At 31.2% G+C, this 212,386-nt stretch overlaps 8 protein-coding genes and 1 non-coding gene across 16 annotated transcripts; 4 read left to right on the forward strand and 5 right to left on the reverse strand.

The window, feature by feature from the left end:
• The first annotated feature begins 5,396 nt into the window (after nucleotides 1-5,396).
• LOC126734352 (bifunctional phosphoribosylaminoimidazole carboxylase/phosphoribosylaminoimidazole succinocarboxamide synthetase) lies at nucleotides 5,397-12,217 on the forward strand. Its single transcript, XM_050437943.1, has 7 exons — nucleotides 5,397-5,565; nucleotides 8,162-8,365; nucleotides 8,425-8,682; nucleotides 8,755-8,880; nucleotides 9,867-10,053; nucleotides 10,119-10,365; nucleotides 11,868-12,217. The coding sequence occupies exons 1-7, from the start codon at nucleotides 5,544-5,546 to the stop codon at nucleotides 12,099-12,101; spliced, it is 1,278 nt and encodes a 425-aa protein (XP_050293900.1). The 5' UTR covers nucleotides 5,397-5,543; the 3' UTR covers nucleotides 12,102-12,217.
• Nucleotides 12,218-18,053: 5,836 nt separating this feature from the next.
• LOC126734356 (RNA-binding protein 1-like) lies at nucleotides 18,054-30,296 on the reverse strand. 2 transcript variants are annotated; one of them, XR_007660030.1, is made up of 5 exons: nucleotides 30,130-30,296; nucleotides 29,702-29,922; nucleotides 29,540-29,638; nucleotides 20,931-21,289; nucleotides 18,750-18,950 (listed from the first exon to the last, which is right to left on the reverse strand). XR_007660030.1 is itself a non-coding variant. In XM_050437947.1 (4 exons), the coding sequence occupies exons 2-4, from the start codon at nucleotides 29,908-29,910 to the stop codon at nucleotides 18,812-18,814; spliced, it is 447 nt and encodes a 148-aa protein (XP_050293904.1). In that variant the 5' UTR covers nucleotides 29,911-29,922; nucleotides 30,130-30,296; the 3' UTR covers nucleotides 18,054-18,811. The 2 variants fall into 2 exon arrangements, 1 of the variants encoding a protein (XP_050293904.1); XM_050437947.1 differs by lacking the exon at nucleotides 20,931-21,289 and having other exon boundaries at nucleotides 18,054-18,950.
• A 6,794-nt stretch (nucleotides 30,297-37,090) lies between these two features.
• On the reverse strand, nucleotides 37,091-38,903 carry LOC126734353 (jerky protein homolog-like). Its single transcript, XM_050437944.1, has 2 exons — nucleotides 38,229-38,903; nucleotides 37,091-37,900 (listed from the first exon to the last, which is right to left on the reverse strand). Exons 1-2 carry the CDS (start codon nucleotides 38,643-38,645, stop codon nucleotides 37,385-37,387), a joined length of 933 nt encoding a protein of 310 aa, XP_050293901.1. The 5' UTR covers nucleotides 38,646-38,903; the 3' UTR covers nucleotides 37,091-37,384.
• A 350-nt stretch (nucleotides 38,904-39,253) lies between these two features.
• On the forward strand, nucleotides 39,254-142,313 carry LOC126734349 (guanine nucleotide-releasing factor 2). Of its 6 annotated transcripts, none has more exons than XM_050437935.1 (22): nucleotides 39,254-39,444; nucleotides 87,198-87,329; nucleotides 88,510-88,690; nucleotides 88,747-88,908; nucleotides 88,963-89,065; nucleotides 89,120-89,243; nucleotides 89,309-89,435; nucleotides 93,914-94,057; nucleotides 94,116-94,264; nucleotides 94,313-94,472; nucleotides 95,277-95,539; nucleotides 98,960-99,121; nucleotides 104,490-104,513; nucleotides 106,535-106,739; nucleotides 108,837-109,092; nucleotides 113,955-114,117; nucleotides 117,191-117,359; nucleotides 117,416-117,556; nucleotides 121,697-121,912; nucleotides 121,973-122,251; nucleotides 125,622-125,753; nucleotides 126,755-142,313. In XM_050437935.1, the coding sequence occupies exons 1-22, from the start codon at nucleotides 39,408-39,410 to the stop codon at nucleotides 126,882-126,884; spliced, it is 3,459 nt and encodes a 1,152-aa protein (XP_050293892.1). In that variant the 5' UTR covers nucleotides 39,254-39,407; the 3' UTR covers nucleotides 126,885-142,313. The 6 variants fall into 6 exon arrangements, with proteins under 6 accessions (XP_050293892.1, XP_050293891.1, XP_050293889.1 ...); XM_050437934.1 differs by lacking the exon at nucleotides 39,254-39,444 and adding an exon at nucleotides 46,227-46,375; XM_050437932.1 differs by lacking the exon at nucleotides 39,254-39,444 and adding an exon at nucleotides 50,132-50,504.
• On the reverse strand, nucleotides 55,773-60,772 carry LOC126734355 (uncharacterized). Its single transcript, XM_050437946.1, has 5 exons — nucleotides 60,612-60,772; nucleotides 58,530-58,876; nucleotides 58,332-58,475; nucleotides 58,098-58,270; nucleotides 55,773-55,954 (listed from the first exon to the last, which is right to left on the reverse strand). Exons 2-5 carry the CDS (start codon nucleotides 58,871-58,873, stop codon nucleotides 55,857-55,859), a joined length of 759 nt encoding a protein of 252 aa, XP_050293903.1. The 5' UTR covers nucleotides 58,874-58,876; nucleotides 60,612-60,772; the 3' UTR covers nucleotides 55,773-55,856.
• On the forward strand, nucleotides 99,369-99,527 carry LOC126734735 (U12 minor spliceosomal RNA). Its single transcript, XR_007660159.1, has one exon. It is a non-coding gene; the product is annotated as a U12 minor spliceosomal RNA (small nuclear RNA).
• On the reverse strand, nucleotides 133,903-134,844 carry LOC126734264 (uncharacterized). The gene has a single exon (XM_050437806.1). The coding sequence runs from the start codon at nucleotides 134,842-134,844 to the stop codon at nucleotides 133,903-133,905; it is 942 nt and encodes a 313-aa protein (XP_050293763.1).
• A 10,837-nt stretch (nucleotides 142,314-153,150) lies between the features above and the next one.
• Nucleotides 153,151-171,742, forward strand: LOC126734608 (beta-1,4-glucuronyltransferase 1-like). 2 transcript variants are annotated; one of them, XM_050438299.1, is made up of 7 exons: nucleotides 153,151-153,311; nucleotides 157,692-158,059; nucleotides 164,177-164,434; nucleotides 164,688-164,880; nucleotides 166,413-166,817; nucleotides 166,876-167,052; nucleotides 171,206-171,742. In XM_050438299.1, the coding sequence occupies exons 2-7, from the start codon at nucleotides 157,869-157,871 to the stop codon at nucleotides 171,509-171,511; spliced, it is 1,530 nt and encodes a 509-aa protein (XP_050294256.1). In that variant the 5' UTR covers nucleotides 153,151-153,311; nucleotides 157,692-157,868; the 3' UTR covers nucleotides 171,512-171,742. The 2 variants fall into 2 exon arrangements, with proteins under 2 accessions (XP_050294256.1, XP_050294257.1); XM_050438300.1 differs by lacking the exon at nucleotides 153,151-153,311 and adding an exon at nucleotides 158,991-159,095 and having other exon boundaries at nucleotides 158,044-158,059.
• LOC126734609 (branched-chain-amino-acid aminotransferase, cytosolic) lies at nucleotides 171,645-207,554 on the reverse strand. The gene is made up of 8 exons (XM_050438301.1): nucleotides 207,234-207,554; nucleotides 187,945-188,118; nucleotides 185,421-185,630; nucleotides 180,051-180,281; nucleotides 176,860-176,981; nucleotides 176,445-176,626; nucleotides 176,233-176,387; nucleotides 171,645-172,736 (listed from the first exon to the last, which is right to left on the reverse strand). The coding sequence occupies exons 1-8, from the start codon at nucleotides 207,252-207,254 to the stop codon at nucleotides 172,548-172,550; spliced, it is 1,284 nt and encodes a 427-aa protein (XP_050294258.1). The 5' UTR covers nucleotides 207,255-207,554; the 3' UTR covers nucleotides 171,645-172,547.
• Nucleotides 207,555-212,386: the final 4,832 nt, after the last annotated feature.

The raw sequence follows: 212,386 nt of genomic DNA on the forward strand, positions 1-212,386 counted from the left end.
ATTTTGCAACAAACAATGGAAGTTTGGAGCAATCAAGGTATCTTGACTTGGAAGTTGGTGTTCGTCAGGGCTCCATATTGGGACCTCTTTTATTTTCGATTTATGTTGCGGATATGCCTAACTGTATTGAACATTGTAAATTACAACAATATGCTGATGATTCTCAAATATACATGCCATTACATTTTTTAAATTTTAATATTTCTGAGCAAAAAATTAAATCGGATATACTAAACATAGTTAATTTTTCCAATGAGCATAACTTAAAAATTAACCCTGCTAAATCTAACATCATTTTATATGGCTGTAAGTCAGGAATTCTGAGACACTTATATGAAAGTATAAATATTGAGATTAATGGAGAAAAAATTCCAGTTGTCAATGAAGTGAAAATATTAGGATTGACTTTAGATTCTAACCTTTCTTTTGAGACACACATTAAGAACAAATTAAATATAGGCTATATGCGTCTTAGAAATTTGTACAGATTTAAAAATGTCTTAAAAAGTAAAACCAAATATTATCTCTGCAATAGCCTCATTCTCTCCTTACTCGACTACGGTGATATCGTATATTCTAATTCTATAACATCTGAGCTTTCTAGATATATACAAAAATTGCAAAATAGCTGTATAAGATTTTCTTATAGCGCTGCCTATCGGGAGCATATCACACCTTATTTAAACATAAATTCTATTTTAAATATGGAAAGGAGAAGAAAATTACACATATATGCCTTCATATATAAAATAATAAAGTCGGGTCAACCCCCTTATTTAAATAAGTTATTTACTACTCTCTCGCATTTACATAATACTCGTAATGTTGGAAATTTTAGGATACCTCAACATAGAACAAGTAACTTCCACAAGTCATTCTCGGTTGTCGGAGTTACAATGTGGAATAACTTGCCAAATAATATTAAATATTTGTCATTTATTAAATTTTACACCAAGGTTAAGCAAGTTCTTCTCGACTCCCAACAAGATGCCTAATAGTATGACTAGTAGTAGATACATAGTAGTATAAACTGCAAAATCAACTAAGACCAAAGAAAAGCCGGCTTGTCCAATCTTTATTTTGTGGTTCTTTTTTGTCAATTCTTGTTACCTTCCGTCGCATACCAGCCAAATTGCTCTGCCATTTTTTGTTTCTACCCTTTTTTAGTTTTAGTTTTGTTCTTTTTTAGGTTAATTAAGAATTTTTTCTAGGAATTTTGTGTTTATTTATAATGTTTTCAAGGCCTGTTTCACGCAAATTGCGCTATCGGTTTTATATAATCGCGAAGCAGTTCCTTTTACCAAAAATTGTCAATTTTATTTTCTCATGTAGCTAATTATATTTATAACTATTTTTTTGGTAATAAACTTTTTTGACTTTGACTTTTTTTGAAAATAAAGCGAAAAAAGCAAAGGTTAATTTTGATACATATGAGTCTGAGACAAAGAATTCATTAATCACTATTTTTACTAAAGACGGAAAAGGCCAATTTTGATATGGATTGATTCAATTTTTGTATCATGTACGCCAGTTTACTTATGAATACAGGAAATGAAAAAAAAACAAAGTTAACACTTTTCTGCTGACTAATTGGGAAATTGGGAACTAAATAATCTTACCATGACTGTAATGATAAAAAAATTAGAGAGATTTAAACATATTACTGCATTTTAGGTTTTCTTATTTAAAACGATTGATTTCTTGCAAGTCTGAATATTGTAAAGATCTGACAAACAGGCACATAAATTAGTTAGTTACTTTCTTTAGCTAGTCGTTATGGGTGTGACAGCGTACAATATACTCGACCTTTCAGATTTTAAGGGAAAAATTAATGATGTGATGGTTCAGAATAGTCACCTTTATGAAAACAACTTTATATTAGAAATACTTGGAGTATTAGCACTTTTCTATTTTTTTTATTATTTTATTGTTATTTTTAATTTTACCCCAATTTATTTTCATATTTCCTTCGGTCTTAAATAGCGGGGTTAATTTAGAATATTATCCCAATATATTCTACATTCTTTTTGCTGATGACACTATCTCTGTTACTGGTAGTACCCTTCAAGCTTTTCTGCTAGGTTCCTTGGAGGAACAGGAGATGACCGAGAGATGGTGTATATCGAAAAAGCTATTGTTAAACAGGGAGAAGACTGATGAGTTTTCATGATCAACTCCAACCAAATTTCTTGGTGCTATCAATTGCGGTAGCCTCAAATTCATATAAAAAATATTCATAAAAATAAATATTCTTCGCCTTTTAAGTATTAATTTATTTAAATTCCTACTTTGCAACTTATCATGCCCGCATCTTTCATATGCTGTACTTGTTTGGAGTCATGCTCTATGTGCTCAAAGATTCTTTAGACTGCAAATAAAGGCAATTAGGGCTTTAAGAAGTTATAGGTATGACTGTAGGGTGATATTTAGGACTCTCGGAACACAAGGAAGTGTAACCTTTTCTTTATAATCTAGAATGCCTGTAGTATATCAGAAAGAATATTTAGCAGTTTATCACACATAGCAGCGTGCATGACCACCAGATAAGACAGAAAGGTAATATAATACCACCTTACTGAAAAATAAAGAGGTGTCAAGATGGTCCAGGTAAAAATATTTTTATGTTTTACCAAAGGAAGTTAAGTTTTTGGATGTGGTCAATTTAACAAAAAAATTAAAAGTAACTTTTATAGAAAATGTATTTTATTCAAAAGAAGAATTCTTTGCAATTGTTTGAAAGAGCATTTAATCTGTAGAAACTTGATTACCCAGTGTCTATATATTCACATATACAGGGTGTCCCCTTTCAAATGGTCAAAAATGCTAGAGTATATACAGGAGCCATAAAGAAGCAGTTTGAAATAGGATAGCAATGGAAGAGCGCCGTTTCCAAAATACAAAATTTTGGGGTGTTAAAATTTAAAAAAAAATCAATTTTTTTCCTTTGAATTAAAATCATTACAATAAAAAATAAATAATTTAACTAAACAATAAACCATTTAAATTAAAAAAAAAACACAATTTAGGCAATAAACAGTAAAAAACAATTTAAACATGAGCGATTCAAACCAAATGCTCAAAGTGTCCTCCATGCATTTCCACACATTTTCTGCACCTGTTGACCCAAGATGTAGGCGATCAAAGACCCCTGGATCATTTCTTAAAAAGTCCGCAGCCACAACTCTTGCAACTAGGTCTTCTTTGTTGGTTACAGGTTGCGTAGATAAGCTGTTCCATGACGCCCCAGACAAAAAAAGTCAAGAGATGTCAGATCAGGTGATTTTGCTGGCCAAGGGACTGGACCACCTCTACCAATCTACCGGTTGTAGTTCTGATCCAAGAACGCCCTTATAGTATTACGAGCGAAATGCGCTGGACAACCAGGCTGGAGTTCTCTCTGATCTCTAATATTCTGTCTGACAACATTATTTGCAATAGGGTATCGAATCTGGATCTTCTGCAAAAATTGACTTCCGATCCGTTCTCCTAAAAAAAGTGACTCCCATACCGTAAAAATACTGGGTAATGCCAAAGTTTACTGAATAAAATACGAAAAGTATTTTATTCAGTAAACTTTGGTAATGCTATAATATAGTGCATACTAATAGGTATGCACTGACACTAAACAACAAAAACATGTACACACTTTGGTATTATTATTATTTATTTGATGAAGATTACCATCAAAAACTGAAATTTTCGGGAAATAAAAAAAAACGAATAAAATAAAAATAATAAAATAAAGAACTCTGGTATGCATTTTATTTTTTTGCACCAAAACGGTGTGTCGGATCGCAAAAATGCAAGAGCTGTGTTTTGTTGATTTTTTAAATATTGTCAAAATTTTTTGACAAAATATTCAGAGAATAATTTTTTTTTCAGAAAAACAGTGGCGTACCTGTTTTTTTATAAAACATTCAACGTGCATGTGCTGAAAGTCCGTCCCTGGACAAGTCAAATTACTTGAAATTCCTTAAGAAGTTGCCTCACCACATATCATTTAAACCCTAATAAATTCATTTAAATCGCTTAAAGCGTTTTTAATACAGAGGGAAAAAAACGATATTTTTGAAAAATTTTAACACCCTGTATTTTGGAAAAGAGGCACTTCCGACACTTTCGATGTCCTATCTATACCGGTACCTTAAACCTAATAAACCTAATATCGGTACCTTAAACCTATAGAAATCAGAGTTGTGGTAGGGACAAGACCTTACCCAAACTTAATTATGGTAATTTATAATTTATGTTAACCCATTTTCATTCAGATTCCAAAAAATAATGGACCAAAAGAATTAGAGCGTCTTTAAATATTTTTTTTTTAATAATAGCGATCTAGTTTCTAAAGATCTGTACCATCGTATCATAACAACTTATTAAATATCTTTTCAGGCAGGTTTTCGAAAATAGATGATATAGCATTAAACTAACTTAATATTAGCATTATACCATTTTATATTCCCTCCTATGTCGAGCTAAGATAACTAAAAATAAAATAGTCAATATTAGGTTTAATACTTAATGCTAAATAGTCATAAGATACTGAGAATATGACTTTTTAACTTCTTGTTAAATGGGCAATTTTTTTTTGGAACACGAAAGACTTAAAAGATTAAAAATAATTAATAAAGTAATAACATTATAAGACTTAGTATTATTTCCGGATCAGAAACGTATTGTTCTAATTTTGTTATTAAATATAAGTAACCTTTTACTGGTTTTATAGTTTTTTAAATATGTGACTATTGTTTTTATTTATTTTACATTAAAAAAAATAGTTACAAAATATAATTTTTCCACCTTTATCTAATATTCTAGAAAAAAAAAATTATTAAATAAAAAAACAATTTAAAAAAGGTTTTTGTATTGCAGAAACGTTTTTGTTTTGCAGACCACTGTAAAGTTACTTTTCATTCGGGAGTGGATACTAACATTTTACCAACCATTATTAAAAGGGATTAAAATATACAATGTTTTGATTTAAAATTTAAGAATATTAGTGATAAGTAGCTTTGTAAATTTAAGTTAAATTTAATTAAAAGTTTAGTTATTTTTTTTTATTGAACAAGGCATATGATAGATAGCTTAGATGAATTCTATAACGTTACAGAAATTGGATACATGATTCCTGAAATGTTCTAATTAGGTTTTTGAAATGTATTTGTGTTTTGTTGCAATATATGCTAAATTTTGGTAAATAAAAATACTTTTTGTATCACACTTTCCTCTTATAGCCCTAGGACTTCATACAGCTTTGGTTCAAGTATGTTATCGTACATTAACAATTCTTCGTTAAGAAATACATATTTTTCAAAATCGGTAGCAATAAATGAGATAAGTAGCATTACGATTAACTATAGCAGATCTGGCGCAATGCGCACTTATAAAAACTATATAAAAATGTAAATGAGGTTACTAAATTTTCCAGTCCACCAATCATTGCTACGACTTGCTTCTAAACCTAACCTAACCTTTATCTCACTGTGTGTCTGTCTGTTAACCGCGCTTTTATCAGTATTTTTGATTAGTTTTATACAATTAAAATGGCTAACGTTTTAAAGGAAGGTAAGTACAAAAAACGCCAATAATCTGAATATCCTTTTTAAAGTTTTTTAATAACATTAAATTAATTAAAAGTTATATTTATTCATCGTTCATTAAGACTCATAGAGCGAACCATGTGTTTTCACTTTCATAAGCCGCGACTTGATTTTCAGCTTCTATCTCAGTCTAACACATACTATAGAAATAAATTGATTTACACAGTATGTCTGTATGAACTTATTTACGTTTTATGGTTGACCTTTTTAATTTATCAGGGAACAGGGATAGTCAATGTTTATGAAGGTTTAAGTTATTATTACCAGATCTTATAATAATAAATTATAAAATTCTATTCTATGTATTATATTTTCTGCATCATCATAATTTTGTCACTACAGTTTTACTTGCATATAGATACTCTATAATGTAACTAATAAAAAATCAAATATAATGTAATATAAAAGAACAAACAAAGATGCAAAAATAGGTCATGAATATCAGCCCCAAGTAACACAATTACGTATTATATACGTACACAGGGCATAGGTATACCACAAAGTGCCTATTATGTATAAACGGAGTTTTTGGTAGAAATGCACGTCTTCTTTAGAACACCTTATGTCTTTTTTTGGACATTGTTTATGAATTTAACGTTTACAAAACATTTTTTTAGGTGTAAATGTATTTGAAAATTTAGAAAAATATTTATAAGAACTGATGACACTATTTATATTTTAGTAAACTAATAAAAATACATCAATACAATACTAATTAAATTACAAGATAATTTGGCGAATAAACGAGGTATTGGTAGATTATTGGTATAAAAGTTTCATTAAAATTTTTCCCTAATGTATCAATTCAAATTAAACCAAAAACGGTTTCATCAATAAAAATAATAAAAAGACTATAAATAACAAACAAGTATAAAATGCTGAAAAGGATAACAATAAAAAGGAATATAATTAAGTTTGCTTAGTAATTATACCTAATGACATAATTAAATAAAACTAGCAGTTTCCATAGATTCAAGCATATCTCTTTTTGGCAAACTAGCATAGGTAACACTTGCTGAACTTGATATGATTAAGAAATTTCTATCTATTTTTTGTGCACAAGTTACATTCATAAACTCCTCCTAAAACAAAAAAAGCACCACAAAAATATAATAACTTCTTCTTTAGGTTCATAAGGATTATTGCATAATAACCAGAAGTCCTTTTTAAGTTTTTATTAATATTTAAAATAGCTTATATTAATATGAAAAAAATTACTTAACAGTATTTTACTCTAAAAACATTAAATAAAAATTTTACTTAAAACAGGAATAATTATGACAAAAAAAAACAAATAGCCCTAAATATTATGTAAGTTAAAAAGGAATTTGATTTTTTGAAAATTTGTCTGCAGCTATGGGTTTTACCGTTTTTTTGGATCTTATATTATTTTTTAATTGTAATTGTTATTGGATCATGTTTTACTATTTTTACATAATTGTTATACCTTTTCTTAAGTGAATTTTCCGCAATATTATTACAAATATTGCCAGACCAAAACTGAGAGAGATTACAGTTCACACATTCACATTCATATACACATTTAAACAACGTTATGCAGAATATTCTTACAACTAAAAAAGATTTGCTTTTTTTTGACAATATACGTACATTTATTTGAAGGTGTTGTCTTGTATTATAAAAAACTGTAAAGATTTTTTAAATTTTTATCGTTTTGGCACAGATTTAAAAAATTAAAACAAATTTAGATTGAAATAAAATAAAAATTTTAATTAAAATAAACTTTGGTGACTTTTTTTAAATTAGTAGGAAGACTTTTGCAAAAAAAACCAATAACCCAATGTCTTAAATTTTAAGAAAATCGACATTTTTTTAAATGTCATAAATACAGATCGTTTTTAATTAAAATTAAAATATTTAATTAGAAGGAAATTTAAAAAAGAAAAAGTTAAAAAACTATTACATTTTGAGATTCTCAAAAAAAATTTTTGGTTCTAATGATTCACTTACTGATTTTAAATAAATAAAAGCTGATGAATATATATAAAAATATATATTTATTTCAAGGCTCAATTAATTTATTTTATTTTTATATTGATTCTTTAATCAAGTTCATCAATTGAATGATCAGTTATTGGGGTTATTCTTCAACTTTTTTTTATACCTTATATACAGTGCAGCGCTTTAATAACATTATCTATAATATATACAAATTATAATATAAAGTTTCTGCAACATTATAAAAAGCTGTTTTTTTTTCTGTTTAATTCTAATAGATATATTCTATATCTAATATTCCTCTTTTGTTCTTCTGGGAAACCTATGAACTTAATTAATTTTTATTCATTAACCATAAGTTTAAGAACCTGATAAATAATCAATATATTAATTATATTTCACATCCACTAATCTGGTATCTCTTCACATTTTAGTATCCCCAAATATTATATGCTCGCATATAATATTATATTTCTAACTAATTTATGTTTTATTCAGCAGTGAAAATAATGAATAAAACATAATTTGTAAAAATCAATTATCATCTCCAATCAAGTTATTTTATATTACATATTTTGAATCATACCTATTTTTTATTTTAGTTGGCGGTTACAAACTGGGCAAACTTATTATTGAAGGAAAAACCAAACAGGTTTATGAAATCCCAGATGAGCCCAGCAATTGTCTTTTAGTCAGCAAGGACAGAATTACATGCCAAGATGGTCTGGTAGCACACAATCTTCAAGGAAAATCGGTCATTTCCAATAAAACAACGAGCAAAGTTTTCGAAATTTTAAATTCAGTCGGTGAGCGTAATTCGAATTAAGTAATATGGGGATGTTTATGATCATTTTTTTTTACAAAGGTATTCCCACCTCATTCGTGAAAAAGGCCGCGGATAATGCATTTGTATCGAAGAAATGTGAGATGATCCCGATTGAATGGGTTACGAGACGTTTGGCGACCGGTTCATTTCTTAAAAGGCATCCAGGAGTAAAAGAGGGATACAGATTTGCACCTGTGAAACACGAAACTTTCTTCAAGGATGACGCAAATCACGATCCCCAATGGTCGGAAGAGCAGTTGATCAGTGCTGGATTTAAATTCAATGGCCTATTGATTGGTAAGTTGACAAAACAAGTAAATTTCTATCTAGGGTTAACGCATTTATGAACTCACGTAATTTTTTTTACAGGAGAAAAAGAAGTAGACTACATGACAAGGGTCTCCATATTAGTATTCGAAGTTTTAGAAAAAATATGGCAAACCAGAAACTGTGCCCTCATTGACATGAAAATTGAATTTGGTGTGGACAAGAATGGCAAGTATTTTTATCTATTAAAGTTTTAAAGTCTTCACAATTTTAATACTTTTTATTTATCATCTTTCAGTGGATTTCCCAATCAAAATATGTTTATATTAAAATAACAAATAACTTGATTTATACTGATTTGGTCTTTTTGACCTCTGTGACGTTATTTATGAAATATTTAGCTAGCAACGACCCTCCCATTTCATGTTGCAATACACCAAGATAAACATATAATGAAAAATCCTATTTTTGGTTCATATAAGTAAATATATTAATAATCGATAGGAGCTCGTGAAGATTTTAGTTATTAAGTGACCTTTAGATTAAGTTAATTGCAAAAAATGATAAATTCTTTTTGAAAAACATTTCACTAAAAAATTGATTTATGATGTAATGTTTTTGAAATTTTCCTAAGTAATAAATTAATATGATTCTAACAACTTATGCTAAAGCTAAAAAGTAGTCAAAAAGGTAAAATAATCTTAAATTTTCGACTCTTAGGACATATATGTTTTGTTTTAATTAACTCTTTAAAATGACATATTTTAGCTATGTTAATTTAATATTAAACAAATTAGGATATTTACAATTTTGTAACAAATTATAGGTACGGTTATAAACAAACGGTTAAATAGGAATAATCAGTAATAATTAGGTCAAAAGTTTCTGACACACATATGATCACTGTCTGATTTGGACTTAAATAAGTAGAAAAGTAAAATAAAACTGTTTAGAAAAAGTCTATCGATTTCATCGGGAAAATTATAATAAAAAATAAGACTAAACTTCTAATACAAAACATTAAAGAAAAAAAAAACAAATATAATAAAAATATTAAGTAAATAGTATGATATTTTGCTATAGGATTGCAGCGGAGTTCTTTTAACAATAAAAAAATTATAGACTCAGAAACATAGTATCTCGATACTTCTCCAAAATATAAAAAACCTCTTTAAAACCAAGGGATTTTCTCTATAATAATTTAATACTTTTAGGGGAAATTCTTGTCGCCGACGTTATCGACTCTGACAGCTGGAGATTGTGGCCTTCCGGAGATAAAAGACTAATGGTGGACAAACAAGTTTACAGAAATCTAACCACCGTAACCGACAAAGACTTGGACACTGTGAAGAGAAATTTCGAATGGGTAGCTGATCAACTCGACCATTTGCTACCACCAAGGTAAATGCTAAAACAATATTAAAATAAATATAAACTATAATTAAACTAGTAATTTTTGGATTCAGTGACCATTTGGTAGTCATAATCATGGGCAGCCCGAGCGACAAGGAGCACTGTAACAAAATCAGGAAATACTGCGAAGACTTGGGTCTTAACGTGGAAATCAGGGTTTCTTCCGCACATAAAACGACCGAAGGCACATTGAAAATCGTGAGCCACTACGAATCTCTGAACATTAAAATTGTATTTATTGCTGTCGCTGGAAGATCTAATGGACTAGGTCCTGTCATATCTGGAAATACTGATTTTCCTGTAAGTATTGTTATTGTTATTCTTTAACTCAAACACAAGAGCTTGAGAGCGGAATCAGAGCTAGTCCAGTTAAATTGAAACACCTTCATATAAGGAAAAATGTATATTTACATTTCTAGTAATAGCTATTTGATATTGTGAGGAAATTGTCAAATATATTTCTGACCCACCTTTTCCAGATTACTTGTAGGTCAATTTGGTAAAAAGTTTTGATTTTTATGAAAAGAAATACTCTCCATATATATATTTATTAGGTAATTTAACTAAAATAACTAGTAACTTTCGTATGATAAATTTTTTCATCGATGTGATTATTGAAGTCAGGAGATATAGGCGCTTACAGTCCTTTTCTGATTCACTAATCAGTGTCTCATGATTTAGTACGATAAAATATATTGTTTTAAAACTCTATTTTTTGGTTCATATCTAATGAACTATTACTACTACTTACCTAAATAAACTATTTAGTTATTTTATTCAGCTAGTTAAATCTGTGATATAGGCAACCGCTTTATCTTAATATTCCAATTATTTCGTGACAATATTCTCAAAAAGAATTAATATCTTGTAAGAAAAGTAGCAAAAAATGTCCCAACTGAAAATATAGTTTGACTTAAATTTAAGCGGCTCTTAAACTTTTTAATAATAATGATATTCAATGATAATTGAATAAATTCCATATGATATAGATACCAATGTGTCCCTTCTTTCATTTGTCGATGTCTAATCCAATGACAAATTTTGTCAGAAAAATTAAACATGATAGTATATTCACAGAATATTTATACCAAATAATATCATTTCTAAAGAAACCTTAAGGTTCAGAAAACTCAAACATTGGTTGTGTTCTCTGAACGATATGTACTCAGAGCAGCCATATATATATATATTTTATGAACATTCAAGTAGAATTAACAAATATTCTATGAAGTATCTGTGTGAGAAGTGAGAGTAATCCTGTAAAATTTGAGAATATTCCACGTTTTATAGCTATCTCCTGTTTGTGTTAAGAGTACATAAATGTTAAGAGAGTTTTGTTTCTTTTTGTTAAGTCTGTTGTATAAAAAAATTAAATCATTCTCATCAGGGTTTCTAAAAAATATTCCCTCAAGGGTTAGCACTTAACATTGGTGGAATATTCTCGGAATGATCTGGAAAGTTTGCGAAATTTTAATCATGAGAGAAGTACCAAAATTATAACTAAAACACACTGCATACTAGGTATGAATTTTCGGTCGCATGAAAAATTATTTAAAACGTTGCTTGATGCTATATTATATGCTTTTCCATACAATAAATTTTGTTATTTCAGAACGCAAAGTTTTTGCTGTTTAACTTTGAAATACCCTTGAAAAGTGCTTAAGATAAAAATAAATGTTCACCATTCTTCTCTCCCTACAACACTAAAAAGAATTAAAAAGTCTTAATTAAAGTGACTGTTCTGCATATAAATATCAGATATCAGTGACTGTGAAATATTTAAAGAGCCTTATTTCTTTCAGGTTATCAATTGTCCACCAGTCACTAAGGATGATGTAGACAGAGATATCTGGTCGAGTTTAAATGTACCCAGTGGTCTTGGTTGTACCACGGTAGTTTACCCAGAAAGTGCGGCACTGGCAGCCGCCCAAAATATCGCTTTAACCAACTACGTCGTATGGGCAAGACTCCGCGTTAAAAGACTGAACAATTACAAAACTTTGCCCAAGGCAGACGAGGAAGTCAGGAATAAGTGAATACTTTTCACAATTATTGCTTTTCAGCTAATAATTACATCATTCCGTTATATCATTTTTGCGTAACTAAAATATAGTTGTTAGGTTTATTAATAAACAGTTGTTTTTTATATCAATTATGTCTTTTTATATCCTTTATTTTATGTCTTATTATATAAAATTATATAAAGAGAAAGAATCAGGATCAGCTCATATCATCTATTTGCAAATGACACCCAGTTGTATTTTTCTTTCTAAGCAGCACAGTTTCAAATTGCAGAGACTAAAATAAAATATGATTTGCTCGCTTTGTATAACATATCTTCTGAACATCTTTTAGCGTTGAATTGAATCCATCAAGTCAAGTGTGTCTGATATTCTTAAGAAAGCGTATTTTGCACTTAAATTAATATGTCTACACAAAAAATTAAAATAACTTATTGGGTGAATCCTTAGTGCTTTCATAGTGTAAATATTCTGATACAGTTTATGGTTGAATGGTTGGATTGCAATGATAAAAGTAGATTACAGAAACTCCAGAACTCTTAATACAATTTATATAGCAGGGGAGATCATGGACATATAAGCTTGCAGCGCTTATTATGCAAAATAGGAGAATACTCTACTCACGTATGTACTTTCTACCATAAAACTCTAATGCACCCATGTCCATCTTATCTTTACAGGATAATAACATCCCAAATAGACATACACTGTTTAAATTTAAGGAGAAACTATGTTTACATACCTATACATAGTAGAAATGAAATATTTAATTAAGGGGTAGTTATATTTTATATATCTATTTTTTTTGCTCTTTGTGTCTGACATATTTTGTTTTTAAATTATTTTAGTAATATAGATTATGTATTCTTTTAGCTTGTGTAGGTTTAGCACCTGGGTTCTATGTAATGAGCCTACATTATTAATTGAATTCAAATAACAATTTGAACTTAATTCAAACAGGAACATAGAAGGGTACTAGTCCTTTTACATTTAATGGTGTGTTATTTGTAATCTTAAATGTTGTGTTAATCGGTAATAATGTTTTTTCTGAATATATCTGGTTTGATTATTTCATATGATATAAGAAGAGCCAATTTCGTCAAACAGGTTATTCCCATAAAGCAGAAAAATTATGAGGTCTTAATATTGTACCTTGAATTACACCCTTAAATATATTAGTACAGCCTGAAAAAGAGAAGTAGCTATTAATCATAGTTTATCATAGTAAAAAAAATCTTTTAGAAGCTGTGTACTATGTAGGTTATTGAGCAAACTATGAATAATAATCTGGAAGCCCTTTGACAGAACAAAACAAATCTCTTTAACATCTTTGACACTGATAGCAAGAGACAGACAGCTCTATAATTGCCAGATTTATATCTATGCCCTATTTTAAAGGAAAATGAAATTGCCGACAATGCTTAAGCTTAACGAGATCGATTTAGCCTTAAACGGCTCTAAATTTTAGGTATTTCTTTTTAAAGTGTGATCTATCTACCTCAGAGACTGAGGAATTTAAAAAATTAATAGGTGCCAGCTGACGTGTATTGATAGGGGTGCTTGGGTAAAATCTTTTAAAAAAATAATAAAGGAATATTCACAAGCTTTTTGAGGGTTGGAATCTTTATAATTATATTGAAATATTTATTATCCTGCTGATGAAAGACATATCACCACTTTACAGAATCCCAGTAAATACAATAAAACTAATTGCTGATATGTTTGATTATTATTTTTCTACAGTATACACACACCATAACATTAACGTCCCAACACATGAATTATCCGCATCCAATACCCATATCCCTATCCTTAACATTAAAATATTAGATATTTTATTAGGCGCTCATCTTTGGATATTAAAAAAAGGTCCTAGATATGGTGTGCCTACTTTATTCCTACAAAAAATTAGTTTTAATCTCTTCAGATCCTTGTACCACATCCTCAATATCTCCCTTCAAACTGGAGTGTTCTCGGACTACTAGAAAGAGAGTCTCTTAAAACTTATCCATAAGTCAGGCGACAAAACCTACTACCAACTATCGTCCCATCAGTATACTTAGTGCATAGGTTGTGACTACATCACCCCCCTTCTTAAACCCCTACTAATTAATCAGCAGTTGAAACTTCTTACTCGCATTGACATATATGCAATATACACTGATTTCTCCAAACCGTTCGACAGGGTACCTCACGATATTTTGTTGCATAAACTAAAAAAGATTGGGATTTATGAACCTTTATTGTAGGGGTATAAAAGCTCCTTTTCTGATAGTAGACTGATTGTTAAAATTGGTACTTTCCTCTTTAAAACTATTCAGGTTCCATCTGAAGGACCTCAAGGCTCTCATCTTGGGTCACTTCTCTTTAATATTTCTAGTATTGATATAGTGAATGCTTCACTATCTGCCTATTTCTGTTAGTGCACTGAAAAAGGTGCAAAAATGTTTCAAAAAAATTTTTGGAGGTACAACCACATGTGGTCTTTACAAAATGATAGAGTAAGTCCCTGGCTACCTGGAATCGGCAATTACAACATTTTTTAGCAGGGACAACATTTTTTATGGCGAAATTTATCAAAAATCTGTCAAAAAGATTTTTAATACTTTTTTAAACATACTTCGCGATATCTCGGGAACTAATTAAGATATCAACTTACTTTTTTTTTCCTCAATAAAAGAAATGTTAGCGAAAATAACTGCGGTATTTTTGTTAGTGTGAAAAACTTAGTTTTTTTGTAAAACTAGAAAAATATTTAATATCAACATTTTCGGCATAGCTATTTTCAGTAAGCGAGAAACTTTTTTATTTTAAGATATTTAGCTATACTATCTTGCATATGAAATAAAGCCATAACATCAACAAAGTTTAAAAGAAAAATCAATAATCTAAGTCTTTTAGTTTTCGAGTTATAGCGAGTTGAACTTGAATGTTTTCTCGCGTCCGATGCAGCATCGTGCATTAACAGCAAACAGCAGCCTCGTGAGTCGATCGGTCGCCCGAGCGCATTTGCCCGCTCGGCCGAACTGCTTGCTGTATTTTTTATACATGATTTATTTTATACAACTTATTTATTACTATTGTTAAATCAGTTCTCAATTCATCATCTTGTCCCTGTTTGGTTGAAAACTTGTAGTCATATCGTGTTTATTTTGACAAGCTTTGATATTACGGTTACTAAATACTGACAATAACACGTTTTATGATTTTTGCATCATATGCAAAGAGATCCTCGTAACCAGCTAATTTTGAAATCATCTCAATATCTTGTCGTTATCTTGTCGTCTGCAGCTTGGATTATTTTAGAGTGCGTAACTTTGCCGGTTCCTGAATAAGAAAAAAAAATAAATAACGTCATTTTACTTTATAAATAACGGTTAATTTAACCTAACAAATATAATAGCTTTTCACCAATCCATACTACCAACTAAGTTGCATCAAAATAGCCTGGATAGTTTTTGAATTTTAGGCATTGGTTGGATAGACACAGAAAAATCTTCAGATATTTATTTTGGCGATTAATTTTAGATTTCAGGTTAGCGCAAACTTCTATTCTTACGAAATTTATCAAAAAATCAAAAATCAAAAAAATCAACCTACCTGTTTGAACAGATGTTAAGCACTGCTGCCCTTTTTTTCCAGATTTGTTACATATTAGACACATTTTCCTACGATTGAATCTATCTCTATGGTATCTTGTGCGAGACGATGATGCCTCGGTCGCTTCGTTTTCGTTGTTTTGAGAAACACAATATCCAATATTTTGCAAACTAATAAATGTTTGTCTGCAGGTTGAATGAAATTTTACCTTAAGCTTCCCGGCTAGAATGTCATATTTTTGTTTCAAAATCTTCTGGGAACAAAAGTCTTTCCTTTTTTCTGCTGCATTTATAATTGTTTTTAATCCTTGTAACCTTGGATTTTGTGTTACACTTTTGTCATTTTCTTGCAAAGGTTGCTCACAAAATAGACACTCCATTTTAACAGAAAAGAATATCAAAACAACAAACAGAAATGTATATACAGATAATTGAAGGAGTATAAAAATAGAATTGAATATAAGTATAAAAACACATAAAAAGCATTAACTTTCGCACCCTTACTAAAAAGTCTATTACCGACAGGTTTTCACTGGCTTATTATTCGTTAATGTAGGATATACCAATAATACTGCTGTCGCGCGGCGCGGCCGGCATAGGCAGTAGAAATATTTTAAACGCGGCTACGAAAAGCTTCGATTTTAACTGGCTATAACTCGGAAACTAAAAGACTTAGATTAATGATTTTTTTAAAAAACTTTGTTGTTATGGCTTTATTTCATACGCAGATAGTATAGCTAAATATCTTAAAATAAAAAATTTCTCGCTTACTGAAAATAGCTATGACGAAAATGTTGATATTAAATATTTTTCTAGTTTTACAAAAAAACTAAGTTTTTCACACTAACAAAAATACCACAGTTATTTTCGCTAACATTTCTTTTATTAGGAAAAAAAAAGTAAGTTGATATCTTAATTAGTTCCTGAGATATCGCGAAGTATGTTAAAAAAGTATTAAAAATCTTTTTGACAGATTTTTGACAAATTTCGCCATAAAAAATGTTGTCCCTGCTAAAAAATATTGTAATTGTCAATTCCAGGTAACAAGGGACTTACTCTATCATTTTGTAAAGACCACATGTGGTTGTACCTCAAAAAAAAAGAAAAAATCGAGAAGGAAGCGACTTTTTCCTCGTTTTTCAGTCCACTATGTTGTTTGGCAATGATTTACAATCTTACTTTGACAAATTACAATACTTATGATCTAAATAACTTGCTAGTTTGGTGAAAGAAATGATATGAACCAATACAGCTAAACGTAAAATGATGACTTTTTCTCTTTCTAGAAATATTATTGATTTCGACTATGTGAGTGGTCGCGGTATTTGTGCCACTACGTTGGCAACACTTGAAAGCGATCAGAATTTAGAAACGTACTTTTTACCCATTTTTTGACGTCAAAACGCATTTCCAACCCAAGCATTAAAAGTTGAAATAGTTAAGAGATATCTGAATAATTATGCGTTTAAATATTCAAATAATTGTCATATTCTATCTAGAGAGTGTAGCTAATTCGTCTCAACATATCATGAGGTAGTAATTACTGAAGATTTTAAATGTGATTTTCACATTATTGATCCACTAAAAACGTGAACAATTTTCCGTTTTATTTAAAATTAATGTAATATTTTCAAAAAATGCTAACAACCTTCTTTTACTTTGTATTTTTGTATAAAGATGTTTCCAACACTATTTCTCCCACAATTCTTAACTTATCTTACTGTCAAAGACAGACATATTACCTTTCTGCAGCAAAACTTAACTACGCCTAATATTCCCTTTAATTTTCTTCAAGTAGAATCTTTAAAAAATACTCTGGTCTATCGTCGGACAAGCCATTAAAAATCTTATTTGTCATTAAAAACCTGAGTAGGTGAACTTCTGTACTCTTTTTTATTGGTATCATACTGTAACAAGTACAAAGCTAGTCTCCCGCCAGTTATGATTGCAGTAAATGATTTAATTTTGTCAGAAATTAGCAATATCCACTTTCTGTAGTTTGGTTACGATTGAAATATTATATTCTTGAGTCAAAAACTATTGCGAGTTTATGGATATTCCTTCGACTACACAGTTAAAACTTCCTTACATTAAAAAAGACGTTCAAACATTTTACACAGTCAGTATTATACAAATTGACTTGTAATTACTGTAACAAATTATTTTACGTCCAAATATTTTCGCAAATTGTATTCGTGAGTTGCTTCTCATCAAACTGGAAAGTTCTGATAAAAAATGTCACTATGTAAACACCTGGTACTTTTTTTAGAGAGATTTATTAGAGACGAGAACCTAACGATTTGTCTATTCTATATCTCTCATTTTCCTGGAACAAAGACTATTTGTTTACTGAAATAATTACAAGCTGTTTTCTCAGTTATTCTTATAATTTTAATTTAAAAAGAAATATGAATTGCTCACAATAATTTCATAATAAAATAATATATAAAAAACTCTATGCTATAAAGCTAATAAATCGTATAAGCAGCAAATTATATAAACCTATATATGAAACAAATCATCAATAAGAAATTACAGTACTAAATATACATTACTAATGCGGATGAAACAATCATATCTACGTGGTATTCTACGAAAAATTCAGATTGTAGCAAACCTGAAAACTTGTTTAAGTCTTAAATCTATAATAAAATTTGTGTAGTTTATTCGTAAATCTAATGATACGTTTAAGAACATTTTTAGAAATCTATTTAAAAAACTAAATATTTGACAGTTACCAATGACAAGTTTATTAAATCGTTTAGAAAGGCGGAAGCCGGTTAAAAATAAAGTAGATGAAAAAACAAGATAAATTATACCAGACTATGGCTTTTTTTACAACACCCGCTCCCGCTATCCTACATAATTACATGTACAAAGAATTGCTAACGTCACACCATATTATGGGATGCCAGAGTAGAGGTTCTACAAAGTGTTAATAATGCGTTTTGGGATTAAATATATCATATTTTGTTCCGATTAAACGTTTGCTCAATAACAGTCGAGTTGTGCAGATTGTCGCAATAATGTCTAAAACACATTTTGCCAAATAAAGCACCACAAATTATTTTAATATTTACTATTCTGTCATCCCTTAGAATGGTAATTACATCGGGTCGAGTTTCCTTAACGTCTATCACGTGAATCGCTCCTGCGGTCCCTCGAGTCGGACCTGCGATCACGGTCACGGTCTCGTGATCTGTCCCTAGATCTATCGCGGGATCTGTCACGTGACCTGGATCTATCCCTTCTTGGACTACGAGATCTAACGGAAAAATATATTAAATACAGGTGGATAATGTTATTAAAATTACTTGTAAAATATGTTAGTAATACTTCCATATCACATTTTCTATTATCGAATATTTATTAGATACATTTTTCAGAAGCTATTGGCTAAGCTACTTAATTTAACTTTCCTGTGCCAGAAGTACGCAGCAGTAAATACAATGATAATCTTTCAGGAAGGAACCTTTCTTTTAAGGAAGTCAGGAAATTGCTTGTTAAAACCCTATTATGATATTGAAGAGTGTTATGATACCTTTTAGTGCATTTAGTTCCCACTGGTATAAGTTTGATTGTGTTTTTTTAGCTTTAGGTTGTATCAGCACTTTATTTTAATTTTGTTTTATTTTTATTTGTGTGTATATTTCATATATTTTTTGTTGTTTGTTCTCATTTACTTTATTTTTTTTGTTTTATACAGCTTTGTTCACAACAACAAATGTTAAGAACAATAAAGTATATTTTGAATTTGAATACTCAGAAAACTGGCTTCGATAAATAAGAAAATGAGCACTTTAAGTAAGAGAGTTTAGTACTTTAAAGATGCTTAACAACGGACTTATTATTGGCACATGTTTGGGAAATGCAATGCACAAATTGTGGGATAACTAACTGATCATTAACCAATTCTATTTGGAGTCAATTTGAATATTGATAGTATTCTAGGTAAAAACGATAAAAATTAGCAAATATTAAAACAAAACTTTATACAAAATGCATAACGCAAAACTTTATAAATGTAAAGCATGTAAAATGAAATCAGCAATATTAAGTAGAATTTTTTCTATAGAGTAGTCTTGGTTTTATACCTGATACAGAAAGCAACACTAACAATCTGTATTCAGTATTCATAAGCATAGTGACTTCAATAAAAGAAACAGATAATTTAAAAAAAAAATTCTCATAAAAAAAGCAGGTAGAAGATAAAGCTTCAAAGCAGGAGATAACACATCTCGTGAGAGTAACAGACTGACTGCTGTAACTAACTACATTGCAAGTTTTTCAAATTGAATTTCAATGAAATTTAAATACAAAATTAAAATGAGAGTATAATTTTAAATGCTCAAGTATACCATACATATAAACTCACTGAATACTAAAACTCAAAAATATTGGAATTAAATAGAGGGAATGTACTAAGATTATTGGAGTCTTACGTAATAGAAAGGGGACAAAGACACAAAATAAAAGATAAACAAATCAAGAAATGTAAAATAGTAATACAATATTAAAAATATTTATTAAAATTTTCAACTCACATTTCAATTCAAAATTTAACCCTTCTTTCAACCTAGTGCTTTTAAATTTATATTTTTATTTTGTTCCATTGGTGTTATCATGTATCAAAAAACTTTTCAATCATGTTTTCCTGTTTCCATTTAAGTTTAACATATACAATGTAAGGATTCCAGACAAGCTCCTTGTAACATTCGTCCTTATGCATTTTTGTAAGGTATTTGTATTCAAAATTAAAACATTTCTTAGCTTCCACAAAATGGAAACACCATCCATTGTTTTGTGTAATTTTCCAAAAGTAACAAAGATAATTGACCCTAGAGAGTATTAGCTCAAGATATTAAACAAAATCCATAAAATTACGTGCAATTTCAGTTACAAGTTCCTATCAATATACTGTAAAAAAAAAACTAATATCGACCACAGTTATTTTTGAAAATATTTTAAGCATCGATAATACATTTAAGCACACAAAAATGTGATTTGGAAGTATTAAGGTAAAAACTTGATAACCTATTACAATTTTAAACACTAAAATTTTAAAAATATAAAATAGTGGAGTAATATTCTGCAGGTATCAAATATCTATTTGATGTTGAATATCAAACGACTCAAAAAAATTAAAGTTACCAATAGCTGCAAAACCTTACTCATCTAATTTTTGTATATTAATATTCTTTGTCCAAAAATAAACAAAGAAAGAGGTTATTAAAAAATAGCCCACCAGACTTTGTATTGCGTCGAGTAGAGGTAGTAGAAAGCAGATATTTAGAGCTGAAATTTCATTTGTGATGTGTGACCCATGCAGGCGAAGCTACGTCGTAAAGGAGTTGGAATTGGTTGGTTGTGCAGCGGCGCCAGGACAGGGAAAACTTTTGTTGTTGTTCCGAGAAAATTTCAAAGGGATTGACGCCAGATCGGATTTATAGGCGCTTTTTCACGCGATGTTTTTAAAGATGATGGATGTCGGTGGTGGTGGTGTTGTATTCAAATAAATCCAACGGGGGAACTGTAGGGGGTGATGTGTTGTCTCAGGGAGGGATGAGTTGGTGGTGAAACAGCGCCATTGTTGACGTAGGCATCCTGTAACGCCCACAAACCAATTTTTTACGTTGTTTTTTAACTCGTATATTATTTTTAATTTTAATATTTAGTTCAATAATTGAGTATTGAGGTTTATAATTGATGTACCTCATTGATGTTGCCCAATAGTTTAACCACACCATTTTCTTTTTATATTTACTGTAGATATGGCAAATACATGCAATATCATGTAAAATTAACTAAACAAAAATTTCAAATTTAATTATAAATGGGTTTTAAATATTTACATCAAATGAAAAATTATTTTTTTGACTTGTATGATGTAATTATGTAGTTGACTTTTACAGAAATTTTAAAAGAATTTTGTTTTCAGTTAGTTTTCTCGAATAACAAAATACTTTTTAAATTATGTCATTTATTTAATTTGGCTTTGTTGCTTAACAGTTTAGGTTTCGCCTAGTGTTTGTTTAGTTAATTCGCTATATCGCTGACAGGCAAATAGGGTAAAAAAATCCTGAAAAAATAAATGAAGATTGTGTACAAATACAAACATCATAAGGGATTGAATTTTAATTAAACTGCATTATAACATAAGAATGAATAAAGGCTTTTTGATGGTATTCTTTCATTTTATTTAAATGTCAAAAAGTGAGTAGCACATTTTGATTAAGACATTAAACAAGACAAAATATATCATTTGGTTGGCAAAAATAATTCCTTTTTTTCATTTTATGTCAAAGTTACCGTCAGTCATGTGATTGGCAATAAAAACTGTTAAAGATGTATTACCTGGCTATACGGCAGAGCCAATTTAATAAAATAATATTAGACAATACAAAATATTAGATAATAATACAAAAATAATACTGGAATTACAATATATTTATATATGTATACATCAAGGTAAAACCTCAGAAGCTTAAATCAGAACAAATAACCATTAACAAAGCTAAAAATTTCTCACAAAAATAACTTACAAGTAACATACAGTAACGAGCAAAAGTGGAGAACCATTTTATTTAATAAATATAAAGCCAGAGTAATCGACTATTGCCAATAAACAAATACTCACATTATTTCTTTAGGTTCAAAGGAATGCAAAAACATATTTGGTATTTATAAATTCTTGCAACAAAAACAATATATTTGCTTATCTTTATTTTATGAGGAGCAAAAGTAGAGAAACATTTTGAAAGTTCTTAGTTTATATTTGCTTATTGAAAGCAATACACAATAATATTTTGTTAATTAATAAAGAATAACCTGTAAATATGCCTCGAGGTATTACTTTGGCGTTATGTATAAAACAGTTGATAATATCAAAATATCAATCGGGTGTTAAACAAGCAATCAGTGCTAAGCAGTTAGGATTAAACCGCTCAGTCGTTTCCAAAACCATAAAGTTACACCGCATTAGGAACTCATTAATAAGTCCACCTAAAACTGGTAGGCCTAGAAAAACGACGCCTAGAGTTGACGAGAAGATTAAATCCTTAGCTCTTAAAAATCCATTTAACACAGCAGTGGATATAAAATCTTAACTAGACGATGTAAATATTAGTGTTCATACAGTTCGAAGACGTTTAAGGGACAGTGGCTTGCCGGCAAGAAAACCATCCAAGAAACCCTTAATTTCGAAGAAGAATCGAACCGCCCGACTTCAATTTGCACATGACCATTTAAACTGGGGCCGTATTTTCGAAACCATGCGAGAATCTTCGAATGCGAACAAAGTCGAGCGGCAAAATTCGCACACGAATTAAAAAGTGCATTTTTGAACAGCATTCGAAATTTCATTCGCATGCGAACATGAAATGTAGTGGCAACGTAGCAAAGTCGAGTGCTATTGAAGGCCGTGTCAAACGGGATGAAGACGATAAAGATTTAACCTAACCTAAAATTTAAGTTTAAAAACATCAGGGAATTTTGAGGTTTTTTCATGGCGTTTCTTGGGTTTATGCGAATTGACTTTTTTTTAAATGAATTAAAAAAATATTGCGGTTTTGTGTCAAGTGAGCCAAAGAAAGAACTAATTTCATTTATGGAAGAGCACCCGGAATTAAAGTCGGGCAAATTCATCCAAGATTTTTCGGCTAAAACTGTGGATAAAACTAGCGGACAGATTACACAGTCTCTGGTGCACATAAAGAGCACATCATCGTAATAGGCTTAATCATTCTATCGTAATAGGCTTGCTTAATCTATATAATTTATTAAATTGAGCATCTGAATACATTTCAAATGGGTCAAGAAATGAAGAGTACATCCTATTCCTTCTATCTGCCAGAGTTTTAGTCTCTTCCAGTGCATCGACGACTTTTCTTTGCACAATATTGTTTAATCTTGCTATTTGATTATTCTTATTTTTTTCAATAAACAACAAAAAAACACTACGAAAATACTTAACCAACTCACAAATAAAAAAAAAACAAAGCTAGTTTAAAATCAAAACAAGACAAGTGGCAGAATCGCACACGAACTTTGAAATTCGAATGGTGTATACCCATTCGAGACACCGCATGCGAAAAAGTTCGCATACGAAGCGGTCGAAAATACGAATATCGATTTTTCGTGCGTAATCCTCTAATTTCGTATGCGAATCAAAGTCGAATGGTTTCAAAAATACAACCCCTGGTCAGAAGCAAAATGGAATACAGTATTATTTTCGGATGAAAGTAAGTTTAATTTATTTTCTTCTGATGGTATTTTATGAGTCAGGCGTCCTAAAAATAAAAGAGTTAATCCAAAGTATACTTTGGGCACTATTAAGCATGGAGGGGGAAATGTACAAGTGTAGGGTTGTTTCTCTGGTATGGAAATGGACCCCATCGTCAAAATTGATGGGATTATGGATCGGTTTAAATATTTAGAAATATTAACTGATAATATGTTGCCATATGCAGAGGAAAACATATCATTGCAATGGAGGTTTCAACACGACAATGATCCGAAGCATACAGCTAAAATTATAAAAAAAAATTTTGAGGACAAAAAAATAACTGTTGTTAAGTGGCCAGCTCAGAGTCCTGACCTTAATCCCATAGAAATCTATGGGATTTAGTAGACAAAAAAATTCGTAAGGAACATCCCGAAAAATTTAAAAATGGAGACGAGTTGTTTGAAGCAGTTGAACCTGCATGGCATTCTGTACCCAAGGAGACCTTAGGGAATCTGATTGGATCTATGAAAAGGAGATGCCTTGCAGTTAATAAAAATAAGGGATATGCAACTAAATATTAATTTGCTGTTATTATATATTTTATTTAAATATGTGTTACTCTATTTTTGCTCCCTGTTTTTTTTTAATTAATTTACATATGGCTTTATAATAAGTAGAATTATATTGTTCATGTTTTATTTTTATTATCTAGTTTGGTGTAGTATTATAGGATAAAAAAATTTTAGTTAACTTTAATAAAATAAATTTAAAAATAAAAAAAAAAGTTTCTTTACTTTTGCTCGGTACTGTAGGTTAAACCTAAGATTCACTATTTTTGATCTAAATGCAGTCCTGGTTTGTGGAGAAGAAAAACCCATAGTTGGCTGAATGAAAAGATAACTGAAACATAGCGGAGTTACCCCTTTTTTGATGGGTCTTAAAAGGAATTGCCTTCAAGATAGTAGGACAATTATATAAACCAATGAAGATCTTATTACATGTTAAAGCACCAGAATGATCCCATCTTATTTCAAGATTAGGGATATCAAACTGGATACTGACAGCATTATAGTCGATGTAATAATTAGGACAAATTTTAACTTCAGTTCACCTGTACAGCCTCAATGTGTTCAATATGATAATCAAAATAGGGAGACCAAATTACAGATGCATATTGCAAATATAAGCAAGGAATAAACCAAAAAGTAATAAAGTAATTTGAAACAGTAAGGTGAGAATATATACCATTTATTTATTTACGGAATCCATTCACAAAAGTGTTACATAGCATACCCATACAAACATATATATTCAGATACAAAACTATCTATAAATCAATGAAAGGTTTAGATGAGTTAATTAATTAAAGCCCCTATGAAATAATATTCTTTAACTTCCCTCGTAAAAGATGTTTTCCTGTGCTAGAGTCAAAAAAGCTTATCTGTCCTGACAGATCATTAGCACTTCGAGCCATTCATGTAATTGGCTCACTAATACCATAATTGGTATGGTGGAATGGGACTGAAAATATGTCTGATTGTCTATTCAATCTGGAAGGCACCCTAAGTATAAAAAGAGACAATAACTCGGGACAATCTATAGTAGCATTTAAAAGCTTATGCATAAAACATAAGTCAAGTAATGTTCTTCGTGACTCTAATGTGGGTAAGTTCAGGTTAGCCCTGACCCACTGATAGTAATACTCCTGCCTCCTGTAACCACATCTAAAAGCAGCAACCCTTAAAAATTTATTTTGAGTTTTTTCAATCTGCTCAACGTAGCAGTTATATGATGGGGACCACACAATTGAGCCATACTCCAAGATGGGCCTAACAAGAGAGCAATAAAGTAATCTAAAAGTAAACAAAGACAAATCAGTTGTAGACCGTTGGATAAAACCCAGCATTTTCATTGCCCTACCAGTCACCTGATTGATGTGACTTTTAAAAGACAACCTGGAGTCAATAAATATTCCTAAGTCAGAAACCTCTGTTTTGACACCAACTGCTACATTATTTATTTTATAAAGAAAAGCAATAGGGTTTCTTTGCTTAGAAAAAGTAATCTTATGGCACTTATTGATATTAAGGGACATTCTATTCAAGTGGCACCAATCAAAGAACAAATTTAAGGTCTTTTTGCAAGAGCACAGCATCGGAAAGGGATGTGATAGGCCTAAATAGCTTCACATCATCAGCAAACATTAGCACACAACAATTTTCAAGTTTCCAAACTAAATCAATCAAAAAGAGGCAAAACAAAACAGGGCCTGAGTGAGAGCCCTGTGGCACCCCAGATGACACCAAAATTTCAGAGGAACATGTACCTCCAAGAATAACAATCTGGGTTCTACCTTTGATGAATCCCGAGATCCACTGAAGAAGAGGCCCCACAATACCTAAAGCCCTAAGCTTCTGCAAGAGTACCCCAAGGTTAACCCTATAAAAAGCCTTGGAAAAATCTGTATATATTGAGTCAACCTGAAGTCCCTTCTCCAATCAGCGGTAGAGGTAGTTGACATACAGCTCCAAATTAGCATCAGTAGATCTACCTTTTATAAATCCAAATTGCTCAGGATTAAATAAAGATTTAAAACTCCAGGCAATCCTATGACTGACCAGGCAGTCAGTCAATCAGCTTTGGCAACTCAGATTGGTTACACACAGCCCGATAATTGGAAATTTCATTTCTACTACCAGATTTAAAAATGGGTTTTAGAAAACTTCTTTTCCAGAGAGTGGGATAAGAACCAGTACCTAGAGATTTGTTAAAAATGAACTGTATTGGTTTCGTAAGAACACAAACACATTTCTTTAGAAAAAATGCCGGAATCCCATCTGGTCCAGCGCAGAGCTTACTTTTAGAGGAAGCAATAACCTCATAAACATCCTGCATTGACAGAGTTAAATTGCTCAGACAAATTGATTTATCAAAATCAAAAGATGGTATGTCATTGACTTGCTCATCCGAATAGAGGGATGAAAAGTATTCGGCAAACATATCCGCAGTATCCGAAATATTCATACTAATCCTGTTATTGTACATCATTCTGGAGGGAAGGCTAAAACCAGTTCTTTTATTTCAAATATATGACCAGAAGTACCTCGGATTGCTAGCGAGATTCATTTCCACCTTATTTATATATTGTTGATAGCACAACTCTCTTAAGTACTCACATTGATGTCTCAAAAATACAAATTTATCATATTCCTGCTGTTGACCACTAATTTTAAACTTTTTGGGAATTTGTTTCTTTCTTATGATCAAAATGCGAAGCTCTGAAGAAAACCAACATGGAAAAGAAGAACTTTTGTACCTCTTTAGAGGAATAAACCTTTCCATTGTAGATCACATTATAGAAAATTGAAACTATGACATCAATAGATGTCTCTGCCAAAAGGTCAAAACTAATTGCTGCACTGTGCAAGCTCTTCTCAAAAATCTTGTTTATTGCATGTTCGACACTAATTAAATCTGAGCTACTAAATACAAGATTTCTAGTGATAAATCCAATACTACACATACTCCTGTAAATAATATACAAAATGTGTGTTAAGAAGATCATTAATGTTGATTGTGTATTGATAATAAATAATTTTTTTAGAATGACCAAACAAAATACATACATACTTCTTTACATTCAATTGCAGACTATTGCTATTACACCACTCAGCAATATAATTTAAATCCAATTGACGTAGCTCAGCATGAAAATAAATAGATACACTTTAAAACCATCAGCAAAAGGGGGATGATTTGAATGAACAATTAATTCACTCAAATCTCTTATGAACAAGGCAGGGTCATTATGTAAACCCTAAGGCATACCTGAAGATACTTTAATACCAGTAGAAATATATCTAACTAACTGCATGCAACCAGTCAAAATTATGACACAATTTCAACCAAAGTCCCACAAAGGTCTATAGCTCCAAACATCCTAACCAGATGATCATGACCCACCCTATCAAAGAACTTTGAGAAATATTTATACCCTCTATTAACCTGTACAGACCTACCTAAGAAAAGCCATGCTGATGATCACTACCTAATCAATCTCTTACAGTGCCATGAAAATTGGAAAGGAGACAGCCTGTCAAACAGCTTAGGAATTACAGACTGAATATATACACGTCAATAGTTTCAAAAATCATTCTCTTGCCATTTTTATGTTTAAGAATTATAATTGTGAAATTATTTGGAAAAATTTATACAATATGTTTATATAAATATGTATACATGCAATACAAGATGAACATAAATAATTAAGTACAAATGATACATTTTGAGCTAAATTTCTTTTAAAATCATAGAAACTCTAAATATATTCAAGTTATGTATTGATCTGATACCTGTACTTTATATTAAAAAATTGGCATAAAGCTATTATTAAAAAAAAAAGAAAATAAGAGATTTCATTTATAGATTCTGAGGAAAGGTATCTCATACTCTACCTATGCATGCTCAAGAGTAATTAAAGAAATGACATGCATTTAAAAATTAAACATTTGTGTTTCAGAAACAAAAAAAAGTCATGTTCTAATTACATCTGCTGAAATCTTACTGAGGCTGAATACCTAAATAGTTAAAGTGAAGTTGTCATTCAAATTGTTTTATGTTTTTAAGTATTATACCAAACTTTTAACTTTATTGAATTATACACATAAAATAACTTAATTTGATTTTTATTTTACAAATTTATGAAAAAAAGGCAATAATTATAAAGCTGTGAAATATGTTTAAGGTTTTAAGTTTATATCAATAGCTGTCAATCAATCAAATTCAGTAGTGTTTATTTTACATGTCACAGGTTCATCTGAAATAATTTGTCAAAATTCCAAATTTATGTTATATTTAAATATTTTTACCAATACCCTACCCAAAGAAGCAGGATTTATATTATCATCGCCTTAAATTTCAAGTAAAATCTATTTTTCATACTAGTACTGTTTATAAACCAAAATCTAAAAATATAGAAGAATTTTATCTTTGTACTGAGCAAAAATAAAGCAACAAATACTTGTTAAGTAAAAGTCTTTTTATTTACTTCAATAGTACAGTTAAATGGGTGGCATCAGGTTGTTAAAATTTATCAAAAATGCAGAAAGATCAAGAAATTTGGCAACAAGTAACTTAAGAATATTAAAAACATAATTTTGTATGATAATAAAGTATATTTCAGTTTGACTCAGCCAATATAAACATTATCAATAAAAATTAATGATCAGAGATATAATGATACATTTATAAACAAAAAACAATGAACCACCTAATTAGCCACTGATTTGAAGGGTGGCTAATTAATCTTTTCAATATCAATCAATTTTTTTTCATCTCTACCTTTTATGTATATGTTCTTTATGGCAATCCAACCAAGTCCACCAAATACATTATATTTTTGTGTTAATATTAACAAGCCCTAATTATATATCAGACAATTGCAATTAATAAAAGTTAAATTAAAATTATTATATAGAGTTTATATCACATTAGAAAAAGCTAACATTTGTATTTGTTGACAGTATAATATATTCATATTCATCTTTTTAAGTTTTTCTTTAAATGCCATTTTATTTCATTTGATGTGATGATTGTTGAAATTGTCATAAAAAAAGAAAAATTAAACTTACCGATCCCTGGGCGAGTACCTATCTCTCCTTCTGCCTCCACCGCCCCTCCTAGATCTACCACTGGACATTTCAACCCGGATTCTTGCTCCACCACAACGACTAAAAGGACATAAGAACAAATGTGAAAAAAAACCCTTCCTAAACTAAATAAGAAATACTTACGTCCCATCAAGGCCTCTGACTGCATCATCAGCGTCCCTTGGATCTTCATACTCAACAAATGCAAACCCAGGCGGGTTTCGGGCAACCCAAACATTCCTCAGAGGACCATATTTGCTGAACGCGTTCTCTATTTCATGTTTGCTTGCTGAAGAACCCAAATTACCTACATAAACCTTACAAGAAAGGTCCCATTCACGATAGCGGGACATTCTTGGTGAGATCTGAAATAATAATTTCATCTTTATTTAGATTTTAGAAGTTAAAGGTCGTGTAAATAGGAGTCAGTGTTGGTAAAGTGACTTTTTTAATAAGTAGAAATTTTCAAAATTAGATTTGATGAATTGGGAGGAAGCATAAGCGGCCATCTTGTCACTGTTTGAGAGCATGGATAATGTGTGAATATTTGTTTGGATTATGAAAGCACATACCTGTTTAATGCAAGTTCCTTATACCAAAACAATTATGCCTGTTTGAAAAATATAATTTAGGAAATTAAGAATCCTCTGAATAGAGGTCTGGTCAGTAACCTGAAGGAACAATGGAAAACGAAGGGAACACCAATCAATAGTAAAAGTGAATAATAGGGAAATAAAGTATAGACGCAAATCTGAAATCATTTATGCTGTAGCATATAGCCGTGAGCATGCGCACAATAGTTTTTTTTATAGTTGAGATTACGTTACGCTTACGTAGTGTCTCCTATATCTCTCTAATATAGTAAATGTGTCAAATGTCATGTAACATGACAAGTCTGTCACTTTGACCTTGGTAATGGTGCGTTTACATGCAAGTTTTCAAAATTATTTTATGCTAATTAATACAAGGTCTTTTTTAATATTGCGACAGAATTTAGAAACGCAATGTATCGTCAATCTATGTCGTAGTATATTGATTTAAATTTTGAATTGCAGGGTGGTAAAGTTGTAAACATTTTTTTTTGATAATCTTGATAACCCTGTAGATACTTTTCTCAAATTTGGTACGTAGTTTCTGGCAGCAGAGCCATTTAATTACAAAAAGTTATCTATGGCTTTATTTTATCTTTATCAGTTTATCTATATCTTTATCTTTATCAGATATTCTACAAGAGAAATAAAGTTGCGCAACTTGCCACTATCCTATTTCTTAACTCTTCAACATTTTCAATCGGAGAAGTATAAACTAATTGTTTTAAGTAACCCCAGAGGAAAAGGTCTAATGAGTTTAATTCGGGAGATTGCGGAGGCCATGGTTGTGGACCTCCGCAGACTTGAGATATTCTCTATCTAAATATTCTCGTGCAATTAAGCTAAAGTGCGCTGGAGCACTATCGTGCATAAAATACATTTAATATCTTAGCTCAAGGCGGACTTCTAATAAAGCAGGCAGTGCCTCTTCGAGAAAATGCCGATAAATAAATTTAAATAACGAAACATTGTAGCGCAACTCGTACCTGAGTTTCGAGAAATACTTCTGATGCTCATGTGCGGATTCAATTTCATATGCGCATTGATAACGCATTTTGCTCATCTGCAATCGGGAAAAAAAACTCTTCTGCTATGGTGTCTTCTTGCATTCTTGCAGGATACCTAGCACCATAAATTTAAATTTCGCAAAAGAAGTTATTTCAATTCACTGAAAATATACGCTTTGACATTGGTATGAGCCATTTGAATTTAAAACTACCAAAAGAAACTTATTCTTGTACAAGTATACTTTTGGCAAGTATAATGTTGCAAGTCAGTATTATACTTGTCAAAAAAACCTTGCATAGTCTAGTTATTATATTACTGCCCATAAGAGCTACTTTAAAAATTTACCTCAAAAAAAATATGTATAGTCATTTAAGCCTAGTCAATTTTTTAAGCCTGAAAATTTAGCCTATTTAGAAGGTAACTACAATTATTTTCTCCAGACCACATGATCATTAATCCAGATAATATGATCAAATTTACGTAGACCATAACAAAATATTAAGCAGCTGTTCTGCAGTCTCTGAAGGCAAACTCTATCCTCTAATAAAAGAGCAGGCCAATAGACAACATCGCAATAAGACAAAAATGATAAAATGAAACAATTACAGAATTTTAATTAAATTCAAGTTGATAACAAAATTTGATAGGTCCATTGAAAATCTTCCAAATACAAGAAATTGTGTTTTATTAGGTTTCAATGTCAAACAGTTTCAAAATGACGTCTCATATATCACTTTAAGATCACCGTTGATACGTGATTCAGCTATGTGGACATTTTAATAGTCAAAACAGTAATAAAGCTGGAAATCGTCAGCATTGATTAAAGCTGAGGTCTAAAGGGAAAACAAAAGAGAGCCAAGAATACCTCCACTATTATAGGAGAAGTGTTCTTGAGGGTATACCCTGCTCAATTATTATATCCGTTGATGAAATGTCATTAAAACACACCTTCTGTTGTCTATCTGATAAATATCTCCTAGTATAATAGACAGGGTGCTTTAAGTAAGCTTAAAGCACCCTGTCCAAAACCAAAGTATTTAAATTTTATGCCTTATGGTAATCAAGACTTATCGAACACGTCTGATTTTGTCAGTCACTTTGACAAGACCCGTAGTAGTTCTATGCAGAGATATAGCAGCTAATTTTTCCTTTAGAAGAAATTACCTACCTAGAAATTACCTTCTCTAATATTTTTTTTTGGGAAAGTTCCATGGGGTCATTTACTGTTGAAATGAGCACAACATTCGCAATTTTCCACTGATTTGGAAATTTATGAGTAGAAAAATACTTAATAATGCTAAAAGTTATTTGCAGTAACAAATGTGACAGGAGCAGATCTGACTTAAACCATTTAGATATAAAGCTTAAAATTCTATGTTTTTTAGAGGAACGACTTTTTTCGTGACCGAAGGAATTATGACCTCCTAGCCTCAGAGTTAAACATTATTCTAGCAATTTCTCTGGGGCAATTTTATTAACTGATGTTTTTCTTCCGAGCTCCTAAAGATATGGTACCTCACCTCCCTTATTAGAACACCCTGTAGAATTTAGAGGGTGTTTTAATAATCAACATCTCCAGTGTAGATGGTTTTTAGTTTTTAATTTTTATATGGACTTTTCGTCATACAAATAAACCGTAAAAGAGACATTTTGTGATTTAAGCTATGCTTCCTCCCAAAGATAAAGAAAAATATTATTGTAATCAAACCTATTAGTAATTAATTTTGTAAATGTATAAATAGTGTCAAATAAATTCTTTTACTATTAGAGTTTGAATTAAGAATTTGGCCCATATATTACGCGAATCGAAACTTTGAAGAGTTCAAAATGCGTTCCTCAGGTTTTGTCTATTTAATGTTAAATGGTATTTGCTCATCATTCGATATTTTAAAAAAATGTCTACATTTACACAGCAATAGTTTAGTGATGACAAGCCCTTACATGTATCCAAACCATAATGTAATTTATAATAGCAATAAGGCTCTCTATAGAATATTTCACGCAAATAATATTAATCTAAATAGAATTTTAGAGTCTAATCATGCCAGCAACTTTGGATCAGATTTGGCATCATTACTGTATACCCATATTTTAAAACATTTCAAAAGTAGCATTTCATCAAAAAATGTGTCCACAATAAAACCAAGTAATCAACCTGGACTTCTAGATACTGACTGTGATAGGGATTCTTTTTTATAGATAATTACACAGAAGATGAAGCTCACTCACATTCTATAAATAACATTGAAAATAAGCATGCGAAAAATTTCAGTAGTTTTATTTTAAATACACAGTCTCTAAGAAATAAAATGAACGAGCTTCATCTTTTACTTGATTCATGTGATTTTCCTGATATTGTATTACTAACTGAGCACTGGTTAAAGCCTAATGAATGTTTCTTAATATCTGATTATATTCAATATCAATTTTTTGTCGGCAACACTACATACATAGAGGAACAGCTATTTTAGTTAAACAAACAATTGAAGCTTTTTTCTGTAAAATTAATAAGTATGATAGCTTTCTGTTGGAGAAGGTTTTTGAATTCTCCCTTTGTTTTTGTAAGCGATTTAATTTATATGGTCTTTGTGTTTATAGACCACCCACAGGAGATATTGGTATGTTCCTGGACAAACTTGATTCTCTATTATCCCAATTGTCTATACACTCCATAGTTATATTGGCTGGTGACTTTAATATTAACTTCACTGATGTAAGCTTGCTATCATATCATACATCCCTTTTAAGTATATTGGAATCTTATGACTTAAAGATGCATGTTCTTTCACCCACACGTATAACATCCTCATGTGCAACTACTATTGATTATTTGTGTACAGATTTAAATGATGTATCATGTAGAGTACTCTCATCTGGTATTTCTTACCATGAAGCCATTCTCGCTGAGATTCCATGCAACACTGTATTTCCTTCATCTCATTATATAGGAAGCATTTTCAGCAGAGCAAATTTTAATGCTTTTTCTTCTACTACAGCTTTGGTTAATTGGAATGCATTTGAAATAGCTCCTGACCCGTTTACTTTGTTATTTCATGTGCTATGTGACAAGATCAATCAGTGTTTTCCTAAAAAGAGACTTAAAATGAAAAATAGAAAACCATGGGTCACATCAAAACCTCCGTTTTTTGGCTAAGTTGTGCAAGTTTACAACTAATGCAAACATTATTCTTTATCATCAGAAATATCGTAGTCTATACAGAAAGACCATAAAAGCAGCAAAGGTTAAATATTATAGTGACCGCTTGAATATGTCCTCAAATAGGCAGAGAGAATGTTGGTCAATTATAAATGACTTCAGGCATTCTCACAAAAAAGTTTCAGAACCAGAAGCCAGAAGTAAGACCAAATAGTTTAAATGATTATTACTGTAATAGTCCTCATTTATTGCTCAAGGAGGTAGATACTAATATTGATCCTTTGCATTATATTCAACAAGTGTCAGTTCAAAATTCTTTTTTCTTTTATCCTGTTAGCCTTACTGACGTTAGAGATGCAATTAAAAGCTTAAAAAACCATAAATCAGCTGGAGCTGATGGGATATCATCAAAATTACTACTCCTTTTGCCTGACTCAGCATTGAGTGCCTTAGCTTCTGCCATAAACAATTCCATTCATAATGGCATCTTTCCAGCATGTTTGAAGGAGGCAGTGGTTATCCCTCTTTATAAGGGTGGAGATTTGAGTGAGCCTTGTAATTTCCGTCCAATTTCTATATTATCTACCCTCTCCAAGATAGTTGAAAAACTTGCAAAAATCAAAATTTTGTCTTTTTTGCAACACAATTGCATTTTATCTGCAAATCAGTTTGGATTTCAAACGGGAAAAGGAACTCATGACGCTGTTTTCAGCTTTTTGGAGAGTGTCTATGTGTCCTTAAATTCTGGAGAGTCCGCGGCGGCAGTGTTTTGCGATTTATCCAAGGCATTTGATTGTGTAGATCATGGAATACTGCTGACTAAGCTCAATAATTATGGCTTTAGAGGTGTGGCATTGCAATGGCTGGAATCCTATCTATCTAATCGTACCCAAATAGTTACAGTATTTGGATGTTTATCCGATTCCAAATTTCCAGAAAATTAGATCCCTTAACTCAGGATTCAGTGTTAAGACCATTATTATTTTTGCTCTATGTAAATGATTTGGGTTCATTAAAACTGTAGGGCAAAGTGGTTCAGTTTGCTGATGATACCACCATTTTATGGAATCATAGAGATTCTGATAATGTTAGGGCCCAGGTTTTTAAGGATCTTAAGATTTTATCGGAGTGGTGTGCTGCAAACAGGCTTGTATTTAATTTGGACAAAACCTTGATTATGGGATTTAAGTGTGACGTTCAGGGCCTTATGTTTAGTGAAAACTCCCCTTTGCAAAACAAAGAAAACTGTAAGTTCCTTGGTCTTATTACCATTGATGGTTGCCTTCGCTTCGAAAATCATATCCTAAATCTTGCATCAAAATTATCCTCTGGATGCTTTGCAGTAAGAATGGCGGGGCATGAACTGGGAGGGGTAGTTGCACGTTCAGTGTACTTTTCTCTTATTGAGTCCCATCTTCGTTATGGCTTGCCTTTTTGGGGTTTAAGCAACAAGGGATTATTAAACATAATTTTTGTGATTCAAAAAAAGGCTTGGATACCTAAGATACCTAAAAGGGTTAGATACCTATGTTCCGCTGGGTTAAGAGATTCTTGTAAGCCTCTCTTTATATCTCAAAAAATCCTAACTCTTTTTTCTCTTTTTATCTTAGAAACAGCTACTCTTATTCATAAATGTCCTAAACCTCCCTCTAACACTGGTCATATGACTCGCCAGGTTAACGATTTTCCCTTACCAATCCCTACATCCTCCTTCACCAAGAACTCACTTATATACCTTAGCAAAAAAATTTACAACCATGTTCCTCTATGTATTAGACAAATTTTAGAAGTTAAGAAATTCAAAAAGGTATTAAAATCACTTTTATTATCCAGGGCATATTATAGCCTTGACGATTTCTTTAATGATACCTTTTAACCTGTGCTCTGACATCATTTTAGTGTTTTAGTTTTGTTTCCTATTAAATAATTTAATTTACTTCTTCTAAATTCTGTTTTATTGACAGCTTTACTTATTTTTTAATCAAATTTATCAAAAAGATGCTTTTTTTTCTCAATCTGTTTTGTTATGATTAATTTTGGTAATGTGTGTAAATCTTATGGCAAAGTGTTTTAGATGTTATGTTTGTTTGAAATTTGAAATTTAAAGTGAATTTGGAATTTTTTAGTTTTTAGGATGCTTGTACACAAGATTTTGTTGTCTTACGTAATATAGCACATTTTCTTTCTCTCTTTCTATGCTGAATATTGGGATTCCTTGTAATATATTCCATATATTATGATGGTGCAGTGGGAATGCTAAATCTTAAAGACAACGTTTTTTCTTTATTTCAATTTTTAAATCCTGTTGGCTTATCTCGTGTATAAATAAAATAAAATAATTAGGTTAAAAAAAAAAATTTAGTATATGGCAAAGCGCATTTTACGCCTAAATTTTATCGTATGAAGAGTATAATGTGTATTGCTATTTTTGAATACATTGCATACGAACCTACTAAAAATTGTGGGTTTAAAAAATGCATTATTTGCCTTGCATTTAAGTTGCAGAAACATTCATTTTCCAGCCTATGAGCGCCATATGTATATATAAAATAGAACATAATTTGACAGAATAACACCCAAATATGGATTAAAACAATAATTGCATGAAAAATATACTAATAAATCTAAGATACAACATATTACAGTAGACTCGCGATATAGTGAACTAATTAATGTACATCCAGTTCACTATATCGATTTGTTTACTCTATCAAATTTTTTTTTAATGTACGTATTAAAGCAACGTTTGTCTTTAGAAAACTAACTTTATTAATGCGAAACAGAAAAAATATTACATATGTAATTAAAATAAAATAAAAAAACGGCAATCTAATCTATTTTTTCAAAAAATTAAGTAATTTTTGTTTGCTTAAGTTTTGTGAAACGAGTATACTAGAATATTCCCATTGAAGGATTTTTTTAATCGACTTTATTGCCGAATTTGTTGTCACTCGTTCCTTATTTACTACCAATTCTTCTTGTACTCCATCATCTTGATCGTTTTCATCACTTTCACTTTGGTCATTAGTTTCTTTTGTGTCAGGTAAGTTATCTTTATTCCAATCGTCTACATCAATAGGTTGAATATGGAAGTATACTATACTTCTGGATTATGGAAGTCTGCAATAAAGTAATGATTTCTGATCTCACGGTGTCAATGTCTTCATTTCTTATTCGGCTCCGTAAAACACTTAAGGGGATGTTATCTTCCTCATCGTCAACTTCGTCGGCTAATGGTGAAAGTAAATTATGCCAGCATTTTTCTATAACTTTAGGCCTTAAATTTCTCCACGCCAAAGCTAAATTTAGAATGGCGTCCTTTAACGAAATATGTTTTAGAGCATCTCCGATATCCTGGTTAGTTCCAATAATTTGTGATAACAAATTTTTTCGATAAAATAGTTTTGTCAGACGAATAGCGTTTTGGTCCATTGGCTGGATTAGCGGAGTAACGTTAGGTGGCATATAAACAGTAAAAATGGAACCATCATCACTTCTTAGCTGTTCTGCAGGTGGATGGCTTGCTGCGTTGTCCAACAAAAGCATGGCTTTAACTGGAAGGTTTTGGCTCTGTAGGAATTCCGTAACCTAAGACAAGAACAAATGCTAGAATAATGTGCAGTTTAAATTTTTAAAAGGAATAAAAAAGGGCGTAAATTTGTAAAAATCGTAGTCCAAAAGGACTGAAACCATTTTTTCAAATTCTCGAGATACAAAGATGGTAAAATTTAAAACGTCTTCCTATGACAAAACTTATCTCAGGAATAAACATTCGGTGAAACCATTCTTTGAAAATTGCTGCCGTCATCCAAGCAGTTTTGGAGTTTCTATAATGGACCGGACAGTTAAAATTTCGAAACGAACGTGGATTTTTTGCTTTCCCAATAATTAATGGTTTAACTTTGTGAGTACCTACCGCGTTTGTGCATGCTCGAAAAGTCACTCTTTGTTTCTCGGTTTTCCTACCTGGGGCAGTTTTTTCTTCGCGAGCTACATATGTCTTTCCGGGCAGAAGTTTCCAATACAAACCAGTTTCATCGGCATTGTAAATCTGTTCTTTTGTTAGCTGAAGCTGATTAATTTTTAGGCGTAAAGTTCTTTTAAAAGGACCAACAAGCTCGGGTTCTGACGATAATTTTTCTCCTGAAATCGTTAGGAAGCGTATTCCAAAACGTTTTTTATACTTTTGCATCCAACCACTGCTCGCATTAACAGACGGAGATTCCTTGTATTGACTGTGAAGTAACTTGGCCTTCTCTTGGATCATTAAACCAGTTACCGGAAAATTTCTCTCCCTTGTTTTTAAGAACCACTTATATAAAGCTTTTTCCATTCTAGGACACTCTGATTGTCTCAAAGTTTTTGTTTTTCCAGGTCCTGTGAAAGTACTGTTGACTCGTTTCAAAATCTTTATCCTTCTGTGACGAATCGCGCATATAGTGGATTTAGCAACACCATATTGTCTAGACAAAACGGTCACTCCGACACCTTTCTTTAATTCTTCTAATATTTTGGCTTTATCGCTTAGGATTAAATGCTTTCTAATTTTTGCCTTAATTATTCTGACGGCGTGACGCGATCTACTGCACCCAAATACAAAAAAAAACTAATTGCCCGAAAAAAAACAAACCGTTTAATATCTTTTTCTTGTCTTAACTTGTTTGTTTACCTAATAAAACTATTGGGTTTACTATTTCGAGAATCAATTTGTTCACTTGACAGAATACATTAAGGGAAAAATGTCTGTTCACTATTTAGAATAGTTCACTAGACAGTGTGTTCAGTATAACGCGAGTCTACTGTATTATTGATTTTCCGTTCGTGGGCGAACGCCCGACCGGCGAATCGACATTTGCATATCGATCCATCCCTCACTCACTGACCCTCACACTACAAGTGTCAAACGTCAAGTTTCTCTTTTTGATTTTCATCTTAATTTTTTCGGAAAACTCAAAATAAAAACAAATTCGTTCCATTATGATGGAAAATTTGATAAAAAACGGTTTATTTAGGAAAAATCCTTATCCTATAACGAAAAAAAACCCATGATTATGCCTTTTGAGTTCGGTTTTATTTAATAACAAGGTTCTGTAAAATGACTTCTACAACGAAAAGTGCTAAATTCTCACAAGGTAAGTCGATTTTCCTATTGTAGTTTTTGTTTCTGATTATTTCTGTTCACTGAATTCACAAATACCCTGATTTCAGTGTAGTTTTGAATGTGGGCCAGATTTGTCTTTATTTTGGGAAGACTCAATGACCTCTTGGCATTTATTTCCTTGTTCCTCTCTTGCTAAAATAGTGCATCAAAAGAAAGTGAGTTTTGAGATTATCCCAGGGACTGGCCACATTTATGATATATAAAACCAAATATTTTATGTTTATTTCCTGGTTTATTTACTGCCCTATTGATAAAATTGACATTTTAATTCACCATTGATAGATAAAGCATGTACATAGAACTGCCCTAGATGTGCACATAAAAACTAAGTTAACTCCATGTTCATAAATAAACTTTTCTTATTGGGTTTGCTTTCTATGCAAATCCTCTATTTTGTGACCAAATACAAAGTATCTATTTCTTTTTTATTAGAGTTTGAATATTTGTTTAGAATTTTTTTTGTGATGTTATATCAAGAGGCTTTTTTTAGGAACACTGACACAACAAAGTGAAGCTCATAATAATACAGGGTGTTTGAAAAATAGACGAAGATATTTGACAGGGTAATTTCTTGTAAAAAAATATGAGAAAAAGTTTCTATAAACATGGGTCCGGAAATGCACAGTTTTCAAGATACAGGGTGATAAATTTTTTTTTAAATATTATTTTTTTATTAATATATAAAAAAAATGTTTACTCAATTCTTTTGAAATTTGGCAGTATTACTTGTTGTATTAAGAGGCTAATTTAGCCCTAATTAGATTAAAATTATAAGGTCCACTGGCGTCCCAGGGGAAATCTTAGCAAATATTATTGGCAAATAAATGTATGCTACTGCCTTTTTTTTCAACTTTAATATTTGTTGTTTGATTAGGCATTTAAAAATACAACTTTTTTGCCTCTTGTATTTTTTTCATATCTCACTTAGTTTTCGACAGAAAAAATAAATACTGTTTTATTGCATGCCACTGGACAAAATTGGTTTATTAATTTTTGAAAAAAATCACAGGTGTCTTGAAAAACAAAAAATCATTTCTGCATGGAGCTTTGACATTGACAAGTGTCAGTTCTCCTAGAAAAATAATTAATATTAATAAAAAATTAATATTTAAAAAAAAATGTACTACCCTGTATCTTGAAAACTGTCCATTTCCGGACCCATGTTTATAGAAACTTTTTCTTATATTTTTTTACAAAGAATCACCCATTGAAATATCTTCGTCTATTTTTTGAACACCCTTTATAGTTTATTTTTATACTCAATATCTAACACATAAAATTAGTTTCTTTGATGTCTCTTTAAGGACTCATGTCAACTTTCTTCACAAAAAAAGTATATAAAAAAAGCATTACAAAAAACCAAAACAAAAGTGCATGATATTATTATTAACCCTTTCTTGTAAAACATAGCAAATTATCAATTTAAAAGCGAATAAATACTATATAACCCTTAGCACTATTTTTTTAGTAATGTTGCCCATGAAAATATAATAAAGGCCTGTCAGGATGTGTCTGAACAGAATTTCTTTTGATTTTGGGGTTGCATGTTTTGTGGAAGTGCGAACTATTTATTTATTTATTCAGTGTCAATATTATGGGCATACAAGTAAAAATAGGCACAAAGTTTATAAATGGGAGAATTTTTATAAAACAAATTAATCAAACCTGGTTTGATTAATTTGTATTGTCCTTCGAGCAACACAGCCACTTCCCTCTTCTAATTTTTATAAAGGTTGCTTCATGGACAAGCCAGATAAAATACTCTCGGATGGCAATTATTATTTGTTCTGTTTTAAACAAAAGGTCATTGAAAAATAAAACTAAGAATCTCAGGAAAATCTATTTTGTTTTTCAGTTTTTTAAGAAGAGTACACAAAAATATTTTAGTGCTTCTTTTACTTAGAGATTGTCAGAAAAATACCAAATTGCCTGAAATGCATGAACTTTAAAAACCTCCTTTGAACCCCTCCAATCCAGACACTGTACTGGGGAGACCAAATAATAGACCCATATTCCAAGATTTGCCAAACCAAACTACCAAAAAGATGAATTCAATACTTAGCTCCTTCGTGGTTCTAGTAACAAATCCAGAGGTTTTTTGGGCATTTTCTACGTTAGATAAAATGTGTTCGGAACATGAAAGAGTGGGGTCATAAATTACTCCTAGATCCTGCTGTTGGGGTACTCTTTGAAAGAAAGAAAGAAAATGTGCTATATTACGTAAGAATAATCTTGTGTACAAGCATCCTACAAGCTAAAAAAACAAAACAAACGTACAATTTCAAAAATTGACAAAACAACTAAATAAAACAATCAATTACTAAATAAAGGAAAACTTGTTGACAAAACTAGAGAAGAAAAAAGGAAAAAAAAAACTTTCCAACATGTCCAAGGTTAAAACCTATCATTAAAAAAGTCATCCAGGTTATAATATGCCTTAGCCAATAAAAGCAACTTTAATTCTCTTTTAAATTTCTTAACATCTGATATATGTCTAACACATAGAGGAACATGATTGTAAATTTTTTTACTTATGTAAATTAATGAGTTTTTGGTAAGGGAAGATCTAGGAATAGGTAGGGTAATATTATTTACACGACAAGTCAAATGGCCAGTGTCAGAGGGTAGTTTGGGAATTTTGTGAATAAGAGCAGCTGTTTCTAAGTTAAAGAGTGAAAAAAGTGTTAGTATTTTTTAGAAATGAAAAGGGGTTTGCAAGAATTTCTTAACTTAGCAGAACACAGGTATCTAACTGCTTTTTTTTGAATAACAAAGACAATGTAAGTAGCCCCTTATTGGTTAAACCCCAAAAAGGCAAGCCATACCGAATATGAGATTCAATAAGTGAAAAGTACACTTAATGTGCAACCACCCCTCCCAGCTCTTGTTTTGCCATTCTTACTGCAAAACATCCAGAAGATAATTTCCTAGCTAAATGTAAAATATGATCTCCAAACCGAAGGCGACCATCAATGGTAATTCCTAGGAACTTGCAGCACTCTTTATTCTGCAAGAGGGAATTTTTCGTCAAACATCAGACCCTGAACATCGCACTTAAACCCCATAATAGACGTCTTTCCTACATTAAACACGAGCCTGTTGGAAGCACACCACCCTGATAAAATCTGAAGGTCTTCAAGGATACAAGTCTTAATATAATCAGAATTTTTTATGGCTCCATAGTATGGTGGTTTCATCAGCAAACTGAACCACCTTGCCCTGCAGTTTCAATGAACTCAAGTCATCCACATACAGTAAAAATAACAGTGGTCCCAACACTGAACCCTGGGGAACGCCGCATTTTAGGGATCTAGAAGCAGACAAACGCCCAGACACTGTAACCTTCTGAGTACGATTTGATAGATAGGACTCGAGCCATCGCAACGCTACGCCCTTAAAACCATATTTATCGAGCTTAGATAACAGTATTCCATATGATCCACACAGTCAAATGCTTTGGATAGATCACAAAACACTGCCGCCGATGACTCTCCAGAATTCAAGGACACATAGACGCTCTCCAAAAAGCTAAAAACAGCATCATGTGTCCCTTTACCGGCTTGAAATCCAAACTGATTTGCAGACAAAATGCCATTATGATGTAAAAAGGACAAAATTCCGCTTTTTGCAAGTTTTTCAACTATCTTAGAGAGGGTAGACAAAATAGAAATGGGACGGAAATTACAAGGCTGATCCAAATCTCCACCCTTATGAAGAGGGATAACCACTGCCTCTTTTAAACATGAAGGAAAAATGCCAATATGTAAAGAATTGTTTATGGTAGAAACTAAAGCATTTAAGGCTGAATCAGGCAAAAAGAGTAACAACCTCAAAGATATCCCATCAGCTCCAGATGATTTATGGTTTTTTAGGCATTTGATTTCATTTTTTACTGAAAATGAATGCTCAACCGACACTTGTTGAAGATAGTTTAAGGGATCAATGTTACTACGAATGCCCTTGAGCAAGATATTAGGTATATCACAATAATAGTCGTTTAAAATGTCAGGTCTTAACTCCGGTTCAGATACTTTTCTAAGCCACTTTGAAGTTGTTCACCATTTAAGGTGTAATTGAAAATTATGGGATTACGATTTAGGGTGAATGACATACAAGCACACTTACTGACTTTTCATCTGAAGCTATTTAATTTGCACTGACTGGAAATATCACAAAATTCATCTTGTTGCATCAATTCTTGCAATGCCTGACAATCATTCTCTGTCTGAATCTGAAGAAAACATTTTAAATCATTGGCAAATAATAATCCCTTTGCTATCATAGATATCATAGCCATTAAATCAAAATAGTACTGATATTTTTAAATATAATTTGTTGGTGCTGGTCTTTATCAACATATAAACCAAATACAGCTGTGACATCACATACGAACCAAAGCCTTAGACTAAATAACTTTCCAAATGTTTTTAAAATTGTTGCTAGACAACTATAGATGAATGTCAAAGTGAAATAAAGGTTTATTAGGCTTAATATAATAATGCTTAAATATTCTAATAGAAACCCATATAACTAAACCACAAAATTACTATATTTACTTATATATGCTCCAACTTATAGATCCTTTGGTTCCCATTCTCTTTCTCCCTTTGTCCTTCCAGTCTCCAGGATTAAGATGCAAAAGAACTTCCTGATATCCCTTGCATGCAAGAGCATTTCAGATATCCTCATTTACAACTTTCTTGGGGAGTCCAATGGTGAGCTTGTTTGGCAATTTTTTCTAGTGGCATTTGTTGGATGTGGCTGTATCATTTTAGTTGATGTTCTGGACTCACATTCATATTCTCACAAATTCTGTAATTTTTAACATGCTCTATTTAAAATATGAATTTGTATTTGAAACGTTAATAGAGTTGTTTAAAGGATATCTTTGTGAAAGGCAATATTAAAGGATATAAATCTCAGCCAGTTATTTCAACATCTGGTGTACTACAGGCTTCCTATTTAGATCCCCTGTTGTTTTTTAAAAGTACTACAAAAGTTTTAGAAAAATGCAAGGGGTTTAATATTTGCCAATGACTTAAAAATTTATTAAGTAATAAAAAGCTTTGCCGACTGGATTTTCAAAAAGAGTGGGATAGTGTTATTCATTATTCAACCAAGAATAAGATATAGATGTTGTTAAATGTGTAAAACTTTCATATCATAGAAAATAAAATACTATTACATAATGTAATACAAATTACATAATGTATTGCTTAAACGCATTAATGAGGTTATTGACTTAGAAGTTGTTTTTGATCAAAGTTTAACATTTATACCTCATTATAACTACATTACAAACAAAGCATCTTAAATGGGTTCATAGAAAGACATACCAAAGAGTTTAATAATCCAGTATGTTTGAGGCAGCTGTACTATGCCTAAATAAAAAGTTTATTAGAATATATGTCTGCATAATTTGGAACCCAATACTATGAATATTTCAAATATGACTTCCAGCGTATTCAACAAAATGGCGCGTTACATGTTTTTTAGAGAAAACAGATATTACAACAATAATGCCTCTTCAATTGAGTTATGTAATATTTAAAATATGGAGTCACTTGAGAGACGTAGATCCAATGATAATATACATCTAAATTTTCATCTTTTCAGTATGCGCAATCTTTATAATAAAATACAGGAGAAAATAGATAGATTACTTAATATTACTTTACCCCAACTCAAAAAGAATTTCAACTTTTTCCTTCTCAATTTTAGTGATTCTGACAGATCTTGTAGATGAAATATTTTTACTTCGATACAAAATTGAGTTTTTAGTTAAACTATATGTGGGGATCGGTAAATTTATATTAAACGATGAATGTGTATTATTTATATTTACAGAATGAAGTACTGAGCAGTACTTGTTATGAATCAGGTTTATAAAATAATGCTTGCATGTTAGTTCTATACATATTCTTTATTATTAAAGTTAATCCTAACAAAGTTAAATAATTAGAATTTTAGATAATGTACTCCCGAAGTTGCATACATTACATAAGTTGCATATATTAATATAAGTTAATGCATCTAGAAAAACTGGAACTTTGTTAAGTTTGAGGAAAGTATGAGCTTAAACTGCAGGATTTTTATAACTAATAAATTATTATTGTTTTAAAAGTGCAAGAAATACCTGTAATAAACAAGTGGTTTAGTTTGTACGCTACACAAAAGATGTGCTCAAACACGAAAGGTAAGGGTATGCTCATGGCAAGTATTTTAAAAATCATACTTTTTCTTTATGAAGTGGGACAAATGAATCAAAGTTAACTGAAGTTAAATGTTAGAAAAAATAGGTTTTATTTAAAAATACCTTTAGTTTTAAGTCTCATGTTAGCCTTATTTGGAAACTAGTTATTATTTACAAACCCTGTCAAAACCCTGTATATTCTTTTTCGATTGCTTATAAGATGTGTGTTTAGAGCCTTTAAACAACTGACTGTAATACATGCAATAAAATGTCGGTAGTTAAGAATACAATTTTTATTGTACTTCTAAATATTAATTTATTGGATTTGGCAGATCAAGCCATTATATATTAAGCTTAATTACTGAACTATCCAAAATTATGCTCTACATTGGAAACCATTTTCGATTCTAATCCAAAACTTTATAATATGTTACAACTTTTATTTGGCACCTTTATCTGTGTGATTATAAGCGTAAATTTTATCTATAACGATAAGAAAATTTAAAAATTGCTACGATAATGAATTATTAAGAGTGTTTCATGACAACATTTTGGAGTTGTTCTATAACTATAATTAAATAGTATTTTGTTTTGTGTCTGTTTAATAATAGTTTACAGTGGAATTATGTTATACTGAGGTGGTTTATAATGTTTACTATAAAGCGAAAACAGGACAATGCCTGTAATGTTGACTTATTGCAATCTATTCGTAAGTGGCAATCACAATTTTATTTTTAAGAATTATGTTGCTTTTATTGACATTTAGTGGTCTTGCCTTACTCACTACTTAAATAATGTGAAAGATACTCAACTATGTTTGGTTTTTTTTCAATTATGAATTTATTGATAAAACATGATCCAATTCTATGTAAATAAACAGAGGTAATTTGATTTTTGCATTTTTTTGGTAAATTAACACTCCTAAGGAGTCACAATTCACCACAATTTTAATAATGTAGTCTATATTTTGGGTTCGTTTGATGTTTTCTTAATTGGTAATATAACCTCAAAGAGGTATGTGACTAAAATAATTGATATGATCTGATTATTTTCCATTTATTTGACATAATGTTTTTGCTGTTAAATTATGAAAAGTATAGTCTTAAATTATAAATAGATTTCTAAATAATTGACTTTTGTTGCTTGCACTATAATTTAAACAATATGTGTAACAAACAAGGAGTTTTACCTCTTTCCGTTAGTGAAAAAGTAACTAAGCCAAACCACTATACAGTCCCGTTGAACTTGTAAAACCTATGGGCTATCAAAATATGTCAATATGACCTTAGTGAAATGTTTACGGTTTTCGAGTTATAAGCAAATTTTAAAATTTTTCAAAGATTCTGAACTACGCCAATGACAATATCTGTCTAACTTTAAAATATTGTCGAATCCTGAAATGCCTTAGGACAGTAATCACTTTTTCAAAGTTCTTCTTTATTGTGGAAATAATAAAGGCAGTTCCCAGGATTATTACTTTTTCACTTAATTACTATTTGTTTTGCTTTTAAAAACTTCCCTGTTTCCTTCTAATTTCATAATGGTGAAAAAATATGCGGGTGTCTTATCTCATGAAAAAGTTATGCTTTTTGATATAGTACGAAACACTCTTTTAGAAACAGTAAGGAAAACTATCACTAAAACCTACATTTGCATTAAAAATCAAATCTTTTTTTCAATGCCTTAAAAATAAAAGCTACAAAACTTATGCCTAAAAAACAAAAGCTAGAAAACAAAGCTATAAAAATAATCGAATAATTTAATTTTTATTGTTCCTGGGGATATGGCCTGCAATAAATTTTCAAAGTGTTCACCACGAGCTCTTATGCAAGTTCTGCATCTTTTTACAAAATCTTTTTAATCGACGCTGAGTTCCTGCTTGATTAATTTCTCGTGCCGCCTCAAGTATTGTTTCTCTTAGTTCCTCTCTTGTATTAACCGGTCTTAAATAAACACAATCTGTTTTAACCAACCCCAATAAAAAAAATACATAGAATTCAAATCTGGGGAACGTGGTGGCCAAAGAATAGAACCCAAGGATCCATCTTCCTGGGAACGTATTATCCAAATGTTGTCGAACCAATGCAGCATAATGAGCAGGACAACCGTCATTCTGAAACCAGATTCGCTCTCTCACCTCTAAAGGTACATCTTCTAGCAGAATTGGCAGTTGACCTTGAAGGAGCTCCAAATAAGCTACTCTGTGAGGGTTATCGAGAATTTCGACTGGACCAATAACCCTGTTGTTGACTATTCCCGTCCAAAGGTTAATGTTGGTGCTGAAATTTCTCCTGCTGAATAGCATGTGGGTTTTCTATTGCCTATTCTTGCGTGCATTATGGATGTTGAAAATTCCGAAATGTCGACATGAGTATTTGTCACTCCAAAGAATGCTCTCAAAAAAGTCTGGATCCGTACGCATTTTTCTCAACATATCTTGACAAAATATCACCCGTTCTCTTTAATCCGCTGGAAGAAGACCTTGTACTCTTTGAACATGAAATGGGTGCATTAGGTATCTTCTTAATGTACGATGCACAATAGTTTTTGAAATTCCCGTTCGTCGTTGGATAGTTCTTATTAAAATTGATGGATCTTCAGGCACTTCATCTAAGATTACCTCATCACTATATTGATGAGCTCTCACTTGGCATTTTTTCTTCGCAATACGCTCTGTGCACAGCAGGAAACACTCGAGAGTTACGAGGTTTCTTAGAGGAAATCAATCCCTGTAGAGTCTAGCGGCTTCGTTGGCATTCTGATGACTTTCTCCATAGATAAGATGCATTTCTGCATACTCACGCGATGTATACCTAACATAAGGCATTGTAAACTAATTCCAAAACAAATTGAATAAATATTTATTATAATCACCAAATGTCAGTGTGACAAAAAAACTCAAACTGGACAATTTGTTCGCCTTAGCAATGCGTTGTAACAAAACAAAAGCAAGCTTTTAATAAAAGTTTCAAATAATAATATCAAAAGCATTAGGCAACGGTAGTGAAATGTAATGTATTTCTGTTATCTACTAATTTAAAAATTTGATCATCAACATTTTTTTCCCGTCAAAAATTCCTTGAATTCAAAGTAATATGAGATTTAACACAAATCTTTATTCTTGTCCTCTACTATCACTAAAACCAATATTATAATAATAATAGTGATAGTTTTCCGTACTATTAACTGTTTCTAAAGAGTGTTTCGTAGTATATTAACAAGCATAATTTTTTTATGAGATAAGACACCCGCATATTTTTTCGCCATTATGAACTTAGAATGAAACAGGAAAGTTTTTAAACTGATAGTCACGATGAAACACGCATTTCTCTTACAGAAGAGCAAAACAAATAGTAATTAAGTGAAAAAGCAATAATCCTGGGAACTCCCTGTATTATTTCCACAATAAAGAAGAACTTTGCAAATGTGATTACAGTCCTAAGGCATTTCATGATTGGACAATATTATAAAGTTAGACAGATATTGTCATTGGCGTAGTTTAGATTTTTTGAAAAAAAATGGTCAGAATCTTTGAAAAATGAGAAGACCTAACCCCAGTTAAAAAGTTTTACAAGTTCAACGGGACACCCTATGTATTGCGATTGAAGCCTAAAAACAATAATAAATCTATTGATAATAATAGTCTGATCTTAAACCATTTCGATCGAAATCAGACCAGCGCTGTATCTTAATTTAAATCCTATGACAGAACGAACGGAAAACTGGACAGTTTCCAATTTTTCAAAATGTGAAAATAAGATTACCTGACAGACTTAGACTCATCTGTTAACTTTATGTTTTTTTCTTAATTGTGAAATGTTCGTTGTTCAGTAATTACAGTGTCGACAATACGGTCGTGTAGTGCAGGTTTGGTTTTTTCTGGTTGCTTATATTATAGTTGTAGTTGTAGTTTACTAGTGCTACGTTGACAGACTGATATTAATGTAATTTATAAATAGCTCTATTAATTAGAATTTCTGTTGGTGATTCTATTTTATCAAACGCCTTCAGGTTTCGTGTAAATATCCGGAAAGAAACGTCACATTTGATTGAACTCTTCAAAATTAATTTTTTTTAATTGCCTTTACGTGGATTATACAACTTTATTTAATCAAAGCTTATTTTTTCGTCATTAAAATGTCACTAATAAACTATTAGTTTTTAACCAATAATATTAAATTAGTAATTTAAACAGGAAAAACATGTATATAATATACACGTAGTTAAACTACGTAGTACATAATTTAAAAAAAAATTATTCAGATGAGAGTATACATTATTTATTGTTACCCAATGCATGAAAAATATCGTTGCCATGTGCTTAAACAATTATTTATCCAATGAATTTTTGTTATAGTAGTTGCTTTTTTATGTTTATGCCAGATGTCAATCGCAGTTACTGCTAGTGTGTGATTGTATTGACCATTAAAACTATTTTTTAGTATCAATAAACTGTGGGTACTAGTGATAAAAATTATTATTAAAAAAAAACGCTATACAAATTGTTAAATCAAAAATTCTAGTTAGCTTGACCCAATTTAATTCTACATATTCTGCGATGAACCAAATTTAAAAGTACTGATGATCCTAATCTAGGATTTTCGCCTAATGGAACATTAAACATCTGATTGAAATCGCGTGTTTTGTATAGTTTATTTATGGCACGGGAAAATGTGTTAGTGCAAGTCATATAAATCGGAAACTTAAAAAAATGTTCTATGATGATTACGTTTTCGAGCCCAGTTCGAGGAGACGAAAATACAGGGTGTATAGGAAAGAGCGGTTGAAGAAACATTGGACTTTGTTGCTTTCGGTGTCGCGTTTGGATGATCTTAGCGGTAGGTACAAGAAAAGTGCAAACATATATTACATGTTTATATGTACAAGCTTTTACACATTGTCAAAAAATTATACAAACATTGAAAAAATTATACTATAGTAGGTAAACCTACCAGTCTTTGACACTTTTAGAGTTCTTTTTTTCAATCAAATAATTGATATAAATGGTTCTGTGGAATTCTGTTCTATTTTCTTTTTATTAATAGATCAAATAGGGTTTACTTGAATATCTAAAAGTAGTTTTATCCACAGTGCTCGAGTTTTTGGAAAGCTAGATATTATTATAAAAATGTAAAATATCCATTAATTAGCCCAAATTATATTACCCAATTATTGACACAATATAGATGTGAATATTTTATTAGTAATAATGTGTTTACGTTTAGTAATACATATAAAAGTAAAAGCATGAACCTAATATGTAAATAAAATTCTACTTCACAAACTTATCATACCATGAGTAAAAGAAAACTTTATTTAAAAGAAATAATAAGAAAGCATAAGAATACTATTTTCATAGTTTTAAATAATCATAAATCAATTAGCTTTATGATGCCTCATACACATAGGAATGTACATCCAATTTCTTACAGATTTTGTAAGCTGCACATTTAATCCATTTATATCTGCATATTTTTTATTTTTTTAGTTTTGATGTCGTATCTCTCATTTTAATTTAAGATGTTTCTTTATATGTGTTAGATATATTATAATTCACATTTTCAAGTTATGAGCTATCTCTGCAAAATAACCATTGAAATCTTGGGGTTGGATTGGACTGGGACCAAATGTTTATATCCTGTGAATCCTCATCTGAAATATGGTCAGTTTTTTATAATATTCTTTGCGACTCTATTACTTTGAATTCTCAAGAAAAACCAATGCGACAGAAAGCAAAGAAGCCTTGGATAAATAAAAATCTTTTTAACATGGTTAAACGGAAGAAACATCTCTAGACAAAAAATATGCGTTCAAGAAATGACATTGACCTGACGAATCATCGTAGTTTTTCGAAAAGGCTTACAAACTTAATAAAAAATTCCCGCCAAAATTTTGAAATTAATTTAGCAAACGACAAAAACCCCAAAAAAATATTTAAATACATTCGCTCCTCAATTAAATCAAGGGTTTCAATACCGTTACTAAAAAAGGGCAACAACAGCATGTGTGAAAATGAAGTGCAAGTCGCGGAAGAGTTGGCGAGAACATTCGAACAGGCAGTCACTAAAGAGCCTGAACAAGATGTATTACCTACCCCACACTGTCCTCGTATCTTAAACTCAATAACAACAATAGATATAAATGAGGAAAAAATTAAACAAAAAATTCAAAACTTAAAAAACGATTCGTCTGCGGGTTTGGACAAATTAACGGCAACTATTCTAAAAAAATGCAGTGAAGTGATAGCTGCGCCTCTTGCAAAAGTTATGAAATACTCAATGATTAAAAACTCTGTACCCGAACAGTGGAAAGTCGCATCGGTCACGCCAATTTTTAAAAAAGGCGACAAGTTATCAGCAGGCAACTATAGGCCGATAAGCCTACTATCGATTGTTTGCAAAATTATGGAGTCCATTGTTCGAGATGACGTGCAAACATTCTTTACTGAACATTATGTAATACCCAATATCCAACACGGATTTGTAAGGGGTCGCTCTACGATTACTAACCTGCTTTAATGCCTTAACCAGTGGATAACAGCCTTAGACAAAAATCAACCAATAGATGTCATCTACCTCGACTTTGCTAAGGCATTTGATAGAGTTCCCACGAAACGATTGTTACATAAGCTAGAACATCTTGACATTAGAGGAGAATTGTTAAATTGGATTGAAGACTTTTTAAAAAATAGAAAGTTTAGTGTGAGGGTGAGGGGCACCATGTCAAAATTCTATCCAGTATCCAGCGGAGTCCCTCAGGGCTCCGTCCTCGGCCCTCTCCTGTCCCTGGCTTACACGTGTGATTTACCTTCAGAACTAAAATGTTGGGTATCAATGTTTGCTAACGACACAAAAATATATGCAGTTCCCCTAACTTCTCATCAATAATTGCAAACCGATCTGGACACTATTTGGAAGTGGTGCAGTGAATGGTTACTTCCACTTAACGCGGACAAGTGTGTGGTGTTACATTTAGGAAAAAATAATCCCCAGCTACCCTACCAAATAAATAACATTGAACTTAAAAAAGTCGAATCTTATTGTGATCTTGGAATAATAGTAACTAAGGATCTTTCTTGGTCCCAGCATATTGCCTCAATTGTGAAACGTGCAAATTCTATGTTGTATCTGCTACAAAAGGCTTTTGTTAAAATTCCATTCCACAATTTTATGAAATTGTATACCACGTTTGTCCGACCTATTATTGAATATGCAGGTCCCGTCTGTTGCGCGGACTTGGTGCGCGACAAAAATTTACTTGAATTGTTGCAGCGACGCGCTACATGATCTACTTATGGTTTGCGTATGCCGAGACCTACCTACAGCAAGAGACTTTCAAATGCAAACTTGCTAACTTTTGATAAACGAAAGTTTCGTGGTGATTTAATTTCTACATTCAGAATCCTGTATAATTATTTGGGCTGTGATCTAAACGAACTATTTGAAAGAAATCGGGATATTAGACTTCGCGGTCACACTTTAAAATTAAAAAAAAGATGTATGAAACAAAAACACGTTAAATGTTTTTGCCTAATAGAGTGTTTGATGTTTGGAATTCGTTACCCGTAGATGTTATAACTGCTCCTACTGTAAATTGTTTTAAGAATCGTCTGGATAAATTGGACATGTTTAGTGTTTAATTTGAAAGCTGATATTTGAAGATTTATTCAAATATATTGTAATGCCTACTTAGTTCATAAAGCTATACAGAATGTAAATTCTTGGCTTTTATCTAATAAAATAATAATAATAATAATAATATATCACAGTCAATAGTTCCTTTGAAGTTGAAGAAGTAGTCCATTCTTGATGTAGTGGAGTTAATATGTCAATGGGTAACTAAAAATACTTCAGTCATCCTGCACTAAATTTATTTAAATATTATTAATCCGACATGTTTCGGACATATAACATGTCCATCATCAGGGATAACAAATTGAGGGGTTTCGTCAATACATCTTATAGATATAGTGCCTCCGACAAGGTCAAAAGGTTAAATAGAATTAAGATACATGAGAATGGGACTAAACCTGGATCTACAAAAAGATTAAAATCACATCGCCAGAAAATGAGAAATATTAGTTCAGATGTCATTGACAACGTTCAAAAAGAATTTTTAAATCGCTTTGGTTATTGTCAGGTTGTTAACGGTGCTCAATTTGAACATTTAATTTAGATAGGTATTTAATTAATTTTACATTTTATCATCTTTCGTTTAAAATTGCTTATATGTAACCACTATTCATTTGTACCATATCCTTTGTAAAAAAAATACATTCTTTCTGATTCTGCATGAAAAAATGCTGATTTCCATTTAAAAAACCTATTGATGATGAAAAACCAAATAATAAAATCGACGGGTTCCGGCATTTTTTTCAGAAACGGTCCATTTCATTTTTATTGAATTTATCCGCTACTTTACTTTATGAAAATTTATTTAGAAATATCACTGTTAGTATTAGTATTTTTGGGTATGACGAAGATAACTTTAAAAATCCCAAATATTTTAAAATCTTTAACAAATTTTATCTACTAAATCTTGTTTCTGCAATATTAAAAAAAAGTTTTTGCAACTTTTTATACTTTTTGTATTTTTTCTAAAATTCCTAAATAATCATTGAAAATTTCTAAAAAGGAAGAGTTTTCTATCAGTATATATTCTATATCATAAAGAAGAATAAAAGATTTTTATAGATTCAAAAATTTTAAATTATTCTCGTTCTCCATGAATTGTAATTAAAAGAAACTTTAAGAAATATGCTCTTTTTGTTAATAGTTTAGGTAAATTTGTAACTAGGTTAATATCTAAATAGGTCTGGGACATCATTGGCACTTTTTTATAGTCAGTTTTATTGTAAAATGTTTGTTAGAACTAATTAACTTAACTAAATCATAATTTCACTTTATAAAAGAGATGAAGCAATGAGTAATTAAAACGATAAATGTTTCCTGTATAAAGAAATGAACAATGATACAATGAAAAGCATAATTAATGTGAACAGAGAAGAAACTTTTGCATCATCGGCTTAAATTAAAACTAATAACTTCGAGGAAATGGGTTTGCTGCATGTGGAAGACCAGTAAAAAAACATCAACTTCTGGTATTTCCCCAAGCTAAAATGTTCGAACCTAGACTAGTGCGAAGCACCCTATTCAAGTCTTGTACGTCAACAGTTTGACAAAAGTTTAAACGGGCATGAATATGCAGAACCTGGGTCTTCAACTGTTTTGGACCAAAATGACACAGTATCCATTAAAACCCAGGATGATACTGATACAGTAATAATGTTTGAATCGGGAAAAAAGTTAAAACTTCAGGCTACAAGATGAAACTGAATCATCAGCAGAAGCTAGAATTCTGCAAAAGCAGCGGCTTCAGCAGAATGCATTTGAATTATTAGAGATCCCATTTTGATGAATCTGTTGTAATTTTTGCAATCAATTGGAGAATTGAAATTGGAATTTTGCTGGAGTCACTTTCTCCCTATAAGGAATCATAGGAACTAAAAGTCTTTGCACGCACAATTTTGATAAAGAATAGAAGTCTGTTATTATCGATTTTTAGGATTTAGTCACGTTAACCTAAGTGAGTTTTATACACAATATATTCAATTAAGTTACAAATATATTCTTATAAAATATCCTCATATTTACAATCAAATTAAGACTATTATTCTTGATCCTAAAGTTATTTACGTTTGATAAATTTATTACTCTTATTTAAAATGTAATAAAGTAGGAATAAAGAATAATTATTTATTGAAATTGGTCATTTTCGTTATCGCCCTAGTCTGTAAAGGTGTCCAATCAACAACTCTATTCTTCATAATTAGATTTTTATGTGATATGCTAATTTGGGTTTTATTTTTAAGCAATAAAATGTTCATTCTCACTAAATTTCAACTACAATCAGCATATTTGAATTACCTAGAATATTATTCTTAAAATAGATTTATATTTTATTTCTTAGTTTTATTTTTTAAATAGATATTATATTGTTGTCAACAAGACGGTTAATAAAATCATGGTTGGAGTTGCTACCATCCAGAAATAAAAAAATAATATTCTCATTACTACAAACATCAGATTAAAAACATTAACACAACCTTTTCTATAAAAAATGGTGTATATTTTTTAAATACAATTTGGATGAATGGTACACGACAAATTTACAAACAAAAATTACTGGCGTCACCATAGCTTGTGGGAGTATCCGCCTGGTGGAATTCTGTGTTGTGAAACGGCGTGGTTGACTTCATCGTAGCCCAGGCCCAAAAGTGGATTTCCATCTAAAAATAAACATTACAAAATTTGTTTATAGGTCGTACTTATTTTTGTATTGGTTGAACGAGAAACAAAAAAGGCAAAAGCTCTCATTTTCAAATTATACTATTGAGAAAGATATAATGTGGAAAATGAATAGACCTGTCTCTGAGCTAACAAAGAAACGAAACGTCTTTCTTTGCATATTTTTTTCAACAAAACCTTCTCTTAGTGTACGTCTACACTTCGCCAACGATATTCCCATCTTCATTTGATGAAAATTACTGTCCTCCGTTTTCAGTCTTGTAATAAGTAGACCCTGTAATACATCACAGGATATCTCTTAAAGTAACTAACTTAATGACAATTCAAGAAGCCAGTTGCCACGACTGTTCCTGGTCCTTGCTTTTAATGGAGTTGACTTTTATTTCACAGTGCCTTGTTTTTAATTTGCAAACAATCAACGGTTTGCAAACAATCAACGTTCAAACTTCATCATCTTTTATTTATCGTTACTCCAACAGAGATTTAATAATGTTGATTCAGTTTTGAACCAGATCGGTTTGCACATGAATTTTCAATCAGATGATAAAACATTGATAAATTGCCTGCCTCTGTATCCCAGCGTGAGATCGAATGAAATAAGTGAATCGAGTGAGTGATTTGTTTTTATCAGTTTTTATAAAGAGGTTCAGAGTTTGAAGTATAAATGCGCAAAAGCATTTAATGTTAACTCAAAAAAAAATTAATTTCGTTTACAAGAACTCTTGCATCGATTTTAAAATATACGAGGTCTGACTATTAAATAACGAGACTGCGTGCCTAGAGGGCGCCCTAGACGGGTGGGGAAAAAAACGAGTAGTGCGTTGGGTATCTAGATATCTTATCTATGCACGTACCAAAACACGTTTTCGTCACTATTATAGTATTCGTGCAGTAGCGGTTTGAAACGAACGTGTTTTTTTCTCGTGACGAAAAACAAGAGCAACGCATCAATCTTAAATTTCTCGGTAAATTGAAAAAAACTCCGACTGCGTGCTATAAATTGTTGCAAGAGGCCTATGGGGAAAATTCTCTTTCTCGTGCGCGTGTTTTTGAGTGGTGTAAGCGCTTTAGTGAGGGCCGAGAGAGCACTGAAGATGACCAGCGCTCAGGTCGCCCTGTCACTGTTTCAACTCAGTGACAGTGACCAAAATCAACCAAATTGTGCGTGCAGATCGTCGAATGAGCACCCGGATGATTGCCGAGGCTGTAAACGCCGATAAAGAAACGGTTAGAAACATTTTACACGGGGAATTACACATGACAAAAGTCTGTGCGAAGTTGGTGCCAAAAAACCTGACTCCTGACCAAAAGCTTTTGCGTCAACAGGTCTGCTCAGATTTCCTTGAAAGGTTAGAAGAAGATCACGGACTGATGAAAAACATTATTACTTGCGACGAAACGTGGATTTTTCAATACGATGTTGAAACCAAACGGCAATCGATGCATTGGAAGACGCCTGAATCGCCCAGAATAAAAAAAGCAAGGATGTCCAAATCAAAATTCAAGGCAATGTTGATCGTTCTTTCGACATTAACGGTATCGTGATGACTGAATGGGTTCCAGAGGGTCAGACTGTCAACCAGACTTACTATTTGTCAGTTTTGGCAACACTGCGAGAACGAGTTCGTAAGAAAGGGCCCGAGTTGTGGAAAAACAACTCGTGGATTTTGCACCAGGACAACACACCTGCCTATAACGCGCTATCTGTGAAGCAGTATTTGGCCGGTAAGCGCACTCCAGTGCTCGAACACGCGCCGTATTCGCCAGATTTGGCCCCGTGCGACTATTTTTTGTTTCCGAAGACAAAATCTGCTTTGAAAGGGACCCGATTTGAGTCGATGGAAGCGGTAAAGCAAAAATCGGCAGAGCTCCTAAAGGCCCTCACCAAAGAAGACCTCCAGCACAGCTTCGATCAATGGAAAAAACGTATGGAAAGATGTGTGGGGAGGGAAGTATATTGAAGGGGAGCATTCGAATGTATAATAATTTTTATAATAGCCAGACCTCGTATTTCAACATAATCTGTGACAAATACTTCAAAAGTAAGACTCGTCTTTATATTGTGATAGGAAACTTGCTTAGTTGTAGTTTGAGAAATAAGACTCAATGAATAGTAATTATTACCCTTCCTTTTCAGTCCCTTGCTCTTGTATTCATCATTTGAAGACAGTCCTGTTCCGGTAAGGGGATTCCTGTATGAGCTGGATGGTCTCTTTTCGTCATTGTAGTTTTCTCTAGTTATTCTGCTTTTAATTAGAGGAGCTGAGTCTTCAGTTTTATCGGCTTGTCCTTCATTTCTACAAAAAAATATTTTCTATAAATTCTCAGTTAAGCTATTAAGAGCACAAGGCATCTTACTTTTGAAATAGATGACAGGCTGGTTCTTGTTTTCTGAATAGTTTTCTGGATGGAGAGCCATTAACTGAAAATATTGAGGTCTGCAGGGTGGTCGCCATATGTTTCAATGAAAAGATGTCACTTTGGTTTCTAATAATTTTCTCTCTGTGAAAATTGGTAATTAGCTGAAAATAACCTATTTTATTTTGTAAGTTTTACCTCACTGGTTGTTTTGTGCAACAAGGGGCACTTTCGGACTCTTTCCTAACATTCGTTTCGATTTCTGCTTTGACGTCACTTAAAGTAGCCTCCTTTATATTATCTTTTACTGGTTTTACTATTTCCTGTTCTTTGAGTTTCTTGTCTTGCTCAACGTTCTCGATCTTAACCTCATCTTTTGTCCCCGAAACAGATTCTTTTACAATCGTTTCAATTACCAATTCCTCTTTTTTCGAAGAAATTTTTTCTTCGGAGAGATGATCCATTTTTGTTGATTTCACCAGTTCCTCTTCGTTCGAAACGTTTCCGGATAGTTGGGGATTCTCTTTTTGTACATCAATCATTTTCTAAAAAAAAAAAAAAACTTTTAATTTTATTTTTAACCGGGCTATTATTAAGATAATTTGTTGGGAAAATTACCCGGGAAGTGAGATAATGTGCTATTTTATTTATTATAATTTCTGTCGTAAAATTGAAAATAAAACCGCGAGACGAATACTTTGAAATTAAGTACTAGGTCTAAATTTAACATCTTACATTTATATGACCAGACAGTAAAGATTTGAGGCCTAGAAAATTTTGTATATGGTGGCTCAAATACAATTTGAATTTTGTATACAAACAATATTGAAAATATTTTTTTTATTATGATTATTCTATTAAATTGAATCTTTTATCTTCTAAAAATAATCATAAATTAGGTAAATTGACATTTTAACTAAAAAAAATACGTGAAATGGATAAAACTAGTTTAAATGAAAGTAATTCAAAAAGTTTTTTGTTGTAGGTAGATAAGTTTTTTATTTTGTAAGGTTTCCTTCAAAAATTGAAATTATTTGATTAGTCCAAATAACAGCAAAAAAGTAAAAAATTAAAAAGGCAACAAACATTTTCTCACCATTGATTAATGACAATAAGTGACAATTTGTCCATTTGCTTAATTTATTATTTTTAGAAATAGTAGTTCTAATTTAATATAATTATGTGCAAATTAGTGATATCTTATATTTTTACGCATTTTTCTATTTTTCTTATTTATTAACACATTTACTATTATTTAATAACACATCTGATTGAAAATGTTGATAGATATGTTTTTTGATTCAAAATGCCTATAACTTTATTATTCCAATAACTTTGAAGTAAATACTGAACCAAGGAATTAAGACAAATCCATACTTCCCAAATCCTTCTTAATAAATTCGTACAAAAATCATACCTTGATGGTACCCAGTGATATATACCTTATCATTAGTCTTTTTTATTTCTAAGCCATTTTCTCTATAAATTTGTAATGTACTATTCAAATACAAAAGATATCAATAAGACACTAAATATACTTGCAGATGAACACCTTAAATACAAAAATTAGTAATTAACTAGATACTATCACAAGGCAAGAAGCATTTACACAAAACAACTTAATGCTGCAGAATTAAAATATTTATTAACATATCGTTTAATTTTTTTTTAAATCCGGAGATATTCTAAAAAACCCGAAAATGCAGAAAATCTGTTCTAATGTTTGAAATGTCCAAAAGCGTTTTTTTTCTGACGTTATTTAAACCCGTAGATCAAATTAATTGATAATTTTTCGTGTCCACTTTTCCATCGTATTATATGGTGGTCATCTAAAATTAATGATACGACGTTTCGTCTTTTAGCGAACTTTATCTACTTTTGATTTTATGAACACCATATTCCTTTCAACAATGTATCAGACTTTTTGGGTACTTTCCATAAGAAAAAGACAGATGAACGGATGATTGATTTTTGTTAAAAAATGGCTCATCCAAAAAAATTTTTGTTTTAACTCAATGGATTTAAGGTAAGCTTCCTAAACATACCAAAAAAAATCTAAAAATCGTTGGGTCTTCAATTGCTCAAACACCCATATTTTTTACTTTCTTATTAGAATTTTTCTTAGCTGGCCTAGTTGACTTAATTAATTTTCTTGTCTGTTGGTTACCCCTAAATGTATACCTTTCTGTATACCTACATCTACTATAAATCTAATATTTGTTGTCTTTTGACTGAATTGCATTAACTACCATGTATAACTTAAGGCATCTGGGTACTTACGAATTTATTTATAACACTCCCGGAGGTTCTTATATAAAAACTATAAACTTTTGAAAATTTCTCTTAAGAAAAAAAAATTCTGTCTTTCGAACTGACAAACATTATCAGTCAGGTTGACATTTAATAGTAGGTATAATTTTGACAATAATGAGCCTAGATTGCTGCGTTTTTACCAGGTAGAGGGTGTCACGAAGACACCTTGGGTGCATTTTCCTAACGCATCCTGCTAATATTTTTTTACATTACTGTGTAAACATGTTTGCATCCAAATATAATCTGTTTGATATTTCGCTCCGGCCGATTTATTCTGAGGCACAAGTGAGTTCCGATGTTTATACTGAAATGCAACTTGTGTATTTTTATCACGTGCTGTTGGGACGCTGCGCCGAGTGAACGATCAGATAAGGAGACTTAAGATAGGGACGGATTTAGGATATTTTGAACCGGAACGAACATTTTATTATAATCTTGGAAATCCGATTTTTTTTTAAATATAACTGATAGATCGATTACAGACTATGATTGAACTCTAGTCCAACCACGGTCTGTAATTATATGGATTGTCTGTTTCTTTCTAAAAACAGTATAAATCATTTTCAAGTTTTAGAGAGGAGCTTTCATCTAAAAGTTCTACAGATGTACAGGGTAGTTCCGTATATTTAGGCAAAGCCTAGCTCGGTTATTATAAGGGGGTAGAAAAAGCTTTAAATATAAAAGTTGTAGAGTTTATCTTAAATCGCTAGAAAATGCTCTAAAATATAATACAGGGGTATCGCAAAGTTAAGAAAACATACAAAGTTTGTATTTATTTACGGAAACACCTTGTATAATAAATGAACAATCTTTTTTTCCTATTTAAAGAATATTTAATACGCTAGTATTTGGTTCACCTTTTTGAAATATTTACATTTTTTATGAGGTCGCCAGTATTTTCAATACATTTTCTATAACATTTGTATAATTTCAACAGATCATTGAAAATAATCTCTGGATATTACACATAAGTAGTTTATACTTCTTTGGATTCTTTCCCTTAAATCCTTCAAATTTTCATGTCTTTCTAATAATAAATCTAATTTCTTAGATATCCTATAGAAAACTGTCTAATGGGGTCAGATCAGGGCTATTTGTTGGCCAGTTAAAGGAACCATGGGTTCCAATTCACTCATTAAAACGATTATTTAAAAAAAATCTTACCGGCATAAAGTTATGAGGCGGTGCCTCATCTTGATCCCATATAATAATGGTATATTTTTTAAGAAAAAATGCATCTAACAAACTTTCATTTTTTAAAAACTGGACAATATCTCTAATCAAAGATCCTTGAAATATAATCAGTCCAATTATTTGATTTCTAAGAATATCACACCATACATTTGATGACATCCTCCCTGGTTTTTTATTTCGACATAAGTATAAGGATTTTCTGGTGACATCCCTGCTGTAGTAAGCACGGCTTCTTCGCTCCACAACATCTTATTTAATATATATATCGTTATCTTAGTTTTTTATATCTAACATATCCCTGCAATAAGCTAGTTTTCTTATTTCATGGTTATTTGTTAATTTTTATACTGGCAGCATTTTGTAAGGATGATAGCCATATTTATGTAGCACTCTTTGAATCTTTTTTCTAGAACATTCAAAGTATCTATTAGCATCTACGTTTGATAAATTAGGTTTTTCTTAAGTACGAATTTACTTTTTCTCTTGAAAATATAATAAAATTTGTAGTTCTTCATTCGTGTTAGATAAAACTGTGCATTTTTTCTCTGTAAATTTGTGCGGTTTCTCATACTACTTTTAGTGTAACAAAAAGTGGACCTAACAGGAATTCTCATTTTAAGATGAATGTGGTGATACCTTTTCTTCTTCCATATAACCCATATTCAAAAGATATAGAAAAAATAGTAACAGTTACGGCCTAAGAAATAAGTCTATTTACTTTATTATTAATGATTAACGTCATAGTAATGGGGATTTAGTTAAAACAACATTTTTTTTAATGTAAATATTTCGAGAACAGCTAAACCAAACGTTAATATATCATATATTTTTGAAATCAGAAGAAAAAGGTCATTGTATACACAAATATAGAAGGTGTTCCATTTCAAAAATACAAACTTTGTATTTTTTATAGACTTTGCGATACCCCTGTATTATATTTTAGCACATTTCCTGGCGATTTAAGGTAAACTCTACAACAGGATGTCTTTATTGAGAATCAAATTTTCAATACATAAAACAGATTCTTGTTCATTCACTTGAGAGAGAGAGAGTGAGAGAGCAAGAAGGATAGAGAGAGAGAGAGAAAGTGAATAAAAATAAAGTCATTACTCTTAAAACATTTATTTTTAAACACGTATTACATGAATTTTGGGAAGTAAAACTTGAGTAGTAAGAAATGGTGTTTTTAGGCAATTAATGTGTACGGAAACATGATACAACTTTCTCAATTTACTAACGAAGCGACAGCACGAATTTTGTACGCGTTTGTTGAATTATTTTATGAAAACAAAAATAATAAACAGTAATTAAGATGATGTTTAAATACTTTAACCATTAATTTGTTGACATACATTGCAACACAAGAAAAAAACTTGCAAAACTGCTCGCATGTATCTTGGCTAAATGAAAAGTTTGTGTTCCATGCTTTTAACAACCTAACATAACTACTGCATTTTATTTCAAAAAATGCAGTTTGTACTGCATTTTAAACTTTAATTTATGAATGTGCCTGTATATGTTTGAATGAGTTCATGCACCTGGTAACTTTTAGTTAACGTTACACTCGATATAAACTATTCATAGGTCTGATGCCCTATTTATCTGAAATATATTACTATCGTCATTTTCAGAAATTAAATAACTGTGATTTTCGTTTGAGTTTATTTTGAGTATTCGTGTTTTTGTTTTTGATGAATCCTCCTGTGTTACATTGTTACTTAAACTCTTAGGTTTCAAGCATCAGCATCAGTCAGCAATCTTACCCAGAGCGTAATTTTAATCTGAAGTCAAAGATGCAGGAATCTGTTTTGGGTTATGCAACTGAGTGGTCTCTATAGAGGAAGTTATTGAGGTTGTGTTCGTTTTAAGTTTGGGTTCAGAATTTCCGTGTTATCAATGTGAATTTTATGAACACTAATTATGCTGTTGCATCAAGTACTAAATAGACGTTGTCATTATAGATATTGTTCTACGAATATTTCCGATCTACTTCTTACTTCAACCGCAGGGAATACAATAAACGTTAGGTATTTTATCCTTAACCGATCCTGGGTAGTTCAGTACCTTGAATTTCAGTGAAAATCAAGTTCTCACCTTGTACCTTGTTCATTTGGCTATTGCTTGAATAGTGTAGGATCTACAATTATTAATTGGGCGTTTTATGTGTTAAGTGGTTTAGCATCGAATTCTACGTATTTTTGAGGTAAGAGTTTTGTCTTAAGATAAGAGTTGGTATAAACAGATGGAATTCAGATCAGTGTGCTCAAGTAATAAAAGTATTATTAACGTCTCTGAATTCTCGGCAATCCTATATGCCTGTTCGTACATTTTCCTGTTACATTGGGAATGCATCCCGCAGAGACACTCAATAAGGTTCTGCAAGTTTGGAAACTAGTAAATAATAATGTGATGTCAAACTATACCAATGACACAAGTTCTGATACAAGTTCTGTTGCTGAATCATATATATCTGATGTATTAAAAGCTTTAAAACTTTCATTCATTATTTGGGTTTAAAAAAATTGGAAAATAATAATTTTATTGTATAACTATACTTTTTTTAATTTCGAACAATTTAACCACCGAACCAACATAAATTGCATGGTGTCTAAGTGTAACAACTCAAAAGGTCTATTTGGAAAGTTAATCACAATTACAATAAGTTTTATGTAATACACTTCTAACTTCAAACTAACCCAAGTCATTTTTAGAAAAAACAATCAACATGTTTTCGGCTTGTTTGTAATATTCACTGTTTAATTTTTTTTCAAAAAGTGCTTCTTGAACTATTTGGTACAGCGTTAAAAAACTTGAAGCTGAATAAGTTTGCGGTGCTTACCAAGTTAATCCTTGAGCTAAATAATTGGAGCTGCAATCTCTTTTAAATCATAGTATTTTAATTGTGTCGCACAAAGATCTTATTATTTTCTTCATACAGCAGATTCGATGATAACATTTTAATTATCACATTAAAAATAATTGTTAAGTCATTTTTGAAGTATCTCTAAGAAACCTCATGTACCCTATGCCTACATGTACCCTATGCCTTACAGTACCCTAACCAGTTGCTCCAGTTTCCTTGTACCAAGTATCTGCTTTTAGTGAATCTTTAATCAAACATTCATAAATCAAACTCTAAGTCACAGGTCTCAAATATATTGAATACAAAGTCAGAAAATGACACGTGTTTCGCCTGTACCTGGCATCTAGAAGATCTTCTGTAATTATAAAAATATATTTTCTGTAATGTTTATGCGGTTTATATGGGCCAATCTAGGCGTCAAATTCACACTAGGGTATTGGCCACTTAAGCCTGTATAACAAACATAGAGACTCTGACGTCACGGAAACGAAATCAACTTTTGCGAACCATCTACTATATGTAGGACATTCTACTACCATATACGAGAATGCGAAAGTGTCCTATATGTAAAAAGTTGGACCTTCTAGAAAAACTGGAAATAACAAAAGCCAAGAAAAGTTCAGTGCTCATCTGTGTGAACGACATTTTTAATTTTAAACCCCACTTAATTTTCAATAATTTGACCTTGCTTTCAGATTCTCCTTAAATAAAATAAAACAAGTGCACTACACCAAGCCAATTTAACACAAGGCTTAATGCCACCTACTTATAACATATAGATACGTGGTTAAATTCCTACACTCGACAAACCTTTTTTCAATTTTTATATATTCTTTCTTTTATTTTTTGTCTTTAAACCTAACCTCATTTTGTTTTGTTTATGTTTTTAGTATGTGATAACTAGTCTCCGTCCTATTTTGTTAACTTTTAATTTTTAGCCTCAACTTGTAACATGTAGTGTTGTTTATCTGGTTTTCTGTTTTGTTAGTCTATACACAAGGTATGCAGTTAGTTATTAGTTTTTAATTATTTTAGTGTAAATTAGGTTTAATTAATAAGTGTTCGTAAGGCTTATTATTTCTGTTTTTTCCTTACAGAAGATCTGGTGAGGTCTAGTACACAGGCGAAACACGTGTCATCTTTTGACTTTATATTCAATATAATATATGAGACCTGAGATTTATTACTGTTTAATTTGGACCAGTCTCTTTGAGACAAAATCCTACGCAAATACTTGTCCTGACACAAATTTATACCTAGGTACTTGATGCTTTCTGCTTTTGAAGTTACATTTTTGGAGGTGGTTAGCAATTAAAACATTAAAGGTTAATTTATTTATTCGAAAACAGTTAGATGTACCATTTAATTCTACCATCTTTTTTCAACTTGAGAATAAGCTTTTTTTAAACAGAAAATTGTGGTATCGAGAGCAAAGCTAATTACTCCTCCAATTACTCTTTAAGAGACTGTGAATCGTAAATAATATCCATTGTATTTAAAGTGGTGTTTTCACTGTTTTCTGTACTAAATCCAAATTTTATATGTTTGAGTATATACCATCTGGCCCTAAAGCTTTTTATCTTATAAATCTTTAAGTCTTAATTGGCTACTTTTTTAAATTTTTTTGTAGAATTTTCTTTACAAAAATAACTTCACTGATTATTTAGCATCTTAATTTTATTTGTTAAATTTATACCTACTTTACATAAACAAATATTTAATCAATAATATTGGTTTTTCCTTTTTAAAACTTTATTTTATACAATACTTTTGGGTTTCTTTATAATTTTCCTTAATATATTTTTTGAAATATTGTTTGTACATTTTTTGTTTGTTTACATTCTATTTAATATTATCTATTTATACACGCTTCGTAATCCATGTTTTCCTTATTTTCTTATATTTGATTGACGTAATTTTTCAGCATTAACGATTATTGTTTATGTCGTTTTATTAAGTTTTTAACAGCATTTGCCTACTCCGATCCTGCCTATCGACTTAAGTATGGTCTATACACAGCAAGTTTTTGTATGTCTAAGGTTCTGTATTTAGTACCACCCATAAGTAGTAGTGCGCCGATACCGCGAATGCTCGCTGAACACACATGGTTTTTCCTTTCGTCGCAAACAAACTTTTATTAGTTCAAATGTTTACATGGTCGTTTCGAAACTAATGTAAATTGTAACAGGTCTAATTGGTGTGAGATTTAATTAGTTAGGTGTTCTCGAATTTCTAATTTAGTCTGACGATGTTGGTTTTTGGTGATTTCTTATAATGATGGTGCTTTGAAGTGACAAAATCCGGTGTTTTAAAGTGACTTTACTGTTTAAACCGATTGTTTAAGGGATAAATCTGCCCCTGCTTAAATAATTGACATTTTTTTACGTTCAAGGTAAGCCAATTAGTAAGATCTGGTATTATTGTATTATGATAATTAATTAACATTTCCATTATTTAGTGACCACAGGGTTTGAATAAATAATTTATTAAAATAATAATAAATTTCTATTTTTAGTTTATCTGTTAGGTTTTGTATTGGTTGTAAGAATGGGCTTTCCAATAGTTAGCTTTGTTAGTTTCTATTATTTATAAAAAAAAATAAAAGCATTAAGTCTAAGGTCAATGAATGGAATATATTTTTTTCATGTTTATTTCCAAATAATTTAATTTATATAATATTAGATCGGTTATTAGATATATTCAAAAGAATATAATGAGAGTTTGTTTGCTATAGATTTTATAAAATAATGACTTTCTCTATACTGGCTTCTCTGTTTTTTGTATAATTTTTTAAAAATTTCTTTTCCATTTTCATTGAAGTTGACTAATCTATATTTTTTAGCTTTTTCAATATGTATATACCCTATTTTTTAATCCATACTTATTAAAACATATTATTTAAAAAAAATATGTAGATTTTTTGTTAAGTACATTTTTAAATATTCATTCCTTAAGTATTAAATTAATGCTCTCTTTCTTTCTCCAATTTTAACGATCATCCAAAGTGGTTGGTTGGTTTTTTGGTGATTTCATTTCCACTATGATACATATGTCAGAATGAGATGGGGATACCCAAATGGCAATTAATTTTTTTTCCTTTGTTTTTCTATATTCTTTTATTTCAAAGTTACTGTCTGGAAATCGTGTTTTTCGGTCATAGATTATCTAATGTGATATGTAAGAAATTCAACCTATATCATTCTTGCATTTCTAAATCACTATCTGGATCTTCTGGAAATTGTCTTTTCTGGCGTGGTTTACCAAATAAGAGAGACACCATATCATTTTATTTCTATATATATATGACAGAGTAGAATAGGGATATCAATATAAAAATTGACCTTTTTCCATTCTTTTTCTATAACTATCTAGAAAGAAAAAAATTAGTTAGACATATAAGGGAGAGTTGGGAATGGTGCGCAGTTAAGCAAAAATTGTATTTGTGGTGAGCCTATAACATATAAATTAGTTTTAAAAATGGTATGAGATGTATTACTTATTAATGTATATATACGTAAAATGTTATTTAAAAAAAATCTACTACGCAAGTATAAAATTAAACAAAAATAAAAAAACCATTTGCGCATAATTGCCCGTCCCGACGGGCAATGACGCGCAAGGGTTAGGTATTAGGCAATCGTGCGCAGGAAATATCTGTTTTAAAAAATTATTTATTTTTAAATATTAACATTTAAAGTAGTTAATTTTTTTGTAGTAATATTTAAACAGCAGTATAAAGCCTTAATTTAAACAGTAGTCGCAGATGTAATTTTCTGGAGTATCAGCAGACGTGCAGGCTGCGTGGTTCCAAGAAGCACACATAACACAGCGGTACCATAGTTCTCGATTTTTGTCAACTTCTCCACAAATACAATATATCTCGTTGGGTTTTGAGGGAGTTTTTGGAGAAGGCGGCATGAAGTTAAATTCATCAATATCGTCTAACTCATCATCGTCGCATATCTCAGACAATTCATTTTCCAATAAATCATCGGATGTCTGAGGTGTGGCCTCTCTCTTTCTTTTTTGTTTTCCTTTCAGTGTTTTTGTATCTTGTGTTTCTTCTTCAAAACATTTTCTTTTAGTTTTCTTTTGGAGTGATTTTCCTTTTTCCTTTTTCTTTAAGTTTTCTTCTCTTACTCCCTTCTTTTCGTCAGCGATTTCTAGTTCTTCCCTGACCGGAGTGCTTGTAAAAATTTTTGAACATTGCTTTTTTTTAGCATTTTTTTAACTCCTTTAATAACTTTTTTTGTTGGTATAGGAACTATAGAAAGGAAAGAGTTCTCTTTCGATGTATCTGGCTGAGGATTGTTATAGTGAATTAAAGATGTTTGTCTAGCCTCTGGCAAAGAATCCTTTTCTTCTGGTTCAGAACTATTTGGCAATGAAACATTAGCTTCTGGTTTGGATAAGGGTGGGTGATTTTCGTCGGTGCTAACAACAGTGCAATTTGTGTTTTGCCTAGAAGGGGTAAAATCATCCTCACTAAATATGTCTGGATTTAGTGGATAAATTCCTGAAGTGCGGAACCCTGAGACAACTTTCTCCATGGTGGCGACTTTCATGAATGCTCTGTTTAATAATTCAGATAGGTCATATTCTGTTATTTTTTGATGTCCAGAAGTAGATAAATGAAGATCATATTCTCTATAGAGAGCATTTTTAAGTGGACTAAAAAAAGTTAGATCCAATGGCTGAAGACGATCTGAGGTATGGGGAGGAAGAGAAACCATATTAATATTATTTCCTTTTCAAAAATTATAAGCCGAAATCGAAATATGGCTTGAATGGTTGTCTAAAACCAATAGGACAGGATCAGATGCAGTAGGCTTTGCATGTTTTGCAAAATGAAACAACCACTCAACAAATAGCTCAGAGTTAATCCAACCGTTCTTTGAACATTAGTACAAGGCACCTAAGGGTCCATTTTTTTGTAGAGTTGTTCGCATTCTTACTCGGGGATATATGAGCATGGGGGGGATGTAATTCCCTGCAGCGCTCATACAAAAAACTCCAGTTATTGTCCTTCCCCTTTCAGCAGATATAGCAGACCCCACTTTTTTACTCCTCTGGCACCATAAACTTTGAACATTTAGCTTGAACCGTTGTAATGCCTGTTTCGTCCATGTTAAATATTCTGCTTGGTTGAAATTTAAACTTTTGCATAAGAATCTTAAGATTAGAATAAAATAGTTCTACAGATTCTTTCTTAAAAGATGAAATCCGATTTAAACTCGTGCCCTCAGGCTGTCGCAGTTTTATCTCGGGAAATCTTTTTAGAAATCCATAAAGCCATGCTTTGCCAGCTAGTCCTTTTCTCGATTAAAGTTGTGAATAATATTATTTTGTTCTGCATATCTAAATGCAAGCCTTCTTAGACCAGCAGGTGTTAACCCAAAAAACAATTTTGAAAGCAGCAGAACATAATCTTTTAATTCACAATCTATTTCTTTAGAGAATACAGTTTTACGGCCCAATCAAGGTAGTTTAAGATCATCTTCCAACAACTTTTTTCTAAGGGTAGATTCTGGTATTTTAAAGGATCTTCCTACTTCCCTAATTCTTCTTCCGTCGGTCCTTATAGCATCTAGGGCTTTTTGCAGGGTTTCCCTCGTATAAAAAAGGATATCAGTCTTTCGTGTGTAATTTCTAGGCATCTGAAAACATTAAATAGTACTATTACTTCTTAGCATGTAATTACGTGAAGGGGAATCGTGCACTTCTGCGTACAATTACCCCAATTGTTATTGTCTTTTATAAAAACATGATGTGGCCAAAAACATATAAACAAGGTATGATTTAACGGTGCCTAAATATTCACAATACTCTAGATTTTACAAATATAAGTAATGTAAAACAATTGGACAAAAATGATGGACTTACCGTTTTATTTTCTGACCCCGAAAATTTATAAAAAAAAAGAAAAATTCAATCGGTTAACCTCTTGGCGATCGTAAACACACTAATGGCGCCAACGGTCGCGCACACATTTTAGGCACTCCGTTGCAGAGAGCAGCACTGGTTTAGCGTTTCGGATAGTCCGCGAAATACAAAATATCGCACCGCGCACCATTACCCAACTCTCCCTTATTAGACAATCCGAAAGAACTTTCAGTGAACTTTCTGGCAGAGTTTATTTAATATGACTAAGACTAAATATCATTTTATTATCTTCTATGATACATTAGAATGAGGTGGGGATGACAATTGAATCATATGACATGATCCATATGACAATTGAACTTTCTCCTTTTTTTCTATATTATCTTTGCATTTCTAAATAACTACCTGGAACTTCGGATGTTTTTCTGGCATAGCTGATTCCAAGTACTAATATATCATAATCATTTTGTTTTAAAAAAACTACTAGTCATTGGAATAACATTACACAGAAAATAAGACACTTAAAAATGCAGGGTAACGCAGTCAAAATTGCATTTGAAACTTTAAAAAAATACAGGTATGCTCGAATAAAGAAATTTTCTGAAACTGGCAACTTTAACTACAAGTTCTGAAGGTATTTTAATATCATCTACTTTTTAAAAAATATGCACAACAGTTGTCTTCCCATCTTGAGAATTCTTTTATATTCACTTATTTTTTTAAAATACCTCTATACTTACCATATTCATATTATTCAAGGTTATTTGACCATTTAAAATCAAATTAAACCAAACATCATATGCATTAGCATTATGTGTTATCTATAGTGAGCTTGTCTACTGTATCAATTAAAATCTAAGTGCTGTCGATCTCCATTATAAGTTAGAAGCGTCACAGCAATCAGTGTTAATATTGTCTCTTATGGTTCCAAACAGTTAAGCAAACATTGACTAAAGGAAATTGAAAATGCAAAGAACATTAAACTTAAGTTTTTGTGTAAATAAAAAGACAAGCAAAAGAAGGATCTTTAGAAAGATAATCTTTTTTCCAACTACACTAGCAGGGTAACGCATCACATATGAAAATTGTTCCTCTTTTGTGTCTAAATCAATAGCAAACGCAGTACAGTTATGGCCTTGCCCCTGGTTTGTCGACATTTTAGAAAAAAAGTAAATTGGAGATTATCTGTGTGTAGAACGGTTGAGACGGCGCGGCGGTCCGCAAGGACGGCACATATTTTTTCTTATAATATTGTTACGTCTGTCAAAGGCCTTCTACAGTGTTACAATAATTAATTGGCAAAGGAAATTGAAAGATTTGGGATAAGGGATTCTGGTTTCTATTTTACTGCACACAACAGATTGAAACGAAAAGCATCTCTGATGTAAAAGTCATACTATATAAAATAAAAAAAATAAATAAAATAATCTTTATTGTATGCAACAAATAAATTACATATATTCTATATACATACAAAGGTGGAAAGTACCCCTAGGCGTGTTTTAATAACCACCACAATAAATAATAAAAGGACAGTACAATTTTCTTAAAAATAATTTGAACAAAAATTATTCAGAGAACCATACCAGAATCAAAGTTACACCCGTATTAAAATATCAGCAGTCTCCAAAATTTTTTTAAATTTAGACTTAAAAGAGGCCATGGCAGAAGCATATATGAAAGGACTTTTCAGAAATTCAGTCTTATGCTGGGGGATTGCCAGTGTGCTTTTATACCGGATATTTACATTATGTGTATCTCCCCTTTGAATAAGGAATTCTGACAGATATTCTGGTTCATGAAAATTAAGTAATTTATGTACAGTGCAGCTTATACCCAAAAATCTTCTTTGGGCCATATTAAGACTATAGACCTGCTTTACATGCTTACTCACATGAACCCTCCGAGGCAAATTTTTAGTAAATCTTACACAGGAATTTTGAATTTTCTGGATTTTATATTTATTTTGTTCAGTTAAAAAAGGACCATATGCAATATTTAAGTATCCAGCAATACTAAGCACTAAACTCTTTGTAAAGATTTTTTTGTACCAGCAGGCAAAATATCCTTAAATTCATATAATGACTTTAGTTAATAATATGACTGTTGACAGATCTTATTTACATGCGCATTAAATGACATTCAATTATCCATACAAAGGCCAGGTTTTTTACTTGATCTACACATTCCAATTCAACATTCTTAATATTTAATTTACTTGGTGCTCCATTATTCAAGATACTTTCATTTCTTGAGAACAGGATTGCCTGTGTTTGACCAGAATTTATAAAAAGTGAGTTTTTGTCAGCCCAATCGGAGATCCTCTGTATGTCAGCATTAATTAAATCCAAAGATTCAGGCATGCAATCAACCAATGATGGCAGATAAATTTGCAAATCATCTGCATACTTGTGATACCTGCAGTAAATTATTTATGAATTAAGTCAGCCACAAATATTATAAAGAGAAGTGGTCCCAACACCGACCCTTGCGGGACTCCCTGTGTTACATTTCTCCACCCAGAAGTTATCACACCCTCATCATTAGTCAGCTTTTCTGCCTGTTGCCTGTTTTGAAGGTAGCTTTTAAACCACCCATTTGCCTGAATATTGTAGTGCCTTAGTTTTGCCATTAAAAGTTCATATGAAGGACATACAAGTGATATTTTAGACAGTAAAAGACGAGTAGTAAACTTTGCGGGTTACATAAACTTACTAGCCATTGGGAATATGCTGTTTGAACTTGGAGTAGGTTAGATGACTAAGCAATTAATCCTCAAGATATTTTATTTTTTATAATTATTAATTTTCAAAAAAATTCGTTTCTGTGGGTAAAAGACTGCACTAGAGAAAATTTTGCCCGTTTGTCTGAATTATTATTGGACTTTTGTGATTGTTTTGTGCTCTGTCAGTGAAATAATGACGATTGGTTGAGCAAGAGATCCATTAATTCTCCACCATAGAGATTTGTTGAATTCTCTACAAGGCCAGATTCACCCATCACTCATTATCATCTTTTTCTATACATATACAGGGTGTTCTGTTTGCTATGTTTGACTATTGCTATTTCCGAAATTATAGAAGATACGAGGGCGGTTAAATTATAAAAAAGTAGCCAATTTCAATGCTTATTCTAAATCCTTTTACAGCGTTGCAAAATGTTCATTAGTTCGTGAATTACAGGGTGATTTATAAAAAACTCTAAATTTTATTTTAATTATTATTTCCAAAACTATTGGTTTTAGAAATTTACTCTTAATTAGAAAGTTTTCTAATTTTTTGTGCTCTGCAAAACTTCACCATTAATTTTATTAATTTCTTTTTTTTTTAAATAGGGACATGCATTTTTTATAACTTATTTTGAAAGCATTTTTTATTCCCTTTAAAATGATGATCTCATTCATATTTCATGTTTGTACAAGGTTTCTGAATAATTTTAAACCACATCGTTGGATTGGTAATAACGGTCCTATAAAATGGCCTGCAAGATCGCCTGATATAACACGCATGGATTTTTCCAGATAGGGTTTTATTAAGGACCAGATTTATTAAAGTACGCCTCAAAATTTAGACCTTAGATTTAGAGGTTTAAAAATAAGAGAAGTATGCGATAAAATTTCTCCGCAAATGTTAAGGAACATTCAAAGAAAAATTGTAACCAATGCGCGAAAATAAAATACAACGCTTACAAAATAATGGTGGTCTTTTCGAACATTTAGATTAATAACTATTAATTTCATAATTATGTACATATTATTTAATACCCTTTATTTATTTTAAATAAGTTCTGGTTTATTTTTGTTTATTATTATATTGTTTAATAAAAATAAATTTATTATAAAGTTAGTCAGATTATTGTTGTAATATTTATTTTTTTTAAATACATTCTTTTGATATTGATTGACATTTAGTAGAAATAATGTTATTTAGCAGATGATAATTGAATAAATAAATTCATGACAGCTAAACAAATTGTACACCCTTTAAAGGTTTTTAAAAAAATCAAGTAATTTAGTGGCTAAAATGGAATTATTATTAATATTACCATATTATTTTAGCATCTATGAATATTTTTAAATAACAACCAAAAAGACAAAGTTTTTACTGTATTAATAAATAATTAAGGTATTGAAATGCAGGTCCGTATTTAAAAAAAAGAAGTTAATGGCCAGTGCCAAGATACCAAACGTCATAAAAAAAATATTAAAATTAAAGTTCTGTAGAGCACAAAAAATTATAAAATTTTGTAATTCAAAGTAAGTTTCTAAAATCGACTGTTTGGGAAATAATAATTTTAATAAAATTTGACGTTTTTTATAAATCACCTTGTAATTCACGAACTAATAAACATTTTGCAACGTTGTAAAATAATTTAGAATAACCATTAAAGTTGGCAACTTTTTTCTAATTTAACCGCCCTTGTATCTCCTATAGTTTCTGAAATACCAATAGTCACACATGGCAAATTGAACACCCTGTATATATTTTAAAAAAACTCCTCTCACTAGTCGTATTAGTAATGTTAATTGGACTTTGGCCAATAAATAATAATTATGGAATAATAAATAGTTATTTATTGGTCTGGTTCCAACTAACATTATAGTAATAAAAATAGTAACCTGAGGTTACGGAAATCCTCTTGAGTAAAATCACTATAGTGTTAACCTATCTAATTTATTTATACAGTGAAATTCTCTAATTTGTAATTAACTTACTAAATCAAAGGTGTTCTTTTTTCGAAAATATGCTCGGACAGGTCGATTAGTATTTTAAATTTCCTTTATTTTATTGTAAATAATTTTTATGCAAGGTGTCTCAAATGTGGGATATGATGTCATCAATTCTTTTTTTAAATGGCAACTTTTTAATTTCTTGTTTTTTAAAAGATAATAAACAAACCTTATCTAATTCAAAAAATTTATTCAATACAATCTCTTCAAGTCTTCCTTTAAAGTATTCAAAATGTTGTCTATTTACTAACTGACAATACCCTAAACGGAACTGCAACTTGTGTTGAAAATTTCTAATTACTTTGCTAGAAATTAGCCTACACTCAGTTGAGTACGGCATTTTTACAAACGGCGAAAAACAAACTGTGACACAACTATAACAGTTGGTCGCACAAATATGAATCGAATGCGATATAGATCGATACTCGCCTTATTTTTTTTATAACTTGTTTGTTATCATAATGTCAATGTCAGGTTTGTATGTATTATCATACCTGACATTCCAAGCATTTATAAAAGAAAAAATATTTAATGAAATTCATTTTTCGAATTAGATAATGTCTGTTAAATATCTTGTAAAAGATAAGGAAGAAAAAATTGAAATTTGGTGCGCATGTGTAACTTCTTAAAACTTTTAATAATAGTCATTAAAAAATAGAGTTGTCGACGTTAATGACGCAATATCTCACACTTGAGACACCCTGTTTAAATTTTTTTACATTAAAATAAAGGCAATTTAAAATATTAATCGACGTGTCCGAGGATATTTCCGAAAAATAGAACACCTTTGATTCAGTGAACTTGTTCCAAGTTAGAGATTCGCACTATATGTTTATAATAAATGAATTTAGAGTATTTTTAGCATACAATTTATTTAAATACGAATAATTCATATTAGGTACACAATTAAATAATTATAGGCAATAATCAATTCTCATTACTGAAAGATCGTTCGTTGATTGGTGAAATTCTTATATATAGTTATTTGCTTTGTAATAGCAAATATTAAGAAAGCAAAAGTAGCAGTTTCCACTATATCTGTGATAGAAGCTGATATTTAAAACTTTTTACTGTAATATGTATATTTTAACATTTGTGAATAAATAAAAAAATTGATCCAAATTTATAAAGCTTGAAGAGAATTTAGTAGATGGCCATCAAAAATAACGCACCACTAAGTAATTTTTGGAAATTTAGATAAAAATTAAAATATTCTTATTATAAAGCGCCATAGTAGGTACACACATTCTAAATATATACAGGTGCTTTTTTATTGAAGTCCGTTTATCTTATTGTTATTTTGTTGAAACTCAGATCATATATAAATTTACATACCTCTTTTTGTTTGTAAATTTTATTGATAAAATGTATCACCTGCACTGCAAATTGACATGGTGAGGTCCAGTAAAGTATAGTGTATATCATGGAACACCAATCAAGAAATTTTACCACCTAAGGGTGTGCTCAGTCATTTTACTGAAAGAGAAACGGAGCTTTAGAAGAGTTGAACCATTTTTTAATACTGTCTGCTTTTTTTGAACAGTTTGTGGGAGGAAGATTGCTGCAGAGACAGCTACAGAAAGCAAATTAACTCAGAATTTCAACTAATACTGTTGGTCGACGCCTACCTGAATCTGATCTGAGACCAAGAATACCAGCGAAAGGACCAGCTTTGACCCCAGAGCATTGTAGAGCAGGGTTAAATTTTGTTAGAGAACACATCGATTGGGCTGATGAAAACTGGGGAAATAGCTCTTATGTCATATGAAACCAGATTTTGTCTGTACAACTAGATAGACGTACAAGAGCTTATCGAAGGCCAAACGAAATATATACTTAACGTAAGTTCAAAAACACCAAATTATTTGGTGGATAGTCAGTTATGTTTTGGGAAGGATCTGGCAAGAATATGTGATACCATTTGGTCCTTACATTGGTGAGAATTTTTGTTTCTTCATTTGTATTTGTATAATGCTAGGCCGCCTGTTGCTCATTTGGGACATGATTTGCCGCTGTTTTTACGAACTTCCTAACCTTTCTGACACTTTGAATGGACTTACTGGAGATATTGTCCAAAAATCGATTAATTTGGATCAAAACGAGAGCGGGACCTTAATTTTAACGATGAATAATCGCTGCCGTGCGTGTTATTCAAAATAGAGGAGGAAATAACCGTTTTTAATTCTTTTTAACTAAAGTTTATTATTTTTTTTAAATTTTCTGGTTTTTCTAATATTAAATACAAAATGTTTTTAAAAATATAGTAATGGCATTAATTTTACCTCTCAGTGTATTTACACTTATTAATAATTTTCAAAGGTACTTTCAAAAGTACCTTCATCTTAGGCGGTCTTTAGTATTTTCTCAAATGATCATCATCGATATATATTTCTGGAAAAATGTCACGCATTCTAATGATGTCTCAACCTGCAATATGAGTAATACCAATGCATATGAAATTTAAAAGCAAGTAATATAGTAAACTTTATAATGATAAAACTGAGTCAAACATATTTGATTAGTGACTTTAAGTAAAAGTTGTGTTTAATAACTTATCAGTACTAAGGGATATGGTTTTGGAGAACTATGATTACAGAATATTGTGTTTTCAAAATAATGGTTTGGGGTGGGTTGGTTATGAATTTTCTACGTGATTTTCTTTCAAAGCATCTTTGGTCAATAGTATCAATATTCCTTAATACATCATACAATTTATTTTTTTAACACGTGCATTGAAAGTTGAAGCAAAAAATCTGTCGATTCTTATCCAGTAAATTCGCAACTGGCTATAGATCCTAGGTTAGAAAAATAGAATGCCCACAATCTAACCTTTCTTCTTTTCCTTTATGAGTTGGTTTGAAATTACCTCCTTTCGCCTCTTTACCTATAATATACTGTTTTAAGATTTAATGAAGTGAACGAGTAAACAGTAGGGTCGTAAATAAACAGTCCTTCCCCTAGTATTTTATTAAGATATTTATAAGTTTCCCCCCTTAACTTTCCCATGTGATGTGTTATTTTTACAGGATTCAAAAATAAAAGTCATCCAGAACCAAGCTTTTTTTTAAATAAAAGACTTTCTTATAGTCGCGAATATAAGGCCCTAAAAATATTTTTTTCTTTCACTACTACCCATCATTTACATATTTAGTTCAGTATTCTTGTAAATTAATTAACTATCAAAAAATTTAGTCTTTAACCTCGAATGACTCATAAGCTAAAATAATATCCTAAAATAGTCGACTTAAAAATAACTTAATGACCATTAATAATTGAATTTTTTTTGTTGATATCCTCTCAGTGGTTAATTAGTTTACAGTTTGAAAGCAAATGGAAGACATTATTATTAACATTATGAGGAGTAATTTTAGACTTATGAATTTAAATGAATAATGCATGCACTTTTCTATTTACCAGAATTTCCCTAATTTAATCCATAGAAAATTAATGGCAATAATAATTTAATACAGTGGTATTATACGGTTGCTTATCTTGGGAACTTTATCCAAAGCTTTAAAAAAATGTTTTGTTTTGTTTAAATTATGTTTAAAGGTCCAAAGCCAGAGAGCGTAATTATTTTGCGTTTGCGAGTTATGTCAAAAAGTTTTTTTTTGGTTAATCGAACACCTAGTATGCAAAATTCTCAACCAATAGTAAATTGAATTTTAAGCAAATGTTGTCATATGACCTTTCACCTTAAAATCAAAAATTACAAAGCAACTGATGATTTTTCAAAATCATCAGTTGTTCATCCAGTATGGAAAAACAGTATCGTTTATTTAACTTTATTAATACATCTCTTGCTCTAATCATTTTTGAGCCCGCTCGTAAACACTTCTATCAATATTATTCATTGCATCAATTATGCTTGGCTGAATATCTTCAAGATTATCATACGGCCTCTTATTCACATCCTGTAAATAGCCCCAAAAGAAAAAGTCCATAGGCGTTATGTCAGGTGATCGAGGAGGCATATGGATAGGTCCTTGATAAAAACCGGTAATCAAAAAGTCGTGTACTTGAGTATCAATCTGGCAAATATTATGGGCAGGGACTGCATCTTGTTGGAAGTAGTTTAATTAAATTTAAATTTGATAAAATACAGTACCTACGACTCTTGAGCCGATTAAATCACACCAAACATTCACATTAAAGTATCTCTGTGGATTACAGGGATGGAGGTTCACCGGATTTTCTTGACTCCAATGGTGGGTGTTTTTCCTATTAAACATGCTCCTGTTGGAGGAATTTGATTCATCGCTCCAAAGAATTAAGCGCCAAAAATTAACATTAAGCCTGACTTGATAAGTAAACCATTGACAAAACTGCGTCTTTCTTGATCTTCTGGCACAACTGTCTGTGTAGATCTGTACCTATAGGGCACAAACTTATGTTTTTTTTTGAATGCTGTGAATGGCTCCCAAACATAACCCACTTCCTTGCATCAAATCATTAAATGAATTATCGGGAGGAGCTTCAAAGTAAGCTAAGAAATCAATTTCAGTTGCTTCTTATATTATGAATTGTTTCTTGGTTCTAGTTTTTTTTTAAATATATCTTTTGATCTTAACTTCGGTCTGGAATGCATGGAAAATAAAACACTATAACGATTACGAACTCGATGACTAGTTTTTTGATACATTCTATCATATCACATTTTTCTTATTGCCTGAAAGGCATCTTTTCTTCAAAAAACACAAACTTTAAGTTATTTATTCACGAAACTTCAAATGGCCAATTTTCTTTATGACATTTATAAATATACACTCCTGGACAAAATTATCGCACCACTTGATTTTCAGAGATTTTTTTTTAAGAAAGATAAAAAAAAATTAATAAATAAACATTCTTAACTATGCATTATTTATTGCCAAAAAAAATTATATTCTATTTAACAAAACGAGATTTAAGTAACTAAATTCAGTACAAGGAAAAAACATCGATTTTCACTAACTTCAATTTTGATACAAAAATAAAAAAATAGACCCAAGAAAAACAATAATGAATTCTCAATATCGTGTATTGCCACCTCTAGCTGCAATGACCGCTTCAAGTCTTCGCGGCATTCCTCGTATCAAATTTTGAAAACTTTCCTGCGGAATGTTTTCCCACTCACGAGCAGCATGTTCCAATTCAGCTAATGTTCGGGGAGGAGGATTTCTTTGCCAAATGCGCCGTTTTAACATGTCCCAGGCATGTTCTATAGGATTCAAGTCGGGGCTACGGGGCGGCCAGTCTAAAGTGGTAATTACCACATCATTAATGTATTCAATAACATCTACAGCCACGTGAGGGCGAGCATTATCATGCATAAGTAAGAAATCCACTCCTATGAATGGCGCAAATGGAACTACATGTTCTTCAAGGACCTCCAACACATACCTACGTGCATTAAGAGCTGGTCTAGGTATGGGCACTAACTCCGTACAGGCATCGTAGGCGATGCCTCCCCAGAACATAAAACTTCCTCCACCAAATGGCTCCCTTGGAGATATTCATGCTTGGGCAAATCGTTCACCCTCTCTTCTCCAGACTCTAGAACGGCCGTCTGGTGATCGCAATGCAATTCTCGTCTCGTCTGACAAACAAAACGCGCCTCCAGTCATTTATATTCCATCCCGAGTATTATCTTGCAAATCTTAAACGACTAACACGGTGTTGTCTGGTGAGGAGTGGTCCAGTTGCGGGTCTTCTGTTATTTAGATTCGCTTCATGGAGGCGTCTTCCAACTGTACGATCTGAAATATTGACATGGCGTACTTCCCTAATCAAATCATTTAAGCTACGGCTGGTAGATGTTCTGTTTCTTAGAACATGAGGCGCAAGAAATTGTCATCTCTTTGAGAGGTAACTCTATGTCGTCCTTGTCCTGGTCTTCTTGTGTGGGTTCCAGTCTCCCGAAACCGCTGCACAGCTCGTATAACTGTTGTGTGATTCACGCCTAAAATGCCAGCCACATAACGGTAACTTCGACCTTCTCCAACTAAAATTACTGCTTGCACCGCTTCATTTTCAGTTAGATGACGTGCCGCTCTCTCCATACTCAATAAAAAGGACGGTTTATGTTTTACAACAGTTACTACTGAAACTGTTCGCTTTAGGTACATATGTAACGAAAAATGCAAAATAAGGAATTTAAATGTTCAGATAAATTTGACCTTGAATACCAAAATAGAGCATAAACATAGGTCTTGTCCAGTTCTGCTTTTGTATGAGAAAAGATATATAACTGTTTTAACTGATATTTATTTTTATTTACATTTTCTTGACGTTGGTGCGATAATTTTGTCCAGGAGTTTATATCACTAAATTTTCATGTACAAATATGAAATCAGAAACACCTTTAAATTTTTAAAAAACTGTAAATTTCTTAGTGATTTTTGATTTTAGAGTGAAAGGTCATATAGCAACTTTGGTTTAGAATTAAATTTACTATCGATTGAGCATTTTGCATACTGAGTGTCCCATTAAAATAAATCCAATTTTATTTGACGCAACTCGAGAACGCATTCGGTTTTTATTTAATTTTCACTATCGTGATCAGAGGAAAAAATTATAGTTTGTTTATTTAACCGATTTTGTAGCATCAATAATAATGAAGTTAGCAAATGTGCCGACTTAACTTTTAAAACCTTGTATAGTATGGCCTTGCAAGTAGCAAGCTTTAGCTTTATTTTAGCTTTTTAAAATTAAGAGAAGCAGTTTCTATACAGGATGTTTTTTTATTACTGCGATAATAAATTTTACCGCAGTATTAAAAGCAGCCATCTTTTTTCCTATTTGTTGTTTCATTATTCTTTCTTTAGATATAATCAAATAATAAATATTAGGGATTGGCATTGCCCCTTTCAGTACAACTATGCTTTTCTTACCAAATCAATCTTTTGCTATCTTGGACGTATATTTTGGATATTTCCCTATTAAAATTTATATTGCAACGGCACATCAATGCAAATGTTAGAATTGTCTTTTGCGATATCTATTTCTAATGTTCTGTTAGTTAGTTTAATACTTTTTTTATCTAGTTAGAATTTGGTTTTATTCATACGTTCAGTTAGTATTAGATTTAGTTGTTAGACATGGCAGCGTTGGATCGGCTGTAAATGACGGGCAGTGACAGAACCAACGGGGTGTGTCAACAGGCCCTGATTTCTCTCTTCGATAAGTTGTATAAATTAAAAAGTAAAAACCAGTTGCAGCGACCAAAGTAGCTTTCATTTCAAGAACCCAATCAAAAAATCAAGATCAAATATTATTCTTAAACTGGTAAGCACAGAAATATGGTGCATTACTGGCGTTCCTCCATTTTATCAATATTTAAAAGGCTACTCACAAATTTAAAATCAAATAATACGAATGATATTGAAAGTTTTGATACAGTTTTCCACTATTGTATATGTATATTATCTATTTGAGTTAACAATAGACAACTTTATTTTGGCGCACCCTGTGTATTTTTATGGTTATCCATTTCTGCGGTTAACTCAATACTTTGTAACAAAGTTAATCTAAAAACTCGATTCACTTTACCACAGGAATTTATATTTACATTTGAAAACCAACTTATTTTCTGGTTTTTATACACGCAAAGTGTTCGTCATTAGCATGAGAATAAAGATAAACATTGAATTGAGTGAGTTTCTTAAACACAATAAGTGGTCGATTTACGAACTTGAATTAAATTAAAAAAAAAATGATGCAATCTAGAATTAAGTTTAACAAGTCTTAAATAAACTCGCTTAACCTTTCTAGCCGTAGCTCTATTATTGTTTGTAATTGGAATATAAAATATATAATATTGATATTGGTATGCCTCATGGGTATTTCTCAGGAAACACTATTGGGCTCTTTATTATTTATCACATACATAAATTCACTAACAGAATTGAATATTCTAGATGCATCTGTCATATCTTATGCAGATGTCTATTTTCCCTGGAAAAACTTGTCGAATGGTTTAAGGCAGAAGTTTGCAATATCTTTAAATTATCTCTCAATGTATTAAAAAAATATCGTATTGCCAAAATATCGGAAGCCAATCCAACCCTTAGTTCTCTTCATTTACTAAACGACATGCATCAGGAGAGTGTTTTCTTTGAACCATCCAATAATTCTTCTAGTACATCTATTTAAATTGCCGATGTTTCGCATGAATATACCTTATGGTAAAATAAATAAAATAAAAAAATAGTTAAAAAATGGCAGATAATTGTTGCCAGTCACCTATTTTTATGCTAACATTAACACATTAATAACTTGCTTAATCCATTAGTTACCAATACTTAAATATATCTACTTCCCGGCTTCTTCAATTAATCTGAAGAGGCATTATTATTGTATGTAAAAATAACGCGTAATACATAATATACCATAACAAACAACGCATTTATTATAACAGACTTCCATCCAAAAATAGTAATGTTGTCGTCTATAAAACGTTGTTAAACAAATGGCTGAATGATTATCTCGACACGTACCCAGTAACATTAACATTCCGTCATATAAATTATTAGTGTTGGTGATTTAAACAATAATTATTACGTAGTGATGCCTGTACCATGGTGCCGTATTTAGGCTTGTATATGCAAATCGGTTGCCTCACAGGCGAAAAATCGTTTTTGGTTTCCTGTGTCAGTGGCCTTTTTGCAACGTTAAATTGTCGAAAAAAGACATGGGAACGATCTTGAGAAAAACGTAGGCTTCTTAAAACACATTCCTAATGGATCTTTAAATAACGCAAAGATTAAGGAATCGCTAAAGCTACAAGCATGTAGACAGATTTGTTTGCATTCCAAATAGATCTGTAGCGTCACTAGGTCCTGATTTATTACATTACAATGTGTGTTTATGTCGTGTGTTTATGGGAAATTTGTCGTAATTTTAGGAAATTGTTGATTTCGTAAAATGCCTTAAAAATGCTAGATAGATAGTGAACTCATGACAATAAAAATATTAAGAGTATTCCACTTTAATCAGTGGTAGGTCATTGTATATTTTGGTATATTTGCGTTTTTTTTAATTTAATTTAAAATTAATTAAAATTATTAGTTCTGTTTTATTTTATTCTTTTTTTTATAACATATTCCAACGGGCTACTATTTATTAGTCTAACATTATGGTTGTTTGAGCTCGTCAGCAAATAAACGCTCTAATTAAATCCATTTTTTCTTGATCTTTTTACAATAAAAGCAATATATTTACAACATAATTGGATAGTGTCTAAAATCTAACCTTGCTTTAGTAGTAATGAAATAGCAACAATTTTATCAGTATTTGAATGAATTCGGAAACAATGTGATAATGCTTTAACTTACTCCCGAATTAAATTTCGAGCGCATCTTCAACTTCCTGACTTCATTTTCTTATGTTGAATTTAAATTCAGTCCAAGTTTTTATGAAGACGGCCTGATGTATTGCTTAATTCCAATCCAGGAGTCCAATTCCCTTCAAGATCCTTTGCAGCTCTTTTTTGGCTCAAAATTGAATATCTTGCAGTTATAGACTTTTTTGTAATTGCTAATCGTGACATGTTAACGAGGCACCAACAATGTACTGGCTTAAATGGGATAATACGAGGGTACTCCCAGAAATATCCGACCTGACGTATACATGGCGGTTATTGAGTTAGAAATTTCAAAGCTTATTTTATATAGTCTAGTAGGTTGTTGGCCAAGTATCAGTATCAGCAGTAAACGCTCTTAGTACAATAATGGTAAAGAATTTTTTTTTGTAATCTATGTGATCCAATACTTTCATTTCCAACCAAAGCTCAATCGACTAAGTTTTCATTTTTACTGATTCTTCGCTTTACAAATCGCGTATGTCATATCCTGGAAATTTTCCTAATGTTCCGTGACTTCATGTTTCCACACCAAATAATTCTGTCGATTGCGCGAATAAATGAAGGCTTGATACCACATAATTTAGTCAAACATCCATTGCGGCTTAGTGATCCACCATGGCTTCATTTACACGAATAATAAAAGATGCGATTATTTTATTCTTCATGTGTGTTTTAAAAGACAGACCATTGTAGAACTTCGCAACCCTAGGTTCTTTGCTCTTTCTACTATTGGAATAGGATTATTCTTTCTATTGATTAGCTGCAAATTCATATGTATGTTCTTAAGGTCTGAATTAAGTTTCTTTTGTGTTTCTAGCACGTTATGTAAATTAAAAGGAATCTGTAGTTGCAAATTATCTGCAAGTTGTTTTAAGCATTTTGCCACATCGGAAACACAAATAGTAAACAATTTCGGGGAAAGCACCGAACCTTGAGGTACTCCTAAATAATGTAATTTAGCTGACAATATTTCGTGGTTTAGAGGATCGAAAGCCTTGCTAAAGTCCAAAAGAAGCATGCAGGTACTATTGCCTTCTTCTTTAATCATTCCGAATGTCGTCCAAAATATTGACCAAAGATGTTGTTGTGCTGTAATTATGTCGAAAGCCTGAGTGACAATCCGGTGTAAGATTATGCTTTAAATGATAAAAACTTTTTCTACTATTCTTGTAGGAAATAGTCTGATCTATAAGAGTGCCCTCTGTATCTAAAACCGACATAACATTAAAAAATGGAGTCGGCATATGACCGGGATATTTAAAAAAAATGAAGTTGGCTGGACCAAGCCGACTGCCTTGGACTAACCAATGCTTTAAGTGAGGTTATCTTAAGAACGGTTCACTTAATGAGAAAATTACTTATAACTATTTTGATATGAAACTATAGAAACTGTTATACTCTGATCTTAGAACATTGAAAGGCTAGAATTAGTAAACAACAAATTTGGGGAGTGTTTTGTTTATAAACATATTCATCAATTCTCTGTTGTCAAGTTTACATGCATATTCAAAAGCGGACATTTTCAGCTATATATCAGCACGATTTGTCTCATCATCACGTTCGAAACGTACGCGAGTGGTTACTTCTACCGATCAAAACACTCTGAGAACCGAAGCAGCGAAGGAACTCATTTTGTTGAGCTTTGGGCAATAATCCGAGGTTTGAATAATGCTCCAAGGTACACTAATATACTTTAAAACATATACAAAGAGGCGACCATCACAGTTAAAGTGCTAGAAGATGTAACAACCAATCGAGTACCAATTAGCAGAGGCGTCTGACAAGAGACACAATATCCTTTAAGTTATTTACCCTTGCATTGGAGGAATACGTCCTCCAATGCCAGAAGACTAGGTTGGCACAAAAAGAACCTGCTCGTGGATGGTCGATGTCTTAACAATTCGACGTCGACATAGTTTTAATCAGCAATACGAAGGAAGAACGAAATGTTGGCGACGACGCATGACAATAACAGATGGATAAGACGTATAGTACAGTGGCATCCAAGGCAACATAAAAGAAGTGCTGGTCGTCCACAAAAACGATGTATTGACCATATAAGAGAGATATAGCAAGAAGAAAATGGCACCAGATGGCACTAAACTGTTCCGAATGAATGGAAGATGCAGCGTTTACGATCAAATTAAGAAAAAACATCCCTAATTGGTGAAGAATTAGCTGTTTTTCCACCGTGGCAATGAATCGGCTTATGCCTTTCGTCGAGGAACTCGATGATTCTCGTTTTACACATGCTATGTTGGGAAATAAAGATATACATCTAGAATAGTTTTTTCTTATTTAAAAATCTATGTATATAGTCATTTCATAAATCAATCCAATGTAAACAAAAATTCTACTTCACGTTCTCGATTAATGTCGAATTCATCACCAGCAGCTCCCGAGCTTGCCACTCGAGCTATTATCAGGATTGTTTTGAGTTCACTTTAATGAAACACTTGTACTTATGAAATTGCTAATTCGTTTACTGATATTGATTTGTTTTATTAATCGAATTAATTTAATTTGTTGTCTATATTTCAGAGACTGAAGCCTCTCCTCAAACCCCAAACGCGTCCCCACTTGCGGGCCCTGGCCCTGGGGGACACAAGCCTTCATTCAAAAGCAGCAATAAACTTGCCAGAAGGGCGCGGTCTTTTAAGGATGACTTTTTAGGTAACTAAAAAATTAAATATACAGGGTATTCCATAACTTAGTGGACATTGAGCAACCGCATATTCTTTGGTTGAAAATATTTCGATTTGACCACATTTGTCGAGTCCGAAAATCGATAATAACCAAGATATAGGACGTTAAACTTTTTATTTTATTTTCATTATTTATTAATAATTCATACAAACATCGGCGCAAAATTTGGTAATAGAGGGTTTTTGGTGTCGAGAAATTCGAATTCAATGGTAATTTATGTGGAAACCTTAGAGCGTGCACTCCGAGTGGATAAAAACGTGTACAACTTTTTTGTAGCTTAGTGTATATGGGTATTTCATGGAAATCTTAAGATTTCCATCAATATTACTTAAGAAAGGTATATCTTTGTCAAGTCGCTCAGAGCCACCGTTTTTGAGATAATTAAGTTTTGAATTTTCAATGCTTAAATTTTTTTTTGTTCAATGAATAAATATTGTGGAAATAAGGGGTGTCGAGCATAGTCATGTGTTTTGTAAAGACATGATATCTTAATTTAATTGTAAAATATGTGTTGAATACCATAATTTATTACAAAATAAATTTTACTTGTTATAATGTGATTACATAGAACAATTTGGAACAAGAACGAAACTAGCTAATATCATATAATATAAGAAGCTAATATCAGCAGCAAAGGAAATTTCAATTGTTTTATCTTTAAAGAACAAATGGTCAAAGTGGCCTCCGTTAACTTCAATACACCTAGCTATCCGTTTATTGAAAGACTGCCTGATATTAAACAATATGTTGTTGTCTCGAAATTATTCTGCTACATTCTGGATTTTTTCCCATAACTTCTCCCGAGCATTGATGTTGTCTTGATAGACAACTGATTTCATGTATTCCAGGCTATGTCAAAATCGCTAAAATGGTGATAATTTTGACGTCCTCGAATTTTGTCATGCTTAACGCTAGGAAACGGACGAGCAATAATTAAAAATATGTATCTGTACTAATCCGCTCTCAGAAGATGCTTTCCTCACAAAAACTAAGGGATAAATTTTTAAGAATGGTAAACATTAACAAAGATAAAACGTTGTCGTTGTTACCATATCAAGTTGAAAAATTATTCCTTCTTGTTCTAACACTTCTTGTCAGTGAGTATATTAAGTATTAAACTTGAAGACTAATAATTTTAAATTTATAGGGAAGATCTCACAAATTAGAAGTCCTGTTTCATCGGGTGCATCAACTACAAGAGCTCAGAGCCCTAAAAGTCACGCGAAACCAACAGCAATGGTTGCCGAGAAATACATGGACGGCAAAAGGCCTATACAAGAACTGGAGGGGTGGAAAAAAGAAACGGCGGTAGCCTTGAAACATTTTCGGTAGGTTAATGATATGAAATGGTGTTCATAATTGCATCCGAACATAACGTTTTTAGAGATGTAGTAGCAAAAAACAAACTAGAAATGCTGCCGGGCAACGGCACTATAATTCTAGAAACAATATGGGCGATCAACTTGTCTATAAGGTCATCAGTAAAAAATGATAAGAGTAGTAGTATTTCCTCAGCAACGCATAGAGTTTACCAAGCTGTAGCAAGGTAATATTTTAATAGTTTTTATTATTTTCCTTATAAGTAAACGTTGATTTTTAGACTGATTAAATTATGCGATGATGCGCTACTAGACGATCAAAGTTCGGAATTAAAGAACGAAAATGTGAATGAAATCGTTCAGCAAGTGGATGATGCCGTCAAGGTACAAGTTGTAGGTACAATATAATTGTTTTCTTTAATTTTAAATATATTTTAGAGCCTAATAGAGCTGGCGCAAGAAAAAATTGAACGTCAACAGCTGACGTCTTACAAAACCACCCCGAGGTCTTCGTTGAGCAGTACTACATTAGAAAGTCAGTCACAACGAAACTCATTGCCAGGTAAATTTTTTATTATACTTTTTCATGCGCTATTGGTTCTTTAACTAATTTAATTTATATCGCAGACATCCCATTGACCCCGAGAGAAAGAGAAATCTTAGCACAAACGTCTAGTATTCCTCACAGCCATAGTACCGAAAGTATTTTGAGAGACCCGGATAGCCCGCCTCCAAAGCCTCCTTTGCCCCCACAGTAAGTACACCTTTACTAAGGTTAATAAAAACTTGCGCATCTGCGACTTTTCTTAAATCTTAAAATCTTAAATGGAAAGGGAGGTCGTGTGATACATCGTTTTAAAGGCCTTTTAACTTTGTATATTTTAATTTTTTTTTGTCGATTTAAGCCCAAGTAATTTTTATTTAGTTATTCCGAAGTTTATAGTGATGTTTGTTTTCACAAATCTAATAACCAAAATCAAATGCCTTCTGGCAAATTGAGCTTATGTTTTTAAGATTAATATTAAACTATTTAGTTGTAAAACCAATGGTATTTTTCTGAACAATACGCTCATCACTGTGCCACCCTGCAGTAAAATTTTGGGTCTTTTAATAGACAAATCTCTTAAATTTAAAAACCATATTGCAAATGTATACAAAAAGGTTTCGTCTGGCTATTATGCCCTTCAGATTATTGCTACCAACCTAAGCTTTTCCATTGCCAGATGTCCATATTTTGCGATTATAGAGTCCCACCTTTGATATAAAATCTGCTTCAGGGGTTCATGTTTTCTAAGCCTCATGACTCTTGTCGCCCTCTATTTCCTGACTCATATTTTAACTGTGTGTTCTCTTTTTATTCTGGAAAAAGATTGTTTAGTTTTAAAAAATTAGGTAATCAGTATCACACTCGACAAAATTACCTGTTGAGGATACCAACTCCTAACTCTGAACTTATACGTGGCTCTATTGTATATAGAGGTAAAAAGTTAATTAATAATCTTTCACTAGAAATAAGAAAACTTAAATACTGGAAAAAACTTACCTATAAGAACAAAGGAATTTCTTGCCAGTAAAGCTTTCTATAGTTTAGTAGGCAAATTTTAATGATTAGCATTTAAGTATTCTTTATGTCTCCGACTACTTTGCGGATGGTCTCGTTGGTTTTGGAAGGACGAAACTAAGTTAAAACCGTTGGGATTTTTCCGATAGTGCCCATATAAGCCAAGATATCGACCTCCAAAGTTTAGGATTTTTCATTTTTCGATGACACCCTCCCGTATCGAATTTTTTCGTCAAAAATTGATTTTTTTCGAAATCGGACTAACTATGCCAGCGGCTTGCTCTCATCACCTACATTACGAATACACTGGGTTATGACGGCATTCGAGCAGAAAAAAGTCATTTTTCAACCTCGTTTTTGAGCCAAAAAATGTGCTCTAAAAATGCGATATCTCGGCTAATATGAGAGCTACGACTTTGCGGATGGTCTCGTTGGATTCAGAAGGACGGTTTACTTTTTCTTTACTCGTTTCAAAATGACGGCTTATTAAAAATGTGATTTTTTATTTTAGCATTCCTTATTTTTAAAACGATTTTTTCATATTTAAAATTGGGTGTTCGAAAATTGCTGATGAAGCTAACCTGTCTTGACATGATATTGGCTTCCAAAAGTTAGGTTTTTTTTTGACGACTTGTGGTCCTATTTTTTGCAGAAAAGATTCAAAGTCTGTTGGTGACATTCGTGTAAAATTTTCATACTGTTTATTTATTTATTTATAACCACTACCCAGGGTTGCCCTCTGCAATTTCTTCGTTGTCAGACATAGTCAGGAAGTATCTTACACTATTACTCAAATACTAAAGTAAACTGAAGCTTATTTGCACATTTATATTGCACTTTCAAATTAAAATTTAATTACAATCAATAAAATCAATTTTGATTAAAATCGTTTTATTTAATTTTAATTTTTGCGAAATGAGCTAGGGACCAAAAAGTAGTAATTAGGTTGCTAATGATGTGTTCCAAAGTTTCAAATTTTTATATAAACGCATTCAAAAGATAAGAGGGGGGAGGAGAACAATTAAGAGCCGCACTGCCTAAAAAATATTACGTATCTTAGTAATAAATTAATTTATATTTTGCAATTATTATAGAAATATTTAGTGGTTTTTCCTTATAGTTTCTATGTCCAATTCTGTACAATTATTCATTTTTTTGACTTTCAAATTAAAACCTTGACATTCTTGTAACTAGTAGTCATGTAGATTCCATAAAAGATAACCTTTATTGTAGCGATAATAATTTTCATTCATAGTTCAGAATAACAGTAGTCAAAGGCAGTTTATTTGGAGTATTATCAATTTATAAATATTTCTAAGCCATTTTTTATTACTTGTGGCAGCAAGAAAATATTTGATAAGGAATCAGGTCTTTAAAGAAGTCTTGATAGTAGACTAATGCATTTCTCCGATTTACATAAATTTATACTCGTATGTAGCAATCAATATGGTTTCCAAAAAAAAATAAATCCACTAATGATGCAATTGCTCTAGATAGACTGTTGTAGCAGACAGTTCACCATTCAAATCAAATCGATAACTTTTTATTTATTGCCTTAGTAAAATTCATTGCTTAGTCGATCTTATCGTGATCGAAATCTTTGCATTAATTTAGGGGAAACGGTATGTTTAGCATTTTTACAAAATGTTCCTGTATTACCTGTCAACTTAGACATAGGAGTAACTTTACCTTCCAGTTGCTAAAATAAACAAAAACCATTAAAATATAACATGAGATCTAAACAAAACAGTTAAATCAATAAAGCAGTAGGTCAGAAATATTATGCCTATAGGAAGAAATTAAAGTAATTTTTTCCATATATTAAAAATAAAAATATTCAGGAGAATATTAGCAAACTAGTTTTAAACTGGTTAATTGCTTAATTGTCCTAATAAATTTTTTTTTTTTAAATTCATTTATTACCTTGTGCTGAGCACATTTAGTCACGAAAAGCCTCTATATAATTTTTTAGTATTTAAACTAAATCGGGCATCACAAACGACCATGCCGAGTCTGGGACTCGAACCCAGGGTCACACGACTGCTAGGCAGGTATATACCCACCGCGCTGCCGGGGCCGGCTCCTAATAAATTAAAGCTTATAGATCCCTGTCCTTGGTATAATGTCAAACCTACGAATATGCGAAATTTGAATTTTTTAATTAAAGATATTTCCTGCACTAGTCTACAACTACGCACTGTCATAATACCAATATAAAAAAAATGGAGGTCAGTTTACAAAAGGCTGTGTATTGTAGTACTCTGCTTAATAATGTTACTAGTCAAATAACACCAAACGTTCATTTTACACATTTCGTATATTTGGCACTTAATCTACGATACGTGATAATAATAATAATAATAATAATAATAATAATAATAATAATAATAATAATAATAATAATAATAAAAGTTTTTTATTTCTAAAATACATGATACAATACATAAAATATGTGTGAAAACATCTTGTCGGACTTGCATTGTCTTATTTATTTAATGTAACACTTGTGTACTACACACTAATGTGTTACATTAAATAAATAAGACAATGCAAGTCCGACAAGATGTTTTCACTGTACCATTGTCTACCACCTTCAAAAACTAAAATATGTGTAGTATATAAGTGAAATACAATACTATGTATGCAAATAAAAGGCCGTCAAATTCAGATTTCTGCAGTGCAGATCATCATTATGATCCGAAAAAAAAGGAATATTAGCATAAGAACTAACATCGATCTACTAAACCTACACAAGTTAAAAGAAAACATAATCAATATTACTAAAAATAATTTAAAAACGAAACTTCAATGTCCTAAGAGCCAAAACATGCAAGACCCACACAGAAAGAAAAATAAACAGATAGGCGTTGGAGGTGTTTTAATATTTTTTTGCTTTCTAACTTAGCCTATATTGTTCTTTTTTATTCAAAATTATCATGCTAAATTGTGCATGAAATTTTAAAATTATATTTAATATAAATAAATGACATAGTTTTGGGTTTATTGGTCAAAGACTAAAGAAAACAATTTTTTTCTAGGTTAACGTTTCGAATTATATTTAGTTCCTCTTTAGGGCTCGAAATTATAGTTTTCTTGCATTATTAAAGAAAAGGACAACACAGGCTTAAACATAGATAATGGCACAACATAGGGACTTTTAAGTCACAACAGAAAGGATACGTTAAAAATCATATTTACATAAACAAACCGACAGAACTTAACAAACACCTAAACGTGTACTCCTTTAAAATAAATAAAAATTTTCTTTGATAACGCAAGAAAACTATAATTTCGAGCCCAGAAGGTAAATTAAATATAATTCGAAACGTTGCGCGTTGGTCTAGAAAAAAATTGTTTTCTTTAGTCTTTGACTAAAAATTCCACAACCACATCATTTACTTAAAATAACTCTGGTCAATAAATAGTACATCAATTATATTTAATATCTTTTGATACTATACTATTTATTTCTTTAAGTGAATCTCTTTATAAGTAGAAATTTAATGGAAAATAAGTTTTAATCTTCTACCGAAAATGCTAACATCGATAGCGAAATACGTGTCGAGAATGAAATAAAGAGATTTGCTTAGTGGTAAAACTGTTTTTTGATTTGAGTATCATACGAAACTTTTGTTTGAAAAATGTTTTGAGATAATCTGTTATTGGTTTAGCATGCGGAATAGATCAGACTCAAGTAGCTGCGTAACACCACCACCCTTACCACCAAAAAAGAAGAACCAACAACGATATAATAATTTAATAGATCATGATTGTTCCAGTCTTGATAACTCTGCAATATGTAACAGTCTAGAAAGGTTCGTATTTCCTTGAAAATATATACTCTTAATTTGTTTTGAACTTTTATACCTCTAGGGTATCCTTACGGTCAAAATCTCCGGAAGATTCCATATCTTTACGGTCTGAAGAAACCGGAAGTATAGACTCTATGTTAAACAATTCGTCAAAAGAGGAAGAAGAGATAAGGGCGCTGATGGACGGAGAAGATAATTTTATGGAAAATCGTATGTCGAATTATACAATAAAAATATCTTTTAAAAATGATTTTTTAGGACCAAATTCGTGGGAAGAATCTTCAGTAAGCTCGAATAACCATTTGGATCTGCTCACTTTAGCGGATGGATATCATAGACGGTCCAAGACTGACTCGGGTATAATGTCGATTAAATCATCTAGTTATTCGAAACGAAGTTCACAGCAGAGCTCTGTAAGGTAAGAATCCAAAAATTAGTATTGGTTTTTATTTTATTTGATTTGAAATTAAAAAAAAACTGCAGGAATTTATTATTATTAATTGCTGGTAGGTTAGAGATATATTGGTAACATAACTATTTTCGTAGATAATAGACTTTGCTCTATTAGTTAAAAAAATAATAATAATAATAATTATTATTATTATAGTTAAATCATTAGTTTGGTGCTAAATTTAAATATAATTTTTACATTACATGGCAATATTACTTAATTGAAAATATGTATAATGTAAAATATGTTTTTCGTGTGAAGGTTAAAGTACGGCATTTACTAATATTCAAGGACATTCTGTTAATAGTAAACCACTAGGCTACTAAATATAAATCACTTTTTAGCGCCATACCGTTATTATAGGAAGATATGTAGGTTTAAACAACTTAAAGTTTAGAGCAAAAAAAGACATTGTGAATATTTTTAATTTTTTGCTAGAATATTTATAAAGAGTGCAAATAAATTAGGTTCAAGGTTACTCCATTACGGTACTCCAGATGTTGCTAGAAATTCTTTAGATAAGCTTTAAAACATTGACTTGATATTCTCAGTGTGACTTCTGATCGTAAGGTATGATATCTTGTATTCATTTAATACAAAACTAGATTCTCCTAATAGACCGTGATCAGCGTTATTGAAAGCCTTGCATGATATCAAATTAAATAACAAAAAATTCCGGAAAACATTTGAGTTAATAATTAAGAGTGTATTTTCTTATTAATAAGTATATAATTGTATTCTTACTAATTTACATTAGATGTTTATTTTTAGTGCTCAGTATTATACATCACGGCCCTCAAACGAGCACCTCGATAATACTACGTCAACGGTGCAAATTAAATCATTTTCCCAAAAATCTTCAAGTTCCACCCTGGTAGTATCGAACAGTTCTCATTCAATAATAACACGGTTTCCCGAAGGTGGTTATGAATCGGAGGACTTACCGCCGGCAATTCCCGAAAAAACTAAACGAAAGACTGAAAACAGACAGCCTAGTCCTTATGATAATGTGCCGGAGTTGGATCATTCTATGGGTAAGACGTACAGCTTTGTCTTTTTTTCTTATGTTTTTATTAGGAGTAGGATTCGGGCTGATTAAAGCCTATTATAGGTAGAAAAGTTTATAAAGAACCGGCTGCTCAATATGCGCACAAACCCATTTTTCAACACAAAATCGATAGAAAATCCGGTGGCAGAGAGAAAAGACGACCGCAATATATTTTCTCTCGCTTCTTATTAAAGAAACCGCAATAACAAAGCAGCCGCCGTACTTCGTTTCTTTGTTCCTGCCGGGGATTTAAAGCCTATGACGTAGCCTGAAGGCTTACTCAGTGTCGTCTCGTACGGGAAGTGAGTTAATCGTGTTATAAGGCATTTAAAATCTGTTGTGTTTTTTTTTAAGTATAATAGTGAAATAGACTATTGTTTTTTTAGTTAGACTATCCGATTTTTATTGTAAAAGGTAAGTAAAATTGGTTTAAATTATTCAATTGTCTAATAATTTAAAAAAATTAATGAAAATTAATTACTGTTAAAAATTAAATTATTTAAAATATACTTTGATTTTAAGTGACAAAATAATAGGTATTTAACTTGTAGGTATATATGTGCAGCCTAGAGTGTGCATGTGTATATTAATTTTTTTACTATCTAATTTTTTTTTCGATGTTACCTAAGAAAGTAGGCAAACAAGGACAAATAATTCACAGCCAAGGGAGAGAGATTATTTCTAATGTGGCAGCTTTTATGAAAAAAGAAGCAGACCAAGGAATTACTATTCCTTTGAAAAATTTTAGGTAAGTGAACAATATAAATTCATATTTTATTGTAGGATGTTTTCAAATTTTAATTTTTATTGTATTGATAACTTACAATAATAGTATATAATTATTTTAAACAACGTACGTTAGCTGCCACTCGAGTATCCCAGTCAACTTACAGAAGAGTGGTCCAAGAGTCAGAAGATATAGAAAATATACCTTCCTGTTCCAGCAGGCATACAGGCTCATCTGATAAAGAGATCGAATGGTCTTCATCCGATGAATCTGATTTAGGTTGTAATACACTATCTGATAGTAAATAAAAATATATAATATGTAAAATAATGAAATAAAACTTTAAGCTTATACCAATTTGTTTCTTTACACAAGTCGTTTAAAATACCTAATCCTTAAAAACAAATGCGAATAAAAAATAATTTTCAGCTACCTATTTGAAGTCCTGTTTTAAAAATAATTAGCGAACTGCATCCTCCTGTAAGTAAAACTATTTTTTATTAGATTTTTTATGGGCACATCACAATGCTAAAAAATTTAATTTTAATTTATCTACATTTTTTTAAACGAATCTCGGAGCAAATAAATTCAAATATATGCATTCTTAGTTGGTATTTGAACTAAATCAAACGCACTTATAATATCGCTAGCTATACCTAAAAATCTAAGGCTATTTAAACTCTAGTATAAATAAATATTAATAATTTCAACAAGTGTGCCGCCTCCACTGTCTTCAGACCTCGACATAGTCATCTGACCCGATCGATAGAATAACGAGATGCGCGGATTTTGCCGCCTGTTGATGTCACCGGTTCTTTATAAACTTTTCTAACTATAACCTCATAAAGGAATTCTGGCCAATGGGATTTGATACCAAATTATGCGTCGTACGAGTATATTATTTAAATAACGGATTTTAGTGAATAATTAATTAGGAATATTGTTAGATAAACTACAGAAAACAACATAGAAAAAGAAAAACTCATTATAGAAAATTGATTTGAAACATATTAGGCCATGAAAACATATTGATTTTAACATGAGATCTATATTAGGCCTTCCCTTATAGGCCGAAATGTAAGAGTCCTGGAATTTTATTTAAGCCCGTATCTAACTGAAACCTACAAATTCAAAATGAATAAACTGGGTCACTAAAACAACATTTTAAGTATATTTATACACTATTTTCTTCTGTACCTAGGAAAACAAGTTATGCCTATAAAACCCTTTTTAGCTATTATCTCTTTTCTATAAGTAATAAAACAGATTGCGAACTTTCTATATCTACCTATTCGTTTTCCAATTATCCTTTCTATATCATATTAAGTTTTTAGCAAATGGTTTGCTAGGTGGAATTTGAAAGAGAATTCGTTGAATGTTAATTTTCTTACCTCAATAAAACAGTAATTACCTTATTTTAGGTTAATATATTTTTGATTTTTTTCTAACAATTAAGTTTACCTGCATTAAGATTTTGGTTTTCAGGATAGTGTTTACACAAAAACTATTGCATTGGGCCTCCTTGTAGTACAAATGATTAGAAGAGTAGGTTACGCCATTAAAATCATTAAATCACAGGAAGAAACTCTAGTTTAAAGAATTGATTTTCTATTTCTTGATTATTTTACTTCAACAAAAATTACTTTTTAGTTGCCAAAAAATGATTTCTACAATAAAACACATAAGATCTACTTACCCAATATCTTATCAGTTGTTGAAAATTTTGCTAATTTTCCTATAAACAATAATAAATTCTGTTTTTGAACTCCTCCTTAACATTTCAAATTGACTGGCATTCTTTCCTGCAATTCGTCTTGTAAGATCAGCAATGTCAGCAGGTTGTGTTTTAGAAACAATGGATTTAAAATGTCCCCAAAGAAAGAATTCTAAGAGTGTTAAATTATCCCGGAGTCTCTTGTTCAACTGCCGGAATTTCAACAAATCCTACTGTAAAATTGTATTACTCGTTGTATCAATTTGATTTTCTAGCTCATGGCGTATAATCGTCTCTTCAAGCATATTAAGGTCGATCACCTGTCAAAATTTCTTCAATAAATAAAGTAGTACCAATAACGCCATTTCCAAGAATATAAACCCAAACATTAACTTTTTGAGGATATAGTCTATGTCCTCGAAAAATAGGCGGGCTTGCGTCACTCCAATATCGACAGTTTTCTTTGCTAGCATTTTCATTTAGAAAAAAATTACATTTATCGCTGAAACAGATATTCGAAAAAATATTAGGGATGGCGTTGACTTGACGACTCATGAATTTACAGTGCAATAGTTTTTGTCTAAACACTAACCTGAAAAGTGAGATTTTGGTTTGGATCCAGGTAAGAAATTGTTTCTGCAAAGTAGGATACCTCTGAAAAGAGAATTGACCCCCATTCCCATTTAAGATTCTAAGGGTTACATCTGGTCCTCCTACGGAGTTAAAACAAGTAGTCTAAAAATATTCATTTATAGTGTCCCCTTAAAAATAAATTTGATGTGTCTTTCCGATTTTTTATATTTTTAACTGCAAGAAAGATTTTAAGGCTGGGAAGTTTTAAAATGAACACCCGATATGTTTACTTAACACCTCGCAGCAAATTTGTAAACCGCCCTATATACCGTAAAGGCATGTTTTAACTTTTAATTGAAATTCACGTTTATAATAAGCAATATGAATTTTAGGGGACAACGTGCAAACTGAAGTATTAGTGAGCTGTCACCAACACCAGTCACATCAGCATAGTTACCACAGCAGTATTATTTCAAACAATTCCAGTATATTATCCAATACCGATGAAACTGACAATGCCAAACCTCCTCCGTTACCACCAAAAAAGAAACACAGTAAGTTTTATTGTCGAGTTATTTTTATTAAGCGAACTATATTTTTAAAGTGAATATATTTTATACCATATATTCTGGTATATGTATTGTTGATGGTAAATGTTAAATCAATAAAGTGTTAATGGGATAAAAGGGAAAATCAAATTTTACTTAGGCTATTGGTTCAGAGATGGCGCCGTCTCTGAGTTCTCACTGCAAGTTATTCTCATCCTGTTTTTAAGTTTTATTATAAATCGAGTCGCAATTCGTGCCTTAAACTAATGAGTAAGGAAAATATTCGAGCCTTGGTAACGCTTGGCTTACATACTAGCTAAGATTTACTAGTCTGTATTTTTGGAAGGGTACAGGTCGTCCCGTGGGCCTCGCCTACTTTTAAGCGGTTGGTCCTGGTGAAGCGATCTGCCCTATTCTAATAATTTAAATTTAGTGATGGAGAAGTGGATAAAATAGTTTTAACAGTAAATGCAGAGACAACCAAAGAGACGTGCAACTAAATAGAAATGTTTATCCTATTGTTGTTGCTCTCTTTAATCTGTATATGTTGTATTTCGTTGTCTCTTACCTTATAAAAGGTGAGCTAAGGTGGCGCCACAATACTGATCTTTCGCAATGCTAAATGTATTTAGTTATCAGAGCAGGCAAGAGAAAACATTCTTCCATCTCCGTCTAAATGAATGCAAAAATACAGGATAGCTTGTGTTCAATTCTCTAGTATTTCTAAAATTATAATTAAGTACGGCAACAGTGCAATCCTTGCTCAACATAAACACGTGAATTTCAATATGGCTGAATAGTTGTTGTTGCTGATTAATTTTGTTGTTTTACATCATTAGTTGAGATTTTGGACGAGTGCTTAAATTTTACGTATTTTATTACCTACCGGATTTAGGTGAACTTGGTTACAGTAGTTAGTAGTTGTAGTTTTTTGTAGGATACGGATTTTAGTGTTTTGATTCGTGTTAGGAACAGAAATATGTTCATTAAGGTAATTGTTAAGGCTGTAGTTAAATTTAGGTATTCCATGGAGGTTCAAAAGGAAAAATTAAGAGATTTGTAAAAACATTTTAAAAAAATTAAAAATTGTTACACCAAAGGATATATTTTTTGGAATATTATTATAGTACTGTGATAATTAAAATGTTTCTATATTTTAATTGCATTTATGTATATGCATATTACTGTTACCATCTTAAATTATAAATTATGAAAATAATTAAGAATGCATGCACATATTATAGTTATACCATATGCTGAAAATACAATACAAAATGTTTCACAATTATATTTAGTTTATTTAGTTCCCCGATTTAAATTTTGATTGCATTGTTTTAATTAAAATCAGCCGTTCTGTCTCAGAACATAATTATGATGTTCTGACTTCTGAAACATAACGGCTGATTTTAATTGAAATAAATAATTAAATGCTTAATAGCCGAGGTTTGAATTATGGCGGCAAACGCTATCTGCGCCATCTACGTTTACCTTTCACGAAGAGAGACAAAGATGGAAAATAATCGGATATTTTATTAGCGCACAGTTGCGCGTCTCTTTGGTTGTCTCTGGTAAATGTATTAAATGGACGTACTTTAGACCATTCCAACTTCGAAAACAACTAAGGTCAAAAATTGTTAGTGACATGACATCAATTTATATAAAAATTTATACAACTTTTTTCTCATCGAGTTGGGCAATTCGAAATTGGAGTCTATTGAGATTTGAATCATGCTTCATAATTTGTGATATGCGTACTAAATCTAATTCCTGGATGACGATATATTGTACCTATGATCACTAGGTCAAAGATAAACTTTATTGTTATAAGAAATGTATATTTGTATAAGTTATAAGATTTACTATAACCTCCTTCACCTCACCAATTATTGTATATAAAACGGATTTATGTGTACATAAATAATATGGCCTCGAAAACACAAAACAAGAGTTTTTTTTTTAAATATCCACATTTAGATGTGTATATATGTGTATCCTTGCTGGACTTTTTTGGATAATAGACCACCCTATATTTATAGCCATTCACACATAACAATGTTGATTTGCACAATAGTGCATTCTTAGCAAAATTAAATATACCCGTCTGGTCAACTCAGGTCTTGAGTGCAATACAGGCATAAAGGATTTCACTGATATTCAGTTGTAGTGCGTACAGTTAAGACCAAATAATTTTGTTTATGTACTATGGCACTCTCCACCACAAAAATGAAAAATGTGTAAATATAGAATGGACTTTATGTGTAAATACAATTATGGCCAAAAAAATAAGACTAAAGTAGTTTTCATATATATTAAAAAAAAAGCTATTACTGTTGTATATTGTTGAAAGGTGGGAAAAAAATAAAACATTAAAGCTCAAAATATAATCTTTTTATCAGCGTTACAAAACAAAAATATTTTATTCATATAATATAAGTGGGCAAAAAACTACAAAAATATTCTTTCTATAAAAAACAATTAAACATTTTATAAGGTAATCATTAGTATGTAGTAGCATAACCTTTGAAATTTAAAATGGCAGTATAGTTTCTAGGCATAGTGTCAATTAACTCTCGGCATTCTTCTTCGGTGATAAATTACTAACCTTTTTTAATTTCTTTCCAAAAACCTTTTTGTTTGAAGTTTTTTTGTCACTCGATTTTTTAGCTCTCTCTAAAGGTTCTCAATCATATTTAAATCAGGCGATTGAGATGGCCGATTCAAAAGTGTTAAATTTGAACTGGTAAGCCACTGATCTACGATTTTTGTAGAGCGTTTAGGATCATTGTCTTGTTAGTAAACCTATGTGAGAGGCATATTTCCTTCTGCAAAAGTAGCATGATTGTCTCTAAAATGTTAAATGTGTATGCCGTTCACTAAATATAGAAAATGATTTAATCACAAAAAGAAGTGAAAGACAAGCGATAATAAAAATATCGAATTTAAATGGTATTACCCTTATTTTTTTGTCCAGAGGTATGTATTTAAAAATAGAATTTTTGAGATAAGAAAATGCTAGAAATTCCAATTACGGTAACAATAAGTCTTTGGGTTGTTGTGAATAGAGTCTTAATAGCTTTGCACAGATTGCCTAAAAAATGGAACTAGTTTAGCAATTATTCTAATACTCTTATTTTTTTGGCCATCCCTGTTTGTCCCTCAGAAAAAAAAAGTATTGCTGAACATTGCTGATTATTGCTAAACAGTTTTCAATAGGCCATCCTGTCTCGATAAAAAAAAAATTTAATTTAAACATCATGATATTCCAACCAAAATCCAAGGAATCATATACTAGTCTGGTCAACTTGGGACTTGAGTGCGACTTAGTACACGTTGTAAATCCTGACCTTAGTACTCACTGATTTTCACTCGGTTGTTGTAGTGTAGTAGTGCCTAGTTGTATTTGTCATCAAATTGTTTGGCGAACATTTTTTGTTAATTATAGATTATATTTTTGTTTGTGTACCATGACCCCTCCCCCCACTTAAATTAGTGTAAATATAGAATGGTATTTAGGTGTAAATATGCCTCAGAAAAAAGTATACAGGGCTAAAGGTTTTTTTTATTTTTTACACTGAAAGCCGTAAACCTTGCTAGACTGTTTTCGCTAATAAGCCATCCTGTATGGATGGACATGCATATAAAAAATGTTCATTTGCACAATAGAGTAGTCCAAGAAAAATTTAAGGAATCATATATCTGTTGTGGTTAAGTCAGGTCTTGTAACCCAACCCAACCCTGAGATTGTAAGACAGTTTGTAGTGTGTTTGTAGTGTAGTAAAGCGAAGTTGTTACTTATAAGTGTGCCCGGATACTTGACATATGTAGTTTATGTATTAAAACTCGCATCGTATCACACTTAAAGAACATCTTGAGACGAGTAATATTTGTCATCAAATTGTTTGGCGAACATTGGTTGATTTTTTGTTAATTATGTATTAGCTAAACAGTTTTCGATAGACCACTTTGTATAGATCAAAAACCGTTGATTTGAACAACAGTTTATTTTAAGAAAAATGTAAATAATCAAGTCGGGTGCTACTTGCTTGTTGACTGTACAGGTAGGATTGTTTGGCGAACGTTCATTGATTTCTTGTTATACCCACACCATATTTAAAAAATACAGGTAATCCCCGAAGATTTTCCACAAGGTGTAAACTTCACCAGAGTATTTCACAAATTTTGTTCAGAATTATGTGTGCAAGGAAAAAAAAATCTTTTTCTATAAGGTGGTCAAAGAAAATTTACCTTCTCGGTTAACAAACATTCCCATGAAGTATTGATTTTTTTTGGGGAAAACCAAGAGGGCGAGTTTGCTTAGAAATGAACGAAGATTTTAATAGTGATTTTTATCCTAAGAAAAATCAGTGGCGTAGGAGGCAATTCTTGAAAAATCTTTATTACCAAAACCTTACGGACGCTCGGACGTAGATATAAATAGATTTTTTGACATGAATATTTTTTAGTGTTTTTGTAAACAAATATAGTTTTAATGTATTTTATTTTTTCTTAATACTTTGGCAACGTAGATTTTTTTTTTGCTAATAATTTATTACATATGCCAAAATTTACTGCAATAAAAAATGAGTTTAAAAAAGTTTGCTTTTGCCAAGAATTTTTGGCCTCACAAATTTTTCCAATTCTAAATAAAATATTACTTAATTCAATTATGTAATGTTTTATTTAATAAACAAAAAAGTACTACATCGAAAGCAACGTTGTAGGCCAAAGTTTCTCGCTCCCTGTTGCGGAAAAAAAAAAAGATTTTTTATCATTTTTTTTGGTTCCTCAGATTTAGTCATTGTCAATTTTTAAATTGTCACTCTGTATATAGAATAAGAACTGTCCGAATTATTTGCTCACAAAATAATGTAACTATATATGAACTAAAATAATACTTCTATATATGAATATACCTGAGAAAAGTGCACAATCAATAGATGTTATGGATGGATTAGAGTTAGGTTATTCGGATTTTGGTTCGCAAAGTTCCTGCTCAATAAAATGCATGTTATATAGTCTTAAGGATAATTTAAGAACTGCCTGAATTATTAACTTTAAATAATAAGACATATTTGTGAAGAAAATATATAAGTCAAATAGAAATAATCTCCTTTAGTTTAATTTCTGAAACAACCTATCGCTTTTCTAAGTTATGTTTTAGAATTTAATGTGAATACTTTAAGCACCCTTAGATAATGCTATTATTAATTTACAGATAAAATTTATTTCAAATTTTTCGGTTTATATTTCATTATACTTTATACATATCTTCGTTATTTGTCAAGATATATCAGTAAGCAAACATTTACCATCAACAATATTATATTAAATGTCCCAATCTTGATGTTTTAACATTTAATATTTTGTCTGCTAGTGTTCCAGTCAGTGGCTTACAGTGGTGAGTGTTTTGACAGTAAAAGCATTTTCTTTTTAATCGTTTAACCTTCTTTGCCGCTTTTTTTATTTTCATTATTTTGGTGCTATAGATGCCTTATCTTTATATTAATATGCCGTTCTGTGATTAGTGCCCACCGTCTTTATTTAACACAAAATCTGTGATATGATTTTTTTCAGTTTGTCGTTTTATATAAGATTTTATAGATTGTTATGTTATGCCGTCACTAACGATATGTGCCTCAGTATTTGTCATGTTTTATTAATCAGTATTATTTGATTATTTTTCTGAATTTGTAGGTTGGGTCTTAAAAGACGGCATGGATTTTAAACGGATTTCTTTGTTTGTTTTAAAGGTTTTAGGTAAATATATCGTATTTAGTCATGTCACGGATTATGTGTCATATAAATTTAATTTTTCTAAATTTGAGGTCAAACAATATTATTTTTTTTTATTTTATAGTGTTATCCTATACATTATTATTTTATATTTTAGCAAAATATTAATAGATAATTATAGTTCGTTTCGCGTTTATGTATTTATAAAAATTGTTAGTGGTCATATGGTAATATTAATAATTTATTTATTTGCGTAAAGTTTTCTGTGAACAATAACATTGATTAATCTCAATTCAAAATTAGGGGCTTTATTATAGCACATTCTACGATATTCAAGTAGATTATTATCGATGTCCTTAATCTGCATTTTTTGATTATCACATATTTACGTTTATATGATTTTAATTTACATCTTTATGAAAATTGCATATAGGCTTAGAATAAAATAGAAAAAACAAGTAGAACTTAGAAAAAAATAGTAACGTATGAATTCCAGTCCTAGGATTAACAATTTGTTGAGTCTTAGTCCATCCTAATTTTAGATGCCAATTAATAACCATGTTAAAACCGTTTACAAATAAAAAAGTAATTTTCTGCCCATGTCTTATAAGCTTAAGAAGCTTTTTTAATAATTAAACTTAATGTCAATTATTATTTGACTTATAATGGTATTACCCTTACAATTTTCTGTCATAACCTTTCGGTAGAGATGGCCTCAGACAAGGTCTTTAACTGCGGTTTGAAGCTAAACATATTCTTCCGATCAGACAAGAGTTACCTGTTATACGAATTTCAATCAGTCTAGTTTTATTTTATATAGTATCTACTATATTGATTATGGACCACTGATTAACGTAAATAGTATTTTATTTTAACATAAATTACATTGCCACCAGACTAAAAGAATACACATATTTCATCAACTACAACTTATAGCTTAATAGGTTAAAAATTGTTTTTTCTTTTAAAAATAAATTACTTTTGAAAATAATAAAAAGTTTTATCACTCTTGGAAAAATTTTTTTTTTTTTATTTTTGTTTGCGCTTTTTAGTTGAACTTAAATAATCAGACACCTACGTTTTTCGCATTTGCATTTCTATGTTATATGAACTCTTTTACCTAGAATCATTCTTTGATTACCACCTTCAAAGATCATGGCATTGAAAAATACCTTGTAAAGAAAATGGGAGAAATTAGGTCAACGTACATACTTCCTTAGGTGCATAATGCAATATACAGTTATCGACAGAGTAGAAGAAAGAGAAGTTTTAAAAAATCTTGTGTGTCTGAGGGCTCAGACCCGTTTTTCTCTCTAGATTTTGCATAAACTTATCAATAGTGGTAAGAATAAATCCACATTGATCATCTGCTTTTTCATATGATATTCTTGATCTGGATAGATTTAAGCAAAACTTACTATTTATCTTTTAAAGCAAAAATACTTAATTTTTAACACTAACGTTTCATTATTTTCTTTTAAATATAATATTGGTTAAGCTGAAGTAATTGCATTACGTTGAGCCAGGAAATAAATAAAATAAATATGTATTTTGCTATTAAAGTGAAAAGTTTAATCATGTTCTGTATCTGAAGTTTATTTGCTAAATAATTGTTTTATCAAATGTTTTTTTGAACCACACTGTTTTGCCTACATATTTTTCAACAAAAAATATCTATTATTTTAGTCATGGCTTATATGGAAATGTTTGGGAATTGTTCTCATTCGAACGATCCGGAATTTATGCGTCACTCGGTGCATATGGTGCAGTCGCAATGGGGAACGCCCTCTATGATCGGCATGTCGAGTACTCAGTCTTTCCACTCGGCGATGCATACATCTAACAGCCGAAGCCATACTCTTTCTTTGCCTCCACATTCCAATCTTGATAGGTAAGTAACAATTTCTCGTTGGTGTTAGCAGGAAATTAACAAAGTCATAGTAAAGGTATTTAATAAAATTATTCTTACTAAGGAAAGGTTTTTTAGCAGAAAATGTTAATATCAATACAAATTATGCTTAGGTAGATTTTAACCGACAACTTGTCTCGTTACAAACAAATACATAATAGGTAAATTGTAACTTATATAAATATATCATTAATAGGTGTAGGAGGCATTGTGAAGTTTAAAACGAATATTTTTTAATCATATCTATGTTTCTTAACTTTTATAGATATCTTATCGAAATCTCTAGATATATAAGATACTTAATTTAGCATTAGGACATCCATAAAATGCCAAGGTTTTAAATTCCACAAAGAAAATCCATAATAAACGAAACCATAAAAATAATGAACAACCGAAGTAGTTTCCATTGCTACTGCATTTCCAATTAATACATATAATAAATGTCTTCTTAATCGTTTATTTAGTAAAAAAAACTAATACAAGTTAGGTTACAATGAGGTTACCTAATAATTATCATATTACATTAAAAAAAATATATGTAGTAAATAACTTTAATGCAAAATACCTAAATATACAAAAAAAAATCAACTTATAAATCACACATTTCATTACTCTCATCGCTTTCATCCGAATCAGACATTCCCACTGTTATAACTAAGGGTTCGACAGTTTCTTCTAGAAGATTATCGAGGGTCCACATCTTTTCTTCTTCTTTTATAGCCTGATTTACAGCATTGCTCCAGTTTTCTTGGGTAACGTTATCCACTGCTGCTTTCAGAAGTTCTCTGACATCTTTCAATTTAAAGGTTTTATTATTTCTAGCCACAAATCCTTTTACTTGAGCCCAAATTAACTCTATAGGATTTACTTCACAATGGTAAGGTAGCAAACGAAGTACAGTTATATTGTGTTGTTTTGCCATTTCTTTTATATTTTGATTTCTAAAAAAGCCTGACAGGAACTTTTTTTCAACATTTTTATCTTGCTAGCACTTGCTCACGGTTGTCCTTCGTTAAGCCAAGTTTCATCCAAATAATAAATGTTTCTTCTAAATATTTTCTTCTCCAACAGACTATTTCTTCTTTATCTATTAAAATAGATTTTCTATTTTGCTTTTGCCAAGAAAAATGTAATTCGTGTAAAATTTTCCATAATTTTTTTCTTCCCATTTCTGGTACATTTTCGTCTTCTTTTATAAGTGTCAAAATTTTATCGATAGTTGGGATTTCATTCTTAAAATAAAATGAATGTACTGTCCTCCTGATGATCTGCTTTGCTGTCTCATCAACTGCTATCGGCTTCCTACCGGCAGTTTTCTTTACACTCTTCTTAGGCAAGTTCTCACGGTTTTCACTTTTTCTGTCACTAAGAAGTCTGTAAATTGTTGCTTTACTTATGCCTGTCATATTGGCACATGTAGAAACTAGATTTCTATCAGTACTTAGAGGCATTTGATGCACAAGTGCATCATGTACGTTTAGTACTATAGTATAATACTTATACCTCCATATTTACCTACCTAGACAATATCTACTTATAAGGGTTAAAAAGAACTTGTTCATTAGGTACTTAAGTAATTCAAAGAATTTATGGCTAAAATTGGCCTATTGGCCTATTTCTTGCACTATTAAATAAACCCAACAAATGAAAACATTCAGGTCTTAATGTACTTGAAAAGTGGGACGCCAATGGTTTACGACCGTTTTATGGCTATCGACCCTTTCGTGTGCTCCTACGGATTAAGAAATAGACTATAAATGTCCGAGTTTATATTTTTTTAAATTGTGAACCTGTTGAAATCTTTAACGAAGTTGTATTTTTATTTAAATCCAGTGTAATTGCATTGATTGATATAAAGCCTTTATTTTTTTCAAAGAGATTTTAAGCCCAAATTATTAGTTTTTGAAGGTGGTAGACAATGGTACAGTGAAAACATCTTGTCGGACTTGCATTGTCTTATTTATTTAATGTAACACTTAAATAAATAAGAAAAAAAAATAAATAAGACAATGCAAGTCCGACAAGATGTTTTCCCCAAATTATTAATTATAAATTAAATATATTTTCTCTATTTTTTAGAGGTCCATCTCCCTTACATTCCCCGAACACCACCTCCTCCTCCTCAAGTACAAGTTCCGTCATTCCTCCCGCCTTACCTCCAAAACAGAAAAATCGCAAATCGAAATCACCTCCACCCACCCCTTCACCCAATATTTACCTGCAGGAGCCGAAAAGTGTCAGTCTCACTCCTTCGCCAAATCAGCTGAAAAGTTTACCTGACTTATTGGAACATACTGCCAGTAAGGGTAGTGAGGAACACGTAGAAACACCTGAGGTACGTTATGTTCAATTATAAATTTTGCATATGTAATAACATAGGTTTTCAAAGTTTCAAACAATTTATGTTATTTCATCACGTTCTCTTAATATTAGGAGATTAAGTTTATTTTTCGTCAAAATCTATAACAACCATGTTATCGGAATAATATTTTATTTAATATACAGGGTGTTTTATTTTAAATCCACCACGCGAATAACTCTGTAAAAACAAGTGATAACAAAAAATGACCTATACAAGTGTTGCACTGTACGATAGGAAAAAATAACGGTGCCCTTGTTGCGTGTGCGATTTAAAATTGTTAGTAATAATTCAAGAATTTGGCATATTTAAGTGTTCACAGAGTTTCCTTTTACCAAGCATTTAAAAATATCTATAGGAATTCCGTTTGGGGGCTTTCCCAATACTCATGTTTTTCCATCATAATGTTCCATCTGGTTAGTTTCTCACCTATGCCTATTAATCTTCTTCCATCTTTGTCCAGTAGAATGGTGGAGGTATTTTCTTTATTTCCATTCACTATTCAAAATATTAATTTGAAATGTTTGTTATACTAGGTCATAAAGAAAGATTACTGGCCTCACATTTACAATTGTTTTCGAAATATCAGAAAGAAACCTACGGAAAATACTTCTAAATTCTGCTAGTCACTAGTTTTTTTATGCATAAAAATTTATTTTATAACCGATTAAATAAAAAAGAGCAAGCTACCATCTGTCAAAAATAATCTTAATATACCCGACAAACGAAAAATCGATAAAACTGACAGTTTAATTTGGATCATTTTAATATTTCGAAGTTAATATAATACTCAGAAATTTAAAACTGAAAACGACCGGAGCTTACGGAAAAGGTTTACGAGTTTTGGAACGTGGAATGTGCAAGGCATTCGGACTAAGTTACTACATGAGGTGCTGAAGAAAATCAAGAGACTTAAATTAGAACAGTTATTACAGAAACAAAAAAGAAAGGGAAAGAAACGTTTAAAAATTTTGCTCATTTTTATTGTGGAGTAGGAAAAGACAGAATAGCAGCAGCAGCTTGTAATAAGACGTATAAGCATCTGATAAAGAAAAGGCTGTCAAGAAATATTAAGAACTGAGATGAAGCTCAAAGGACATGACTTTTAGTTATCGTGCATCTTATGAAGGTGAAAGATACGAGATAAAGGAGTCTATCGAGGAGCAAAGTGTGGATCTGATCACCATTTACTTAAGGCGCCACTACTATATACATTTAAAGGTCCAGGACGAAATGAAGATGAAAATTCAATGATACTGCAAGCCATCTCACCGAGGAGGTATAATCTACAAAGTTTTGAAAATAAGTCTACCCAGTCTCTATATCGAAAGAGGCTGAACTTGAAAAATTAACAGCGTTTGTTACTCCTCACTGATTATTACATATAATGAAATCATTAAATCACGTTCTTGATGAAGCATCAATAGAGACTATTGGAGAAGTGGAAGATATGAAAACTAGAAATAAATAGTGGAATAATGAAAATAAATAGAACGTAGAAGTTCTAATGAGAATAAATAGAACTTCTTGTGGGAAAAAAAAAAAAAAGATATGTTCAATAAATGGCTAGCAACAAAGGACTTTAACGATCAGCTACAGTACAACAGCTTTAATAACGAAATAAAAAAAGCGGTAAGTAAAGCAAAAAATGTGGAATAAAGCCTGGCATAAGGTAGAGCATTTTTTTGGGTAATGCCAGAAGTAATTATTATTGGGAAATGATTAAATATAAAGAATGCAGTATGTTGAATCTGATTTAAAAAAAAAACTGGGAAAGTAGTAGGTATTCTTCGTACTTTGGAAATATAGTATGGAAAAATGTGATCTCCTACTGCGAAGAAACTGAAATATCACCACAAGAAATAAAAAACATGCCAACGATGTAAAAAATTGGAAGGCTAAGGCTTAAAAATGGCCCTGACAAACTATTGATTATTGGCTTAAACTTTTAATTTATTCTCAGAGGCAAAGAGCTACTCTAGAATAGAAAACTGCATATGTTACGCTTAATAGTCGAATTCGGGCATTGCCCGAAAAAAATACGCAATTCTAGTTTTGAGCAAGAAATATTTCCCAAACAAGAAACAAATATTTTATATGACTTTTGAGCATTACAAAATAAATAAAACTAACTCACAGAAACTTGACTCTGTGAGTGGCGCGGTTTTCCATGAACGATTTTCAAACCTGATTGGAAATTTACGGCCATTATCAGAATGAAGTATTGACGGAGCTCCAAATAAACAAAAAATTTCTATTAGGTTTTTGGCAGTTTCTTCAGCAGTTTTACTTTTCATTGGGCGTAGAACACAAAACTTAGTCAAATGGTCTTGATAGTTCAAGATGAATTTGTAGTCTCCATCTGGGTCGGTCTGCATATCAATAAGATCAACTTGGCACCGAGAATTTATTAGTTTACTTAAAATAGGCTTAACAACGATTCCCTTTCTAGGTGCCGTTTTTTTCAGTTGACATATTTCACACAGTTTTAGGTATATGTTAATAGTTTCTCTAGTAATGTTCGCGTATTTTTTCTTTAACTCTTCTTCCAATGCTGAAACAAAGTGCATGCGTTATAAAATAATTCTAGATTGAGATCTAACGTGCCGGTACCGGTATCCGAATATGAACAGTTTTTATTTATATAATTAATTGTGATACGCCACTGTTCTGTTTGATCGTCAACTATCGTAGATAGATATTGACATTTCGTAGCTTACTACGGCTCGGAACTCGAAGAGAGAAGCGATCGTCGTCACGTCAACCATCTCCACGCGCTCTATGTGCAAGAGTGAAAGAAAAAATAATGTTGCGTTGTTCACGTGTTCAGCTCAACGGAGCCGTCGCGATTTGGAGGGGTTTTCTACCTTTCGATCTCTCTCTGTTACAGTCCACTATAACATAAACTTAACCATCACATTAAAGTTGTAAAATTGAACTTTTTGTGTTTTAATCCACCCGCAAGTAGAAAGATCCTGCCAAGCCTATTTGGAACAAAGGGAATTCTGCATTTTCAGAATAAATCTCGGTAATAAGACGTTATAGACAACCAATAACCTAAATATTAGTTTATTGGTTGCTAATAATTTTAACTAACCTTATAAGTTATTGTTAATTCTTGTCGTTATCCCACAATTTCCTGGCATTTGTTTGGATACTGGTAGCGGGAGGCATATTTACTAAATTAATTTAATATTGTACAACGCAAGTACCACCCGGACGCACCATAGCGTGCCGTCCCATTGGCTAGACAAGCCGTTAAAAACAGCTACATATTTCAGGATTCTATTGGGTGATTTAGTTTACAAATTGGTTTGTTTTAGTCCAGGTTGATTTTGATTAGCTTAAGTTAGTTTTTTTGATTATTCGACACGCTAAATCAAAACAAACCAGATCAAACCAACTTAAGGTAATCAAACCAACCTGAACTAACCCAAACTAATTTGTAAACTAAACCAGCCAATAGGATCTTGTAATATGTAGCTGTTTTTAACGGCTTGTCTAGCCAATGGGGCGGTACTTGCATTATACAATATTAACATTAGATTTAGTAAATAATTAGTGTTATTCCGAGACATACCTTTATGCCGTTTATGACCCGTAGAAATATGTGCCTGGTGAACGATAGGAAACACTTCATCCGTGGAAACAAAATATAGTATGGCATCAGAATCTTCTTTGCGTTTTTTAATTAACTTTTCCACGCTACTTATACTTATTATATCAAAACGCTTTATTCTTCTGTACTGTTTAGCAGATAGGGGTTTTGATTGGGCTTTGCGCAAATTTGCCTCCTTTACATCATTAAGTATAGTGAGGTAATGATCTTTCCCCATAAGATTATGTTTTTGAGTACCTGAAGCCTCCAATAACCAAACTAATTGTGACTCGAATTCAGCGTGTATTTTTATAGAGGTAAATGATTAAATAGCGTACTTAAAATAATTGTGATATTTATAATTTCACGAGCACAAACGAAATAAATTCAAAACAACAACATAAACATAACCCTACTTTTTAGCTGGGTTTGGGAGGCTGCAAAATAAGCAAAACTAGTGCTAATAACACAGAAATATACAGATTTAGTTCTATTCATTTCATATTGCGCAAAACTAGTTTTGTTTATTTTAAAATGCTCAATAGTCGTATAAAATACTTTTTTCAAATTTGGGAAATATTTCTTGCTCAAAACTAGAATTGCGTATATTTTTGGGGCAATGCCCGAATTCGACTATTGAGCGTAACACATATATCAGCTATCTATACAAGAGCAAAAGCGATAGAAATGCTTGGTGTAAGAAAGTTACCTTAAAGCCGAATTGAAGATTCTTGGGAAGAACGTTGAAGATCAGAGTGGCTTTCGTACTGATCGTTCTTATATAGACAATTTGTTCTGTCTAAAACAAACAATATTATAGAATGCAAAAAACGCTGAAATGGTATGCCCATGTGGAAAGGATGAGGTCCCCACCAACTGCAGGAAAAGAATAGACTAAGAAGATCGAGAAGAGCAGAAGTAAACTGTGTAAAGGAAGATAGAGTTCTTCAAACATATGACCAGAAAGCGTTGGAAACTAGGATGCGAGAAACAATAAGTTGTGGTCGGGGCCATAACAAACTCGTTGTTATATATTATATGAGCTTAAAACCTAGTGTCATCTATAGCAATGAACTTAATGTCTCAAGGTGAAATAGCTTGGTTGGGTTTTCTGCTCTAAAATACTTTAAAATCTCGAATGCTTGGATGTTAATGAAAGAATTTTGAAATCAAATAGTTAATTTGTTCTACAATTTTCGATCACTTTATTATTTTATACATGTTAATTAATTTTTTTAAGGCTACTCTTTTAAAATCGAGTCCCATCGAAGAAGATTTAATGGAAAAAATCAACGTTGATGACTACCTAGTACTGAAGAAGCCAGAAGAGGAGGGTCCAGAACTAAGGGGTGGTACCTTAGATGCCTTAATAATACAGGCGACCAAAGCAACGAAGAATGGAGGTAAACTTTTTTTTTTACTTGAGTGAATAATATTTTTAAAGCTTATTATCATCTTATAATCATTAATTTTACAACATTTTCTTCATTTTGGGTTTTTTAACATGCAGATAGTAAGGATCATGGTAGGTAAATTTGGCGGAATGTTGATAAATATGTCTCGACTGCACCTTTAGAATATTAGCCCAATTAGAGCTCTTTAAACCCTATTCTAATAGTCCCCTTTTTGTGGTACTTAATAACACATATTCTATAATATATATAACACTTAACACAACATTGCATGGTTAAATTAAACTATACTTGCATGTTCCTTACACCACTGTATTATATTCACTATACAGGGGCACTCAAAAGTCTCGTATAAAATTCATATGTCTTTCACGGTTTTATTTGTAGCAAAACGCTGAAACACGGGAAACACTTAAAGTTTGGTGACCTTTTGAGGCTATTTTGGACCTTTCAACAAATTACGCAATTTTGCCATCATGTTATTTGGCATTTGAGTCGAGCCTGTACATTGCGTTTGTTCCATATTTTTTCCTATTACTTTAAATTACATTTCTAATGGATAGATTGTCAAAAATATAATGCATTTTCTTTAAATGTTGAACTTAATTTTAAAAAGTGCTATTGTGAAGTTATTATTAAATTAAAGAAATTAATAAGAAGTATACAAATGTTCTGATCAAAAAACTCATTTATCTTGGAATAAAAATGTTGGTACATGACACTTTTATCCACTTGTATCTTCAATTATTTTTTTAAAGTCTCTAATAGAATGTCGTAAATTTACATTTAAAAATCTTGGAATTTTTGGTTTATTATCAATAATTCATGAAAACATTTTCACATTGGAGAAAAAGGTTATTTTTGTGTGCTTTTCTTAATTCTGATGTACTGAGTGAAAATGGACATTTTGCGAAGTCTGTTACATGTGTCTCATTGTTATCACTGAGCGCCTGCATATGAAATGTGTTTTCCTATTAATTGTGATCCTAAACATATTTACTTTTTTGATTTTAAGAGCTGTAACTATTGCTATTTATATGTTTTTTTAAATCTCAAATACAGTAGAATTATACGTTTGACCAACACGATAATATTAAATGACGCTTCTCTTGTTATATTATACCGCAGATTTAACACGACAATTTAATAGAGATAATTTGTTTCGTTATATCTGTGATTATACAGTAATGTTCGGATGTAACGAACTCTAAGAAATCATTCAAATTGGTTCGTTTTATCATCGTTCATAAATTATGGGCACATTTTGTGTACTAATATACAAAGTAAATTAAAGTAAAACCATTTGATAAATAAGAATGTATTTCTTTAAATAAAAAAGATTTATATATGTATATAGACATACTACCGAAAACTAATAAGTCTAAATTCTAAATGTGCATACATAATGTATATTTAATGAGAAATTAACGTTAATATATTGTTAATCGAAAACACTAATAAAAAAATCACAACACCTAAATTTACTTTATGTAATCAGTAATTTTTGATTGAGTAATATTCCTGCTACAAAAATAAATGTTGCTTATGTATCTTTCAAGATTACAATATATGGTCACATACTTGGCGTGACTCCAAATTTCTGACATTTTTATTGTCATTTCAGGAACGTTGGAACGTCTACGTTAAAATCATCCTCATCAAGTCCTTCCTCCTCTTCATCGCTTAGAACCATATTTGAAGTTATTTACTCCACAATTTTATCATCCGTCAAAATTTCTCTTGTAACCATATCGTTTTTCAACCATTGATTCAGTGGCATGTCATCATCTAACTCTGATATTCAAACTCCTTTCTTGAAAATCCCCCATGCTTCAACAACAAACTTTTTGTCATGCCATATGAACAATATTTATAGGATCTAAAAGGTCTATAGAGTAATTTTTGTTTGTGTTCATTGCATTTAACATTTTCATAAGAGCAATTTTTCTGTAATTACAATTTAAAGGATGTTTTGAATTGTGTTTGGCGCTGTGAATACCACACAAAAAGTTCGTTATAAATGGAAAAAATGTTCTAGATCGGTAAAAATAGGTTCGCTAAATACGCTATAAGCGGAATCGTTATAACCGGTAAAAAAATACATTAGACTTATGGAGGATTTTTCGTGAAACAAAAAAAAAATCGCTATAAAAGGGTTCGTTCTAAGCGGACTTGACTGTACTTAGCAATTAAAAAATGTTTTCTAATTAAAAATATTCAATCAACATTTTTTTCTTGTTATTTTAGTAGAAAATTACATAGCCTTGTGATTCAAAAAAAGATCGTTCCTGGCTCTAAATGTGAATAGAATTCTAGTGTATATATGTTATAATGTTAAGGCATCAATGTAGAAATCCACATACCGAGTGTTATACATCCTACCTTAATAAAAATACATTTGGAGGCTTCCAATTTATTTTAGTAATATGTTAAAATCACGTTTTTTTATATGAAGGATTCTCATTGGGCCGATATTATTTCATATGCTATTCTGCAAAACTGTTTATGTTCTTTGATTTTTTAATTTCTTTGGCTTTAGGCATTTTTCTTGAATTTTTGGTAAGAGTTTTCAGAATAAATGCGAAATGAGTAAATATATTGGGATTTAAATAGTAATTTAAAACTCTGATGGTTCTGATGTGTCAGTTTTTAGAAGATGTAATGTATCTTTTTTTTCTGGTTCCATCTTTTCCAGGCTGTGTCTCTTAACAGGTAGACATCGCAAATTCTGTGAAAACTGCGAAAATATATATCTTAGTCATAGAGTTATAAACTATTTTCTGTAAGCTTTAAGTAATTCAAAATATAACTAACCAGCACCTTATGCATTATCATAGTTACATTGAAAATTGAAGATTTTTTTAACTTTAATAAACTGCCGGGACAAAATATACTCGGGTTTTTTTTCATTTTTATATACTAGCAAGACTTAATAATTTATAACGTTTGCTACTATTAATGTTTCCTAGACTTCTTTGTGTTTACTTTTTATGTATATATTTAATTAGCCCCTATTTCATATCTAATCTGGTTTTGTCATATTTGTTTTGTATATTCTTTTTAGTTTTCGCATACCAGGAAGCGTTTCAGACAACCTACCGCACCTTCATTAGCCCTCTGGACCTAATCACAAAATTAATTAGGAGATACAATCACTTTTATTACCAGAAGGATACAAAACCTGTATCTAGAGGGGCATTTTCTCTTATTGTTAGAGTTGTTAGTGACTTGACGTAAGTTTTTTAAGATTAATATTATTTTAACTTACTGAATGTTCATATTTTTACAGAAGTTTAGATTTGGATGTGACGTTAACAATTAAACTTATGAACTTTGTTCAGCATTTAATATCATGCGGTGAATTAGTCTTAGCGAAATCTTTACGGGTAAAACTGTTAGAGAGACACGCAGCAAAACAACAGTCAATAAGGTAATAATTTAATTTAGCTATATACCTATATAATTATTTAATATAAATTCCATAACTTTTTCGTCGTAGGAAAATGTATGGAAAGATATAGTAATGTTCGTAAGGGTGGTCACTTTTAACGTGTTCTCTATAGGGAAATCGTAATAAAAATTGTTTTGGTTGTAATAACTGCATAGGTGCTTTAGTGCTCCAAAATGGCCAACGTTGGAGTTATTTTCTGGGAACACTATTTACTTTAAAATTATTTTTTTAATTTTTTTTCGATATTTGAAACTTCCTAAATCCTTTGGCGCCATTGCGAAAGTTATACTAATTGTTCAGTTGATTTTTTCATAAATTCCAATTTTTCAAAAATCCAGTTTGACTTAAAAATAGGAATTTTAAATAGACTGGATTTCAGTTTTTGCTTTTTTTCCTTCTTTTTATGTCCTGGACAAGTTTCATTAAGATCTAAAATAGTTGGATTTGCCGGGAAAACTAGGGGAGGTAGGTGTTGCTTGAAGATGAGCAATCTTGGTATTTGTTCTGGGAAAACTATTTACTTTAAAATTATTTTCTTAACTTTTTTAAAGTCTGATACCTTCTTAATCGTTTGCTACCATTGGAAAGTTGTAGGAACGATATTTTTAATATTTATATGGCTTTACAGTTGGAAAAAAATCATTTTTCACTTTAAATTTTATTTTTATAAAAAGTATTTGGATTTATGTTTATTCGATTTCTACAGGTTCTTTGGGTTCTAAACGTCCTGGAGAAGTTTTATTTAGATCCGAAATAATTGAATTTTCTGGTGAGGGGTGGCCAACTTTGGATTTTTTCTGTGGAAAAACTATTAACTCTAAAATTATTTTTTCAACGTTGTTAGAATATTTGGGTCTTTCCGAATATTTTTATAATACTGGGAAAGTTGAAGGATTGATATTTTCTGAGATATGATCCTTCAAAATTGAGAAAAAATCGATTTTTACTTGAAAAAATTTCAAAGGGATCTTTGAGTTCCTATAAATTTTCTGAAGACGTATCATTAAAATCTAAAATAGTTGGGTTTGCTGGATAAACTATCCATACGATAGTTCGATAGTTTATCCAGGTCTAGTCCATTGATGCTCACATATGGACAACTTTGACATTTTTTTTTCTGGAAAAACTATTAACTTTAAAATTATTTTTTCTTGTTTAACTTTGTTAGAATATATGAGATCTTCTGAATCGCTGGTACCACTGGGAAAGTCGTAAGACCAATATTTTGTACGATATATCTCTTCAAAGTTGGGAAAAAATCGACTTTAACCTGAAAATTATAATTTTCTCTATAGACGTTGGATTTAATTCTTTTCCATTTTTATAAGTTCGTTGTTCCTCTTAACGTTCTGGAGGAATTTGATTAAAACCAGAAATAGTTGGATTTTCTGGGAAGGAGAGGGGGGAGGTAGCGGGTTTTTCTGAGATATTACCCTTTAAAGTTGGGAAAAAATTAACTTTTACTTGAAAATTGCATATTGAATTTTTTAATAGACTTTGGATTTAGGTTTTTCGAGTTTTTTTCATTTTTTTCATTTGTATGGGGTTTTTGAGTTCTTATTAATGTCCTAAAGAAGATATTTGTACAGCGTAGTTTGTCAAAATATTAGTTTATTATTTTTTTTATTAGTTTGATGAATTTTGAATATTACGCCTGGTCTGTTGATAGCAGGCAGGTAACATAGTTAAAAATAACGAAAACCTTTATAAAAAAAAGAGATTACCGTCCTCATGAAAACACAGTTTTAGTCACTTCACTTACTTGGTGCATTTTGACAAATCTGGTTGACTGCTAGCTCTGCGAGAATCTACCATCACCCTCCAATGTTATACTGTTACAGCATTAAATTACGCTTTGAAAGGGATCTGGAGAATCCCAACTTTTGCCTATTTTGCTAAAATATTTAAAAATTTCCTTGGTATAAACATTCCTTTTAAAACTTCCTATTTACGGGACTGCTGACTGAGCCAAACACTATAATTAACATTGCCTTTCTTATAAATGACTTCAAAGTCAAACTGCTGTAACCGCAATATTTATCTGGCAAGTCTTCCTGTTGGCTTTTTCAGACTATGATGATCTGTTATCACTTTAAAGGAGTAAACCTCTAGTAAAGTAAGGTCACAATTTTTGAAAAGCATAAATTATGCCCAACAGTTGTCTCTTGGTGGTGGAAAAATTTCTCTCTGCTTTAGAAAGAGATCGAGATATGTAACAGATAACATGTTCGCCATTGTCAGGCTCCTGAGATAATACGGAAATGTGGTCACAAAAATTTGTTGCTGTATGAAGCGGTGATTGAGTAAAATGAGTTGAAGTAGGCCGACATGAACAAGAGCAACCTAGATTAACAGATACAATCAAAAGAATCACATTGGGTGAAAAATCTCTCTCTCTGAAATGATGATCCAGAAGGGAGTTTTCTCTCCAGGAAATGCTTCAACCACAATTGGCACCAGCAAGATTTCCTCAACGCTCATTGTCAACGTTCGCTTAGCCATTTCTAATATATCAATAAAGGAATTTAGTGGAAAGGGCAAATTGATTACCTCTTCTCAAAAATCAGGATGAAATTCAAATAACCTCTTTAAACGACCTTGTGTATGTAGCGTCTTAGACCGAAACCTCTTTGTTAATACTTAATTTTATTTATTTATTTATTCATTGCGAGATTTACGAGAAACCCCATTTTTACAAAAAAAAAAAGAGAATAATCCTAATAAACCAAACCCCAAGTACAACAAGAAGTAAATAGTCCTGAAAGCAACACGATGAGATAATATGTCTTAATGTATTCAGTTGACTCACATTAAACAATATGCCTAATAGCCCTAGATAAAAATCTTCTCAAGATAGACATTAACATATTAAAAACATCTATTTTTTTACTAATAGAATTTAACAATCTAAGAGATCTATCTACGGGAGAGTGCTTTCCATAATTTGTCAAGTGATGTTGTATGAAAAATAGATTTGAGTGACGCAGTGATCGATTTGGAAGGTTTAAGCGAATTTGAGACAATAGTTGAGGACAATCCGATTTTCCATTAATTAATTTGAAAATAAAACCATTTGTTGCAAATAATAGTAAGGTGGCCATACAACCGCAGCATATTCCAACCCAGACCTGACCAGTGACGTAAATAGGCTTTTATGACAGATAAAGAGAAATCACCCAATTCCTTATCACTAGACAATAATCTTCATATCTTCAAGAGAAATTTCTGAAACATGCTCATTAAAAGATAATCTTTCATCAAAATAAACACCATGATCCCTTCACTAGGGATTCACTAAGCCTTGATATGGCACTTTCGAATAAACTATATTTTCCTGTATAAATATCAATTTCATTATTAGGGTTCAACTCTATTGTATCAAACATTGGCAACTATTAAGTTTTTCCAATTTCAAATATAAGGTTAGACGTTGACGCTTTTCCACCATTTTACCAGTAGTGATAGCACCCTAAGACAACAGTTCAACATACTCGAGTTTGACCAGTTGTAATTTATTTATAACCATTTTTAAATACCTCGCGAATATCATGATGTCCGTTGGTTTTTGCCAGAGTCATGAAACGTACTTACACAAAGACATCATGAACCGAAAAAAACTTTATGGAAGATTTATAGAAGTTCCTTGTATGTATTGTGTAGTGTGATGTATCCTGACCAACTAAACCGCTAAGAAGGTACGGTCTACACCATGCAACCTGAGACTTAGTCTAATAATGCGTATCTTGCTCATATTGTTTGTTTTCTCATGACTCAAAAGTCGCAAGTAATATTCTTCGCTCTCCAGTAGTAAATATCGTCAGAAAATTAAGCGAAGGCAAGAGATGGATAAGCGGTATGATAAAAGACCAAAAACCTTCATAAAAATTATAGCCAAATAACTTGAGAAAAAGTAACATAAAAAAATAAGTCGTCTTTGCAGACTCTTAACTTGAGTCGCTAACAACACAACTTTTTTTTTTTAATTTAATCGTTGCTTTAACCCTCACCGTATAGGATAATTCTAATAGAGAGTACTTTAAAAGTGACTACCCTGTTTTCTAAAATACATAAAACTTCCAATTATGCAAAACAATAATTACTTCAATATTTCTTTTTTAGATACTCATATATAAGTAGTCTAACCTTAAGTGCACGAAATGCAACTCTCATCGACTTTAAATCTGAACATATCGCCGAACAAATGACCTTATTAGATGCGGAATTGTTTATGAAAATTGAAATACCCGAGGTTCTTATCTGGGCCCAAGAACAGAGCGAGGAAAGAAGTCCAAACTTGACCAGGTTTACCGAACATTTCAATAAAATGTCCTATTGGTGAGAACTTAGAATGATTAATTGTGAATCCTAGTTTTACATCATATTTCGATTTTTTAGGACAAGAACTAAAATTCTAACGGCAGAAACGAAAGAACTAAGAGAAAAGTATTTCGTTAAATTTATCAAAATCATGAAACATCTTAGGAAAATTAATAATTTTAACTCGTATTTGGCTTTGCTGAGTGCACTGGATTCCGCGCCTATAGAAAGATTAGAGTGGCAGAAACACGTGCAGGAAGGATTGAAGGAGTATTGTGCACTGATTGATAGCAGTGGGAGCTTTAGGGCTTATAGGAATGCTCTGGCTGAAGCTCAACCCCCTTGCATACCATATATGTAAGTATAACTTTTTTTATTTCAAACAAGCTTACAATAATTCATAGAATTTTTTTGTGCACATATTCGTATGTTGTATGTTATGCCACAATAATGGTATGTTAGCCAGTAACAACAATTAATAACAATATAAATATCAAGCGTAATGTAATTTTCATTAAGATTTTTTAATCATTGCTTTTATGTGATCTAAGCAAAGCATTTAATTGCGTCTCCTACTGGTGTTTGCCGCAGAAGATGAAATATTATAATTTCAGTAAAGAAAGTACTGGACTGCTGGGGTCATATCTTGATGAACTTTACCAATTAGTGAAAGTAGGTATCGTCTGCACCCTCACCACTAGAAGTTGGGGTTGCGCAAGGATCTTGTAAAATTCTCGGACAGCGCTTTCTTTCATGACTATGTAAGACTATATAAAAAAGTTTATCAAAGGACTCTAAAAGCGGCAAAAGACATTTACTATAACAGGAGACTGGCAAAGTCTGGTAATGTCGCTAAAGAATCATAGTCGATTGTTAATAATCTGAGAAATAAACCCTCTAAGTCCAATACTATCTCTACCTCTCCTGAGAACCTCAACAATTATTTTGTAAATGTAGCGAAGAATCTAATGAGTACCATAGCTCCTACCCACGATCCACTTTCTTATCTTTCTAGTGCAGGTGAGAATTTACACAGTTTTTTCCTTACGCCAATAGTATTACCTGAGCTTCGCAGTACGATTAGGGAAATCAAACATAGGGCCTCTTCTGGAACCGATGGACTCGCGTTGAACATGTTTCTAAACCTGCCAGAGTGTACATTAAACCATCTTACAAATTTAATCAACCTGTCTTTTCGAAAAGGAGTTTTTCCCAACTGCCTTAATAAGGCAATAATAATCCCTCTATATAAAGGAAGAGATAAAGATCAGTCTTCTAATTATCGCTCAATTGCTTTTCTTCCCACACTATCAAAAATTATCACTCACTCCTCAACAATTTGGATTTTTAAAAAACAAATGCACAAATGATGCTATGTTTTCCCTTTTTAATCATGTATACTGTAGCTTAAACAACCAACATCCTACATCAAAAATCTTCTGTGATTTTTCTAAAGCTTTTGATTGCGTAAACCATGATATCTTAATAAAAAAGTTGCAACACTACGGGTTTAGAGGTATGCCCCTCGAATGGTTTAAGTCATATCTCAATAACAGGAGTCAGTTTGTGAGGATTGATACTACGATGTCTTCTTGCAAGCCAATAGAATGTGAAGTGCCTCAAGGTTCAGTGCTTGGCCATATTTTGTTTCTCATATTTATCAATAATATCGCTAGTCTGAATATTAAAGGAAGAACCTGCCTATTCGCGGATGATACTAGTTTTACCTGGAGCAATCCGGATATTGCCGAACTTCATAAAATCATATCAAGTGATTTAACTTCTATCAAAGCATGGTGCGACTCTAATCTTCTATGCTTTAACATCTCCAAAACTAAAGTTTTGTCCTATAAAAATAATTTGCAATCTTTTGTACTGGATAACGCAACCATTGACGAAGCCGACTCAGTGAAATTTTTGGGGCTTACTGTTGACAAGTCGTTAAAATGGGACATGCACATTAACCCTTTAACAAGAAAATTAAGCTCCGCTTGTTTTGCGCTAAGATCAATTTCCAAGGAGCTTAGCCTCTCAACCTCTATAACAGTGTATTTTTCCCTCTTTGAATCACACCTTCGTTACGCCCTTCCTTTTTGGAGTGTGTGTAGTGTCACTCAATTTGACAAAATATTCAGACTTCAAAAGAGAGCTTTGCGTTAGACTTAATTATAGAGCTCATTGCCAGGATTTCTTTAAAAAATTTAATATCCTAACTTTGTCGTCACTACTTATATCTGAGTCCGTTTGTCTGATTCGCAAGCACATTTCATCAAATTCAGATAGGCCATCCCATAATTATCATCTCAGAAACGCGGAGTATGATTTATATCTGCCTACTCCACATTCAAAATTGGCAAAAAACTCTATATTGTACAAAGCAAAAAAAAATGCACAATCATTTGCCATTGAACATCAAGTCCATCACATCTTTTCCTACTTTCCGTAAGGCATTAAAATCATCCCTACTGGAGAGAGCTACTCGGTAAACGATTTTTTTTAATACTTAATTTTAACGTCACACACACAGACTGATTTTTATTGTTTTTATATGTACTGTTTTATGTAGCTAGTAGCTATGGAGTGTTTTGTTTATTTGTTTATTTATTCATACTTTTGACCACATACAATTATTGATTTGTATAAGTTTGTATATTTGTTTTATTTTATTTTTGTGTGTTGTGTTTGTTTTTGTGTTTTACTTTAGTTATCAGCTTTGTCTACAAATTGTAAAATTTTTTGACAATAAAGCGATGATTCATTCACAGCACTATAAAATATGGTATAATGAGGTTGCTCGGTCTTGGATACCGGGATGATTGCAGACTTGCTTTTGCTAGTATAGGCATTTTAACATTTCCTGCAAGGCATATCCAGCAAAGTCTCTTTTATATAAAACAAAATGAACACATATTTAGAAATCCTAAGGACTATCATGACTTTAACACAAGGCACAGCACTGACCTGGTGGCTGTCTACTGTACTGTTACTGCTTACTACTACTGACTGCGAGGCCAGAATTTATATGATAAAACTGCATAACAAACTTCCCACAAAAATAAAAACTCTATCTATTAATTCGTTTAAAATAATTAACAACTAATGTTTTCTATTGTTTCGATGAATCCCTTGACAAAATAACTTTTTTTGAAAGTCATACTATTGGACTCTATTGTAGCTGCCTCTGTATGTCTCTCTTTTCTTCATAATGGACCTTATGCTTTGTTGTTGAAACTAAGTTTAAGAATTGTATCTGTTAACTACGTTATATACATACTACTACTATTGTTGTATACGTGTGTGCTTTTTATATTTTAATGAAATGTAACAATGTTTTATCTTATATTTTATGTACTTTTTATTTGACGTGCGTAAGTGCTCATTCAATTAAAATTAAGATGTTATTAGCATGCTATTAGCATATACTTAATATTAGGATTAGTTTTATTTAATAAGTTGGGCATATGCACTTGTCAGTTCGTTCCGTTCCGGTTTTTTTTATCTCAATACAGTCCGTATTACCTACTTATTTTTTTACTGTAATAAAAGATTTTTGAATTTTTAATAATAAAATTCATTAAAATATGTCTGTTTTCCAGATATTTCATAGTGTGAGTGTAGTTTATAAGATAAACCCAAATCTCTGTCTTTACAAATGGTTTGCGGAGTTTTTTTTTAGTTAAATTTTTGTTTTCCGTTCCAGTTTTTGTAAAAGTTTCTTTTTTTTCAGAGGCATAGTACTACAAGATTTAACGTTCGTTCACATCGGCAATCCCAATCTCTTAGCGAATAATTTTATCAATTTCGGCAAGAGGTGGCAACAGTTCAGTATTTTGGAAAATATGAAGAAATTTAAGATGGAGTAAGAACTATTATATTAATACTTGTATTACTATCACATTATTAAGGTCGGTCAACTTGAGTCAAATTTTTTATGCTGGTTATATTGGCGGGGAAAAAAGAAATTTATGGTAGTCAGGATCTTGAAATAGTTCTGATTCTAAATTTAATGTACAGGGTGTTTTAAAGTTCAAGTTTATTATTGGAATCTTGGAAAGAATTACAATGTTGGTTAAATTGGGTCAAACCTGCATAATTCAAGGCCAAATAAAATGCTATTGGACTATAATCAGTATTTCCTAACATGTATTTTTTATTATTTAATTTATTTAGTTTCTAAATTTAGATGTTTTGATGCTTGATTTTGAAATGTGGGGTTAAGATACGTAATCAAATCACTGTCTTGTTAATCAGAAATAACATTTATTCAACAACTTTGCTAGAACGTTATCACATAAAAGCCATTAGAAAATTGAAGCAAAAATTTAAAAGAATTCTGTTTTAATTTATTTTTCACAAATACTGTTTAGATTTTGCTGAAACAGGTTATATACTTTTTATTGTCAAAATAACCCATAACTCTTAAGAAACCAAAAGTTAATAATCGTCTCAGAGAACCGAAACTTTGAATTTGAAAACCATGTTGTTTGTTACCTTGTCAAAAGTCTTTTGAAATTACTGTAAAAAAAATATCCGGTTTTTTACGAATTACATTTCTTAATAATTACAAGAAAAAAGATCTATCAAGTTCCAAGAACGTTCCCCAATTTAACAAGACATATCTTTAATATACATCTGTTTTTGAAATCTTATTGGGAAAACTCTACAATAGATTGAAGTTATTTAAGTGACTGCCCTTGATTAATCATTTTAACATTTTATTAATGTCGTGCTCACTTTTAATTTATGTTTTCGCTAGTATAACCAGCTGAAAATTAGTTTTGCTGATTTGATCGACCTTTTAGTAACAAGTTTGAATATTTTGAAAGTCATAACCCTTCATGCTAACAACTTTTTTTCCAGAACATATGATTTCAAAAAGAACGAACGAATCATCCAGTTTTTCCAAAACTTCGACGACTATATTGGAGAAGATGCCATGTGGAAACTATCAGAAAAAATTAAACCAAGAGGTGGCAAAAAGGCATATTAAACTAAACAGTTTTGTTTCCTTAAAAAGTCGAGCGTGATAGCTTACTTGTTTTTAAAAAAGGCGGCAAGCTTCGAAACCGAACATGTTTTGGCAACTTGCAATTCATTTTTCCAATATATTTTTACCATCTCGTCAAGTGATTGAAGTACGGCCGAAATAGGCCGTCTGAGCAATATTGTTATCGATTTTGTGCAATTATTAAACTAGTTTAGATAAGCTAATGGTTTTACCTGTCATGTAAGTAGACTTCTTGTGTGAGACGAGGTTTGTGATTCGGTTGAATGAGAAAATTGGGAAGATAATGTCAAAAGTAAGAGAAGCAATTAAAATGTTTGACATATTTTATCATATTCCAACCATAATAAGCAGCCAATTTTTATTCCGTCTTTCACAGTTGTCTGTATATACTATTATATCTTCGTCACCTGTAAAGCATCGGGGTCTTAAGTGTTTTAAAATGCAACTTGCAATTTCTTCATTGACACGCTTGGCAACGTCCTCAGTCATCGTTACCTGACCATTTCCATAGTTGTGCACACCAATATTATTAGTAAGTCCAAGTCTTGTACAAATAAAATGCTTGACCCTCTCCATTGCTTGTTAGCAAATAATAGCGTGATGTTCCTTATTTGTTTTAATGACATTATTAAGTTCATCACACGTGGCGCCAGTACCTAATTTGGGTAAATTAAATCCAATATTAAACTTTGAGCAAAATATGCGTCTGTATTTGTCTTTTACCGGTTCTGTCTTCTTTTTTTGACACCAAGGCGGATGAAAATCTTTGTAAATAATCGAAATATTTATGTCATGGTCAAGATATACTTTTATCAGGATTCTTTTCACAGCTATAATGGCTCACATATTTTGGAACAGACTTTGGAATATTCGCTCCTCCGAAATTTTATTAGAACTGTTGTTATGTCTCCGCGTGTATCTGCTTTTGCTGTAGATCGTCCATCTGATATTTGGGCTGTATGTTGCGAACCCGCTTTTACAGAATTTTGCAGTTAATGCACTGCCAAAACTTTCTTCTTACATATTGGAATATCAACTCCATTTAGCTTAACTTTGTAAATAAAAGTTAATGTTCTTGAAGATTCTTGCCGCTTAATTTTTTTCTTATACGACCTCTTATTTGGAACAGATGTAATGGAACCAGATAAATATGTATTTCGTTTATCATAGGAACCTAATTCCCAAAATGGATGAAAAATTGACTCCTCTGCCTTGCAATTTGGTCCTACAGTTCTTTTGGCACGAACATGGGGCTTCTCTAAAGTTTTTGGTTCCTTTTGAAGATCCCCAGATTTCTTTTTATACGTGATTTGTATTTCCTGAGACAATTTTCGTTGGATTGTCTTCACCTAGGAGGGCCTGCTTTTTTGGACTTCTGATTATACTCCTTGATTGCCCACCTCCTCCTAAAACAAAAAAATTAATCCAATTAATTTTATGCAAAAAGGGCATAAGCCACTTACAGTTTAAAAATGCATTTTTTTCATTGAAAAGTATTATTTTTATTACATTTGGTTAATTTTATATTCATCAATAATATATAAGTCGTATGATAAATGAGAATGCGTAAATAAATGTATAAATACATAAATAATTTAAAACAAAAATCGATGCATAAATAAATGTATAAATATATTAATAAGCCACTACTAATATCAACTTACCGTTAAATCGCCTGGAGATTAATTCTCAGATAAACTAGTATTCGCCACATAATCCTTATCGATTAAAGAACCTGATTTGTATGCAGGAAGACTCCTCAGAATCACTAGAATTTTTTTAGCCGCCTCCTGGCCGCCATTTTTATGTCCTTTTGATGTTGGTCACTCTGAATATTTTACAGTGTTGCCAACAAAAATATATTAAATAAAGGTAATCAAGTTGACGACGCTGACGTTTGACATGTGATCTGTCATAAACCTAAATATAAAAACTCGTCACTCGTACAGTGTCGTGCACTTTCTTCAGTGATAAATAACGGAATCATATTATACATAATGTATATTATATAAAAATCGTAGTTCAAAAATTAACAAAGGTACCTTAATTTTAAAATGCCTTAAATTTATATCCTTAAAATATGACTTTGCACTTGCAGGATCATATTGTCCATGTTCTGGAAAGCTTTATTTTAAGGAGTATTCGTTAGGTCGCAAAACTAGTTGCCAGTAACTAGAAATTTTGAAACATCTATACCATTTGTCGTCGTCAGACTTTTGATTTAGTGGACTGTATTAGTTAGGTTTTTGAGATAGATTGAGATTTAATATGGATCTTCGTTTTTTCAATAAATGTTCGAACGCACATTAGTGATGCATAATGGCTTACCTTTCTTCGTTGAAGTCGGGCTTGGTAGCGCTACCAGTTCATCGTTCCTTCCATATCAGGCATTCACACTTTAGGTAAAGTTTAATTTAACTCGTTATTATAAGCTTAATTTAATTCGTTAAATAATTACTGCAGGAAACTCACCGGCTGTTAGCGGTTAGCTGTTTTACAAAACCTACTTGCAAGTGTGTGTAAATACTATTGCGCGTACTTCCTTCCAATTTTTGGCAATGCATTTGGCCTGCATTGCGCAAGGTCAGTAAGGTTACAAGCCTGCAAAACAATGTGCATATTTTCGCAGAAAAATGGATTTTAAATAAAATAGTTACTTATTAAAGAACCATCCTATGATTTCCCAACTTAAACATTCCGAAAAATAATTTAAAAAAATTAAAATATTCAATATTAATTAATCTTGGATTGATATCCAACACCATTTTTTCTATACTGACCATTCCAGTTGAACATTTACTTGTAGAGCTTCTCTTTCTACCTCTTTTAAATTACTAATTTCAGTTTTTCATTCACGCATCATCATTTACTAATTCTTTTTAGTTACATCATTTTATGTTATTTATTCACCATCTGATCATTTTCTTTGACATTGTTTTTAAACCATATTCCAAAAACATATGTGCCAGAGGTTAGAATTGTTGAAGTGGGTATAATAAAAAATTTTATTTCAAAAATTTAAATGAAGACCATCATTTTCATGGTATTAGGATTCGTTAGACACAAAAGTTTATGAGAACAATAAAACACATACTTTAAAGTGCATGCATCTTTCCCTGTAACTCAATTAAAACTTCGTAAATTTTACCGAGATTCTTAAACAAGTACAAGAAAAATATCAGAACTAATGCAGCTATCTTAAATTCTTAACTAAATGTAACTTTCTAGTTTTTATTTCGTTTTTGTAAACATGGCCTCCCAAAAATTTTGATTGCTTTGTTTCCCTATAATTGGCACCACTGAAATTTGTTACAATGACCAGCGCGAAAGGACACAATCACGCAAAATGGCGGCCACCTAGTAGTGGTCATTTATTTTTCAATGGATTGGCAGTCCAGATATATTTATTAAGTTCGTGCCTTCTTGCTACAAAAATTGGTCGCTTGGCAAATTTTGTAAACGAGACACTTTTACACAGCGGCGCCATCTCTTATCAAATAGTCAAAGGTTGAGTTTTATAGTGTGGGGACGCGATATGGGAACCTGAATTGACTAAAAGTGTGCTTATGTGTGGCTTATGTACCTTGTTGCCCCGAACGATTTAATTAATGCTTATATTTGAGTTTCCGATTATTAAAGGGTAAGAAATTTTTAAAACATAAACATTTATTATTATTATTACACTTTTTAAACATTTTCTACATTATTGCTTAACGTCTTAAATTGCCGTTCATTCATTACTTATAATATTGCTGCCCTATTACTTTGGACATTATCTTCGATAAGCGTGGGTAAAATACAGATTTAATTTTCCATTAAATTAAGGCTTGGCGCTTGGTTAAAGTTTGATCAATTCAATATCAGACACACATATCTGTATTTTGCCCAAAAAATAGGCATTTTGTAACAAGACTGATAAAATTGATGTTTACTATATAGTGTGTGTAATTTAAAATAAATCGCCCATGTGTAACCAGTAGAATTACAATAAGAATTACATAAAATAAAAATCACATACCCAACAATAGAGAGCCGTAAGGGTATCGAGTGAAAAACTGGCCTAAATTATTATAAAACGCATTGAAATCTGACACTTTAGCTACAATTATATATGATATATTAAATGTTAATTTTAATAAGCAATAGCTTAAGAAATATTAATAATATTTGTTGCGATTGTAACAAAAGTGTCAATACATAAACATCAAACCAAGCATTAAAAAGTATTTTTGGAATTTGTTTTAAACCTTACCATATTAAATGTTAATGTATAGGTTTACTATAAAATTGTCTTTCAACTATTCTTAATCTAATTTTAAATTCTATTAAGAATAATATTATTAGGTTTACTGGTGAGTTGAAATTTAAAATAAAAATCCCAATAATTGTTAAGTACAATGGGTCAAATCAGTTGAGCAGGATACTACAGTCGTAATGCTAAACTTAAAAAAAAAACAATATGAAGGATGATTCGAAATTGGCGTAAAATTAGGTCGTAATTTAAGGTACCCCAGAAAAATAGTTAAATCGTGTTTCTTTTCATGGCGTGCATAACAAAATTCAGATCCTACATAAGGAACACCTTGTTGCCAGTTATAAAAAATAACGTTCAATTTATTTCATTTATTTTTGGAGCGTTATGTTAATTTTCTTGTCATTTCAACATTTTTTTATGAAGTATACAAAAAAAAATTGCAAAAATCGTATTTTTTTTGAAAACTAATTTTTTTAGAAAAAAAAGGTGACTCCATTTGGAACCAGCGGGTAAAAAATGAAATACATACATACGTATGTAAGAATTTAAATTATTTCAGTTAATCTGTGGAATGTAATAAAAATATTTTCATCTTTTGACAAACATAGATGCATTTTGCATTCTATGCAAGAGATTGGTGTGTACGATTTGAGATATTTTCTGCATCTTTGATTTGATTCTATGTATTTTGTTCAGTGAGAAAATCCATCAAATCTTACATTATCTATTGGTCTTAATAAGTGACATCAATTTTTATTCGGTACAAGGATATGAGTATATCCTTCAAATTATGACCGTCCATATATTTGGACAGCATACGGTTAAAACACATCAATCAACTTTTTCTCCGTTGAGGACCATCTCTTTATATTTTGTAAAGGCTGCAGTCCTATAAAAGTCACTATTTTATATGTGCACTGCTTTATTGTCAAACCATTTGACACTAATGATATTCTCACTCTCATTAGTGCAAAAATCAAACGAGCTCCTACCCTCTCTTTTCAATACTGAGTAACTTTTCAATTGATATCCAGGCAGTCTTGCAATTCTTACAATTCCAAGCAAATGTTCCCAAGTTTTTAAGTTCACACAACAATTTATAGGATATGAAGCAATTATCTGTAAAAACTTTATTTTAATGTTTTAGGTAATGTTTCCTTTACGGTGCCTTTTCCCCACTAATTCCAGCTCTTGCAAGTATTTTCATTTCCCCTTTATTAAATTTTAGAACATTTATTAGAGGGCGAACTTTGAAAAGTTCACCATAGTCTTGATGATCATGAGTCAGCAAATTTGTGTTGTCATTAAGATGTATTAAATACAACTCAAATTTTGAGTTCTCAGTTTATCAAATCTATTTTTTGCACATCAGCAATAGGTGAATATCGAATCCAATACATACGGTAACTGGGCATCTTAACTATTCCTACATCTTATCTGGAATACCAGATAAGATTGTTGTTTATTCCTAGATATTGAGAGATACAACATATTCCAGTTTGTTGTGTTGAATACAAATTTGTTTGATATGCTGGATTAAATTGTCATCAAAAAATAACTTGAAATATGAAATTATTTTCCTTGTTATTCGTGAATAATATATTGCATTCAAAATTTATGAAAGAAAAGTTTTGTTTTGTTCATTTTGAAAAAAAATCGTACAGTAAATGGGGGATTTTGGTTTCTACACATAAAAAGGGGTAACACGTATTCAGAGTGAAAGGCTTCTTCCACTTGCTGTTCGCTTCGATCAGAATTTTCGTCACTTACCTCTAAATTTGAATTACATAATACGGACTCTCCTCTAGGAGGTTCTGCAGGATCAGAATCATGTTCCGGCTATAAGCGAAGGAACGTTCCTTCATCAAAATCGTCTTCACCAATGTTGCTTACATCTTTAATATCCGACAATATACCAACAACAATAAAAGTTTTTTTTTCTCTTCTTGTCCACATCGACCTACGTTTGGCATCTGGAATTAAAAATTCAATAAAAATGTATAGAGGGAAGTTTCCTAATATGGAGTACTTTTTTTAAAAACACTGTTATAAAAAAATTAAGTTAATTTTAAACACTACTTCCATATTTTACGATTCATTTTACACTGTTTAAGGATTTGATAAAAGGAAAGATGTTAAAAATTAAATGCAGAAGAAAACATGCAACATTAAAAAAAAAGTTGCACCACCCCATATTAGGAGCCATGGTATCCTAATATGGGGTACACCAAGTTCGTAATATGGGGTACCCAATTTAATATGTAGAAACTAAAAATAACCGAAGTATGTTTGTTTTTTTTTGTATAAAAGTATTATTTATTAAAAAAAACTAAAAAAATAATACGTATTATTTGTTAAAGTAAATACCTAAAAGTTACATGCAACCAAAAAGACAAAACAAATCTATTTTGTAACGCAAAAGTCACAAATATAGTGGCTTCTTTCACAACCAGCACACTCAACGTGAGCCCACTTGAAGCAGCCTTGGCACTTCACCCATTCCTCGCCTCTGACATCTTCAGAAAATTGACTTTCGCAAAACATACAAATAGCATCTTCCTCAAAGTTTTCTACCTCGTCATCTGAATGAGCCTGAAGAAGAAGAACAGCAGGATACTGATTTCCCATTTTTTTCATTTTTGTTTAGCCACTGATAATTTTTTTTTCTGTTGAAAAGGTTTAATTTTTTCTGTTGGTTTGGTTTTAAATAACTAAGTAATTAGTATAACCAGAAAATTTTCTTTTTTACATGCTGCCTTCCAATTCTTCTTTGTAGGGCGTGCTAGTTATGACCGCAGCTTTACCACTTCTTGTACTCTTTTGTTTAATAATATCTTTAGAAGTAGTTGGAACAGGCATTAAATTTGCAGGAGTAACCTGTTTCAAAGCAGTAATCTGTCTCTCTAGGGTAATCCGTCTCTCAGGGCTTTTTTCTTTTGGCTCGTTGTTATCTAATTCATCCTCTATTGTTTCTATTTCTATATTTTCTTCCTGAACTATTTCTGCTTCTACTAGTTCTTCACCAGACATATCCTGCACTTCTGCCACAAAGTCATTTTCTTTAAATATGTTTCTGTCAGGAGGGAACATTCCAGTTTTTCTAAAGCCGTTGATGGCCGTGTCCATGGTGGCCGCTTTTATGTAGGCTTTCCCAAGCAGTTCTCCTATCTGATAGCCTGTTACTACACGTCCGGGATTCAACCTTAGCCAGTTTGTAATTTCCTGTGTATAGTACGTTTTAAACGGAGACATAAAAGCAACGTCCAATGGTTGCATCCGATGAGTTGAATGTAGTGGAAGGCATATTATGTGAACATAATTTTCTCGCGCCACAGTTATGACCTCCAAATTTTTTGTGTGGGAATAATGGCCGTCAAGTATTAAAACCACTGGATCATCAGAGCTAGGCTTTGTCAGATTAATAAAATGGCGAAACCATTCCACAAATATTTCTTGTTGGATCCAGCCAGATATATGGCACGCATATTTTGATCCTGTGCCATTTATAAGCTCCATTTTCATGTTTTTTCGTGGGAAAATTATAAAGGGCGCTATGTATACTCCTGTTGCACTAAAACACATAACTGTGGTTAACAAAGACCCACGCTCAGCGGAGGTAATAACACCGATTTGTTTTTTTCCTTTTTTTCCCACGACTTTAACGTGCTTGTGTGAGGCCAGTTTCATCGCGGTTAAAAATTCTGGCTGGATTATGATTTATTTTTTCAAGAAGTGGCTCATACAAATCAAAAAATGCTGCAACATTTTCTCTAGTGAAGGATTTAATTCGTCCATATGATATTCCTTAAGGAGTTCGTAATGATAATTCTTTGTGCCTTGACAGAAAGCTGGCAAACCATTTCTTCCCAGCAGATTCTTTGGCTACGCTAAATGGATTTTTTATATTATTAGCTTTGCATAAGCTATATGCCAACCTGCACACATCTTTTTGTGTAATACGAAAAAAATTCCTTTCCATTTCTAAGCAGTGCTTTGCGAGCAGCGATTCCATTTCTTGTGAAAAGACAATTTTGCGTCCCAGAGAAGAATTCACAATATCTTCAGGATTGCCTTCCATTTACCATTTACGTACCTTTCCAAGGTTGTTTGGGGCACATCGTGGGTTTTCGCACTCTTTTTGTAACCCATCTGACCTTGTCTGACAGCTAAAATTCCTGAAATCATATGCTGCTTGCCCCAAACTTTCCTTTTTTTAATAATTTCAATTAGTATTAATCAAAAAGTAAATAATTATCTCCTAATATGGGGTACCCCAAATTAGGAATGGATAGGTACCCCATATTAGGAGCAAATTAGATTTTTGGAAGGGACGACTTTTTACAAACATTAAGATGTTTTTTTAAAAATCATATTCATTTTCATAAACTACGCAAAATGTAATAAAGAATAGTATTATTAAAAGTTTTAAAACTTACCTTTAAGTCGCTTAAAATATCCAAATCTACAACAGGCAAAAAAACTTTTTTCAAACATACTTATTTTAACCTTAAACGTCAAAACAAACTACGTCTTTGCTTCAAGAAGGGAATAAGCGCTTCTGGCGCATCTTCGTGGTTGTTACGTAATGCAGATAATAGCTGTCGCAACCAGTTCTAGCTCAAAATTGAACTACCCCATATTAGGCGACTTTCCTCTATACCTATTTTAATAATATTTCATATATTCTAAGATTGCAGTTAATAAATATCCAGGGACGCCGAAGTAAGTAAAGTAACTTTATACCCACGGGTGCCATTTGGAATCATAACTTTATAAGATCATATTGTCACCAATTTAAGTATGATTTCAGCAAAAACATAAATTTATATAACATTTGATCTAATAATATTATTTACATTTATTAAAAGTCCATAACACAAAAACCTACCTTCATTTCATTTACAGAAAATCGACGATTTTACACTCAGCACTGTAAACATGGAAATCTAACCTAAAAATCCAAATGTCACTTGATATTTCGCGAACTGGCATACGTATCGCCATCTGTAATATATTAATTGATTTATCTCAGTTAGTTCTAAACTTGGACGTGTTCACAACTTTGTTGACAAACGGTGCTAGTATTAGTTAGTGCTTGTTAATCTATAATTCAATATGATGATTGAAATATATTAAGCACAATTATTAGAACATTTAATTCAGATCTGAAAAAATTATGAATAAAAGTTTTATTAATAATTAACGAAACATCAAATAAACGGATATTAACTTATACCATTAAAATATTTTCAAGTGTTTTTGAAACCTGCTTGAATATCCATTATTAAGGAACATGGTTTATAAAATGCATTGGTTGTCTTTTGAATCTACTACGGCTTATATTTTTTCCGAATATTCTAGTTAATCCATAAAAGGTTTCAGTAATAATATTGCCGTATTTATTTATAACACCAGGATACAAATTTATTTATTCATTCAAGATCCAGATTTTGAATTGAATGGGGAAAAAGAAAAGAAGGTAAACACAGACAACTACAATAAATTTATGAAAAAGCGTGGTCTTTCTTCCAGCCTAAAAGTAAATATTTCTCAAAAAAAAAGTTTTTATACTTACCTTGCCCTTGCCCACCTAGAATAGCAAAAACTATTCTATAGAAAATCTAATACTAATTCATAGAACATATGAATTGGAGAAAAAAAAGACAAAATGAATATTCGGGCACTCAAAATTTAACTTCATAAAATAAGTCATTTATATTATCTTATTAGGTTAATAAAGAAAAGAATGGTTTAGCTGATTTTTCTGAGGGTGGAGAGATTTTACGCTACGTTATAAATCATACTAAAATTAAAAGGTTCATATAAACCCTCCTTAACTGTTATAAACGATTTAAATATCAACTCATCAAATAAACCAACTAGTAGTATCAGTATTTTAGGGAAAAAATAAGAAAACAACCAAGTCTTATAAGGTAACACGTCGCTTAAAAATTCGCTTCTAGTCATTCAAAAACTACGAAATACGCTGATATTATTCTTATGTAAACGTAAGTAAAAAATATATATATTTAATTTTGAGATAATTTACATTAGGTGAAAATATTGTTTAAATAGATCTATCTTTTTAAATCTCTTTTAAAATTTTAAAACTTGTATATAAACTTGAACTAAATAATGTACCAAATTAATTTGAAATTTAAATAGTTTGGTACAACACATTAATGTTTCACAATAAATAATTTTAAAATTCGTCTTAAATTTAGTGGTCTTGATTGTAGAATATAATTAGAAACATAGAACAGTTATATAGATGGCCAAATGATTTTGGTGAACTAATTAGTTGCACAAGTAAAATTTAATATGTATTTTTTTCATCCAGAAACATTTCGAAATCTATTAGTTGTAAATTGTTTATAGATATCCAATAAGTTTATTTTATGTTACCCTGTCAAAGTATTATAATGTCGTTTACGTTTCGTAAAAAATATTCGATTAACTTTAAAGTTAACTATTATAGAGGCCTAACTAAATTGTAAGCTTTAAGTTTTAGACTATAATAAATGAAAAAATCTGCATTGTTGCTCTTATGATTATACAATAACGTAGGTTGAGATTAGCGAGCTCTTGGTTGGTAAACGGTTTTTCTTAAGCAACATTTTACAGTTATTTTTTGGAAACTAATGCTTTTCCAGAAACTAGATATCTAAGGACAAAGAAAAGTAATTCTACTTGAAAATAATTTAAAAAAATGTCTCTACACATTATATTATTTTCTTAATTAAATTTTTAGTCTCAAATAAATATTTTTTTCTCTATAGTGTTACTGGAACAGTTTTCATAATAACAGTATATTTGTTACAATACAAGCGATAAGTCAATATCATTTTTTACAGCAGGCGGTTAATTATTTTCTTTTTTAATCTTTTACATGGAATTTTAAATATTTATGTTCTATATATTTGGTATAACGTCTGAACATATGTCCCAATATTTTCTTAGCACGCAAAAATTAATATATGCATATTACTCGCATAAGACAACATGCTGTTTTTAACGACTAGAAATAGGTCCATTTAAAGGTAGCAGGAAGTGATGAGAGTTAAAAGCGGGTTATAAATTGTTGTGTGGGTTATGATATGCTTAATATTATAACGTGTTTGCATTCAGTAACCAGTAACATGGACAACATTATTTAAAATACCGTTCTCCTCTAAGCAGAGAGCGAAAAATTCATATTCTCATTTCAATATTCAATCATCCTCAATTCATATATTCATTCATTCATTCAGAGTTATAAGCATTTTGTAGTTCCGATTAAGTTTTTTGTGAAACTAAGTTTTCAACGAGTCGAAATATATATCTCATTTCTTATTCCGAGAAGGTCATCAAGTTTCGTTTTTGATTCAATGATAATAAATATTATATGGTTATAGTACGACGCCTAAATTTACGTACAAGGTATTCACAAAAGTACTGCCAAACTGCAGGGATTATAACTATAAACCTCGTAAGAATGTAGGGGAGACCGGTGTTAATTGTAACAAAATATGCTTTTTTATTTTTCGTTGGTTAATCTTGCGCTCTAAAAAACTAAATTTATTTTGCTAAGGATATGTTCTACGTTCGATAAAAGTTGTCGGAATTTAAACTCATAAAATTTATACTAAAATAAAACTATACCACTTTTTAGGAGGCTATGACAACTGTTACAATTGGCACCTATCTGGTGTCAATAGTAACAACCATCTATACCGACGCAAAAAGTAAAGAAGAGGTTATAATGAAATACTTCACCTTAAAATAAGTTTATTTTTTACGTAAAATAGGAAATACAAAAATATTAATCTTATAATTCATCATCAGAATTACAGTTTACGCAAACATAAAACGGGTTTTTATCTGTGCAGGTTACATGCGCCCATTCTCTCCAAGTTCTACATTGTATCCATTCTTCTGAGCTTAAGGAATATGATCCAGAACACAATAAACAGAAAGTGTCATCATTAGAGGAATCTGAAGAGTAATTTTCCACCGGTTTTTTCTTAACTGTTTTATTCACTTTCTTGCTCTTATTTTTTTTTGTTTTGGTGGTGTCATCTTTGCCAATTTGCCGTTTTACTGAAACTTTCTTCTTTAAAGTTTGTTCTTCAATAGAGTTTTTTTCTGGTGTGTCAGTCAGTATAGCAGTTTTTCTTTTCATTCGACTCCCTTTTTTCGCTTTAGTCACCGTTTCACCATCAGTTACCTACCACCTTCAGTTACCGTTGATTGTAGAAAGTCTGAATCTTGAAAAATTCCACGGTTAAAGGAATAAATGCCGGTGCAAGAAAATCCTGATAAAATATTTGTTGGTGTAGTGGCTAAAGGTAAAGATGATTTAACAATTGATGGTAAATCATATATTGTCATACGCTTTCCTGGATTGTTCTTCATCCATTGATCGACGTAGTTGTTGAAATACTTTTTAAAAGGACCATATACACCACGATCCAGTGGTTGGAGACGGTGGGAAGTGTGTGGTAAAAAAGACAACAATGTTATGAAATTTGCTCTGCAATAATCTATTAATGAAATGGATACATGTGAAGAGTGATTGTCTAATTAAACCAAAACTTTATTAGTCAGGTCCGTCTCTAATAAAATGAACCTTGAAATGCAACCGGGGAAACACAAACATTGGCGGAATTGCGTTACCAACAGCGTTTACAGCCGCACACAGCGTAACAAGTGTTCCACGCTCCTGACTTGCTACTGATCCTACTTGCTTGGTTCCTTTTTTTTTGCAATGACCTTGGTTGGCTTTTGCACCGTGGACACACCAGTCTCGTCAATATTGTAAATATTTTGTGGCTCAAAATTGTGTCTTTCCAAGACAGTTGCCAACTTATCAAAAAAGTTGGAGACATTTTCTTTGTTGAAATTCATGGCTCGCGCAAGACTTGTTGCTTGGGGTGTGCAAAGTGTTAAATGAGGATTTCTTCTCAGGAAAGCTACAAGCCAATCTTCACTAGCCTGTTCTACTTCATTCCATTTTTGAGGATAGTTAAGCCTATTGGCAGATGCAAACTGAAAGGTTAGTTTACGAAGATCCCGTGTAGTGAGGCCAAAGTACAAATCAACAGTTTTTTCACAGTATTTGACTAGCTGTGACTCTGGCTCAACAGTAAATACCCTGTTGTAAGGATTGTACCCCACGTTAGGCTGTAAATTATTACGTAGAGCATTTACAAAGCGATTTAATGAAACATGGCACATTCCATAACTTTTAGCCACTTTTCTAACAGACTGCTCATTATCAATAACCTTTCTTGCTGCTTCTTCATAAATAACTTTAGGTATCAGTCCCCTGTCGGTCTTTCTTGGGTCACGGTTTCACCATTTTTTATGACTATAAAGAAAAAAATATTTTTTAAAGAAATCGTTAAATATTCTAAAAGAGACTTGATAATTATTTGTTGTCGTATTGGCTTATAACAATAAGACAACAAATAATTTCGCCAAACAAGGAGTCAACAGATAAATAAATAAAATCGGCATAAAGTTAAAAAACAAATTTGATTTTAACACGTACTACGGTGTCAACTGTAACAAGTTACAAATTGTAACATGTCACAATTGACACCGTAGTACGTGTTACAATCGACACCTAATACCCTTCAAAAGTAAAGTGTACATTTCTGTTTACTTAAGAAAAAACAGCCAACTGCTATCCACTAAAAAATAAAGCAAAAGCTGTATCAAATCCTACCCTTACCTTAAAATATTGTCAATCTTAACACTTTGGGATTCACAAACAAAAATGTGACGACACGTTTATTTACTTTTTCGGCAGTTTATTAAAATTTGCCTACAGAACGAACGGCACGCACGAAAGATATATTCAAACGAATTACGGGTCAGCAGAACCGCATTTTGCTTTGGCCCATACGCGTGTTTCCATAAAATTGAAAAAAATGGCGCTGTTGTCGGTCGTGTTACTTTCGACACCTGTTACAATCGACACCGGTCTCCCCTACTTACACCATTTTTTAAACGTAAAATATGGTTTCTCGCCCATTTTTACTTTAAAGTGCATTCTATTTTAATAGAAGTTGCTCAATACTTCTGAGTTTTGGAGACTTGTATTCCATGTGCTCTAAAAAGCTAATTATTTAATTAATAAATTTTTCTGCCTCTTGATTTCCCCAATAAAAATTACAAAAGAAAAAAATGAGAATTTGAATTTCCTTTCAGTGATAGTTTGAGGAACTGTTACTACTTTATTTAGGTGCTAAAAGTAGTTATAAATAATTATAATTTAAAAGAAGTTTTTGCCTGTAATAATCCATTTCTGAAATAAATTATTACGTAAAAATGGGATAGAAGTCATTTTACGTTTAATAAATGTTATGTGAAAAAAAAATCTGACTAAACTATTACGGAAAAAGTATGTACAATAGCTGGTATCCCTTCACGATCTAAGGAAGCTATTAAATATGAAACTTTTTAATAAATTGCTTAACTTTTAACAAACGCTAAACTTTGGCAGCGCTTTTATTCCCCATCCCATATTTTGGTATAATTACTGATTTTTTCAAAATTAAAACATAAAAAAGATAATCAGGAAAGCAAGACATTCTTGTAAATATTTATCTAAAATCCGTAGAGCTCCTAGCAAATATAATTATTCAATACGTCATATAAATTTATCCTTTTAAGGCAATGTTTATAACCTAAAACAAAAAAAAGCATTAGTTTTCAAAATAATATTTAAACACGGTGCCATAATCTCCATTTTAGTCTACGTCAAAGAGTGTGCTGATTTTGATATAAGATAGTGTTCAGCAGAGTGCACAAGCGTAAAATAAATAAAAATTTAATTATAGATACTGTGGTTATTATTCTTTTTTTATTTCATTGTGTACGAGATATTTTGTTTATTTTAAGCTCACATCATAATTGTCTGTATCACAAACATAACGTTGTTGTAAGGGTTGTATATAAAAAGTATTTATGTATATTTAATTATTTATTTTTTAGTAGCGTCTGTTTTTTACACACGATACTGATCTAATACTTTGTTGTACGTTTGTACCTTTTTGTTATTTCTCACTTTCGTTACGTATAGATTTGTCTTCGTTTTAAAATTGTAATTTATTAGTGCTTTATTATTTTATGTTGTAGCGTGATAATAATACAATCGAAGTAAACACACATTATTTTTATTTTATTTTTACCCCAATAGAAATGAATTTGGTGAACTATCAGTAAGATAGTATGTAGGTAAATAAGTTTGAATCGGTATTTATAAAAATAAAAACATATAAGAAACTTTTTTTTTCGAGTTTGGGATATTTTCATGGTGTGCGTTTGAATTTTTAATTAAAAAATTTCCTGTCATTTCTATTCCTTCCATTTTTTTTGTTCTATCTACTGTTCAAATTTAAAATATAAACAATTTTGTCATCAGTCATTTACGAACTAATTTTAATCATATTTTTAAGGGCTAAACATAACACAGAAGCTGCACCTGACGAATTCTAAAACTTACCGAATGTATCGTCTATTGTTAATTATTTATTAAAGTATTACTTGACTGTCAACATAATTAGAGTGGATATTTACGAAAATGGTTTTTATTTCTTTATGCTAACACGGACTGTGGTAAATCGTTTTGTTTTTGCATGAACGCTCATAATGAATATAGAAATTTTAATTTTGTATTGGAAAATAAGTTTTTCATGAAGTCGTTTTTGTCGGAATTAGACTTTTTTTCATTGACTGTACTTTACATTTAAAAGCAGTATTCCCAGTCATGAGCCCTAAGCAGACAATAGTAAAAGACGAAACGTGGTTTCCGTGTGGTTCTGATATTTCGTTCGATTTTTTATTGAGATGTTGATTTTGACAGGTGCCGAAAACTCTTTAACATGCATTGTCAGGCCGGATTTACAAAAAATGCCGCCCTGGGCACTGTGAAAAGTGCCGCCCTTTTTTTTGAGGTGATTTTAGCTTGGGGTATGGTAGGTAAAATCGTATGCTGAGGTTTGTTATTTGTTGCTGGTCAACTGATTTATTTTGTACATTTACGTTTATATCACAGATGTACATATTATTGTGTTTTCTGCAAAACAGAAATAGCAAAATAAACAGTAAAAAGTGACAAGATTATATTTGTGGCCTGTGAACTGTGCCTTATCAATAACGATCTAGAAGTAGCAAATTCTATTCAGATAAAAATACTTGTATGTAAATAAACTTATATTTTATCGTTCGATCTATCTCTTGCTGTATACGATCTGTAATAAGCTGAATGGATAATTTTTTTATTCTATCTTTTTTTTTACACTTTTAAGAGTCAAACGTTCCTTTTTTAATCTAAGGTAACTTTAAGAAAAAACTAACATAACTTTTTAAGAACTTGAAAGAAGAACTCACAAATCTGTAACACTACTTAGGTATATTAATAACGTGCCGGACTACTGTAGTTGAAGGAAAACTCTGTATCTGACCTTGATGATAATACAACATCCTAGCTTTTCATTCTTTTTTTTTTAAGGTCTTTATATATGTTTTATTGTCCTAACGAGTGTGGTTGCTAGATCAATTTGAATATTGGATTGCATATTATCTAAAACTATCATACTAAAATACTAGTAAAATCCCTATTTTAGAAATTAATTTGTATCCAATTAAATATAATTTGCTTTCGTCTTTTTTTTTTATCAGGAAGGGAGATTAAGAGGTTAAAAAAAATATAAAATAACAGGAGAAAAATACTTTTTATTAAGAACTGAAAGATGTAAAATGTTCTGTCATTTAATACAATTGCAAAATGGAGACGGATTTTTAATTACAGACTTGTTTGATCATTTAGACTTTGTAGACAATGAAAATATTATTAACTGTTTCGAAAAACGATTTGACAGCTATAGAAATCTAAAGATGTATATGCGCGTGTCGTTTTCATCGAAAGACGCGTCTTTTTTTTATGTATGCATGAACTTTTCAATAGATAATTTATACTATATTCAAAAAAGTTCATTATTTACTTATCAATATGGATTTTCATTCAGAAGCAAAAATAGATATTTGGGTCAAAAAATGTCAAAAAGATGTTGCCAGTTGTTAGTTTACGTTTTAAAGTATTTATCAGGCCTTCGATTTACTTCATTAAAGCAAATTTTACTCTTAATATTTGACATGTATAACCATTGAAAATATTTTCTTTTCTTTCTTATGATTTGCCGCCCCTCAAAATTCTGTCGCCCTGACTGCCCCTAGTATAAATCCAGGATTGTGCATTGTCTTATATTGCTTATCAATCAAGATAAGACAATGTATATCTTGCTTATTACCATGTTGGGCCTTATTTAAGTGGGGAACGTGAGGCTTTCATCCAATCATTTTCCGCAACCGAAGAAATATTATTTAAGAAATGTAGGTGTACTGGAGAATCAACAACGCTATATGACTACTGAAGCTAATAACTGTAAGGCAGCGTTTTGGCGATAGTTATCCGTTACAAATCCAGTTTTAATCTTCTGAATGGTTAGCACATCTTTAGCGAAACATACGACACGTGCCGAGAGTAAAATAAATAGTTTTGGTTAGTGGTAAACGTGTTTTGTGATTTGTTATATATCTCTTGTTTCTAAAATCTTTTTTAAACAATAATTAGTAACGTGTCTAAGTAAATAGTAACATTCTTTATGTACAAAGTATTTTGCGTCAAATAAAACTCACCCTTTAGTAAGAGTTATTAAAACAATTAACGAGTCATACCATTAAAGAACGGTGGTTGCAGTTATAAGAGTGCTACATCCGAATCAATCAAAGTCATGCTTTAGATCTTGGAGACTGTTAACTGTATTCCAACAGTCTCTAAGTAGGAGAGTACCAACCACGATGATTTTCGGTAGAATATTACGGAATCTTTATTTATTCATTCAGTAATTTCCATCGACATAATTTAATGCATCAGCCTGTACCTACGATAAGTGAGTGAAAGGAATATAAAGCTTGTGGATTTAAAAAATAATGATAGTAAGATTTTTCCTTTTTAAAAGGTTTCTCGATGATACTTTCTATAAAGAATTCTAAACATGGTGCGGATAATGCGTTTTGACGGATTAATGCCCTTTCAATAGTTCAGGAGTTACCCCACCCAAACAAACCATAGGCTAAAGTCTAGAATGTGCTGCAGCATAATAAATGGTCTTAAGTGTGTAAGTATCTAGAAAATCTCTAAGCCGGTAGTTAATACGAGCTAATTTGCTACATACTAAGTTGACTGCTCATTCTAGGACAATTGCTTATTAATGATAAAGCCCCAAAATTTAGACGAGTCTTGTTTAATTATAGTATTTAGACCCTGCCTGAACAATAATAAGTTTCTATCTTGGACAACTCGAACAGGTGTGAAAAGAATAAAACTGGTCTTTTAACTGTTAAGACAAAGAACATTTTGTTGACACCAGTAAGAAAGATCAGCTGCATCGGCTAGTTCGCATATGAAGAGACTGGTAACCATGACCTGAGACAATTGCCGATGTATCATAAGCAAATAAGGTGATATAATTGTCATCAATTAAAAGAGGTAAATCAATAATAAAAATCAGAAACAGAATAGGACCAAGGACACTTCCCTGTGTAACACTAGTTTTAACCTCTTCCCTGTCAGAAAATATCAACCTACCATTCGCCCTCAGATTTACAGCCTGGATTTGATTTCATAAATATAATTCAAGCCATATATTTTCAAATCCTGTTACAGCCTAATGAAAAGCTTTACTTAGAAGTATTGTGTGGCGTACACTATCCAACGCTTTAGTTAAATCGAAGCAAATACATCTGATTTTTAAATCAAATTTGTGTAAAATAAAAGGTATAAAAGAAGATTATATGACAAAACTAAAAATATCGAGAAATGCGACAATCTTTATTTATTATATCGAACTTCCCCATAAATTAAAAGCATATCGGCGTATTCTGCAAAAGTGTAATCTTCCATTACTTAACCGTAATAAAAAGGGAATTAATATCATGTAAAAAATACTGACAGTGGCAATGAATTAGCATTATTATTATTATTATTAAAATAATTAATTCAGGTGCTGTATCTTAGTTTGGTTTTAGTCAATTTTCACAAAAACCGGTGATATTTACCGACTTTTACTAAGAGCACCCTTTTTATGTAAAAAGCATAGGAACATCATAATCTAATGCCCAAACGGGCAGAAATTAAAGTCTTAAAGAAATGGGTATAAATTTACCAAAAACCCCCCTGATTCTGAAGCCCCTGGTAAATTTTTTTTTTATTTGGTAGTTTCAAAAGAATAAACGTACTAACACTAATTTACCTCCCAAAATTGGTTGCGGTAGCTAAAGTAGTTCCGGAGCTATTAAAAAAAAAACTAGTTTTTAAAGGTTATTTTCAAAGAGCTCTAGCTCCCTGAGGAAGCTTTTCCGGACCCATGTTTATATAAACTTTTGTTTTTCTTTTGACGTTTTCTATCTGCCCTAGAAGTTTGTAACATGATCAACGGAACACCCTGTATATATATAAATATAAATTTAATTTCAAAAACGAGATATAGATATCAAATGCAACTGCTATAATAAAATATGTCTAATATAATATATAAGATAGATACCCCATTTGGGTTCTTTAAAAAAAAACTTCTAAACGCATTATTGTTATATTGCAAATAAGGATTATAAGGACTGATAGCATACAAACCGCTTATATGGTATTATGACATAAAACTTAACTACAAAGTATATATATTTATCTCGTTCAAAAAAGCATGCAAAAGTGGTAAACACATCCTGCGATTACCGCTAATATATCCTCTAATGTATTATTTTTCTTCCTTTTCATTTTACCTTACCATATTGAAACTTAATGTAAGGACTCGTTAACCAACTATGGTTTTACGCTTCATTAAAGAACGTTTTGATAACGTAGCTTTGAAAAAAAATATATTTTTTTGTCTCATTATTGTTTGCAATGCTGATTATAGCATTTACGGTGGAAGGTTTCAACATGTCTATTTTTTGTTAAAATAAATGAGGTATTACTTAGATGTCAACTTTACTTGCTATTTATTGGACTCGTAGTGCATGTGCATCCTCACTGTTGGTGCTTAATAATTGGTAAGAATATTTCTTTTTCTTAAAGCTATTTTGGTTTTTATTGCTTATTATCAGTTAAATAAGCGGTTAAAAGAGCGGCAGTTAAAAGAGCGGCCGCCTACGGTTGTGTGCGCATTTGCGGTTTTTATTTTTTACAGAATAACAATAATAATATCGGTATGCGTTATTTTGTTGTGTGACTGCAAGCTGCCCTGTTAAATGTTAAAGAGCTATTATTTTTTCTTCAACTTATTATGACTAAATAGTTTTAAGGAGGCGATTCGGCAATACAATGTAGGGAGTTGTTTTCAATTAAATTTGAAAATAGACCTATTCCTTGCAAAAAAAAACAATTTTAAACGTGGTTTCGAATTTTGAGACATCCTTTTGTCTTTAAGGTTGCCATAGATCTCGGAATCTGTCGGAAGGGTTCAGAATCAAGAACGAATGGAAGAAATGGTATGTTGTACCCTAGAAGTGGATTCAATACGATCAACTAGAAATGTTGGTGAGGAACTGGGTATAGCCATACTGTTTTTACCACAGGTATTTGAAAAAAACATGGTTACGAACAAATGTTTCAATTATTCTTAAACTATTTCCTGAAGATTAGTCGCGAATAATGGAATCGACATATTTTTAACGAAATATTCTTTTTCGGATAATTTTTCTTCTCATGGGAAACCCAATTTTTCCATTATTCAATATTGGTCTTCGGGAAATGAGCACATAAGTTATTCCGTACTCAGTATCCTCAAAAATTGACAGTTTGTGCTGGTATTTTGAGCACCATGTGATTGTGCCATTTTTTATTGATGGTACTTTAAACACCCAAAAATACCTTAAGTTGCTGCAAAACCAAGTTCTTTCTGCCACTCAAATTCTCCCTGATTTAGACCTGCGATCGGTCTATTTTTAACAACATGGCTATCCTGCTCATAGTGTGCTTATGGTAAAAGAGTTTTTAACAAATCCTTTTCCAAACTGTCTTATTAGTGGGACTAGCGATACTAATCTCCAGATTCATTCCCAAATAACTTTTTGTTTTTCGGGTTATTTTAAGGGGGTTCATCTACAAACAGGAATTTAGTAGGCCAACAAATTTAGAAGAGTTGCGAGAGCAAATTGTTGATTGTGCGAATTTCTCCTCGGAAACTCTTTTGAAAGTATGAACTGGTCTTTATTAACTTATTGCTCAGATAAAGTAGGAGGTCTGATTGAGCCTTTTACTTAAAGAATAATTTTTTGTTTATTTTTAAGAGTTTTATTTTTATATCAATAACGCTATAATTTTCCTTATGCCATACATAGTTTGTGATGACAAGTGTATGGGGGTTGTACACTGATGTACGTAAATTTTGCATCAGAAAAAAATTCCAGATTTTTTTTTGCACGAGCTTTCATTTAATTTTTTGTGCAAGGAATGCACTTACCCCATCAATATCAGACGCTTACTAACGTTATACCGAAGAACGCAGGCGAGTATCAGAGCCCACAAAATTTAAGCGCGCGCGTTGCCATATTTCACATTTAAGAATCTTTCTATACGTCATTATCGATTTCCCAACCTGTAAAGAAGAGTTATATAAAAACAGATACGGAAATATTTCTGGAAAAAAAATTAAGCAATATACAATTGCTAGGCCATAAACCTTTAGTTTTAATAGTACAAGTTTGCTATCATTAGTGTCAAAGGGTTTACTGATATAGTACAGGAGTATAAAACTGATGCACAAATGACTATCCTGCAATCTCGAAAGATATCAACGGTAACAGCGCAGTAGTAGTAATATTAACAATGGCAATTCAATTCTTAGTTTGTTGGCAGCTGTGCAGTCCAATTCCGACAAGACTAGGCTCGTGGTTATTTTGAACAATTTTCTTAGGTTTTGAAGTCAAGAGATTCGTCTTCATTCTAATTCTCTTGTAGAATTACTTGGAGAAGGCCGTATCGTTGTTCATTCTTTATAATATGGTTTAGGTATTCAAATTTACGTTTTTTAATTGTTTTTTAATTTAACTGGTTTTGTTATTTGCTGTCTTATTTTCAAGGAGTGATCCCACTGACTACTTGCATTCGTGCCAAGATATGTGTAACTGTGAATTTTTTTGATTGGTTGTTGTTTGACAGTTAATCGGTAAATAAATAATAATTAATCCGTACGCTTGGCTAATTTCAGTTATTCGTATCATCGGTGTTTCTAAGCCTTCTAAACTGTCTGCGAATATCAATGCGTCTGCTGTGTATCTGATGTTGTTTAAACGTTAGCTGTTAATTTATGCAAAGCTAACTATGCCTTCATTACATCTCTGCAAGGCTTGTATAAGATAAATATTAAAGGACATGGGGCATATTCTATTGAAGAAATTGCTTCTGTCAACTAGTTGTCTGCTCTTATGTTAGCATTTTGAATATAGTAAACATATTTGATGATTCTCAGATCTTTATCATCTATCTCAGTCTCTGCACCTCTGTATAAAAATGAAAATGCCTCTCGTGTAATCAGAGCATCGTGAAACCGAAATTGTGTGCGTGTATTATAGATACTATTAAATATATTTGTGAGCCATTTTATTCCATTGTCATACATTAACTTTAAAAATCTGAGTAAAGGTTATTAGGTCCTGTTGTTTTGCCATCTTTGTTTCCTTTAATAGCAACTCCGATCTCGTCGGTTGTAATCAAAGGACCAGTTATATAGTCTGTGTTATTTGTGTGTCATCTCTAAATATTTTCTCTGTACATATTCCATCAAAGCATCCTTTCTTTGTTCTACTTCTATTATTAAGTTTCCTCGAGCTCGAGTATTAATCAGGCGTCATGGTTCTACGATGCCTTCCTTTATAATACTTTTAACAATGTTATGAGCCTCTTCTCTCTTGACCAGTAGTAGGGGCTCAGACCGATGGCATCAGTTGTTCTAATTTTTTGGAAATAGCTTCTTGGGTAGTATCCATATCTGCTACTTGTCCAAATATTTCTGAAACTGTAGAGCAGTAATTGAATTAGCATTTAGTATTTTTCCTTATCGACGTTCTTGTCGATTCATTTTGCTAGAGAATGAGCTGAGTGAGAGGTTTCCTTCTGCAACAGAGGCGCACAATGAGTCTACCCAATTAGCAATTTTTCGACGCGACAACGTTGCAAATTGCAACGCAACATTGCATTGTTACGTTGTCTTAACCGTAGAGACCACCCCGTTTTACACCAATTTGAAAAAGATTTTTTTGGTTGTCTCAACGTTACGCAGTGACCACCCGTTAACTTTCTAAACGCTTTTGCAACGTTTTTAGAGTTACTGATTTTTGGACGGCTGGACGCCATAACGACAGAAAAATTAATTAGTTTTTAACAATAAACTAATTGATAACTCCAGTGAGCAGCTACTCCAAAAATACAACCTTCTTAATCCATCTTTTGAACAGTCCTTATTAATATTTGTTTTGTATGTAGTTTAATACAGTGAATTAATTATAAGGGTTAAATACCCGTTTTGAGAGATACAAGCACTTATTTATAAACGGAACATAATTTACTGTGAAAAGATGTTATTTTAGCCCTAAATAACACGCGCGCCCTGAATTTATAGCGGATTTCGAAAAAAAAAATAAGTAATTTTTTTTATTGGTTACATAAGAAACCCGCTGTTGTTGTCCCTGGTTAGCCTGAAACGGATGGACCTAACCTAAAATTTTAATAAGTCAATTATTGTTTGCAGTTTGTCGCGCGTATGCAGCACGTTTTTTACAAACTTTAATAAACAAAAATTGTAACTTTTACGAAAAAGTTCATAAGCTCTTTGAAAAATAAATGAGTTCTTATTGCTGCTGCTACTATATAAATCCCAAAAAATAAAACCTTATAAAATTTACCATTGTTTTCATACTGGTTAGTCTCTTGTGTAAAAAAAGGCTATAAAGTAGGATATAGGAACCATGAAGGAAACCATTTATAAAAAGTAAACTTTTTGTAAGGTTTTTGGTTCGAAAAATTGTACACGTCTGTACGTCGTTGTGTCGAGTGTAAATTACTACTGCTATCATCTATAGTAAAAAAAAGACGTTGTAAATATAGCAGAGTTTTACAACAGTTGCGATACAGGTGCAGTATGTCGAAGTTTAGTCGAAAATAACTAAATTTTGCACTAAAAACAACGTTGCCACTAGTAAAAATAAGAGTAATCTCAACTTAGGTGACTGCAAATTGTTACTTGGGTACTGAGGTCACTGCAGTCGTGTTCGCACCACCCTCTGCAGTTACAGATACTCATGGCTTTTAATTATTAAATATGAATAAAATAAAAATAGAAAGTTAATATAATATATAACTGCATAATGTCTGTAAAAAAAAGAAAACACCTACGCTTTATTGAAAAAGAAAGTGACCTTGAAGTAACTTTAAAGGCCATTAAGACGAAAAGTTACTTCTTTCTGGTAGAAATTTGCATTTCTCAAATGCACTGTTTTCAAGACCTGTTTTCAATGAAATACCTGCCTCCAGTTAAATACCCACCCTATATTAAACACTTTGAAAATTTCGTATAGTAATAAAAAAACGTGCTTTCTACCATAAGCACCCATGTAAGATTTAATTACCGTTTTACTTTTATTTTACATTCATAAAACACGTAAATTTAAGAAACGTGCAGCTTTTGACTATTAGTTTAATCTCTCTTGAAATCGAAGCACAGTCTATTTATTTCAACATGAAATATTTGAAATACTAATTATTAATTATACTTTTTAAGCTCTGTAGCCTAAGAAAAAAAATGCTGATATTAATCAGGTGTTTCAATTGCAGAGTGAAAAAACGAATTGTGCAAAGCCTTGCAATTTTTCTTTTTATTAACGTTTAACATTTAAGTTTTAACCGTATCTTATTCCTATCTCTTTAATAGAATACAAAGTTTATAATGAAATATCGAATTCTTTAGTGGTCCTGTGGAGAGGCATGGAGTGACTCTTATTGATGACATCATATTTATGGCCCTAACACATTTAAATTATTTGAAGAGTTTTTGAATCATAATTTTAATAAGGGTATCAACATAATTATATGTCACCTATTTGTATATTGTTTGTTGCATACGTTTTATATTTATTTTTATTATGTTTGTGACTTTTAATTTCTCATGAATGCCTACTTTGTTTGTAGTGGCTAACAATCAAATCCCTTAATTTATTTACCTTTTTCCATAGAGAACTATAATAATAATGATGACGTAACACATAAATAAATAAAAACGGTCATAAATATTTTGAAATTATCAATGCTTTTATCTTTTATTAAGAAAAGTATTACGTCATACATTAAAATAGAAATAGAATTCTCTATTTAATAAGGAAAAAAATGCATATGGTTTCCATTAAAAAAAAATACATAACTTTATATTATATATTGTGTTATTACAGAGGTGTCAAAAAAAGATTTATGTCATTTTATTAAATATAAAATTTCCTATTATCTTCCTTTTATACCAGCCCTTTTCTTCTTAGACTAACATTTACAAGGTCAAAGGTATTTTAAAAAGTTTTTTGTGAAATATCTATGAAGAATTTTATGAAACTGAAATTAGTTTTACATAATACTAACAAACAATTTTTTAATTTTTTTTTTCAACAATTACCGAAATCTTGAACTAAGAAACCTATAATAAAAATCTCACCCTGTATCTATATTATTTATAATAAATAGAAATTCTTTGCCTATTTTTTGCTATAGTTTCCAAATCCCGGTAATACGGTAATAAACATAAAAATACTAGCTAATCAATCTTTTTTTTTAGCGTATTTTATTGACACGGGGATTTAGTAAGAAATATTATAATATAAAAGATAACGCCGTCTAATTTCTTTATCAATATTTAACATTGATTTGGTTTGTCTGTTGATTAGATTTTGGCACTTTGAGAATCCTCACGCCCAAAATTATCTACCTGCTTATTTGGCAACATATTTATACATTACGAGTTAAAAGTGCAGACGTTCATCATTCAGTATTATTTTATCCAAAAAAAATATAGAAATTTTATCCAGTATTTTATAAAAGTTGGACTGCAGTATTGTTATTTCAATTGGTAAGCGTATATTTAAAAAGAAAAAACAACACAATTTTATTTATCGTAATACAGCGTATCTATTTTATACTTCCGTCCTCCATTGTAACTCATATTTCAGAAAAAAAATGTGTGGTGTATGTTGTACATACGAGTATCAACTATATAATAATACTGCCGTATGTTTTTTTGCGACTTCATTTATTTTCCTCAAAAATTTGGTTTGATCTTTAGAAATAGCCATTTGTCAATAATGTCCACTACGAATAATATTATACACAATGTTCGTTATTTTAAGGATCAATATTATGTCGACGATAATATAGTATTACTTAGTTTCTAGCTAGATAACAAACATGCTTCCTTCGTCATGCCCTACATTTTCAGGAAATATGCCCCATAACTAATTAAAAGGTATATATATATAAACCACTTACCATTTGAAATGTTCAAATTCTCCAAAATATGTTTACTGTATTTGCAAATAGGGGATACATTTTATACTTATTACTTGTGTGCTAGGTCCAAATACCTAATGAGATTTAAGCTTGACAAAAAATTAGAAAAAAAATCTGGAATTCCAGAAGTCTTCTTGATGTTAAAACTTAATTCATAAAAATCTTTAATTTTTGGTTTGAAACTCTAAAACTCTAAATTTTTATATGAATCATAGAATCTTAGAGGCCAATACCGAATGACTTTGATTTTTTCATTATTGGATCATCACAATAGACTTCTGTCTGCATGGCATAATCTTTTGGTTAAATGCCAAAGTGGCTAAATTGGGCTTGCATATTATAAACATTTCGCAAATCATTTATCAATATTATTAAATATATGCTACATAATCAACTGTACTCTTATTGTTATCCATTTTATTTCTAATATAATTATTCCAAGTAATTCCGAGTCATGAGACTACAAGACTAAACAAACAGGGATCGATATATTGAGACAAAACATCAACTTACAGACACGTCTATCTTTTTCACTAGAAGGAAGCATCCATGGTATCAATATGTGGAGACATATATAGTATCAATGTAACCATTAAAAAAAACAGCTTACTTAACTCTTAACAAAATTTATTAATAAAAATGTATCTCGACAGGACACTTTTCATCTTATCTGAAAATTTCTAAAGTTGTGCCTATTTTTAAGAAGGGTTCAAGGTCTGATCCGGGCGCTTAGAGACTTATCTCATTAATTTCCCCTCTAGCGAATATCTATGAGCATAGAGGAAAATGGCCTTTTTCACGCCACATATGAAAAAGATCAACAACAATTGAAGACATTGCAGCAAAAGGGGGGCAGCTCCATTTTTGTTGTTAAAAAAACCTGGATCTGACTCTCTTTTGCACCAAAATCTCAAAAAATTGAAGACATTTCTCGTTTTTTTTTTCATTAAAAAATAACATATATAGTTAAGAACGAAAATTAACGTAGAGTACAAACCTAACATATTAAAAGAGTAAAAACTAAAAAAAAAACTGTTGTTCTAATCATCGGTTTGGTCGTCATCTTCAATACCAGACACTAGAGCTGCTGCAGCTTCTTTGGGAATATTTTCGCTTTTAGGACGTCGATAAAATTCCATTTCATCAGAAGGAACATAGTTAGTTATTGGCTAGCTACATCACATCTTTATATTTCGCATTTTTAACGGGTAAGGGTGTTTTGGATACTGGAGACCTGGAGAGTAGGGTAATTTTCCTCCATCTTGAAAATGGAAAAATTCAAAAACAAAGATAAGTCTGTAGATACACTAACACTTATCACATCCGCATTGTCCTTACTGTACTGAAAAAGACGATATGTGGAAATTATAAATCGTCCTTTAACAATCAAAGTCATTAACAATCACTTTTTTAAAATGTTTTTCATAACGCCAACTAACATCCAAAATCATATCTTGAGTAACCATGCTAGTAAAAAATGATTTAGATGCCTGTTGAATATATTTGGAATATTCAATAGGAGAAAAGATATAATCTTTGTTCTTTAGAAATTTCTCGATTACTCCAAAACAACGGTCGCAGGGGAAAAAACTGTGACCCGGTTCAGGAAAACGGTGTATAATCTTTTCAATAGCTGTAGTAGATTTCACTAAGGCAATTATTGCCTTAGTGGATGTGTAGTACCTAGTTAATGCCTTTGAGGAGCATTACTGATGTGCTGCAGTGTTTTGTAATCTCTCGAAGGTATTCTACTGTGCTTCCTATCAGCTTGATTCTGATACAGAGCCATCTTACGGGTCGCAGAACAGCAGACAGTACACAGCAATGAAACATCATATATTGTTGGTGTGGATCATGGAGTTCCTCAGGGATCGGTACTGGAGCATGTTTTGTTTTCGATTTACGTTAATGCGTCTTTTGCATCTGGTCTATGGTCATTTTGCTCCTCTGGTTGTTTGCTGTTGACACTATTCTGGTAAAAGAGGGTTGTCATCACAAGGAATTAATGGTGTCAGTGCAGAGATCGGATGGCGGAATGGTTCATAACGTATTACTCGGTTATTTTGTTGCTTAAACCAGAATAAACAGTGTATGGCTTTTGGATAATCAGGATGCGACAAAGTTCTTGGGGGGTGCCTAATCACCTAGGCTTACGAAACATATTTTTCTTTTACGTAGCCTGGTTAGGGTATTTCCTTTTTCAGCTTTGCTCTAGTTCTTTCATGCTACATACCAGTCAGTTATTATGTAAGGCATTCTTGTATAGAAGCGTTCCAGTTTGTCGGCTCGTGTTTTTGTCGGCTGTGTGCTCTTCAGAAACGGGCTCTTTGGATTGCTGTAGGGTTGGGATACTGTAAACATGCTAGAACGAGTTTTGCTAAGCTTAGGGTACTCACGGTGAGGTGTATTTTTGAGTGCCTTATTTTTGCCTACAGGAATGTTGCTCGGTATACTACAAAGAAGAAGAGTCGTTTGTCCGTAAAACATTACAGTCCACTCTTTTACAATATGTTGCGACACATGTAAAGACCTTAGCACTATCAGGTTATAGCAATGTCATAAAAAAGGTTCTGCTGAAAATTATTATTAGATCATTGAAGAGTTTTTGCTGTACAATTTCTCTATTAATTTTAATTTTGTTTAATTTAGTCAAACTTATTATTTTAATCTGCTAGTGTCGTCGTGCATCTCAAAATATATAATGTTTTTTCCTATTTATAAAAACCTTTGAAGTTATTTATGATTATAAAGAATGAAACGAATATTCTAAATATAATGCATTTCATTCAGTAGGCTAAGCCTAGCCATAACATAATAACATAGCCTTACCCTTTTAACTTCTAAACATATTTGAATATTTTATTCTAATAATTACATTATTTTGAACATGTAGTTCATAACTTTTCTTGTTTGTGGTAAAAGGCATTGGAGAAGTTGGTAATTAATTATCGGATTTTCTGACCTACTCTATTCTACATGCGCTAATATCTAGATGTTACTTATGATTTGTAAAATCATATCAAGTGTGAATCTACTTTGTCATATTTTACAGCAACCTGATAGTGTCGGTCACTTTATGTTGAGAATGTTATTTGTTAAGGACACCTGAACTGTGCAAGATATAGGTTGCTTTTAGAAATTTCCTCTTTTTCCAGTGTTACTCCTTGCGGACAATTTTGGCTTGAGGCCAGTAGATATTGTTGCCATTTAACCAATAATGGTCTACTGTTTGGACCTCTGCTACTTTAGTCTCTACACTCAAAGGAGTTTATATAGATGCAGTTTTTGTTATCTATTAGGTTCTCAGATTTCGTCTTTATTATTGTCTCTTTGATTTTATTCCCAGTTTTTAAGGCAGTTCCGATGTTGTACTTCTGAATTGCCACTGATCTTCAATTTTTTTTATGTGTGATTGCAACGGTCCCCGTAGATTCTTTCGGTGAAGAAATATTTGTTCAATCAGTTTTAAATCAATATTCACCTACATTGTGAATTTCATTGTAGGTCTAAAGTCGTTGAGGTAGTGCTGAAAGCCGTTTTCGATACCAAAGACATAAATTGAGCTTTTGTTAAATAATGTTAATTGCATTTTCCGGCAAATATTTGCTATGAAGAATTGCATTCTGAGCTTTATACTATTTTAAACCAGAATAATCTTTTTTTTTGCAACTTATTTTTTTATTCCATTAACTACTAATAAATTACATTTCATTACAATAATTTAGAAAAAGGCATGCGCATATATATTTTAGCACACCTTGTAAATATTCGCTTTAAACAATAATCGCTTAAAACGTTTTTTCTACTGTGCAGCAGCTTTATCTTTAGACGATAGAATAAACCTTTTTTGAGTAATCTAGCGACACAACACAACATACATATATATGACGCGACAAAATACATCTAAACTTAATTCATTATAATCAACACGTTTTTGTTTCAGGGTCTCCGATTTTTTTCCAACCACTTATAACGGCTCGAAAACAAAGAATAATGTAATTATAATAGAATAAAAACCAAATAAAAGGCTTAGTCTTATCGCAAAACAAGGATTACCAAAAATGCTTCAACTATAGAAATTTTTATGAGATAGTCTCAAAAATGGTTTTTTAATGACAACATGGTGATGCTGCCTAAATTAAAGAATGTGAATAATTTCTATTATATGACGTTAGGTTGTGCTGTAACGTCATTGTTCTTTTTATTATTATCTAATAGCAGTGGACCATCTAATGTGCGTAGTAACCAAATCACGGAAGTGGATTTAAAAAACTTGACCAAGAGAAATTTCGAGTATGAAGAAGTCTGTAGGTATGTACGGTTTGGATTTTGCTTTTAAATTATAATTATTTAAGGGTCTATATTTATTAATTAAATACATATGCTTTTGTTTCAAAGTTAATTTTATAAAAGCTTTTTTGCGTTGTTACCTAAAAATTTGATAAAATCTATAACTCTAAAAATTTTATTTTTAGACTAATTTTTTTTGTCCTGGGTTGGTGTTGATCTGAAATTTGCCTTTAAAGAAGAATTTATTTTTGGGTATCCCTCATGGCTGCCTATGACCAATTGGTATAGTTCTAACATACAGTGTGCAAAAAAATAAATTTTAAATACAATATTTTATTTGGACTTAAATAACCATAAATGCAGATAAATGTTTAAAAGATTTTTTGTTAAATAAAACATAATTTAATTAATGAGTGCTGAACAAGAATCGAGTTTTATAAGCGATTATATTCCAAAAATAACGTTAATTTTGTTTTAATAAATTTTTTTGTAAAATTTAGATTTACTTACTCTTCTGTTACTAATAATTTACATTAATTCTTAACAATATATTTCTTTTATAAACCCAAAAAAAAAGAAAATTATGCACGTATATAGAGTATTGATTATAATACATATTATTTTCATAAAATGCATTTAATGTAACAATTCTATGAAATAAGTATAAGAGCCTCCAATTTTTAATTTTGCTGATCACATACTATAATTTTTATTGCAGTTATGTTTGAATAATGCAATACTATACAAATAATTATTAATACATAAGATTAAACAGAACGCAACTTCTAGATTACGTAGCAATTTTTTCAATCCATATTTTTTAAGTTACAATGCTTTACAAGACTCACTTTCTTATTTTCACTTAACTTAATAAGGAATCTGGAACTGCTAAGAAATATGCTCTTTCGGCTATGTGTGGCTTTCTAGAATCAATATCGTATTTCTATCGCAGGTATTATGTTTATGTCCTGTTCGATTGGAGATAAAGCTAGATAATCCTACCGCATAAATGTACAATTAATGGACGTAGATAGTAGCAAAGGAAATAATCTTTAAGGTATCTTTACAAGATTATATATGAATAGCTATCATATGAATTTCACATTTTTGTTTAATTATACACGATGGCAATAACTATTACATCCACAATAAATATATCTACCTAGTATAAAGTTATTAAAGCTTTTACATTGCTCTTGTAAGCCCTACCTTAGATACCCTACTTGCTATGAATTTTAACACATAAAGGAAATACAAGATAAGTCAAATCTCGGGAGTGTATCCTTCAAAATATAATCCCTCTCTGTCTCTTTAGCATAGTCTTCCTGTTTCCAGGGAGACTGATTGGTATTTGTAGCTCTGGCTATTCTGATCACTTCCTGTGTTCCCACTTTCCCCTATGTAGAACTTTCGGACTTTTCGGAGTTGTACTGCTACTATGGATGTTCTCTTACTTTTTTTGGTCTCTGGGAAATTGGTTACTTGTCTTTATGAAGCAGGGTTTTACAACTTTATCTTGGCAGCTCTAAGGAACGTGTCAATAATATTAGAGGACATGGAAATAATAGGAAAGCATCTGAAAATGGTGTGGTTTGTTCTCGTCCTATTTATAGTCACTATTTGCCCTTTGCTTTTCTTTTGCAAGTCCTTAAACCAGAGTATCTTTTGGAGTGCTCCTATACTTTTCCCATACTTTGTTCCCTTTGTCCTGACTGCTTAAATTTCTGTTGTCCCATATTATTTTCTAGATTGTTGATAAGGTCTCTCTTAACAGAATGTTTGGATCTTCTTCTATTTCTCGTTGCTGCCTTGCTTCATTTATCAGTATATCTGCCACTTCATTTCTATATATGCCGGAGTGACTGGGGATCCCAGCCAGCTTAATTCTTGGGGTTTTAACCAGGGTTTGCCTCATCTTCGAAATATTTGTTCTAGGTATTCTCTGTGCATAATAATTCTATGTCATCTGCGTATCTGATTAAGTATACTTCTTCTTCTATTGTTGTCAATGTACAGTGGTCACTCCAGCAAGGATGTTGTGGTCTCTGATGCCTATGTTATCTCTTGTTTTTTTGAGTTCCTCTAATAGTTTGGGTTTTAGTTTTCACAAAATATGTAGAAATAAAGTAAATAACTATTTATTCGATGGTTTTAAACGAAGTGCTACGTCTTTATTTTGCATAGCAACAGATAAACGACAATATATAAAAATGTTCGCGTTTTTACTATACACTTCTGAATCATACACTGCCTTTACCACACTTTCTGCTGCTTTTAGTATCGCTTCTTGTGTCTTCTCATAGTCTTCTTCGTCTTCACTAACTAACTGTTCTATAATCCATGAATATTTTTCCCAATTTGCCCTTTTTGTGTTGAATCTTGCTTCTGTGGCTTTCTGATTACTTAACCTTTATTATCTTTTCTTTCTTAATTTTCAATTGTCAATATTCAATTGTTCAAAATTTCGATTAGAGTTAGTAGGTGGTCGCTCGTTTCTTTCTTCCCTAAAATTATGAAGTTTACTTGAGCTACAAGGCATAGGCTGCATATACTTAGATATTTTTTTGAGATGGTGGCGTTCTTGTATTTTCCCCGTTACTTACTATGACTAGCTCCGATTGGTCCTAACATTCTAACAGATTTTTATCATATCTATTATTGTCTTTAGCTCCCCATGCTTGGTATTGGCTGCTTCGAGCTCCCATCCAGACTAGCTTCTTTTCTTAGTCTGTCATGAATTGTATACAATGTACCGATCGGTATATGTACATCCGGCGGAAAATACATGGCTATAAGAATCAGATTTACTGTTTCTAGTCCCACCACCTCTAATACCTCTATTCTTTCCGATTTATTTATTCTGGACATTTCTATCATCTTATATAGAATCTGGCTCTTGATAAGAATAGCAATTCCTCCGTATTCATCAACCCTGTCTTTTCTTTCTATAGAATAACAAGATATGATCGTCTGTCTTGTACTGACATATCTAAGTGAGGTTTCGCATTAAGGTAGCATGTACGTTTTACTATTGAAAGTGCATGTTTATACTTATAATGAGTAGTACTATGCAACACAAGATATCAGAATGCAACATGTCGTTCTATGAAGACAATACAAATATTGATGTTGTTTTCGTTCAAATTGTACATTATTGGGTTAGCTCTTTTTATTGAACATTACCTTTTGGTTCGTTAGTTTCAACAGGATTAACCTGTATTAACAATTAAATATTATGATATTATACTCATATATTTGAATCATTCGTGTCTCATTTTGATATGTTGCCTAGTATAACTAGACATTTTATATTTTATAAAGATTATATACCCATTCAATAAATATCATTTTTCTATAAGGATAAATAATTGGTGTGTACGGACAAATATCATGCAAGTAGCAAGCTTCATATCATATGCCAATTTGGTGTTAAAGCCTTTTAAATTACCTAAATGTTAGTGCTCCTTGTCTTTTCTAATGTCATGAGAGTAATGTAAGCCTTGTCCTTCTAAGCCTAGTATTTTGTGTAGACTCTTATTTTATAACCTATTTAGATATAGTCAAAACGGCTCTTAAAAATGGACATAGCCGAAATGCGTCGAGCTTAATAAAGTTTTAACTAAATAATCGATTTTTGGATTTTTCATTTTCTTTCCCTTAATAATATTAGCAGCTTATATATACAATAAGTTCGTGCGATGATCAAGTCAAAATGACAGAGATTACTAAAGAGATATTTATTATAAGGCCTTCTAAGCTTATCTAGGATAACCCGTCTGGTTGTCAGTAACGGACCTACAGGGATCTCCAATACTAAATTAACTCTTCAGTTAATATGAAAATTATTTATCTAACTATTTTTGTAAGAGCTAGTGAGCTAACTTGTTATTCATCGATTGAAGATACTAATGGGAATATAATTGTCTTCACTAATATTCTATTTTGCGGTTTTTTTATCTGAGGGAAGCAAAAGGCGACTATCTAGGTGTAGGCTGTTGACCTACACCTTGAGCCAGTAAACAATCTTGCTTTTCCTTTTCCCGAGGGATGTAAGGACTGCTCCGGAATGTAAACTGGAGTCCGCTATTAATGTTTTAATTTCGAATAGTTAATACAGGATAAATATGCCTTCATATTTAACTAGGAAATACAGAAAGAAAAGCTCCGTCAGCAGCGAGTGAGAGTTCAGCTTAATCCAGTTTTTGTATTCGATACAATTTTAATATAGAGACACCAATTGAACGTTTTAATAAAGATGATGGAACACCTGCAATGTAAGGACTGCTCCGGTATGTAAGCTGGAGTTCGCTATTAATGTTTAAATTTTGATTAGATAATACAGAATAAATGAGCTCTGATGTTCAACTAGAAAATACGGAAAGTTTTAAAGTTCGCATAGGCTTAATTACATTTAACCACCATAACCACCATCAAGGAGCCTAGAATATTTAAATTTCACAACTTTTTCCTAGAGTCATTTTTATCCTGAAATGTAGTTCATGATCGATAAACTGAGCTAAAGTATTAATTTGATTGATGTAGATAGATTACCTGATTACCTGAAAGTATTGTATTATATAGCTTGCCTTTTATTTATCGACTTCAGCATATAAGTTCCTTAGATGTTGAAGTCTTATGTCAGCCCAGGAAAGGCTGATAGACCATGATTGGGCGGTAGTAATTATAGTAGATAATAAAGTCGAGGGTGCTAGAGAAAGTAAGGTTAATGCTATCCTCTCCTACCTAAGTTTTTGCTACGTAGAAAACAATTGAACTTTATATCGAGGAGATTATAAGAAATTTGGCATCGTCGGTTTGTTTTATTTCCTATTGCAGAAAACTGTTTTCATTTTCCTATTGGTTCATGCAGGCTTCAAGTCGGCGTAGATGGAATTTGAGGTGAAAAACAACACAGTTGTTCTTTTACCTAGAATTGGGGCTGTGACATTGGCGTATTAGAGAGGGATTAAGGTTTATGGTTTCTTATATTGAGTGATATATGGAACTTACACTCTGATTTTATGGATTTGCTCTTTTGGTTGACATAATATAAATAATTTTTTAAATTTAAACAGGAAAAAATTAGTTGTTCTATTTGGTCATCCTCAAGACCCGCTACTTTTTTAAGGAATACAATATATACAGGGTGTTCATTTGAAAACTTTCCACCACGGATTTATCGAAAACCACTGTAGAAAAAAGTCTAACGGCGTTATATCAGGAGATCTAGCAGGCCATTCTATAGGCCCCCTTCGCCCTATCCATTTATCTGGAAACTCGTCGTCTGAAATATATTTCCAGTAAGACGAAGCTCCTCCTCACTATGTTCTTCCCGTTCATCAATGGCTAGACGACGAGTTTTCAGATAAATGGGTAGGGCGAAGGGGGCCTATAGAATGGCCTGCTAGATCTCCTGATATAACGCCGTTAGACTTTTTTCTATAGGGTCATTTGAAATCTATTGTGTTTACTCCCCAACCTGAAAGTTTGGATGAACTTCGTCAATGCATCATCGACAGCTGCCATGATATCCCACAACATGTTTTTGAAAATGTCCGTCAGGAATTTACACATCGCTTATAACATTGTTTGGCCAAAAACGGGCAACATTTTGAACACTTATTGAAATAAAAACTGATATTTTCATGTTTTTGTTTTCTATCTGAACAAATTAAGATATACAAAGATTTTTCTAATTTTCTCGAAAACGAATCGACCGATTTAAAAAATCAAACGTCAAAATAAAAGACCTTTTAAACAAGCTATTACTCGATGTCCCTTGTCATTTAAAATTTTTAAGGGGATGACCCTGGGGGGCAGATGGTGAAAGGGGGTGAAGTAATTTTTGATTAGAAATTTGTCCCCCTTGACAAACCTTTTGACGTATTTCTGCGTTTTTTTTTTTAAACAATGGAAGTTTTCAAATGAACACCCTGTATGTATAATGAATTTTATTTAGAAAACTACTATGTGCGGTTTTTCAATAAATATTTTCGATATCATTACTAAGAATAGTCAGTTTCCGTCTTGACCAAAGAAGTCAAGAATATATATATACCTGATGAAATTTTCAGCTCTTTGTTGTTTAAGTACGTCCTTGTATTTTACATTAAACAGTAGGGTATTTAATATTTTTAGAGAGTGGAAGCATGCTCTTCATGAAGAAAAACAAGATAAAGAAGAAGATCTCCCAGCAGATGAGCAACTTATGAAACTAGACTACATAAACTGGGACGATGATTTAGGGTTAAGCTCTCATTTTCGCTGTGATAATAGTATTAGGCCAAAGCAATTTACCCAAAGGGGTAAATATTATGTATTATATAATTTTATTCAAGCAGAAAAAGAGTTTGCTTGTACCGAAAGTATCACCTTAAGTGCGCCTGGAGATTTTAGGTAAGGTTATAATATTTAAACTCAGGTATTATTTTAAAATTTCAGTTTACTTTTAAACACTTTAAAAAGCAAATATTACGCGTGTTATAGGAATGTTGAGTATTACTTTACTTGAGGACGTCAATTGGTCCTATTTTTGTTTTATGTTTGTTTAATGATAATGAGTAAGACTAAAATATATTTACAATGTACGAGTATAATTGTTTTCATAAAAAAACTGTTATATAGGTTTTTACATAATTCTTTTAAAAAGATTTTTAGATAATATCATCGAATTAGTTAACTACTGGAAAGGCCCAATAAGCGTAGCATTATATGCCCCAGGAGATGATTTTTACACAACTCTAAATGCTATAGCGTACCTTAGAAATTGTGCTGATGATTTGATAGTAAAATTGGTAACTTTTCACCTTATATTTGATCAGGAGCACACTCCTAAATTAAAGGTAACTAGGAATAACTTTATAAACTTTTAGAAATAATTCAGTTATGTTTTATTTTTGCATGTACCAACTCAAAACTTTTTTAATATAATAATTCCTTTTTTGAACAGCTTAAAGGAATGGCAGTGGAAAGTTTTCAATGTGCTTATTTTGTTGAGCTTCTAATAAAATTTCTGCTGTTTTTGCGGTTTTAATTTAGGTAAACGTAATTTGTATTATATGATAGGTCAACTTGACAATTAAATATAATTTAATAAAAGTATGCCACACAAATACCCGAACAAGATATTTCAATTCTTAGATAATCTAAGTAGTCATCAAAAATAATAAATTAAATCAGAGATAGTCTGGTATCAGGATGAGACGAAATATCTTTATATTTATTATAATCTTGAAACCATGTATTTTGATACTTTTAAGTATTTTGTATCTAATACCTAAAATCATTTACCTTTTGAACAGATTCTTTTTAGATAATTGGTGCCATAATATTACAATTTATAAAGCCTTTGATAACGTTGATAATTACCCGCTTATACATAGTGGCAAGTTTTAACTTAAGGCACTTTGTTTTGCAGTAGTAATATTACACATTTTCTTAACAATAACAGACTAATGCTAGTTGTCAATTCTACAACACTGCAACTTTGACGAAATGATTTTTAATACCTTAAGAAAAAGATCTGTTCGTTAAGCAACCAAAAGTTATATCTTTTATTGTAATTATGTAGTTTATAGGTCTAGTCCAGTTTGGTGCCCTCCTTAAGACCATATTATATTCATCATTAATGTACAGTGATTTACTTAATTTTTAACATTTCTATCTACCTGTATTTAATCTAATGATATAGGTCAAAATTCGAGTCATTTTTCTACCTGTTCTACTTGAAAGTGGCATACTGCATATCGTTGCTTTAAGTTTCATATTTTTGTACGATATCGAATAATATACTACTTAAACGAAAATCTACAAAGATACCGATGTGCACTTAGTCAGTTGCCTAATCCTGTAGATTTTATTATTTGGGAGTCTTAGAGATAAAATACGAAAATATCAGATTCTAGATAATATAATTATATCCGATATTAGTATTGAAGGCAAAAATCATTAATAAAACGCTTATATTCGTCTTATAAGCGTTGAGAATTTTATGAATTATTTCTCGTGACCTCAGATTGTAAGTTTGCTTTTAATTTTTTTTTATCGGATAAGAGATTAAGAATATTTCCTATAATATAATGTAGAGAACTGACGCGTGTATATTGTTAATTTTGAAAAAAAAAGAATAATGCGGAAGAATGGTGGCTTGCTTAGTAGAGGTTATATAGTTTCTAAAGATCAAGTTTGATCCAAGATCAATTTTTTTCTTATTTTAAACACACTTACAACAGCTTGATGGTTGGTGCTTAGATAAAATGATGATAACTTGGGTGAAGATAACTAACCGTGCCGAAAATTTTATGTTATTAAAAAAATATGCTTCGGCCACTTAGAAACAACACTTCCATATATGAAATCTTTTTCTTTATTCTAGGATGGCACCTTTACACTTTTGGACACGTATCAAGATACTTATAATTGTTCAGTTCAACCGCCATGGCAAACAGTTAAAGATGCAGATATGTATAAATCAAAAAACAACCTTTTGTATCCCATCAACGTAGCACGTAACGTTGCAAAATTGGCCGCCAAAACTTACCTAGTTTTCCCCAGCGACATTGAATTATATCCGTCAAAAGGCTTTATACCGTTATTTCTAAAATTTGTGAGAAATAATTTAGAGCTATTTACTGAGGGCACTAGAAATGTGTTCGTCTTACCCATTTTTGAAGTTCTTGAGAACCAAGCAGTACCGAGAAATAAAAGCGAGTTACTCAGCATGCTAAATAATAAAACGGCCTTCGTGTTTCATCAGAAAGTCTGTCAGTTGTGTCACAAGGTAAGAATCACATTGAATTCTAAAAATTAAAATATTACATTTACCAATTTTTTTAAAGGTAATTGATGGTGACCAGTGGATTAAAGCAAAAGAAACGTCAGGACTTGATATTTTTTCAGTCGGTAAACGACATGGCAAATATGGCGTTTGGGAACCTTTTTTTGTATGTACCCAGAAAGAGCCCTTGTGGGACGAAAGAATGACTTGGGAAGGACAAAATAATAAAATGGTTCAAGTAAGTTTTAATTAGAGGATCTATATTGAAGCTATGAACTACAGATTATTACTTCTTTTTCCTCTTCTCCCTATTCCGCTGCTATCCATTAATGGATGTTGCGATCACTTCTGGCCATTGTTTCTACCTCTGGTGGATGCCGGTGTTCGATATTTTAGAGTCACGACATCCTCTTTTTACCTAAATCCTCTTCTTCCATTTATTTCTCTTTTTCTTAGTAGTAAGAGAGAAAGTGGTACTTTTCATTTCGTAACACATGTCCCAGGTACAACGTTTTCCTGCATTTTATCATGCTCAGCTATTCACGTTCTCTTCCTTTATCGTCCTCAAAAGTTCCTCGTTGATTTTGCTTGTTGTCCATGGGACTTTTGAGATTCTTCGGTAGATCGACATTTCAAATGCTTCCAGCCTATTCATTGTGCTTACCTGCAATGTGCAGCCTTCCATATTATCATACAACAGTACCTACGGACGATCCTTAAAAACACAGAAACATGCTAGGAACATGCCAGAAACATTCGCTTGCGACAATAGAAACATGCCAGCAATGATACGTACGTACATAGAAACGTACCAAAATCTTTTCTGGCAGCATCCATGTCACCTTTTTCAACGTCAGTATGACATCCTATGTGGGATATTTCTGCGACATTTTAGAACGTCGAATGTAAAGTCCAGTGCAACGATATATTAGAATGGTCACCCGTCAAAACACCAGCATTTTACTTCTCAAACAATGTAAATAGAAGATGGATGACATTGTTTGGCAAAAGTAAAGTCCAGTGCAACGATATATTAGAATGGTCACCCATCAAAACACCAGCATTTTACTTCTCAAACAATGTAAATAGAAGGTGGATGACATTGTTTGGCAGGTGGATGCTGGTGTTTTGACGGGTGACCATTCTAATATATCGTTGCACTGGACTTTATGCCTTTAGTACATGATATATTTGCTGTGGAAATATACCACAAATGTTTCATTTAAAAAATTTATAGCAATATTTCTGATTTAGATCTTATAAAAATAAAAATCAAGATTTAGTTGAAAGAATTAAATGTATTTTATACATACTTTTTTAATATAACTCTTAACAAAAATTACACCTATCAGTATAAAAGAATAGGCGAATTTTAAGCCCTTATAACTATTACAACTATATTCATTTACAAACGCGAAAATGAAAGCAAAAGAAATTAGAATAACAAGAATAATAATAATAATTATTATTGTTATAATAATAATATATAATAATACTTCTATTCTATATTTTTTCTTCTTAATTTTTCTGATATTAAACACATCAAAAGTATTAGAACACGTTTGACCATGCACCACATTGTTGCGTCACAGTAAGGAAAATCCAAAAGCGGCCGGTGAAAACGACAAAAAAACACCACCTTCGACACGTTTATAGCGTCACTGCAGCTAGTGTTGCCAACATCTGGTGTGTTTTAGTTTTGTAACCAATAATTAAAATATAACTATATCATTTTTATGGCGGTTAATTTAAATAGATAATTTTGAGATAATTTTGCAAAATAACTGCAGAGATTTGAACGAAATGCTCTGGTGAAGTGGTAGTAGACAATATTTTGATTTATAATTTTTAGACGACTATAAGTCAGAAACTGGATATTAGAAATTATTTATTTGCAACATTTTTTTTTATTTTATGACAGCTAAATTTTTCACAAACACACACATAAAAATTAATTAGTAAAATGTTTCTAGACATCACAACATCGTATGAGAATCGTACCAGCAATATTTTATAAAAATCATCGCTAGAATGTACGATAAATGTCCGAAATATTTGGTCATAAATGATACTTAAATGGTATGTTTCTGGCATGTCCTGTGTTGTCTGGGATATGCAATATTTTGTAAATCTTATTCTGAGGTTGAAGTTAAAGTCAGAGTCGTAAAGACGTTTTTGAATCTCATGATTGACCCCCTCGCTTTTTCTATTCGGCATTCGATTTTTACGTGTAAAAAATAGTCTTCACATAACCAAGTCCCCAAATAGTTAAACTTTTTTATTTATCCTATGACTATCGTATAAGAGTTTCGCATTCTCAAACCCTTCTAAATTGCAGGTGAATACTAGAAATTTTGTCTTTATATAATGATGTTAATTACCATAAGTCGGAAGTCCATTCAACTATGTCAGCTGCGTACCATATATTGTTGATCCATGTGCCATTTACTTTGATGCCGAATTGTTGTCCTTCAAGAGCGTTTTAGAAGATGTTTTCAGAGTAAAGTTTAGACATAAGTGGGAAGAGGAACATTCCTATTTTACACCTCTAAGGATCTTCTGTGCCTTTGTATCTTTGTTATTAAATCTAACTGTAACTGATTGGTTTCAGTATCAGTTTTTAATACAGCGTATGTCTTTCTGATCTATGCCAAGTTGTCTCAGCATTTGAATGAGTTAATGATGTTGCACCCTATCAATTTTTTTTATAATGTATGAAACACATCACTATATATACATCTTTCTCTGATCGTAACAGTTCTGAACCAACAGTTGGATTCTGTAGTGAATGACCTTAAGAAATACTTTCACAGTGCGGCTCATCAAGTTGACCAATCTATGATTTTTACATCTTGTTACTTAATTTTCATTGTCTAGTAATATGAGCAATTTACCAAATCTGGCCTAACCGTTTTCTTATCTTTCGAGCTTTTTATTGCTCTAGAAATCTCTTCTTTATGTTACTACAAGTTATCTTCCAAATATTACTAAACATAATTAGAGAATATATTGGAAAATTTATTACATATTGACCTCATTAACTACTACATAAAGCTGTTAGCTCATGATTGAAATAAGGAATACAAAAAGAATCTTCAATTTCGCTTCTAAGGCATCATTCTTGCGGTAATTCTCTTCAAGGATTATAGCTAATTTAAGTAAAGAGATAAAGTGAGCTTTCAGATACCCGTAGAGGTTTCTTGATAACTTGGGCTATGTGTTGTTTTAAAATACTAATGAAACATTGTCTGATGATTAGATTTCTAGGTAAATTTACGATAGATTGTAGCTCAAATTATGATGGTAATAGTTTGGGCAAATTTAAAATGCCAAGGAAACACAGATAACTCCAAGAACATGCTATAGGTCTCTTTGGGCTGGTCATACTGGTCATTCAAAAATCTGGTCTTAATTTGCATAAAAATATCCTCTCCTTTTATAGAAGCGGATAGCATCCACAATAGTTGGTAGTAAGTGCTTTGTGACCTGAAGAAAGGCTCTAAGTCTGGCTCTAGAATGAACGATAAGGCTTGTGTAGGTTTTTCTGGAAATTACCCTAGGGCCAGTTAATTTTAATTTTAAACATCGTAGCCCAGTCAAATTAGTAAAGGATGGATGGTCATTCAGGTACTGCTGGTAACAAGGATGCAGACGTCCTTACTAGACTGGTATTACTGAAACGACCAGTAGATCCTGAATCCTTAGACGAGACTTAACGAAACGAGTCCGATGCTTATATCCCCAAACCATTACTGTGCTTACATAGTTGTGTTAGTTTTACTAAAGACCGGTCTTTTAGATGGACTAGGTAATACTGCACAGCTTCTAAGATAACCTGGGTTGTCGTTGGTATTGAGAGAAAGAAGAAACTGTAAACTGCCTTATCGAAAGGTGCCCTGCATTTATTCGCACTTTACAGTTTTCCTAATGAGATTAAACATTGGCTTTTCCAAACAAGACTATAAGCTTCTGGTAACCTTTCTTTGAGCATGACAGGTGACCTTTGTATAAAATATTTTATGGCTGTTGCAGCTCTTTGCAACAGCCATTATTTAATAACATTTGTGGCAAAGGCCAACCATTTTTCGACGTCAAACTGAGTTATTTATTTATGTTTTTTTTTTCATAAACCATTCAACCAAGCATTTATTTTGGAATAAGATAATTGAAAAATTCATAGCGAATAATTCCTAATATCGTAAGAACAAAAGAAATAGAAACGATTGACTTTGATGACTAATCTATGTCACTATCAGGTTAGGTAGTTAAGACCTCTTCTAAATTTGAAAAATGCAACCAATATTCCTATAATATTTAAATACTATGATTATACATTTATATTTTAAAATTAATGAACACGTACCTACCTTGTAACATAAATTAAATTTTAGGCCTATACTCTGTGTGAAATGGACTACAACTTTTACGTAATGGATAACGCCTACCTAATTCACAGACCAGGAGTAAAAAAGAAAAAGGATCAAATTAAAAACCATTATTCACTTGTGGTTCACGATTTTCAGCTTCTCAAAAATATCACTAAAGAAATTCAAGTCATATATGGCCATAATGAAAATTGTACTGTTTCGGCACCTGCGCCAACCCGACCAAATAATAAACCAGAAGTGGCTGGTAAAAATCAGGCACAAAAAAAGGAACAAGTTGTTAAAGATAACCCTAAAAAAGAAAAAGTTTAGAAACCTAATTCTAGTCTTGTAGGAAAATGTTAGTCTGTTACCTGGTAGCTAGAAAATATTGATATTTTTTCAGTTTTTTTTAAATTTGGAAGCATTAGACTGAAGATAATCCAATATTAGTAATTAACAATAGTGTACTTTAAATTCCCTTTATTATTATTTTTCGCATTATACGCTATTATCACATATTGTACAGATGAATAGTTATTTAATAAATCTATTATAATATAATGCCTTTCTTTTTTATTAATAACACTTCGTTTTATGGTGGCTAGTGCTTCTCGAATTGATAAAAAAATAAGATAATTCATAAAGAATGAGACGTCATACTGTACATGGATCTTTTATTAATCTGAGATAGTCGATGCACTTCTTCACAGACTTCTATTAAGTCCTATTATGCAAACAAACATCATGTTCGGATACAAATTTTACAGCTTTTTAAAGAAGACTCTTTTGCAATTAAGCAAATGAAGATGGATATAATGGTATATAGTGCTCTAAACTATATCATCATCAAATTAAAATGCTAGGATTTAAATAATCTTCAAATATTCTTTCTTTACATTACATAACAGCAATAGTATTTCAGACTAATCAACAATAGTTTCATTTAAAATTAAATATTTTATTTTCTCTTAATCTTCTTTATATTGATTATCTTTCTGCTTATAAATAAATTTATTGTAAAGTAGTTTTTTTATTTAAAAATTATTCTAATATAAAAAATATCTTCTAACCCTAATATTTACACTTAACTCTAAATAGAAATATAACCACAGTCAGTGTCTTAATTAATAAATAATATAAACATTTAAAAATGCAAGATTCTTATAAAATACTTACAAATTGCAACAAAGTTATAAGTTATGATATATTTAATAAATCTTTTCAATTTAAAAACTATAGTCAGATCACCTGAAGTAAATTGGCGAATATTTTTTTACTTATTTAACTTAAAGTATTTATATACACAAAAAAAATAAATATAAAAAAATAATAGACCTGAGAAACAAAAAGGTACATAACCCTATTGCTAGTCTATAGGTTGAGCCCATGGGTGTTCTATATGTCCGTACTGAATTGCCTTCAAATCTTCCCTGACTCTACGGTATATGGGACTTTTGTGTTGGGTGGTGGGTATGTAGATCATTTGGTCTTCGTATTCTATTGAGTTTATTGGGCTTACTATACAGGCCGTACCAGATCCAAACATTTCAAGAAGCTAAAACAAAAAAAAATTAAAAAATAGAGGCAGGCCTTATATTCATTAATTATTAAATAAATTCCAAATTTAAATATACCAAAAATAAGTATTATTTTGTATGGTATGTATAAAAACTAGCTCAGATGCGAAAGTCTGATAAAAACGAGCAGTGATTTTTGTGACCATGGATGTTCAATATATTATTTAAACCAAATAAGCAATACCTTCAATTATGTAAATCTTGTTACCTCCACAATTAAAACTATTTAATTTACTATGAACTTAAACGTAATCAATATAATTAAATAAACTGGTAAATAGCTTACGCACATGTCGAAACAAAAGCGCATGGCATATGCGAACGTTGACAGAATTATGATAATTTTCGTACATGAATTACACGTCGTACATGAGTACACATCTAAAGACTATAGCTCGTGAGGTTTAATTAAAGAATTGGATATTTTTCATATAACAGAGTGTTATGACCTAGTTTTTGGGAATTTGTTGCAAGCAGTTGTACCGACACCATCAAACTAAAGAGATAGGCCTACTTCATTAGCTATAAAGTTTAAGATTGAGATGAAAAAATAGCAATAGCGCAGTCGATATTTTTAGTAAAGTAAAGCCTGCATAAGGATTAAGCTAAACTTCTTCTATAGTAAATTGCGACGAGTTTGGATACCATCAGTGCTGCCTCGAATATTGCTTGAGATACTGTAGGTAATGTCTCACCTCAGAGGCTCTACGCTTAATGACATTTTATTTTTCTCCGAGGAGTTTAAAAGATTTAAATTCTTATCGATGTCTAATAATTTTCATAATAAACTGATTAGATTAGACGTTCAACGGAACCCATTCCATCTTTAAAGTTCTGCTACTATCCTTTAAGAAAAAAATTATTTCGAGAAACTGCTACTACTTTTCTGCTCGCTTTTTCTTTAGCAAGTCAAATTACCTCATTAACCTAAACACTAGAAGAGACTACCCTGCTCATCGTACTTTAAAGAGAGTTGGTATTCACTATGCACCTCTACTAAGGAACATATAGGATCCATAGCAAACGTAGTAGGACTGATATACTGTGGAGTGTAGAGTGAACAGAGCTCTTGTGATAGCTGCGAGGTGAGGTGAGATCGAGGCGATACTTAAAAATAGAGAAACACTAGTGGCAGCAGACAGCACAAATCCAAATTGGACATCCAAAGGTTTCGTCTTTTTTGAAATATGGATGTCCAGTAGACAAATGTTTAATTTCTGAAAAAAACCAATGGATGTCACAAACTTTCCTACCATAGGACCATTAAATACAATTTTCCACTGGGCAGATAATTTCTTGATGCAAATGGATATGTAAAATTGAAAGTCCAATTATAGTCACTTTTCTTTATCCATAATATATTCAAAGATCTACGATCCAAAAAAATAGATGGAGATCAGATTTTGGATTGAGATTAGAAAATGGATAAAGTTTGGTGCAAAAAGTCCATTAAAAGTTAGTTATACGATTTGCGAAACAGGTTCATTAAACAACCTTATTTTAAACACATTCATTGGAATTGTCCAATGTCCAATGGTTTTTTATTATTGCTGGCCAAATGACCTCTCATTTTATTCTTAGCATGAGACGAAAAATTTCGTAAGTCGTCATTAAAATGAAGGTACAGTTGTCGAAGAGAGATGAACTGAAATGTATCGAAAAAATAGTCTTGATTTTTAGTCATCTTGGAGTCAGTGGCTTTTAATTTTTGTTGAGCCAATGCCTTTTCAGTTTTTTTTAAACCAGAAGCTTAAAGTTTACCTTAATCTATAGTATGCCCTATACATTTCTTAAGAAAATATGAACGTCTGATGGATATGTTAAAATATCCAGTCCAGTGGATTCTCAAAAAAATCTATCCACTGTACTCAAGTAAACTAACTATACTTTTCAAAACTTTTTTTGGAAGGCCAATGAAATTCGGTTGAATAAAGACAATTAAAAATCCATTGCGTTTCCATCGTACAAAATTATCATCCAGAGGGTGTCCATTATTGTCCATAATTAATCCATGGATATCTTGACCTAGTTTGGACCAATGTAGGACGTTCGATGGTCGATGATGTGTGCTGTTTGCTCTTTGGATCATGAACTATGACCCTGATCATAAAACAGTAGAAAAGGTGATGAAAATTTATTTTCCATTACGACGTGGAAGTCAAAATATATGTTGCGAAATATTGTACTTCAATTTGTTCACGTCCAAAGAAGCTTTACATGAGCAAATTGAAATTCAAGATAAATTTGATCGTATTTTTGACTGCCAGGCAGTCATCCATGGATGCGTTTACTATCGATAAAAAGACTGGAGGAACATCGGTTTGACTCGATTCGACATGGTAATCGTAATTCAAGAACGTTTCTCATAGATTGCTTGTGTAGATGAAGGCGGGTAAAAGGTAAACAATTTTAAAAGTTATACGTATTAATTAAAATTAATATTTGATCTAATAATGCCCTTTCCAAATAAGTCCAATACAGCTAGATTAGGAATTATAAAGTGATGTAGGTACAGAAATCTTTGAATATCAAATAGACAAAAATAATTGAATTATTAAAAACAATTAAGGTGACAAATCTGGTAGCTTAGTATAAGATAGATATTAAGATATTTATTGACTCAATCAGTATCAATAGCATGCATAGCAATAATAAATTATTTGTTTCCAAAGATGATGCTCTAAGATTGGCTGGGACGAATTCACTGTCAACAGTGTTATTGAACATTTATTCTGATTGTTTAATCAGTTAAAACTTATTTTGGTTTTTATAGATCCTTATTAAATCCAAAACATCACCTTAAATCACAATTCTTCACTTACTTATTGGTACATACATTCAACAAAGAATTGTCAAGGTAATCAACTTTCTCTTCTCCATCCAGATCCTTCCAAATTCTTTTTAGTTGTAGATATTTTGACAACTTTTAATCAGCTTTTGGAAATTTTTGCGAAAAGCCAAAGATGTAATCATTATACAAATCTAGTTTATAAGGCACCATAAAGTTAATAATATGTAAAATTAGTAGGACTGGTTTTTATAACTGCGATTATGATATAAAAAAATTATTAAGTTTAATAAAATAGTATTTTATATATAACGACGAAAAACTTAGATATCCTATACTATATTTTCTTCTTTATTATTTGAAATACTAAAATATAAATTATAATTGTTTATTATTCTATATTGCTTTATCAAGCAGAACAAACAATAGTCGTATGATGGATGTTTCGCAAGACTATGTTTTTCATGTTCAAGAATAATCAATATGTATGTAAATACGTCAAAAAAATCAATAGTTGATTATACATTCTACTTATGAAAGTAATTTATTTTTGTTTATAATCAACTGCAATAATACATCAACGGCGTTTTTATTTTATTATTTACTTCTTTCATGAACCTAAACTTACTGGATAATTATACCTGACTATAATTATCCAGTCTATAAAAAACAAAAAGTATCCTTACCCTGCCGGATTTCTCTAACTGAATAATATCTGTCATTGTAATAATCCTTTGTTCGATCCTAAATTCCTTCCACTGTTCACACACCTGAAGAATTGACTGACGAGTTACTCCTGGTAAGATTAAACCATTAAGTGGTGGTGTAGCTAAGACTTTATCTATAATAAATATTCGATATTAGTTTATTGATTTAGTTTTTTTAATAAGCGACTTACTTCCATACTCGTCTTTATAAAATATAAAGATATTCATAGTTCCGACTTCGGTTATTTGACGTTCTGGACCATAAAGCCATAACACTTGCTGACGACCCCTTTGATTGGCTTTGCTTTGAACTCTTATAGTTGGACCATAGTTTGACCCTAGTTTCTTATCTCCACAACCTCCAGGCCAAGCCCTAAGATACAATATTTTTTATGAAAGAGATTGTTAAATTTTTAAATATTGTCGAAATATATTTTAGAATCGAGAGCATTTAATTTTTTTTGTTTCTGTATCAAAATTAATTGGTGTTAATTTAACTTATGTTATATTTAATATTAAATTTAATGTGTTAGTACTTATAAATAATATATTTATATTTTTTTGTTTATGTATATACAGATATAATTTTATTAGTGCCATACATACCTTGTATAAGCTGGATCAGCTAACAGCGATACTGCATCATTATCTCCTTCAAAATAGCTTCCCACGGGGCACATAATTGTGTACAAAAGAGCTGAATCAGACTGTTGAACTCCAAGAGTACCCTACAAGTTATAATAAGTTTAAAATTATTCCGCTGTTTAAAAATTGAAAAGTATTATAGATGAATGAAAAAATTATTACTGTAAATATAAAAATTAATACAATATAGACAATAGTTTTTAGATTACAGTAATAAATTAATAAAAGCTTATAAAAAAGAGAAAAAGGAAAGCGTAAGATATTTTAAGTAAAATGAACTAGATGAAATTATGTATAAATAAAGTATAATGGGAGGCATATTATTATTATTGGCATCTTGATGAAGTCCACTTGCTGTCCTTACAAAACAAATCTTAAGTCATTTTTTCTAAGCCCAAGACTATATTCAAGAAGTAAAACCTGATAATACAGAGCTAGTCTATAGAATTTTTCTTTGAATATCTTTGAAGATTTTTTGATTATCTTTGATAGTTTTAGTTTTTAGGTTCAAGTCTTCTTGCATCTGATAAAATAGGTTCTTATTTGTTACAACATATTACATGGAAATAGTCATGGAAAAATTACATTTAAGATGATTTGCCGACTTACGAGAAATGCCATCCACTAGCAATAATAACAAAGATCGTATCATAATCAAATGTAAACTTTAACGTGCTATTAACTAACTGAAGAACGATAGTCCAGGATTAGACAATATTTATCAAGAAGTTATTAAGTTAATTGATGAAGAAAACTTGCATCTCTTTCTAAAGTTACTAAACCAAGTACATAACTCTGGTAAAATTCTAAAAGATTGGCTAGAGACTACATTCATTCCCAAAAAGCCAAATTTTCGTCAATGTAAAGACCTTAGGTTGATTATTCTGATGAGCAATGCCTTAAAGATCCTTCTCAAAATTGTCCACAATTAATTCCGAGAAAGATTCGAACAAGTGATCTAGAAAAAACAGTATAAATTTAGAAAAGGCATGGGCACTGGTGAAGCACTTTGTTCTACAAATTCTGACTTAGAAGTGCATGGATCAGCAAAAGAAATTAAACGTGTACTTTGTTGACTTGACGAAAAGACACTTGACAGAGTTTCACATACAGGCCTTCTAAAATCCCCTGTCAATGTGGGAATCCATGGAAGAAATATATTAAGTTATATTAAGAGATACAATTAAGTTTGATGCTCGTACTATGTAATGAAGAATAACTCTAAGAAAACGAAGACAATGATAATTAGCAAAAGTCAGAATATTCCATGGCAAATCGATCTCGAAAGTCATACAAATGGTAAATCGTTTTGAATATGTGGGTTCTTGGATTTAAAGAGTTACTAACCATGATAAGAAAATAAGGACAAGAATTGAACAACCACGCCCAAGATTTATACGACTGCTCTCTGCTTCATACTTGGACCTGACTGCGTCTTACATTAGTGCGGTATTACATTTGGTCAATCTTGTTGTACCGCGTTGAATCATGGACGTTAAAAGCATGCATGATGAATAAGCTCTAAGCGCTTGAACTCTGGTGCTACAAACAATTGCTAAGGATTCCTTCGATGGAGAGAATTATGAACGATGAAGTACTTCAGATGAGCGAGAGCTCTTACATCATAAAAGTAAAGAAAACGGTATACTTAAGTCACCTACTGAGGAAAAGTACGAATTCCCCCTAGGTAATAATTGAGGGAAAGTGGGAAGGAAAAAGAGGTTTGGGAAGAAAGCGACTGGATGTAAAACATCAGAAACTAGACTAGCCTGAACTTCGAGCAAGTCCTTAGAAAAGCCCTCATCTTTTACAAGCCTTTCATACTTATCTCATATATTGAATATTATTTCAGTAATATTTATAATATTACTTGTATTCTGGATTAAACATGGAGACTTTGGCAATTGAAGCTAAGACTTTGGAAGTAAGATCGTGAGATTGTTCGTCAATCTGAATTTTATCAAGTGGTACAGAAAAGTAAATTTAAGTCAACATCGACATATTCATAGATGTGTACCATAGAGTCTGGAATATATTAAGGCAATTGGGGTTCATAGTGTGAAGAACAATCTTTCCAACAGTTCGAACATCGACCCTTATTGAACGGGAAATGCAGATTCAAGGGAAAGGATAACTGCTTCCCCGAGTTTTAGGGACTGTTTTTAAGTATTCCTAGATGATAGAAAAATATGCTTTTGCTCTAAAACCAATACGGCTGATTTATAATTAGTTAATTTATCGAAGTTTAGAGTGATTCTATTAGATTGGGTAGATCCTATTGGTACTATTAAAATAACTAAATCCTGTTGGTTGCGGTCAACCGCTTGCAACCCATTGTCTTTAAAAGTGCTGTAGAGCAGCTTTTGGGATTACTCTAATTTGATTTTCTAAGATTTTTTTTTGACTTCTGGTATTGTAAGAATGTTGATAGGCTTAAGATTAGATCATTTATTTAATAATGCAAATTTAGGTATAGGAAGATTTCCAGGCTTAAGAGAAAGTGGATAACTAAATACAACAGTTAATTCGATTCACAAATATTTGCAGAATATACTACTTCCTTAGTTTCTTCAAGAGAAGCTGGTTAGCTAGTTTAAAATGTTTAACTCCTTTCTTCAAATTTTGGAGATGCGATCAGGTAGCATCCAAGCTCAACAATTACGGTTATTTATTTATTAATTATATTAGAATCTTCCAAGTTACTAGGAATTGCATTAGCACTTTTTTCTCGCATTTTTTAAATTAAAATTGTATGATAAATAAAATATATCTGGCTGCAAAATGCATAATCTAAATGGCTACGATTAGTTTAATTTTTTATCTATCCATACTTAGGCAATTGCAAAAGATTTAAATTTAAATCTGTGATATTAGTGGTACCTACTAAAATAAAAAAAAGTAAGCATCATTTTACGGTTTTAATTTTTTTAACAACAATTTAAGTAAACTCAAACATTGTATAGCAAATTTGGGATTTACGCTACATATCAATGTCCGGAATACTTTCTTTGAATAAATCTTTGGGAAAGTTTATCTTATTTAAAAACAAAAGTTACTCTTTAACCTCTTGCACTAATTTATGCCATCATAAAAATAAATGTAATAATTATTATCCTGACTAATTAATTAAATTAATTAGGAATTTTACTTACATCAATTCCAATTAGCGTTGGTCGAAGATACAAACTGCTCGATTCGCTGTGTGGAACCCACTCTTGATCAACTTCCAAAAGTCTCTTCATGCATTTAATCATTTCATTGCTGTCAAATGTTGGTAGTCCTGAACTGATAGCGGACTGATTCATTCGGATCATATTTAAATCAGGACGGAATATTCGAATCTTACCATCGACACCTCTGTATGCTTTCATGCCTTCGAAGAGCTAAAATTTATAACTAATATTGACATAAAGGGTATTTTTATTTTGGTACAAATACGATTGACAATAATTCATATGAAATATATGTAAATTTTTGGTCATTTTCTATTGACATATTTACATATTTTTCAACTAGCATACGTAAGAAATTGTATAACGAGCTGCATACGTCAAATTAAAAATAAAATTAGCAAGTCCATGACAAATTAGAAACATATGATGCAAATATGGAAAACGTGCATTAGGAACTAACCTACTAGTGTCAATGCCAAGGATTTTATAACATTTCCTATGTTTTTTAAACATTTCCACTAATTCTATTTGACTTTTTAATTTAGCTTTATGAATAATGAAAATAAGGAAAATCAAGTATGTGTTGTTTTTTTCATTAATATGGTTGACTATTGACCAGGAAACAGGGATTTAAGATTTTAAGAATAAACTTAAAGTCTACTTAAACATAATCTAGTTCTAACTTATTTATAACATGTGAAGGTCAAGATTGCATAGATACTCTCAAATATAAACTGAACTATTTAATTATTATGCATTTGTTGACTGCTCATGCGAGTTATTAAGATAAGGTTATCAAAAACATTACTTTTATTTATAACAATGTTGTTTTAAATTACAAGGATTTTATATATTTTTTTATATATATAGTGATAATACACTTAATTTTTAACTTGCAGTAAATACATTATAGTTTAACGGCATCAAAAAAAGTAATTTTAAGGTGAATGATTGGAAGATATGCCATTAGAGTTCTTTGGGTTATTAGTTCGGCAGAAATCAGTAAAAATTACAATAAGTATATAGGAAAAATTAAAAAAGACATTTGAGCCATAGCTGTTATTAGTGTCTTTTTTTTGGTGGCATGTGGCACCAAATTTACCATGCAGCCAGTTACAATTTTTATATTTAATTTGATTTGCCATTATTACGTATCGCATATTTCTAACTACTCTGATTATTGATTTAAAAATATTCTTTATCCTTTATGCAAATTATCCTTTTTTTAATGTTACCTTATATTTCATATCTAAATATATCTAATTTATAGGACGGTTCTTAGCTACATTATCCTATCCTAAAACATTTAAGACATTGAGACACACTTCACGCCGCTGGGGTCTGTCCGGGCGACTTAATACATTACAAGGGATATTGACCACGGAAACATAAGAGAATGAGACTTTGAATTAAAATAACTATTCTAATTCAAAATCTAAACTAAATACTTAAACTACTAAACTAAAGTCTTACATTTCTAAGGAAGGTAATTAGATCATTAAATATGCTTGAATTTTCTAGTGCCAATAAATGCATAATATTAAATGGGCTAGCCACTTTACATTCCACGCGTAAATTAACCACTAGCATCTCGATTTCTTGAGTTTATTTTTTACATTAAAAAAATATGTGATTTAGGTTACCTGTAACATTACAATTTGTGCACAGATCAGTAGGTAATACTTTAATTTTGTTGAGGTGTGCTGGGTAGCAAGCATGTGCTAATTGCATACGAATTATAGTTGTTTTAAAACGCCTTGGCACGTTTAGTTCACTATGCCAGTATGCAGAAGGTATTTTTGGAACAAATTTGCAATAACTTGTTGGAGATTCTTGGCAAATATTTTCCCAAATATCATTCTATTTAACATTTGTATTTTTCCTAATCATTGCGTGAGACAAGGGAGATCAGGTATGTAGTTGCCGACGGCAATACTATTTGTGGCTAACAAATCTACCTTTACCTTTAATACCAGTATGAGCCTTAACCCATAGAAATATTACTTTTTTATTAAAATAGGATAAACGACGTATGAATTTTTTATTTTCCCATATTATGGGGTTAACTTTATAAGACCAAGCATACCTCCTTTCAATGCCTTGAAAAACAGACATGGAGTCTGATAGTATAACAAAGTTTTTGTTACTGTCTTGTAAGGCAAGTTTAAGTGCTTCTCTAATGGCAATAGCCTCAGAAGAAAATATGCTACAATTTTTGTCAATTTTAAATTGATATTAAATGTCTGAGTCAGGGTCATGTATATTGCTGCTCCATTGCCTTCTTCATTTTTTGATGCATCTGGATATACAGGGTGTTCATTTGAAAACTTTCCACCACAGATTTATCGAAAACCACTGTTTAAAAAAAAAAGGCCGAAATACGTCAAAAGGTTTGTCAAGAGGGACAACTTTCTAACCTAAAATTTCTTCACCCCCTTTCAACCTCTGCCCCCCAGGGTCATCCCCTTAAAAATTTTAACTGGCAAGGGGTATCGAGTAATAGCTTGTTTAAAAGGTCTTTCAAAGTCTTGCTTTCTAGCCATTGCCGAATGGGAAAAACATAGTGAGGAGCGCCGTCTTGCTGAAAATATATTTCAGACGACGAGTTTCCAGATAAATGGTTAGGGCGAAGGGGGCCTATAGAATGGCCTGCTAGATCTCCTGATATAACGCCGTTAGACTTTTTTCTATGAGGTCATTTGAAATATATTGTGTTTACTCCCCAACCTGAAAATTTGGATGAACTTCGTCAACGCATCATCGACAGCTGCCATGATATCCCACAACATGTCTTTGAAAATGTCCGTCAGGAATTTGAACATCGCCTATATGATTGTTTGGCCAAAAACGGGCAACATTTTGAACACTTATTGAAATAAAAACTATATTTGCATGTTTTTGTTTTCTATCTGAACAAATTAAGATAAACAAAGATTTTTCTAATTTTCTCGAAAACGAATCGACCAATTTAAAAAAAATCAAACGTCAAAATAAAAAACTTCGAAAGACCTTTTAAACAAGCTATTACTCGATATCCCTTACCATTTAAAATTATGAAGGGGATGACCCTGGGAGGCAGAGGGTGAAAGGGGGTGAAGTAATTTTAGGTTATAAAGTTGTTCCCTTTAACAAACCTTCTGACGTATTTCGGCGTTTTTTTTTAAATAGTGGTTTTCGATAAATCCGTGTTGAAAAGTTTTCAAATGAACACCCTGTATATGTATACTCTTATCATGCTGTGATAATTCTAATTTCAGTATGTTTTTATTTAATATGGAGCTATCAGTAAACGAAAGATATTTAACCACACATGTTTCAGCAGCGCTGAAAAAATCAATTTTTGTTAATTCAAAGGGTGCAATTAAATCTAACATTGGTTGTATCTCCCGAAAAACCTCACAAAATGGAGAGGAGTTTTTATGTAGCCAATACTTATTTGTTAAATCTTGAATGTTTAATTTGTTTACCTCATATAGAAGATCTGTATTTATGAAATTGTGTTTAATAAGGAATTTAGCACTAATCATGCTTCGGCGCAAATAAAGAGGAGGTTCCAATGCTTCAACTAAAAGTGCCCGTGTAGGAGTAGAACGCATAGCACCTAAACTAATTCTCAGAGCTTTATATTGTATAATATCTGCTTTCTGTAAAAAACTATTAGAAGCAGAACCATAAAGACAGGATCCATAATCAATAATTGATCTTATGTGACTCTTATAGAAAACTAAGGCTGCTAATAAACCACAGCCCCACCAAATTTTAGTGCCATATCTTAAAAAATTTAATCCTGGTTCATATTTAAAAATGATGCTGTTGATTTGTTCTCTTCAATTAAGTTTTTTTATCTAAAATTATGCCTAGATATTTTACTGCTTTTACGTAAGGTAATCTAATATCATCTAATATCATGTGAATATAACTTATGTTAGGAGTACTGTGACGTGCAAATATACATACACTTGATTTTTTAATAGATATTTCAAAACCATTTATGCCTGACCAGTTCCTAATAATATTTTACTTAGTGTCATCTCTATAAAATGCAGCAAAAGTATTTGCATTCCTTATTAAAAAATAATTCTCAAATTAGTTATTGATGATTTATGAATTATTCAAGAGATATGATAAAAAGTTGACGTTAAAAGGAGATCCAACATTACAGGAATTATTTTAAAGCAAAGTAAATGTAAAAAGTTAAAAATTATTATGATAAAGTTGGATTGTTAAGAAATATTTCCAATTAAGAGTACTCCAAAGTAATTTAAAAAAAAAAGATTGAGATAGTAGATAACTTACACAAATAAACTCATTGCAAACTTAATTTTTGTTAGAGTAGGTATGTACTTTTAAATTAGCATTTCATTACAAGATCCCTAAAAATTGTATTAAGATTAATATATAAAATAATTATTAATTAATATTGGTGGGACACACATAAGCGGTTTGAAGACTTTCAAAATTATATCACTATAACTATAAGATTATAAGTTATATGCAGGTATTCAAAAATGGCCACTCATGAGGTATTTTAAACAGGACATTAAAATCAAAATATCAGAAAAGAATAAAAAATTAAAAAATGCATTCTTTCTGATTGAAGAATAGCAACTGTGGTAAATGCAGCTAAATGACTTATCATTTATACGCAAACTGAGATATATCAGAAGTATGACCTAGCAAATTATTAATTAATAATAAATAGTTCTAACCAGTTATAACTAAGTTACGTAAACGAATGGATTTAACGGCGAGCATTATTTAAATTTTTAAACTATAATAATTTTCACCCTTGGTTCGTTGTACATGTAAGTATCGGTGTACTTGTGTATATACCTTCGCCATTAGGAGGTCGTCAATATTGAAAATTTCAACTCAGTGCATTTAAAAATCGGAACAATAATTGGCATTTGAGGATAGTCTCGTGTCATATTACTTAAAAAAAACGGTCAAGGTAAAAACTCATTATTATGAAAATAATTATATTTAATTCATTAAGGATTATTATCCTTGCCACGATTAATGCCATCCTGGCAAGAATACTCATATTTTTTCTAAAATATGGAAAAATATCTAATAGAAAAACCACTACTGACTAGCAAATGCTATGTAATAAATATTAATTTAGCTCTAAGAACACTTGCTGGACTTGCCCACACAAATCATTACGCCAATCATTAGAGATGGCAATTCAAAGGCTGTAAAATGGAGGCTTTGACTAGCCTCAAATCCTTTTTAAATGTTCTTTTTAATATTTTAAAGTAAATCTTTTACTATTAAATCACATTTCATTTAAAGTTTTAGTCTTCAAATAAATGTTTCTTAATGATTCTCTAACTCCAATTTACTTACCTCAACGGCATAATGTAGAACCTTAGCAGCAGGGTGCAATGAAATGTTCTCAAATGGAATTATTACAGGCTTTTGCCACCCACCTAACTTCTTGTGGTAAAATACCTTTAGCATGTGATCTGTGAAAATGTGACCAAATTTTAGGTCTGTAACATCAGGTTTGGTACGAAGTTGATCTGGATCACATAGTTTTGTGGTTAGGTCTTTAAACTAAAACAAAATAAAATATATTATAAATGCTTGTCTGCGCTGCAAGTTACATATTTTTATACAGGGTGTCCATTTATAAACTGACACATTTTAACTGCTTATAAGTCGAGAACGAAAAATGACAACAATGTGCGGTTTTCACAGAACTTCATTAATATTTTTAAAGTTTTTTTTGACAGTGTTGCCAAGTTTCAAAATTTACCTGAAATAGGAGGAAAAAAATTGATGATTTTCAAAGGCCGATTTCTCAAAAATTTTAAATGTAACACCCTAAACTTTTTAATTTCACATGAAAGCCTGTTAAATCCCCTTTCTGAAAATGTGTAAATTGTCTTAAATTCATTATTTTTTTTTACAGAGCCAATTTTAGTAAATGAATTTTCCTAGAATACATATTCGGTGATTGATGAACATTTTCTGGTAGTTGCCTATGTGTCGCTTTAGCATGATCATAATTAAATAATTTGCGCTATTGCCATGTCTATAAAAAGTATTCATGTATTAAATTACAACTATTTACAACAATTTTAATAACAAACAATTAAAGAAGTTAATCTTAATTTATAACTTATAAATTAGCTGCTGAATATGACCCCCATTTTGCTCGGAACACAAATGTAGACGGAGAAATAAGTTGCCGAAGGCGTTTTGTAGCATTCGCGGTGTAAATTGGTTGAAAACGTTTACTATGTTGTTGCGCAGTTCATCCAAATATCTTGGGGTTGGATTGTAGTAACGGTGTTTTACATATCCCCATATACAAAAATCTGGAATGGTTAGATCGGGAGAATAAGGTGCCCACTCGATTGGACCTGCTCGCCCTATCCATCTGTTTCCAAAAGTAATATCTAAGGAATCCCTTGCGACTCTGAAGAAGTGTGGTGGTGCACCGTCTTGCTGGAAGTAGACCGTGTCTAAAATTCCATCCTGCTGAAGTTGAGGATAAAAAAATATTTCCAACATATCGGTGTAATTGTCTCCATTCACTGTTGCTTCTTGAAAAAAAAATGGCCCATAAATTTTAGATTTCGATACTGCACACCAAACGTTCAGATTAGGAGAATCTCTTTCAAATTCGTTATACACTCGAGGATTTTCATCTCCCCAAATTCGACAGTTATGCTTATTTACTCGACCACTGATGTGAAATGTTGCCTCATCAGATTTTATTAATATGGTATCCGGCTCATGTCTAAAAAGATCTAGTAGTGTTTCGCACATTAAATATCTTTTTTCAAGGGCGCGATTTTCTATTTTTTGGAAAGTTTGAATTTTGTAGAGTTTAAACTTAATTATTTTTAGAATTTTATGTACTTTACTTTTTGACATATTTGTCGTTTGAGCTATCTTCCTAATAGATATTTGGTTATTGTTTAAGGACAACACTTCTTTTACCAGCAAAATATCATCCAACAGATTATCTTATGCATTTAGGTTTGTTCTAACTTTTCCTTTAACTGTTCCCTCCTGGGAAAATTGGCGTACCCAATGAAGTATAGAATTGCGTGAAGGTAACGCCCTTTCAAAAATTAGCCTAAATCTTCTTCTCGTCTGCGTAACTGATTTGCATTCACTAAATAATAACACGCAACGTGTTTTTTCCCGGGTGGTAAACATATTTAAACCTTTCAAAATCTTTAAAAAATACATATAGAAATCAAATTATTGGGACTGCCCAACGAATAACGTTGAAAAGATTTCACAATAGTTGAAGCCCACAAAACAAATTGTGCAACTCACAGCCTCCTTGACAAGCTACAATTGTTATTGTTGTCACTTGATACCGATAATGTTTATTCAATAGGTATTTATTGTAGGAACATTTTCAAAAAGGTGTCATTTACTAAAATTGGCTCTGTAAAAAAATAATGAATTTAAGACAATTTATACATTTTCGGAAAGGCGATTTAACAGGCCTTTCATGTGCAATTAAAAAGTGCAGGGTGTTACATTTAAAATTTTTGAGAAATCGGCCTTTAAAAATCATCAATTTTTTTCCTCCTATTTCAGGTAAATATTGAAACTTGGCAACAACTTGTCAAAAAAAAACTTTAAAAATATTGATGAAGTTCTGTGAAAATTGCACATTGTTGTCATTTTCCGTTCTCGACTTATAAGCAGTTAAAATGTGTCATAGATCATGTGATGGTAACCCTGTATTACTACACGATTTTTAAGTGTATTTAATTTGAAAAATAGTGATTTAATTTTCTATAATTAAATTTTTCTTACATCACTTTTTATTAATGAGCTCTAGTGATTATTCTACTAATGTGTTGAACTTCTGAAATTAAATTAAATATTTCATACTCACTCTAAATGTAATCTCACTATCGGTTTCGTCATACTGTTCGTTTTCGTGTTCGTATTTTCTGTATTCCAATGGATCACTTAATACTTGTTTGACTTTTAATGAACACGCTCTCGAAGCATGTTTGGACACTTGTTTTAGTTTGTGTTGTAGCTGGAAGATCAGCTTGCATGAACACTGAAATAGCAAAGAAAATATTTAGATATTTTTTATGAAGCGGCTTTATTGACTGACCTTAAGTTTTATTAAAAATAAATTAAAAAAACGTAGTTAAAAAAACCTGTCTAAAAAGTTAAAACGTGTAAATAGTTTTCTATTTAATTAAAGGATATATTATATCATGTAAAATGTAGCAAGCAATATGTTGCTATACAGGATGCCTGAAATTAAGTAGGCAATATTGTTAACTTTTTTATTCCTGAATATAGCAAAATGCTTAAATTTGCACAGTTTTTTCCTCTGAATAATACAATGGAATTTGAAGAGTATCATTTTGAGTCACTTAAACAACATTATTTTTCTAATTAAAAGCAACTATTTTCCTAATCAAAAAGAGTCATATGCACTTTTAATCTAAGGCTAAAAATAACCGACTTATAATCACTTTTTACTTTTAGGCTAACAAGCCTAATGCCATGGATGGAATATATGGGCATGGTATTGAAGCGGCTGTCCGATAGCAACCTAATATCTGTGTAATGTATTAGTCGTAAATGTATATTCCTAAAATATAATATATACATTCAGCCAATGTTCCAAATCAGCAGTACTTTTATTAAAATGTCATTGTTAAAATTGTCAAAACATGTGTTTGCTTTCTGTGAATTCTGTTTGCTTATTTAAAATAACGAAAGGGTATTCAGATCTGCACAAACCATGCATAATAGGCTTATATAGCAAGAAGTAGTAAAACAAAATGCATTAATTCCAACGGAGTGCTCAAATCCATTCATTTATTTGTCGTAATCACGTATGTTTTTCTGAAACTGTATAAAATAGGTATTCAGAAAACATCACTAAAATATCCCTCATCCATTCAGAGAATACTAATATCAAAAATTGCATGAACATTTCTGAAGAAACAGTGGTAAAACTTGGGGGAAATAATCTGTGTTAGGATAAAAAGCATGTGTTTGGCATGTGTACAAAATTAAATTTTAGATTTTGAAAGACAATTATAATTTATGTTTGTTTCTTGTACTATAGTGGCCATTCAAGAGGGGGATCTCGGTATTTGTTGGAGCACTTTTACATTGGTAATAGTTTTTTAGAATTTGTTCTTACTGTGATTATCGAGTTGTTATTTTTGCGGCAATATTTGTTAATTTTTTTTATTGTTAATTGTTAAACAGTTAATTTTATGATACTGTTATTATGGTTTATTGTTATATAATTAAGACTTGTAAAGTTTATATAATTTATCTGTAAAACATGGCTTACAGTTAAACCCTAAAAAATCTGTTGCAATGTTGTTTACTACACAAAATTTAAGGCAGCACCTACTGGAAAATTTAAAGATACATCAGGCTAATGTTAGAAATAGAGGGCGTTTAGATATTGCACGACATCGAGAAGATTTTTTTTAACCATCATTTTCTTATAATATTATATCTATAGTAAATAAATATATTCCTATCTTTCGCTAACGACAAACGGCTTTCGAAAATGCATGAAGTCTAAGCCCCAGAATATTATTTAAAACAGAGCAATGCATTTAAAAATATGAATTTTGGATTTGTTATAAGTTTTTATTTTTGTATATTCCCTTATTCATTTTATTAACTAAGTAAAAATGTTTTAAATGTGTTTCCTCGATTTTTGAGCATTATTTATTTATTTTTCTTTGGGTACTTACTATTATATACTTTTTTGGATAAATTATTCTTTTTTATAGCCCTAAACTGCGCTGAGAAGCTGAAAATGTTCTGATGATGTTTTTTTACAGCCCTGTACACATATGTATATGTGGAATAATAAACGTTATTATTATTATTATTATTATTATTATTATTACTAATATTGCTAAATATCTAATATCTGTTGAAATAAAGTCAGAACAAAATAAAATTGATCTGCATCATGCCAATAGGTACCGAGGCACCTGTGCTTAGGATTCTTACTTTGCGCACCGTGTATATCTTTTAATATAAAGGGTGTGGATATTTAAATATTCTATATGATCGTACAGTACCTACCTAACAATGGTATTTTCAGTTGAGTAATATGAAAACAGTATAAACGTTACATTGTTTTTATTTTTTTTTATTAAGGGTTTTTTTGACCTTAAGTACAACCAAGCCAAAAAATTAAATTCGTTTACTGTAATGAAAAATCACTTAACTAAACTTTTTCTACAAAATATAGCGCGATGTCAGATTTGCACTAAATTAGCTAAACGGTTATTTATTATTAACCAAAAATTTTTTTTACATGTACACCTATGAACTGAAAACAAAGGATTCAACTTTACTTTTATATAAACTTTTTGTCCTGTCATTAGAGTAACAACTAGGAATATTTAACCAACACTGTATATTCATGCAAAACTTTTAAAATTTCATTATCGTGTCTCGTAGATCTATTTCGTGATAAAATATTCCTTAGACATCTTTAAGTGTTTATTTAATCCGAATTAAGCTCGGAATTTAACGAGTAGTATTAATTCATATGTATACAAATCTACTCCTACTTAAAAGCTTTCAGCTTTATATAATCATTGTCATACTTTCTTAGAATCATTAATGAATAATTACACCGAAGCAATGAAGAACCATTAAAAACGGTTGATAGTTCATACTTTTATTTTTTAATTTTCCTTTTTTTTTAAATTTTGTTATTGCTTTATATAAATTTATACTAAAAGATTTCTAAGACAACACAGGACTATATTTTAATCAAAATTATGGGTTTTTCTATTTGATATAAATCTGAAACAATGCAAAATAATTAAATACAAACTAATGTTACCAAAATTCACTTAATAAGAGCTCTTTATACAAAATATAATTCAGGATACGATTCTCACCAAATCAGCTTTATGGTTATTAAGCATTAACCAAAAAAAAGATACATGTTGACATGCTATGATCTAAAAATGAAGGATTATAGGATTATAGGATTAAAGTTTACTGCTACATAATATATAAACTTTTTATCTTTCGTTGGACATCATGGACTAACAACTAAAAATGTTTAACCATCACTCTGTATATTTACGCAAAATTTTAAAATTTTATTATCATGTCTCGTGGATCTATTACATTATAATATATTCTTCAGACATCTTTAAGTGGTTATCTGAATTAAGTTTGCGATTTTACGAGTAGCTTTGATCTATTTATACAAAGTTACTCATACTTCAAAGATTTCGACTAAGAAACTAACTTTTCTTTGGGAATTTTGTTTTCATGTTTCGAGAAAAAAATTTGGTTTTTAATCTATTTATTTTCGAATTAGGAAATAAAAGATAAAGAAATAAAAACGGCAAACCGCTTCATTTAATACGGTAATTTTACCAAAAAAAAGTTGAGTTCCCTTTAAAAAGCAAGATAAATGCTCTATATTACTATAGATAAGGTTACAATATACTAATGGTTTGTTAATCACCGATAAAATTGACGTCATATTATTGATAATACACGAGGTTAAAAGTAGGCACACGTCCTTAGAAACTGGATTCATTGCAAAATAATTAACCTTTTTTTAAATGTTTTGACAGAATTCGAATGGCTTGAAGATAATCCCGAGGTCAAAAGATTAGGTAATTTCAAGTAACATTTGATTTGCCGATAAAACACATGATGATATTTTATTTTACAGTAAAATAATGTGGCAATGACTATTAAACTATTATTTGTAAGGGATGCATAATCAATCATTGCGTAGATATTGAATAATCTTAAACGTACTAAGATTTTCTGATTTTTTATGTTTTTTTCTTGAGTTTATTTGAACATTTATTTACAAATTTGACGAATCTGTACAATTTCCTCTTTATTCTTTCCTATTTCCACATGTGTATTAATTATTATATTATTGTGTATTGTATTGTGTATTACCTATATTTCACCAAAAAACGTATGCTTTTATTTATATACACATCATAATATACTACATCTATCGATACTTTTCTGAATTTCTAAATATTTAATGATGACTTTTCTTATATACATGATTGTAGCAGAGTGGGGCATAAAAATTACTAATGAATGTTTTTGGTGTGTGCTTATTAAATAAAAGATAAAATTCATCTAAAAACTAGCTTTTTAAAAACCTACCAAGAAAATATAAAATAAACATAAAAAGTACATATACATCGTAATATATACAGTGCTTTTCTTTGAAGTCCCCCCCCCATTTATTTTTTGAACGGGTGAAAAAAAAAATTGAAACTTGGCATAAGTAAATTGGTCTATAGATACTATTTTTCACTGTAAACTAGGTAGTTGTAAATTCCAAGATGGCGGCTGGGCGACATCTTGAGAAAAAATTTTAAATAGAAAGGGGCGTCGTGTGGTACCTCATTTTAAAGGTCTCAATGAGTACTTTATAACCCTGAAATATTAGACCCATATCTTAACTCGTTTGAAAATGGCGGCCTAATAAAAAAGTATTTTTTTTATTTTAACGTTTTACATTTTTATGATTTTTGAATAGGTAAAAATCAGTGTACGAAAATAAATGCGTCACTATTTTATTTTGACATAAAAACGACAGTTCTAAATGTGAAAATAACGCATAAGCGCCATCTTGAATAAATGCATTAAATAGAAATCTTGTGTTACCTCATTTAAAAGGTTTATTAAGGCATCCCAAAAGTTATGTCTAAATTCATTTAAAATTCAGGGGTGTGTTCGAAAAAAAACGCTCGAACTCGTCGATTTTTATTTCAAATTGCGCATTTTTGTACGTGAAGTTTGTATATACAGGGTTGCTTAAAAATAAATTACGACCATCAACTTAATTTTTTCAAATGAAAGCTCCTTTTTTTATTTCATCTTTGAATTTCGCGTGGAATTCCACGTATGTTTCATGCATCATGTCCTATACCTAAAGTCAACAGTTATCGAAAAAAAGACGATTCATGTAACAAATAAAAAAATAACAAAAATTAAGTTAAATGTTCAAAATGGTTGCCATTCACGGCTTGACAATATCAAAGGCGATCAATAAAGTCTCGTTGCACATTTTTAATCATTTCCGGAGTTATGGCGCGCACTTCTCTGCGAATTCTCTCTCTTCCAAGTCGTCTAGATTATTTGGCCTATTAACAAATAGTTGAGGTATCCCCACAAAAAAAAGTCCATTGGTGTTAGGTCAGACGACCTAGCAGGCCATTCGATGGGTCCTCTCCTTCCTATCTATCGATTGGGAAAGGTTTCATCCAAAAATGTACGCATAGTGGCAGCATAGTGCGGAGGAGCGCCATCTTGCTGGAAAATTAGTTCTTTGTCAGGATAGTCTGGGTCCAATGGATTTGGAAATAAAGCTCATAATGCTGGAACTAATTCAAATTGGAGAAAATCGAGATACACTTATACCGTTAAAGTCTGTTCAAAGAAAAAGGGCTCTATTACTCTTCCGCGCACTATTCCACACCACACATTTAGTTTTTGAGGGTACTAGGTGTTTACCTTCATCATCCAATGCGGATTTTCTGTTGCCCAATATCGACAATTTTGTCTGTTCACACTACCATTCAAACAGAACGTGGCTTCATCAGAAAAAATAATATTTGCTACTAAATTATTATTTAGATTACACATGTTTTCTAAGCGTTGACAAAATTCATTTCGCCTATCGAAATCATCATCAAATAACTCTTGCACAGGAATAACTTTGTAGGGGTGATATTTGTGCTTTTTAACTATTCGGTGAACTATAGATTTCGCCATGTGTAAATTTGCGACAGAGGAGTGCATGAATTTTCTTCCAAAGAAAGCAAAACGTCAAGTTGTTCATTTTCATCTCGAGCAGGACGACCAGATTTCGGCAGATCTCTAATATGACCGAATTCTCTAAATTTAGCCTCTATTCTACTCGCCACCTTTTGACATATCGGCGGACGATCAGGATGGATTTCATTGAATAATTAAGCAGCTTCTCTTTGAGTACGTGTTCTATCACCAAACCCAACCATGCACAGAATTTCTATTTTTTCTCGTTCCCTTAACTTTACCATTGTGAAAACCGCGACTTTGCTCGTACACTTCACACTTGACAATTCCTGTTTGGCGTACAACTGTCATACAGTTTCTATGAAAATACACGGTCACCAGCCAACAATAAAAAAACACGAATGAATGGAATTTTGCTCTGTATAAAAATTCTCAGAGATAATCTCACTCGTAAGGTGAATTTCAGTAATAATGTTTGGTCGTCTTTTTTTCGATAACTGTTGACTTTAGGTATCGGACATGATGCATGAAACATACGTAGAATTCCACGCGAAATTCAAAAATGAAATAAAAAAAAGGTGCTTTCATTTGAAAAAATTAAGCTGATGATGGTAATTTATTTTTGAGCAACCCTGTATATACAAACTTCACGTACAAAAATGCGCAACTTAAAATAAAAATCGACGGGTCCGAGCGTTTTTTTTTCGAACACACCCCTGAATTTTAAATGAATTTAGACATAACTTTTGGGATGCACTGTATATGAAGCAGATACATCTTAGCATTTTACTCTAACAAATGGAAGAAAATCCAGTACTAATTAATTTACAGAACAAGTATATTATTCACTTCTAAAAAAGCTTTAAGGAAAGGGTAAAAGTACTGTCTTGATGAATCAGATCGGTGTCTAGGGGTTTTCAGAAACTTCAGTAAGACACCTCTCTTTAGTTATTAGGTGTTATAGGTTTAAATGGTAGATGTCGTCAGCTGGTGCGCATTTCTAGTATTACTTTGACAAAAAAGGAGCATTTTTCTCTGCCCAATTTTGGTTTTAATATTTCAATAATGTGCGTCGATTGATTCAATATTCACACATTTTTCTAATAAGACATTAGTGTTCTTATGAAATGAAATGACTTGTGGAATTCTTCTCTGACTGACCTTTTCGAAGGGCAGGAGAAATTGTGGTGAACAAAAACTTGTGTATCTATAAATATTTATATATATATATATATATATATATATATATATATAATATAAATATATATATACTTTGGTGCTTGTGACTTTTTTACCTGACTTATGCTATCCTGGCATGGGGTTATGTCGCTAACATTAAACATGTTTTTGGATATTAGAGAAAAGCTATTAGGGTATTAGTTGATAAAAATTGTAGGACAGTTTTAGAAAATTGTAGTTTTTTTGGGTAACTTGTTATTTCTATGCTTCCTCTGGTTAACAGCTTAAACAACTCGTTTTAATTCAAAAATAATTTACAATCTTTTATTAAAAATAAATTGTTTATAATATCCGAAATAGACGAAATTTGGCGTCCCCCTAGAAAAATGAAGATGATAGTAGCTACGCTATTGTAATAAAGATATAGGGTAGATAGAGTTCGCAGGTTTAGGACCAAGAAATCAAAAACTTTCTTTTTTGAAAAGGTGCCGACGTTTCGACGTTTATTTACGTCTTTTCCAAGGCTGTTTACCGTGAAGAAGCATTTTTGTCGATTGCATATATACTAATGGCAACAGATCAATATATGTAGATGGGCACATATGTGATTATACTTTGAACAAGCATAACATAATAGACAATAACTTTTTTTTTTATACTTCACTTCACTAACATATCACTTCTACGATATACATGAACTCAGTTCAGCTGTGGCTCTTGACCGCGTTCGTTTATTTGTAAATATACCTCGAAGGGATTTGAATAATCTAAAAGTTTTCCATTGAGCGAGCTCTTCCATTGTCATTTTGAATATAAACCTTTAATAGTATTTAAATATATGTGGCACCTAAATTGTTAATTTGTGTTCTATTTTATTTTATTCAATTCAGGGTTAATCATACAGGTATATGTATTTTCAATTAATGTTTTAATAAATTTTTTAATGCCTCAATATTTATTGTTAATGTTTATGAAATCTTAATAATAAAAATTTTGCAAAAATGGTATTTTCATTAATCCTCAAATAAATTTACAATGTGACACTAAAACACCAAATAATAAATGTCAATGATCTGCATATACTAGAACACATATTAACGCATACCATAATCCTGCTCTAATTTAAGGCGTAATTTTTTTTTGAAAAACAAACGATATTCTCAGGAAAATTGCTTATGTTCTACTTTATTTACTTTTTCTAAATTACCTGATAACCACCTAATTTACACTTTTAATATAATTATCAACATCCTCAAGATTGGATTACAATTTTGTTTTGATGAAATTTTGACGCCATTATTTTTAAAAATGGTTATTTGCTGTTTAATGAAAGGTCTTTCGTAATTCTGTAATCATTTACAGTTACATGTTGCTTAACGTTTTATCTGCACATATTATTATATTTGTTATGATTGATTTATTAGTCAGATCGTATTTTTTACTTTCATGACGAATAATACAATAAAATATTAAAAATACTTATGAAGGTCGTAAAAAGTTCTTCAAAGGTGATTTAGAGGATTTTTTATTTTTTAGAACAGAACTTTATTAATTAAAAAATAATTCTCTGTGGTAACAATACTATAAATAGCCATTAAAAACTATTGTCAACTATATCAGTGGGTAATTGTGTCAACTGCTTATGTGAATTAGTAAGAATTTAATAAATTGGTACATTAATGGGTTTTTACACCTTTGATCCAAATAAAGTAGAATTTGAGACTTTTGGCAAGATTTTACTGCTATATTGGTAAAACTATATAACTATTATATATACTCTTTTTTGAGTTCTGCCCAGTGAGTTTTGAAGTAAAAGAAATGGTAATGTATATTTTAAATAAGCAATTTTAAGGTTTTATACTGATTTCCATAGAGTTAGAGTTTATTTATTTGCAGAAAACTAACACAATGAAAAACACGTAAGAATCAAAAAGTGTAATTATTTTGCACAGTCTAAAAACGATGAAGAAATATAACTTACACAGCAACTTAAACCTGACAAGGAAATTCAGCTAAATTAATCAGAAAAGCAATATTGCAAGTACTGTTTCTGAGTTAAACTGGCTAATAAAAAAACAATATGTAAATGGATCAAAAGTAAAACAAAGATACTAACGCTCCGAAATATGTCGTCAGCTTAAAGAGGAATTTTGCAAAACATGCGCATATCAGAAGTATAAAAGATTTGACACTGCTAGCTAATATTAGAGAGCCTGGAAGACAGAATCAGACAATGGACAGACAATAGATTGGAATAATCTTAAGAGAAATAGGAGACGTTTAGTTCTAAAGTTAGATACCAAGTGACTAAACAAGACATGAATATGGACATACTTAATATGTCTGTGCAGAAATAATCACCATACAAAATCTGTTTTTTGGTGGTTTAGATCTATTTTAGCATAAAGAAATAAAATGGGCATTCTAAATATGTTATAAGGAGAAAAGTTATTTAACTATCCAGAAAAATAAACCACAGAGAAAATATGATTATTTGCCTTTACAAAGTAATGCGAAGTATAAAAGGAAAGATGTAATAATGCGAAGAATATTACGTTTAAATAGTTAAATTAAAGTAAATGTAATATAGAAAACTGCATTTGAAATGTTGTTTTCTTGTCATGGAATTGTGAGCAGATGTACGTTTCTTAGATGACATAAAATGTAATATATTTTACTTTATGAGATAAATGGTTTTTATTACGAATTCCGAATATAAAATTCCCCTTTTGACTTCTATAAAAATCCAACTGATGCAAATATAAATCATAAATGGCACCACAGTGAATAAAGTCGAATAGAAGTAAGAAATGATATAGTACGTTTCTAAAATCTTTTGCGGAAAAAACGCCATTGATTTAAAGTCAGTTTAAGCGACATGAGCTTTTTTTGGTCTCGATGTATTAGTATTGAGAACGGTTATATTATAACTTTATTAAGGTTTTTACACATTTTCGGTCTGTTGTTTTGTATATTATGTTCTTATCAGCAGTTTCTGCACTTTTTAAGAAAATAATGAAAAACCTGTGATCTGCATACAAATGATTAAAAATTATATTTTGGAAGTATTTAAATGGACAAATTGTATATTATTGTTAGTTTTGTCGACATATCGATTGTAAACAGTATACTTTCTTAATCGGCACCTGTAGATAGAGGCGCAATACTAAATTTTGTGACATGTGAGAGAATATGTTGCCAACACCAAATAAAAAAATATTGCATTATTTTAAAAGTATATGTAATCCAAAATTGATAAAAGAATGATATTATGATTTATTAGGTCAAAAGCGTTAGAATAATCAAATACCCGCATCACATGTTTAAAAAACATTGTCTGTGACGTTTGTGTGGCGCAATTGTAGACTTTACGAAAGCCCAGCTTTTTTCGAGCAGAATTTTATTTTTATTTAGGAGAGTCGTAAGTTTGCTTATCTACAATTTTTCCAAAAATCTTAGAAAAAGCTAAATGTAAGTATACTTTTAAGTGTCTTTAAATTGTTCAGGTTCAGATATTTTAGATTAAGTGTTGTAAAAGTGGGCTAAGCATGAAGCAAAAACGTTATAATGAGCAACAAAATTTAATTATTTTTTTTTATTATTAACTAAATTTAATTATTTAATTATTTAGAGTCCGTCATATGTTTAGCATTTTATAGAAATATTTTTTATTAGCATTAAATCATTTTCATTTATAGACAAAATATAGAGTAACACGAGTAGCGCCAGTACTATGAAATTGACTGTGATATTTCTTGTGAAATTCTGCAAGATATAATGTTCGAAAAAGAGAGTTGTTTCTTTGGGAGTTGATTCTACAGACTTGTATTTTTTTATAAAAAAGAGTCCCGATATAACGATGTTCTATGCGACAGATACACTCGACATTTATAAGTCAAATCTGCCTGCCGAGTAGATCTTGCGTGTATTGCTCTAGGTGGAATGATATGGGTCAGTTCGGAAGAGTATTTCCCGTGTTGGTATTGAACAGAGTCAGGTCCGTCGTCTTTCTTCAATGCGTCAAATTGTCCAAGGTTCTAGTTATCTCTGGATCTCTTATAAGACGTATAGCCCTCTTCTATATGGAATCATGTACCTTCAAAGTGTGTTTGGGTATAGAGCTCTATATATGAGAGTAATGCTCTAGAGATAACATATCTGATTCTGGCAAAGCGGTAAAAGCTGTTGCGGTGTATACAGCCTTTTCATTTTAAAGAGCTTCGTTTTTAAGTCCTAAGTTTTTGAAAAGCTTCTTTAGCTATTCCTGCTACATGATCACATAAGCAAGTACATACCTTCCAGTTTGGATGTGGATTAGCATACCTAGCCATCAAAAATGGGGTAATTTTTGTTGGATTTTTAATAATATGCAGTTTTCATACTTCTGTCCAAATTTTTTTATAGTTAAAGTAGTATTTAAAACTGACTTCGGATAAGCATTTTTATTTTATTTGCGCATAAAATGTTTAATTTTTATTTTAAGTTACCAGTAATTTAAAGATTGTAATAATAATTTTACATGTGCTTAAATATATCTCTTTGGAGGTACGCGTATTAACGACTTTATGTTTAAACTTTTTTTGATCAACTAATAGAATCCGGTACTAAATTAATATTCCGATACTAAATAAATATCTGATCCGAGATTAACTGTGCTAAAGAGATAAGAAGTAAATTTAAAAAGATAAGTTTGCCAAAACTATTTTCAGCTTGTGTTGATAATCTTAGTTAAGTACGGGTCAATAATTCAAAAACTCATCAAAAAGTGTAAATGGTAATCTAAAAGTGGCGTAAACAGGAAATTAATAAATATTTTTATATATACAGCGTGTCCTTTTAGTGGCTAATTGATGTATTACAAGTTATAGTTTAATCGCGTAGTTTTTGAATTAGGCGCAGTTGAAAATCGACTTTTCCCAACTTGAAGAGACTATATATAGATCCATAACTATTTAATATAAAATAAAATGATTTTCACATCCCTATCTTTTTATGTTTAAATTTTTAATTTTTTTTTGTGACAGTAGCATTTTTTTCTTTTATTAAATACATTTTATCCTATGACAAGTAGTTATGGCTCTGTAGCCACTTAAAGTTGAAAAAAACAAATTTCAACTGACTCTAATTAAAAAACTACTTGATAAGGTGTGACAAGTATGAATGTATATTTTTTATTATTTTTCTGTGTATACATCCACCTTCTTTTCCTATAAGACTCATATACACAGTTAGCTTTTACTACTATAAACTCATAGATAGCTTTCACTACTCTTCACTCTCCAGTTCCCTTAAAATTTGTATTGAGGTTAAAAACTGTATTCTGAATCTAAGGTGTGGAAGTGGTAGAGATCATATATCAGATTTTTAAAGAACATTGTGATAATCTAAAACCACAATAATGATAATATTAACAAAAACAAAGAAAACACACACTTATGGTTTTACAACATATAATACATGCCTACACAGGATTGGTTTTGGGTAAAGCTTTATCAGGCCTTTAAAAGCCATTTAACGTGCACATAGTCTATTTTCTTTATTTTTGTCAATTTTGTTTATTGGTCTCTTTGTGAAAAATGGATAATATTTTTTTTGTAAATGATGCCATAATAAGCAGCTAGGTTAGTGTTTTACTTTCTATCAAGCTTTACAATAGCTTTTATATAGAATTTTAACAAGAATTTACACTCCACCTTTTTAATTTATTTATAAAAATGACACATTTGATACTATGATACACACTACAAGAAAATAATTTAAAAAAAAATTTAAGAATTTTAAGTCATTGGCTTTTTCTGAATACATTTTTGATCCAGGACAAGTAAAGACCAATAATCATCTAAGGAAACAATTACACTTTGCTCCTGTTGTATATAGGTATTTGTAGTTTCTGTAGGTGTTAATATCCAGTTGATTTAAAAATGAAGTATGATACTTTCAACCATAATGAAAATGTTTTTTTAATAAAATAATTAACACTAGATGTACTTTGATTGTTATGTTAGTTTTAGTGGAAATAAGTTACTACGTGACAAGCCATAAATAAATAAAATATGTGATTGCAGTAATGAATTCCTCCTTTATCGGTTGTATCTTAATCAATTATGAGTTATTTATAAAATATGTCTTTTGCTATAATTTATATTTATTTAATTGCAATTCTTTATTTAGAAATTTAATTAAATGTTTTGTTCATTTTCAAGATACAAAGAAATTGTATGGAGGTAATAGAAAAATTTAATTTTTTTTAACATAACACATATACAACATTTTAAATATTTGGCTGATATAATTACAAAAAAGAGAGATATAGTTTGCACTAATCACTAAGAATACTCTGCTTATGGTGTTGGTCCTAATATAAATAACATAGAGAAAGACAAACAATTAAATAATAAAGTTTATTACAATATCAATTAACTACTGTAATATCAGTTATAACTTAATTACATACTTCCAAATTAAATATAAATTTTTATTACAGGTTAATATCCGATTACGTAATGTTAAATCACATATTCAATTTACTAAATTATTTTGCCTCTCTAAAAGGGAAATTATTTAGAGATAGTAGAAAGATGAAATTTTTTTCATCGTAATATATTTACATAATATTTTAAATATTTAAGTCATTTAATAATTAAGAAACCGATAGATCATTTGTGCTACTTATACTAGGAATACTCTGTTTATCATGCTCTTAATACAAATGATGTGAGAGACAACCCGTTAAATGATAATTTTCATGATAATATTATTTGGCTACTATGTTATCTGTTGTCTCTTAATTACTTACGGCTTGTTGATAAAATATGGTAAAATACCCTCTAAGTGTATATGTAATTAGTACTCTATTAAGAAATTTAGCCTTTAACAGTTCTTAAAATTAATAATCCTTCATCGCCTCATTTACCTATGTTTTTGTACATTTTTAGTCTATTTTTTCTGAATTTTTACTTTACCTTAAACTGTCATTTTAATTTTTTTAATCTGAAAAGCACCTGCCTAAAAAGAATTCTTCTAAAAACTACTTAAAGTCGGTAAGTTTTAACTTTTTAACCAATAAATACAGATATTAAAAAAAAACTGGTATTTAAGCACTAAAAAGTAATTTCAAAGAAGTACTTTTGCTTTCCCCTATTTTAATAGTGTTTTTATTTGCGGTTAATAATTTTTTTGCTACCATAGCAAAAACTTACCTTTAGTTTATGTATATAACAACTTTTTTACTCAATATTTTAAATTTAGGAAAGCGATAGACCTCTGATGGCAGCAAAATTTTAAGATTTTTTGCATTATTTTTTCACAATAATGCAAAAAATCTTATCTTTTTATTCACAAGATAATAAAGTTTATTTTAAAATTAAAATTATCTTATATTAAATTTAATCTCGGAAATGGTACGCCTCTGGCGGCGGCAAAACTTTTTTATTCACAGGGAGGTAAAAAAATACTGCGTCCAGTCTAGACGAGGCGGTATAAATAACACATATCATCAATACAACACTAAATTGAGCCTTCGTATTAACCTCAAAATATCTGTATTACGGATAAATGTATTTGATATTTTACTTTATTTTTAAAAAGTTAATAAACAGAACTGAGAGCATCTTCATATTTTAAGACTGGATAATATGCAGTACCAAAATTAATATTTAGACAATAATTTAATAAATAAAATAAATAAAAAATATGAGTACCAAGAAAACTAAGTTCATGATAGTAACAAGGGATGAAAACGCTTTTACTAAATCTGGGCTGAGCGGGTAAAATATTTTAGAATCTTGAAACATGGCTTTTTAAAAGTTAGACATCAGACAAGGAGATGAAATGTCGATCTGGAGCTTATGTAGAGATTCGTAGATATTATTAACGAATGCATTTTACAACAAAAATATCCATCAATATGGAAAAAGGCAATCATAAAGCCTATAGCTAAGATAGTAGAGCCAAAGGAAATTTCAGATTTAAGACCAATAAGTATACTGCCAGCTATATCTAAGGTCATTGAGAAACATATTTATAATTATATATTTAGTTTCGCCGAATCTTTTAATATAATTCCGGTTTGCCAATCTGGATCTAGGAAAAATTTAAGCACTTCGACGGCTTTAGTACATTACATTTCAGTACATAGACATATTAAACGACATAAGAATTAACGAGGAACAAAATCGTCCTACTTGTATGGCATTACCGGACTTCAGTAAAGCCTTCGATATTCCTTATCTGTAATCACCAAAAAAGATATTCAAAGAGTTCAAAATTCCGGCATAAGATTGGCATATAACACTCCATATAGACATCACATAACACCGTATCTTAACGCTAATCAAATTCTTAATATGAATAATAGAAGACTACTGCACATGCATATGTTTGTATACAGAGTCATAAAAAGAGGACAACCGGCAACTCGAAATAGCGATTTTATTGTACCTATTCACAGATCAGCAGCTTTTAGGCGTTCTTTTAAATTTGTTGCTGTGCTGTTCAGATATGGAACAGTCTCTCTCAAGAACTAAAGGAATTACCTCTCCAAAGCTTATTTAAACAAGGCAATTTAAAAATACTTTTGCCTCCCTATCTAAGCAGGTATCCCCATTCCCCATTAAGGGTATATCACTTCATGAGTGTGCATGTCTTTTTTTATTAATATTTTTCTTAGTGGTTTTTCTTGATTTTTTTTTATGTTTTTACATTCCTATTCAAATATAGGTTCTTTTAATTTTGTCTCATAAATATTTTAAATGTACTGCAACTGGAATGTAAATAGTGGTTTAAGGTCTTTAAAAGGGTTATCTCACTTGTACTACAATTTACTGATGGTGCACGCAAATGGTTGTTTTAATCGAGAGACACTCCTATTTGTCATAATAAAATAAGTGAACACAAAAATGTAACTTGATTGTAAAACTGACAAATCAAATCTTTTTGTATTGTATTTGTATTTGTATTTGTAGATTGCTTCATCTGGCCAGCTATTCTGTATGGAACTGAGGGTTGGACTCTCAATATGATTAAAAAATTTGATTGGAAAAGTGGGTGTAACTCAGAATTCTCAATATCCCCTGAATGAATCCCATGGCCAAAGTGAGAAACGACAAAGTTTTAAGAAGAATAACCAAAGACCGGAGACTCTTTGACATTATTAAAGGAAAAGCTTACTTCGATCGCATTATGCAATCAAAAATTAAATTTCCTACAGTTAATTACGTAAGGAAAGATCTAAGAGGAATTGAGTGAAAGAAGATGTCAGAGCCCCGAAATATAAGGCAATAGACAGGTTTATATATATTCAGCATAACATCCAGACATTGATACAGAGTGGCAATGGATAATGTGATCGTTAAGATCCATGTATGGGTTGCAGATCAAGAAGAAGAAGAAGAAGTCCGGGATTGACTTAAAATTCGAAGGCAAGAACTTTCTTAGAAAATCTAAGAGATTGAGATTTTTATTATATTTGTTAGCTGAAGTAATAACTTTTGTTCAATTTATTTAGAACGGTGATTTCTATTAAGAAAGCTTAATAAGAAAACAAATAAAAGCTCTCGAGTTAGACGCAGTTTATGGCTGCAAGCACCGCTGTATTTGCAACAGTTTTAAATTGGATAAATAATTTAAAAAAATAATTTTTACTGTATATTAACATCAGACGAATATTATTCAGGACTTGCAAGTAGATGTGCAAAAATCCGTACAATCCATGATATAATATTAGGTCATCGAAAAAATCAATTTTGTATAATAAACGGAAAAAAATATCTGCAATTTGGGTGCTGTGTTTGTTTTAAGTTGAGAATAAGCGTAGAAGCTTTGCGCGTAAGCTCTTATGGAGCGTATTGCATCATTAGCAATCTGAGTTACTCTACAGATTAGCAAGTGTGGGTAAAACATGGATACATGACTACACTGCCGAGAGGAAAGAAGAGTCAAAATAGTATCTAATATCTTTTTACTTCTATATTTTCAAAAGAATAATTCAGCGAGCAACGGTTTACGTCAAATTTGGAGGTCATCACTTACACAAATGCTTATTTTCAGGAATTTCTTAAATCCAATCCTACTTTTTCGATGGATTGAAAAGGGTATAAAAATGTTTGTTAATAAAATTGTATAATAAATTGACTATTATTTTTGTATCTTTTCCTAATGACTTATTGACCTGTTCTGGCATTTCCGCACAGATGGATAGGAAAAAAAGTTGCTAATATTATATAGAGGAAGTGCTCTGCAACCAATACCTGAATTTGAATCAAATAATTTTGGCACTTATTACATTTATTCTATGAAAGCCTTAAACAAATATTTTAGTTAAAGGCAAAAAAAATTTTGATGATAAAATTTTGAATTATCACAAAACTGCTAAGGGAGGGCGTTTTTTTACAAGCAATACAGTTTATTTAAAAACGTAATGGCATTGGGTGTTCAAAGATCTGAATTTTTTGTAGATCATAAGTGCTGTCCAGATAAGGGTTTAATTACTCAAATCATAGACAACCGTCAGTATTTACACTAAAGAAAGAAATCCTAAAAGTAAAAATAAGAAATCACAGGCTTAATCAAAATCGTAATTTCAATTAAAAAGATTCATTGTAGCTAGTATCCTTATTATATCAAAAACTCCAGAATAATTAGTGGATATTAGTATTTATGGAAAACAAATAGAGGTCGTGAAGAAACTCAAATACTTAGGGACCTGGATTAACAACAACCTAGACCCAGAAGTAGAAATTAAATCCAGGATCGAGCAAGCAAGAACTATGTTTGACCGTATGTGGTCACTACTGTGTATAATCAAGCCCTAAGTTGAAGTCTTAGATATCGTTTTGTGAAATGTTATGTACAGTCAGTTTTTTTATATGGCTGTGAGACGTGGATCTTGAAGGTTGACGCCATTAACAGAATAAAAGGCGTTTAGATATATTTACTTCGTAAACTTCCCAAGACACCTTGGACGGTGAATATCACAAAGGAGGAGGTGCTGGAACGAGAGCAGCGCGATAGAAAATTTATAGACGCAGTTACAAAATGAAAAATAGCCTGCCTGGGTCATGTCATGGGTAGAAGTAAATATGAGCCCTTAAAATTACTAATGGAAGAAATGATTGAGGGCAAGAGGCCCATGGGTGGAAAGAAGTTTACATTACTGGTTGAGAAACATTCGAGACTGGACACGTATGAATGTTCACTCTATGTTTTAGAGTGCCCAGGACCATCGGATCTTCGTCGAGATTGTTGCCAACCTTTATCATCAATGAAGATCGTACTCTGAGAAAAAGAATAAATAGATAGTGTATAAATCCCGTGAATGAATCCCATAAATATAAATTGGGGTTATTTATATTATGCCAATAAACTGATATCCCTTTTGTTGCAACTTTATTTAGTTGAGAATAGTTGCAAAATAATATTTCTTACTGTCGGAGCTAACAGTAAAATTGTTGAGTTGCTTGGGTGTATAACAGTCATGAGAAAGGCTTTTGATAATTTTGTTCCAATCTAGATAAAGCGGCTAAATTTAACCATATCGTCAAAAGAAAGCAATAAACTCAATCATATATTCACATGTTTCATTTACATTAACAATTATAATTACTGAACTGATAAAAATCTTTGAGTTTTCAGACTTGGAAATAATAGCACCTACAAAACTTAATGCTTAGGCAAGGATTTTTGTCTTGCTTTTTTATTGTACCACAATCACAAGAGATAGGTAAAAAGCAGGGGAAGAGAATTTATATAATTTATATTTTCTCGTATATAAAATGATCTGTAATAATACCTGAAATTAGATCAACGACTATAAAGCCAATTAATTATTAGACTGTCCTAAAACGTTAAAAAGTTGTAGTTTAGTGGGAATTTATGAAGGCTTCCTTAAGAAACTTTTTTGTCTTTTTTTATACTATGAATAATATTTTTCAGTAGGATTGCCACCTCATTTAAGAATTTTGTGGTCAGTCCCTATAGCTAAAGTATTGAAGGGAAAAATTCTCTTACTCTGGCGTACTTTGACTATTTTTATAAATCTGTTTACTTTTTATAAATAATGTGGCTAGTAAATTTTAAATAAAGATTTCAACAAATACGTTTTCTTAATATTTTTAAACTGCTTAAGAGTTAGTATTACATATATAAAATAAACGTATAATTTTTTAAAATAGGCTATATATAAATAAATTATACCAGGTATACTTTATTTGGACGTACCTGCTTGGTTGTGCTGAACATCTTAAAAATCTTAAACACAATATTTCACGTTTAAAGTCCCGAAACAAAATTCGAAGAAAAAGCAATAAAAATACGAAGAGAAGCACTATAGGACCGCACTCTTGCAAAGGGCACAATGAACTAAATCGGGCATGTAAACAGGTCAACAAATAACCGTCAATGTTAGTACGAATTCGGGTGAAAAATTAAATTGTTCGGTTGTCAGTTAATATATCATTTGCTATTGAATGGTAATTTTCGACTAGTAATGAGGCCTGTATCCACAAATAATTTATAAATCGTAGTTTCGAAAAAGAATGATCTGCTTCTTATCTTTGGACGTATTATTTGATGAAAACAACAACATGACCGGAGATAAAATGACGCAAGACAGCTTACAAAAAAGAAAAACAGAATCGTTTACAGAGATAAGATTGCGTTAGTACTGTTTTATTATAATTTTTTTTAGAAAGAGGGTATGTTCGTTAAGTAAATAAATTACGTTTTCCCGGAAAATAATATTTCATTTATTATTCGAGGTGAGTATGAAAAATGAAAATACATTTCTGGCATGAAACTGAAACTTGTTTTGAAATTTTAAACAATTGTTATGAAATATTTAGTCAATACTAAGTTAATTTACGTACTATAGTAACATAATCAGTAATAAGTATTGTTTTTGGTTAATACGGGCATAAATATATGCTTATTCATAGTCAGTAACATTATTCTTGCAAGAAGTAAGATATTAATTAGATTTACTAATTAATATATAATTTATATTACATTAACATATTAAATCCCAAGAGGCGTATTTATTGGTCAACCAACACCTTGGTCTGTTTTTAGATCTTTGAGCTAAACAATAATAAAAAAAAATTGTAATTCCTTATGTACTTTACAAGCTTATGAAAGAAAGTGGCTTAAAACTAAAATTTTAGCTAAAGTAATATCGCCCTTTGGGTAACCATTTTTAATTCTTAAAAAGGACGCATTTTAATTTATTTTAAATATATGTTGGTTTTAAAGCAAAAGCGTCGCATAATTTTTTAAACATAGTTTCACTATTAATGCGAAAAAATTAAATGTTTGTTTTAATTTAATACATCATACTCGTATCTTTAATATTTTATTAAAAAAAAGTAAATAACAGGATAAAACCAAAAGCAACAAGAAAATTTTAAAAAGAATATTCTTAATATCGGGTCTGGCACTTCTCCAATTGTGTTTGCTCTATTCCAAATAATTCCCTTATTAATCATTCAGATCATATTCTATTATTAAATGACGACTGCAAACTGAATCCCTAGGACTGACTGTTTATGTTTTAAAGTTTACTATTTATAAAGTTTGATAATTTTCCTAACTGGATCTGGCTTTATCCAATAATGTAGATTTATTCATATCATTGTGAGACTTTCTATATTATCAAGCTTAAGTAGCCCCTTTTTGTGGCAATGACATTGGACAATTTTTCATTCCGCAGGGAGAAATTATTTTTATATTATACTCAGTATTAATATTAAATCATATTATTAATATTATACTCAGGTTGATAACCCACTTTTACAGGAATCTGAGGAACACAGATTGGGACCTCTTTCGTGAGGAATTGGGATTAATAAAACAACTCATGTTTGTACCTTTTTGTATTGCCTTTTCACCCATCTCAACAAATAATGTCCTCTAGATTCTAAAAGACAGCGTTAGAAGTGGTTCTGTGATGAGGTTGAGAATACACCCTCTGCAAAGAATTGTCCAAGAACTCTGATGCTTAAATAGGGTCACTATCCAGATGGCAGATTTACAGCAAATGAGCGGGATTCCTTGAAGCTTCGCTCTTACTTTCCAGACAAGGCTTGTCCTTCGATATCGCTTTGAGCTCTCGAGCTCTCATTTTCACTTAACATGAGATTGGAGGATAATCACCTACAAGAAGGTGGAATTGGGAATTAAGTCATTTTTGATTTCCAGGGAATGAGAGGATATATCCGTGCTTCCTGCTATATGAGTTTGATACACCTAGTAACAAAATCAAAATTCACCCAGGTATACATTGAATTAGGTCCACAACCAATATAATTTTCCAATCTGCTAACTATTTGGTGCACAATTATATTTAAAATATTGTGTGCACCTATCTCAAGATTAAAAATTTACAATAAGAGGTTGTAATACTTGACACACAAACATTACTTTACTCGAAAGTCTGTGGGATGTCTCTAAAAAGGATAATTTTTAAAACTCATTTCTGTGCTACATGCAACTTTAAAAGTATAGATGAACAAGTATTATTCCAAACCACAATACCATAATTTAAAATTGATTTGACAAGAGAATAATCATCATTTTTAGTGTCTTAAAGGCTAAGATATTCCTTAGTTCATAAAATGTATAAATTAGTTTTTTAATATTTTTCGTAACATAGTTGATCAAAATCAAATCCTCCAATTTAAATTTTGATCAAATTATTCAATCAATTCAATAATTAATCAAATTTTGATCAATTAGGAAACTATTTTAGTGATAATGCTCTGGCAACGAGCTTGGAGCAGTGACAAGTAATGTCACAGTTTTATTGGGTTTCATGCATTTTAAGTTCCTGGAAATCAGGTAGAGCGCGAAAGGAAAGGGAAAAAGTCACCATAAATTTTGTTTTATTGATGTTTAAAAAAAGAAGACTACGATCATTATTACATTTTTGAATTGCGTTCTTTGCCTGTTTTTACACTATTCCATTTGTCCCCATTTATAATAATAGTGGTATCATCAGCAAAGCAAATTACCTATATCATTCTCTCCTAGAAGCTTCATAATGCTATTTATAACAACATTAAACATAAGAGGAGAAAGGACTATCCCCTGTGGCCATTCCAAAATCTACCACCAGCTTATCGCTTTTTTGCTCTTAAAAATTTGTAATTTGTTTCCTGTTACTTAGGTAAGACTTAATTAATTCATTAGTAGTTAATACCTTGAACTCCAATACAGTCTAGAAGATTTAAAAGAATTTCATGTGCAGTAGTATCGAAGGCCCTTCGTAGATCTAAGTATTTTTAAATTCTTTCGAAGATCTTCACAAATGAATTTTCAGTAACAAGGTTTTCTCTAAAAGCAAATTGGTTGATACGTACGTGAAGTAAATTATTCTTTTCTAAAAAAAAAAATTGTTTATTATTTTCACGACACTCTTCAATAATTTTACTCAAAGAACTTGTAAGAGCTATTTATCGGTAATTAGAAATTATTTATTTGTCTCCCTGTTTATTTAGTGGTCTTATCTTAGTAGTCTTTAAAATATCAGGAAAGATTCCAGAACTAAATATATGATTTATTGTATGTATGTTTACTATGTCTTTGTTTGAAACTGGAGTCAAGAAAAATGAACATTTTGAATTTTTCCTCTTCTTTATGGTACCCTCACCCTGACCATTTAGAATTATTTCCTTAGCTAGTATTTTTTCTATTTCACAAATTACAAAATACATTTCCTTTTTGCCTGATAACTCTATATTTTCTTAACTATTAATTTCTGAGTGCTGTCCGATATCATTTGTAGTGTCTCTCTAATAATTTTGCAAGTCTGTTTCACATCATTTTCGTTTTGTCTTGCTAATGTTTTATAATACAAATATTTTGCATTTTTTATTAATTTACTTAAAACATTTATATAGTTTTTGTATTTGTTTACATGTATAATACTGTTTTGGTTGCATGCACCTCCTTTTTTCAATCGATATCTAGTTCTAATTAATACTAGAAGTGAACCAATGTTACAGCCTCCTATTTTGCTCTTTTATTCTTTTGACAAGCCCTAGACCACCTCGTAGAGTTGGTGGAATGCGCTCTGGGATATAAAAAGGCTTATCTTGGTGCATTTCTGGATATCGAAATAGAATCTGGATACCCTTATTAAAAAGATAGAGGCTAGTAGTTGTCCACAGTATCGAGTAGTCGATGGCCTAATCAATGACCTAAACAGGGCGAGCCTACGCTGATGACCTGGTAGTCCTTTGCAAGAAAAAAACGTAAAAGCATTAACAAATCAATTAATTTTACATATGACGTTTACTTCCCACTTTTATAGTTGTATTAACCTAAAATAATGAAAACAAATCTTACGCATTGTTTAACGATTTTTCTTTAAAAATATTAGATAAATGCCCATGTAAATATTAATATCTGAAAATATTTTATCTAGTAAACTGCTATTAGAAAATAATTACAAAAATACAAACTACTTAAAATTTCATATTCCAAGAAAGGTTTATTACGTGTCACGTTTATTTATGATTCGATTGGAATTTAACGTATTAGTTAAAAACAATAACATGTTGTAAATGAATGGAGAATATTAACCTGCAAAATACAAATCTTTAAATGTTATCCAAAATCAGCTGATCTTGGTGATATTAAATTTAAATATTTTTTAAACTCTAGATACTATTCCATCATGTTTGAAAGCTGCAAATGTCATAGCAATTTATAAAGACCGATGTTATAATAAGTTTTTTTTAACTGCAATATGCAATAGTTAAATTTAATAGAACATTACATACAAACACAGTAGATTATTAAACTATTTTGAATATTAGCAATATGAAATTACAAGATACGGAAACCGAAGTATAATTATAATTATAACAAATGCGGGAAACAATCAAACATTCCAGATAGCCCAGTTATCAATAAATAGGGATACTAGCATTCTTCAGAGGTTCTAGTCAAGACCGTTTTTTTTGAGCAACATGAGTATCACGATTTTAATTCCTGTACACGTAAACTTTAAGAAATCTTACAACTAGATAGATATAAAATCAGCCGACAAATTCTCATTAGGTTAGTAAGCATTTTAGAGAAAAATCATTTAAGGCCAAGGTGAGCGGAAAAAGATTTCCGGCAAGATTTATAGACATTGAACCGTTGATTGTAAAGTGTTTCACTTCTCACGTGAGTTAAGAGTTACTTTCTCGCCAAATTATCGACACCTAATAGTATTTACTAAATCTGTAATATTCGTCAATTTTATTGTTTTGATGGAGAAGGTTCTGACTTATGAAAACGATAAAGCTGATGGTTTTCGTACTGACGTCCAATAAAATATCTTTCAAGAAAGTAATATAAAAGCTGATAGCTATTAGTTATATTCCGCA

This window comes from Anthonomus grandis, chromosome 3, assembly GCF_022605725.1.
Source record: "Anthonomus grandis grandis chromosome 3, icAntGran1.3, whole genome shotgun sequence".
Classification (NCBI taxonomy): domain Eukaryota; kingdom Metazoa; phylum Arthropoda; class Insecta; order Coleoptera; family Curculionidae; genus Anthonomus; species Anthonomus grandis.

Bases quoted from the DNA above. Each gene is read 5' to 3' on its own strand.
- LOC126734352 (XM_050437943.1), top strand. From the start codon at position 5,544: ATGGCTAACGTTTTAAAGGAAG. The intron at 8,366-8,424 runs GTGAGCGTAATT...TTTTTTACAAAG, and splicing joins CGAAATTTTAAATTCAGTCG to GTATTCCCACCTCATTCGTG. The intron at 8,683-8,754 runs GTAAGTTGACAA...TTTTTTTTACAG, and splicing joins ATTCAATGGCCTATTGATTG to GAGAAAAAGAAGTAGACTAC.
- LOC126734356 (XM_050437947.1), bottom strand. From the start codon at position 29,910: ATGTCCCGCTATCGTGAATGGGACCTTTCTTGTAAGGTTTATGTAGGT. The intron at 29,639-29,701 runs GTAAGTATTTCT...ATGTCCTTTTAG, and splicing joins GTCAGAGGCCTTGATGGGAC to TCGTTGTGGTGGAGCAAGAA. The intron at 18,951-29,539 runs GTAAGTTTAATT...TTTTTCCGTTAG, and splicing joins AGGTACTCGCCCAGGGATCG to ATCTCGTAGTCCAAGAAGGG.
- LOC126734353 (XM_050437944.1), bottom strand. From the start codon at position 38,645: ATGGAAAAAGCTTTATATAAGTGGTTCTTAAAAACAAGGGAGAGAAAT. The intron at 37,901-38,228 runs GTAGGTACTCAC...TTCTTGTCTTAG, and splicing joins TTCGAGCATGCACAAACGCG to GTTACGGAATTCCTACAGAG.
- LOC126734349 (XM_050437932.1), top strand. From the start codon at position 50,378: ATGTTCTATGATGATTACGTTTTCGAGCCCAGTTCGAGGAGACGAAAA. The intron at 89,066-89,119 runs GTACAAGTTGTA...AATATATTTTAG, and splicing joins AAGTGGATGATGCCGTCAAG to AGCCTAATAGAGCTGGCGCA. The intron at 89,436-93,913 runs GTAAGTACACCT...TTATTGGTTTAG, and splicing joins AAGCCTCCTTTGCCCCCACA to CATGCGGAATAGATCAGACT.
- LOC126734355 (XM_050437946.1), bottom strand. From the start codon at position 58,873: ATGATTGATGTACAAAAAGAGAATCCCCAACTATCCGGAAACGTTTCG. The intron at 58,476-58,529 runs GTAAAACTTACA...CAATTTTCACAG, and splicing joins TGCACAAAACAACCAGTGAG to AGAGAAAATTATTAGAAACC. The intron at 55,955-58,097 runs GTAATAATTACT...GTTTATTTTTAG, and splicing joins CAAGGGACTGAAAAGGAAGG to ATGGAAATCCACTTTTGGGC.
- LOC126734264 (XM_050437806.1), bottom strand. From the start codon at position 134,844: ATGAAACTGGCCTCACACAAGCACGTTAAAGTCGTGGGAAAAAAAGGA.
- LOC126734608 (XM_050438299.1), top strand. From the start codon at position 157,869: ATGGTGATGCTGCCTAAATTAAAGAATGTGAATAATTTCTATTATATG. The intron at 158,060-164,176 runs GTATGTACGGTT...TAATATTTTTAG, and splicing joins GAGTATGAAGAAGTCTGTAG to AGAGTGGAAGCATGCTCTTC. The intron at 166,818-166,875 runs GTAAGAATCACA...ATTTTTTTAAAG, and splicing joins TCTGTCAGTTGTGTCACAAG to GTAATTGATGGTGACCAGTG.
- LOC126734609 (XM_050438301.1), bottom strand. From the start codon at position 207,254: ATGTTCAGCACAACCAAGCAG. The intron at 185,631-187,944 runs GTGAGTATGAAA...ATTTTGTTTTAG, and splicing joins ATAGTGAGATTACATTTAGA to TTTAAAGACCTAACCACAAA. The intron at 180,282-185,420 runs GTAAGTAAATTG...TATAAATTTTAG, and splicing joins TTCTACATTATGCCGTTGAG to CTCTTCGAAGGCATGAAAGC.